Genomic DNA, 281,683 nt, shown 5'->3' with positions numbered 1-281,683 from the left:
ATCCTAGACTAGCAGAGGTAGTGAGAGAAATAAGATGGGCCCGAGATAAGAATGGGGATGGGGAAAACAAGAAATGGTATGGAGAAATGTATCCAATGACCTCTGAATATTGAGGTAAGAATCCCCGGCTCTATATTGTTAGAAAGGGGGTCATTCAAAATTGGAATAACAATACCAATATCATGAGCAGATACCATTATAAGCATTTGCTTTGTGAGAGCACGGTTTCAGATATCCCGAATGAGCATTTCACTGCGTGACTCCATGCATGAGAGGACCAAGGCACACACAAGTTTACATCATTGCTCCACATTGTGCGATACATGGTGGAATGTGATTTCAACCTTAGCCCGCTCTTTCCAGGGCAATCTCTCAACACAACCTCCTACCACTCTAGTCAACACTAAGTGGGCACCATGCTTGGAGTTTTTCCATGTTACGTTGTTGAGGGAAAAGTGAAAGCACTCAGCACCTTTCACACTGTTTGTCTAGCCAAGTATTTAAAAGGGTTTTCATTCATATGACCAATTCAACAGGTAACCCTAAAAATATCTTGTTTTCACTCAAAAATACCTAAACCATTTTCCTTTCCTTACTAGAAATAAGCCATTTATTAGCTTAGAAAGGGCATGGGGATTCAAACACATGGAAATGTATTCCCTTTCCAGCTATGTGGCCTTGGACATGTTACACACACTGTTTGCATTCCTCTCAATTGCCTAATGGACAAAAAACAATGACACCACTGGACAATGTCAGAAAAGCCTCTGATATGGAGAAGCTGCTCAAAAATTCAGATTTAACAGCATCAATAAGTTTGTTTTAACTTTCACTCAGTAGAACTTTAGAGAGCACATTTTTATTATTTTTATAATATTTTTTATTTTTTATATAACCCATGAGCTCCTTGGATAAGTGGTCACTTGGTCACTACTTTGCTTCCATCTCTAGTCTATGTGGAGATCAGCAAAATAGATTCCCCAAGGACAAAAGTCAAACACTGGTCAGGTTAGCCTGAGCCTGGGAAGGGCCACTTGGCTGTGGTTGGAAGAGCACAGACAAGCTTTGAAATAGCACACCCCAAAAAGTTACAGCCATAGTATGAAGCAAAAAGCCAAGTTCACAAAATTTCTCTGCATGACCTTCTTTTAGTCACCTATTAGCACTGTCTCATTGCCTCTAGTGGCAGAATTATGGATGAGCTTTTTTTCTTGCTGTACCTCTGGGCTTTTTAATGTCAAATGACTATGTGTTACTTTTGTAAAGAAAAATAGCTTGGAGAATTAAAATATTTCATTAATATGTTTTTCTGTCCTACTTAGCCTTGGAATAGGCATAACCTTAGAAACTATGTTTGAGAAAGGTTGATAAGTAATGTAAATTTTGGCTTTAGGGTTTGATCAATTAATCTGGAGTGTTTTGCTATCTATAATCAATCCTTAAATACAAGAAAAAGTGGTAGAAGTGGCAAAAGGCTGGCAATGCTGTAGATCAATCAGAAACCATGGATCTACAAGTAAAACCCCTCTACTCTACCAACAGACCCATCTACTCTTTGGCAAATCTCAGAAAGCAGTAAAAATAAACTTTTCTTTTCTTTTCTTTTCTTTTTTGTCAGTTATGGGGCCTGAACTCTGGGCCTGGTTGCGTCCCTCAGCTCTTCAGCTCAAGACTAGCGCTCTACCACTTGAGCCACAGCACCACTTCCAGCTTTTTCTGCTTATGTGGTGCTCAGGAATCAAACCTAGGGCCTCATGCATGCAAGGCAAGCAAGCACTCTACCACTGAGCCACCTTCCAACTCTTCTATATAACTTCTTAGGGAAAAAAAGCATATGGGCTGTAGTAGTAGCTCAGTGGTTGATTGCATGCTTACCTGCTCAAAGTCATACTTTAGCTCCCACGACAATAAAAAACTAAAAAGAGCTTGCATTCGTAGCTCATGCCTGTAATCTTAGCCATACAGGAGGCTACAACTCTGAGGACTGTGATTTGAAGCTATCCAGGCAGAAAAGTCCAAAAGACTAATCTCTAAAAATTAACTAGGAAAAAGCTAGGCTGGAGATGTGGCTCATGTGGAAGTATACAAGCAAAGCAAAGGGGGAGGTTGGGGCCAAACACTGTGCAGAAAAAAAAAATAAGGATACATGAATTAGGAAATTTCAGTTAGCCCAATTGAGCTTATTTTTAAAAATCCTCTTTTATATTTTTTCATTTTTGATATATACTATACTTTGCTTTTGTCTTAAAGTATTTTCATAAATCTCAAATAAACAAATGAAATGACATAGAATTATAGCCTAACTTCTAGTATAATACTGTGATATACATTTTGATTTTCCTTTTTTGGGAAACAGAGACTAAACATTAAACCAGTGGATAGCTTTCCAAGAATCACCAGAGTTCTTTTAGCGAGGAATAACACTAAAGGCATCAGAAATAAATGAGAAATTTCTTCTTATATTTTCATCTAGAGAAGTCAGGGAACATTTGCTTTCATTAACAAGATGAGTTAGTCCACAACATTCTCATATACTGAGTCCTTTACCACTTCCAGTTACTACTCAAATTTGAACACTTCAATATGTTTTGCTAATAAGCAATGGAGAATATTCTATTTGATCTATATGTGGTGATATGACTTCCTACAAGCCTAGTACTGAATGTGGGAATTAGTGCACTGTCTACAGCAAGAGTTTTATATACCGGTTGATTTGCTAGGGTTTTTTTTTTTTTTTTTGAGGGAGGGCGAGGTTGTTTTCTCTTTGTCAAATTGAATTTAGTAAGTGTCTTACACATGTATTTTCAATGATGTGTCATCAGTTGGGGTGAGGTGTGCCATCACTCTCATTCCACAAACAGCTGCAATGCTGTATTGTCTACTCTCCTTTTGGGTCCTTCCCAAGCCATCAGCTTCTTTCCTCTGTACAAAACAGTTTACAAAATATATAAACAGTGCAGCTACAATGGAAATCAAATCAGAGCTTTCTGAAAAATCTGAAAATAGGAATGCCATCTGACCTAGTAATAGCTCTCCTGGATAAACACCTGGATGAATCCAACAATAGGAATTACACAATAGAGACACCTGCACACCCTTGCTTACAATGCCCTATAGCCAAGTTATGGAACCAGACCAGTTGCCCATCAACGGACAAATGAATACTACTGAAGCAGAAAGACAGTATCGTGTGTTTTCTCTCATTTGTGGAATCTTAAAAAAAATGACATGGAAGTAGAAGGAAGACTATTAGGGAAAAGGCAAGGGACCAACAGGAAGGAGGAGAGGGGATAGTATGGGTACTCAGAAGGGTAAATACCTGATATACGTCTCTGAAAACATCATAATGAAACGTATTACGTATCATGAATACATTAATAAAAAAAGAATAGCACATTATTTTGAACTGCATAAAAAAACTCATAAAGTTCCTTCTCCTGCCTCTCTCTTGCATTCCCTTCTGCCCAATACCTATCTGCTCTCCTCCAGAGACGGGCTTAAGTTTCCTATCAAAACTTCTTACTACCTACCTCCTACCAGTACCAGAAACCAAACAAATTTGCCTTCCACTTCCTTCACTAGGACAAAATGTCTGCTGTTACAACAGTCACTATCTCTAATACCTTTCAGGGCCTCTCTCCTACAAAGCATCCCATTTTTTCCCTAGCTGTCATCCCCTCTCAACAGCATAGTGTTAGATGAAAGTGAGTCCTTCCATACGCACACCCTTTCTCTGGCCTCCCCTGGATCCTGTTTGCTGTCCATTTTGCACGACACCTATCTCCGGCCTCTCTGTAGTCAGTCTCTGATGCACCCACCGGGATGTTTTCTTCTCTTCTGTCACTGTCTCACCACCATCTCTAATGGTCTCATCCTCCATATGGCTTTACATTTGGTGATTCTCAACTGTGAATGAATCTTTAGTTCTGACTGGTTCTGTGATCTCCTTATAGCCATATCCACCTGTCTACATGGACATTATTTTTTCCAGAATCTCAAGCATGACATCAAAACGAGCCATCGATTTCTTTCTCCACCAGCTTGTTTCTCTTCGTCTTCCTATTCTAATCTTCTCCTACCACGCATTGGCTTTGATTAGAAAACTAGCCTCTTTTCTAACTCCATCTCTATCCTATCACAGTCCTTTCAATTTTTCTCTTCAAAATATACTTTACTGGCCCCAGCATTCAAACTTTCTCCCCCTTCCAATGCCCAAATATACACACTGCCTTGTGATCACTAGAATGTATCTATCGAGCTCTTTCCATAGTGGCCTCCCTACACCAAATTCTCTGGTCACTATTTTTCAGACAGGTAAGGTCTTTTATTTTTAACATCCAGGATACTTAGAAATGTCCCCTCAGAAAGAACTTTGCTGATTATCCACGAAGTCTGATACCAAACTGTGTGCATGTCATGTCTTGTGTAATTTTCTTTAGGGGAATTAACACTTTCTTTTTTCGTTGGTCATGGGGCCTAAACTCTGGGTCTGGGCACAGACACATAATATAGGTGTCTAAGTTTTTGCAAATTGTTGTATCTAAATGCATATACATCACTGATGTATACCAACATGCATAGGTAAATGAGTGTATATATATATATATATATATATATATATATATATATATTCCCACAGGTTAATTTAACTTTCTAAAATTTAGCATCTCTTCATGACATTTGCTTTCTTTTTTCAGAAAAAAAAGACTTCACTTGTGTTTGTGGAAGATAAAGATATTTCCCCTAGTTCTTAATTTCCTCTAGTTCTTATAGTGTCAATGTGTAAATTACACTAAAATAAGAGGAAATGTGCATTATTCTTTGCACATCATTGTTATTTGGAATATCTTGTCTAAATACCCTATTTGTAGGGAGTTCTACTGCTAATACTATCTGCAAGCAAAATGAATTTTTTAACTGTGGCAGTCTCCTTTGTTTCATAGAAATAATGGAAAATGAAATATTTTGTAAAGAAATAAGGGAATTTAGAAAGAATTGTCACCTAAATAAAGAACTGTCCTATACTACCAATGACATACCTCAATAACTCCTTGGCTACCAGAAGCATAAGAATATTAAAATCTTTGCTCTTTGTGTGCCTATTTTATTCCATGAAGGCCTGTCCCCACTCACTGATGTGGACATGTCCCCAACCATACTTACTTCAAAGCCAGCGAGGACTGTCTCTGACATTTGTGTGACAGGATGCTATTGTCACTCTAAATTAGCCAAAGATTGTTCTAACTTGGCTATTTATAATGATGCATATAAATAAATTACATGTAATTATAAATAAATATATTCTTAATTTATATAGAGAGAGATCCGATTATCTAGATAATTTAGATAGATGGAATTATTAGATTTATCACATGATTCTTAAAGCAGATCATTTCACAAAGCTCAGTCTTCCAGGAGTCTTTTTCAAAAAATGCAGCACTTAGGGTCTGGGAAGGTGGGTCAGTGGTAGAGTGCTTGCCTTGCATGCCTGACACTCTAGGTTCCTCACCACCACATAAGCAGAAAAAGCCAGAAGTAATGTTGTGGGGTGCTCGCCTTGAGCTGAAGAGCTGAGGGACAGCGCCCAGGCCCAGAGTTCGGGCCACATGACCAAAACAAAACAAAAGATTAAATTAAAAACATAGCATTAGAATTAAGGTCTCAGCCAGTTGCTGGTGACTTACCCCTGTAATCTCAGGATGCTGAGATTTGAGAAGTGCAATTCAAATCCACTCCAGGCAGAAAAGTCTGTGAGACTCCAGTTACGCAGCAAAAGGTCAGTAAATAAGTGTGGCTCAAGTGGTAGAGCACCAGCCTTGAGCAAAAAAAGTCAACTGAGAGTACAACTGAGTATACATACAACAACAACAAAATCAGGTCTTCAGGTACAGGTATGTTATTTTTCCAAACACATATGGCCCCAATAAGAAGTTCACAGACAATACTATGGGGTAACATGAAACCTAAAAGCCAGAATAGATCTCCCAGAATGTTTCCATTGTCCTTTCAGAGATTTCTCTAATGCGTGTATTCACATGTGGTTCATTCACACTGGTCTTTCATGCCCTGAAGATGGAGTTCCTCACACTTACCTGAGTTAGGCAGCACAGAATCTCTGCATGCTAGCTGGACATTTTAGCATTTCTAAGATCAAGTCTTCCTAAGTGCTCATTAGAATTTTGCCACCTACATTTGATCAGTACTGACAAAATGCCTCCATATTTAAATTCATTCAGGCCAGCAATAAAAATCTTTTCCATTTCATCTATTTATTTCTGAACCTACCATTTCTGATAGAGCCCCACTGAGATCAAATCTGGCTTTGATTTTTCCCATTAATATATGCTTTCCATGTAACCCAGTACCATCATTTTTTCCTCAGGTCTAGCTAATTTCATTTATGATTGCCTCTGACATTCTCGGTCCCTTTATAAGCCCAATTTGGTAACTTCCATGGAAATAAAAATCAAATTATAGTGGAGTTGAATAAATCACCAGTTGAGTAAAAATAGTTCAACAGATACCCAAACAAAAACAACCTGTATCGCTGTCTTTCAAGCAAAATTGAGTTTTAAAATGACTTAGTACATACATGCTAACTCATCCCATCCAGAGTCTCTCTTTCTACCCCCCTCTATGTTCACAATGCCCAGATCTCTCTCTCTCATACACGTACATACCTGCTTATGTTGATGTTATATGATGATGATGATAGATATAGATAGATAGATAGATCAATAAATAATTACCAAATTCTCTACCATACTCCTTTTTATTTAGAATTAATATTAAAATATAATTGCTCTATTTTATAGATTAATATTAACAATGGGAAGTGATCACTAAGAGCAGATCTGAGACTATCTTTTATTTTTTACTAGAAAGCCCACCCATGTGAACACCTAAGTTGAACACTATCATTGTTTGCTGTATAGTTTCTCCAGCCACTGTTAATGCATAGGCTACCTACCACCTACTGACCTAGAGAACAAGTCCAATATGGAAAGATCACAGCTTTCCCAGTGTTCCCTGGGAAAGAGAAAGAAAGATAAGAAAGAAAGAAAGAAAGAAAGAAAGAAAGAAAGAAAGAAAGAAAGAAAGAAAGAAAGAAAGAAAGAAAGAAAGAAAGAAAGAAAGAAAGAAAGAAAGAAAGAAAGAAAGAAAGAAAGGAAGGAAGGAAGGAAGGAAGGAAGGAAGGAAGAAAGGAAGGAAGGAAGGAAAAGAAAGAGAGAAAGAAGGGAGGGAGGGAAGAAAGTGAGAAAGAAGGGAGGGAGGAAAGAAAGAAAGGGAGGAAGAGGAAAGAGAGAAGGAAAGAAGGAAGGAGGGAAGGAAGGAAGGAAATAGAGGAGGGAGGAAAAGGAGGAGGGAGGAAAGAAGGAAGAAAAAAGGGAGGGAGAAAGATATCAATTTGAACTTTATGATGCAAAATACACATTGTTATAGAACATGACAGAATTTAGCTTAAAATCTTCTGAAAATTAGTAAGTATACCCCAAAGAGAACTAAACATAGCATAAATATTTGGAAATACAGTGTTCTGAACCAGATCAAGAGGCTGTTTCAGCAGCCTACTATCGCTCTCTCACATACAACTCACCTTCATTCCTTCCACTCAGTAAGTAGATGAACAAATGCATTTGGAAATGAGTGTGGCTAAGACATCACAATTCAGAAAGACTCTTATAAGTGTGGCTCTAGGTAATGTGTTGCGATCACACACACACACACACACACACACACACACACACACACACACACACACACACACACACACCAGCTATTCAGCCTATTGCCTTATGATAAGTAGATGGTAGCCACAGCAATGTATTAGAAAATGAGGGTAACCATCTGAAATTTATAAATATTCAAACCTTTACTAAAAGCAGCTTGCATGTGAAATTTAAATGGCATACAGTACTCTGGGAAAAGGTTCCATTCCAAAGTTCTAGGAAAAAGAATTGTATGTTCGGATGACATGAACTAATCAAATATAGCTAAGCATCGTCTGGAAAACTTAATGGCATGCCATAACTTAATATCACAGTCAATATGCATAACAGAGCTCCATAATTATTTCTCTGATAATCCAGCCAAAATAAAAGCAAAGAAGTAATTGAAGCAATATAAAAATGAAACAGAAGAAGACAAAGGAAAAAAAAACACCACAAAAATACACTTATAATATCACTGAAATGACTTCACTTAAGCCAGTTCAACCCAGGAACTTTTAAAGAACGATTGTTGTTGTTGTTGTTGTTGTTGTATTTACAGACAAGTCCCAATGTCACAAAGATGTGCTTGTGAGTGGGTCTGGAGGGAGCTGAGACCTTTGTTATTCCTCCAAGCTCCCTTCTACTAAACAAGGCTTGATGAGAATATATCGGATGCTCGGTGAGGGTTTGGGCAGCATCTCCATTTCGGCCACAGATGGATGGGAAGAAGCCATCCATCTCTCCCAGAGCAGTGTCAAGTGGTCACTGCCATGCCTTCTTCCCGACAGACAGCTGGGGAATGAAGCTTGGAACCCACAACAAAGGTCACATGCTGTACATTTCTCTGTTCTGTCACTAACCAGACTCCTCCATGATAGAAGCTTCCAGAGGCAAATACTACCTAGGTTTCTCAGATGGGTTTGATTTCCATCAACATTCTTACCAAAGGAAGATCTTTGTTTTGAAAAAAAATGTCTACATCAGTGCATAATGAAGAATTATATTTTCTCACAAAACCTTTTCTTCCAGGATGTTAAAGGAAATTGTGGATCTGTAAATGTTAATAGATCTATTGTAAAGATGAAGAAATTGAGGGACAATAATTCAATAATAATTCAAATGATCAGAAGAGCTGAAAAAATAAAACCTGGGGGAAAGTTAACATTACATGGTCTTTTCTAAAGCAAGACTGTTAACATCTTCATATGGAAGTATTTGGAAACTTTATAGCTAGAGATGTATAGCTACAGTATGTTTCATCAATAAATTTTCACTTGCTAAAAGGCTCCGCAATAAGATTTTTAAATGGGAATTTTAAAATATCGAATGGAATTATGTGCTAAGCCGGAGTGGTTGGCTTTGACATATTTTAAACCATATTACATTACATAATTAACCTGCTTTGAGTTCATATAACTCAAATCCATCCTAGGTATCATTTGGTATATAGCTTTGCTTCTTTTAAAGATAGATTAAAGATCAAGCAAGCACACAATTAAGAGAATGAAATTAGGTATCCAGCCAGGTGCCGATGGCTCACACCTGTAATCCTAGCTACTCAGGAGGCTGAGATCTGAGGATCTTGGTTCAAAGCCAGCCCAGGCAGGAAAGTCCATGAGACTCTTATCTCCAATAAAAACCACTAGAAAACTGGAAGTGGTGCTGTGGCTCAAGCGGTAGAGCGCTCACCTTGAGCTGAAGAGCGCAGGGACAGCGCCCAAGCCTAGAGTTCAAGCCCCACGACCGACCCACCGCCAAAAAAATTAGGTATCCAAACTTCTGTAGTCCAGATCCTGAGTGAGTACACACTCCTGGTTCTATTTGTGGTGGTTCCTTCTACTTGTGGCTTCTAATGTACAACTGTTATCTATTTTTAAGTGTTAGATCATTTAATTCAGGAGTCAGTGAATGTATATGTAGATCCCTATGTGAGTAGAGGAAGAAAATTAAATAAATTCAGGCATTTATTTCCTATTCTTCCTTATTCTCCATTTAAAAAATAAAACCTTATCAGTAGGAGTAGATGTCAAGAAGGAGACTTTAAAGAAAATTCTGATTTGTTCCATATTATGGTATTATATGAAGTCCAACCTCCATAAGCAGGAAGTTCACTACCTACCTGTTCCCTAGGAAACTAGGTCCTCAATAGCATAACTTATGATGGAAATGTAATATCTGGAAAACTTCTAGCACCTTCTTATCAGCGGAGAGCAGAAGTAAAATGATTCATTCAAAATGATAACTCAGAAAGTACATCAATTAATTTGGTGCTGGTATTTCTAAAACAAGATGAATAAAACAAAGAGTATGCCATGTTTTCAAATCTACCATAAGAACATTATGAGAACACTGGTGGTCACAGTCTGCTTGCTTAGTGATGTAACTGAATATGATGTCCAATGACTAGAAATAGCAACCCAGCTAAAAGAGAGAAAAATATCCCAGCTGGGGCCAGGAAAAACGACCAGCCATAAAGCACAGAAGGAGTGAACTCCCAGCATTCTTTCATTTTCATGGCTTTGTAGCTTTCCATGTCAGCCACTGCCTGGACCCAGATGACATAGAGCATCACCACCAGGGAGAACAGGACACCTGAAGAAGGAAAAGAAAAGATCTTTAGCGTTGTGAGGCATTGTCCATAAACCACTGTTCAAATCCAATCTCTCCTGAAGTTAAGCTCTATACAAACAGCCCTAGCCGAAACAAACTTGCTCTGGATAGCCTTCATTGCTTGCTTAATAGACAGTTTGCTTTCAGTTATTTACACCTTCTTAAAATTCTTATCTTATTTTGAATTAGCATCCAAAAGATGTTCCATTTTCACAATACCACTGATGGATACTTCAAAGCGCTTTGAGGAAATGCATCAGCAGCATGACAGCAGTGGCAACAGTTGATATGCATTTATTGGGTGCTTACCGTGTGCCAGGAATTGTGTGGAGAGCTCAAAGAACTGAGCATGGTAGTACATGCTTATAATCCCAGCTACTCAGGAGCTGGAGATCTGGAAGAACATGTTTAGGGGCTATCTTACAAAAAAAAATAGCCTATAAGCAAACAAGGCATGGTAGCAAGCACCTACAATGCTCTCTCTATAGGAAAGATGGGAAGGAAGGTCATAGTCCAAGACCAAGACCAGGTAAAAATGGGAGATCTTATCCAAAAACATGGCTAAAGCAAAAATGGCTTGAGCATGGCACAAATGGTCGAAAACCTGCGTAGTAAGTTTGAGGGCTTGAGTTCAAATCCCAGTACTGCTGAAAAAAGCAAGCAGAATGAACGATCCCATCCTCTACAGAACTTACATTCTAGTATATATTTTTTTTACTAGATGCATAGTTTAAAGTGAGATTTCGATGAATTTTTGCTCTAGGTTTTTTAATCAATGTGACCACAGCTAGTAGTTTTCACTGATTGTTTTCACCCTGTCATTCTAACTCTTGTTACACAGTTTTAGTCCAGTTATAGACAGTTATAACTAGAGCTACAATTCAATATGATCCTGAAAGCAGAGCTAAGATGAGCATCACATGACATCAGAGGTAAAATCACTGAACGTACACAGAGGAACACACATGAGTCTCTAAAAGGGAATAGAGCTTAGCTCAGTGGATCACAACTCTAATCCAAGTTACTCAGGAACCTAGGACTTCAGGAACATAGTCCAAAACTATGCTGACCAGAAAAATATGAAAGATTCTATCTTCAATTAGCCATCAGAAATGCTGAATGGAGATATGGCTCAAGTTGTAGAAACTAGCCAAACAAGTAAGAGTCCCTTAATTCAAACCCACTGCCAGCAATGATGATGAGCATAAAATAAAAATGAAACTAAAACATCTACTCTGATGATTAGTTAAGGAATTAGTTTATGGATTAGCATACGGAAATATTATGAATCAACCAGGAATGGGGAATGATGACAAGAGTCTGAAGAACATAAAACCATACATTTGAGACCAGGATCCTTATTAAGAGAAAAGAAATAGGGAGAGAGGAAGGACGGGAAAGGAAAGGAAAGGAAGGAAAATTGAGAGGGAGGGAATGTGAAAAGGGAGGACTAAAGGAAGAAATAAATGGAGGGAGGAAAAAAGACATTATTAATTTATGAACACATATCTAAAAATCTACCATTTCAAAAACACTGTTGGAATTCTAAGAGTGGGAAACCCTTGGCCCTAACCATTGATATGACAGAAAAGCTTTGTGAATCTTAAAATTTGCGAATACCTTTAGCATATATATTTTAGTGTAACTGCTACCATAAAATGACCTGCACACTGCACTGGTACCTGAGCTACAGCCTCTAGAGAAATACCCGTTAGCTCACGAGTAAGTGATAGTCACACACACACACACACACACACACACACACACACACACACACACATCACAACTCAAAGGCTTCCCATTGGCCCCAAAGAAAAATATACTAAGGGCACTCTCTATGGATCCAAAAATCCAATATAAACATGCCGAGAATTATCCTACTCATTGATTGTTGAGTTGAACTATTAGGTGTTGCAGTAGTCAGCTTTCTGTCACCATCACAAAATGCCTGAGATAACCAAATTATAAAGAGGAAGTAATTATTGTGGATCCCGAGCTTTCAGTCTAAGGGGCTTTGGGGCCTGTGACCAGATAACACTTATGATGGCAGTGCACGGTGGAGGAAAGTGTCAGAATCATGGAAGCAGGCAGAATAAGGGGGAGGGAGAAGACAGAGACAGAGAGACACAGAGACAGAGGCAGACAGAGACAGAGAGGGGTGGGTAGGAAGAGAGAATCAAGTGCTCACTGTCGCCTTCAAAAGCATGCCTCCATGCTGGCAAAGAAACTAGCCTTTAAAAGACACTCACTCCAGATTCAAACTCTAGCCAGTTTACCATTTCCATCCTATAATGGCTAATTTATTTGAAGCATTAATGCAACCTTGTTACAAAGACCAGAGAAGGAAGCTTTTGGAGAGAAAAGAGCAGCTTTTGAGAGCCCAGCCACTGATCATACCTACAAAGTTAATTGTGCTCCTACTATATAGAGGGCACCCCCACCCAGGGCCATCAATTTAATAAAGAATCCTGGGAAGCAGGCAGGGGGGTGGCTCATAAAAATGCCAAGGAAGGCCAGGATCAGAGCGTAGACCGGCCCATAATCAGAATACCCGAATTTGTTTTGATGCTTTACTAATGAGAAGCATCCTTCACACCGTGGCCTGTAATGTAAATGCAAATACTGCCACAGGCAGAGCAGTGAAACCACTGAGCAACAACCACATTACTGGGAAATAGTAAAGCCATTGCAGGCAGGCAAACCCCTTACTTCCAAAGCTGTACTTCAGCTTTTTGACAACAATATGGCTAAGCCATGTGTTGTCTGGCGGCTCTGTGCTTTCCAATACATTTTTCTCAGCCAATATATAGACAGTGTTCTCTGAGAATGGAAAGGCCCAGCTTAAATATTTGCATAATAGCTTTCGCATCCTGCAAACACCTTGCAAACCTTTGTGTTGTTTGTTGATAGGGTTGTTATCTTCCTTCTATCGTGTGAATCTCAGGCTTTCAGATTATTCTATGAAAACAGGAAATTGCCTTTATTAAAAATCAGTGGCCTTATACACATCTCTTCAAAAGCTACAAAGCCTATTACTGGATTTAAGTGGTTTAAAAAAGAGTCTTGTAGGTAACAAAGTAGATGATTGTTAGAAAGGAAAAATTAACTTATATTTCAAAATCACTGTTATTTGAAGAAGAACGACATTGTGAAAGAATTGAAGTCATGGCTTTCACAGTTGTCTCTGTTCACTAATTGAAGACACAGACCATTGTAATTGTATCAAATCAGTTTACTATTGTAAAATAATTCTAAAACAATCAGTACCTCCCTACCCATGAAATTGTAAGAGTGTGTGTGTGTGTGTGTGTGTGTGTGTGTGTGTGTGTGTGTGTGTGTGTGTGTGTAAGAGAGAGAGTAACAGACGCAGAGAGTCAGAAGCAGACAGAAGGAAAACAAACTAATAAGCATGGGGAAAGTATTTACAACAAGTGACAATGATTTAACTGAGAAAGTAGCAAGATTGCTTCTTGAACTTGCACAAGGCTCTGAGCAAGTGAAGACTTGGGAGTGTGGAGGTTTTTCCCTACGACATCCACACTGATCAAACCAATAAGTGCACTGATATTAATTGGAATTGTATGTCTCATCACTAGAACATTGAGTTACAAATTTGAAAAGGATTAATAGCTTCACTGAGACTGATGGCATTCAAGTGGAATGGACTATATCAGTACAGGATGGTAATTACTAGACAGATAGGTCATAGGCACATGCGTCGATAGATGTGTGAGAGGAACAAGCAGAGAAGTAACATTGATGCTGTGGCTCCTGCCTGTAATAGAGACTTGAACCTAGCCAGGGCAGAAAAGTCCATGAGATTCTAATCTCCAATTAACCAGCAAAATCCTAGAAGGGGAGATTGTGGCTCATCTGGTGGAAGGCCCGCCTTGAGTTCAAGTCCCAGTATCAGAAAACAAACAAACAAAAAATTTAAAAGGAATAAAACAGAACAGAGAACAATTATTATTATTTTTTTTTTTTGGGTCCGGTTGTGGGGCTTGAACTCTGGGCCTGGGCGCTGTCCCTCAGCTCTTCAGCTCAAGGCTAGCGCTCTACCACTTGAGCCACAGCACCACTTCCGGCTTTTTTCTTTTTGCTTATGTGGTGCTGAGGAATCGAACCCAGGGCCTCGAGCATGCAAGGCAAGCGCTCTACCACTGAGCCACCTTCCCAGCCCGAGAACAATTATTTTTACCCAATGGTCTGATATACTAGAAATGGGGCAAAATTGCTAATGAACTTTAGAAAGAACTGGGAAGTAAACATTGATCCAGGGATGACAGTGTCAGGTTACTCATTGTGGCTGTTTTCAGAAGATGAGAATGAGATCTACAGTGGAGAATTGGCCTCTAAGGTTGTCCTGGTAGCTGGTGGAGTATCTCAGATGAGGGCAGGTGACAACTCTAAACATCCAACAGCAGAGAAAATAGTTTGAAGACTTTGTTCTAATGGCTAAAAATATTCCAGGTTTGTTGTTTTTTGATCTCATTCTTTTAATCGATGAACATTTTACATAAAAGAAAATATACAGATTTCAAGTGTACTACTAAGTGAATTTTGACAAAAACACCAGTGTATCCACAAGACATTAAAAATAGAATGTAGCCAGGCAGTGTTGGCTCACACTTATAATCCTAGCTATTCAGGGGGCTTAGATCTGAGGACCATGGTTCAAAGCCAGCCTGAGCACAAAAGTCCCCCATGAGACTTTTATCTTGTCTCCAATTAACCACTCAGAAAGCAGAAGTGGACCTGTGGCTCAAAGTGGTAGAGTGCCAGCCCTGAGCAAAAAGAGCTCAGGAGCAGGGACCAGGCCCTGAGTTCAAGCCCTACAAAAGGAAGGAAGGAAGGAAGGAAGGAAGGAAGGAAGGAAGGAAGGAAGGAAGGAAGGAAGGAAGGAAGGAAGGAAGGAAGGAAGGAAGAAGAAAAAGAGAAAGAAAGAAAGAAAGAAAGAAAGAAAGAAAGAAAGAAAGAAAGAAAGAAAGAAAGAAAGAAAGAAAGAAAGAAATGAAGGAAAGAAGGAGTGGGAGGGAGGAAGGAAGTGAGGGAGAGAGGAAGGGAAGGGAAGGGAGAGGAGGGAAGAGAAGGGAAGGAAAGGGAAGGGAAGGAAGCAAGGATGTACTCATTCCTCAGAGAGGTTCTACCTTCACACCTCAGCCCTACAAAAACATCTGTCATTATACCTTAGTTTTATCCTTAGAACTTCATGTAAATAAAATGAGCTAGACAAAGGTGGGTAGGGGAGGGATGGGTAAGAACATGGAAAGAGGTGACACTGATTAAGATATTATATTTATACACTGCTTTGTTAAATGTCAACTCCTTTGTACAACTACTTAAGGATAATTTTTAAAATTTAAATATATAAGAAAAGAGCAAGAAAAGAAAAAATTGAGCTAGACTACTGACTGTTTCCTATATATTTTCCTCTGCATAATATCTCAGAGTTTGGTTGTGTTATAGATCCCTCATTTCTACTAAGCCAATATGCCATTGTATAAGGCTATCTCAATCTGTTTATTCATTTATCTACTGATGAACATTTGAAAATTGTTGGAATATTCTGAACTAAGCTACTATAAATATATTGCTTTGTGATATTCTAACGTATACATAGAGCTTTGAAATGCCAATTAGTCCTTTCTTGGCCAATTGGCTTTGAAAAATACAGCAATAAGATCTTTTCTAGAAGACCATGGTATGGCAAACTTCCAAATGATGCTGGATTTTACAATCCAGTAAGATGCATGGCAGGGACCTGACATGAACCTATGGAAACTTCCCCTTCTCTCTAACCCCAGTACCACAGCAGTCCTGTGACATCCAACTGAGAACACATTTCTTACTTTTTTTTTTTTAAAGGCTTTGATTTTTTTTATTTTCCTTCCTCCAATTTCTTCCTTCTTTCTGGGCCTGGGCACTGTCTGTTCATTCAGATCCAGGCTAGCGCTCTACCAGTTGAGACACAGCGCCACTTCCAGTTTTCTGAGTGGTTAATTGGAGATAAGAGTCTCATGGACTTTCTTGCCTGGGCTGGTGTTGAACTGCTATCCTCAGATCTCAGCCTCCTGAGTAGTTAGGATTACAGGTATGAACTGCCACATGCAGCCCAATTTCCTTTTTTTCTAAACAATCATTCAAAAATGCTAACTGAGCAAGTAAGCGTCCCAAGGGCTTCTAGCACTGGGGAGTCCTGTGAATAGTCTATTTTCTTTTAAATTTCTTCATTTTTAAAAAATTTTCATTTTGTTTTGTTGTTAAACCATCCACACAATTGTTTTGTTTTTTTTATTGTGAAAAATACTGTACAGAGGGGTTACAGTTACATGAGTAAGATAATGAGTACATTTCCTATCAAGCATTGTAGCCTCCTCCTCTTCCACTTTTCCCCTTCCCATCGCTTCCCTCCCACCTCCTCACTCCTCAACTACACTCCCTATCCCCCCCACCTAAATTGTAATGTTCATTTTTCAACATAGCCTCTTGTACATCTCATTATTGTAATGGGTCCACCTGTATCCCTATTTAAACATTTTGTTTTTTCCCTTCCCCTCCCCAAATTATACCAACATCAAATACAGTGAAAACTGGAGTTATACCATGGGGGACGAACATACAAAGCAACAAAAAAAATCACATGGTACCTTATAAATACATTAGAAACAATAGCAAGAAAGAAAAAAACCACTTGTGTCCCTATGATGCTTCATTGAAACACAAATGCCTATGGATTGGGATCCTGACGTAGGAGCCAAAATACCACTTGACCATATGTTTTCCAACTCCTTTGGGAGGATAAATGTCCTTTGGATATTTCAGGAGCATGTCTAGTCTTACAGGGTTAAGGAACTTTTTTTTCCCCTCTCTCTCAAGTTCCATGTGGATATTATAATATCATTATGAGCCATACAAAATTATCAATCAAGGCAGATGGACCTCAAGCAAGCTCTGGGAAGCATTATGTTTCTCTCCTGCCATGTACCAAATTCAATGAGTCTCACAGACCCACAGCCCCATGTTTCCCACTTCTGAGAGAGGATCAGACATTACAATGAAGGAGTTAGGTCATCAAGAGCTGATTGTCAGGATTCATGTGTGGTTAGACCGCCCACTGGGATGGAAAAACAGTGGTCTTTCAGGCTATCAATGTCAGGAGTCCATTTAGATGATTGGATTGGACCCTCATTCATGTATGACTCCCAGTGACACTTCAGAAGAGATCCTATAAATAACATCCTAAAGTAAAGCCCAATTATCTGTGCCTTCAGTTATCCATAGGGCAAATATATAAAATGGAAAAGTTCAGACATGAATAATACACACATTGTAAGTATTATGGTATACTGTTATGATCATAGTATTTTCTTGGTAGTTATTGCCATGCTTAATTTATAAACTAAACTTTATTATAGTTATATCTATTCACAGGGAAAAGCACAGCATATACAGGATTCAGCCCCATTGGGGGGTGTTGGAGAATACCCTTTGAGGGTAAGAGAATATTCCTGGATATGAGTTCATCTCACTTACATATACACTTCCAAAGTATTAAGTATAAATAGTTGTAAATGCCTTGATATTCACAAACTTGTTTTCACATGTCTTAACCAGGGGCAACAAATGTTGCAGAATTTGAGTTCTTATTTGATTTTGCAAGGTCCTATCTGCCATGCTACTGGAGGAAATACAAGGACTCATCCAGGCTCACCTGATCTCATTGCCCTAGCCCCAGTACCAAGTGCATCTATTGCATGTGTGGTAAGATGGGGCAGTAGCTACCTGCCCATTCTGCCTCTTCAGAAGTGTAATACTTACCATTGTAGTGTAATGTCCTTTTATAGAAATTTCACTCATTAAGAATTGCAGCAGTATCTTATGGGAAAAGACACCAGATGCTCTTAAAAATGATTTAGACTAAGTCTTACAATAATTAGTTCTTCCCTTATTTATATTAATACATACTCTTGTCTTCTCTTATAATAAAATTTTGCACCTTGTATCATATTTTTCAGAAATTGTAAAACAACTAATGCATGGTAGCAAATAGTCTTAGTTCAGTTCTACATTTCTCAGACTTATTCTTCTCTGACTTCCCTCTAGTTTTCTGAAGAAGGCTTATTTCATAACATAGCTATTGTACCATGCTTGTACATCTCTGTTTTCCCAGCATTCATTGCTACAACACTCTGTCATGCTATTTTTCAAATGTATTAGTTGTCCCGCATTTTCAGGACTTTTCGTGTACGTAGTTATGCAACCCTATACAATACATGTTGGATTTCCCAAACACTTCACACTGAATTAGCGTGTCTAAAAAGTTTTAAGAATGCAACATTGAGTGGAAAAACCTCCCAGGAAAAAACTCCTGGATCAGGAGGATTAACGTGAAAATGGCAGTATTGCCAAAGGCTATCTACAAATTCAATGTAATACCCATCAATATCCCAACCTCATTCTTCAAAGAAATAGAAGCAACCTAAAAATTCATATGGAACAATAAAAGACTCTGCATAACACTAACAATTCTTAGCCAAAAGAACAATGCTGGAGGAATATCAATACCAAATTTCAAACTCTACTACAAAGCCATAGTAATCAAAACAGCTAGGTACTGACCCGAGAACCAATGGAATAGAACTGAAATGAACCCACAGACCTACAGCCACCTAATTTTTGATAAGGGAGTTAAAAATATAGAATGGAAGAAAGACAGCCTCTTCAGAAATGGTGCTGGCAAAATTGGTTAAACACCTGTAAAAAACTAAAGCTAGATCCTTACATATCACTCTGTACCAGAATAAGCTCTAAATGGATCAAAGACCTCAAAATCAAAGCAGACACCCTGAAAACATTACAGGAAGGAATAGAAGAAACTCTAGGACTCCTTGGCACAGGCTGAAATTTTCATAATAAAGACCCAGACACAATAAATCAAAGAAAGGTTGGACAAATGGAATTGCATGAAACTGCAGAGCTTCTGCCTAGCATGATCAATAGAAAGCCCAAGGATTGGGAGAAGATGTTCACTAGTCATATAATGGACAAAGGTCTCATATCGAAAATATACTTAGAACTCAAAAAATTAAATCCTCCAAAAACAAATCCACAAAGAAACAACCATCCATCAACAAGTGGACTAAAGACCTAAAGAGAGACTTCTCTGAAGAGGAAATAAGAATGGCCAATAGATTATATTAAGTGAAGTAAGCCAGGCCCAAAGAAACATAGGTCCCATGGTTTCCCTTATTTGCAATAATTAGTATATGTCTGAGACAAGCAGAAATGGTCAGATAAGTTGTTGTTAAGCAAATGAACCTCAAGATAAGGACTCAAATGTGTTTTCTTTCTTGCTATTGTGGCTAATATATTTATAAGATATTTCTTTGTTGCTTTGTATGTCCCTCTCCCACGGTATAACCTGTTTTCACTGTATTTGATGTTGGTATAATTTGTGGAGGGGAAGGGAAAAAACAAATTGTTTAAATAGGGATACAGGTGAATTCATTGCACCAATGAGATGTACAAGATGTTATGTCAAAAATGAACTTTACAACTTTGGTATGGTGGGGGGAAGGGAAGGGATGGGAAGGGGAAACCAAGGAGGGGGCAACAATGCTTGATAAGAAATGCACTCATTATCTTGCCCATGTAATTGTAACCCCTCTGTACAGTATTTTCAGAATAAAAAAAAAAAGAATGGCCAATAGACACATGAAGAAATGCTCAACTTTTTTAGCCATAAATGAAATGTAAATCAAAATAACATTGAAATTCTACCTCACCCAAGTGAAAATGTCTATAATCAAGAAATCTAATAAAAACAGATGCTGGAGGGGATGTGGCCAAAAGGGAATTCAACTGCTTTGTTGGTGGGAATGTAAACTTGTTCAATCACTCTGGAAAGCAGTATGGAGGTTCCTCAAAAGACTCCACATAGAGATCCCCTATGACCAAGCAATCCCACTTTTGGGCATTTACGAAATGATCACAAATAATGCTATACTAAAGCTACCAGTACAACTATGATATCGCAGCAACATTATTCATCATAGCTAAGATATGGAATCAACCCAGATGCCCTTCAGTAGATGAATGGATCATCACACACACACACACACACACACACACACACACACACACACACACAATGGAATTCTATGCCTCCATCAGAAAGAATGACACTGCCCTATTTGTTAGGAAATGGAAAGACCTGGGAAAATTTACGTTAAGTGAAGTAAGCCAGGCCCAAAGAAACATAGGTCCCATGATTTCCCTTATTTTCAATAACTAGTATATGTCTAGGACAAGCAGAAAAGGTCAAAAGCTGTGCACATATGACCATATAAGATGATACTAAGCAAATGAACCCCAAGAAAGGGACACAAGAGATTTTATCTTTCTTGCTGTTGTTTTTAATGTTCTTCTAATGTACTATGTGGGTTATTTTGTTTCTTTTGTATGTTCTTCCCCTATGGTATAACCTCTATTTTCACTGAATTTGAATCTGGTGCCCTGCATCTTGTATATATATTTTTCTAATTTGGGGAGGGGAAGAGAAATAACAAAATGCTGAAATAAGGATACAGAATGACCTACTGTAGCAATGAAATGTACAAGATACCATGCTGAAAACGAACTTTACAACTTTGGGGAGGGAAGGAGGAGTTGGGGAGGTGAGAAGGGAAGGGATGGTAGGGAAAAACAAAGGAGAAGGTAACAATGGAAATGTACTCATTACTCATGAAACTGTAGCCCCTCTCTTCGGTATCTTCACAATAAAAAAAAATATATTTAATAAAAAAGTAAAAACTAATGAAACATTGATGTAATCATTCTCTGTGAAAAAAAGTAGCTGATCACTTTCAAGAAAGTTTAACAAAATTATCAGGAGGGTTTGTTCCTCTCTACAATTAGAATTTAAAACACAAAACTCAGAATTTCACTTAATGCCTAGGAAGTATTTGCTGACAATTATTGACTTTTAAAATATGATTGAAAAGCACAACTATGGATTCTGGCTGCCCTGTTTCAAATCTTGCCTCAAGAGTTTACTGGCTAAAATGTTTTCCCCTTTTACTTAGTGTATTTCTGATACCTCCCTCTTAGTTTCCCCATTGATAAAACAGAGAATCTGCAAGTAGACCTGTCCGAAAGCAATCATGAAATAAGGCTCAACCCTTCACACTATGCCTGGAACATGTCAACACTTAAAAAGCATTGCTTAGTTTCATTATTGTTGCTATTATTAATATAAAGGTTTGACATGAACTCCAGCTAAGAGCTAGCAATTGTGACTCTGAAGTCTTCCACAGCAACAGAGATTCTCAAGTGACTTGGCTACTTCAGGACTGGCCAAGAAGCACAAGAATCAACCAGCCCAAGGGGACTTTCAGTTTGACTTCCAGCTGTGGGACTTGCTAGGACCATCCACAAGGTGGCACCAGTCACCCCACAGTCCCAACACTGAACATTTTGAGAACAAAAGATGAATCCCGACTTGGACTTATTCACACAGGGTCATTTTCTACTCTTTGTGTCCAGTAGAGCAAACTTCCCATGCTTCCCCAGCAGCCCGTTAATTATAGGAAGTAAAATTTCTTTCTAAAGCAGGCTCTTGGTTTAAGTCAATATGGTCATTCAATGAGTCTGTATCTAATGTGATTTTACCTATACAGGTAAAAAGTTTTATATAGACTATCAAAATTAGTGGACAGAGCAATAAACATTCCTCCACTACTTACTTCTGAGCAAAAAGAATCTAGGGAATGGGAGAGATATGGGATAAAGGAGAATATTTGCAATGAGGTAAAATACCTTGCACTGAGTAAAGAGTAGGTGTTTTGATACACCCACTTTGAAAATGGAGAATAAAGCTTATGGGAACTCAGTTCATCTTTCCATGATGACAAAACCTAGTTTTAGATCAGCCACACTGTTTACTATGATAGCAATAATTTCATTTCTACACAGCTGAAAACCCCCTTAGATAAGAGATTTCTTATACAGCTTAATAGTATGCGATGTTAAGGAAAAGGAAAAATCTTTCACTCTAGTTCTCAGAAGAGCACTGGATTTTCTCAAAAGTATGTTGAGTATGTGTGAGGGGGATATACGTTCCAACTTAAAGTTTAAGGTTTTCCAGAAAATAATAATAACCATCATCATCATCACCATCATCATCATCATCATTATCACCACCACCACCATTATATTTCATTTTTACTGGTACTGAGATTTGAATTCAGAGCCCCTTGCTTGCTGGGCTGACACTCTACACTTGAGCCATTCCTATAACCTGGACTTTTACTGAGTATTCTGGAGATAGATTGTAGTGAATTTTTTTCTGCCCAGGCTGGCCTCAAACCTCATCCTCCTCGTAAGCTGAGAATATAGCCATGAGCCCTTGGTACATAGCTTCTACCAAAGTTGTTCTTAAGCTAGCTTCTTCATCTCTAGAGATGTGTGGGGAGGATTTATATCATGACTTAATACAGGCAAGACTAGGGACTCTAAGGCAGCCATGAGTTCTCTATAGAAAACTGCTGTGTCTCCTCCCATCTTCACGCTTACTCCCTGGCTGAGGTGTTTCAGGGTTATAGGGTAGAGTTTGTCATAAGCCTCTGGAATTCATCCTTGAGGGATTTGCCTCCTTTCTGTACATCTGCCTCATTAGCACCCTGTTAAAGGAGGTCCTGAGAGCTAGCAACACACATGGATGAAGGGGTCAGAGGACAAGCTCTCACAGAACAATCTGAGATAGAAAAGTAATAATATTTTTAATTATTTTCAGCTTTATAAACTGATCAGCCTTTTCTTATTCCACTTTGAGCAAGGCTGGCTTACTCTAGTACTTAGCATCTATATGAAATGTTAGAACAGAGATGTTATAAAATCTACTTTAGCCAGGAGTTGGTGACTCATGCCTGGAATTCTAGCTACTCGGGAGACTGAGATCTGAGGATCACGGTAAAAAGTCATCCCCGGAAGGCTTCATACCACTCCAATTATCTCCAATTAACTCCAAAAAGCCAGAAGTTGAGGTGTATCTCTAGTATAGAGAGCCAATCTTGAGTGACAAGAGCCATGTGAGGGGTGTGGTACTCTAGCTCAAGCCTCAAAAACATCAAGAGAAAGAGAGGCAGAGAGGGACAGAGCCAGAGACAAAGAAAGTCAGAGAGAGAAGGAAGGAAGGGAGGAAGGAAGGAAGGAAGGAAGGAAGGAAGGAAGGAAGGAAGGAAGGAAGGAAGGAAGGAAGGAAGGAAGAAAGGGAGGGAGGGAGGGAGGGAAGGAGGGAAGGAGGGAAGGAGGGAGGTAATTACAATTAAGATTTGAAGGAAAACCTTCCAGCAATGTAATATAATTGGTAACAAAATCATTTTTTAGACAAATCCTCATCTATTACAACTGTAGACATGATGCGTGGTCCAGAGCCTGGTCCTTTCAGATGAAGATGGGTAGGAGAGTCCTTCAAAGATTCTGCTCAGAAAAGAGCCAAATAAGTCAAAATAGCAATCTCCATCTATGACAGCTGCAGAGATGACATATGGTCCAGAGCTTGGTTCTTTCAGAAGAAGATGGGTCCCTCCCCCACAGTATAACCCCTGCTTTCACTGTATTTGATGTCTGTATAATTTGTGGAGGGGAAGGGGAAAATCAAATCGTTTAAACAGGGATACAGGTGGACCCGTTGCAGCAATGAGAAGTACAAGTTGTCATGTGAAAACGAACTTTACAACTTTGGGGGGGGGGGGGAGGATGGGGTGGGTGGGGGAGGCTGGGAAGGGATGGGAAGGAGAAACAAAGGAGGAGGCTACAATGCTTGATAAGAAATGTACTCATTATCTTGCCCATGTAATTGTAACCCCTCTGTACAGTATTTTCACAATAAAAAATAAATAAAAATTTTTTAAAAAAGAAGAAGATGGGTAACAGTAACCTTCAAAGAAGCCAAAGAAGCCAAAAGAGCCTTGGATAGTTCATAAAATTAGGTCACTAATTCTACTATAAGGAACTCATTGAGCTGGTGTGGTATGTCAGGAACAAGTAGTTTCCCTCAAGTACTTTTCCTTCGCACCACCTTCCTCCTAAACAACAGAGCTCTGAGGACCTATAAGACCTGGATTTTATGAATACTTCTGCTTCCTTTTGGGACGTTCAATTTCTGATCTCTCCCAGATGCCTACAGTTTGCACATGAGGAAGGGCTGTGTGACCAAAGCTGTTCTCCCCAGACAGAGGTTCCTACGTTTGTCAGTGACAGGGGCTGTTTGTCACCTGAGCTGGCACCAGACAGACCCTGGCAGCATGTACAGAAGAGATACCAAAACCTGCAGGCCATCAGCAAGTCTCCCCTAATCCCTTCCCACCTCTGATTCTCTCACTGCCTCCACACCACACTCTCCTCTCCCGTTTTCTCTATGGCCCAGTTCTGGTTTTCCTGGAGTAGGGAAAGGCACAAAGTGAGCACCTTTTGTGAGTCTTGTCTTCAGCCTCAGTCAAAAGAAAATGAACCACTGGCTGAACAAACCCCATTGGATCCCGAGAGCTATTTCCTCTCAAATTGTGGTACTGCTTGTCAGTAGGGGATTCTCTTATATTATGCAGCCACTACGGTAGCCCTTTTACTGTATGTAGAAATAAACAGTTTATTCATGATCTATAGCAATGTTCTTTGCCCTTTTAAAGAAACGAGGAAAGAAGCCCCAAGTCCAGCTGGAGATGGGTTTGATCTTGCCTACGCTAACTTTCAAGGAGTGTGTGTTTCACTCCCCATTTGCACAGCAATCTTTTTAGAGTGGGAGAGATCAAGGGTGAGCCTGGAAAGCTAGCCTTCAGGCTGTTGGTCTTGCAGGTTTAAGAACTACACAATTCATGGCAACATATTCTGCTCATGTCCCCGGTGAGCAAGGACAGCCCAGGAAATAATTATCTTGGGGGTACAAGCATGCCCTGGGATCACAATATGGGACAGCATGAAGAGTCATAGGCAGGAAGCAAACCAAGGGTCTGCTCTACCTCCATCAGCATCCACAGGAGAGGGTTACATGGCAAAAATATTCTCACTTTCATGAATATTTCTTGTACCAGGAAGAGGGTCCTGTGACTCATCCCGTGACTAACAAAGTGCTCAACCCAAAAGGCCAACAAGGGACTTGGCTGAGACTTAGAAGCTCTTCTGGCTCATTACCCCTAAGCGAGAGGCTCCACCCATCCTTCCAGTTGGCCCACTAACAGCAGCCAACACAGGCTGCCTTGTAAGTCAAGGAGATTTCAAATACGCCATAAAAGTGTTTGAATCCTGGTGTACTGGTAAAATCAGGGCTTCTGGTTACAATGGCTTATCCCTTGGCATCTTGGAATGTCCATCGTTGCTTCCTGAACACTTCCTTGTGTTGCTCACTCACACAGAACAATAACAGTTCACATGTCGCTTCATGCTGACATTGGGATTCATCTCACAGCAATGTTCTCTATCATGTTTGGATGGCCATGCTCTCTCATTCTAACACCACCTGCTGCTTTGCTATTACATCCAATAGCTAAGAAGAGGTTGACACCTGTCTTATGGCAAAAGAACACATGTCAATAGCTTTGTATCAGATTTCTCCATAAGGCCACATTCAAATAAATTCCTGACACTTGTTTAGGCTTGTCCCAGTACATGATGATTCATTGAAGCAGAGGCTTCAGGTTGCAATGTCCTGATACACTCTGTCTGTAACTGACTCTCCTCAGGAAATATGTGATCTGGCTTTTCTGAAGAAGGATCTTCCCACAGGAAGGGTATGGCCACACCTGTCCCTCAAGCCTGGTTCTATGTCTGTGGATACAGTGTGGCGAAAACCACAGACCCACCTTTGTTTCCAAATGACAGCTGTAGGGTCTTTCAGCCCAGTACGGAATGCCCCAGACTTCTGCTGATGCCAAAGACTTTTCCTATGAGCACATGGCCCAGAATGGCGGTTGGAATTGGGTTGTGCTTTTCTCTAAGATTCTTCTGCCCAAATAAAAGGTGTCCAGTCCTGTGTGTGGCATCGATGAAGCAGCCACAACACCTGAGTACAGGCTGCACTCAGATTCCTTACTGCCCAGAAAGAGCAAGACAGGTAAAGGAGACTCGGGACAACATGGGACAAGGCAAGCCTGAAGAGAGACAGACTGGGATATTTGGTATTTCATTTTGAAAATAGAAAATGTAAGCCAAGAAAGCATTAGAAATTCAACTCAATAATTTAGTTTGAAACTATGCGTGTGGTTCTGTAGTAAATGTAGCATGAGAAAAACCTGGCTAAGCCAGGGGCTGGTGGTTCGCTCTAGTAATTCTATTTACTTAGGACATTGGCATTGGAAGGCTCCAACTTTGAAGCTAGACAAGGCAGAAAAGTCTGCAAAACTATCTTAACCAAAGATGGCATGCACCTGCCATCCCAGCTATGGTAAACTATCTTAACCAAAGATGGCATGCACCTGCCATCCCAGCTATGGTATGAAATGAAAAATAGGAGGATTCAGTACAAGTAGGAAGTGAGATCTCTTAAAAATTGCCAGTGTAGCTGGGTACTAGTGGCTCACTCCTGTAATCCTAGCTACTCCGGAGGATGAGTTCTAAAGATTAAGGTTTGAAGCTAGCCCAGGCAGGAAATCCATGAGACTCTTATCTTCAGTGAACCACCAAATGATAGTGGAGCTGTGGCTCCAAGTAGTACAGTGTTTGCCTTGAGGACAAAAGCTCAGGGACAGCTCACAGATCCTGAGTTCAAGCCCAGAACCAGCATACCCACACACAAAATAGCCAGTGAAGCTAAAAGCCACTTGAGGTATGGTTCAATAGTAGAATGCATGCCTAGCAAGCATGATGTCCTGAGTCCAATCCCCAGTAGCTCCAAACAACAAAACAAAAACTTGACTGTTGACAAGCCTAAAATAAAACAAAACAAAATCCTCTATATTTTCCATGCCTTCCTATAGGATAACATGTAAGTGCTTCCTCTTCAAATTTGAAAGGACAAACTATTGAGCTATATTATCTGGGATTGTTACTGATTGTCAGATTTGAAAACTTTTTCTGTCCCTGACTGTTCAATTTAAAGACAATTTACTAGCTTCCAAACCGCTTGTATTTCAGGGTAGAAATGATGATTGGAAAGTCACTCTTATCCCTGAACACATGACTTTTCTTGTCACAAATGATAAAATGATTAGTAACATTTTGTCTCATGAAATAAAGATCTCTCTAGATGCTCAAATACCTGCCTGGCTGGTCCCAAGCCTTCTATAAGTTAAACCGCTGAAGAAGTTGAACAGAGCATCATCTGATTTGGCCTGTGTACCCCCATCTACCTCCTACTGAAATCAGCCTCCAAATGGAACTTCATGACACGCCTCTCCTCTAGCCAGGCCCTGTGGCTGAGCTGTGATGCGCCACCATGAATTCTGATGGTGGTGAGATAGAGGGTGAACATTCAACTGATACAAGCCACAAATCCACATGATTTTCTCACGACTGAGCACAAGAACAATACACATAGTTATGCCCTCAAATTTCTTTCCTATTCATACTATGATCATCTTTACAAGAATTAGAAAGACTACTTGGAAAGCTGACTAAAATATATGCAGGTTTTAAACAGAAGAGAATGTATTTAGATAATATACATGAACCACAATGAAAGAAAACTTCACTGTGATGATGAAAAACAAAAAGATGTTTTAACTTATGAAAAATAAGTTGTCAAGATAACGTTTATCAAAAATGTTATGGAGCTGGGTGGCTCATGCCTGTATTTCTAGCTACTCAGGAGGCTGAGATCTGAGGGTTGTGGTTCAAAGCCAGCCGGGGCAGGAAAGTCCATGAGATTCTTATCTCCAATTACCCCAGGAAACAGGATGTGGCACTGTGGCTAAAAATGGTAGACTGCATTGAGCAATAGGGCTCTGGGACAGTGCCCAGGCCCTGCCTTTAAGCCCCATGAACAACCAGAAAAGAAAAAAGAAAAGAAAAGAAAATCTGTCATGCTGTTTCGTTTTAAGAGTACAGAAAAACTGTCTCCCATATCTTGGTATGTTAGTTGAGATATGGTATGATCCCTCTTTTAAAGACAGAAAATTACTAGAGCATGAGAAAGCAAAAGCTCTTAAAGCCTCTGAGCAAGGTAGTAAAGAATTCTCCCCTCTGAGGCTTAGTGTTCTTAGCCATATAACGATGACACAAGGACAGAGGCTATAGGATGGTTAATATGTTAGCTCATGGGACCTGGAAAGTCTCTGGTAAGGTTTGGGCATATAGCCAGTGGGCAAGAATTCTTATTATATATGAACAGTCATCATTACTATTACAGGAAGGCTGGAATCTAGACCTCAGTCTAAAATGCAAATAATGAAGAAAGGGAGGCAAACTATGGCCGGAAGCCACAGCATTTGCTGTGTACCTACCTGCAGCGATGTAGGAACCTCCTCCAGCTTTATAAAGGAAGTGGCTGGCGAAGGGGGCTGCACAGATGATCAGGAAGCTTGCAGTCAGGACAGCAACCACTCCCAGCAACATCAGGACTGCCCAGAACCCTCGGTAAACTGGACACCCCAGGAAAAGAGGAAGGAAGAAAAACACAGTTAGCTTATGGACATAGCAGATTGTACATAGTAAGTCTCTTACCTGTCCATTTTTTCTAATTTCACTCATAGCACTGCTAGCTGGCATCCCGGGCAAAGGTCTTGAATGTGCTTAAACAGTTCTTGCCAGATGACTTTTTGTCACTGGCATCTTCCAATAACCTTCACACTCAGAACTTGCAAGATTCCATGGGCAGTCATTTTTGTGACCATATTTTTCCAGGTTAGAAATTGAACAGGTAAAGTGCTATTCAGTCAGGTCACATAGAAGTGCTTAGTGCCAACTGTATGAAGACATGAAGGGTATTCTCATGATTTGTAATCATTTCCTCACATTCTCTGTTAAGCTGATGTTTATACAAGAGTGAACCTTTGACAAGTGATAATGATCAGCCCAATTCCCTAAACATAAAGGACACTTACATTCAGACCATGATGTACCTGGAAAATATTGCAAATTAACACAAGCTAACTCATTTTGTGTGTGTCTGTGTGTCTGTGTGTGTGTGTGTGTACAAACTCTAGATTTTGAACCAAGGGCACTGTCTATAAGCTTCTTTTGCTCAAAGCTAGTGCTCTACCAGATGAACCACTGCTCCATTTCAAGGGGATGGGTGGGGGGGTGGCATTTAATTGGAGATAAGAGTCTCACAGGCTTTCCTGCCCAGGCTGGCTTTGAATCATCACCTTCAGATCTCAGCCTCCTGAATAGCTAGGATTACAGGCCTGGGTCGCCAGCTTCTGGCACATTAAATCATTTTTAAAAGTTCACACAACGATGCTATCCAAGAAAATCTGAAATTTTAATTTTATCAGAAGTAATGAAGGAATGCCACTTTCTATTAATATTTAGACCAAGAAAGAATCAAAACGAGCGATTCATGAGTTTACTAGTCAAGGACGTGCAAGGCTGCGTTAATGAATGCCATTGGTGAGGAATGGATTGCATGCTTGTGATTTCTAATAAATGAAAAGAAAATCTAATGATCATTTTCCTAAAGCTAAAATGCTACGTTTTTGGTGGTATAAATGTGGCAAGTTCAGAGAAACATATTAGATAAATTAAGACTTCAAAAAAATATAAAAAATTTAATTGTAAAGAATTATATTTTCTCAACAGATCTAGCTAAGAGGAAATGTGTCAGTTAACTCCACTCTTAAAAAAAGGAGATGGGAAGAGAAATCTGTGAGGAAGAGTCCTCAGGGAAGAGGGAAGGCTGGAGCTTTGGTGTGGGTAACTATGTCCTGAGACAGGAACAAAAGTCAGATTCACCTCACACATAGGAGTGAAGCAAAGGCTCTAGGTCTTCTGTGTTAGGAAGGGTTCTGCATTTGAATTCATGCTCAGCAAGGAGCAGTGAGGTGAAATAATAGGCTGTCTCTTCAAATTCACAGGTTCAGTTCCTGAGGTTGTAACCAAACCCACACAGAAAATATTTGGGGAAAATGTATATATTATGAGCATTTGCTGCCATTTTTCTAACATTATACCCCAAACAATAGCTATTATAAAGTTATAGTAGGACAATAACTAATTATGTAGCATTCAGTATCATAAATCATGCAGGGGTGACAACGTATAGAAGATTGTGCATAGATTAGTATGCAAATGCTAGGCACTTTATATGAAGGACTTGCACATCTATGGGTTCTATTATCTTTTTTTATTTTTTTTAAATTTTTATTTTTTTATTGTGAAAATACTGTACAGAGGGGTTACAATTACATGGGCAAGATAATGAGTACATTTCTTATCAAGCATTGTAGCCTCCTCCTTTGTTTCCCCTTCCCATCCCTTCCCAGCCTCCCCCCCACCGCCCCACCCAATCCTCCCCGCTACCCCCCCTCCCCGCACCAAAGTTGTAAAGTTCATTTTTCGACATAACGACTTGTACATCTCATTGTTGCAATGGGTCCACCTGTATCCCTATTTAAACGATTTGTTTTTCCCCTTCCCCTCCACAAATTATACCGACATCAAATACAGTGAAAGCAGGGGTTATACTGTGGGGGAGGGACATACATAGCAACAAAGAAATAATCTTATAAATGTGTTAGAAACAATTGCATGAAAGAAAAAAGCACTTGAATACATATCTTAGGGTTCATTTCCCTCACATCACCTTATCTGACCTTTTCTGCTTGTCTCAGACATATACTAGATATTGCAAATAAGGGAAACCATGGGACCTATGTTTCTTTGGGCCTGGCTTACTTCACTTAATATAACTTTTTTCCAAGTCTTTCCATTTCCTAACAAATGGAGCAATGTCATTCTTTCTGATGGAAGCAACTTAAAGAGAAACTTCTCTGAAGAGGAAAGAAGGATGGCCAATAGACACATGAAGAAATGCTTAACCTCCCTAGCCATAAAAGAAATACAAATCAAAACGACATTGTGATATCACCTCACTCCAGTTAGAATGGCTAAAATCAAGAACTCTAAAAACAACAGTTCCTGGAGGGGATGTGGAAGGGAAGCTTACTGCATTGTTGGTGGGAGTGTAAAGCAGTATGGAGGTTCCTCAAAAGACTCCACATAGAACTCCCTTATGACCCAGCAATCCCACTTTTGGGCATTTACCCAAAGGTTTACAAACAAGACCACACTAAAGCTACCAGCATGACTATGTTTATTGCAGCACTATTTACTATAGCTAAGATATGGAACCAACCCAGATGCCCCTCAGTAGATGAATGGATCAAGAAAATGTGGATCAAGAAATGGATCAAGAAAATGGATCAAGAAAATGGATCAAGAAAATATACACAAGGGTTCTATTTTCTTCTAGGATCCTCAGCCAGTTGTCAGTAGATACAGAGGAACAATAATATCAATGTCAATTCTGAGTGTGTAAAATCACAGTATCAGACTATGGCCAAATATTCATCGTCCCAAGCCTGCCAGAATTTATAAAATAATTGATAGGTTTCACCTTTTATTTTTTTTTCTTCTCTCTCTCCCTCCCTGCCCCCCTCTCTCCCTCTCCCTCTCTGTCTTTCTGTCTCTCTGTCTCTCTGTCTCTGTCTCTCTGTCTGTCTGTCTGTCTGTCTGTCTGTCTTTCTCTCCCTCTCCCTCTCTCTCTCTCTCTCTCTCTCTCTCTCTCTCTCTCTCTCTCTCTCTCTCTCTCTCTCTCTCCCCCTCACTTTTCTTTCTTTTCTTTCTTCTTTTTTGTGTGCCAGAATCAGGGTTTGAACTCAGGGCCTTGTATTTTGTTCAGCTTATTCACTCACACTTAGTATTCTACCACTTGCATCCCTTCTAGTTCCAGCTTCTTGCTGGTTAACTGAAGATAAAAGTCTTTTGAGGTTGCATGACCAAGCTAGCTTTCAATCTCAATCCCCATATCTCAGCCTTCCCATATTTCTGGCTCACTTTATTCACTAGTGCTGGCTCCAATCCAGTTCAATATGGAGTTGCCTCTGCTCTACCACAGGCAGGCCTGGCCATGTAAAGTCCAAAAGCTGACAACTTTCTGAGTCAAGAAACCAGGAAAAGTAATCTTTATTTTACAAACAGTGAAGGGGTTTCTGTTTTTGAATTTTCTCTTATCCTTTGCTGTTTTGTTGGGTTCCATGTAACTATGTGGAACTGTCTCACAGGGCAAGAGGCCAAACTTTAAGAGAATTCAATCTCTTTGAACAGAAGAATTGGGAAAGGGGTCTTTGAAGCTACTGGGATGAAGGAAACCCCACTGAGGAGAGAACTGGAAAAGACACTCTGAATTGATGTAGAAATTACCTCTAAAAGAAGAACAGAACAGAAAAGTCAACTGTTCCAATAAGACAATATTCTCCAGATAATTTTAAGAGTATAAACTCCTGACAGTGTAATATTCAAAAATGTATAGGAGGGCTAGGAATGTGACTTAGTGGTAGAGTGCTTGCCTAGCATGCATGAAGCCCTGAGTTCGATTCCTGAGTACTACATACATAAAAAAGCCAGAAGTGTCACTGTGACTCAAGTGGCAGAGTGCTAGTCTTGAGCAAAAGAAGCTCAGGGACAGTGCCCAGGCCCCGAGTTCAAACCCCAGAACTAGCAAAAAAAAAAAAAAAAGTCTAAGAAATAGCCTAGGATTACTTTATATACCAAGAACCCAAAAATGAGATCTATTTTCAAAGGAAGAAGGAAGTAGCAAATATCTTAAAGATGATTTAGATTGTGAATTATCAGATAGATCTTCAAGAAACTATAAGAAGCATTTTCTGTAAATTGAGATGAATACTCTGTAAACGAACAGAGACAGGGAAAGTCTCAATGAGAAATAGAGTCTATAAATGAAAGAAACCAATTACACTTGTAGAATTAAAAAGTCTAGCACCTGAATTCTAACAATCCTGACATGGGCTCCTTAATAGATGACAAAAGAAAGAGTAAGTGTCATTGAAAATAGAACAATAGAAATTATCCAATATGAAGAATAGACTGGATGAAATACTGAAGAAAAGAATTGAGATCTAGAGATTTGTGGAACAATATCAAATATTCTCACATTTGTATCATTGTGGTCTCTAGAACATATGATAGAATAGTAACAATCACATTTACCCAAATGCTTAATTAGGAAAGATGGAGGCCAAAGATTTAGTACCTTATTAAGAATCCAAAGGCCTATAGACAAAAAATGTTGCATCTACTTATATCTTAGAAATAGGAAAATAAAAGAAAGACACCTGCAAGAGAGGATTGCAGAAGTTGACATAGAAGACTTTTTCTACAATAAATCCATTCTTGCTTGGCTCTTGTGGCTCAGCCTGTAATCCTACCTACTCAGGAGGCTAAGATTTGAGGATTGAGGTTTGAAGCCAGCCCAGCATTAAAGTCCTCGACACTCTATCTACAATTAGCCAGGTAAAATCCAGCAGGGGAAGTGTGGCTCAAGTATTAGAGCACCAGTCTTGATCAAAAAGCAAGCAAAAGTACTAGGGCCTGAGTTCAAACCCCAGTGTCAACATTAGAAATTGAAAAAAAAATGTTTTGTAGGCTAATAGAACACACAATAGTAATGTTTATTTGAAACTCCAGATACAAAGAAAAGAGAAACACAAATTGTTCATATCTGTGAGTATAGAAGCTCACCGTCTTCTCTTAAATTTTTTAAAAATATCATTGGCTGTTAATTTTTATAAAGCTATCATCAGGACAATACACTAGGAAATTATGAGCTTTGGAATCAGAGTGACCTAAGTATTTGTGACGTTCTTGATATTCGATTTTTTAACATTTTTAAGTAGGTATACAAAAGAGTTGCCATTCAACATAGCAGTTTATGAATATAGTCAATGTCACCCCTCTTAAACATTCTCACCGACCGCTCCCACACCACCTCTCCCCTCACTTTTATGAAACCTAAGCATAGAACTACCCCATGACCCAGCAAATGTCCATGACTGGGCATTTATCCAATAGAGAACTAAAGCTACCAGTACAGCCATGTTTATTGCAGTATTGTGTACCGTAGCCAAGATATGGAATCAGCCCAGATGCCTCTCAATGAATGAATGGATGGAGAACATGTGGCATAAATTCTACTTCTCTATCAGAAAGAATAATGTTGGATAATTCATAAAGAAATGGAAAAACTTGGAAGAAATTACATTAAGTGAAGTAAGCCAGACCCAGAGAAACACTGTGGCATGTTTTCCCTCATTTGTGGGAGCTACAATGTTCCTATAAATCTATAAGTAAACACATTAAGTGGTATACAAGCAGCTACAAGTGTTTAACTTTTGATTCTAACTGGAGCTTCCTGAATCTCTGTCTCTTCTTCTGTAAGACACAGATTCTTTTTTTTTTTAAATTTCAGAACATCTAATCTTTTTTTTTTTTTTGAACATACTATACAGAGGGGTTACAATTACATGGGCAAGATAATGAGTACATTTCTTATCAAGCATTGCAGCTTCCTCCTTTGTTTACCCTTCACATCCCTTCCCAGTCTCCCCTCTACCCCCCCACCCAATTCTCCCCCCTCTCCCCCCGCACCAAAGTTGTAAAGTTCTTTTTCGACATGACAACTTGTACTTCTCATTGTTGCAACGGGTCCACCCATATCCTTAAACGACTTGTTTTTCCCCATCTCCTCCACAAATTATACTGACATCAAATATAGTGAAAGCAGGAGTTATACTGTGGGAGAGGGACATACAAAGCAACAAAGAAATAATCTTATAAATGCGTTAGAAACAAATGCATAAAAAAAACATTTAAATACATATCTAAGGGTTCATTTTCCTAACATCACATTATCTGACCTTTTCTGCTTGACTCATACCTATACTAGATATTGCAAATAAGGGAAACCATGGGACCTATGTTTCTTTGGGCTTGGCTTACTTCACTTAATATAATTTTTTCCAAGTCTTTCCATTTCCTAACAAATGGGGCAATGTCATTCTTTCTGATGGAGGCATAGAATTCCATTGTGTATATATACCACATTTTCTTTTTTCTTTTTTTTTTTTAATTTAATTTAATTTTATTTGTGAACATACTGTACAGAGGAGTTACAGTTACATGGGCAGGATAATGCGTACATTTCTTACCAAGCATTGCAGCCTCCTCCTTTGTTTACCCTTCACATCCCTTCCCAGCCTCCCCCCTCCCCCCCTAATCCCAATCCTTCTCCTTCCCCCCCTTCCCCCCCTCCCCCCCCCCCTGCACCAACGTTGTAAAGCTCGTTTTGGACATGACAACTTGTACTTCTTATTGTTGCAACAGGTCCACCTGTATGCTTAAACAACTGATTTTTCCCCATCTCCTCCACAAGTTATACTGACATCAAATATAGTGAAAGCAGGGGTTATACTGGGGGGGGGGACATACAAAGCAACAAAGAGATAATCTTATAAATGTGTTAGAAACACATGCATGAAAGAAAAAAAACATTAAAATACACATCTAAGATACCACATTTTCTTGATCCATTCATCTATTGAGGGGCATCTGGGTTGGTTCCATATCTTAGCTATGGTAAATAATGCTGCAATAAACATAGTTGTGCTGGTAGCTTTAGTGTGGTCTTGTTTGTAAACATTTGGGTAAATGCCCCAAAGTGGGATTGCTGGGTCATAGGGGAGCTCTATGTGAAGTCTTTTGAGGAACCTCCATACTGCTTTCCAAAGTTGTTGAACAAGTTTACACTCCCACCAACAATGCAGTAAGCTTCCCTTCTGTCCACGTCCCCTCCAGCATCTGTTATTGTTACAGTTCTTGATTTTTGCCGTTCTAACTGGGGTGAGGTGGTATCTCAATGTTGTTTTGATTTGCATTTCTTTTATGGCTAGGGAGGTTGAGCATTTCTTCATGTGTCTATTGGCTATCTTTCTTTCTTCTTCAGAGAAGTTTCTCTTTAAGTCTTTAGCCCACTTGTTTATTGGACAGTTGTTTCTTTGAGGATTTGTTGTTGGGGGATTTAATTTTTTGAGTTCCAAGTATATTTTAGATATGAGACCCTTGTTCGTTGTATGGCTAGTGAAGATCTTCTCCCAATCTGTGGGCTTTCTATTGATCTTGCTAGCTATGTCCTTTGCCATGCAGAAGCTCTGCAACTTCATGCAATCCCATTTGGTAAGACACAGATTCTTATAGCCATTTTCAACAGAAAAATTACTCAGTACAGTGTGAATGATACAATAAGAGGCTAATGAATGATTTTATTTTCTGTTTGCTTTTATTGCTGTTACTGTCCAAATTGCCTTCTCTCCCCATATCAGCTGGAATTGAGTTCAGCAAAGAGGAAATGAATGAATTCCCTCAAAAAGCCATATACACTGCCTTTGAGGTTGAGATTCTCTTTAAGTTTAGTTTAGTGCAGTACAGAAGTTGTTTCTGGGCAAAGCGGATTGCTAGAACAGAAAGTTCCACAAAATGTTCATGCTATCTATTAACCATATGAAATTTCCTTGTTCGTTAACATGATAAAAAACTTTGGCCATGTTTTCTATCCTGTGGCTCTACTCCTAAAATAAAGCACAAATGGATCAGATCAGACAACTGACACCAAGACATTAACTAATCCATGATGACTTCTGACCCAGAGATGCAATTAGAAAAGATCCATTGGACAGTTGGAGTGATGCCTTGAGAACTAGAAAGTAGAAAGGTGGAGTTATGAGCAATTTCTTTGAAACTAACAGAAAATCCTAGTAACTGGATTTCATAAGATCAAAGAAAGCCAGAGACAAGGACTCTAGCACTATGTAACAGGCCAAGAAAGGCAGAGGGGTATAAGAAGGGAAAGGGCAAGCTGAGATAGAAGAAGACAGATAAAGCAAACAAGAAATGGGAAATAAGCATTTCCCCAGAATTTCCAACTGCAGGATCCTCTTAACCTCTCAACCTCTGATTGCGCTCTTCTCCCTTGTGAAAAGCAGGAGCAACAACTGATATTTAAAGGGAGGAGAGGGGCTGGAGTTTTGACCATTCATTCCTCAGTGCTGTTCCTTTGTATGCAATTTTCTGTGTATGCTTTGCACCTGTATCCCTAGTTAAACAATTTCTTTTTCCCCTTCCCCTCCACAAATTATACCGACATCAAATACAGTGAAAGCAGGGGTTATACCATGGGGGAGGGACATACAAAGCAACAAAGAAATCATCTTATAAATGTGTTAGAAACAATCGCATGAAAGAAAAAAAAATTTGAATACATATCTTAGGGTTCATTTCCCTAACATCAACTTATCTGACCTTTTCTGCTTGACTCAGACATATACTAGATATTGCAAATAAGGGAAACCATGGGACCTATGTTTCTTTGGGCCTGGCTTACTTCACTTAATATAATTTTTTCCAAGTCTTTCCATTTCCTAACAAATGGGGCAATGCCATTCTTTCTGATGGAGGCATAGAATTCCATTGTGTATATATACCACATTTTCTTGATCCATTCATCTACTGAGGGACATCTGGGTTGGTTCCATATCTTAGCTATAATAAATAGTGCTGCAATAAACATAGTCATGCTGGTAGCTTTAGTGTGGTCTTGTTTGTAAACATTTGGGTAAATGCCCAAAAGTGGGATTGCTTATAGCCATCTAATCTTCGATAAGGGAGCTAAAAAAATAGAATGGAAGAAAGACAGCCTCTTCAGTAAATAGTGCTGGCAAAATTGGTTAACTATTTGTAGAAAACTAAAGCTAGATCCTTATATATCTCCCTACAACAGAATCAACTCCAAATGGATCAAAGACCTCGGAGTCAAAGCAGACACTCTGAAAACATTACAGGATGGAATCAGAGAAACCTAGGGCTCCTTGGCACAGGCCGAAATTTTCTTAACAGAGACCCAGAAACACAACAAATCAAAGAAAGGTTGGACAAATGGGATTGCATGAAGTTACATTACTTAGTTTTTATGTATCACACTTTTGATTCCCAATGCTTAGTTCTAATCAATAACTGTCATGTAGAATTGGGCAGAGTATGTGCATTGTCTGAATTAAAACTAAGATAATTAGAGAATCTTCTACAAAATGAATTAAGTATACATGTTTTATGTATCAAATACAAGATGGAGTCTCTGCTTAACCCATGTTGTGGTTCTGAAAGACCCTGGCTTTCTTGGTCAGCAAATACAATGTTTTATACAGGATTCCAGTGGGGATAAATTGAGATAACATATTTGTTGTGATTATTATTATTACTATACCTTGTAATGAAATGTTTTAGTCAATAGTACAGTTATACTAACAGGTATTTTCTAATCTCACAAATACAGGATGAAGAGCCTTTCATTCCTAATACATATGTTAAAATGTCTTCAGGTTCTCAGTAAGTGTGCATAATAGTTTATGTAAGTTTACAGGTATACCTATACGCATATACACACACACACACACACACACACACACACACATATATATATATATATATATATGATTATAAATTTACCTCTGCAATTTGGAGAAGAGGACATTTTTCTCTGACTGGAGTGTTTTTGTGTGGGTTTTTTTGTGAGTCATGGGGCTTGAACTCAGTGCCTGGGAGCTAGCTGTCCCTGAGCTCTTTTGCTAAAGGTAATGCTCTTTCACTTTAAGCCACACTTCCACTTCCAGTTTTCTGGTGGATAATTGGTGATAAAAGTCTCATGGACTTTTCTTCTGGCTTTGCATCTTGATCCTTAGGTCTTAGCCTCTTGAGCAGATAGGATTACAGGCGTGAGTCACCAGCTCCTGGCTATGACTGGTGATTTATTGTCTCAAACTCTCTCTACTTGGAATGCATCTCAGGAACAACTGAGTTTATTTTCTTTTTCTTTATAGGAGCCTATAAATAAAAACACCAGTAAAACCTTGTTTTGATGATGTTCAGCTATGCTTAGTGAAAATTAATACAGTTCAATATGTAGTTAAAACAAGATTGAACTTTTATTTAATTCCTACTAGAACATGAAGTAACATTTACAATGTTAGTAGAATTACATGTAATCTATGTCATCATACATAGATTAATGAAACTTTAATCTGAATCCATGCAAGATCAGAATTAAGGAATCCTTTTAAAGAAATTGAGTTCTGCTGACAATAAATGAAGTGATAGATCCACCTAACAATGAACTTTCGTTGAGTATTGAAATGAAAATGAGCTGGAAATCAGTTTTGCCATGAATGGGATATAAATGGGTTTGTCTATAATGTATTTCCTTTGTGTTTATTTCTCTATTTCCCTATTTATTTTTATGCTGGCACTGGGGTTTTCATTCAGGGCCTCATGCTCTTAACTGGCTTTTTTGTTTAATGCTGAGGATCTACCACTTGAACCACACCCCTACTTGCAGCTTTTTGGTGGGTAATTGGAGATAAGAGTCTCATTAACTTTTCTGTCTTTACTGGCTTAGAATCACGATCCTCAGATCTCAGCCTTTTGAGTGGCTAGGATTACAGTTATTTGCCACCATTGCCCAGTGCACAGTTTATTTTCTTCCTTTCTTTTTATCAGCCATGGAGCTTGAACTCAGGGCATAGGCCCTGCCCCTGAGTTTTTTTGCTCAAAGCTAGCATTCTACCACTTTAAGCCACAGAGCCACTTCTGGTTTTTTGGAGGTTAATTGGAGATAAGAGTCTCTTGGACTTTCCTGCTGGCTTTGAAACACAATCCTCAGATATCAACCTCCTGAGTAGCTAGGATTACAGGTGTGAACCACCAGCATCTCGGCCAGAGTATATTTTCTTAAACAGATTAAAGTTTTTACAGTATTATGTTCACCAGCAATTCACTTAGTAAATTTGCCCTAGCATATTTTGACCAAAAAATTAGATCAGAGTACACTGAAATCGGAAAATGTATTCTGAAATATATCATTTCTTACCTATATAAGACTTTCCCCTCATACACAGTATATTTTTTACTGTATTTGAGAACTATTCTGTCATTACTTCATGAAGATAAAAAGCCCTCAAACCATTAGAAATTGTCTAGTAAAATGTACACCTATGTTCACTAGGTCTGTATTATTCATAAAAGTACATACTACCAACTAATGAGTATCAACTGATTTTAACTTCAAATTTCAAATATCAAAAGATCTTGAGTATACTTGAAAGTTCATATTCCACAATGACCTAAGTAGGATGTGCAGAGAAACAACTGTTAAGAAATGTCATTCATTTAGATGATAGGCAAAAGCATCCTGAAGTTTTAACTGTAGTAAATTATTTTAGAGTAAGTTTCATTCTAACCCATTCACAACCACCCATTAGTTCAACTGGTGTCTCCCTGGCGACCCCTTAAAGCATTCGTACCATTGGCATGAGGGCACACTGCTGTCCCATAACAGCCATTTAATTTAGCCAACCTTTGCTGAAGCTCCTCTGTGGTTTAAACACTGTTAGAGAAAGACACAACTCGGGGTTTCCTGAGTTCACTCTAGCGGGGGCAGAGAACATAGCTCAACCCTGAGTGATAAAGGCCCTATACAGTCTGATGAGAAGATCACAGTGCCTATACAGGCCTTTCACCGCTGAGCCGCAATAAGGAAGCCTGCATTGTTCTGGGTTTTAGTGTCTGCCTAGAAGACACAGTCAAATTTATTCCAATCATTGTTCTGGGTTTTAGTGTCTGCCTAGAAGACACAGTCAAATTTATTCCAATCAGTGGAGGAAAGAGTTCCAGAGAAGGTAGAGTTACAGCAGCTCCCTGCATCCATTCTACTATCTGTTGGGGGTAGGAAAGAAAAATGAGGAACTTGGAAAGGTGGTAAGGTCTTAAGACACCATTGCAAAGTGTGAGTCTCTCATCACCCAGGGACTCGAGAGTTACTAAAGGCCGTTAATCAGAGATGCCAGTCAAATTGGTATTAAGGCATATATCTCTTTAAACTATGTAGAGAATGAATAGCTACAAAAAGGATGAAACAAGAAATATTAATTTAGAGGGGGGATGATTGGTTGTGAGGCTTGAACTCAGGACCTGGGCACTATCCCTGAGCTCTTTTGCTCAAAGCTAGCATTCTACCACTTTGAGCTAGCATTTTACCACTTTGAGCTACAGCTCCACTTCTGGCTTTTGAGTAGTTAATTGGAAATAAAAGTCTCATGGGGATTTTTCTATCCAGGCTGGCTTTTGAACTGTGATCCTGAGATCTCAGCCTCCTGAGTAGCTAATATTACAGGTGTAAGCCACCAGTGCCCAGCAAATATTTTTGTTATTCAAGTGGAGACTCTACGGACTTATCTGTACCTGGACAGTTGGACAGAGATAAATAAACTTTGGTATTGCTATTACTATTGGTGGTATAAAACAAGCTAGGATAAAGGATATCTTTACAGATTTTCATTTGTATGCCTTGAGTTTTTCTATTAAGATATTACAATTTCCTCTTGATTTTGCATGGCATGATTTACACAAAAACTATTCTTGGATACACACTACACAGAGAGAAGTCAACTCAAATGATCACCATTCCATAGCCATAGTATTTTGGTAAGTTATTTTCTGGTACTTATGTATCAGAATATAAATGTTTTATGTACAGCATAAAGATAAACTTAAGTGTTATCCATTCTTCCAAACTTGTTACATATTGCCTTAGACTCACAAAGTGAGTTCTGTTTCAACACATCCTCAGGCGCATACTGTGTGAAGTGTTGTAAAATGTTTCAAATGAAACCCAAACAAATCTCACAACACCGCTTCACCTCCCTCCCACTGCGGTAAATGAAGGCTTCCAGCACATGTCACTGAGACGTGAAGCACTGTCTCACAAACCAGCAGGCCTGTCCTTCACCTTCATGCACTGTCTCTGTTTGTCCTGGCAGAGCCTGGCAAAGCTAAAAATACAGAACTGTCTGCCCTGAGACAGAGGAACAGGCTGTACAGTATGCCCGCAACTGAACTCTACCACTGTGGATGTGCGCAGCCAAAGCAAGTGTTCTGTACGGTCCATCGACTTCTTTCAGAACAAAAGGAACACTGAGAAACCAGATGACTTTACTCAATTTCCTACTTTAAAAACTGGCAAAAGGTGCCAGGAAAGACATTCACAGTGCAGGTCCTGCATCTTCCACTCAGGCCGTGACCTTGAAAGCCCTTGAACATGGAGAAGTGGGGATTTCTTCCCTGGCAGGAGAGAATGTTTAGCCCAGTGGTTATCTGTGTTTGTCATCTTATTTGCTCCTCTTAAGGACCAAGAGGCTAGGGAGGGAACCTTCCCAGGTGTAGGAGCTGGTAACTTTGCTGTGGTAGTGGTAGGGAGCATGAAGGCACTGTAATAGGAATATAAATCATTTAACCTCCACCTACAGTGGTTCAACCAAGAATTTTCTGAATTCACAATGGTGCAAACATGCCTCATATCCAGTAGAAACTACCCTTGAATCTCCATCTTTTCTCAGGTAGCCCCAGCCCTCAGGCAGCCTCACCTGAGCAGATCATTGTTTGCCCCCAGACTGAGAATCACCAGACACCTAGATTCTCTAGGCTTCCTCTCTGAGGGAGTACCATGGCTGGCACAATAGTTCATCCACCACTGGCATTCTTTCTGTAGCCATCACCATCACGGCTAGTTTTGTGTTTCACAGTGGTAGTCCTCCAAATTAAGCACCAAGTAAATGACAAGGTCACTTTCTATTTCATGGATGTTTGGGGTCCCAGCTACTATTTGCCTCTATGTTTGTTGTGGTTTTCAAATAAATGGGTACTGCTCTAAGTCTTTTAGCTCACACCCTCCTATTCTGGCTCCTCCTACAGATCCTTTAGAAATGTTGAAATTATAGAGAAGTTGTTGGTATGTATGTGTGGGGGTTACTATAATCTGGCCTCAAGGATTTTGCAGTAGCTTTCTTCTAACTAAAATAGAACAGCATAACCACTTATTGCTTCCTGAAGTCTAACCCTCACTGTGAGCAAATTTGGAGGTGGAGAACTCTTTGGGAATCCCATGGTTCCAATGAGCTTGTGACCTTGAGACCCATAGGATAGAATCAGAGGAAGCAAGAGATGATTTTTCTCTCTGCCATGCCAGGAGCAAGGAGAAGTCACCTGTGAAGAAGGCCCTTGCCAAAACTCAATCGTGCTGACAACCTGAGTCTGACTTATCAGCCTCCAGGACTAGGGGAAATATGTGTTCACCAAGCCACCCAGACTCTGGTTTTTGTTTTGTTTTCTTTTGCTTTTGGTATAATAATCTATGATAGTACTGGTACTTCAGAACCTGATGGAGAACTCTACTCTCCTTGAAGAGATACAGTATAGTAACTAAGCAGGAAAGAGGTGACTCAGTAAGAGCTGGAAAAACCCTTACTGGCTGTGTGACGTTGGCAAGTTACTTGATCTCTCCATGCCTCAGTTTCCTTCCCAAACATGAGACAATAATGTTACCTATTCAACAGTGCTGGTAAGCACTAAGGAAGAGTTTCTCCCCCAGGAACCCAGTCATGTTTCTTGATGCATGCTAATCTCTAAGTGAGTACTCCACATTGCAATTTCTCTTTCCATATCCACTTTCACTTCCCAACCATACGTTCCTTCAGATTTGCCCATTTTTTCTTAGTCACACAGAAGCTTTCTATATTTGGCATGTGGAAATGAGTCATGATTTCTAGGCATATTGCTGCCCAATTCTAAACACCACAAGAGCAGAACTATTCTCATTCAATTATTCCCTTTAAATTTTTTAGAAGAGTATCTATCTATACCTGAAGGCTTCAATTCTTTCTATTAAGCTATGAAAGGCACACCCTTCAGAATACATAATCCATGTTTTTGTGAACATGAAAATGCAACCTTCTTACTGTCCAAAGCTTTTATTTTCTTGTTTGTTTGTTTGCTTGTTTATTTTGTAGGTCATGGGACTTAAACTCAGGGCCTGGGTACTGTTCCTTAGTGCTTGCTACTGCTCAAGCACTTTGAGCCACAGCACCACTTTGTACAAAGCTTTTATAGAGTCAATAGAAAATAGCAAATGTTCATTTATTAAACATTCTATTCTAGAGTATTCTAGGATCCATGAATCTTTCAATTTTATACATTGCAGTTTATTTGCCTCTGTGACCCTTAATATCCTAAAAATCATATTTTCCAGGGAATCTTAAGGTCCTTTATTTTATAATGTTATATTTTTTAATCTTTGAAATCTTCCTCTGAGCTATGTCACTCAAAATAGTTCTTATCATTTCTTATCATTAGGAAAGTTAGCTTAGAAATCCCATCATGCTAACATAATTTGTTATTTTCCCTGACTTTGTGTCATAGGGCACCCATCAAATGAATGGATTAGAGCTCAATTCCACTCTTGCAAGGTAGAATTCCACTTCATGCTCAGAAATTGATTGAAATTCTACCTTGTGCCAGGGATGGTGCTAGATAAACAATTCTTGGTGTAAAAACACAAAAAAATATCCAAAATATGCAATTTAACAGTAAGAAGACAGAAATGTGCATGAGATGATTATTAGCTATGCAAAGTCTAAGGAAGGAACAGAAATTATATATTACAGAAGGATCAGGGAGGGGCACCTGACCCAAGCTTAGTACATTGTGTCAGGCTACTTGGAATAGAAGCTTCTTAGGACAACTAGTCCTCTAGAAAGCACAAAGGAAACCCATGAAAAGAGGGGAATGAGAAACAGAGGGGAGTGGTATTATAGGAATGTAGCTGGGCCAGAACAAGAAGGAGGAAATACCCAGGTTACAATATTTTATTCTAAAACCCCAGATGATCTATCTGAGCCATTGATTAAAATCATGACCGACCCTATATTCTTTATTTTTGAAAATCTTTTTTTTTATTGTGGAAATACTGTACAGAGGGGTTACAATTACATGGGCAAGATAATGAGTACATTTCTTATCAAGCATTGTAGCCTCCTCCTTTGTTTCCCCTTCCCATCCCTTCCCATCCTCCCCCCCACCCAATTCTCCCCCCCTCGCGCCCCCCCCCAGCCCCCCCCCCCGGCACGCACCAAAGTTGTAAAGTTCATTTTTCGACATAACGACTTGTACATCTCATTGTTGCAATGGATCCACCTGTATCCCTATTTAAATGATTTGTTTTTTCCCCTTCCCCTCCACAAATTATACCGACATCAAATACAGTGAAAGCAGGGGTTATACTGTGGGGGAGGTACATACAAAGCAACAAAGAAATCATCTTATAAATGTGTTAGAAACAATCACATGAAAGAAAAAAACATTTGAATACATATCTTAGGGTTCATTTCCCTAACATCACCTTATCTGACCTTTTCTGCTTGTCTCAGACATATACTAGATATTGCAAATAAGGGAAACCATGGGACCTATGTTTCTTTGGGCCTGGCTTACTTCACTTAATATAATTTTTTCCAAGCCTTTCCATTTCCTAACAAATGTGGCAATGTCATTCTTTCTGATGGAGGCATAGAATTCCATTGTGTATATATACCACATTTTCTTGATCCATTCATCTACTGAGGGGCATCTGGGTTGGTTCCATATCTTAGCTATGGTAAATAATGCTGCAATAAACATAGTCGTGCTGGTAGCTTTAGTGTGGTCTTGTTTGTAAACATTTGGGTAAATGCCCAAAAGTGGGATTGCTGGGTCATAGGGAGCTCTATGTGGAGTCTTTTGAGGAACCTCCATACTGCTTTCCTAAGTTGTTGAACAAGTTTACACTCCCACCAACAATGCAGTAGGGTTCCCTTCTGTCCACATCCCCTCCAGCATCTGTTGTTATTAGAGTTCTTGATTTTAGCCATTCTAACTGGGGTGAGGTGGTATCTCAATGTTGTTTTGATTTGCATTTCTTTTATGGCTAGGGAGGCTGAGCATTTCTTCATGTGTCTATTGGCCATCCTTCTTTCTTCTTCAGAGAAGTTTCTCTTTAAGTCTTTAGCCCACTTATTTATTGGGCAGTTGTTTCTTTGAGGATTTGTTGTTGGGGGATTTAATTTTTTGAGTTCCAAGTATATTTTAGATATGAGACCCTTGTCCGTTGTATGGCTAGTGAAGATCTTCTCCCAATTAGTGGGCTTTCTATTGATTTTGCTAGCTATGTCCTTTGCCATGCAGAAGCTCTGCAATTTCATGCAATCCCATTTGTCCAACCTTTCTTTGATTTGTTGTGTTTCTGGGTCTCTATTAAGAAAATTTCGGCCTGAGCCAAGGAGACCTAGGGTTTCTCCTGTTCCATCCTGTAATGTTTTCAGAGTGTCAGCTTTGACCCCGAAGTCTTTGATCCATTTGGAGTTGATTCTGGTGCAGGGTGATATATAAGGATCTAGCTTTAGTTTTCTACAAGTAGTTATAGAGACTAAGCCCCTGTCAAAGTCTCACATGTAGCTTGCAGCCCTAATGACCATTATGTGACATTCCATGGGTGACCCCCTCCACCAGGAAGGGCAGAGAGAAGCAAATGTGATGACTACCACTTCCACACCCAGCCAGCTACTGTACAGATGAGAAACTATTTGGAGAGGGTCCACAAGAGAAAAGATTCATATTTGCACCACCTGTAACCCTCTCCTCTTGGATAAAACTACAAGCTGTGGCAGCTCCTACACAGCCAGTCCTTCCCTGAACTTCCTATTCTACCCCTTGAGGTAGGTTCTTGCTTGTTAGTTGGTTCTTACCCTAATAGTACACCTCAAATATCTCGTTCAAAGCCCTTGTATTGTTTGGTTCTGCTAGTCAATCAGTCTTTACTATTTTCCTATTCTTCATGGTTCCTTTGATGTACGTAAGGAAGCAATCTAACCTATGCTATTCAAGGACCAAGAAATGTCTGGAACATGCCCGCCATATGTAACTCCAATGGCTTAGTATACAGGTTCAGAAGGATAATGAGATTGGAGCTAGAAAAAGGGCCCCAGGAAGCTAGCAGGAGCCACTTGGTGACATTTCTAGTCGGGTGTAATTTTCTTTTCTTCTTGCATAGGTATTCAACTCTTATTGTTATTATTAAGTAGTTATACAAAAGGGCTAAAATTTCATAAATTGGGTTATGAGTACCATGCTTCTCGGTCAATGTCACCCCTTCCATCATTCTCCCCCATTAGAATGTCATTATTCAGTGGCAGATTTGGAGCCCAAATTTTGTGACCTTCTTGAAATGATATAAAAAAAATCACTAAGTCAAATTACAATTGGGTTTTCTTCTAGTCAGATAGAGCTTCAATCTATTAATATCAAAACCATTGACATCTGGGTACTAATGTCTCACACCTGTAATCCTAGCTACTCAGGAGGCTGAGATCTGAGAATTGAGGTTTGAAGCCAGCCCAGGCAGGAAAGTCCTTAAGACTTTTATCTCCAATTAATCAGCAAAAAGCCAGAAATGAAACTGTGGCTTACATGTTAGAGAACTAGCCCTGAGTGGAAAAAGCTAAGGGACAGTTTCCAGGTATTGAGTTCAAGCCTTAGCATTCAATCAGGTTTTGCATGGTAGTGTTATCAATTAGAAATGTAGAGGAAAAGATAAAAGATCGCATATTCCTTTTTTATTTCTTCTAGAACTTTTAAATCTTTCTTTCTTCCTCCTCCTCTTCCTTTCCTCTTCCTCCTCCCCTTCCTCCTCCTCCTTCTTCTTCATCTTTTGAAAAAGCACCAAAGATCTAACGGTACTTTATGGAAACTAACTGGTCCCATGGGGAAAATAAAATTGTCAGGGAGATCGATCAAGAAATTAGGAGAGAGGAAGTGGGGAAGGGAGGAGTTTCTAAGAAGAAAGTAAATATATAGAGATGGGAGTCTTCTGAGATAGGGTGTGGACCATTGCCTGTGCTTGCCCACAAATGCCTACAAACAGGTGAATCCTAGCCCAGGAGATGTAGCCAAGTGTCTCCTTGGGACTTGACATCCTTGGCTCATCCACACTAGAACAAACTTTGCTACATTGTTTATTTGCAATAAAGGAGTCCAAGGAATGGTACCCTACAATATGATACTCTGATGTGCTAGTCATTTTAAGTTCAAGGAACATAGGGAGCAGCAGACACTGGAAAGAGGCTTTACTGTGATATATCTTTGTCTGTTTAAAATCTGGACCTAACAAAGAACCCTTTTCCATTAGTTCTTTCTCTCAATTTTTGATTTAGCTCGTTAGTTGCCTTTGCTGATAACTCAGTCGAAGCTTTGTCACTCACAGTTTTCTCATGTTTAGCTATCGTTCAATATTCCTAAGAGAATTCCTGTAAACCTGTGGGTCCCTTGTGTATTGAGGAAGAGTAGAGAAGTCTCGCATTTCTCTTTGGGGTACCTCTCACCCCCAAATCACAATCCAGTGACAAGAGTGGTTAAGCACAAGGGTTTTTTTTAATGTGAGTTTCATATATGTTTACAACATGCCACCTAATTTGTAATTAAAATGAAACCAATATCATCTTATATTGGTATTAAAATTTTTGCAACATAGAAAGTATTGTTTTTCCTTTCAGTGCATTGTTTCAACAGGCAAGAGAAATGAAAATAAAGTAGCTCCTATGAAATGGAGATGGTACTGCTGAGAATTTTATGACTCCAACTGTTGATCATTTCACTACAACAAACTCTTCAGATCAGCAGTGAAATCTAAGCAGTCCTAAAATTTATCATTTGTGAGTTATGAACTATGCGAGGGTAATAAGGACTGAAAGATTGCTTTTGCTATAATTACTGTCTCTTCATGAGGGCCAGCAGATTCCCAGTGAGCAGCTAAAAGAAGAATCAAAATTTGACATATCAGCCTTCATTTTGTATCTGTCTCTTTCACTACCTTTAACTTTGGCTCCTATTCCTATTCTGCACCTAGGCATAGTACCCCTTTGCTGTGGAAGACTCCACGAGTAACTAAGAATAATTCTAAGATTGGCGGTGACAGCAGAATTAACACATGTTCAACTGCCAACTTTTACAATGAGCTGTTCACCAAACAGCACCCACATTCCAGCCACTTCCCTACAACCAAAAGCCCAGTGACCCCCATTTTGCCTTTCAGACTTGCCCTTTCCTTGGAGTCATTCTTAGAGTCACCCTGCATTCCTGAAACAAGAGGTCTCCTGGATAAACATCTTTTGAAAAGTCAAACTACCCACAGACAGCAGCAAATTTCTGATCATGGATCCGACTTCGACTAATTCTGAGATAGTAATCAATTAGATTATTGACATCAGCTATGCAAGCCTCCGTCTTTGTTACCCGTGGTGGTACCACACTAAGAATAATTCATTTCTTTACCATCACTCATTTCTCCAGTTGACCTTTGGGGATGGGTGAGTGGTCCAGATTTCTTGTGATCCCCAAGTTCTGAGCTATGATTCCAGTTACAGGAGTGAGACTTACATAGAAGAAGCAGGAGGTAAAAGATTACAGTAAATGTTTTCTCTATTGCTGTGGAACTGCTTAGTCCAAGGGTCAGCTCTCTGTGCTTTACTACTCAGCAGCATTCAGCTGAAGTGATCATTTCCTGCCCTAAGAAACACTCCTTTCCATATGCTCTACTTTTCTTCTTGCTTCTCAAGTTCTACATCCTGCCTCCTTCTCTCTGGTAGCTAAAGGTTGGAATTGATAAGAGAAGATCTGACTATAAAATGGAGATGGACCGAGTACCAGTAGTCATGCCTATTATCCTACCTACTCAAAAGGCTGAGATCCAGAGGATAACAGTTCAAAAACAAACAGAAAAATGTTCTTGACTCTGTTTCCAAATTAACCAAAAAAGGCAGGACTGAAAGCATGGGTCAAGTGGTAGAGTGACACACAAAATAGAGTAACAGGAATAAAGTTGATGGAACTGAATAGCTCAATGTCTTACTTGTGGAACGGTGATCACACCATATAACCCCCACTCATAATAAATGACAGTGATCTATACATAGGCATTATCCAAAATGCTGGTTTTATGGATTGGATACTGTATTATAGCACTGAAAGGTGTAAATTATGAGAGGAATGAAGTGGCAAGGGGCCTCTATGTCATCTTTGCAACCTGGAATGTGTTTTTAAAATAATACTATGGGAAGCTATTATTGGCTCTTTCTGTGACCCTAGCTACTCAGGAGGATGATATCTGAAGATTACAGCTTGAAGCCAGCCTGGGCAGCAAAGTCTGTGAGACTCTTATCTCTAATAAACTACCAAAAAGCTAGAAGGGAAACTGTGGCTCAAGTGTTGGAGGACTGGCCTTGAGCTAAAATGCTCAGTGCTCTGAGTTCAAGCCCAGGCCCAGCGCGCGCGTGCACACATACACACACACACACACACACACACACACACACACACACACACGTGAATCATATATATATATATATATATATACAGAGAGAGGAAACAAAATACATTTGTTGGTAATCAGTGAAGCTGGGTATAGCAATATAGAGGATCATTATATTCCCTATAGGCATTTGAAAATGTTTGTCTAATAAAATATCTTTAAGATATTTTATTTATTATATTTATTTATACTAATTTTGGTTTTTTTGTTTTACAAGTGACCTCTATTTACTTTCCAGGGATTGTTAGTTTTCATAGTATGTATCATACGAGAATTAGATGAATCTTCACCTCTTGATATGCTATTCTTAGCATTTGGAATAGAGAAAAATGTCTTAAGGGTTCCCTGATTTTGTCCTTGCCGTCTACGTTTTAGCAAAGTAAGTAGGCAGATCCTTTTTATTATATATAATATATATTATATACATTATATATATATATATATATATATATATATATATCAGACAAGAACGATTCTTTAGCCCTCCTGTTGATTCACAGTCCCCAGCCATCTCCTTACAATGGCTTTACCTTACCCAGTACTGATCCCTATTCCCTCCTTCTTTCCCCACTCTCTGTCAACCAGCCTGGTTGGTTTGTCTCCTATTCTGGGCACTCATCAGGAATCTCTCAGCTTCTAGGTCTTCACATCCTATATTCACCCACTAGAAAGAGTCTTCTTGTGGTTGTCACATGACTGGCCCCTTCACTTTCCTCTGGTCTCATCCAGACATCACTGTTTCAGAGAGACTAGAGTTATATTTATCGCTGCCACCAAGCCTGCTAGTCTTGAGCTGCTCCCCTGTGCTCTGCTTCTCCAGGGCACCTGCCTTTAAAGTGCTGTATCACCGACTTATTTCTACATCCAACTCACCTCCATAAATGCAGGCCCTTTATCCCCTGACTCGAAGAGTATTGGGCACATAGTGTGTCCTCATTAAATATTGTTGAGTAAATTTCAATCAACATTACTGGATAAAAAGTAACAGGATCCCTGCCAACTCAGGATTGGATGATGGTGAGAATATAATGGCAATACACATTAATTTTTAAAGCCCTGAGTCTGTGTCAGAAACTCAACCAGTTATTTGATGTGGCTATACACGCATATACAGAGAGAGACACACACATACACACACACACATACTTCAGAGAGCAGAACAGGGAACAATTCACAAGTGAGAAATTATGATAAATGCCTGTGGCGGATGATGGCTTATTCTGGTGCTCCAAATTGGTGCATCATAGAAATAGCTGACATTTATTGAATATGAAGGATATGAAAACCACTTTGCTAAGCACTTGCATTCTGATCTCTTTCCATTTGCATAACATCTCTATAAGGTGGGTGATATTTTTACATCCCTTTATAAAGAAGAGATTAAGAAGCCAGTACACACACACACACACTTAGCTGATGATGTGGTTTATACTTCCCACAGATCCTGAACTCAAGCCAGTCTCCGTGCTAAGCATTCTCTCTGCCTCATCCATCTTGTTCCTGGAAGAGACATCAGGGAACCTGTTCACAGAGCTCACCTGAACAGCAGAGCCCACATTCTACCTAGGCTCTTCTGCTCAACACAGACATCACTCCTCTCGAGATCCCTTGCCTACCATGATGTTCAGCATTGAAACTTCCACCACAAATCTTACAATCGTTCATTTCTTCTCTCCAAAACTTTACTGACTCACATTGTCTATTTCCTCTGCGTGTGTGTGCGTGTCTGTGTCTGTGCCTTCTTATTATAATGCAAGCTCCATGACAGAGGATCCTGAGGCACTCAGAGTGATATCTGGAATAGAATAGGTACTGAAGAATCTTGGGTTTTTTTTCTGTCGGTTGTGAGGTTTGAACTCAGGGTCTGGGCAGTCTCCCTGAGTCTCTTTGTGCTCAAAGCTAGTGCTCTACCACTTGAACCACTGCGCCCCTTCCTGTTTTTGAGTGGTAAGTTAGGGATGAGTCTCACAGAGACTTTTCTGCCACTGACTGCTTGCTTCAAATGGCAATCTCAGATCTCAGCGTACTGAGTAGCTAGGATTACTGGTGAGCCACCAGTGGCCAGTTTCAATAATCACTTTTATGAGTCTAGTTGATATTGTTTTCTAAGAACATGTCCAAAGCTAGATGCAGCAGCGTGGTGTTTAACAAGAGAGTCTAAAATGAGCTGCCTGGTTTTTTTTTTTTTTCAGCTTTGAATATTCTTTGTGAAATGAAGGAAGGAGAAAAGGGCATTGTGATATGATATCCAGCCCAGAACTGGAACAGGCCACAGGATGTAGGTAGGTTATGCATACAGTCAGTCTTCTGATTCCACCTGTTCCACAACCAAAGATTCTATCAATTGTGGATCAAAAGTATTAAGGAAGAACTATGTCTGCAATGAACATTACTATGTTTTTTTAAATCAATTATTCCCTAACCAATACAAAATAACAACTATTTGCACACTATTCCACTGTCAAAGGTATTATAAATCATTTAGAAATTCTTTAAAGGATACAGGAGAAAGGATACGTGCATGTGTGTATATGTGTGTTATTTTGAATTCAAATAATATATCATTTCATATTAAAGTAATAAGCAATCTATGGATTTGGGTACCCAATAAGGGTCTCAGAACTACTTCTTCACAAATGCTAAAGGGCGATTATGCTTTCAAAGAGCTTGGATTAGAAGTTTTAGAAGCAGATATCCAGGTTGCTTAACCCCCCTGGACATCTGTCAATGTCTGGTGACAATTTTCTTTGTCACAATGGAGGGTTTGCTACCCAAATATAATGGGTTGAAACCAGGGATGCTGATCAATACTCTACAGTGTAACAGGACATTCTGAGCAACAAAGAATTTTCTAAGCCACAAAAAAGAACTAATGTTGAAAAGCCCAGCTGTACTGCTCTGGGAGATTCCTATCAAGAGAGGAAAAGTCAACTTGTGAGTGTGGCAGACTTTATTGTAGATATTACTCAAAGGTTCTATACAGGTGGGAATCTGTTCTTTCTAAAAGAAAGTAACTATACAGTACAATTTCCAGAAACTAATCATCTCCTGTTACTGGAATGATCGCATAGATTAGAAACCAAACCTAGGACACTCATGAATAGATTGTAGATAATTCTAAATATAATATTCACTCTAAAAGAGTGACTTTTTTGTCATTTGTGGGGCTTGAACTCTGGGCCTGGGCTCTGTCCTTGAGCTCTTCAGCTCAAGGCAAGAGCTCTGCCACTTCCAGTTTTCTAGTAGTTAATTGAATCTAAGAATCTCACAGACTTTCCTTGCCCAGGGCTGGCTTTGATCCAAGATCCTCAGATCTCAACTTCCTGAGTAGCTAGGATTATAAGCATGATCCACTAGTGCCCAGGCTAAAAGAGTGACTTTTTTAAACTTGTAATTCTGATGTACAGCCCTGGAAGTATGCCATGAATCCATACCAAAAAGGTCAGATAGGTTCTGTATGGGTGGCAGGCATACCTGAGCTGCCCACTTCTCACACTAAGATCCCACATGAAAAACCAGGTGCAAATCAATCTGTAGTCTCCTGAGAAATATCGCGTTGGATCTGTCCTCATGGCTATGCAATCTGAAACGTTTGAACAAATAGCAGGAAATTATGTTGACAACACACTTTTGAATATCTAGGTATTTGGCATGTATAAGAAAAGAAAGACTAGATGTCATTTTCCATTAAGTTTTGCCAAACATGCTTTTTCATCAAAAGTAAAGCAGTTGAAGTCTTTTAAAGTTGGTAACATTCGAAGTTAGTAAATTTCAAACAATGCTCAGAGTTACTAAAAAACACATTGGAAAAAAAAATTGATAAACTATTTTTTTTAGCTAGACCTCACTACTCCAGAAAAATTAATGGCCAGTGGGGAAAGAGAGGCATCTAGTGAGACCGTTGGATACCTAGGGCAGGCCATGGGATCTCCAAAACACCTTAGGTAACTATGTCAGTGCTAGACAAAAAGCATAATCTATTTCAATTTTAATCAAAAAGTTTACCCATCTTTTTGTTAAAAAACACATTTAATAAATGGTAAAGGTCATAGTAAATTAATAATATTTTGCACAACTTTCTACATATTCATATTTGCAATGGTAACGCCTTACTTCAAAGTAGTAATTACTTTTAACATTTAACACATTATTTTATTCAACAAAATATTCATTAATTGCACATTTTAAAATAAACTTTAAAGGTGGAATTATTTCCCTTTGCTGTGTGTGTGTATGTGAGTGTGTGTATGTGTATGTGTGTGTGCATGTGTGTATGTGTGTGAGTGTATGTGTATGTGTGTGTGTGTGCATGCGTGTGTGTGTGTGTGTGTGTGTGTGTGTGTGTGTGTGTGTGTGTGTTAGTACTGGGTCTTGAACTCAGCCTGGTTTCTGTCCCTTAACTTTTCTGCTCAAGGCTAATTATTTACCATTTGAGTCACAGTTCCACTTGTGCCTTTTTGGTGGTTAATTACCATTTGAGTCACAGTTCCACTTCTGCCTTTTTGGTGGTTAATTAGAGATAAGAATCTCATTCGTAGACTTCCCTGCTTAGTTTTAAGTTTTATTCTGCTTTCCCTTGCATAGTAAAACAGATGTGTGTATGTGTGTGTGTGTGTGTGTGTGTATGTGTGGCTTGCTTTTGTAATGCTGTGCTTTTCTGTTAGCTATTCCAAGCCAAGTGTTGGCTAATTGCTAAGGTCTCCGATTTCTCTCTGCCCACTCTCTGAACAGCCCAGTATGAGGTTTCACATTCACTGCATTCTGTTGCCCCGCCCTTTATGAGGGTCCGGGCTTCTTGATCTGTTCTCTTCTGAGAGGAGAATGAAGGAAGACTAGGGTGGGGCTTGGCCCCCACGGAGGATCTTCCGATGACAAAAAGTGAAGAAGAAAAAAAAAGGATGATTCCATATTTTAGCTATGGTAAATAATGCTGCAATAAACATAGTCGTGCTGGTAGCTTTAGTATGGTCTTGTTTGTGATCATTTGGGTAAATGCCTAAAAGTGGGATTGCTGGGTCATAGGGGAGCTCTATGTGGAGATGCTCCTCAGTACATGAATGGATCAAGAAAATGTGGTATATATACACAATGGAATTCTATGCCTCCATCAGAAAGAATGACATTGCCCCTCTTGGAGAAAATTATATTAAGTGAAGTAAGCCAGGCCCAAAGAAACATAGGTCCCGTGGTTTCCCTTATTTGCAATAACTAGTATATGTCTGAGACAAGCAGAAACAGTCAGATAAGTTGATGTTAGGTGAAATGAACCCTAAGATATGTATTCAAATGTTTTTTTTTCTTTCATGCGATTGTTTCTAACACATTTATAAGATGATTTCTTTGTTGCTTTGTATGTCCCTCCCCCACAGTATAACCCCTGTTTTCACTGTATTTGATGTTGGTATACTTCGTGGAGGGGAAGGGAAAAAACAAATTGTTTAAATAGAGATACAGGTGGACCCATTGCAACAATGAGATGTACAAGATGTTATGTCGAAAAATGAACTTTACAACTTTGGTGGGGAGGGAGGGGGGATGGGGACAGGGACAGGGATGGGGATGGGAGGGCAAGGATGGTAAGAGGAAACAAAGGAGGAGGCAACAATGCTTGAGGCAACAATGCTTGATAAGAAATGTACTCATTACCTTGCCCATGTAATTGTAACCCCTCTGTATGGTATTTTCACAATTAAAAAAAAGAAAAAAGGAAAAAAAAAAAGGATGAGTTCCCTTGCAGGAGGAAGTGAAATGCCAGGCAAAGAGCCAGCATGTCCAATCTAAGAGAATGAGCAGAGATCTCGACAGAGCGGAGACCTGCAAGTTACAGCTTGGAATCTGCAGCGAGTGTGTAGGTAGAAGCAGGTGGTTGGTTAAAAAAAAAAGTCTTTATGAGAATTATGATCCCAGCCCTAAGTTGGATTATTTTGGATGATTTACTCACTGTCAGCTTTCCTCCCTTCTCCTCATTTGGGTAGAAAGCCAAACGCTCCATGTCTCAGCTGACGGGACATGTATGAGCATTCTGATGAAGAAATCATTGGCAGAATCCCTCTGACAATTCTAGGCAAACTCGTGCTTTGTGGCAGCTGGTAAACCATGGAGATGGCGGTCTGATTCTAAGGAAGGGAGACGTTTGAAAGAGCTTGAGTCCTTCAAAACATCATTATGACAGCTGCCTCTCATTTTCTTGTATGAGGAAAGTAATGTTTTTTTTTTTATTTTAGGTTTTTATTTTAGACTTTTGTTTTTTGTTACTTGCAGCCTAGTGCATGCTGACTAATAGTGACTAAAAGTCACCAAGAAAACTTCTTGCTGTTAATCTCACATCATTCAACTCAATTCTCTTAGTGATTAAAAAAAGAAAGAAAAAGAAAAAATGAAAAACTGGAAAAGAATACTACTAGATAAATAAGTACTGACAATAAAGGACAGCTGAGAGTTTGAAAACAAAATTGAAGGCTGAAAACTACAAAAAATGCATGCAATAAAAATTTTAAGAGCAAGCTGGATCCATTTAGAAACCGAACACATGTCAATAGTTACTTTAGGCATCAGTATCCACATCACAGTTCAGTGTGATAATGGGCTGTCCCCCCAAATACTCAATGAACATTTTGTTTAGAGTGGATCCAAAATAATTGTGAGACAATAATCTCCCACTTGCATTGAGAATGGTATTGAATTGAGAAGAAAATAAAGGAACAGAATAATTACAAAAGTAAATGATTCAAACATGTGCTGTGAATTGTCACATTAATCAATACTTTTGGAAAGGAGAACCTGGCTCAATCCAAGTGTCAGCAAGTTTGGGGTCCACCCAGGAACGCTTCCTCAGAACACAAGTTTGTACTAATTTGGACAAAGCTGATTGGTTGGAGACTGGAAAAGAGGAGGGCAGAAAGAGGGAGAGAAACAACATTCCAGGGAAGGTCATGGGATATGCAAAAGTCCCCAGTGTCAGTGAGAATTACTGAAGCTGCAGATCTGTAATATCTGGAGGGCTATTTTTATGTGCATTTTTGTCTTAACTCACCCAGAAAAGATGAAATTATGTTCAATATATGCTACTTAACAAGAAAATCATGACTTCAGTGGGAGAGCCCATGCTTAGCATGTATGAATTCCAGGTTCAATTCTCTCAAATAAGAACAGAATGATATATGTAATTCAGTGTTAAATTTTTCCACTTGAAAAAATTAAATGCTGTAAATACTAATGTAATTTTTGCCAAAAGTCTTTTTGCACAAAAATTTTAAAGCGTCTCCCAATTACCAGACACAACACTAAGTTCTAGGATAAAAAAAAAATAAATCAGTTACATTCTGTACAATGAGGAAGCTAGGAAAAAAAGAGGTAAAAGAAGTAAACAATTACAGCTATGTATGTCAACATGTTGATATAGAAAAGAGAGATGTGTATGTGGCTCGTCTATGGGGACACTAAGAATGGGAAAAATAATTCAGTAATGAATCATCTTGAAAATTAATTTATATCTGGTATATCATTACCAAATGATATCCAAGAAGCTAACTGTGACTGAATATAAACATGAAACAAGCCAGAAAATCTAATTCTGAGAAATTGCTATAGTAATAGAATTGCCTAATGAACTCCAAAAAACACAAGCCTAGCTCTAAAACAATTCTGAGAATTGGACCACCTTCTTCAGCAGGGAAAGTCACTCCAACAGCTAGATTTGAGAGCATATGAATGTGAGAGTTTAAAAGAAGTTGTGGTATAGATAGAAAGGCAGAAAAATCCAGTAAAGGTTTAATCTGACCTTTCATTGAAATACAAGGAGGAGATGTACTTTTCTACTAGGACTTTGCACTGATAATAGTTTACAAGATTTTCAATAAAAAAGAAACAAGAAGCCTGGATATTTGCATTTTTCTGATAATAATCAGATGTGTAAAGACAGCAACCAGGATTTCTCAAAGTCTCAGTTCCTAATGTCATCAGTAGAGTGATGTGGAATGATTTTTTTTTCTCATTTTTTTTTTAATTTAATTTAATTTTATTTGTGAACATACTGTACAGAGGAGTTACAGTTACATGGGCAGGATAATGCGTACATTTCTTACCAAGCATTGCAGGCTCCTCCTTTGTTTACCCTTCACATCCCTTCCCAGCCTCCCCCCTCCCCCCCTAATCCCAATCCTTCCCCCCCCACACACCAACGTTGTAAAGCTCGTTTTGGACATGACAACTTGTACTTCCCATTGTTGCAACAGGTTGATGTGGAATGATTTTAAAGGAGTCATTCCACCCATAGATTACTGAATTCAGCACGGGCCAATTGTCACTATAAAAATTTAGTTGAACACACATTTTAGCAGCAATTTCCCAAACCATAATGTATCAAAGTTTATTATGTTTTTCAATTTACTGAAAGTAACTTGGTAAACATATAATGTCTGAAAACCGTGAATCTGAAAAGAGCTAAATAGTAGTCATGGGTGTCTAGTGACCACCATGTAGTTTCACTAACTAGGAAACACATAGAAAAGAAAGAAGACTTGGTGAATGTTAGGCCATTCTCTTAGATACAGGAAACAAAGAAAATTCTCAGATACTTTTCTATATTATTATGAGAAAAAAATGAAACTCATGTACTATTTTGGTTGTAGGACCTATCTTTGAATATCTTAGTCATTTTTATTCAAAGTGCTTGATAAAGTTCCTTTATGTGAATAAGGAGTTACAATATGTGTGCCAAAAAGAATTTGATAAATTAAAAAAAATTGGAACTGGTTTTATCACCAGATCCAAAAACTGACACACTAATTATATATGCAGTGCTACATAATCTTCTAAGTGTAATTGCAGTATAATTTCTCTGACATGCATTTACCATCCCTCTCTATCATAATTATTATGCAGAGATTGTTACCTTGATTTACTAGTTCTTCACTATCTCCTTAATTTGAAGGTTTTTCAAATATGTAGATTTCTTTTCAAATATATGTGGTCTATGCTTCCTCTCTCATTGAAAGACCTCTACAAATACAAAACAACAATATCAATGTAACTACCTGCTGTTCTGGAAATCCCAGTCGGTCCCTTCCTTTGAGGAGGCATCTTTGAAAATTCCTTAAATCTAAATGATTAATTTTTCCACTACTTGTGGTATCATATCTTCTTCTACCAGTGGGTGTCCACACTCTGCCAAACACAATAGCTACCGACAAATGTGAGATGTCTTGTGCAGTTTTCAGTGGAAGGAACATCCCCATCACATGGGTTTTCAAGACCAAGGGTAGCAGTCTTTGGACCTGAATGGACATGCCCAGCTACAGAAGAGCTTATCTCTTTTCCTGTCTATAACAACGTCCCATTAATGTGATGAGGACACATGCTACAATCTGCCACAAACATAAAACAAAATTATAATGTACAGAAATACCTATATGACAAAAGATAGATTAATATAGTATAGATTTGTTATGTTCTGTGATGGTTAATGTTATGTGTCAACTGGATGAGACTATGGCACCCAGTGAGTGAGCAAATAAAATCTTAAATGTTTGCCAGGTGCCAGTGGCTGACTTTCAAAATCTTAGCTACTCAGGAGGCTAAGCTCTGAGGATTGAACCTCGAAGCCAACCCAAGGAGATAAATCCATGAGACTCTTATCTCAGATTAGTCAGCAAAATTCAGGAGCTGGAAATATGGTTCAAGGGATAGAGAATCAGCTATGAATGAAAAGGCAAAAGGACTTTCAAAACCAAGACACTTTGAGTTCAAGTTCCAGTTCTGAGACAAAAGTGAAAAAGACTAGAGGTTTTATGAAGATATTTTTAGGTGCGATTAGAATTTATCATCAGTTAACTTTTAACTGGATGCCAGTAGCTCATGCCTGTAATCCTAGCTACTCAGGAGACTGAGCCAGTCCAAGCAGAAAAACTACCAAAAACTCTGGAAGTGGATCTGTAGATCTGAGCCTAAAAGCTTAGGGAGAGTATTCAAACCCCAGGATAGGAAAAAATATCAGTTGACTTTGAGAAAGCAGATTATTCTCTATAATGTGTCTCCTCAAATCAGTTGTAGGCCTTTAAGACCAAAGACAAGTTTCCTGGGGAAAAAAGAATTCAATCACTAGGCTACAACATAAAACTTCTAAGGAACTACTAGCCTTCAGATTAAAGATTGCAAAATCACCTCTTCTCTGAATCTCAAGCTTGCCAGCTTGTTCAACAGACTTCAGACTTGCCAGGCACAACAATCACTAGTCCAAATCTTTAAAACTTTAAAATCAATCTCTTGATAGTTAGATAGATAGATAAATAGAAAGCTAATCTCTCTCACATACACTTACTTTGTATATATATATATATATATATATATATATGTATATATATATATATATATATAAGTATATGCATATATAAGTATTTATACATATATATATATAGATATATATCCATACATATATATGGATATAAGGGCTCCATACTCATAGATTCAGCAAGATGGGATGAAAATATTCAAAAAAACTGCCTGTTCTGAGCATGTACAGCACATTCCATAAACAACATAGCACAGCAACTACTTAATATAGCATTTCCATTGTATTTGGTACTAAAAGTCATCTAGGATTGATTTAAATACATAAAACAATGTGTAGGTTCTATGTAATACTATGCTAATTTACATGAGTGTCTTCAGCATCTGAGAAGTTTGGTATCTATTGGGGGATCCTGGAGCCCATATACATATATGTATATATGTATATACAGCATATATTTAAGCTATTGGTTCTCTTTCTTTGGAGAATTTGGACTATCATAAATTGATTCAGAGCATTAAATATATTTGGTATTATTTTTGAAATAGCTTTTGCAATGACAATGTATACAAACCCTCTGTTTTAGTTATAAAAAACTTATTTTATCTGATTTCTAGTTAATACTCTCTAGTTACCTTTTCTATGTAGAGTATCACACTCAATAGCGTTTAGTCCTTGTGAGTGAATATGATAGCATGATCATGTTCTCATGTAACAACTGCAAAGAAATATTTTACAGTAAGATATATTTTATTTATGACTAATTTTAGGTCAGTTAAAACCTGAAGAAGCAATTCTTCCCAATAGACATTGCCAGATTCATATCCACAAACACATTTTGAAAAGATTATTTTTATGAGTAAAAAAGTGAATCATAAAAACTCTACTTCTCTTAGGCCAACTGGCTCTATTAAATTTATAAATGGTATGTGAAAAGTGACATATTTTACTTTTCAAATACAAATAGCAGTTACAATATTGGAATTACAAGTGTTAAATTATTTTTCATGACCACTGTGGCAAACGTCTTGAAGAAAATAAGTTCCTTTCAGAGGTACGAGGAAAACAGGAGTACTTACTAACTGCAGAGTCATAGGAGGTTGAATTATGCTCGCCCCTCATGAAGGGGTAAGGAGACAGGTAGGCATGTGTACAGTTCTTAGATGGTGGCTGATTAGCTAGAAAGAACAGCAAAGCAATGGTGTTTATTACTGAGAAGCTCAACCAACAATGACTCATTCCTAATGGAACAAAATACAAGAGTCAAGGGGTACACAAGCAAAGAAAATGGTCAGTTCCAACAACAAATTCAGAGACTTGTAGTACGAGAGACAAAATTCTTACTAAACAGTGCAGAGGACTTTGAAGGTGAATATTCCTTGAACATCTAGCTATGTGATGCAATTGAATGGAATAAATGCGAATAACACAGTACAGAATTCAAATTAGAGTCACGATGTTTCATTTATATAAATGTAGGTATTTCTAATACCTATGTCTTTTGGCATGATTTCTCTCTTGCAGAGTCTGATTCCTTCTCACCTGTTTACATTTCCATTGAATTTCCTGAACTTCCATTAACATTTTACTTATTCTCCTACCCAAAATGTGCTATAAGATGGTCTACCAGATATTTCTTTTGAAATGTTACTTCATTTCTACTTTGTCCATTTCTTTTCCTTTCCTAACAGTACTGGGATCGGAACACAGGGACTTAACCTACTACACAGGTGTTCTACCCCTTGAACTTTGTTCCAGCCCTCACTACTTTTTCCTTTCCTATATAATAACTTGCCATCTGCTTCCTGAAGCCTTTCGTTGGCCTTACATTCTTCCTACATATTTCATAATTTTGACTATTGTGTAAATACATACTTTGATTTTTTTCCACACAAGTGTTTGATAGAAGACTAATAATTTCAACCTATAATAAACTTAAGCCAATAAACAAGTCTTTCATTATGGAGACAATGAAATGCATTGATTTTTCAAAGATTAATACAGTATAAGAAATACAGTTGAAACAATGAATCATAGTCTTTTAAAGTTATTCGACTTCAAAAGGGAATTTTAAAGATTCTATACAAAACACAAACATCAAAAGCAAGGCATTTCTTGATATTGCTTACAAACTTAAGTAAAGCTCAAATATAAAGGCTTTCATCTGCTGCTGCTGGTAATTAAGTTTCATTACACACACAAAGAAGATTTTTTTTAACTTTAAGGCTATGAATATAAAATAATACCTCTATTTCTGGATTTTTTTAACATTTGAGATTTCAAGTGTCTATAGACAAAAAGGAATGCTTATAACAGACATTTGAAGAGAAAATTCTGTAGATATCTGTTCTGTTATTTCAAAGTAGGGTATTTCAAATTTTATAAACACATCACATACATGGATATGTATATATATAAATATACATATATAGAGATATATATTACTGTTGTTTTGCCACGAACATTCAGAGTTTTCTCTTGTGGCTGAAGGTAACTTTGTAATTTCTACAGACATTTCTTCTGGGAAGGAAACTCTGCCTTTGAAGACATAGTGTTTAGATATTATAGTTAAGAAACTAGTCCTCTTGTAAGTAGTATATACTAAGTAATAAGCTGTTTGTTTTTGTTTCAGAGACAAGGGACAAAAGAAAGCTAAGTTGTACTTACTGTACCAGAACTTCCAGACATTAGAGTCATTTTCTTCCACAATTCCATTAAACCAACACCTCCAGAAGAATCCTTCATGGTGGAAAGTGACATTCTCTATCTGCACAGAAGACAAATGAGGGAATTTGCTGTCAACCCAAGGAATAAAATGGAAATTACTGCATCCAGGAATTTTTTTAAGAAATGTCTTCTATCCCCAATACTGATTTCTTATAGAAGAAATAGAGATTTCTCCCCCCACCCCATTGCTATTCTCTGACTTCAAGAGGAGGCATACCCCTAACCGGTATCCCAGTATTTAGAAGAAGAAACGCACATTCTGTTCACCTGAACACTTCCCCACTTCAGTTGCAAGAAGCCAATAATCTGATCCAAAAGCCACCAAAAACAGTAAAACCCCCAAAGCACCAAAAATGGCCCCAAAGAAGATGGTGACATTGAGTTTCATTTTCAATCCAGTTGTTTGTTGTTAAATAAAATTTAAAAAAAATAATTAGATGGTCATTAACCTCTCAGCAATAACTATGTAAAAGAGTAGATTTTTGAGTAGGCAAAATCTAGGAGAAGCTGTCCCAACTCATGTTTTGGTGGCTTCTTACACCCGCTGGTGGACTTGTGTTTCCTTTGCTGTCCCCTGGAGGGGCTCCAGCCCCACAGCTGAGAATGGCTGGCTATTTTAAGAAATGGATTGAGGCGCTGTCTTTCTCCCAAGGGGATCAAAAAATAGCTGACCTTCCCCTGATGATAAAGAGGCATATCAGGAGTTGGCACTGGTGTTCTTGATTGCTATTGGATGGAAAGAAGAGAGAAGAGTCATGAAGACATTGACAGCATTGACTCCAAACCTTAAGTGTCCGCACAAGCTGCTCTTAGTCAGAAATGACTACAACAACCTCATGGACACTCGAGACACTCTTTGAAGTTATATAAATCACAGCTATAAAGAACCATAGAGACTCCTCTAGCAAATAATTGAAGTAGTAATTAACCTCTTAATTTCTCCTGGACATTTTTTTTTGAGTTGAAAATAATATTTTGGGTCCAGATTTATAACTTAAATATTCAAACATATGTTTGGAATATCAAGAATATCAATAGTGATATCATTCTCAAAAGTATTAAAGCATTTTATATATTGTACAACAGCTCGAAGACCTTACACAAGGCATTTTCAATAACCACCCTAAAAGCGAATAAATTGAAAAAAGGCTAAAGAATATATTGTTTTCTGGATTAAATGAAAAAGCCCAGTCTACCCCTTGCTTTTAAATTAGCTTTAAATATGTAATATTCTCAAAATGTGAGTCATAGTACTCATACAGATCACCTAATAGAAATGAATCCACATTTTATTTAAGCTTGTCTCTTTGCAGTGTTTGTTTAGTTTTGATGTGCCAATATGCCAGAGATTAATTTTTTACAAACTATTTGTGTGCTATTTAAAACCTGGTACTGAGCATGGTTTTATAGTTTGTTAACAGTAACTTGAACTACTTAATCTTCTAATGAGGTGACTGAACTCTTCTAGTTTCCTTTGCTCCTCTTTTTGTTGAGTGGAATGGTATGAATCCTGAGGATGGCTTTTCTAAAAGTAAAATGATCCCTGGTAAGGATAGAAGGCACTGGCTGGTTCTCCTGATAGGCAACGGGAGATGTTCAAAGGCCGTGAATCAGCCACTAAGAGAGTTAAGTAGAATTGTAAACTCACCTAAGCTATCCCTCATGTAATACTTAAATTGTCTTAAAAAAAATAAAATAAAACTATCTACACCATCCAGCTGTAGCATTTCTACTTTGTACCACTGGAAAACATCAATAGTAGCCTTTGAACTCTCTTACTTTCTGCCAAAAGCTACATCTTAAGAGTTTGAGGATGTTAATACTAATCTATTGTCTGAGACTACACAACACAGGTTTAAACCCTCTGTCATCAAGGAAGCTTTCTGATCTTCTCTAACTGTCCCCCTGTCCCTATCAAACCTTAACAATGCTCCTCTTCTTTCTAGCCCAAGTATTCTGTTTCTTTAAGCAACCATTAGATTCATATCGTTTCAAATCTCTCTATTCAGATTCGTTCCTACAAGTTCCGAGCACTCACCTAAAATGAGGCATCATCAAGTACTCTGGATAGACCTGTTTTAAATGGGACTGACTGCCACTCTTTCCAGTAGCTATCAGAGGCCCAAACGGAAGGACATGGGCAAAGGATCTGCCCACAGGAAGCATGGCCAGCTGCCTCGTGGCCAAGAGTCAGGTTGCAAGCATGGCTTCTATGACACAACCACAATGTGAACATGGAAGAGTTATTTCAGTACCTCCAGACTCTGGGGCATACAAGATGTGCCTGAAGGCCATGCGTATAGATGTCACAGAGCCCAGAAAAATTGTGACACACTTGTGGGCCAAGTTTTTGTTGGGTTCAAGGCATAATCTGAGCAGATTTTCTTCGGAGAGCTTTAATTGGAGTGTGCCAAAGCAGGAAACGTGAGTTCTGAAGGGTCACACTGCATGTAGGATATGACATCCATGGGGCTTCTGTCCAAATGGTGCTTTTTCTTAAATTTAAATTTTATTGTAAAGGTGATGCACAGAGGGGCTATAGTTACATAATAATGAACAATTTCTTTTTGAACAGTGTTACCCCCTCCCTCATTTTCTCCCGCTTCCTCCCCCCACCTCCACCCCAAGTTGTATAGTTCATTTCCAACATAGTGTTTGATGAGTATCACTGTTGCATTGGTTCACCCATTGTCCCACAGTCCCACAGTTTCTGTGATTCCCTTTCCCTTCCTCGAATCAGATCACAAAAAAATAAGGGCACCAAAAAAAGTGACAACAGGGAATAAACCAAGAGGTAAAAAAGAAAGAACTTCAAACTATACAATAAAGAAAAACTCTTGTTTCCATTTCTTGGAGTTAGTTTTCATAAGCATTATGATGCTTTTAAAGGGATTGGCAGGAAAGAGTAGAGGCCAGGATGTTAGGCAGGTTAGGTGCCTCTGTGTGTGATCTCTGGCCACCAGATAGAGCCAGTTGGATATGGTGTAACAGGGGAAGGTTTTTGTCAAGAGTAGCTTAGAGCTGTTCCAGTGGTGAGAAAATTAAGCTTACCTTTGAAAATGATTATCCAGGCAACATAAAATTATGAGCATCCACCTCAACAACTCACAGTATAACACCTTCATCATGTTATTCCAAGGATTATCACACCCTGACATAACCCTAAACTTGATCTGTGAGTATGTTATCCTGTTGTGACAATATTCAAGATTATACCAGTGGCCTAAATCTTGCTACATCAATCCTTCCAAAGATAATCACAGAGAGAAATGAGAGCCCAGGAAAAGGGTCCAATAGGTGTGAATTTAATTATGACAAAGCAAGTCCAAAACAAAAGAAAACGGAAAGCTCTAAGAAATTGGAAGGGATTGAAAACAGATTCTTACCTAGAGCCTCCAGGAAGAAATGCAGCCCTTTTGATAATTAGCTTTGAGCCTGGTGAGTGAGATGCCTATAGAATTTCTGCACCGTAGAGCAGTGAGACCATTCATCTGGGTTGTGGTAGGCCACAATAAACAATTACTTATGCATGACATTTCAGTGTGTGTTTCCTAAATAGTCTCTTAATGTTGCTTAAGACTTGCAGTCTCTTTTCTCTGTGGCCCTGAGTCTGAAGGAGTAGGCAATGGGGCTAAGTAAGGATAGGCATCCAGGAATGAGTATGTGGAAAAGCACAGAACTATGTACACAAGCTGCTTCTTTATGGGGATACTCTACTTAAAAGGAAGGGGAGTGGGAGATGGCTTTCATAGATGAGAAGTGAGAGACTTTTCACAGATGAGAGACCTTGGAGAAAAGTCTCCTCAGCTCTCTTTGTCTCATGTTATTAACATGGAAATAGTAATGATATTTTGAGGGATAACTTGGGATTTATAAAATGAAATTGCCAAATAAATGAGCTCTTGCTGCCATTAGACTTGTCTTCTATCCTGCTATTTAGGTAGAGGCCAACAAATTAAAAATATAGAATAGAATAGAAGAAAGAGAAGAGGAGATGAGAAGAAAGGAAAGAGAAAAGTGAAGTCTATTTGCTAGTATTGTGGCTATGACAGTGATATATATTTTAATTATATTAGTCTCAGATATTAGATATACTTAATACATATTAGTCTGATGTATGTATGTATATCAGAATAATTTCTTATTAATTGGTTGCAGGCTTTTCATATCATTCCATCCATCCATCCATCTATCCATATATATCATCCTGATCATGTACCACCAGCAGCTCCCCAAATCTCTGTCTGTTCTTGCTACATCTAATTAGGAGGCCCTTCCCTTCTATCTATGCATTAAGACGCTCAGTATATGTTTAACCATTCTGCTGTGGGCCACAAGTTCTTTGAGGTGCTTACAGTTGCACTCTGCAAGATCCTTACGCAAACAAATTCATACTTTCATATTGGTTTAATTAGACCTGCCATCTTCTACTCAGTTTTTAGAGTGTATATGTCTTGGAATAGAGTTAGGCAATAGTTGTTCAATGAACAAACTAATTTTTAAAAAAGAATGAACAAATGTAAAACAACACCCTGTATAGAATTTGTTCTGTGAATATCTTTTTTTTTTTTTTTTTTGGTCAGTTGTGGGGTTTGAACTCTGGGCCTGGGCGCTGTCCCTTAGCGGTTCAGCTCAAGGCTAGCACTCTACCACTTGAGCCAGAGTGCCACTTCTGGTTTTCTGGTGGTTTGTTGGAAATGAGAGTCTCACCAACTTTCCCTCCCCAGGCTGGCTTTAAACCATGATCCTCAGATCTCAGGCTCCTGAGTAGCTAGGATTACAGGCGTGAGCCACCACCACCAGGCTGTTCCATGAATCTTAAATATGTTCCTGAGGATGTTATTCCTGCTTCTACAGCATCTCCTTGTGAAGGCCAGAAGGGAAATTTATCCTTTTTTCTTTCTCTTTCTTTGTTTCTTCATTCCTATCTTCCCTCCTTCCTCCCTCTCTTTCTTTCTCTTTCTTCCTTCCTCTTTCTTTTTCTTTCTTCCTCCTTTCTTTTCTTTCTTTTTTTTTCTGGCCATATTGGGTTTTGAACTCAAGGTCTTGTACTTATTAGGCAATAGCTCTACCACTTGAGCCATGCCTCCAAATGTTTTGCTTTAGATGTTTTTCATATAGAGTCTCACACTAACTTTTGCCCAAGCTAATCTCTAATTACAATCACCCTACCTCTGCCTCTCAAATAGCTAGATTCGCAGGTGTATAACTACAGCCCAGGAGGTTTTGGAGATGAGGTTCTCACTATTGGCCACACTGACTTCAAACTGAAATCTTCTTGTTCTCCACTCCTGCATAGCTATGATTACAGCATTGCATCACCACACCTAAATTTTGTGGAGTGCTAAAAAGAAGTTGCATTTCTACAGGGTACTAACATTATTGATATGAAAGCACTACAAATCTAGATTTGTTTGACAACTATTTGTAGAAAATGCTTCATTTCCTTGCTCTAAGTCAGATATCTTGTTGTGGTGGATAAAACCTGCTCTCTCAACTCAGTAGCATAGTATTCTCAGGTAACTAATGGGCATCTTTGCTTGCGTTTCTGGAAAGCTGAGGAAAATGTACAATAGTGGCATATTAGCTTTCACTTGGACTTTACAAATTTAGATCTGCAGTTTCTGTTTTAATCTTAGGTCCATATTATCATTTATGGCTCTGAGTGACATTCTCCCCACTACCTCTCCAGTATAACCAATATGACAAAGCTACTTCATAAGACTTTTGAGGATATTTTCACAGGTAGTTTTCATAGGTATTCTTACACCTGGAAAAAAAACAATAAATAATTTCTATGGAGAAAATAAGTGATTCTTAGTCTACTCTTGAACCCCAAAGGCCTTGACACAATATTGCTGGTAGTTGTTTGTATACTTAATGAGATTGAGTAGAATTGGTTTGAACACTGCCATCTGCTGGCCACAGGTAAAACTGGTATTCTACCATATGCACAACTCTCCTTAAGATTCCCAGGGATCATTCACTAATACAGGCAACCTACACTCCATTAAATTAACAATAATTTACCTAAGTATTTTACATCAAAAAACTTCTATTACAAAAATATCTTACTTCTTGAAACAGTTGACTATCTATAAGTTTTAATTCATAAAGAACATTGTGGATATCCTAAGTGCATTAACTCTTTGAAAGAATTGGTTGCAATTCTCAACTTATATAGAGTCCGAGAGGAGATGGATTTCAATCATAATTATCCAGTTCCCGAACCCCAGTGAACTTAGCAAATTTGTATTTACTGGTCGACTGATTGCCCGAAAAGACTGTGAAGATCCACTAATCATCGCTTTTTGGAGAGAATCATTTGGGAGAATGTTCTATTGTGGCAAATAGGAAGACACACAACAGAAGAAAAGGAATATCTACATTGGAGAAATTCTTAAAAGGGAGGCAATACCAACAGAAGAAAAAGTAAAAAGGCATAAACCAGACTAATGTTTTATTCACAATTAAGGATGTCTATATAAGTTTCTGTTTCATTTCCTCAGGTCTTGTACATACAATGGTAAAGTTCTACAGGGAAATCGTTGGAGATTTTTTCTTTCTAGAATTTTTTATTGTAAAGGTTATGTCAGAGGGGTTACAGTTACATAAGTAAGGTAATGCATACATTTCTTTTGAACAGTGTTACCCTCTCCCTTGTTTTCTCCCACTTTCCCTTCCCTGCTACCCCCATCTCCCACCAAGTTCATGTAAAGTTAATTTCCAACATAGTGTTGTGTATCACTAGTGCATTGGTTCACCCATTGTCCTTTGTCTCACCATTTCTGTGATTCCCAAATAAGGTAAACTTATAAATAATACAAAGGGTACTGATATAAAAATAGGGACAACAAGAGGTAAACCAAAGAAAAAAGAAATAACTGCATACAGTACACTAAGAAAAACAAGCAAAAAATCCCTCTTGCTTCCATATCTTATAACTCCCCCACCTCCACAAATAAATCCTCAAAGAAACAACCACCCCATTATTAAGTGGACTAAAGACTTAAAGAGGGACTTCTCTGAAGAGGAAATAAGAATAGCCAATAGGCACATGAAGAAATGCTCAACTTCTCTAGCCATAAAAGAAATGCAAATCAAAACAACATTGGGATTCATCTCACCCCAATTAGAATGGCCATTATCAAGAAATCTAATAATAACAGATGCTGGTGGGGATGTGGCCAAAAGGGAACCCTACTGCATTGTTGATGAGACTGTAACCTGTTTCAAACATTCTGGAAAACAGTATGGAAGTTCCTCAAAAGGGTAAACATAGAGCTCCCCTATGATCCAGCAATCCCACTCCTGGGCATTTATCCAAATGATCACAAACAAGGCCACACTAAAGCTACCAGCACAACTATGTTCATTGCAGCATTATTTACCATAGCCAAGACATAGAATCAACCCTTCAGTGGATGAATGGATGAAGAAAATGTGGTATATCTGCATAATGGAAGTCTATGCTTCCATCAGAATGGCATTGCCTCATTTGTAAGAAAATGGAAAGACTTGAGGGGAAAAATCATATAAGTGGAGTCTGCCAGACCCAAAGAAACTCAGAATGCCTAGTTTCCCTCATTTGTAATATTAGTACATGCCTAGGATAGTTCTAGCATAGGATCACCTTAGTTCAATAGCTATGTACATATCACCTTATAAAATGATGCTAATCCAAGTGACTTTTATTTTAATATTTTCTTTGCCATGGTCTTTTGTATTTGGAATATGGTTCTGAGTAGGATTTTGGTATTTCTTCTTAGTGAACCCTGCTTTCATGTGTGGCTTTGTGTCTATTCTTTTTTAATTTTTTGTTATTATAAAAGTAATATACAGAGGAGTTACAGTTACCAAGTCAGATAATGGCCACATTTCTTTTTGGACAATGTCACCCCTTTTTTCACTCTCTCTTTTGTCATAAATTTGGAAAATTCTGAATTATTATTACTTCAAACAATTATTCTGTGTCTCTCTCCTTCTGCTACTGCAATATGCCTATCTTACCCTGCTTGCAATTGTCCCACAACTCACAAATGTTCCATGTTTAATCTTTATTTTCTTTTTATTTAGAGAATTTTCTATTAATTTTCTATCTTACAGCCTAGTAATTTTTTTCCTAATTTTTTATTTTATTGTTAGGATGCTGTACAGAGGGGTTACAGTTACATGAGTAAGGCAATGATTACATTACTTGTCGATCATTGTTACCCTTTTCCTTCCTTATTATTGTCATCCCACTATCCCTCTTCTCCCCCACCTACCATACTCCTCCCCTCCCCTCCCAATATACCGTTCTGTGGGTATGCTTGTTGGAATGGGTCATCCTGTGTCCTTGTTTTAGCATTTTGTTGTCCCTCTTCCCCTCCCCAGATTAGACATATGTATATACAAGATGCAGGATATCAAAATCAAGTACAGTGACAACAGGGGATATGCCATAGGGGAAAGAACATACAAAAGCAACAACAACAAATAATAATAATAAAATCACATGGTACATTTAAAACAATAACAATGAAGACAAACTTCTTGTGTCCATATCTTGGGGTTCATTTCACTTAGCATCAGCTTATATGGTCATTTTTTTTCTTAATAAAGATCCAGAAACACAACAAATAAATAAAGGTTAGACAAATGGCATTGCATGAAACTGCAGAGCTTCTGGTTGGCAAAGGACATAGCTAGTAAAATCAATAGAAAGCCCATGGATTGGGAGAAGATCTTCACTAGCCATACAATGGACAAAGGCCTCATATCTAAAATGTACTTAGAACTCAAAAAACTAAATCCCCCAACAACAAATCCTCAAAGAAACAACCGCCAGATTAATAAGTGGGCTAAAGACTTAAAGAGAGACTTCTTTGAAGAAGAAATAAGAATGGCAAGGAGACACATGAAAAAATGCTCAACTTCTCTGGTCATAAAAGAAATGCAAATCAAAACAACATTGAAATTCCACCTCACACCAATTAGAATGGCTATTATTAAAAATCTAATAAAGCAGATGCTGGAGGGGATGTGGCTAAATAGGAACCTTACTTCATTGTTGGTGGGAGTATAAATTGGTTTTCCTCAATTTAATCCAAACTACTGATTGGTCGGTCTATGCAAAGCAATTTTTATTTCTGTTACAATGTACTTGATCTTATAATTCTTTATCCATTCTTTCTTGGAGTTTCTACATGTCTGCTTATATTATTTCTCTGTTCTTTCATACCATCAACTTTTCCATTACAACCATTAACATATTAAGCACAGTTATTTAAAATTACCTGTCTAATGAATCCAAGATTTTGTCATTGCTGAGTCTAGTTTTAATGCTTGATATTTCTTTCTTCAGAATGTTTTCTGGCCTTTCATTTTAATTTTTGTTGAAGAAATATTATAGTGGATAGTAGAATGTCAGATGACAAAGTTTGTCTTGAGAAGGTCCTTATTAATCTGGATAGGAAGTAAGAAAAACTTTAGATCCTCCAGTTTGCTTCACTAACTTTTTTCTTTCTTTTTCCTCACTACATATTTCTTACAAACTCTTTCTTGTTACCTTATTTTTGGTCTATTGTGGGACTTAAACTCAGAGCCTGGGTGCTATCCCTGAGCTCTCCTGCTCAAAGCTAACACTCTACCACTTTAAGCCATAGCTCTACTCCTGGTTTTTTGGTGGTTAATTGGAGGTAAGAATCTCCTGCCTGGGCTGACTTTGAATTTTTATCCTCAGTTCTCAGACTCCTGGGTAGCTGGGATTACAGATGTGAGCTACTAGCACCTGGCCTTTTTCCTGATATCTTTAAATCTCTCATAGTGGTTACTGTTACTGCACTAGAATCCTATTTATATTTTCGTTTAAGAAGAGATATTCTATAATTTTACAAGCTTCACTATTGAAATGATTTTAGCTCTCTAGGTTGCACATTTTAGAAGCATTTCTTAGCATATTTCCCCCTCTTCAGTGACACAGAAGAATTGAGGAGCTTCAGTTGTCAAGTTTCTTTCTTCTTAGGTCAGGTAAGATTCCAGTATAATCTTTTCCCCAGAAAAGTAGACTTTTGTTGTGGAGAATGTTGCTAGTAAGTTTCAAAATGGTTAATTTACACCTTGGTGTATTCTAAAATGATTACTTTTCTCCTCCTTAGGCTAAAAATGAAAAAGACTTTCTCAGGTCTTCATCATAAGAACCTTGGTAGGTCCTGGCAGTAAAACCCAGAAGTGGGAAAGCACCATGAAGGCAGAAATTCAGGAGGGCTTGCCTCTCTCTTTTTTGGGGGGGAGGGGGTCCAGTCTTGGGGCCTGAACTCTGGACCTGGGCACTGTCCCTCAGCTCTTCAGCTCAAGGCTAGTGCTCTACCACTTGAGCCACAGCGCCACTTCCGGCTTTTTTCTTTTTGCTTATGTGGTGCTGAGGAATCAAACCCAGGGCCCCAGGCATGCAAGGCAAGCGCTCTACTACTGAGCCACCTTCCCAGCCCCGGGCTTGCCTCTCTTATCAGTCCACATTTCCCCTCTAAAAAATTCACCACAGGGACCATCAATTTTCTTCGAAGTTCTAAATCCCAGCAGCTCTACTCGAAGCAAACTGATTTTGATGTCAGCTTTCGAGGTTAACCTCTCACCAGACTACCTGGTGATGGCTTACCCTATGACGTGGATTGTCTGACAGACTTAGGAAAAATGGTTGGATTTCAGTCTGTCTCCGTTTGTTTTCTCATTGTAGAACCTGAAGTGGTTGTTTCTAAGTTCTTACATACGTAAGCAGAAATCAACTCAAAACAAAACAAAAATCTTCAAACCTCTGGAATGAATAGAACCATAGGACAGGGATTTCTTTTCATGGGACTTCTTCACTCAGCATAAATGACTTGAGAGTCACCCTGATAATTACAGAAACTCAGAATCCATGCTTTTGATTGGTAAGCAGTATTTGACTATATAAATCCACCACATTAATTCATTCATTTACATGTTAATGGGCATTTGAGTCATTTCCATCTTGAGGCTGAAGTGGACCCTGAGATGGGGGCCCAAGCTGGTATGATTCCATTTTGACCTTTGCCTTTGTTTTAGGGATTTAAGACTTGATGACCCTAGTTCCAGGAATGAAAAAAATGCATCTGGTCCCCTTCCCCTTAACAACCTAACCCACCCTTGATTGTTCACTTATAGACTGACCCATAAAACAGGTTGTAATCTGGCTCCAATTGGCAATACCACATGCTTACAGTAAACCCTGCCTTTTGCACATGCTTCTGGTAAACTCCGCCTATTGGCCATCTGTGTATGGTCTGGTATGACTGTACAATCCTTTGTATGTGTTACGATCCCATTAGTCACCTGCGAGTGACCAGGCTCCACCTCATGGATTTTGCCTTTAAAAACCAAAGAATGGGGGCCCCTCGGGGTGGTAGTATCAGTTCCCGGGCCTGTGCTGCGGCCCTGGCCGGTCAGTGGAGGAACCGTCTCAATAAAGTTGCTTCTTTCTTAACAACTTTGTTGAGGTGGGCTCTGTCACTCTGACTAGGTGGGCTTGCCTGCCTGAGTAGGGGTCTTCCTACTACAAGGCTAGTAAAAACTTGAATGGACACACACATATACATATATATATATATATATATACACACACACATGCAGATGTATATATGTTCACTCTCATATCAGAATAGAATCACTGTTCATAACTTTAACTTTTACAACTTTCTAAGAAGTTTTTGATCTGTCTTCCAAATCAGTTAATGCCATTTCATATTCCTAGCAACATTTTTATTCCGTACCCACCACCTCTGTCTTTGTGTGTGTGTGTGTGTGTGTGTGTGTGTTGTGTTGTGCTAGCACTGAGACCAACTAAGTGACTAGGCACTGCCCCTGTAGTTTTTCATTCAAGACTGGAGCTCTACCACTTGAGCTACTCCTCCATTTCCCAACATTTTGGGGGTTAATGGGGAGAAAAAGAGTCTCACAGACTTTCCTGCCCAGGCTGGGTTTGAACTGAGGTCCTCAGATCTCAGCCTCCTGAGCAGCTATGATTACAGGCATAAATCACTGTTTCCCAAAGATGTCTTCATGGTTAAGAACTAAAATGGGCCAAATGCAAGTGTCTAATGTTGTAATCCTAGCTACTCAGGAGGCTGAGAACTGATTACAGTTCAAACACATCCTGGGCAGGAAAGTCTTTGAAACATTAATATCCAATTAACTTCTAAAAAACAAACCAGAAGTGGTTCTATGGCTTAAGTGGTAAGGTGTTAGTCTTGACCACAAAAACCAGGAACCGTGCCCAGGCCCTGAGTTCAAGCCTCAAGACCAACATTTTTTTTTTAAAGAAATTAAATGAAAACTATCAGTATAATATGCTATAGATAAGAATGGCTATCTGAATAATATGTCATCTTCCAATTCATGATTATCATATAAATTTCCATTTATTTTGGTTGCTTTGCAGATCTCTCAGTAATGTTTTATAGTTTTCATTGTACAATTATCTATTGTCTTAAATTTGATCTTAACCCAGTATTGAACATTGTGAATTTATTATAATTTTATGGATGCTAGTAGAAGACATGGGACTGTAGGGTCAGAGCTGAAGCTTCTGATTACTCATGACATAGCAAGCAACATGGACCTGCCCACATATGTAGTCATTTCCCCCATGTGAAATGCCATGAGCCCCTATAGGTAACATCTGTGCAGTGCTTTCAACACAGCTTGGGAGTACCCAGCAATAAGTAAGCTTTCCTCTTGACAAGTTGAAAGATACTATTTCATCTTTCAAATTTATAAAATGTATAATCATCCCTGAAACTGAGGCACTTAAAAGAATGGTCAGCTCTTTGCTATCTCGAGGTATCCACTATCAAACATAGGAGTTTAAGATAATCCAAGGAGACTTGTCTTTCTGCAAACTTGGTCATATTTACCCTATTTAATATTTTAACCCAATTTAATGTTTTAAGGAGATTGTATTCTTAAAATCTAGTTCTTGACACAACATGTGAATAAAGTACATATGTACCTTGTATTTTTTGCCTCATTTATCTCACTATAATATATATGTGTGTGCATATACATACATATATATATATATGTACAGAGAGAGAGAGAGAGAGAGAGAGAGAGGAGAGAATATCTTAGAATTTTCTGCATAAGTGACCAGTGATGGGCAATTTTGTCTCTTCCTTTTGCATCAAAATTTATTTTATATCTTTATCTTACCCATTGCACTCAGCTGGGGCAGTGATTAAATCCATTGGGAAGCCGCCAGCTGTGCTGTCTATGAAAACAGCTTGGGACAATTTACTAGAGCACTTGGGAGGCAGATTGGGAAGCAAGATAGGATGCCAGCCAAATGTGCTCTCTTCAGTGGTGCCTCTGAAATCCCTTGGGAGTTAGGGAGCTGTATGTGGCCAGCACTTCCTGGAGGCCAGACTCTTCATTGAAAAAGAAAGAAAGAAAAAAAGTAAAAAGAAAGTCTAGGAGGTGAAGCCTCTTCCTCATGGCAGTGGTTAGAGCGCCACCTGGTGGCAAACTTAACACCACACTATTCATTGAGGTAGAAAGGGTGGTAAGATCCAACTCTAGGACCACAAGGCTGAGTGTATTTGGAACTGAGAACAATAATTTGATAACTGGCAAGTCTGCTCTTTGGAACTCAGTTTTCACATGCATCTTCTATTAAATCCCAGGTTTCCACTTGTGAAAGGAAAGAATCTCCGTATTTATTGTAATCCTTGCTGTCAATACTAATTACTCCTGAATATCTGTTACCTCAACACTAAATTAAAACGTTAAGTACAAGAGCTGATACGCAACACTTGTACATGTTTATATTTAAAAGGAGAAAAATCAGAGCAAGCATGTATAATAAACGTGCAAACATTCTACAACTCACTTGTGTAATTACACAAAATATCATGGTTTAATATCTATGGCCTTTTAATTTTTTTTTGGCAGTAGTAAGGATTGAACCCAGAACTTTATGCTTGCTAGACAAGCGCCACTTCAGCTATGCTGTCAGATTTTAAAATACATTGTTTTTGAGATAGAGTCTTGAAAACTTTACCCAGGATGGCATAGAACTTGTAATCTGCATACCTGCAAACAGTAGAGATTTAAGGAGTTCACCACCATACATAACTCCTATGGATTCTTGGTCACCTACTTCATATTTCACTTGTCCTCATCTAAAATATCACCTGGTGAGCATTATTTATGGTAGGATGCATGTTTATGTTTATGAAAAAGGTGATTCTTCAATATTTTTCTCTTTTCTTTGTATCATTTTATAATTTTCCAGATATAGTTTTCCCTTTGTATAACATCACCTCAATACCTCTTATAGTCGATTACTCCAGTCAGTAAAGTGGTACTTCTTCCTAAATACTCAAGTGGTAGCCTTATTTTCCAACTCAATACAACCTTAATATATCTCCTGATGGGATATAACCAGCCTGGAAATCAAAGAATCAGCAGAGATAAAAGTGCCAGGCTGAGAACAATTATTCTGTCAGTGAATTATTACTATAATACCAAAAAGAATTGCTGCTATGTTGACCCTTTGATTGTGGCTATGGTGGCTATAGAGAAGACAACAACATAAATAATCTCTGACTCAAAGCACATTCTGTATGCTGTGATTTACTGATATAACTGAGTCCTTCTAGGTGTCATCTCCATCTGGCCCTATAAGTTAGTTCTCAATTACAATCTTCCATTTAATTAGGGATATCTCGTAGTCTAGATGATGACGATATTACAGCCCAGTTAATTCGATAAAAATGAGACCATTCGCAGTGTGAGACCATTGCTAGGCGAGGATCACAGAGGCAAAATAGCTATGTGCATCTGACCATATAAAACAATATTTATCGAAATGAACTCCAGGAAGCAGAAACAAGAGGTTTTTTTTTTTCCTTTGTCGACGTTTTTTTCTTTTCCTTTTGTCTTGTTTGTTCTTTATCTGTCTTCGAGAGGGTAAAGGGGGGACCAGAAATGGTGGGACAAAAGGTGAACAAATGCAGCAGCGATACTCACTAGATTCTATGTGAAACATGAACTATACAACTCGTGGGTGGGAATGGGAGGGAAAAACTGGGAAAGGGTGGCATTGTTCAAAAAGAAATGTACTCTTTATGTGACTTATGTCACTGTAACCCAGCTGTGTATCACCTTTACAAAAACAATAAATTTTAAAAAGAGAGTGAGACCATTGCCTAGCTGTTTCAGCTCCATTTCCAATAAAATGAACACTTTGTTTGTGATCAACATCATGTGAGCTGCCACAGTGGTATACAGGATGTTACATGATTCCAGAGGCGATGGTGTTATCGGCACTCTAAATAAAGTAGGCAGTATGTGACCATTCCACGAAGGATGACTGGAACAGGTGCAACATATTAACTGTCCATCAGGTTCCTAATTGGTCTCCTCCAGGGAATAGTAGCCCAGAGAAACCTGTGTTGTTGTCTTCTGTAGGTTAGGCATAAAGAAATAGTGCTACCAAGAGAAAGGCCACACTGTTAAACTCATAGATGGACTTTAGTTTTATCACTGGCTACTTTGTTCAAGAGCCTAGTGAAGAAGCACTGTGTGGGAGGCAACACCAAAACAGCACGTTGTTTTATCTGCTGGATTATGAAGAGCCCTCCCTGGATGGAAATGTAAAAGGTAGAATATATACTGAACAAAAAAATCTTCCACATTGTGTGCCCTTTGGAGGACAGCATACATATACGTCTACTCCAGACTACCTAGTTACTAACTGGTTCCATTCTCCCTGTGAGAAACTGTCCCTGAATAACATTATTTTGTCCTTTTCTTGATCCAGACATACTAGGCAGCCAAAAGTTCCATTTGAAGTTCCAACCTCTGGAAATATCTTCAATCCATCTATCCTTTAAAGTTTCTCCTGAGTAGAACAGTAGTGTTCCAGATTTTCACTTTCAGATGAATCTGTAAACCAACTTCAAGATTGTTTCTTCCTTGGCCAACCAATTGTAAAGAACTATGCAAAAGACTATACACAAAGATAAAGGAATCATGCAGCAGTTTCATTGTGAAGAATTTGAGTCAAGCTAGAAACTTGGGAAATCAATTTGTTCTTTCCAGACTATCTCAAATTAGCATTTCATGAGATAATGTACAGATACAAGTCTCTGTTGAGGTGGCCCTTTAACGTGTATCCTTGACCTTATATAAACTACTTATGATGATTACCACACATGGAAAACACTACAGGTTATATTGAATGTGATTATCCAGATAGGCTTGAGCCAGGTTGACTCTATATGTAATCACAAATATCTTTAAAAGAATGAGAGTGGGAGATCTGGTATATGTATGTGTGTGCATAGATTGATAGACAGACAGACAGACAGAGAGACAGATAGATAGATAGATAGATAGATAGATAGATAGATAGATAGATAGATAGATAGATAGATAGATAGATAGGTAGGTAGGTAGGTAGATTTGGACATAGTAGGCTTTAAAAAATGCACTAATGCAGCACCAAGCCAAGGAAAGCTAGTAGCCTCAAGAAGCTAAAAAAAAAAACAAAACCTGCAAAACAAGACAGGTATTTACTTTTAAAGTTCACATATAGCACAAGTCCTTCTGACAACTTGATTTCCAACAGTGATATTGATTTTAGATTTCTTAATACAATACTATAAAACATAAATTGCTGGTTGTATCCTCTCCACCAGTGCCCAGGAGCATGTCAGAAGCTCCAAGAGAATAGATACCTGCCAAAGAGGAAGATAGTGGCTCTAATCACAGATCTATATTGTGCATCTCATTCTGAAGCAAGGCAAAGGCAACAGTCAGAATCATTACTCTCTCTGTCTCTCTGTCTTTCTGTCTCTCTCTCTCCCTCTCTCTCTCTCTCTCTCTCTCTCTACATATATATATATATATACACATATATATATATATATAAAGATTTATAGTTCATTGTCTATGTTGAATTTTAAGGCCTAATATGGCTATTCTACTGCCATCTGGACTTACTATAGGTTATTCTCTTACTTCTTCAATTGAAATAGGCAGCTTTTCAAGGTAAATATATATTGCCACAATACTTCAAACAGGTTCACCAAGTATTGGGACTCTTCTTTTACAGTAAGTTGCACGATATAGAGGTGCTTGTCTTTTCCCTTCCAGAGAGCTTCAATATGAGGGGGTACAGAATTTCTCTTTTCTTTTTTTTTTTTGGGGGGGGGGTCCAGTCATGGGGCCTGAACTCTGGGCCTGGGCGCTGTCCCTCAGCTCTTCAGCTCAAGGCTAGCGCTCTACCACTTGAGCCACAGCACCACTTCCGGCTTTTTTTTTTTCCTGTTTATGTGGTGCTGAGAAATCGAATGGAGGGCCTCATGCATACAAGGCAAGCGCTCTACCACTGAGCCACCTTTCCAGCCCTGGGGGTCCAGAATTTCTGAGGTGTTTATTTCCCATCCTCTAGTTTTGCACCTGTCCTATCCACACTTAAAGTACTACTTACATCCTGCATAGCAGACCCAATTAGTTTAAATCTGTAAGTTTAACATACATATGAGATATTTTGTGGTATGTCAGGGTGATCAAGATTTCTATGAACAATGTTATTGTAGCAAAAGACAGACTGAATCTGCCCTGAAGCAAAACTATTAAGGTATACTGTTGGCACTGTGAAGTTAAAGCAAATTGCTTTTTGCAGTTAGTCTTTACAAACTTGCTTGAACAAGGGGAAATAAGTCATTATTCAGGCCAGTAGCTGCTCACCAACTACCTTCAGGTATACTGACTGATCAATTGCAGTAAAGGTTCATCTAGCACACCATCTGCAATGGGGTTAACACCTGATGCTAGTTATTTATTTATTTATTTACTGTCAGTTGTGGGGCCTGAACTCTGGTCTTGGGCACTGTCCCTCAGCTCTTCAGCTCAAGGCTAGTGCTCTACCACTTGGGCTACAGCGCCACTTCCAGCTTTTTCTGCTTATGTGGTACTCAGGAATCGAACCCTGGGCTTCATGCATGCAAGGCAAGCACTCTACACTGAGCCACCTTCCTAGCCCAAACTGATGCTATTTAAAACCGGGTTCAGCCATTCTCCAGGATCTACCTGGTTTCTTCATGAGCTTAGGTGGATGAACTAAATACAGATGTAGCACACCTGTATGTGGCACCTTTGACTACTTTTACTTTTCTAAGCCACTAATAAAAAGTAATCACTTTAATTACTCCAGGAACTAGACATTGCTTCCATTTTGCTATCTTTGTATTGAAGTTCTAGAGGTTCCAATTTCCTACCATAACAGAACACATTCATTCATACACTCAGTGTATACTTGTCAACGTCTAATATTCCTTCATCAGGGAACCAAGGATTCCATTCCCTAACTACATTAATACACATTTCTATGTCAGAAGAAGAAATATTTACACCATAAGCAGCAAGTAAATGTTTAAGCATATGTAAGTACAGAGTAGACCTAACTTGTCCCATCACCCTGTAATTAAAAGTACTTACCTGAATATCCCTTCCTGAATTCAACAATGCAGGGTCCCTGTTCGGGCGCCAATTGTCAACGTCTAGTGCATTGGGGTCCCTGGGTAAGGGTCACAAAATCACCAGGACACAGGGGATGCAGCGTGCAAACAGCAATTGCCACTGCATGCTGTGCTTTATTGTTAGTGGGTATTTAAAGACAAGTAAGCTTAATCTTTGCCAAGATTTGGTCAGAAAACATTCACACAAAAAATTTCAACAGATACTTGAGACAATGAGACAATGTCTAGGTATATTATTATCTAAACTATTTTAGAGCAAGCTCAAACCACTTCTCCAATCTCAGGAAAATGCTTGACCAGCTGTTCATCTATGTTTAAGCAAGCAGAAGAGCCACTTCCTCAGCTCCCAGGAGTCTGTGACATGTGCTTTGAGATAGGGAGAGAGAACATTTTCCCTCTCGAGCCTGGCGTTCCAAGAGCTTTCCTAATCCCAAACACAGTCCTCATACAATCCTGAGGCTGGAGCCTGCATCATTCTGCCCCTCAACATAGACCCCGAGTCTTCACATATACTGACAGTTGTTTAAGGATATTTTTCCAATTATACACTTACGAACTTAAAAAAGTCAATCTGCCAGGCAACGGTGGCTCATGCCTGTAATCCTAGCTACTCAGGAAGCTGAGATATAAGGATCCTGGTTCAAAGCTAGCCCAGGCAGGAAAGTCCATGAGACTCTTATCTCCAATAAACCACTCAGAAAACCAGAAGTGGCACTGTGGCTCAAGTGGTACCATGCTAACCTTGAGCTGAAGAGTTCAGGGACAGCACCTAAGCCCAGAACTCTAGCCCTACAACTGACCCCCCCCCCCAAAGTCAATCCATTGTTTGGGCCCACTGTGAATCAGGCTTCAGATAAGGTCTCATTTATCACCTGACCACTCTAGCCTCCTATAAAGGACATAATAGACCTGCTATCCTTTGAAAACTAGCTTTTCTTTTTAATGGTACTAGAATTTGAATGCACCTTGGGCTTACCAGTCAGGTGCTCTACCACTTAAGCCATGTCCCCAGTCATTAAAATGTTGTTTTGGGATAGTATTTACAAACTCAGATTTGGAGAGGATTCTTCCCATCCTAACCTGTAAGGGTGACTCACTGTGCCTAAATGTACAAATGATGTAGTTTTTTTTTTTCTTTTTTTCTAGGAGTCTGGAGTTTTGATAGATGCTGAAAGGTTCCTAGATAACCAGCCCCAGATAAAATCTCTACCATTCTAGTGCTACAGAGCTTTTCTAATAATAGTTGCCATGTGTTTTGAAGCTCATTGCTAGATAAATTAATCACACCTATGACTGCATTGTAGGAAGACTTGTGATTATTTGCATTCAGATTTTGTCTCATGAAAATTGCTTTGTTGTGCAATAAAATATATCCACAAACACAACCTTATTATGTGGACTTTGAGCTCTCTGAGACACACGTTGACTCTGGAGGCATTATTAGGATCTCCCCATAAAATTTTCCTTGAACTGATAAAACACAGTAGCATTGTGAAGCCCCAAGAATTAGTGTCAATTCAAAACCATTATCTAGTAATTCTCCTCAAATTTGGGTATCCCTTTTGTTTTTCTACAGTCATGGATATTGGTTGGAGTCCTGATGTCTCAAAAAGGCCCTTGATGCAGATGTAAGACCACAGTCATCGTTTATTGTTGTCTTTTGCTTCCTGACCATGACGTGATATGTGTGCAGCGCTGCCACAGGTCTGACGTGACAGGTCCCAACTATTATGATCGGAAACCTCCAACTCTTCAGGCCAAAAGAAACCTTTTCTCGTTATAAGTTCATTAGATCAAGCATTTCCTTAGAATATGATGAAAAACTAGCACAGCCATTCTAGCAAAGGCTAGAAAATCTTGGAGGAAGATTTAAGTCTGGATTCTTCCCCTCCTCTATGTTTAACTAAATCCAATAATTTAGTGGTGTGACTCTGTTCATTTGGGGTTAAATCAAGTCAGGGTTTGGAGATACCAGTTGTAGGATTTCTTCTGTCATAAAGCTAAATAATATTCTGGTAGGCTTTCTGTTCCCCATTTACCATACTACAGTAAATTGGCCACAAATATCCCTGCAGGACTCGGGATCCCAATTACTGCTGTATCTCCTGAATAAAACAGGCATTCCTAACTGTACTTAATTGTTAATTAACTATAGTTCATTGTACTATCGCCTATCATGGGATAGTACTTAGTGACAATTAACTATGATTCTGATAGGTGACTTACACACAGTATTTGGTATCCCTCATCCACTTAATTCCTTTCATTGCAGTCAGAATACAACCCGAAAGCTCTGCATTGGCCCTTTTAGGTCCTGTGTCCTTGCCTACCTCTCTCATCTCCACTTGTTCAGAAAGTTTCTCTGAGACTGAGACACAAGGAAACCCTCAGACTCCAAATCATCTCCTCCTCCCGCCTTTCTGACACAGCCCAGATGCTCAAAGACTTGAACACTCGCTAGTCTCTGCATGTGCACAGTCGTTTCTGCTGGGGTCAGGACTGACGCACGCGCTGGGCGTGGCTAGCGTGCTGGGGCGTGGCTAGCGCGTCGGAGGCGTGGCTGGCGCGTCGGAGGCGTGGCTAGAGCTGGGGACGTTCCCAGGGGCTGCAGCGGCGTCTTCGCTGCGCGCCTGCGCAGGTATGGAGCAGGAGGGTCGTCTGCGCCCCAGCTTGGCTCCTGGGCTGGCCTCAGCGACCCCCGAGCCGCAGCAGAAGCCATGTCCAGGAGCGGCAATGCGGGATCCGGGGTTCATTGCGGTCCGAGCCCGCAGCTTCCTGTTCCGTGTCTACTTGGTGGGCTTTTTGGTGAGTACGGCTGCTGGGGCGGGAGGGTCAGACACCCCCTCCATCCAGGACTTAGGACCGAGACCGAGCCGTGATTTCTTCAAGCCCCGCGGTTTGCAAAGCTCAGCCAGGACTAGGTGCTTTAGTCTGACCGCTCCTTACGCTTGGACCCTCCTCTTACCCTCTCCCCCCCTCTCCTAACCGAGAGGGTTTGGCTCCGTGTGCTAGCTCCTCTTGGAGGGGTCTTCTGGAGCTAAGTGCTGTGGCAGGTGCAGGACCCACAGCCTAGGCTCCAGAGAAAGCCCAACTTCGTGGTGCCTCTCCCCCAGCTCAGGGGTAGGGAAAATTGCCCACCTGGATAGAATTAGACACATTTTCGTTTGAGTTCCCGGTGGACTTGATTCTTGGAAGAAAAATATAAAAGGAAATTACAATGCACTGGATACAGTACATCTTTCTTTAGGTAGAATGTTTATATCTTGCACGGCAGTTTTGTTTCATTATACTGGTGTGTGTGTGTGTGTGTGTGTGTGTGTGTCCGTCCGTGTCCTAGTTCGGTCCAGAAGTGGCCAGTTCCCATGTATAATGAAAACCTTCGGAAGGATGAGTGTGCTGTAGTCAATCATGGAACTTTTGAACAACTGCCATGTGGAAGATGTTGTACACCTCCAATATTGTAATAGTTCCTGGTTCCTCAAAATGTAGGAAATTTATGTTCATAATTTTGGACCATGAAATCCCCAGGGACCCTGATCTACCTCCTCAGTCTTCCCCCTCCTACTCTAAATCATAATCAATAGCATTGATTATGAGCACACCTAGATTGGAAAAAATACCTGGTAGGATTTACTTTTGGAGAAGGTGCTGACTAGTTGAAATGTCCATAGAAGGAGGCCTTTGCAGATAGAATCTGATAACACTTGACCTTGGCAAAAATGAATTGACTATTTTGTGTACTACTACTTCTCCCAGGGTGGTGCTGTACTAACAGTAAGAGTTAGGAAGCCAAGCCAGATAGGACATCCTCAGGTAGGACCGGAGCACAGAGTCAGTTTTAATCCCCTTCTGTTTGTAACATATGCAACAGTTGGCAACACTTCACTGGTGAATTAATAGTTGTTAAGATCCTGAAGCATGCCAAGTGCTGGTGGTGGCTCACACCTGTAATCCTAGCTACTCAGGAGGCTGAGATGTGAGAATCCAAGTTCAAAGCCAGTATGAGACTCTTATCTCTAACCACCATAAAGCTGGTTGTGGAACTGTGGCTCAAGTGGTAGAGCACTAGCCTTGAGAAAAAAACACTTAGGAACAATACCCTGGCTTTGAGTTCAAGCCCCAGGACTGACACAAACAAAAATGATCCTGAAGCACCAAATGTCTATTCCTAGACCCAGGTAAGATGGAGAGAGGGCAACTTCTTAAAGACATCTTAGTCTCTGGTTAGCTTTTCACCCTGGTCCTCCTTCCCTGTTTCCCCAGCCCCACCTTTCATGCTTTTGACTCTAGAGCCTGACATGCCTTCAGACTCCTCATCCTGGATTTGTCTCTTCCACTTTGCAGTGTAAGCACCCAGAATTCAAAGAAAATGAATGTGGTTGGGTATTTCAGACTTAGAAAAGTGTTGATCTGCCAACTACCTTCTGATAGTAGATTCTACCTACTACTAGTAGATTCTCATTGTAGATCCTTGCTCCAATCTTACTCCAGCCTTACCTAGTTCTGTCAGATGAAATCTCAAACATCATCTAGACAGAGAGCTGTTTTCATTTATGAAAACAAAATAGAACAGTGCCCAAATTATTCATTATACTCAGCCTTCTGATGCATATTTGCATATTGGCAGCCTTTTATATGTTTTTGAATACTGGCCACACAGCAAGTTTAATATAGCAAGTCTGATATAAAATTTAATAATTTTAACAATATATTCAAGACAATCATCAAGCATTTAATATCTTCGGGGGAAAATGTATGATCTTCCCAAAGTAGGGTTGTGTGTGTGTGTGTGTGTGTGTGTGTGTGTCTGTGTGTCTGTGTGTCTGTGTGTCTGTGTGTTTGTGTGTGTGTGATGGTCCTAGGGCTTGAACCCAGGGCCTGTGCTTTGTCTCTGAGTTTTTGTGCTCAAGGCTAGCAATCTACCACTTGACCCACAGCTCTACTTCTAGTCTTTTGGTGGCTAATTAGAGATAGAGTCTCATTCCTACTCAGGCTGATTGAACTGAAAATCTTAGCCTAGTGAATAGCTAGGATTACAGGTATGATCCACTGAGCCCTGCTAGGGAATTTCTTTTTTATGGAAAATATGTTTTAAAGCTTTATGATGTATGTAGTTGTATGCAACTTTGAAGGAACTAATCTCTCCTTGTTAGATAACATCTAAGGAATATTATACACAACTTATTTACTACTTTGATATATTTAGATGTGTAAAGATCCCCTAAGACTCTTGGGAAAATGGTTTCTTATTGGGAGAGGAAGGAAAGTAGACTAACAAAGTCATTTGACAAATATCTTGGCTTTACCTTTCAGGTTTTAAGTTGTTTCAACTAGGGATAGCTAAGATGACAGATTAGGTCAATTTTGGTTAGCTTGCTAAGAGAGTCCAAGATCTATGTTTTCACCACCTTCTTTTCTCTAGGTAGCTGTTTAGATTTCTCTTTAGTTCCACTAGCTTTCAGCCCACAAACCAAACATCAGTGGGGTTCCTTCCCTGAGAAAGGTCCTGATATCTTTTAGTATATTCATCAGTTTTCAGTGATGATGAAACAAACTGTTGTTTGGGTTGTCCCATCTTATTGGACTTTCTTATGAATGACTTCAAGACTATAGCCAGTTCCACATAAAATATGTTCTAAGAGATGGTGGTTTTAAAGAAGCTATGGATTAAAAAAGATAAAGGGATTACCTATTATAGAAAAGGAAAAGACAATTTAGAACCGAGCTTCCTGATAGAAAATAACAGTCTTGCCATCCTCTGTGGAAGAAGATAGTATTTTCAGACTCACAAAGTATTAAACTAAAAACCAATCATCAGCTATTGCTGGTGAGTGTCTATTTATCTTATCTTTTTAGATCTCACCCTATTGACATACATATTTGCATCATTATTTAGAATAACCGTTTGAGTGTTGAGGATTTTAATGTTTTTAATAACATTGAGTTTCCTTTTCTGGAAGATCCAGAAGACTTGGTAGGTATCTACTGCACTGTGAGTTTTTAGGTGATAAACCCCAGGAGACTGACAAAGCAGAGCTGGCAGTTAGGCCCGAAGCCATTATCTTAGAACCTTAAACACATTTTAAGTCATTTTAAACATGAAATAATAAACAGTAGTTCTAGGAATTAGATATTTGACTGTTGAAAGAAGTGACCAGATGAAAGGACCAACAAAGGAGGTACAAGTTCATATTTGAGTACATAGCTACCAAGATGGCAAGGGGAGCAAAAGAATAAACTCTGAGACTAAAGAAAATGTTTATGAAGCCAGGCACCAGTGGCTCATGCCTGTAATCCTAGCTACCTGGAAGGTGAAGATGTGAGGATCACAGTTCAAAGGCAGTCCAGGCATGAAAGTCCATGAGATTCTTATCTCTCACCACCATAAAGCTGGATGTAGAACTGTGGTTCAAGTGGTGGAGCACCATCCTTGAGCAGAAAAAGCTCAGGGATAGCACCCAGGCCCTGAGTTTAAACCCCAGGTGTGGCACAAAAACAACAACAACAAAAGATGTTTTTGTATATGTTCTTCCTTTCAACTCAGTGAAGTTCATAAGCCCTATGAATAAAAAACTGTATGTGTACAATATGTCTTTCTTCTCCTAAAACAGTTCCAACAAAACACTGTGTGAAGAATGAGGATGCAACCTAAAGGAAAAGTGAATAAATATGAGTGGTTTTATGAATTCAGAATACCAGGGGAAAAAAGAAGATTTGTATTTACCCAGGAGCTCAAGAAAAGCGATGCTATGTTTGAATGTGTCGCCCCTTTTTTATGTCACTAAATGCCATCAAAGATCTATCAGGCAGGTGTCTCTACACATGACAGCACTCAGGACTTGGTAACATTAGGTGACTTTCTCAGGGCACATATTTTGCACGTGATAGAGAGAACTGCTTGATCTCACAGCCTGTACCTTTTCAGTTACTCAGCTGCAAAACACTGGCCTTCTCTTCCATCAGCTGCTTCTCCCCCTCCTGCGTTCCTAAGGCTTTCTTCTCATGTTACCTGTGACACCATGAACTACAGGTTCTGGCACATTATTTGCCTTCTCTAACTCCAAATCAATTTGTATCTTTACATCAATACTGTTTCACCAAAGAATATGAAATCTCTCTCTACTTGCTATTTCATAATAGTGTGGGTTATTTACTCTGTGGCTTGAACTCAGGGCCTTTCACTCACTCTTGCTTACTTGGACTTGGCTTTTCCACTCAAGTCTTGAGCTCTACCACTTGAGCCACGTCTCCATTTGAGAATTTTTACGAATTAATTCAAGATAAGAGTCTCACAGACTTTTCCGCCCAAGCTGGCTTTGAACCATAATCCTCAGCTCTCTGTTTTCTGAGTGCCTAGGGTTACAGGCATGAGACACCATTGTCCAGCTTGTATGTTTGAATTTGTGTTATGGGAGGAGCTTCCAGTGTCTATCTCCTATGAATGTGAAAGGTAAATTACAAAAAAGCTAAAAGTAAAACTTACTATTACCCAAGGTTAGGGTAATCCAAACATTTATGTGTGACCACTATATCAAGGTATACTATTGCGATTTCCTCATAAGACTTCAACCTGATGAGTCTGACAAACTCTGAAATACAGTTATGATACTTGTTTTCTTAGGAGTGGAGGTAGGTATTTTACGTTTGAAACTGTTTTGTAATGTGAGCATCACTACTTCAAGAAATTCTGCAGTTACTAACGCAGACACTTGTTTGTTTGACCTTAGGACTTGTTTGGTGTCAGCATGGTTGTCCCTTTACTGAGCCTTCATGCCAAGTCCCTTGGTGCAAGTCCCATCGTTGCAGGAATAATAGGTAAGTGGCTAATGCTGCCCAATTATAGAGCACTGAGCTTTACATTCCCTGAACTAAGTGCCCCACGTGACTCCATCTTTAGGCAAGTATCCAAAGGGAAGTGAGAAATGAAACAAAGTGAATTGATAGAATATTGATAAATACAACCCTGGAGCAAATATAGTTCTTCTTTTCTTTGCCTGCCGGTGTTCAGGAAAGTATGAAGTGTGGATGTTATCTCCACATCCCAGGCTGTCAGTGATGCCACTGGTACTTAGTGGGATTCTCCATGGAGTCACTTGTGTACATTAAAGAGCGCTATAGTCTCCAGCCTACAGGAGGAACCAGTTACCTAATGTGAAAGATAAAGACACAGTTTACAAAAGTCCCACCTGGGAAGAAAGGATGTAGGCAAGCCTTAGCATATTCATTGCAAGCTTCCTGCTCCACACTTATACAGGAAGTCTATTATCTTTCTCTGCCTGTACAACATAAAAATTCCATCCAGACATGGTTGATTTATGAAGGTGTCAGGGGTTGGGATTTAGTTCCATGATTAATGAGATATTCTTAAGACCAGCAGTCCTTAGTCAGTTGCAAATTCGACAAGTGAATGTTTGGGGACAATTTTTTGTGCACAACCTTTGTTAAGTTCTACTCTGTGTCGTGATTGGTATTTCCCTTGCAAAATATACTTTGAATTATACTGTACCATCTAAAAGTATATAGATTGAGAGCAAAATAATGACCAGTTGCCAGGCGCTGGTGGCTCACGCCTGTAATCCTAGCGACTCAGGAGGCTGAGATCTGGGTATCGTGAAGCCAGCCCAGGCAGGAAAGTCCATGAGACTCTTTTTTTTTTTTTTTGTCAGTCATGGGGCCTGAACTGTGGGCCTGCGCGCTGTCCCTCAGCTCTGCAGCTCAGAGCTAGCACTTTACCATTTGAGCCACAGCATCACTTCCAGCTTTTTATGCTTATGTGGTGCTGAGAAATCGAACCCAGGGCCTCATGCATGCAAAGCAAACACTCTACCACTGAGCCACCTTCCCAGCCCTCGTGAACTCTTATCTCCAATAAACCACTAGAAAACCAGAAGTGGCACCGTGGCTCAAGCGGTAGAGCACTCGCCTTGAGCTGAAGAGCGCAAGGACAGTGCCCAAGCCCAGAGTTCAAGCCCTACGACCAACAAAAATAAATAATAATAATAATAATAATAATGACCACTTTATTTTTATCCAAGAGAAAAGAAGATATTACTATATGGCCAAAATCCTTCAAAGTAGTTCTTAAATGATCTAGGAAATATTTAACAGAGAGGAATACTTTGTTAATGAAAATATAGAAGTAGCAGAATCTTATTTATCACTTGTTGAAAATAAAGAAACATGTAAACTTAAATTTAAAGTGGAAGAAGGAAAGGAAGGAAGGAAGAAAAAGAAGGAAAGGAGGGAGGGCGGTAAGGAAGGAAGGAAGGAGATGGCAGAATTGAAAATTACACAAATGAAGAATTCAGACAAGAACTTTTAAATGTCCCTATCAAGCAATCAGTCATTGGAGAAGTCATCCAATGATTGCTCCTTCATAATAGTGATTAGAAAAGATGGTATCTTAGAATCTTTTCAATCCAAATGGACTTCATATGTATGAATATATGTTCAAATACAAATATCATGAATAAACACTTCATACATATAGTCTGTCTATGATTTAGACATATAATACATGTAACTTTAAGGCATATAGATTTTTAAGGAAAGGAAGATACTTGTTACATAATAATGTAAGAGCTCTGTAAACCTTGAAGTTTTTAAATAGAATTGAAGCACAATGTTATAGTGTGCATTTTCTTTTTTGTTGCCATTATTTTTCTTAAATGTAGTTTATGGATGTATTTGTGTATACACACACAATTTATATATATTTATATACATTTGTGCAGATGTGTTTGTGTACCTTATTTCATGCATACATTCTTTTCTGTTTTTCTTCAAGACAGGATTTCACTATGTAGCCCAGGCTGACCCAGCACTTGAGATCTTCCTTAACCTCCTGTGCTTAGATTACAGGTGTGCACCACATACTCAACTGTTAGTGCATATTGGTTGTGTAAAGTAATGGTTTCATCGTAACATTTCTATGTATGTATGCTCTGTACTCGGATCATATTCACCCCGCTATTGCTGTTCTTAATTTTTCTGTGATGCTGATTTCTCCTCGCCTTAGTGTGTTCTTTCTAACATTAGAAGAAAGGCTTCACAGTTCTCACATAACAGAAAAAGCTGCCTCTCAGAGTCTCAAGGTTGACCCTTGCTTTTATTTTCTTCGTACCTTCAATTTTACTTTCAAATAACTTTTATTTTAAAAGGTAGTACTATAATTCTCTTCCAATTTACATAAAAGATGTAAAGAAATTTCCTTTTCTGAAAATGGCCTCTTCCCTATAATCCTTTTCCAATTTCTAACTTATTGTTACCATACTTATTTTTGTGACAGTTCTAGCTGCTTTTACTGACATTGGCTTTTTCGGTTTTTTTTTTTTGGGCAGGCTCCTCCTATGGCATTTTACAACTCTTTTCTAGCACATTTATGGTAAGTTACCTTCCATCTGGAAAGAACATAATTGTATATGTATTAAGATCATCCCATAAAATTGAAGATATCAACAATTAGAAATGTCAGTAACTAGACATAGTGTTGCTAGATTGTTAGATCAAGTGAAATATCCTCTATCTTTTTTTGTTCAGTGGCTTGTTCTGAGGGCAGCACACTGAGTCACTGATAGATCTTGGATGAGAACAATTTGTGTGTGTGTGTGTGTGTGTGTGTGTGTGTGTGTGTGTGCACGCACGCACACGCATGCGCATGTGCGGGTGCGTGCACTAGTACTAAAGTTTGAACCGTGGGCCTTCAACTCTCATTTTGTTTTTCTGCTCAAGGCTGGTACTCTACCACTTGAGCCACACCTATACTTCTGGCATCTTGGTGTTTGGAAATAAGACTCTCATGGACTTTCCTGCCTTCCAACCATGATCCTCAGACGTCAGCCTCCTGAGTAACTAGGATTACAGGCATAAGCCACTAACACCTGGAGAGAATAAGTTTTAAATTGTGACATGCTCTTCCTTTGTACTGGAGAGGGAAAAAAGTAGGAATAAAAGATACTACTGGCTTTATTATTTGTTTAACTTAATTGATGATGATTTTATCCATTTACACTTCTAAGATTCTGGGTGGTGTTCTGCACCTTGAACTAAATGCTTTCTTATTTATCAGACCTGTATGAATAGATGGACCGTTGGAGTGGTCTGTTGGTCGGTTGTATATCGATATCATGGAGTAGATAGGTCCAAGGATCTGGCCACTCACTACTTCTGTCCACTTGAAACTGAGAGACCTTCAACTGCTCTTCTTCTCTATTCCTTTCACAGTCTCCTGTGGCCACTCTGGTCTTGAGACCTCAGTGACCAGGCGTCAGAGCATCTCAGTAGGAGTGTCCATCTGCTGTCAAAGATTAATGATGGGTGATTGGTCTACATAATTTCTGGGCAGCTTCACGTTCAGTGACTATAATGTAGATATTCCATACCTGTATTTTCCTGGAATTGCTACCTTATAAAATATATTTGTAAAAAGAAATTCAGATTCAATAATGCAATCTTTTTAATTAATGTGTTAATTGTATAGGGAATTTTATTGTGGCATTTATATTTATATAAATTCCTGTATATAAAATATATATATAAGTAAATGTATATTATATATATATATATGTATATATATATATATACCATAGCCTCCATCATTCTCCTTCATCCTGTCCCCTCTTTTAAAAGAATTTCAACTGATTCTACACAATGAACTCTTAAATGAACAAATAGGTACTCCTTTAGCTTTTTTTAAAGTCTTTAAGATATTATACTTGCATAATAATCCCAATTTTTGTCTCATTGAAACTTTGTATTTCTTTTTCATCTAGGAGGAATTTCTGTTTCATGGAGTTGAAATAATTTGACTAAGTCACCTAATCTCTGCATCCAGACCCTGATCCATGTTTTGTTGGGGTTTTTTTTTGTTTGTTTTTTTCTAAAAGCCGTCTGCCATTGCTTTATTAGTATAAGAAGCATTGAAGGTGTGACTTAGTGGTGGAGTGTGTACATGAGATCCTGGGTTCAATCCTCAGTACCCTCCTAACCATATATATATATATATATATATATATATATATATATGGATGACTAAAGTCCAGTTAAACTGAAGAGAACTACACTTACTAGCAGAATGTGTATTTCATATACTTGTGAAAAATGATGTGGACTGTGTCTCAGCAAAGACCTTTTCTGTTTCATTTGAAACACACTCTCTGAGTGGTTGATGTATATATTACATGTAGGCCAGAGTACATGTTGATCATGCAGGACTTTTCTGACCTCCCTCTGAACCCTGGACTCCTTAGATAAAAGCTAGGCATGACTGATTGATTGATTTCTGTCACTACTATATGATGGGCATTTTATGAATGTGAATTTTTTTGGGGGGGTCCGGTCGTGGGCCCTAAACTCTGGGCCTAGGCGCTGTCCCTCAGCTCTTCAGCTCAAGGCTAGCGCTCTACCACTTGAGCCACAGCGCCACTTCCAGCTTTTTTCTTTTTGCTTATGTGGTGCTGAGGAATTGAACCCAGGGCCTCAGGCATGCAAGGCAAGCGCTCTACCACTGAGCCACCTTCCCAGCCCCTGAATGTGAATTTTTATTGCAAACTCTGACTTTAGTCTTGTTCTCAAATTGTTCCTTTCTATAGTTTGTTTGTTTGTTTTGCTTATATATATGTTTCATATATCTTGTAGCTGGAGTTTAATGAAAAGTTCCCCTAGAAATTCTTCAGATAGAAAAAAATACCTAATTAATATTCCCTCCCTAGCTAAATACATCTTTTATTTATTCCAAGTTTTGTAAGAACCTGTTTTGTTAACTTTGGTTAATTTTTTTCAAAGTATATGTATTTTCATAGAAATGATTAGGGTTATGAAGTCCTTATTGTATTTCAGGTTCTGTTCTGAGTGCTTACATCACTTAATCCTCATAGTAACCAGTGTCAGGGTGGTTATAGATCTTTTAAAAGGGTCATTTACTGTACCCTATGGTATATTGACACCTGGTTTTGACCCCCTTATGCATCAAATATTGAGGGGGAGTCTAATCTGAGGCAGATAGAATTCCCATTTTATAGATAGGCAAACTGAATCTTAGAGAGGTGGATGACTACGTTTTAGGTCGTGTTGGCATATTGGATGACAGGTGTTCAGAGTTGAACTCAGCTTGGCTCAGGGCCCAGAGCATGACTACCGTGTTATTCCACTGTGTGGTGAAGACTAGTAACTAAAAGCCCAAAGATGCTGAACTGAGAAAGATGGGGAAAAGGGGTGATTCTAAAATCTACTGAAATGGAAATTTGGGCAAGAAATAATGATTTGTAGAAGGATAACCATATTTTGGAAAATTTTACCTTCAGAACAACTTATAAAAGAACTTGAGAAAGTGACAGCTTTTATCCTTATGTAGGGAGAGCTTTTAGATCCCTAAGAAAATACATACCAGCAACAGTTAAGAATGGACATGAACAAGTATGGTTGGTTATTAGCAAGGAAGGCCGGGCAGGCAGAGTTTCCATGGTAAGTTGGAAAGTGTAGGGAAATGTGGCTTTTCACTGAGACAGGAAGAGAATGGGAGGTGGCCTCAGTCACCTCCCAGACAAAGTCTCAGCCAGAACTGAGACCAACACTTCGCTTAGGAGCTGTGAGTTATCAGGGGTCACACAGCACCAATGACCTTGTCCTTGACTCTTTTCAGACAGTGCTTCATTGCTGTTATAATAATTAACAAGCTTTGTTTTAAGACAATTACACTTTCTTCAAACAAAGCTTCACTTTGAACCTCAGTATGTAAAGTGGGTCAAGGTGAAGGTTCTCTGGTTGAGCTGGAAATAATGGTAACAAAACACCTTCCAGGAGTAATTAGAAAAAGTGAAGTTTGCCGCACCCAAGACTATTCTGAGTTGCCACAAGAAGACTAGGCCCCCGGCTATCTATCCTCTTGGCTGTCTAGTATCTAGCGTCCTGGGGAGTTCTCATCAGGAAGAAGGGAATGAGGAGGAGAAAAAGGCTGACTTAGCCACCATAGCCCGCCCTCTAAAGGATATTCGCAGATGCTCACCTGGTGGCTTCCTGTACTCCTAGGTCTCATTTTCAGCATTTAAGCAAAGCTTGTTTTTGTCTCACCTGAGTGTGCTGCTATCAGATGTGGAGAATATCTTAGTAAAGAATAAGCTGCAGAACCTCGGGGAAGGGAGGGAGGGTGGGGATGGTAGGGGGAAAACAATGGAGGGGGTAACAATGTTCAAGAGGAAGTGTACTCATTACCTTACTCATGTAACTGTAACCCTCTGTATAGTATCTTTACAATAAAAAAAAAAAAAGAGTAAGCTGCAAGAGTGGGCTGGGGGCCTGCTCCCTTGCTGTCTTCCATCCCAACAGTATCTTGTTACCCACCCTGGGGCATGTCAGGACTCCAGGCAGCACACCTTTACCTCTTTGTGCCCTCTCTGTCTTCCACATGCACCCTGCTTGCTTCGTTCTTCCCTTAGGTGCTTCTCAGCTTCTGCTTCCAGTGGGTTCTGTTTTGTCTCCCTACCTAGCGGGTACCACTGAGAGTAGCCTTCCTTGCAGAGCAAGTTTCATTCTGACCCACCGCGGTCTAACCAATCCTGATTTGATGAAGGAATGATGTAGACGGGAGTCTGTGCCAGGTCAGACTCCCAGGTACGGGCATTACAACTGTCAGGTCCATCAGGCTGCTTGCTGCTCTGGAGAAAATATGAGTAGTGTGCACAGATTAACATGTGAAAAGCATACCACTCCAGAGTTTCTGCATAGCAGACTTTAAAACCTCAGTAAGGCCAAAATAATTAACTAATAATTAGTTTAATACATTCCACTTAACAAACTTGTGGATTTTTTTGCAGATGTGTTCAATATTAGAATATATAGAAATAGACTGAGTTATACTGCTATGGGATTGTAGGTCTTTCTAGAAAGTAATACCATCAGTGCATGCCAATGCATGAATATGCCTATCTTTTGAGCAAAAAGTTCCAGTATTCCCACTTTATTTTAGGGCTTGTTCAAGGACATTCACAGGAAGTTGGCTGTGAGGGTACTTATTATGGCATTATTTATGCTTTTGACAAATTGAAAAGAACCCCCCAAAACCTAAAATATATAGATTCTACTTATTAGAACATGAGATATGATTTAAAAAATGGTAAAAACAGAAAAACCGTCACATTGAAATTATACTGGTAAGTAAAAAGCAAGTTTGTTTTTTTAAAACAGAGTATTAGATGACTGTTTTCTTAAAATATCCAGTGTGAAAGTTTGAGATCATGAGGTGCTTTTTTAAATTCTTCATTTTGTTTTTTGTTATTTTCTGAATTTCTCAACAACAAACATAGTTTCTGACTTTAATCATATACAATGGTAATAAAGAAAAACCTGAGACTTTATATCTCATCTAGATCTTGGGTCTCTCCCTCTAATTCTGAGCTACCAGATCATCAGGTTTTGTTTTGGAGACAGAGATAACAATGTGATTCTCCCACTCACATTGTGTGATGATCAGGGAAAGTAACTTCTCTAGCAGTTGGTGCAACATTCAAGCATCTAAGGATCCTACACTAGATTTCCTGGCATTTTTCACTGAGTCATGCTGCATTGGGCACTCACATGGTGGTGGTCATTGCAGGTTTCTGTTTCTTACTTTTTTCAGGGCTGCTGGAGTGATGTAGTTGGAAGACGAGTCTCCTTGTTGGTGTGCATTTTGTTCAGTGCCCTGGGGTATCTCCTTCTTGGAGTTTCTACCAATGTCTTCCTGCTTGCCCTGGCTAGAGTCCCTGTGGGTAAGTGCTGTTCTGTGTGTGTCTGTGTGTGTGTGTGTGTGTGTGTGTGTGTGTGTGTGTGTGTGTGTGTGTGTGTTTTCGTTGAAAATAAACCTCTCATTCTACACCTAAACCTATCCCTGCTTGACATTGCCTTTCTGATGAGACCTTACGTACAGAAGTATAAAGATAGCCACACCGAACGCAGTATAGCTCTTAGCATTGAAAGACACTCTGCTGACTTGTTTAAAGCTACAAACCTTGAACTTGACAGAGTCCAGAATCCCCCAAAGACTGTCAGTGTCCCAACACTTGCTACCACGGTGACAAGTCATCCTCTGACTTTTCACTCAGATTGAAAGAATGTTTTATATGTCTGGCCAGGACTATGATTAGCAGGCCTTCTCTATGACCTTTTAGTTTTTATAACAGGGCTTCATGTTATACAACTTCCTTGTAGCCATTAGCTTTCTTGTAGTGTTCCGGAAATCTGGCTGCTGGTTAGGGGAAGGGAGAACCTAACGTTACAAGAGAATAGTTAATGAATTGGTTTTCTGTTGAGCTTGACTATTTATAACATTTTAACTCATTTTTTTTTTTGTTTTTCTTTGCATTTACCGAAAGAGTTTTCCTATTATTGGAAATACCACCCTTAGGTATCCGATGGGTGGATAGCTTTTATTCCCTCCTTGTATTTTTTTTTTAAATTGTGAGAATACCATACAGAGGAGTTACAATTACATGGGCAAGATAACGAGTACATTTCTTATCAAGCATTGTTGCCTACTTTTTGTTTCCCCTTCCCATCCCTTCACATACTCCCCGCTCAGTTCTCCCCCCACTCCCCACCAAAGTTGTAAAGTTCATTTTTCGACATAATGACTTGTACATCTCATTGTTGCAATGGGTCCACCTATATCCCTAGTTAAACGATTTGTTTTTTCTCTTCCCCTCCACTAATTATACCAACATCAAATACAGTGAAAGCATGGGTTATACTGTGGGGGAGGGACATACAAAGCAACATAGAAATCATCTTATAAATATGTTAGAAACAATTGCATGAAAGGGGAAAAAAAACACCTTGTATTTTTTTTAAAGCAACACTTTTCAGTGTTTCTTTTTTTACCTATTAGAGTATGGACAGACTTTGCTACCATGATCCACAAGTCTGTAGCACTGAACAACAGCCCACATTCAGTTAAACTGCTTGTTCTAAATTAACAACACACATAAGTGTAGATTCATGCTAAATCATTTAACGTACCATCAGTGAACTGCTCATTTGAAATTTTCATACCATATTTATGACATGTATATTTACCCTGAAAATCCATTGCATTCACCTGCCAAAATCCATATTGTATGTTTTTATGTTGACTAAAAATGCTCTACAGAGTCTTGGCTTAAATGTACCTAATGATCCTAACAAACTCTATTACCATGTATGATCTACAATTAATAGCATTCCATGCACCTCTGATATTGGATGTAGAATGTGTTCCTGATTTGGCTGGCCATGTATTTTTCTGTAGTACTAACCTCCTGTACCCCATCATCAGTGGTATGTACTTTTCCTAACTCCATAGAAAACTGATGAGGGAGATGAATGAGAGCATAGCTTTGTTACAAAATGGGTAGAGATAGATGGGGATGATTAAACTGTTTTTGTTTAGTGTGAAATCAGTCTGTCTAAAGGGTAATAGTTCTGTCATATGGACATCCCTGCCAACAGGGGGAGCTATACATAAAATTTCCACCTAGCCCATGTGACCTTCATGATGTTTGGAGGTCAAGATGGAGTCTGGAGTAGTTCTAGGATTCTGCTGCACAAACTCCATTGTAAATTCTGATCCTCTGTCCTGAATATTAGTCCCTGACTTGGACTGTGCCTAAGCTGGTTTTGCACTCACCACCTGTTAAGTGATGAGAATTCTCATCTAGGCTGTTCACAGGCTACTCTTTCCATGGCCTTCTTTCCCAGCATGTATAAGGTGAATCCCACATAGATGTGTCAAAGAAAAATCACACTGTTCCTGTAAGACCTCTGGGGAATCATCTTCCAGCCTGGCCCTTTCTCATATTTAATCAAACACATCTAGGAAGAGTGAGTGATTCTTCCTAATTCTAAAAGAGTTTGGCTATCTGGCAAATGCACACTAGTTTTTAGACAGAGCTAGGAAGAGACCCAGTAGTAATTTGGCAGAGCAAGACATACAGCGCTGTGCTGTGCAGTGTGCTGTTGTTTATAAGAATGGGTGCAATAGCCACTGTAGCACATCCCAGTTCAGCTTGTGTGGAATTCTTGCTCACAAACAGCCTGTTTCCATAGTCTATCAACTTTATACAAACATATGTGTCCCCTAACTGGGTGTCTGGGTATTGGGGGGAGGGGTCAAACACATCCCCAGGAACCAGGAATACTACAAAAGCAAGCCACGGCTCTCAGGCCGTTTGTTCAACAGATCTGTGAGCCTCTTTCAATTAGAAAGCAGTTGGTATGGGTTGAGTGATTCTGCCCATGCCCTATCCTCTTACCTGCTCTTTCTCCCCATAGCTTTTATCACCTTCTAATATATACTCTATATTTACCCCAAATGAAAACTAAGGCTGTGTGAAGGCAGGCATAGCTGTCTTTGGTTGGTTTTTACTTTTTGCTTTCTTGACCTTAGTTTGTTGCTTTTACCCTAAGTTCACTGTCAATGTTAGATGTACAGTAGACATGCTGTTCATCAAGTGAGTGGATAAAGAACAATAACTCATATCTACGGAGAAGCTATCATGATTGCAGCTGAGTGACAGAGAGTATCTTGACAAGAGGCAGGCAGGCTGCAAGATTTGGGACATGCTAGTAGATACAAGGTGACCTAGCATGGCTATGACACTAGCCCAAGAGTCCAGTTACAGTGGGGGTGGGTTCTTCAGTCTTTAGTGGTTCAAAGAAAATGTAGGTCAGAGCTCCCTCTAGGACAGTGAGGATCACAAGGGAGGTCCGTTTGCTGCGGAAAAAGTTACAGACTCTGTTTCTTTTTCCTTTGCAGGGATTTTTAAACACACACTCTCCATCTCCAGGGCTCTCCTTTCTGATCTGGTTGCAGAGAAGGAGCGGCCACTTGTGCTGGGCCAGTTCAATACAGCTTCTAGCATGGGCTTCATCTTAGGCCCCATGGTTGGTGGGTATCTCACTGAATTAGATGGTGGATTCTATCTTACAGCCTTCACCTGTTTCTCAGTCTTCCTTCTCAATGCTGGTAAGTTGACATTTAAGCATGACTACTCTACCTATAAGGAGACAGATTCATTGATCAAAAGTGAAAGTCAGCCAGGTGTGGGTAGCTTACACCTGTAGTCCTCGCTCTTCAGGAGGTTGAGGTCCAACGGTCTCAATTGCAAGCCAGCCTGGACAGGAAAGTTTGTAAGACTTTTATCTCCAGTTAGCCACCAAAAAGCCAGAAGTAGAGCTATGGCTCAAGTGGCAGGCCACTAGCCTTGAGCAAAAGAGCTCACAGACAGTGCTCAGTCCCTGAGCTCAAGTGTCCCCTCCCCTCCCCACACACACTTTTCTGTTATTCTCCAAAGTTGCTGAACCAGTTTTTATTTCCTACAGTTCTATGCCAGGGTTGTCTTCCCTCTCCATCCTCACTATCACTTACATATTTTGTTTTAAAATAAGAACCTTTCTAACAAGGATGAGAGATAACATGTGATTCTGTTTTAACTTGTATTTTCTTGATTCTTAGTGAGGTTGAATACACCTTTTGACCATGCGCTAGTCTACTCTATTCTAGTCTTTTGCACATGTTTTTGTTTGCTTTCTTTTTTGTTTGTTGGGGGTTTTTTTTGTTATTGATGTGTGGGCCTATCTGCATATTTTGGATATTAATTATTAGGTATTAGATTTACAAATAACTCCCATTCAAACACTGCTTTTTCATTTCAGTGATGATTTCCTTTGCTGCACAGTAGCTTTTAAATTTGGTGGACTTGTTATATCAGTTTATGCTTTTGTTATCTGTGTGTTGACTCTCCTATCTAAGAACTCATTGTGAAGGCTAACTTTAAATTTCTTTCTTCCTTTATTCTTTTAGAAGTTTTACAGTCTTAGGGTTTGTGTTGACATTTAATCTATTTTGAGTTTATTTTTTATATGGTCTAAAGTGCTTGATCATGATGTATATTCTCAGCTATAATTTAAATGAAAAGAGCTGCTTTTGTTATGAAAGTGTTGATTGAAAATTTTAATAATGTGATATATATAATAATGTATATATATATATATACTGTTATATATACTGTTATATATACTGTTATATATATATAATAATGTAACAACAACAAAAGACTATACCACCCCTGCCACAGACTCTGTGGTGGCTTCCCCATCCTGGTAAAAGACAAATGTCATGCCACCCAAGGGGATGGAAGGCTCCACCCACTCTCCACTCTGCCAAGTGCCTTCCTGGTCTGCCTCACATATGCCAGGCTGACTTTCAAAGATGGCATTATACTGGCTCATTTCTCTGCCTGCACTGGCTCACTGACTTCCCATCATTCAATTCTCAAATTTGCTTCCGATCCTCTCTCTGATCATTCAGCCTAAACTAGTTCACTTTTTTATAGTACTTCTGAAATTTTATTATCTTACTTTGTAAGACTCTTATCTCTAATTATTCTATTTGGTCTCCCTGCTCTACATGTAATCGCATGCACACACACACACACACACACACACACACACACACACACACACACACACACACACACAGTAAGCATACACACGCAGAGTAAGCTAGCTGATTTTGCCAGATCTGCACAGAATAGGCCAGACCCATAGCAGATGGTCCATACTACTCAATGAATGAAAGAATACCTTCTGAGCTGTGGGCTTCTTGGATTCAGGCCAGGTGGTCAAAGCCCATTTCTTCCTCTTTGCACAGAGGACTAGGCATGGCCAGTCCTTGGGTAAATAACTTTGTAAACAGGAAAACTCATACTGTTCAGCTTCCTGTATACTTAATTCTACTTCACTGCAACTTGGACTCTTCAAATTGAAAACATGATGTTGAACAGTGAATTTCATGTTGTGTTAGGATATCAGATTCAGGAAGTAAAATTTATGAGTTTAATCTCTGTTTTCATTGGATCTCATTATAATTTTCTTCAAGTATAACGTCAGTCAAAAGAGCAAGCCTGATGTATGGGAGTAAAATCTAGATAAAATTACTTCAAACACAGGATCAATGGGTGCTGCCAGTATCTTCACATAAAAAGAATGGCATGTGAATGGGACATCACTGAAAGGTGAAAATGAACATAGCAGCAAACAATTACTATGGAGTTCTACAGTAGTTTTGATTTTCTGGGATAGTGCTGCTTAATATTTGCCCTACCTCAAGCCTTTGAGTAGATGTTGTCTCTTAGTAATCCACTCCTGAATAGTTGTTGGTGTTCCCCACTCCAATGGCTGAAAGTAATAGGGATTTACTTTTTCCTCTTAAGAAATCTAGATGGAGGCAGGCTTCAACTGTTCAGGGCTGGACCTCAGATGAGCTCAGAGGCTGCCACCCAGTGCAGCCAATAGAATGCAAAGCTGTTTACTCCTAGTTTGACATCTTTTCCTCCCCAGTGACCACCACTGTTTTCCTTGGTCCTCTGACTCTGTCAGCTTTCATATCTTTGCTCTGATCTGCCACTTTGCTTGAGAAAGCTTTTTCACATCATTTTTCTCTTTTAAGTTCTGACCTTCTGGTTAAGAATGCAAACTTGAGGCTCTTACAGACTGAAGTTCAGTTCTTACCTTGCTCATTTTTATCCCTAAGATAGGGTAACAAAATAATTCATAGCCCTGTTGTGAGAGCCAGAAGAGAGCTGAGTGTATAGCTCAGTGATAGAATGCTTGCCTAGAATTCACAAGGTCCTCAGTTCTATTCCCAGCACTACAAAGCAAAAAAAATAAATAAAGCAAAATAAAAGCCACTAACAATAGCACAGCAACAATAAATTGGAAGAACGTTAAATAATAAGCAGTTTACCTGAGTGCCATGAGCCCTCACAGGATAGTAGCTGGTATTTACTGCCACCATCTACTACTCTTGATTTTTATCCCATCAGCAACCATTTTTCCATTGTTTTTGTTGTTGTTGTTGTTATTGTTGTCAATTGTGGAGTTTGAACTCAGTGCCTGGGCACTGTCCCCAAGCTCTTTTGCTCAAGGCTAACATTCTACCACTTTGAGCCACAATGCCACTTCTGATTTTTGAGTGGTTCGTTTAGGAGATAAGAGTCTCACCAGGGCTTTTCTGCCCGGGCTGGCTTTGACCCGAAATCCTCAGAGCTCAGCCTCTTGGGTAACTAGGATTACAGGCATGAGCCACAACCTCCTCAAGATTCTGTGAAGTGTCCAAGGACCCTTTTGAAAATATGGACAGATAAAACATTCACATCTGTATTCTGTTTGGGTCAGTTTTCTGTCATAAACTTGTTTGTGACTGACACTCTTTTTTTTTTTTTAATTTTTCGTCAGTCGTGGGGCTTGAACTCTGGACCTGGGCACTGTCCCTCAGCTCTTTAGCTTAAGGCAAACACTCTACCACTTGAGACACAGCGCCACTTATGGTTTTCTGGTGGTAAATTGGAGATAAGAGTCTCATGGACTTTCCTGCTGGGCTGGCTTTGAACTGTAATCCTCAGATCTCAGCCTCTTGAGTAGCTAGGATTACAGGCATGAGCCACCAGCTCCTGGTTTGATACTCTTATACAATATTTGGAAAAACCACCTACACAAATGAGGTTGTTGAAAATAATATGACACACAATTGAATAACCATGACATAGAACAAATATAGCAGAGATAGAACATTTCAATCATGGGGGTTGAATAGGGGTGGGATTTATCTGGGTGGTGGTCAAACCTGCTTCATTGAGGCTAGCAGTCATGATCTGTGAGAACAGTGTCCCCTGTAGTCCTGATGAAGGGAGAGTCCAAGCAGGTGTTAATTATTGATGGTCAATTGCTAGCAAGGCCCCTGTCTACTCCCAAGCCAAGGCTACATATAGCAGCTCATGCCTCCTCCAACATGGCCATTTCACTGTAATCCAATGACTATTTACTTGTTTGGACCTCTTTTATATTCATTTTTTCTTGGGATAGGACTTGTGTAGGACAAGACTCTTTGTCTTCTTTGTTAATGTATGCCTAGAGTTTAATACAGAGCTTGGCTCTTAAGAAGAACTCTGTAAATAATGGATGAAATGGATGAATGGATGGAATGATATATGGATAATGGATGGATGGATGGTGAATGTTTGGATAGATGATGGATGGTGAATGGATGGATAATTGGGCAGATGATGGATCAGTAGTGAATTAGAAAGTTGATGAAGAATTCAAGCATAAATGTATTTATCAGAGTTTCATAATGAAGTGGTGGGTTATAGTAAACCATTGCAAGATTTTGAGCTGAGGAGAAAGTGGTTGTATTGTATATAGTTTGGGTGTTTTTAATAAAGGTAAAAGCCATCCATTGCTACACTTGTTAGGTCATAGAAGACCTGTGGAAATGGTGGAAAAACTGAGATAAAAAGAAAGCATAGATTAGTAAATGTGCAGAAATACAGATTGGTAGTCTGTGCACCTAACTGTTTGATCCCCTGTGAGATCTAGGAATTCAGAGCATCTGGCCCACTTTGACAGGTCTTGTACCATCTTAACAGGTCTCGTTTGGTTATTGCCTTGGAGTGAAACAAAACTCAACAGTTCAACGAATGGCCTGAGATTGAATAAGAAACACACGCTGTTGGGAAAGATATTACAAGGAACAGCCACCGTCCCAATGGCCACCACGAATGAACAGCCTGCTAAGCAGCCCTGGCTTCAAGTCCCGTCAGTCTTGCAGGACATGCGGAGTCTGCTGTTTTCTGAAATGTGGCACATATTTCTCGTGCGCTTGCTCATGGGTGTGGCCGTCATGCTGTACTATAGTAACTATGTCTTGGCCCTGGAAGATCGCTTTGGGGTGCAGCCCAAGACCACAGGATACCTCATCAGTTATAGCAGCGCCCTGGGGGCCCTGGCTGGATTCACCCTGGGGCCCATCCTGAGTCTGTACAAGCACAACTCACACAGGGTCCTGCTCCACTCGAGCACTCTCACCTGTATGCTGTTGCTACTCTACGCCACGGCCCACACCATGGCTGTGGTTGTCTTCTCCTCCACGCTTCTGTCTTTCTCCACCGCCATCGGCAGGACCTGTGTCACCGATCTCCAGTTGAGCATGGGTGGCACCCAGGCCAGTGGCACTGTCATCGGCTTGGGGCAGTCTGTGACAGCTGTAGCCAGAATCATTGCTCCTCTTCTCTCAGGAGTGGCCCAGGTAGTCAGCCCCTGTGGTCCCCCCATCCTAGGGGGTGCCTTAGCCATGGTGGCAATTTTCTTAATGTCACTAAACACACCTCACTGTAGTGGCGACAGGAGTGGTAAATTAAAGCATGAGTAGGATGGATAGGGACAGCATAAAGAAACCAAGTTGGAGGTGTGGACATCAGGGACAAAGGCCATAACTACAAGAGCATTTCAGAGAGAGTGGGTGGAAACAGTGCCCCGGAGGGTGTGCTCAGCCCTCAGCTGTGCAGTTATGCCTGTGGGACCATCAACAGTGACAGTGACCCATAGAAAAGTCACAATTAGAGCAGCTTTACTAGCAGGGACCATATTTATGATTCACCTAAAAGGCCCTTCCTCTTGTCCAAGCCACCAAAGGGAAGAAAGCTGCCATCGAAAAGAGAGAGAAATGGTGGAATGACAAGCCATGATATGTAGGAGAGAAGAAGTAAAATGTTGTTTAAAATAATAGCATAGCGTACAATCATGTGCTGATCACCCAGAGCCTGGGTTACTGGCTAAACCCATAAAACTAAGGGAAAAGGGATTCTTGTGTCAGAATCCTAGAGATTGATGAGGCTGATTTATTAAAACCAGCCTGGAGCTTTCTCAGAGCTGGTGAAAAAAAAAAAAATCAGACACCAGCCTCACTGTCCCCTGCCAGTGATTCACTGGCCAACGAATCTGGTGTTTTAAGTACCAGTGAGACTTAGTAGTAGAGACTTCAAGATTTAGTAATTTTGATGGAAATAAAAGCCAGAGGCTTGGCTAGTTTTATTAATTACTAGCTGAATTTGACTGTTACAATCATGTGTTCATGATTGTAACAATTTGTTACTCTTTCTTGGTTCTTGGGATCATTCTTGGGCCTGATGCCTATCTTCTTGCAAACTGCTCCCTCTGCAGGTAAGACATCACACTGCTCGCTGTGAAACCAACAGTCTGGCATTCTGTGGTTCTAGTGTCCATAAACTCTGATGATGCAAAGTCCAGAAATATTTTTAAGTTAAATATTTTTAGCAGAACAAGGGCCAAGTGAGAAGCCATTATAGAAGAACTTGAGTCTACAGAGTTTTTTGATCTTTTTCATTTTAATTTTGTTTATGAGGAGGACCATCTTGGATGGTGGGGGAAGAGTTTTGGTGTGCCTCTTACTCCTTATCTAAACTGTCTAATAGGACCCATGGGAGAGGCCCAGTAGAAGGGTTACACGGGTTCATAGGGATTCAAGACCTGGGAAACCTCCTGTACATGCAAGTACTTTGATTGCTAATAAAACTTTACTTAAGGGCCTCTCTTTTCCTTACATTCCCTCTAACTCTTATTTAGTCCACTAGAATATTATTTTTTCAGCTGAACACACAGAATCATAATGTTTTTTGTGCATTAATTTGTCATAACTTGAATTATTTTTTATAAATCAGAAGAAATATCTCCAAAGTTTTGAATGTTGTAGGATCAACTCAGATAGTTGTAGCAAGTGAAAGTGTTTTAACTAGGCAGCAGTGGCTCATACCTATAATCCTACTTGGTAGGCTGATATCTGCAGGATCATGGTTTAAAGCCAACCTAAACAGAAAAGTCCAAAAAAACTCTATTCTCAAAATAACCAGCAAAAAGCCAGGCTGGAGGTATGGCTCAAATGTTAGAGAGCCAGCTGAGTTTGTATATATGTTTTAGGAGATCATCCTTTTTCCTCTTTGGTGGCAAGAAAGATAATTACATTTTCAGTACAAATTATATTTGGGAACTTGTACTCATTGTGAAGTGCTTCTGAAGATAAAAAAAAAGTGAAATGACCTTGTTTTTAAGGAACACTGAATGTCAGGGAAATTAGCCTGCCAAGGATGGCAAATAATCAAAGATTCATGCACTGGAGTAAAATTTCAGAATAGTTTCTCCAAAGATGCTCTTTCCTTCACACTCAGAAATGTGTGATTTTCTGAAAAGTTCTTAAACAACCCTTCTTATATATTTTTTTAAATCATTGCTCTTTATGTTTTAAATTACATGAATCTTATAAACCTGAGGATTTATTATTAATAAGATATAAAAATATGGAAAACCAAAGATCTTAGTATATAGACTCAGGAAGCGTTTTTGTTATAATGTACTAGTGATGTCCGAGAAGCTGATGGTAAGAAGATCTTTTTACATTTCTTCCTACATGACTAAGTTCTGACTGGCCACATGGTGGTCCAGGGACTGGCAATTTCAACATTGCCTGGGAGCTGGTTATGTGTGCAGACACTTAAGCCCTTGCCTGCACAGGCCTGCTAAGGACCATTTAAATAAGATGAATAGCTGATTTGCTGGTGCCATAAAGTTTGAGAACTGCTAGCCTAATGAATGGTACTTATATTGTCTGTGGAATAAATGATCTCAGGGAAATTAAATCTGCTCTATTAATATGTGTGTTGTTTTGTTCTTTAAATTCACTCAGGTCACTTCCATAACCCTTTCCAAAGGTGAGCTACATGAAACTGTCATATTAGTCAAAAATACCTTCATATAACTTAGCTTGCTTAGTATGTTTACGAAAGTGAAAGCAATCCTTTCCAACATCATCACCCTTCATGTGGCAGTGCTGAGCAGAATGGTTTGTAAGTGCTGTGGCACAGAGCAGGGAGTTCAAGGTTTCAAACACATGGCTTTTCCCAGAGCAGAAAGGGGTCACATGGCTTTTCCCAGAGCAGAAAGGGATCCTTTGTGCTGACATCCAAAGGATGAGTAAAAGTCTGGCAACAGGGTGTGTCTGGCCATGGGAATGACTCACTGCAAGGCTCCAGACCTAGGCTAGATGACCTGGACAATGAAGTGTGCAAGGGTTACACTAAAGGAGCTTGGAATTCATTGGTTCTCTACCCTGTAAGCCCAAGAGCTCAGGAACCAGAAGCATGGGCCCTAGGTGTTTGTGTACACACACTGTAGACAATCACTGGGGTACCTCCAGAAGGGGTTCATTCACCATGCATGGGACTGAGATCATAATAAGTTAAGGGGAAAAATGAAAATGCATGTTATGTGAAGACCCTCCAGCTGCAGCAATGAGGATTTAGAGGTGGAAGGACATGCAGTCTGGACTTTGATACAGGATCCACTCATGGGAGCCCTGGGAAACAAATTGGGCACAGGGATGAGTAATAGCAGAAAGGGAAGAGGAGGAAGCTTTCCCTTGATTTTGGGAGGGGCTGTGGTGACACCAGTAGGTCTGATGAGTGTCCAGTGTCCTTTGCCCTGCCCCTTATTAACCTGCAGAGAACATGAGTGGGTGGTGATCATAGCTCGCTCAGTCTCTGGAGAAGCTCTCAGAGTACTGTGTCTGCCTGAGGACACTTGTGTGAGATATTCGGAAACCTACAGGATGTGAGATGGTGAGGGCTGTGCATGCTGGAGGTGGCTGGGCAGCTGGAATATGAGACCCACTGCTTATTTGGAGTGCATGGTAAAGCCATTGGGGTAGTTCTTTACATCGCATCCTGGCAATAGCTAACTTTGCCATAACTGTTCAGCAGTCTCTCTAACAGATGACTCCAGAATACCCCAAGGTTGAAAATGACACAGCTCTTACTGAAATGGTGACAATCTGAAAAAAGAAAGCAACATTTTATTCTGCCCTATTGTTTTTTTTTCTGAAGAACTTGCCAAGTTGCATGCTAATTTTTTCTCAGTAATAAAGGTATAACTAGCAATTTGAATAAATTTTTGAAGTCATTTTTGTATCCTGATACATATTTAATTCTGCATGCTTAACAACCATGTAAGCTAAAGCACAGATCAATAGTAAGAATCATTTTGCTTTTATACCCATTATAAGGTAATATCAAATAAGTACATAATCTGAAATTTATATGGATAGCCAGAAAATAGAATGATTTTGAGATAACATCATAGTAGAACTTTCTTACACAGATTCAAAACTACTCTGAATAATATTACTATATTTTAAACTATATTGCTTCCTAGTCACAGAAAATTTGAACTCATTGAACATTTTCTAATAGCTTTCTATGAAGACAATAATAAAACGTTCTGCTTTTCTGAAGCTATACTTGGTAAGAAATCAGAGATTTTTGTGTGCTAGTCCTGGGGCTTGAACTGAAGGCCTGGGTGCTGGTCCCGAGGTATTTTACTCAAGACTACCTCTTTCTATCACTTGAGACACAGCTTCACTTCCAGCTTTTTGATGATTAATTGGAGATAGAGTCTTTTGGACTTTCCTACCCAGGCTGGCTTTGAACCACAATCCCCACATCTCAGTCTCTTTAATAGCTAGGATCACCAGGCATGAGCCACCAGCATCTGGCTAACTAGTAATTTATGTAGCATAAAAGTGAGCTGAAAGGATCAAGTTTGAACAGAGAATTGTGTTTTCCTTAGTCCCGATTTAAACTATACTGTTAACATAGGAAGATCGGTAGGCATGAGCAGGAACAAGAAATGCCCTGAGCTGTCAAACTCCATTTTAAACATCCAGATGGTCTACACCCTGGGCCAATGATTAAGATGGTCACTCCCTCATAGATCCCACTCCCCAACTCAAGGATAAATTGGGGAGGATAATAAAGATCAAATGTACAGGTGTAAACTTTCCCAAACACCTGGGCAGACATTGTGCAGTACCTAAACCACATGGAGTGGGCTACAGGGGAAGGCCCAAAGTTTAATTCCACTCAGTCACCCCACACTATTGGAAACAACCTCTGAGCCTGTAAGACAGCTTCCACATTCATTTGAACTTCTCTAACTGCTCTCCTACCTGCTGGAGGGGTGTACTGTTCCTGTTCACATAGTTGACTCAATTGCCCACCTCGTGTCTGCCTCCAGGTGTACTTTACCTTTTCTATAAATCGCTCATTATTGTGTTCCTACTCTTTATGGCTCTCTTTGCTAAACCTGGGGCAGTGTTCTTAAGCACTGAACCCAATAACCAAGGACATCTGGAACATCTCATTCACTGGTAGTAATACTAACATCTTGATAAAAATTCTTCCTGCAAAACATGTCCAGCTGCTATCACAAGAAGCACTTTACAGGTGCCCTTTAACACGTCAGAATTTTCATCATCTGGTGTCTTGTGCCATTGCACCCTTGTTAAATAAGGGTTACTTAAGACCAGGCACTTCAGTACTTTGGCAATTGATCTGATAGCCAAGATGACTTTGAAGTCCCTAGCAGATGGGTAGCAGAGTCACTATGGACACACTGGATGAATCAGTGCCTCTCATTTTGAGAGGCACAGACTGGGATGGTGCAAGGTTTCACCACTCCACCTAGAATGCTGTACATTTTAAACGGATGAATTGTCTATGTCTGATATTTTTCCATGTAGTGTTTTCGAATCTCAGAAGTAGCTGAAAGTATGCAAAGTGAAATTGCAACTGAAAAGAGAACTTCCATATTCCATGTTAAGTTCTTGAGACTCAGTAGCCAGCTTTCTTACCTACACCTGTCCTGAGCTGGCTTAATGAAATTAAAACCATGTGAAATACCTAAAATTAACCTAGTGTGGCCAATGTGTTCTGTTGATGACTACGATCTGGCTCTCATGGGACTATTTTTCTTTTTATTCTTATGAGTGACTTTACAGAACCATTTTTTAGATACTACTGTGGACATATTACATGCTTGACATACAATTTTTGAATACAAATTCTTAAAATTTATAATAGGACATCTAATAAATCAGGTTTCATTGTAATGAATCTGAATTTCATATCTCATTCTCTTCTAAATAAATAATTTTGATCTATAAACATGGAAAATATTACACTTCATGGTACCACAATACACAAGCCAGAGGATTACAAGTACAAATGGAACTTCAATTTAAAAAGCATCCTAAAAACATACTGATCTGAAATTTATAGAAAACCAAATGAACACCAATAGTTGTGTTCCTGCTGTTTGTTTATTTAGGCTGCAGGAATTTTAAGGAGCTTTTTTGTAGAAACTTGAATGTATGTTGCTGAGAATGCATTCCTTTCTCCTAATGCCACATATTCACTTGTGTACTTAGTAGTCTGTTCTAGGAGTCCAGAGCACAGGCCTAGGTATCACAGAATCAAGCTTATGGCAGACACTCTGTGACATCATTGACAAGGAAAAGTGATTTGTTCAGTGTGCTTTCATTAGATCATCTTTGGAATGAATAATACATTGACAAAATTCCAAGAGGTGACTTTCACTCATAATTGAATAGTTTTTGAAGAAGAATTTTATGGGAATTTGATATATTCACAGAGAGAGACAGATGGAGCTGTTACTTTGTTTTTCATAATACCTATTCAGAATAGATATTTATAATTGTTTCTTCCACCATGTGTTTGTAAAAATACAGTTTAAATAAATACATTTTGATGAATAGTTTTGAATTAATGTAACATGGTTTTAACAGCCTGAAAATGCAGTCATTTTGAAAACAAAATTTCCATTTTCTCCTAAGAAAAAGGCTTAATATGTAATGTACAGAAGCCCAGCAGTAAAGAAAGGCAATGGCAGTAGCAAATACAATACATGTACATGACTATTAGTAAACATGTATTATGAAGACAGGTTTTCACATGTACTAGTAAAAACCTAAAATTTGGTGGGTTCATTCATAGCACTACATAATATAAAAGTCATTTGGTGAGATAACAATTGTCATTAACTCTTTTTGGACTGCTTTGGGACATTAGTATTTCAGAGCACACATTATAATAGAATCCTTTACAAGACTCAAGTTTCATAGAAAAAGTAATGATCAGTATCTTGTTTTGCTAATCAAGTGCTGTTACATAGTAATGGTGTTTGCTAGCCTCATTTGAGATAAATATATTTGACACTAATAGAATTAAAAGATTATAGCTACAATGAATCGTACTTCAAAGCACTTTCTCAGATTTCAAGTTTTTGAAGAAGACTATTTTCCCCAGAAAAGCTCCATTTTAATTTGTTTCCTGTAAGAAAACACAGTTACCATTAGTTCCCCTCTAGCAATTGTTTACAAGTGATGTATATTTAAACTTTGTTAAGTAGAAACAGGAAAAATTTCCATTTCTTTTATCAATGTATACATATAAAAGTATGCATAGAATGTTTTCCTGTTTGGCAAGGAGAGTTATCCATAACTAGATACAAAGAGCCTCATGAACATGGTTTCCAGTTATACTTGTAACTCAACAGGATTTATTGAAATAAAGAGGAAAACATTTGAATATTCGATTCAATGTATTTTGTCACCCAAGTGAACCAGAGAAAACACCACTGCTGCATCTGGCATACCACGTACCAGGTATCCCATGAAATGACAGTTTCACACCCTGCGGTGCGAAGATATACAGAGTCCCAGAGAATCTCTGTGACTCACTCAATGTTCTTTTTTTTGGGGGGTGGGGGTGGTGGTTGTGGGGCTTGAACTCTGGGCCTGGGCACTGAGCCACGATGTCACTTCCGGTTTTCTAATGGTTTGCTGGAGATAAGAGTCTCACGGACTTTGCTGTCTGGGCTGGCTTTGAACCGCGATCCTCAGACCTCAGCCTCCTGAGTAGCTAGGATTACAGGCATGAGCCACCGGCACCGGGTTCACTCAATATTCTTGAAATAGGTTCTGAACTGGTAAAGGTGATCCCTTTGCTGTCTAGACTGAAAATAAGATAATAAACTGTATGTAAGTTAACACTATGCATAATAAAACTCATACCAGGTTGTGTACCTAAGAGATCTGGGCCACAATTGATTGACTATCCTTGCAGGTAGAAAATAGAATTTATTGGAAAATTTAAAGAAATTAGAGGAAAACAAGAGGTTTTAAAAAAAGTTACATACCAACACAACACTACAAAAACTACCCAAATGGGTGTTTTGCCCATACATTCTTACAGTGACCTCTTTATCAGTCTGTTTTGAGTTATAAGCTTTCTTGTTTCAAGTCAGCCATGGCTGTGTACAGCCCATCCTTTATATTTTCAGATTCTGTATCCACAGAATCAGTCAACCTGATATGACAGGTATCCCAAAGAATGCATCTCTCTAGACTCTTTTGTCATTTTTTCTTGAACAATAGTTAGTATTGAAATAACATTTACATAGCATGGGTATTATAACTCCTCTGGATTGCTGTTATTTATATGGGAGGATTGTATAGATGATGTTTTATGTAAGAAGTTTGAACAGCAGCAGGTTTTGCTATCCCTAGGGGATGTGGAATCCACATCTTGATAGGGTTCAGACCTCAGCAGATGATACCAATGGGGACTTCATTTGGACAAAATGATCTTTTAAATAATAAAGTCCAGTGTGTACTTTGAATTGGCAAAACTTCTACCTTCTCATAATCAATCCTAAGGGACTAGTGTTAACATAAACACCATTTGTAGACAATGCAACAAAGGTAAACTGGGCTGAGATGTGATAATCCACTTCCCTATACTTATGAACATCCTGATTTCTAGTAAAACAGAACACCCTCCACTAAGAAGCTTAGAAAAATGAATGAAATTTCATCCCAGAAATTGTGGGTGCAAGTAAACAAAATGCGCACTGAAAATTACTGGATTTGGGTATAGATTTGTCATTTTTCTTTTTTTTTTGTCAGTCATGAAGCTGGAATTCTGGGCCTGGGCGCTGTCCCTGCGCTCTTCAGCTCAAGGCAAGAGCTCTACCACTTGAGTCACAGCACCACTTCTGGTTTTCCAGTGGTTTATTGGAGATAAGAGTTTCATGGACTTTCTGCCTGGGCTGGCTTTGAACTGTTAGCTTCAGATCTCAGCCTCCTGAGTAGCTAGGATTACAAGCGTGAGCCACCAGTGCTCAGCATGTCATTTGCTTTTGATGTAACTCTTCCCAATGTCACTCATGCATTGTATATATAATTCATTGATTCCTCACTAATAGGCAGTTACAGTAAAAAGAACTATCCAAATTCCACAGGTATGAGGGAAATGAATGAAATTAGTCATTGACAAAAGACTAGGCCTCTTTCTAAATTACAGAATTTTCTTATGTAATTGTATTGGCAAGTTTCACCTCTAATGTGTTTTTTTTCCTTAGTAACTAGAACTTAATAATTACCAAAATAAGGAAGTATAGAGAAGAAGAGGCTAAATTCAAATTTATTTTCATTACTGTTGCTTCCAAAAAAGTAAGAAATCTTAGGGTTGATAATAAGTTGACTTAGGTTTTCCTTTTCAGAAATTTATACATCCTTCAAATTTTCTATGTGACTTTTCACTTAAGGGAAAGTACAATTTGTTGTAACCTGCTTAGCAAGAAATTCTACTAAAATTTCCTGGTTTTCTCCTTCAGGCCCAATATTTATTAATATAGAAACCCAAGAGATTTATTTTTAAGTTAATTAGACTTCCTTTTCAGGTGCCATAAATAAATACATCCTAATGACATTCTTCAACCTTCAGATCACATCTGTTGGATGAATTATATTTCTATGATAAATGTCTACATCACTTTTATTTTATATATGTATATGCATATATATATATATATATATATGTTTCCATTTAAATTGAAGTTTTTGGCACAGAACTTGTAGTTTTCCAATTGTGTTGTACACTACTTTCCATCCATCAAGGATTGCCAGGAAATGAACTATCTGTATGAACTTGTATCTTGTCCATTCTTCCTTAACAAGGCTGTGAGGAAGTATTCCAAGACACTAGAATATTAGAAAAAGAAAGGAGATTGATGGGACTGGAGGATGTGCTGGTGGACTGGTTGAGGACTGTCTTTTGCCTAATTTATACGTGTTTTCCTCAGCAATACCACTTTGAACCTTTGCTGATGGCGAAACATTTCCAAGCTGAAACCAGTGAACCACTAACTCTAAATCCAAAAATACAGAATCTTGTTCCATCAAGTTTTCAAGAGGGAATATTCAGAAAAAAAGTCAATAAAATCTACAATTTAAGAGACAGATTTAAATATGAATCTTTAATAATTATGTCCCACTTCTTTTCTTTCTGCTATACTGCTGAAAGGTAATCCCATAAATAGAACCTGATTTTAGAGGGTGAATTTGAATCACTACATTACTGATTAGTGCAAAATACAGTACTCCCACATTCTCCAAAGTGCTTCCTGAGCAAAAGTCCAAGGCTGAAATCTCACCAACTTTATTTTTAATACTGTTTATATAAACTATTGTGGGTCTGCTTTTGGGACCTCTGCTTGGACAAAAAAGTTCTAGAATGTTTTACAGATAAAGAGTTCTATTAAAACAGGTGGCCATAGATGGGCATGGCCTGCCCCTTTCTCTCAGTATTGCACAGTAGAAAATCTCCAACAAGTAGAAGCAGGTGCTGGCCTCTGTCCTCATTGGCCACAAAGGCCTTATGGGTGGGACTTGAAAAAGCAGCCCTGGACTGCCTTTTTGTTTGCACTATCTATAAAGAAGGGGAAATGGGGCTAATCTGTCATCCTCAAATTAAGGACCAAATAATCAACTCCCCTGTTATTTCATAAAGGCACTTCTAGTCTATGTTCTGGGGTCAGTCCTGTTCCTCTGCTTGTGGCCATTCTTACTGGGTTCCTACTATGTGTAAGAGGATCACTCTATTTGAAGTTGTTTTCCCTTTACCAACTGGTCAATCCAGTCAGGACAAAGAACCCAACCCTTAGTTTAGGATCTACATGTTAGAACTTGAACTTTACCCCTTGGAAAGATGTTCTCAGTACTCTTAATCCCATCCACTTAAAAACTGAACAGTAAAGAGATACACAATTTTTTTCATAAATAAAATTTGAGGCATCCAGGTAATATATTAAAATTTTCACCAACAAAGTTGTCTTTAAAAATTTCAAGTTCTGTCATTCAAGTTCATTAAAGGCACACTTTTTTTTTTTTCTTCAAGCCTGCAAAGAATACAATTGCTAGGAAAGAGAAACAAAAGACATGTTTGTAGGATTTCCTTTTTGATTTTCCTCTTCGTGGGATCCACATTCATCCCGTGATTCAATGGCTTGGCTTTACTTCCCCCAATGAAAGTATTTAGATAGGGTTTTAAGTGGAGTTCACCGTGACATCAGGTTCTAAAGTGCCCGACCAAAGTGGCTGCTGTGTCAGTCACCCTGAGTCTGCTTTTGGTCTTTTCCATTAAGGCTTCTCACCCCCAAATCGGCCTTTCCTGTTTCCAGGCTCTGATGCCCTCCGGACCAGCCTAGGTGGGGGCTTGGGTGGTACATCTTCAGTCAAACTATCTTCCCTCCCCCGACCAAACCGGTCTTTGGAGAGAAGGGGCTCCCGCAGGACCCCTGGCGTCTGCGTGCCCCCTTCTTTGCTACGGGGTGCTGGGGGGATGCTGGGCTGCCCTCCTCGGCCAGAATCCACGTCCACCTCATTCTTCCATTCCATTTTATAGGACTGGGGTGCTTTCTTGGAGAACTGTTCTGGTAAAAAGCGCCTGCCCCGAGGTTGTAAATTGAGCACAGTGGTCCCGGAGTCTGGGTCTGAGTCACTGCTGTTTCCATCTATAAAAAGAGCAGAGAAAGAACAGTGGGACAACTGGCTAAGTGTCCTTGTAAATAAAGAGGAGTTCTTAGAAATGGCTCCAGTGCCACCGTGGACCAGGCAACTCTTCCTGGGGCTGAGCAACTGTGGGAATCTCAGGGTGTCTCCGAGAGCATTCATGTCCACACGAGTGAATTCGTGCTGTCTGAAGAGTATGTTGTCTGCCAGACATTCAGTAATGCGTGAGCACATTTAATCCTCGGAAACGCCCAATTTGCTCTGGTGGTAACTAGCTTCAAAAGGAGCTACTAGGGCTAGGTATGGCAACTCACGCCTGTAACCCCAGCTGCTCAGGAGGGAGAGGCAGGGGCATAATGGTTCAAGGCCAGCCCAGGCAAAAGCTGAAACCCTGTCTAAAAACAAAGTAAAGCAAAAAGATTGAGCAATGCTCAAGTGGATCCTGGGTTCAGTCTCCTGTGGTAGCCACCCCTCTCTCCCCACACACACACTTTTTAAGCAGAGGTGTTTAAAGTAGTGAAGTTGAAATTCATGAGGACTTAGATTTGTGACCAGTGAGAATGCACTTCTGAACACACCGCTGCAATACAATTCACAATGATGAATATTCAGTGTTGTCTTTCTCTGCATTCCCTTCTCATTTTACACCTTGCTCTCTATCATCACCAGCCAACCTCAGACTTTCCTCTTTGTTAATTCAGTGAGCAAGAGAGAACGTAAAGGAACTTGGTCCACGTGAACGCCAGTACTGGACTTCACCTGAGTGCTGTCCCTTAGCTTTTTCACTAAAGGCCTGGAAGTCTACAACTTAAGCCACAATTCAACTTCCAGCTTTTTGGCAATTAACTGGAGATAAGAGTTTCACAGACTTTCTTGCCCAGGAGGGCTTCAAACCATGATTCTCAGATCTCGGCCTCCTTAGTGGCTAGGATTATAGATGTGAGCCACAATGCTAGTTTTTAAGGAACTTTAGTGTTATATCCCATATTTCAGCAACGTGGAATTCTAACATAGCTCTCCTGAAACTCTCAGAAAATAGTTTGGGCAACTACATGGAGATTATTATCAAATATTGAAATATTAGATCTTTAGGAAAAGCTTTAGTAATTACAGCCAGAAGTAAAACATGTGATTATCTCTATAAAAATAGATGAGAGTTATTGCTAGATCTTACATTTTGCACATATTAGTCTTATAACTGCTCACCTGCTCAACCCCCATGGTAACAATATCTGCTTTTGCTATGTCAATGAAACATTGTGAAAACTAAGCAGATTGTTTTTCATGTACAATGAACACAATGCAAAAAGATCACTCTACTAAAATTTTAGATTTGTAAGTTTTAAACTCAACCTTAATGAAGAATAAAATTTACCTATTTTATAAGCACTAGTAAATGCATATAATTTTTTTCTGCCCAAAGTGTATTCATTACCTGCATTGGAAATAATCTTTTTCTTTTGTAGCTTTTCTGGAAGCTTTGTGTTTTTAGGTAAAGATAAATATCGGGAGGTTGAAGTAGAAGCCTGTAAAATTAAAAAAAAATACCTTATTCAGATTGCATGAATGCCATTTATCGTGTATTAATAATTGATTTTTTGTTGTTGTTGTTGGATGTGGGGCTTGAACTCTGGGCCTGGGCACTGTCTGGGTGCTGAGTACTGGCTACTTTCTGAGATGCTATAACAATTGTAATTGAAATAACTAAGTCCTTTCCAAAACCCTATTGGAGAATAGTACGAAGGAAGCTAAAATGAACGGGCTCATTAAAAAGAAGATGCAAAAACCCACTTTCTAAGTTGTCAATTAGATTTAGAATCTATATGAAATCTTGACTTAAAAAAATCTCATTTTAGAAACAAGTGTGGCCTATTGAAGTTTTATTTACTTGAATAAATCTTGAAAATAATAGAACAATGTAAATTTAGTGATAATATGAATGCGATCTTTAGGTTTTACATGTAATTTTTTAATGGAACCTGTTGTACATTTTACATGTAAAAGAGATAAATATGAAAGTGCAGGGATGGCCAGCTTTTAGTTGGAAAAGATTAGCAAGAGTGCTAGGCCCTGAGTTCAAGCACAAGTACTGGCATGTGCCCCCTCTCTGTCTCTCTGTCTCTGTCTCCGTCTCTGTCTCTCTGTCTCTCTGTCTCTCTCTCTCTCTCTCTCACACACACACACACACACACTCACATACACAGGTAAATCTCATTTTCATCTTGGGGACTCAATATCTAGTATAATATTTTTAAAAAGATATAGTATTTGGCACACTAAATCAGTAAGTCATTGTCTCATTTTACCTACTGACAATGTCCAGTCCAACTGGACTACCGAAGAAAGGGAAGTCCAAACACCTCTGTCCCCAGGTGCTCTGGGTTTCTTGTAGGTCCCAGAGAACACATGGGTGTGCCCACCCACCTTAAGTCCTCAGCCCTCTGCTTCCTCACATCGGAAACCTCAAATGCAGTCATGACTGACCAACTGACAACAGTGGTACTATAAGATCATATTAACTACTGACGCCAAGATTCCCAGTTTATATGAGCCTACTCTAGAATGTGTAAAGGCAAAGCATTTCTCAGAACATATGCCACTAATATGAGATGTATGGCTGCTTCATTTTCCAGACATCCTGGCCCAGCAATTCTGGTAAAGATTGTAATTTGACTATCTTCCCTGTGCTACAAACTTTCTTTAGGAGCCTATCTTTATAATTTCATCTTCTTCTTCTTATTATTATTATTATATTCTCTATAGTACGTTTTGCCTTTAAGCACAATAAGTAAATTTAGAGCCTCTTGCTAGTGGCTATCTCCACTACTAGAATAGAAATCTGTTCCTTTTATTCACCAAGGGTTTCCATGTGGCCATGGCAGTGGCTACAATGTAGCAGGTATTTGAGAAACATCTGAAGGGACTTTATTATACTTTCTCTTTCTTCCCTCCCTATCCTCCTACTTCTCCCTCCTCCTCCTCCTCCTTTTCCTCCTCTTCTTTCTTCTTCTTCCTCCTTTGTCTATGTTTCTTTTCTTTCTTTCCCTCCCTTTCAGTGATTTTTTTTTTTTAAATTCTGAGATGGATCTTCTGTGTTGCCCGGGCTAGTGGGATGAAGTAGTCATCTTCTCCCTCAGCTTTTTGAGGAGCTGAGAGTACAGCTACTCAACTATCATATTTCACTCATGGCCAAAGGGTGTTATTATATATTCCATCCCAGAGTTTCTGGGAATGGATCTTCAGCAGCCAATCTGACAGATAAGTCATCTGATCAGCAGAACAGCTATGGTCCTGCTTGGGACACCTTCTTCATCCTACACCCCCCTCCCTCTTCCCGCCCCCCCCCCACCCCAGATCCCAGGCAGTCACCCTGCGATCGCGATTCAAGCTGTTCTCTTTCCTGATGCTTTCTCTCAAGCTGTGCCGGCGACGGATCAGAATCTCCTTGGCTTGCCGCTCACTTGTATCAGTGGTCAGATTGTGTCTGTTATATGACAAAGTCTGGAACAAAAATGCATACGTGATACTTTACCCAAAGACTGACCATTTACCCTCAAATTCTAAAACTTGACAGCGTTTCTTTGGATTTGCCCCTCTGTGTGGCACTTATAACCTGTATGCAGAGCAACACATAAAATAAAACAAAACAAAATTAAAAGCAGTTTGAAGAGCCTGGATTCTGGTTCCAGCTCTGCCATTGACATAGCAATGTTTCCAAGCCAAGTGTTTCATTCTATAACGAGTTGGCTAAATAAATACCATCAAAAGTTAAAAAAAAAGAAATCAAAAGTAAAACAGGTGAACCATTTCAAAATATTGAAAGAATGCATTCTTTCATAAAAATTGGTGTGATTTTTATAGACGAGTAAAATAACTAAACTCCATCCAAGGCTCTGCCTGCCTCAAACTGCCTTGTCCTGGTCATTACCCATTATTGGTAGACAGAAAAAAATATAGGTCATTCTCATCTGAATTGGGATTACTGATATCACACCAACGATGCTGAGCCACATGGTGGTGCCCTGCTCTTGAAATCACTTCAACACTTGTGCTTTTTTCCACTGAGCTCTCACACTGACCGGCTGCTGTTGCCACCGGCAATGATCACATCCCAGAACACTTTCCAAACTAGGCCTGTCCATGTCATCATTTTTAATTGTATAAATTATGTAGAAATTGAATTTTCCAAAATAAACTATAAATTAGTAATTAAGCTTATTTCCTAAAATAAATCATAATTAGTAATTAAGTTAATAAACTATATAAAATCGTGTTTCCCAAAATAAATCATAAGTAGTAATTAAGTTTATTTCCTAGCAGAACTGGCAGAAAGCTGCGTCCTTGCAGAGAAATGCAAAGGTTACATAGTATAAGATTTGATTTCTGCCTTGAGCAGGTTTACTTACGAAATTGGACCTCTTAGGCTAAGAAAATACTGCAAAAGCATGAAAGTGCTAATGTAAGTTACTCCAAAGTAATGTATGTTCCAAAGGACAGGGCTGGGGTGGAGGGTATAATATGGTAATTGCTCAGAGAAAGCAACAATTGGAGTCTCTGCCCCACGTGATAAGAAGCAGGACCATAAGCAAGTGGAGAGAGAAAAGGAGAAGACAAGGAAAACAAGAGGAGGTGACAGAAAAAAGGGGGAGAGGAGGAAAGGAGAGAAGAGAAAAGGAGAAGACCATAAACTTCAAGAATGGAAGGCATCTGTGGAAAGTGAGTGAAGCAGGTATAGATAAGGTTGGGTGATGGGGAGCTTGGAAATAGACACCCAATTCAGAATGAGTTTATCCTGGAAGCCACAACTGTTGTTTTGTTGATTGACTTTAGGAGAGTACTGCCAATAAGAGGGGGGGAAAATACACAATTTCAATATTGAGCTTCAGTTACATATTTTTATAACTATGTTGTCCTTTTCATGAAGAGTTTAGCTCCCTGACACTCATCTGGGAAACAGAGATGGCAAAATTCATAATGCATTTTTTTAGAAAGAACAAAAGTGAAGTTTCTGCAAACAGCATGCAAATGTCTTGAATATTTTATGAAATTAAAAAATTGTGGTCTAATTGTAAGTTGTGCTACACGTTTGCTGTTTCTGTAACTTCAAGTGCTCCTTGGACATTTTAGATACAGGTGTTTGACTAAATATGTAATGTACAAATACATTCTCCAAGACTGAATCTTATTTTCCTTCCTTTAATATTGATTAATACGGAGGAAATAATACATTTTATAAATTCCAATTCATTGCTTTTGTTTTATGTCAATTATACTTTGGGGTTGGACTAAAAACCTCATCTTTTATCCAAGGTCCTCATCTAAAAAGTTTATGACATTTCATTTCATTTGTCTTAGTTGTGTGACACATTTGGAATTATATTTGTGTAAGGCATGAATAAAAGGGGAATTAGAGAGAAGGGCAGACTGGGGGTAATGATAAGATGGGGTGCAATAAAGAAGATCAGAGAGAAGAGAAGGCAGCTGGTATGGTGGGACCAGTGAGGTGAATACAACAATGGGACCTCCAACTATAACAAAAAGTTAAAGCATATTTTGAGCCAAGTATTTTTACACAAGTACTTTGGGAAAGAAATGATTCTTACGCGCTGGCGGATTTGATATAGATTCCTTGATAAGATTTCTCGAATTTCATCCATTTCAACAGGTGTGAGCTTTCTTATTTTTTCTTCCCGGCAATCACTGTGAACGTTTACACAAAGAATATTTCAACTTTCATCATATATTACATTCATTGATTTTTCTATATTAGAGCCACAGACCCTTTTTTCTTTGGCGGGGCGGGGGATTAGGAGGGGAATCTTTGTTCAGCAGAACTTGGTTACTGAAGTGAGGAAAATGTTTTAAAAGATTTAGGATATGTTCTTTGGTTATACAGGTATGGAAATTGATGACAATAATGGAAGAAGAAGAAGAAAAGAAAAACCTAGCACTTGAGCTCGACACCAGTGCCTCATACCTAAAATCCTAGCTCCTCAGGAGACTGAGATCTGAAAGTTTAAAATTTGAAGTCATCCTGGGTGTGCGCGCACACACGTGCGCGCGCACACACACACACACACACACACTCACACTCACACACACACAAACAGCCATGACATTCTACCTTCAAAATAACTAGGCTAGACATGAGCAGGCAAGCTAAGCAAGTACAAGACCCTGAGACCAAACCCTGGGGGTTGTAAAAATGGGTAAGTAAATAAATACATAACTAATACATGGAAGTTACTGAATACTTTAAATACTTCAATACTTTAGTTCAATCAACTTGAAGTACTGGGATTACAGGTGTGTACCACCATGCCTGGCTTCTCATGCTGTTATTTTTTTTTAAAGAAGGAATATTAAGGCAATAATCACCTGGCTATTTCTGACACTATATAAAATAACAGAAGTTTTTTCAACACAAATTTAATTAGCTGCATTTTCTAAGAATTTTATCTTTTTAAATAGTTCATTCTAAACATTTGCAAGCACACTATGTATAAGATGTGTGCAAAGACAGTCAATCCTTTTTATCCAAAGATTCCATATTTGTAGCTCTACTGGTGACAACCCACATCAATACTTGTAGCACATGACAGCCATTCCAAGATGCAATGAATGGCAAAACATTTTCCCCAATGATGAATAGGGTGAATCCTACTTTTTTATTTCTTCTTGTTTTCATTCTATAAATAATGTCCTTTTCACACTCGATTGGTGAGATGATTCTCACATTTTTATGCTGCTTATTAGTAGCTACACTGCTTAAAGTGGCTCTGTTCTGTCTCAAAACACAGGCAGGCCACGGTGAGCTTCAGTATGACCCCTAGGAGCAACACTTTTGTTTGTTTGTTTGTTTTGGAGTTACTGGGGTATAAACTCAACATTTTCACTCAAGGTTGGCACTGTACCACTTGAGCCACAGTACCACTTCTGACTTTTTCTGAGTTGTTTATTGAGATAAAAGTCTCTTGGACTTTCCTGCCCAAGCTATCTTCAAGCTGTGGTCCTCAGAGCTCAGCCTCCTGAGGAGTTAGAATAAAAAGTATGAGCCACTGGCCACTAGAGTTTCTTCAGCTCAACATGAACTGAATGCAATGTATCTTGATCAGTGTTACTGCTTCCATAATCTCCCCCCATCTCTTTCAATCCACTCCTCCCTCTCAAATTCCCAGGTTCCATTTTCATATATTTCTACACTGAATGTTGTTACAGTAATTGGCCACTCTTGATCTCTCTGTCAAATAAGAAGTTATGGTGGAAATAAAAATATTTTGAATTAGAATGTAGTTAAAATACAACACACCAAATCTGTATTAAAGAAACGTGAAAAAGGAAATATTTTAGCCTTAAATGCTACTATTAGAAAAAAAACCACTGGGCTGAAAATCAATCATCTAAATGCCATGCCATGAGGTTGCAAAAAGAAACAATAAATTATATTCACAAAGAATGGAAAATTTGTAAAGTCAATAAGTCTATAATTGAAAACTTCAAGACTATATATGACTTCATTTAACCTTTAAGTAGGAAATAATGCATAATTTAAGTTAATCCTTTCAGACATTAAAAAACAAGATAAATTACCACATCAATCAAGTGAAAAGGGTCTAACTTTGAGTCTAAACCTGACAAAGATATTTGTAAGAAAAGAAAAAAGTATAAATTTCCCAAACACTCCTATTGAAAGAGCTGATTATCAGAATGAATAAACTATAGAAGCCATTTTATACTTAATACTATGTGATGGTTACAAATAGAAGGCTAAGAAATTTATCAGGATGTTTGTATAATTATAGTGATATCAGAGGATGTAATCTTTAAGGAAATGATTATAATTAATAATGGTGAACGTTCTATTTTTGATGATGTATGACTTTAAATCATTGTGCCAGAAACACCATAATGCAATATAGATGTAGAACTCTCACAACCTTTACCACAACAAGCATATAATAATACCAGAATATTATATAATGAGTATCAATTAAATTACTGGTAGACAAATTATTTTTAAAGGACTTCACACAAAATATGCTCTCATACAAGAAGGGAATCACAGCCAAAGATGTAAAACAAATGGAAAATTAAGAAAACATTTGTAGTTTACATATTGTTTTGTTATTGAATTTTCTCTCTTGTTAATTTATCAGTTATACTATTTTACTTTCTTTAACTCCTCTTCTTAGTGTTTACTATGGGTTACAACATTAATCATTAACTTATGAGGTTCAAAAAAGAAATTACTATTTACATGCTTTTAAGAGAACACAAAAATTTTGGCACAATATCTCCCAATTAAGTTATCATTGGTGTTTTTATTTTTTATTTATTTTTTTCAGTCATGGGGCTTGAACTCTGGGCCTGGGCAGTGTCCCTCAACTCTTCAGCTAAAGGCTAACACTCTACACATGAGCCACAGTGCCACTTTGGTTTTCTGAGTGGTTTATTGGAAATAAGAGTCTCAAGAACTTTCATGTCCAGGCTGGCTTTGAACTGAGATCCTCAGATCTCAGCTTCCTAAATAACTAGGATGGCAGATGTGAGCCACCAGCGCCCGGCTTGGTGTTGTATTTTTATGGACAACTAAATATCCCCAGTCGTTCTTTAATACAACTAACATTCATTTAGATTTTCCCAAATACTTTAGCTTTACCATCAATCATGTTACCTCTTTCTCTAAACTGCTGTGTAAGAGAACTCTGATTGAATTTCCTTGATGTTCATTTCAGGGCGATGCCTCTCATTTGTTTGAAGCTACTTTTAATAGTTACTTTTGAAAGATATTTTAACAGGGTATGAAACACTACATTTCTAATTATATCCTTCCAAGATTTTGAAGATACCCCTAATTCCTGCTGCTTTTGTTGAAAATCAATTATCATGTGGTGTTTTTTTTTAATGTTGAAGAAAATGGATACATTTTTTTCTCTTGGGGATGTTTAATATTTCCCTTTTAGGATTCAGCTGTTTTATACATCAGGTATTTAGGTTTGGTGAATGTTTTATCTAATTTGCTTGATGTTTGTTACAATTTTTGTCTTTGATCAGCTTGAGAAGTTCTCAGTCATTATTTCTTAAGATATTTATTCTGACTGCTTCTCTCTTGGTGTCTCCTGAACATTTTTTCACCAAAAACCATACATTATTTCATTAGCCATATTTCAATCTCTTTGCTTCACTTTGTGCTTTCACTTCATTCTAATCTATTTTCAAATTGGTCCATTCTCTCTTCAACAGTTGAGTTCTTCTGCTGTTATGCCAACCAAACAATCCCAAATTCCATCAATTCATGTATTTCAGCTAAATAACTTCATTGCAGATCTCTTCTCTTCCTTCCTTCCTTCCTTCCTTCCTCCCTTCCTTCCTTCCTTCCTTCTTTCTTTCTTTCTCTCTCTCTCTCTCTTTCTTTCTTTCTTTTTCTCCCTTTCTTTTTTCTTTTTTTGCCAGTCCTGGGCTTGAACTCACCACCTGGGCACTGTCCCTGTGTCTCATTGTGCTCAAGGCTAACACTCTACCACTTGAGCCACAGGACTACTTCCAGCTTTTTCTGGGTAGCTTATTGAAGTCTCATGGACTTTTCTTCCTGGAATGGTTTCAAACCATGATCCTCAGATCTCAGCCTCCTGAGTAACTAGTCTTACAGATGTGAGCCACAGGTTGGCCGGCTCAAATCTCTTTTTTATTAAAAAGATCTCTCATAATATCAGTGTCTATCTGATAATGCAATTATCTGAATTCTTTTGTACCATATATAATTGTTTGGCCTCTCATTTGTTTCCATTTATAAGTCACATTTTCTATTTACTCATGTATTTGAAACATTTTATTGTTTTATAATCATTAGTTATGTAAAATCAGAAAGGAATTTTATGGCTCCTAATAATCTTATTTTCTTCAACATGGAATTTAAATTCATTTTTCAAGCATTTGTTATTGGTATAATAGGAATATGAAATGGCTTTGACAGCCATAGGCTGAGGACTCTGGTAATAACCAACCACTGGCCACAAGAGTTGACTTTTGGTAGGTCCTGAATTTCAGTCATTTTTTTCAAAGTTAATCAATGTGCCAAACTTCCATTTAGTTCTTAGACTCTAGGACATGGCTGTAACTAAATGAGAGGTCCATGCAAAATTAGGTCCTCAATGCCAATTTCATTTCTTCAGTCTTCCCTGTTCTCTTGTCTCTTGTCTAAGAAATTCCTCGCTGCTCTGGTATTCTTCATTTTAAACAATATTTCCCCCATTTTCTAGTTGTGTTTAGAAGATGGATTGTAGCCTCTTCTCAATTCAGTTCATATGTCAGAAATACAATGTCTGCTGGGTGCTAGTAGCTCACACTTGTAATCCTAGCTACACAGTAGGCTGAGATCTGAGGATCATGGTTCAAAGTCAGCCCAGGCAGGAATGTCTGTGAGACTCTTATGTCCAATAAACCACAAGCAAACTGGAAGAGGCATGTGGCTTAAGTGGTAGAATGCTAGCCTTGAGCTAAGGAACTGAGGGACAGTGCCCAGGCCCAGAGTTCAAGCCCCAAGACCAACAACAAAAAAAAATACAATTTCTAATGACCTTCCCTTTTGTTTCTATTTTTGTTTTTAGAGAAACTATTTTGGGAAAGGTGGAATTGTCATTATACCCTCTATTTGTACAACTATGAACATAGACATTATGTGTGTGTGTGTGTGTGTGTGTGTGTGTGAGTGTGTGTGTTATCTTTATGCTGTTCCTGAAGTTTGTACTCAGGGCCTGGGTGGTGCTGTCCCTGAGCTTTGTTTGCTCAAGGCTAGGGCTCTACCACTTTTTCGGGAGCTTCATTTCAAATATTTTAGTGGTTGACTGAAGTTAAGGGTTTCATGGACTTTCCTACTTGGCTAGCTTCAAACCATGATACTCAGATCTCAGCCTCCTGAGTAGCTAGGATTACAAGAGTGTGCCATTGATGACCAACTTAACTTAATGCAGTACCCTGAACCTTTGACTTTATTCTCCTTTCTTCCAAAAAGAACTATAACACAGGGAAACACTGAGATTGCATTCATCTGAGAATGGGAAAACTGGATAATAGAGTTGTTTCTTGATGTGACTACAAGCATGAGAAAGACTAGAGAAAATGGTTAAGCTTAAAGAAACTTTACCAATCAAGTTAAACCTACTCTCATTACTCTGTTACAGAAACTCACACTCAGAGAAAGAGATGGCCCAGCTCAAGCTCAGACAGCGTAGTTCGAGGCTCTCATATGGGTCCAAGGCTCTAAGCCAGTCACCTAACAGCTCAACTCACTGCTGTTTCTAATGCTGTTTCTATATTGCCATGCTGACCTCTCCCTCTTGTTATCCTGGATCATATAAACTCCCATAGTTTTTATAGGAGACTTACAAATCCTAGTTAAAACCATGGTTATAGTTGGATATTTTGTGTCATTTTCTCATCTGTCACTTTAACTTCCCTTAGGTAACATTTTAATTGCTTGAAATTTCCTTTAAAGGAGCTTCAAGCCTGTTTAATTAGCAGTAGAAGAATCAGCAGGAGCCTATAATTCCTATCACTGTCCTAAACAGAGAAGGAATGATGTTTACGCAAGGAAATAACATCCTCTGCTGATTGCTGCACAATTGTTGCTTCTTCCATTGACTGTTGAGGGACTTGAGAAGTCACCTCACCAGCCTGGGTCTTTACCTCCTTTTCCTTAAAGGAAACAGATGAGATCAGTGGGTCTCCATCCTGGCTCAAGAACTTTTTGGACTGGAAGATTGTTTACAATTGCACAGTGAAAGTAAACACTCCGGAGGATGCATGGGGTCCACAGGAATTTTCAGATATACCTATTCCTGGGCATCAGCCCCAGAGATTTTGATTTAACTGGCCTGGAATCAGGCATCTGCATTCTTTAACTTTTCCCAAATGCTTCTATGCAATGCGCAGTTGAGATGCTTGCTACCCCCAAGCCTTCAGCTAGGACTCTGTGAAAAGTCTGTGAGAATACAGCTGCATTATTCCATGCATGTGGATAGCAGCAAATGTGACACACCTTCGAATATTCCAATCCCAGTGTTGTATGAGGGGTATTGAAATGTCATAAAGCATAAACTTCCTAAGTGTGCATGTATTTTCTGACTAGTCCATTTCAAGATAGCATAACACAAAACATAACATAATATACATAGTCTGAGGCTTGTACATTTTAACAAAATTCTCTTTCTACTATGAGATAATAAGTAACAACTCTAGGACGTAGATCAATTTATATTATTATGGCTGCTCTCAAAAGACTATTAATGTAGGTTTATAAACAATATAATTAGTAACAGTTATAAATTAAAGTACTATGATAATAAAAGGCTAGCTTTAATTTGTAAAGCCATACTTACTTCAGAGATGCAAAAGAAGGGACAGTACTTATCATCCCTGTCTCCGCCATCTCAATGGCATGTTTTATTTCAAGCTTCTTATATAAGGACACAATGCTGGACTTAGGTTGGTTTTCCCGAATCAAAAGCTTCCGAAGATATCTGTCATCAAACTTCTTAAACCTATAAAATTTAAAATTTAAAATAATGAATACTGCATTGATAAAGAAAAACCTCCAAGGTAGAAACACAGTCACAGAATTCAATTAGTTTGATCATAGTGTGTATTTGTACATAGCATACCTAAAATGTGTGAATATAAAATATAAATGCTATATATCTGTATAAGCATATATACACATATGTGTTGAGACATTTTTAAATAGAGCCCTAGACCATAGATCTAATACTAGTTAAATTTACATATATTTCTCCCTTTGTCATTTCTTTACCTCCAATTCAGCCAAGCTACTCAAAGTGTTATCAATCCTTATCAATATCAACATCTCCAATTCCCTTCCTGTGCTTTTTGAATGTTCATATATCAGGGATTTGCCTGATACATGAACTCCACTGAGGATATTCTCATGAAGGTCATCAATGGACCCCACAATGGAAATACAATGGCCAGCTATTATTCCTGTCTTTCCTAAAGCCACCTGTTAAATACATTGTCACCATTTGGCTTCTAGTGTACCACGCTCCCCTCCGATCCTCAATACCCCTTTCTCAGCTTCTTTTATTGGTCTTTGTTCTTCTTCTGACCCATGAGTATAGGAGTTCTCTGCCAGTCTTTTGTCTTCTTCTCCATATCAATGACTCCAGAATTTGTCTCTCTAGCTCCAATATTCTCTTTGAATCCCTGGCCATGAACAAGTAGCTATCTACTCAACTCCTAACATGCTTGCAAAGATGATAGGCAATTGACCCTATCTTCTCCCATTCTCCACTAATGATGACTTCTCTAGGTCAGAAACTATGATACCATCTTTAGTCCTTCTTTCGTGTTCCATGTTATGGTTTGCATTGTATCCCACGACAACAGTCAATGCTTAAATCCCTAACACATGAGCATGTGACTATACTTGGAAACATCATCTGGCCAATGCAATTAAGATGACGTCATCAGGGTGGGCTCCAGTCCAACATGACCATTTGGACAGAGACCATTTGGACAGAGACATGTACAGAGTAAAAGCAACAGGTAGTGAGGAAGAAGACTGCCATCTGCATGGAAATAAAAAAGCATAAACAGATTCTCACAGCCCTCAAGGAAGCCAACCGTGTGGCACCTTGCTCTTTGACTGAAGACCCCCAGAACATTAAGAAACTCATTGCTTTTGATTAAGCTACCTACCATGTGAAGCTTGTTATAGAAGCCCTGGGAGACAACATTCTGTATCAGCAGTTTCTGTTGGTTCTACCATCAAACTACATGCAAAATCCAACCACCTCTCACGCTCTCACCCTGGTCCAATAGTTGGTCCTCTCTCATGGAATCTTTGCATGAAATGAGGCACTGAATTGCTCTCTTCCTGTTGCATATTCTCATGGCAGATGCCAGAAGATTCCTGTTAAAAAGTCAGCCAAAGCCAGGCACTGGTGGTTCATGCCTGTAATCCTAGCTACTTAAGAGGTTGAGATCTGAGGACCATGGCTCAAAGCCAACCCTGAGCAGGAAAGTCCAGGAGACTCTTTTCTCCAATAAGCGATCAGAAAACAGGAAGTGGTGCTGTGGCTCAAGTGGTAGAGCACTGGCCTTGAGCTGAAGAGCTGAGGGACAGCACCCAGGCCCAGAGTTCAAACCCCACAACTGACACACACACACACACACACACACACACACACACACACACACACACACACACACACACACACGTCAGTCAAATAATGTAGTTTCTGCTTCTCACCTGAATACAAGCACCATAGACCATAAGACCCTGCACAGTGTGGGTCTGCACCTCTTTAGCACAGTGCTCCTTTTCCTCAGGTGAAGACTCTCATATCCATCCTGCCTTAGATAGTTGTCACCTGTGCCTTTCTGCTCACTATTACTTTATAGACACCTTCAGGACTCATGTGTACATCTCCTTTAAGTCTCCTCTCAATGGTAATTTTCTCTAAACAGGATTTCCCATCCCTCTTGTTAAAACTTACACATCTTCCTCCACTCTGCATCCTTTCTCACTTCCCATATCTATTTTTAAATACAGTAATTATCACTTTATGACACAATCCATAACTGACTTATTCATGTCATTTTCTGTCCCTTTGCACTAGAATATAAAATCTATATGTATAGGAATCATTTTTGTCTCTTATTCACGATTGCCAGAGAGCTTAGCGCTCTGTGAGCTTTTGTAGAAGATGGCTTCCAATGACTCCCTATGTCCACCTCTTCTGCCATGTTACTCCAGCAATGTCTTTGTACCATGGCATAGGTGACCACCTACCTTGACCCAAGGCATAGGCTCAGTAATAGTCCTTTTGGATGAAAGAAGAGGCCTAAAGTTGGCTTTCTACCTGGAGCCCTCACGCAGTGCTTCCAACATCATCATGAGAGAGCATAGAGTACCATGGACAAAGGTGAGCATCATCCCAGTCACTTCAGATAAAGCCAGGTAGAATCATGTGACTCCCACCTGCATGCAGCATGAGCAAGACTTACCCATATCAGCCCAGTCTCATATGGTGACTCATAGCTTCTTGCCTTATGGACTCTACTAATCCAGGCTGCTATTTGGAGCAACTACTTCTGGGATTGTTTATTATGCAATCTTATCGTGCCAATAAATAAGTGAAACAGCATGTAATAAATATTTGTTGAGAAAGAAAGAAGTATATTGCAGAGGTCATATAGGCATACCTGTCCCATGAAAGAAACCAATGTTCTCTCACATTCTTGGCACTGGTCCTTGGTTCTAAATACCGGAGGACTCTGAATAGCTCTAAGCCATTCCTGATTTGCTTTGGTGTTGACTGGCCACTACACTGAAGACTGAGCCTACTGTTTCTTGTGTTTATTTTGAATTTCATGTTAGGATCATTGAGCCAGGATTCTCAACGACAACACATCTTAAAACTTCTTTTACTGCTATTATTGTTTTAGCTTTTTTTTTTTACTAGAGATAAGTAAAAGGAAGAGTAAACATAAATGACAAGAATATCTGATCTTTTTGTTGTAGGGATTTGTTTCCTTTCTTTGCTTTATTCTCACCCCCATCTATTTCTCTGCCAAGATACACATAGGTGTTCTTTTTCACCATCATTAGGTTTCTTTGGGCTGAATCTGAGAAATGTCACCCTGTATTATCTTTCATCCCATTCCTGAAGGATCAAATGCCTCAAGAATCCTCTGCCAAGAATATGGCATAAAGATAAAAAAAACAAACCAAAATGGGGCTGGGAAGGTGGCTCAGTGGTAGAGCGCTTGCCTTGCATGCATGAGGCCCTGGGTTCGATTCCTCAGCACCACATAAGCAAAAAGAAAAAAGCCAGAAGTAGCGCTGTGGCTCAAGTGGTAGAGCGCTAGCCTTGAGCTGAAGAGCTGAGGGACAGTGCCCAGGCCCAGAGTTCAAGCCCCACCACCGGACCCCCCCCCCAAAAAAAAAACCCAAAAGATGCCCAACATACTTAAAGCAATCACTTCCCACTGAATGCTACTGTTAGCCCATCACGATTATATAATCTTAGAGATTGATCTGTATGTTACTGATTTTTAAAAGGGCCTGTGACTGCACTCCAACCCCCCCAATTATAAATTTATATGGGAATCGGCCATGAAAATCTATAAGTGCTTATGGATTATTACATGATGCACATTCATTGTTGAGATAAAAGTTAACGAATAACTTTCCTTTCAGAAATAAGCCAAAAGCTGGCTCTGACATCTTTAGCACCCATGGTCCAATTAGCCTGGCTACCTTAAAAGTTCTGCCAGGGTCAGTCAGGGATTCCAGAAGTAGTGACCATGGCCTGAGAGATAAAGCCAGAGGAGTCAAAGTACCTCTGACATTCCTCCACCTAAATTCCAGATAAGACCCACAAGATCATAGTGCTGACCTCTCCTCCTTCCTCCCAGAGTGTACAGGCAGTTGACATGATCCACATGCCTACTGATGTCTATGCTCTTCTACACTCTGGAGGCAGAAAAGTGGTATGAATGTGGAACCCTTCACTTTTGTAAGAAAACATGCTGGTTTGCTAACATTTCTCACTCATCACTTTGGAAAAGGACTTTCAGGGCTCTAGAGAAAATAAAAATGTGGTTGGGCTGGTCACCAATGGCTACTCAGGAGGCTGAGCTCTGAGGGTCAAGGTTTGAAGCCAACCCGAGCATGAATGTCCATGAGACTCTTATCTCCAATTAATCATACCCCCTTCTGCAAAAAACTAAAGTAGAGCTGTGGTTCAAGTAGTAAAGCTCTATCCCTGAGCACAAAAGTCCAGGGACAATAACCAGGTACCTTGAGTTCAAGCCCAGGACACGGTGTGTGTGTGTGTGTGTGTGTGTGTGTGTGTGTGTGTGTGTGTGTGTGTGTGTGTGTGTGTGTGTGTGTGTGTGTGTGTTTGAGTTGAAAGGGAGAGTTAGGTGGAAAAGAAGCATAACAAAAGTGATTGGAGGGTAGGGAAGAAAGTCTGGGTCACTGGCATGGCACAGACAAAGACTCCTCTGGGTTCTACATGTGAAAGGCCAAAGGATGCAAATTAAGATTGGGTAGAGCCATGAGGTAGACATGTGAGGATGTCAGGTTTACTTCCAGATAAGTTAATGTTTCCCAAGAAAAATGGTTATGTTTTTCAGATATTTTTGCAATGCAGATTTCAGTTTGTTTTATGACCTTATTCTCCCACGTGGCTTACTGGGTTTTCTCCCTACACATAAAATATCTTTTCCTTATTTATGAAATAATGTTGAGCCTGAGGTAATTTTCCATATTAGTTAGGAGTGTTGCAAACCTTATAAAATTTGCTCTGGCATTAAAATACTTTTATAGCTCATTGTATTCCTTATGGGTCTCTGTCTCTCTGTCTCTCTGTCTCTCTTCTCTCTCTCTCTCTCACACACACACACACACACCCTTTCTGGTACACACACACATACACACACACACACACACACATAATAGCCCCATTTACTATGTAACTATTATTTGTCTTTGTTATGTTACAATTTTAGCAATGGGAATCTGTTTATGTAGCCCAGTACCATATCACCTATGTAAGCAAATCAAAGCACTCAAAAATTCTTCTCTCATGTTAAATGGCATAGACTGGAAAGTTGGGGGAACATTTGTTAAGGAGAGAGAAAGGAAGGAAAGGAAAAGGGAAAGGGAAAGGGAAAATCCTACAAATACACTCTAGAAGTAGTTATTGTGTCTTAGGGAACAAATAAATGATGTTTACTCCAAAAGTCTTGCCTAGCCAGTAATATGTTCATCAAATTTAAGCCTTAAGAATGTATGTATGTTATTTCTTCTAGTTTATTTATATCCTCCAGACCATTGTTTGACTCGGCCTCTCAGAATGTGTGGCAAAATAGTCCATAATGGAGTCCTCAGTTTTAGACTGTGTTTCCTTTGCATCAAGTCATAGCCATATAACTAAGTGCTGGCCATGCAATATAAGTGGAAGAATTGTGTGAAAGCTTCTGATAACCTTATTTAGAAGGCAGGTAACATATTTCTTCCATTTCTTTGTTATCTTTTCTTCTTCATGCAGCCTCGAATTGCAGACACTGAAGTATAATTCTAGTCCAAGAGGCAATCTTGAAAATGGAAACCACCATTAGTGGTCAACTCAGAGGACTCTGTGGAGGAGAGCTCATTTGTTAAATCTGACCCTCCAAACCTCTGGCTATTTATATAAGAAAGAAAGAAGCTTCTACCTCATTTATGCTGCTATTACCCTACACATCTCTTATAGCTGAACTTTCTCTTAAAGGACATGCTACGACAGAACATGAGAAAATTGTGTAGGCCTGTATGTTCTGTGTCCAGTATCATCCCAAGCTATGCATCATTAGTTACAAGTCCTTCTTACTTGTCTCTCCAAAAGTTGTGACCCCAATGTCCACAAACATCTTCAATCCCAGTCTTCACGTGATCAAAAAACTAAAACAAAACAGAACAATTTAGGCTAATTGATTGGTTTGTACCTGAAGTCAGTAATTTTCATTCTACTTTATCATGCTTAAACTCTAATGACCTTGGTAGTTTTTTTCTTGTTCATTTATTTTATTGAAAGCAATAAATAAATACTTTGACTTCAAACAAATAGAGATGTTTATTGCAATAATGCCAGATGGTGCTTTGATTATTTTGATCACCATGTTGGGTTGGAATTTTGAATAGTTTGAAATCTGGTAATCATTATCCAATAGAGATAGTTTTAAGTTGAAGGTAGTAGAGAGAAGGGCTTTGTTGCAATCTATACAGGACCTTGGTGATGATGCTACTATGGGTGTGATTATTCTTTGATTTTTGGAAAGTTGATTTAATGTCTTAAAATTTTTCTTTTAACATTTAAATTGTTATGCTCCATCAACACCTACCCGACAGTGGATTTCTTCACTGACAGCTTGCTGCTTCTTATTGGATCTCTTAACATCAAGAAACTCTACCAGTGGTCGGATGGTTATTCCCTTCAAAAAATTAATAACAAAAAATTAAGTGAACTTTCTTATGAGGTTAAAAGAAATCAATAATAACTCATTGTCTGCTACATCTTGATGACTAAAGCAAAAGCTATTCTGCTGCTGAGATTGAAGAAGGAAAACGTAACATTTTATTCATTTTTTTTCTTCCTTTTCCATAGCTGGCTTATTTTCAGGAGACTATGAGCCAACACTAAACAATGGACAAAAGGGATAAAATTGAAAAGATCATCATAGGAAATAATAAAGTGTTAGCTCCAACCACTACAGAGGAGTTGCTTATTTGTATTAGCCACAGAAATTACATTTTAATTCTTCACTTAAGGCATTTTTAACTGAATTTCTACTGAGTACCTAGCAGGGTTATTTGGAACACAAAGGAGAATAGATAAATCTCAACTCTAGGATTTTGGAGTCTAATACAAAGTTAGATCTATCTGAAAGCAGTTACCAAGGAAAGTAGAAGAGGGAGGAGAGGAAGGAACATAGTGTGTGTGTCAAAGACCCACTCAGGGTCCAACGTCAAAGACGTTGGAAGTATCTCCTAGCTGAGATTTCAGAGCAGGTCCAGCAGTGGGAAAGGGTTTGGGGTTGACTCTGGATATATTCATGAGTAAATATGGAAAATGCAGAGAATTAGAAGCCATTGACTAAATCAATGGAAGAAAAAAATAGAGTCTTCAATAAAAGACATCTATTAGAAATCTACGGGGAGCATTTCATTTAACAGTAAGACACTTAAAGGCAGGTATGAGATCCAGGAGGCACAAAAGAATGCCTTCCATCTGCTGTTTAGCACAGTTACACATGCCCTGCTCAATAAAAAAACAATGGACAAAGTAAAGGTAGACATAAATGCTGACAGTGAAGTGATCTACCTTTTTGTAAAGCCTAGCGTGATCCTTCAGTTCAAAATAACAAGAATATTTAATGAAATTATAAGTATAAAATCAATATGCTAAACTTAAAGTGTAAACAAATGTATTGTCTGTATAAGGAATAAACATATAATAGCCATAAAACTATATATGGCATATCTTGTATAACTTGTACATAATCATGTGCTCTGTATGCTAGTATATTATGTAAAACTAAATATACACATACAGCTATATCCTCTATGTATTCATACATACAAAATTGCATATGTACATATGTGAATTATGTATATGATGTGTATATATCATAAGTGAATAAATCATTATAAAGTTAACTATAAAGGCAAAATTAAGAATATTTAAAAGACTTGAATATAACACAGGCATGCACTTCCTAGACGGCTGACATTATGATGACATTTCTCTGTAAATTAGCATGTATATGCCATCCATTTCCAAAAATATATTCTTAAAGATTTTAAACAGACTTGAGAGGATAATTTGAAATTAATCTGGATGAATCAATGTCACGAGAAAATTTTAGAAAAGGGAAAATGGAACGTACTCACAGAAACAAAATAAACTACCAGTTAATAGCTTCAAAATATAGGTATGCTATTGACACCAAAGTCAGGCATATATGGAGAGGTGACAATGTGGAGTGAGAGATGATTTCTGATGTCCTTCTTGGTGAGTAAATGGCCACTTCCACCTGGCATTAAAGCTATCAGGTTATGAAGAGTTGTTAGATTTTTTTAAATAAGTTTTTTATCATGAAAATAATGTATAGAGGGTTTACAGTTACATGAGCAAGGTAATGAGTACATTTCTTTTTTTTTTTTTTTGTCCGTCGTGGGGCTTGAACTCTGGGCCTGGGCGCTGTCCCTCAGCTCTTCAGCTCAAGGCGAGCGCTCTACCACTTGAGCTACAGCGCCACTTCCAGTTTTCTGGTGGTTTACTGGAGATAGGAGTCTCACGGTCTCTCCTGCCCGGGCTGGCTTTGAACCGCGATCCTCAGATCTCAGCCTCCTGAGTAGCTAGGATTACAGGCGTGAGCCACCAGCGCCCGGCTACATTTCTTTTTTAAGTAAGTTTTTTATTGTGAAAATACCTTACAATTACATGAGCAAGGTAATGAGTACATTTCTTATCAATCATTGTTGCCTCCTCCTTTGTTTTTCCCCTACCATCCCTGCCCTCCCATCTCCACGACTACCCACCCCCCACCAAAGTTGTATAGTTAGTTTTTCAACATAGTGTCTTGTACATCTCATTGTTGCACTGGGTCCACCTGTATCCCTATTTAAACAATTTGTTTTTTTCCCTTCCCCGCCACAAATTATACCAACATCAAATATAATGAAAACAGGGGTTATACCGTGGGGTAGGAGTATACAGAGCAACAAAAAAAATTACCTTATAAATATATTAGAAACAATAGCAAGAAAGAAAAAACCACTTATGTCCTTATCTTGGGGTTCATTTTGCCTAACATCATCTTATAGAATTCTATGCCTCCATCAGAAAGAATGACATTGCTCCATTTGTTAGGAAATGGAAAGACCTGGAAAAAATTATAGTAAGTGAAGTAAGCCAGGCCCAAAGAAACATAGGTCCCATGGTTTCCCTTATTTGCAATAACTAGTATATGTCTGAGACAAGCAGAATTGGTCAGATGAGTACATTTCTTATCCAGCATTGTTGCCTCCTCCTTTGTTTTTCCCCTACCATCCATCCCTCCCACCTCCTCAAGTACAACCCCCCACCCCCTCACCCTGCCTAAATTGTAAAGTTTGTTTTTTGACATAGCATCTTGTATATCTCATTGTTGCAATGAGTCAAACTGTATCCCTATTTAAACATTTTGTTTTTTCCCTTCCCCACCACAAATTATACCAACATCAAATACAGTGAAAACAGGGGTTATACCATGGGGGAGGAACATACAAAGCAACAAAAAAATCACATGGTACCTTATAAATACGTTAGAAACAATAGCAAGGAAGAAAAAAACACTTGTGTCCCTATCTTGGTGTTCATTTTGCTTAACATCATCTTATCTGAGCTTTTCTGCTTGTCCTAGACATATACTAGTTACTGCAAATAAGGGAAACCATGGGACCTACGTTTCTTTGGGCCTGGCTTACTTCACTTAATATAATTTTTTCCAAGCCTTTCCATTTCCTAACAAATGGGGCAATGTCATTCTTTCTGATGGAGGCATAGAATTCCATTGTGTATATATATCACATTTTCTTGATCCATTCATCTACTGAGGGGCATCTGGGTTGGTTCCATATCTTAGCTATGAAAATAATGTTGCAATAAACATATTTGTGCTGGTAGAGCTTCTGCATGGAAAAGACATGGCTAGAAATATCAATAGAAAGCCCACAGATTGGGAGAAGATCTTCATTAGCCATATAATAGACAAGGGTCTCATATCTAAAATATACCTGGAACTCAAAAAATTAAATCCCCATCAACAAATCCTCAAAGAAACAACTTCCTGATAAATAAGTGGGCTAAAGACTTAAAGAGAAACTTCTCTAAAGAGGAAATAAGAATGGCCAATAGACACAGGAAGAAATGCTCAACTTCTCTAGCCATAAAAGAAATGCAAATCAAAACAACATTGAGATTCCACCTCACCCCAGTTAGAATGGAGCTATAATCAAGGACTCTAATAACAACAGATGCTGGAGGGGATGTAGCCAGAAGGGAACCTTACTTCATTGTTGGTGGGAGTATAAACTTGTTCAACCACTTTGGAAAGTAGTATTGAGGTTCCTCAAAAGACTCCACATAGAGCTCCCCTATGACCCAGCAATCCCATGTTAGGGCATTTACCCAAATGATCACAAACAAGGCCATACTAAAGCTACCAGCACAACTATGTTTATTACAGCACTATATACCATAGCTAAGATATGGAACCAACCCAGAGTCGTTAGAATTTTGTGGAGAAAAGGCATGTCCCCTGCTATTTGATTTCCACCTTACCCCTCTTAAGCATTCTTAAGAATGCTTTTTATAGCTGGGGGGATATAGTTCTATGGTAGAGCATTTGTCCCCTAACATGTCCCTGGATTCAATTACCATCTCTACTAGAAAGAAAAGAAATACAAAGGCTTTGGGGAAATGTAAACACACACATTTTATTTTTCAATACTGGGGCTTGAACTTAGAGACTCCTTACTAAGCATGTAATCTATGACTTGAGCCACGTCCTAGCCCTTTTGATTCACTTCGTTTTTCCAGTAAAGTATTCTATTTTCTATCTCACTGAACTAAAACATAACCCTTCTACTTATGAGGCCTGTATATCCGAATCGACTGGCACTTATGACCACTCCCAGCTGAGATGAGATTTCACTTGCTTTCTCTCCCAGGCTGCCTTGAAACTGTGAATCTCCATATCTCCATTTCAAGAGTGGCTGGGCCAAATTCTATAAGGCCTTCAAAGGAGAACTCACTGTAATATTCCTGAAACTCATAAATGAAATTGAAAGCAAAAAAGTCACTAACAAACTCTATGAGTTTGAGTTCTATGAGGCCAGCATCACCCTCATCCCTAAACCAGATGGGGACCCATCAAGAAAGAGAAAGACCCATTTCTTTATTGAACACCAATGCAACCCTTTTCAATAAAATTCTGGCCAGCTGGCTTCAACAACTAATCAAAAAAACCCACATACACTAGGATCCAACAGGATTCATTTCAGGGTTACAAAGCTGGTTCAAAACACACAAGTCAATTAATGTAGTTCATCACATCAATAGGAGCAAGGACGAGAACCACATGATCATCTCAATAGATGAATAAAAGCATTTGATGAGATCCAACACCCCTTTATGATGAAAGCCCTAAAGAAACTAGCAATCCATGGAACCTTCTTAAATATAATAAGTGCTGTATGTGACAAACCTACAGCAAGCATTATACTTAATGGTGAAAAGTTAAAATCATTTCCTCTAAAATCAGGAATGTGAAAAGGATATCCACAATGTCCACTTCTTTTAAATATAAGTACTGGAATTCCTAGCCAGATCAATAAGGCAAGAGACAAATATAAAGGGGACGTGAATAAGGAAAGAAATAAAACTCTCCCTCTGTGCAGATGACATGATCCTTTAGTTAAAGAACACCATCGATTCCTCTCCCAAATTACTCAAGCTGATCTAAAACTGGCAAAATAAAAATCAGTAGCTTTTCTGTATGGCAACAATGAGAAGAGTAAGGCGAAATCAGTAAAGCAACACCATTTGTAATGGCCTCAAAAATACCTAGAAATTAACTTTTCCAAAAAGTTGAAGGACCTCTATGAGGAAACCTTTAAAAACCTTAAATGGGAAATTAAAGCAGATCAAAGGAAGTGGAAAAACCTCCCATGTTCTTGGAATGAGAGGATTAACATCATGAAAATGGCAATGCTACCCAAAGCTATCTACAAATTCAATAAAATACCCATCAAAATCCCAACAACATCCTTTAATAAAATAGAAGAAGCAATCCAAAAACTCATATGGAATAACAGATGACCCCAAATAGCAAAAAGAATCCTTAGCAGGAAGAGCAGCACTGGAGAAATAGCAATACAAAACTTCAAGCTCTATTATAAAGCCTTAGTTATAAAAACAGCTTGGTTCTGGCACATGAACAGGCTTGAGGACCAATGGAATAGAATTGAAGACCCAGGAATGATCCCACAGAACAATCACCACCTAATCATTTATAAGGAAGCCAAAATTATCAGATGAAAGAAAGACAGACTCTTCAACAAATGGTGCAGGCAGAATTGGCTATACAGATGTAGAAAACTGAAGTTAGATCTTTATATATTACCATGCCTGCACTAGAATCAACTCCAAATGGATCAAAAACCTCGAGGTAAAAGCAGATACCCTGAAAATATTACAGGAATAGATATTGTTTACGCTAGGGCTCCTTGACACAGGTCAAAACTTCCTAAATAATGATCCAGAAACAAGAAATCAAAGAAAGGCTAGATAAATGGGATCACATTAAACTGCTAAGCTTCTGGATTCCAAAGATATAGTGAGCAAGATAAATAGAAAACCCACAGTTTGGGGGAAGGTCTTCACTAGCCATACAGTAGACAAGGGTCTCATATCTTTTTTGTTGTTGTTGTTTTACAATTTTTGGGGGGTCTGATCGTGGAGCCTGAACTCTGGGCCTGTCCCTCAGCCCTTCAGCTCAAGGCTAACGCTCTACCACTTGAGCCACAGCGCCACTTAAGGCATTATTTCTGCTGAGGAATCGAACCCAGGGCCTCATGCATGCAAGGCAAGCACTCTCCCACTGAGCCACCTTCCCAGCCCAAGGGTCTCATATCTAAAGTATATCTAGAGCTCAAAAAATTAACCTCCTAAAAACAAATCCTCAAAGAAACAACCACCCCATTGATAACCAGGCTAAATAATTAAAAAGAGACCTCTCTGGAGAGAAAATAAAAATTATTAACACATGAAGAAATGTTCAACATCTCTGCCCATAAAAGAAATGCAAATCAAAACTACATTGAGATTCCACTTCACCACAGTTAGAATGACCATTATCAAGAGAAAAATAACAGATGCTGGTAGGGATGTGGTCAAAAGGGACCTACTACATTATAGTAGTAGTTTCAACCACCCTGGAAAGCAGTATGGAGGTTCCTCAAAAGATTAAACATAGAACTCCTCTATGATCCAGCAATCCCAGTCCTGTGCATTTACTCAAAAGACTACAAACAAGGCCACACTAAAGCTACCAGCACAATTATGTTCACTGCAGCATTATTTACTATTGCTTAGATATGGAACAAACCCAGATGCCCATGACCCTCAGTAGATGAATGGATCAAGAAAATGTGGTATATATACACAATGTATTTCTATGCTTCCATCAGAATGAATGCCATTGTCCCATTTGTAAGGACACAGGAGGACTTGGAAAAAATCATATTAAGTACAATAGGCCAGACCCAAAGAAAAATAGGCTCCATGGTTTCCCTCATTTGTAATAATTAGTATATCCCTAGGATAGTCCTAGTAGAGGATCACAATAGCTCAATAGTTATGTACGTATGACCATATAAAATGATGCTAATTGAAATGAACTCCATGATATGGAAACAAGAGGGTTTTTTTAATTTCTTACTTTTCATTTTGTTTTTAATGTACTATGGGAAGTTATTTTTTGTCTTGTTTTTCTTTTCCCTTTGGCTTATCCCCTGTTGTCACTGTTTTTTTTTTATTTTGGTCCCTGTGTCTTGTATATATGTTTATCTGATTTGAGGAAGGCAAGGGGAATAACAAAATGGTGAGATAAAGGACATAGGGTGAACCAATGCAACAGTGATACTCAAAGACACTGTGTTGGAAACGAACTTTATAACTTGGTGGAGAGGAGAGTTGGGAGGAGGGAAAGTAGGAGAAAAACAAGGGAGTGGTTAACTATGTTCATCAAGAAATACACTCATTACCTTACTTATGTAACTGTAACACCTCTGACATCATTCTTACAATAAAGTTACATTAAATTAAAAAATGAGTGACTGGGATTACTACCCTGACTCATTATACTCACCACCCCATCCATAGACACATTTTTATGAGCAGGTTGCTGATTTTTGTTGTTGTTGTTATTATTATTATTCCAACAATTCAGCTTTAGACATTTTTTAGCTCAAACTTTGTTTTAACTAATTTTGACCATATTTGGTATAATACATGTCTTGTTTTCTATTTGTATTTCCGTCTACCACTTTGAAATAACAGGAGATAAAAACAGTTTTCCAATCAACACGTGTTCTGTAATTATAATAAAAATGAGTGCAAACATAGTTTTCACAGATGAGTGACTTTACTGAATTCCAAATTCCATGAAGCCACAAGTTTATTAAGTAGGCCAAGGAAAATAATTGCCTTTTTAAAGCAATATAGTGTGATCTAAAGACATTAACTCTATTTCCCATATTTGTTTCTTAGGAGGATTCTGTTAGTAATTAACAAGGGAGTCCTTAGTATTTGGAAGAATAGGGCATAAAAATAAATAATAGTATACAAGACTAACTCCATCCTGCCATTCACTTCTTCCAGTTTACAGATAACCTAGAAGTGAATGAACTAAATGAATGAATCACAACTGGACAACCAAAAAGAAGTAAATGTGTCCTAACACTCAGATCAACTTAAATTTGTGAAAATCTAACATATAATCACACACAACTAATAAAACTCAAGCAACATGCTCCTTTTAGAATTTGTCCCCTGCTTTAATTATTTGCAATTGTCTTGTTGTGTTAATAGGAATTATTTAATAAACATGGAATTACTCATCACCTTCTTATTATCCTCTCCTTGCATTAACCCATCTATTGTAGTGGTGAGCTGAATGGAATTTGTATATGCCTTTTCTACTTAAGCTAGATTATTTGGTGGGGGGGGGGGAGTCATATGTTTGTGTGCCAGTAGTGGGGCTTGACAAACTATGAACGTGGTTTGTCTTACAGCTCTGTGACTGGTGCTCTATGACTTGAGCCTCAATTCTACTTCTGGGATTTGGCTACTTAATTGGAGATAAGAGTCTCCTAGATTTTCCTGCCCAGGCTGGCTTTGAACTAAGATCCTCAAATCTCAGCTTCCTGAGTAGCTAAGGTTACCTGTGAGCCACAGGTACTTATCAAGTTAGGTGGTTTTGGGGTTCTAGCAGCCCAAGGTTGGGAGAAAGAAAAAAATGTGGTACCTTGGGGAAGACACTTATTTTATCTCATTGAGATATTTCTGATTTAGGTCACCTGGGAAGCAATTTGAAAAGGCTTAGACAGATAAATTAGCTTGTTATTATCCATGTAGACTGAAACAAAAACCTATCAACTACCCACTATAAATCACCATAAATGACTAAACCTACCAGTAAACTACTAAAAATTGTATTTGAAAATCACAAGTCACTTTTCACCTGTTATTCAGCTTTGGCACAATAAACACACTGCTTCATGGTAAGGTCAGGCTGGGAGGATCATTTGACAACAAGTTCTGGGAGAATTACAGGACAGTTAGATTGGCTTTTCTTCTGTTTATCTCTCCTTTCCTCTCACCTGTGCCCCTGTTTCCATTAATGTAAGAACATAAGAACAGAAGTATAAATCAGTTTTCTGGAGCCAGTTCAAAGGTCTGCTCTTTAGGGGAAAAATGAGCTCTGTTTACAAAATTAATACTTACAAACAAAGAGAGAGGAGGAGAAACTACCTTATATTTCTTTGCTCACTTAGTGAGAAGTTACTCCCAAACTTGAAGGCACTACTTTAGTTTATTAAAAAATAAAAGAAACCGTCACAGCTCTGTCATTGCCATACTATATTATCTGTGACCTTTCTCACATTACAAACTTATCACAGATCTTGTAAACCCAGTTACACAAGGTGTAGTTGAGATTGGGCAAGAGGATTGAGAACTCCACAAGTATTCAAGTAGAAACTCCTGACCCTGGGCTGTGTGTGGCTTTCAACCCTTAGCAGTATATAATCCTTACCTGTGGAAGACCTGTTACCTCTTAAGCCATGTCTTTCTCTTTCCTCTACTGTCCCTGTCTCCCACTCTACTGTGTCATCCACAGTATGGTGCTATGGCTTCTGTCAGGTAAAACTGAAACAAAGGCTCTTCCAGGAGGTACTCTCATCTGCCCACCACCTTTCCCCAGCACCTGCCCTCCTGTCTCCCATGTCCCTCTGCTTCTCGTGGAGCCAGTCAGTTAGGATTTCATGGCCACAGTGCTTCTGTGAAAATGATCCCTGACCCCCTCACGGCATCGCCGTGTTCAATGGTCCATTCGCCAATCACATCTTGCCTGAACTACTTTTGTCAAAGTTTCTATTGTCCTCTTCCTCTTGAATACTGTTGATGTTTGGTTTGTGGGTGGACCTTCCACTGTGTTCAGTCTCCTACTGTTCATCTATCTTGTCTAGGTTCCTCAATTCTCAAATATTGCTATGGTTCAAAGTTGAGTTCTCAGATGCTTATTTTCTCTCTACTGTTTCTGGACTTGTTCCTTGAATGATTTTCTTGGACTAATGCTCATTTTAATTTCATTTTTTTTTCAGAACTTCAAAATATTGTACAGGGAGTGACAATTTAACAGGTCCCTCTAAGTCCATCATGTCCATCTTGTTCACAGTCAATCCTACCATCATTTTTCCTTGTCGCATCTGCTCCCTCCCATCCCTACACTCATTTCTCATTTCCTATTTTCTTTCTCACATTTGTACATTGAACATTTAGGTTATATTAGTCTCCTGCTACTTGTTACATTCACACGTACACACATACTGCTTGCCCCCTTACAATCTCATTTCAGTTTTTGGTATTTATTTTGTTAAAACTTTTATTGTTCAAAAGCTTTACTCATTCATGTATATACTATACTTTGCTCACTAAATCATGCTCCTATATTTTTATGTAGAATTATGTATACTTTTATGTAGAATTATAAAGGAGGCAGACTTATATTTTAAAAAGCTAGCATATATGTCAGAGTTTTAAATTTACATCTCTCATTCTGTCTTTTCCTATAAATTCCAGTCTCATACATCCCTTGCCTAGACAATATTTCCATTCGGACATATAGCAAGCAAAAGTACACACCCAATACTAAACACCTGATTTTCTACCCTTCAAAACTAGTACTTCCCCATGTACTCTCTGCTAAGTTGAAATTCACCTCTCTTACCTGAGTGCTCAGTCAAAAACATTGGGAAATAGCTCTTACTTTTCTTCTCACACACTGACTTATTCACCTTCATTTTCTATTTAAATGATGAACTATTTGATTGTATAACTCCATTCCATGGAATTCTATCCAGCAATGGCATGTTAGTTACAGGCATGGGAAGCATTATTATTGAACAATACTTATGATGAATGACCAACAAAATGAAGACCCACATTTTGGGGTCTTCATATCGTCTGTGAAATAATGAACATCATTACTTCAGTTTGAGAGGCTAAATCACTGGATTCTTGTTTAATTGTTGGGACATGTTCCTACATGTTTCTTCAATGATACTTATAATACTCCTTTATACCTAGGCCTTTCTCAAGGTGGTGAACAATGAACAGAGATAATATCCTCACCCTCTACAGAAAGTGGATAGATCCTTATATTCTGTTCTTTCCTCCTCTAATACAGCATGTCTACATGTGCCCATGTCTTTCATGAGCCCTTTGTGTCACCTCCATTGTACCAGAGGCTACAGAAAATGGACACAAACCCACACAAAATCCTGGCTGATGCTTTCATTATGAGTAATAAAGTCTTTTGTCTCAGACCCAGGAGACTCATGTCTGTACCCTTAAAGCAACAAAAGGCTGGGTCACTGGCTTGCATGCTTTCTAGTCTGCACAGTGGTTACAGAAAATTGTATCACCAAACTGCAACAGTGGTAAAGAGAGACTGCCTTGTCTGGAATTCCAGCTCATCAATCCCTGTTGATTCATTTAGTGCATTATCTTTTAGACAACCACTGAACTTACAGAATTCTGGAGAACTTCCATGGGATTACAGGGATTATAGAAATTAACTAGAAATTTATTGTACTCTATGTTTTCCTTCAAAATAAAAGTATATTGAAAGGAGCTAATATTTTTCTCTCTTCTGTTAACATTTTATTTAATGTATAATATATTAAAGCAGGAGTTAAAAATCCTGTGCCACCCATACTTTCTGATGGGGAGATACAGGACCTAGAGTTTATAGCTAGGGAAATGGAGGCCCTCAGACACTACTACAACAAGCAAACTCAGAAGATTGGATCTAATTATCCTGATTCCAAAACCTGTACTTTGTATTCTTCATTTAGCTTTCCCTAACGTTGAATATAACTTTCAAGCATGAAAAATAGCTTATACATGTATATATAGAGATATATAGAGATATGTGTGTGTGTATGTGTGTGTGTGTGTGTGTGTGTGTGTGTGTGTGTGTATGGGTTTTTTGGTTGTTGTTGTTGTTGTTGTTTGGTCAGTTGTGGGGCTTAAACTCTGGGCCTGGTACTGTGAGTTCTTCAGCACAAGGCAAGTGCTCTACCACTTTGGCCACAGCACCACTACTGGTTTTCTGGTAGCTTATTGGAAATAAGAGTTTCATAGACTTTCCTGTCTGGGCTGGCTTTGAACCACAATACTCAGATCTCAGCCTCCTGAGTAGCTAGGATTACAGGCAAGAGCCACCAGTACCTGGCAAAAAATAGCTTATATTTTATAAACTAACGTTACTAATCATATTGAAAATATGTACTGAAAATTAGTAAAATATCTTTTTTTTAAAAAAATCAGTCATGGGGCCTGAACTCTGGGCCCGGGCACTGTCCCTCAGCTCTTCAGCTCCAGGCTAGCGTTCTACCACTTGAGACACACTCCTGGCTTTTTCTCATTATGTGGTGCTGAGGAATCGAACCCAGGGCCTCATGCATACAAGACAAGCACTCTACCACTGAACTACCTTCCCAGCCCTAAAACATCTTCTTTATTCAGTCAATATTCTATAAGCAGATCTACATTCTGATAACATGTTAAGGTGATACTCAAATTATCCACATGATTTAGGCAATGATTAAATTCTCAAGACACATTACAATGTAAAATACTAAACCATAATGTTTCATAAAATTATATCTTTGAAGATAGTGCCAATTAACTAGCATCAGGTTGGAAGAACTTATCATTTAAGAAATTCTGAAGTAAGGGGCATGAACCAGAACTTAAGTCTTAATTAATAAATATTGTTTCATGCTGCAAAATGTTACTAGTCAACACTGAGATAAATATAGAAATTTATCTTTATTAGTTGAATTAAAAACCAAAAGAACAAGAGTATTTATTACATAAGAAGTATTAAATATAAATATAATTTATATGTGTTCAAAGTGAGTATATAGACCATTAGCATAAGTAACTAACATTTTCCTTATATTTCAAGAAAAAAATAGATAAAACTTATGAGTGTAACAATGATACTTTGTACTAATTAGCCTGTATATAGCCATATACATAGTGTTAGATATTTTTGAAATGTGTTCTTTTTTGCCTATGCTATGTTTGTTTTGATTGGAAAAATATAATTTTATGCCTGATAAACTTAATAGTTAAAAAAGTCTGAAAGCCAGGCTCCAATGGCTCATGCCTATAATCCTAGTTACTCAGGAGGCTGAGATTTGATGATATTAAAGCCAGCCCAAGCAGAAAAGTCTGAGAGACTCTTATCTTCAATTAAGTACAAAAGAGCCAGAGTAGAGCTGTGGCTCAAATGGTAGAGCACTATCCTTGAACAAAAAATATCAGATAGTGCCCAGCCCCTGAGTTTAAATGTCAGGACCAGCACACACACACACACACACATACACACACACACACACACACACACACACACACACACACACACACACACACCTCTGAGCTATGGTAGTCCTATCTTGAATTCTACCTTTCTCTGATGTCACTCTACATGTGACTACAAAGGTCTTGCCTTTGTAGGTGTTTGAGACACACTTAAGTAGAAGATCATGGATTCTATGTTCCTCTCCCAATGACCTAGTTCCTAGTCACACTAGGCTGACCTGATTCTATTTTTGTCTTTGGTTCTCAGATCTGATAGCCTCCATTATAGAAGGATGGAAAGCAGTCCCTCACCCTGGAAGCATAGCATACCCTGACAGGATTCACTGAGGGAAGTGAGGAAGAGAAAGCAGGCCTGAAAGAAAAGGCCAATCAATCACTTTGCCTGGTCTTTCTTGACAAATAGTCTGCCCTTAGATTCACCTTATAACTTTGCCTCAGGCAAAGAGTAAAAGGGGTAATTTGAAGGTCTTGTTAAAAAAAAAGTCTTATAGCTACTAAAGACAAAAGATGAAGTCAAGGAAGTGTAGCACCACTCATTAACCTGGAAGACTCCACAGTGTCCTCTGAGTTTAAGGTAGGGATTCAAATCCACATGGGAGATTCAAACAAAAACTCAGTGCACGTTAACTCTAACATAGCATTTGGTCAAAAACAGGCTACACATACAACAGAGGGCCCATAAGATTACAATGGAGGTGGAAAGTTCCTACCACCTAGGATATGCAGCCCCAGCAGTTACAACATCATAGCTCAAGGCAACGTTCGTGTGTTTATGGTACTGCTGGTATAAACAAACCTGCTGTGCTGCCAGACACATAAAAAGAGAGCTCATACCATGTCCAGCACATGACACTTGATAACAATAATAAACAATTCTATTACTCATGCATTTGTAGTTTTCTTTCCTTCCTTTCCTTCCTTTTTCTTTTCTGTGTGTCTGTGTGTGTGTCTGTTATTGGGACTTCAATTCAGGGCCTGAGCTCTGTCCCTGAGTTTTTGTAATCAAGCTTGGTACTTTGCCATTTGAGCTACTCCTGCTTTTAGCTTTTTCCTGGTTAACTAGACATAAGAGTCTCTTGGATTTGTCTTCCTGGGTTAGCTTCAAATTGTGGTCCTCAGAGCTCATCCTCCTAAGTAGTTAGGATTACAGACATTAGCTATCAGTCTCTGCCTGTCATTCACTTCTTTTCTTTCTTTCTTTTTTTGTCGGTCATGGGGCTTGAACTCTGGGCCTGGGCTCTGTCCCTCAGCTCTTCAGCTCAAGGCTAGTGTTCTACCACTTGAGCCACAGCACAATTTCCAGTTTTCTGGTGTTTAACTAGAGATAAGAGTCTCATGGATTTTCCTGCCAGGCTGGCTTTGAACCATGATCCCCAGATCTCAGCCTCCTGAGTAGCTAGGATTACAGGTGTGAGCCACCAGCAACCGGTTTTTTTAAGGGTTAATTTTTGTTTGTTTGTTTGTTTTAAACTGTATTTTTTTGTATTTTCTTTTTGGTACTGAGTATCAAACCCAGGACATTGTACTTGCCAGGCAAGCACTTTGCCACTGAGCTACATCTCAGCCCTCACTTCTTTTCTACACTGTATGATTCACCATTATTTTAAACTACATTTCTACTTGTTTTGCTTACAATGTGAACTATAAAGATTGCTTGAGCAGGGCAGACTACTTATCATAGGAGGCAACCATTTCTTGTAGGTTTTCACCATTAGGGAACTTAGAGTAGGACAAAATGGAAAAGGGAAAGATCATGACATTCATAGGCCTAGGACAATGTGAGTGTTGTGTCTCAGTTTAACAACAGCAACAAAAAGCCTTAAGCAGAGGAAAGAAGGAAGGAAGGAAGGAAGGAAGGAAGGAAGGAAGGAAGGAAGGAAGGAAGGAAGGAAGGAAGGAAGGAAGGAAGGAAGAGAAGGAGGAAAGAAGAGAGGGAGGAAGGAAGGGAAGAGGAAGGGAAGAGGGAAGGAAGGAAGGAAGGAGGTAAGGAAGGAAGGAGGGAAGAGTAAAGGAAGAAGAGAATGAAGAAAGGAGGGAGGGAAGGAAGGAGGGAAGAAAGGAGGGAAGGGAGGAAAGAAGGAGGGAAGGGAGGAAGGAAGGAGGGAAAAACTTAAGACTAGTTTAAGACTAGTGCCACATAGTGTAGATGCATAGTTGACCATACCAACTCCCTTTGTATAGGTACACTCTATCATGTTCATAACAGCAAAGTATAATGATGTCTTTTCAGCACTAATTCCTGCCATTGGGTGATGCATGGCTATACTATTGACTATAACTGGTAAATATATCTTCTTTAATTGACTAAGTGGCATGGAATAAGTGAAGAGCTTAGTCTATGTATCCCATTCTGGGCTCAACTTGTGTCAGCAGAAAATGGATTTTCCCTGAAGGAGGTAAACCTAATCTCCACCTTGGAGGGTTATTATGAGGATGGAATGAGGTAATGCATGTAGGAAAGCCCTGCTCTGAGTGCCTGATATACCACACTGCTAGCTCCCAAGAAGGGAACCGTCATTATAAAGGTGATTTTTTTTTTTTGTTTACAAAAACAGTAACAGATGTAATATAGGTCAAGGTCTTCCAGTGCATCCTTTTGCACAGTGTGCTCTTCCTGTTGGAAGACTGAATGAAGGAGGGCTGACCAGTCCTGTATACCTGACTAGAAAGAGGAGAACAGTGATATCCATTACAATAATGGACACTCCCTATAGCCTAGGGTCTCTAGCAGACACTTCTTTCCTGCTTAAAACCAACCTGGTCTGCCTTTTACTTGGAATCATTCCTTTACCTCAGTTTCAGTGTTCCTCTTTCCTCAAGGAGATAATAGATGTCACAGAATTGTTCCCAGGGTTTAAATGAGTTAAATGAAAAATATTCCAATCTGGGTCAAGTTCTAAGAAAGCATTCTGTGACTATTCAAAAAACACCACTTGATTTTCCTTCTTTCTTTCTTTTTTGTTCTGGTCTGCTTTCTCTCCTCCTTAGGCTGGGGGCTAGCTAAGGAACCAATCCTTGTTCTTTTTTTTTTTTCTTTCCTTCTTTCTTTCTTCCTTCCTTTCTTTCTTTCTTTCTTTCTTTCTTTCTTTCTTTCTTTCTTTCTTTCTTTCTTTCTTTTTCTTTCTTTCTTTCTCTCTCTCTTTCTTTCTTTTCTTTCTTTCTTTCTTTCTTCCTTCCTTCCTTCTTTCCTTTCTTTCTTTCTCTTCAATATGTGTTTTCACTCCCCCAGCAAGCACGCCCAGCTTCATGATTTCACATACCAGGCTGAGGACTGCTTTCTCAATTTCAAGCTCTTCATATCTACCCATTTAGCATTTCCACTTGCAGGGCTCACAGACAGGACTCACCCAGGAGATCAATAACTGAACTACTAACTTTCTTTCCTCTGTCTGCTCCACACACAAATCCCCCATCTGTCCCTCCTGTTCCTTAGACCACAGCCCCTGGCATTGCCTGTGCCTCATCCTTTCTCACATCCATATCTGACCTTGTAGGATACTTACACTTCCACCTCCAAATGACCTCTAGGTTCTCCACTTCTCACACACTCTCCTCCCACCACCAGGGTCTGCCTGATGCCTGCCCTGGTCTCTACCATAGTCTCTCATTTCTTTCCTTTCCTTCTATCTGTTCTTAACACATAGTCCAGTATGATCCATTTACAAAGTATGTCACAACACATCAGGCTTCTGTACAAAACTTTCCAATAGCTTCCTTTTTGCTTGGAGAAAAGTCCAGCCAATAAGAACAGACCTGCTCTGTCCTATCTAATGTAGTGTTCCAGAATCTTCTTCATCTAGTCCCCCTGTTGCTACATACCATCTGCCCTCCTCTCCCATTACCCTAGCCAAGAAAATGCCTTAGAATACACCATTTCTCTGTACTCTTCAGCATGGCTAAGTCCTCCACACATACAAGTCCTCACTCAAATGTCATTTTTCTCACTATTCTCTTCTTTGACAATCAATGTAAAATTGGAACCCATCCTCTGCCATCTCTAGGCTTGATATCCTGTCCTTTATTTCATAGCATCTTGCATTCTGTACCATAAGCCATATGGCATTTCTTATTAAGTTTCTTGTATAGAGTTTGCCACTTTGCTAAGAATATGAGTTCTGTGGAAACAATAATCTTTTTATGTTCTTGTCATAAATTTAAAAATAAGTGCATGACACATAATAGAAGGCCAATAATATTTACTAAATGAATATCCACCAAATATAATATCCCTAGAGTTAGCGTATTGATCAACTTGAAAAGCACACTACTGCTTCCCAATAGTAAGCCCAATTCACCCATTCCTCCTCTAACCCAGGGGTGTGCACCACATCACTCAACTCTTGTCAAATAGAAGTTTGCAGTGCACAACCAGCATTTAACAAGTATACTTATTAGGTCAGAGAGCAAGGCAAATGACAAGGATTAGCAAGTGCAGTGCATGAATTTCCAATGGCAAGCCTAGTACACTTAGCTGAGTTTCCTTAAATAACAATTCCTATGTGCAGGCCAAGTGACTAAATTGGACTCTCATAACACCCAGGACAATCCAATGACATGAACTTAGACCGGAAGTATCATTTTCCCTACTGTCATGACTACTAAAGCCTAAACCGATCTGCGCCACTTTGCATCCTGTCAACAGAATTCTTTAGGATAGTCTGAGTGACCTTCTTTCCTTCTGGGAAAGAGTATTTTCTGGGAAAAAGAGCTCCACTCACCAGGATGAAGACAGTGAAGAATATGACAACAATGGCAGCCGTAATGAACAGCTTCTTCCGAGGAAACACAGTGGCAGGAAGGAGAAACACTAGGGAGAAACAGATGGCACCCCGGAGTCCTCCATAGGCAATGATGAACTGGTCTTTGAAGGTCAAGGGAATGGTCCGGAACCAGTTAATAACCTGAGTCAGGACAAAGACACCTACAAAGACAAACGCAAAATAAAATAAGACTATGTAAGGCCAGAATATCAACATGTGAAGAGTTCTGCTCTGTGCCTCTTAAACAGGGAACAGTGTTTCACGATAGACACTAAAGCTTCTCCCCTTCTCTTATGCCTTATTAACACTGCTAGGTCTTACAATCTTGACAATTATTGTTCTGGAATAACAAAGTTTCATCTATTGGAATTATCGACCCTAAGTGAGACAGTTTGACTTACAGCAAAGGTCTGCAGAAACCAAGGAAGAAAAGAAAACTTTCAAAAGGATGAGAAAAGGAGGAGAGGGAGAAGATGGAGGAGATAAGGAAGGATAACAAATGGAAAAGGAGAGAGGAGAAGGGAAAGGAAAGAGAGTAGAAAAAGAATAGGAGGAAGATGGAAAGGAGAAGCAGAAAAGAAAGAAAACATAAAGAGGATGAAGAAGCCACTGCAGCAAAACGAAAGGATCAGAAAGAAGAAAACTTAATTGTGTTAGGATGACTCAATGATCATTAAGTAACAAATGCTCCTTACCCAGTGCTCTCCAGATGAGACAGAAAGCCAATGTGAAACAGACAAAGGCCCAGTTCCATTCATGGTTCTTCCCCACAGTGGACACACCCATGAAGATGAAGATCAAGGTCTCACTGACACTGCTCAGCATCTTCATGAAGTACTTGATGGTCGTGTAGGACTTCTGAGATACATTTTCTTCTACATATTTATTCATAGTCATGGCACAAGCTGTGATTCTGAAAGGGAAGATAGAGCTTCTACTTAAACATGACAATGGCCCTAATCTGAATAGCAGACTTAGATCCTAAAGCCTAAATTATCGCTCCTCCCTTCCAGCTATACCCCTCCTACAACATAACTGACTGCACTTTATAAATTCATGTGATCTGTAGATCAAAATATATGTGTAGGTCTTCCTTCATGTCATGGCTTGGACCACCCTGCCTCATCCAGATCTCTAGCCCCTCGTTTTTAGAGTTTGTTCTCCTAGATCCAGATCCATGGTCTCAATATCAGCTCTATTTATAGAACCCAAATAAGGCAAGTCCAAAATAAAATTGAAATCTTCTATTTTCCTAAAAAACCAATCTTGTCTTCTCTCTATACTAAGTTCTTACTTAAAAATCCCAAATTACTGCGTAAAATAGTAAACTCAAAACTAGAGTGTCATTGGGCTTTTCTTCCCTGTTACATCCCCTCAGTATGCCCCTCTCCATATAACTGGGTGTCAATCATTTCAGTTCTTCATGTCAAGTGTCTCTTGGACCTACTCATTTTTAAATATTTGGTCCCAGTTCCTTAGTTCACTGTCTCTATTATATATATTTTAATGAATTCACAATATATAAGTAGTCTCCAAAAAATCTTTGTTTGTCTTCTCTAGCATTTATTTATAAAAATTGTGGAACTCCAGAATGCTTTCTTTCCACTCTCACAATCACTGTTCTGATGAGGAACCTTTTCACACCTGGAGAAAAATGAGCACACCCTCAATAAGTTGGACATTGTAAGATCTTCACACCATTCCTTCAGTGGATAACAGCTTTACATGCTGCTCTCTCTCTACCTGGCACACCACCTGCTCTCACTCTTTAATATCTTCTTCTTCTCTGGGAAAAAAGGTTCTTCTCTGTCAGGTATGTCATGCCCAAATGCCACTCACTAAGGGAAGTTTAGGTGACAATTCACTAGTTTCCCACTGAAGAGGTATGCCTCCTATAAAGAATAAAAAGAACTTCATTATCAGCAGGTGACACTGGAGGAAAGAATTTAAGTGAGTGACTCCACCTTCTGCTGAGTGATAATCAAGCCATTAAACAAGAGCCAGCCATGGCTGATCTGTGATGTTTCCCACATTCTCCCATCTCAAGAACTGTAATGACACAACATGCACACCACTCCCCCGCAACCATCCCATACTCTCCATGTGATCCCTTCCTCTTCCCTGAGATTTCTGCTGTCTTAATGAAACCTTCCTACTGTACATAGAGTGGACAGGAAGATCCATGCAAACAATGTCCTATGTGTTAAGACCTAAAAGGTAACCAGACACAATCTTTATTGCAAGGAACATACTTCTCTCTCATATAGAAAATATGTATATTTATTTCTGTGCCACCTGTGAAAACAAAACAGACTCCACCAATGAGGGAGAAATATAGACATGCTAGCACAGTCACAGAGCAAGCAGGTGTTTCTTTTATATTTATATGAGTGATGAACACATGATTTATGTGGTTTCTGAGAGAACCAGTGGCCTTATTAAGTGTGCCAATAAAACTGAACAGCCATAAACATGTGGTAAATCCTTTGAATCACTGAGGGCTTATGCACTACTAGTCCCTGTTACAGCCCCTTTGCTATATGAGCTTAGAACTGTGTGAACACTTTGTATGGATTACATCTCTTAAACCAGTATATGATGCAAGTTCAACTATCATTCTAATCATTACAAATTGGAGAACAAAGGCAGACAGAGGTACAGTTACTCAAGTTTACACAGCTAGTAAACAGTAATGCCAGGTGTTAATCCAGAATGGTATTCAAAGCCAGCAGTGTTGTAGACCTCACCCTCCTTTGTTTGCACTTCTCAGTGAGCCCAGTGGTTGCTAGTAGAAAAGGAGACTTCCTCTCCCTGCCAGCTAGACTCATCCATTCTCAAGTACAAGCCTGTCAGTATTTGTTTCTTGTGGCTGCTAAAAGAAATAGCACAAGTGTAGTAGCTTCAAACTTCAATTAATCATCTTGGATAACCAGAAGTTAAAAGTTCCAAGTCATTTTCAATAGGCTAAAACCAAGGTATCTACAGGCTGGGTTCCTTCTGGAAGCTCTCAGGAGAACGTGTTCCTCACCTGTTCTAGTTTCTAAAGATGGTTTACATTCCTTGGCATGGAGTCCATATCACCCGACTCTGCTGGGAACACATCTCCTCCTCCCTATCTTAAGAATCATGGAATCACATGAAGTCCATCTGGATAATCCATTGCAATCTCCTCTCTTAAGAGCCTCATTAAGCCAGGCAATATGGTCCATGCCTGTAATGTTAGCTACTCAGGAAGCTGAACTCTGAGGGTCTCAGTTTAAAGCCAGACCATTAGGAAAGTCCATGAGACTCATGTCCACTTAACCACTACAACACCAGAAGTGGAGTTGTGGCTCAAGTGTTAGTGTGTCAGCCTTGAGTGAAAAAGCTAAAGGACGGTGTCTAGGCCCTTAGTTCAAGCTCCGATTCTGGAAACCTCCTCCAAAAAAATAAAAAGGCTGATTTAATCTCAGCTGAAAAGTGATTTTTTGCCTAATAAGGTAAGATATTAATAGGTTCTGTGAATTAGTATGTAGACATCTTTACTGGATCCTAGTTAAATACATTTCAGAAAAAAATTTTATCATTCAGACTGTGGACTAGCTATTCAAAACAGGACTTTTTTTAACAATACAAAATAATCAGAGTTAAACACTATATTAGATCAGTTACTAATCTGAGCTATAGGATGTTTTATTAATGAAAGATGTGGATACCAACAAAAACTAAGGAGACTTTGTTAAATGTTAATTATAGAAAATTTGTAACAAACACAATTTGTAATGTCCATATTAATTCCTAAAATTCTCTAAGTCCTCTGCAAATGTACTTTAAAAGGTTTATATTAGGAAATATTTAAGCCTATAGACAAATATGGAGAACAATGAGAACCAATGGACAAATTAGCCAGCTTTTTTCCAGTTGGTTCTTCATACTAGCCCCTTTCTAATCATACCCTCCCATACACACTCACTCACTCTGAATCTCTCTTCATGTGCTTCTCTTTCTCTTAATGTCTCTCGCTTGCTCTGTCTTCATTTTTCTCTTTCTCCCTTCTCTTTCACCTTCCAGATTTGTAAAATGAGTTTTAAAGACCTGGAGAATAATTATTTTGTAAATGTGCTAAACATTTCCCTCTGCAAAAGTTCAGATTGTTCATTGGGACCATTCAAGCAAAAAAAAAAAATCTCCTAAACATTTCATGATCAATTAAACAAATTTATCCCTTCAGAAATGACTGAAGACATATGTGCGTGGTAGGAATAATACATACATTAATTTTATGTGAATATTTAGTCACTTTCCATTGTTTTGTATGGTGAATGTGACATGGGGAAAGATGCCAATGCTAGCCAGACACTCCAGTGTCTGTGAGACGCTCAAGTGTCTGTGATGTGCGGCCCACATCACTTCATGGAGAGGAACACCCTGGTAGCCAGGGATACCACAGACCCAGCACACAAGACTCACCCCACTCAGGAAAAGCAGTTGCTGTGCATTTACAGCACCATACACGGTAGAGACAGGGGACAACTAATCCAATGTTTGCATTCTGGTCTATCATGTAAATTTGGTTCACGTGGTCACTCACGCAAAGGCTGGAGATATTCCCACTGCAAAAATTTTTGTTGTATACTATAAGCAAAGGTCAAACCACTTCATCTCCAACACTGTCATAAGAATAGGAAATGATTTAATCTCTTTCTACAGGGAGGTATAGGCAAACCAGTGCCCCAACAACAGAGAACAATATACATTTCTCAGTCTCCTTTGGAACCTTATTTCTAGAGCTTAGAGTATTCACCATCACAGTAAATTTTTCCAGAAGAATCACAGGGTGCTTCTAGAGCTCAGACATTTCTATAATGTTGTAGGCTGACTCTCCTCAGCTTTCCAGGAGTAGTGTCATGTCACAGAGGCACCACAAGCTAAGACAAATGAAATGTCATCCTACATCCCATGAGCATGGAATTTGAAGCCTTCGGTTTCTAATCCTTACTATAAAACAACAACACAATAATGTCTACACCAGTATAACTGCCTATACAGCCTTTTTATATTTTAGAAAATTCCAGTTAAATTTCTCTATTCTAAAGTGCCTTTCAAAATAAAACTACTGGCCTCTAATATTCCTAGTATAGTCTTACATTTGTTAGCTGGTATCACCGATCCATTTTTCTCCTTTCCATGCAAGTTTTTCTTTCATAAAGTCCATGTGAGTTTATAAGATTATGAATGGAATATTAATAGCAACCAAGCGTTTCTGAGCATCTACTCTGGCCAAATTCTGTGTCAAGATCTAAGAAAATGAAAACAGGTGAGACACAATTCCAGCCTTGAAGAGTCTGCAATCTAAGGGAAGAAATGGTCAGGAAGAACTGTTGTCACCCAACACTACAGGTGGTAGTGATGAGGAATGGAAGTTCAGAGAAAGGAACTGCTACTTCTGCCACAAAAGTGGTGATATCTGTACAAAATCATCCTCAATAAGAAGGGTCTACTAGGCAAGCAAAAGAAGAGGGAAGTGCCCCTCAGGACCCATAGGGATCTGGTTCTGGTCCTTCAGTTGATACCAAGACCTATGGATGCATAGTCTTCATATATGAGTCAGCCCATCCTCCTTCTGACTTTAAACCATACTATCCAATACAATGCAACTAGCTGCATCTTGAGTTTCATAGGGAATTAGGACAAGAATATTTTATACAAAAATATTTATACAAGAATATTTTATACAAAAATATTTGTCCAGATATGTTTGATTTGTAGTTCCTTGAATCTATAGGATAAATTATATCTCAGATTATATAATTACCTATTACCTTGCCCTTTCTACATGTCCTCCAAATCCAAGCAGAAACGTCAATAAGAAAAACAAAAGTATCTTCCCTACGTAGCATAGTGTCTACATATCATTTTGATTCTGCAAGGGAGTACTGCTAATAGGAGTGGCCATATGATATGAACAGATTTGTCATTTAGGAAGAGAATTCTGAAGGACGTGTGGAGGACAGATTTGGAAGGAAATAAAATCTGGAAGATAAAGATAATTTGTTTTTTGCAATACTTTCTGACATTGTTTTCAAAAATCTCTCTTAGCACCTGGTACATATAACATATCAAAACATGCCCATGTTTTGACAGGTGTTGGGTTACCTTCTGTGGAACCATGTGGAGGTCAGGCATGTATAGAATTCACTGGATCATTCTGCTTTGTTATTATCATGCCCTCCTTTAACATAAATGTATAGTGATTATCACCAATTTAGAGATGGTAAGGCAAAAGCACTATAATTAGTGGCTTTTGTACTCACCAGCAATTGAGGTTTCCTGTATCCCCGTATCATTCAAAATACAGCATAGACAAAAATCAAGCCAGCTAATACTAGCTCCGCAGACTCTTCAGAGGAGAAAAACAACAGACTTTCTATTTTGATAATCTGTTATTTGACTACCTTCCAAAGACAAAATTTCAACAGATAGTTTTTTAAATAGTACTCCATTAGACCATTCAGTGAAGCCAGCTTTCTCCAGATATTCATTTCCCTTCTATCAGAGTGAATACTTTGGGAGAGTAAGGTCTAGCATTTATGTCTGCTCAGCATGGTTCTATGCCTATCATTGCTACCAAATTCATATTCAATTAGTTTTGGTTTTTTATCCATAATGCTAAGGATGTGACCTTTAGAGACAAAGGGACCAGGCAGCAATGTTGAAGGTGAGTAGTCAAGCAAGAATTCTGGTTATGAAGAATATATTATATATGTTCATACATTCTTTCTGTGTGTACAGGCATATGGTGAAGAAGTTGTGCTCATTATTTCAGGTTATAGATACTTTTTAAAAGAAAGAATAGTGATTTTTCTGATTTCTTTTTCCTCATTAGTGTTAGGAGACTCTTCCTGGAATCTGGACTGCTTGCAGTGAGTTTGGCTGATAGAATGCTGCAAAATTCATTTGCCTGCATTCCCAATATGCCTATGTTTTTAAAGAGTATGGACAAAATTGCAGGAAAATTTAAATACAAATAATAGTTATAACTTTTCAATTAAAACTTTGCAAGATACAAAGACATTCCTAGTGCCAAGCATTTGCAACCACAAATACCAATGACAAAGTTTTCTCTGTATTAATTAAAGCCAGGGTCTTTTGGTGACTAAGAGTATACCGCATATTCTCAGAATAAAGTAGTCATTCATGTGAAGTAAATTAATTATTCCAGGGCATGAATTCACTATATAGAGAACTGCTTCTTCCAGGAAACCTGACAACCAAGAGAAAGTGAGTTTGACATATGAGAAAATGCAAGTAAAAGTGTTTTCAAAAGAGGACCCAAGCATAAAAATGGGGGAAAAACTTCTTTAAAATATCAAAAGTGGGGGCTGGGAAGGTGGCTCAGTGGTAGAGTGCTTGTCTTGCGTTCATGAGGCCCTGGGTTTGATTCTTCAGCCGCACATAAGCAGAAAAAGCCAGAAGTGGTGCTGTGGCTCAACTGGTAATGTGCTTGCCTTGAACTGAAAAGCTGAGGGACAGTGCTCAGGACCAGAGTTCAGGCCCCGTGACCGACAAAAAGAAAAAAAAATCAAAAGTGAAATAAGAAAATTCAAAATATTACAAACACTAGTTTATTCATGTAGAGATATCCATGTCATAAAACCTACATCTTTTTTTTTGTCCTTTTGAAATGGTTTCAATTCAGCTAACGTTTATCTATCACTTTTTGGTACCTAAAGCAGTCACAATTTTGTGCAGAGGAATCACCCAAGAATCACAACTCACTGCCAAAGTGTTACCACATGCAAAACAGGACCCATGGAGTCTGCTTACTGCAGTTGGGGAGTATTAAGAAAGGCTTGAGAGAAGTGGGAAGACTTGGAGAACTTCAAACTCTTGGTATATCTTGGGACCTAGACATGAGAGACCACCATGCAACATCACTGTACCAAATACACACACATCATCATCATCATCATCATCATCATTATTATTATTATTATTATTTCAGGGTTCTCCCTGGGTCCTGGGAACATCAACATGAGTTGTTGCTTTCTGGATGCTCTAAGCAACTAGCATGTGTATTAAAGCAGTGTGGTCTCTGGACCACATAATTACCGGAATTCACTGAAGAAATGTAAATGCCGGGTCTAGGCCCTATCCAAGACCTTGAAAATCAGAATCACTGATTCAGGCCTAGCATTTCTAAGTGATTCCTACATCAATGTTTGAGAAAAACAAATGGGATTTATACAGTGCGCTCTATGGAGGAAAGAGAAAAAGTGCTAAAATCATAATCAGTTTACTTAAATTTTATTGAAGGGTGAACATTAGGGCTAATATGGGATAGAAGGATAATTGTGTTTGCAAATTTTATTTTCTTATCTTTAAATAGTTGTATAGAAGGAGTTCATTTCAAAATATCATTTTTGTGATCATCGTCACTCCTTTCACCATTCCCCCCATCTTTTCCAACCTGACCTCTCCCTCCAAATTTCCCATTTCAGTTTTCACATAAATATTCATATTATATCTGCATTCTTACAACATTACTCTATCCATTGGTGTACCATCACCCCATGAACTCTACCTCCTTGATATCACAATTTACAGCTTCTTGGGATTCATTTTGTTAAACTGTAACTTAATTGGTCACAGAAGTTATACCATTCAAACCCTCCCCTGCATATACCATACTTTCGTTGATATGGATGTGCAAATTTGCATATGACTCTGTATATGTGTGCATATATACATATAATTTAGATCTAACTTCTGTATATGAGTGAAAACATGCATCCTTTGTCTCCCTGAACCTACTTACTTCACTTAATATTTTCCCAGGTCTACCCATTTGCCTGCAAAGGACATAATAGCAGATGAAACCACTATGAAAGGCAACTTGGAGATGCCTCAAAACAATAACAGCAACATAGGACTGGATGTTTTATTTGTTTGTTTTGTTCTTGTTTTGTGCTGGTCCTGTGGCTTGAATTCAGGGTCTTGGTGTTTTCCCTGAGCTTTTTCTATTGAAGGCTAATATTCTACCACTGGAGCCACAACTCTACTACCCTCTTTTGCTTGTTAATTGGAGACAAAGAATCTCAAGGACTTTCATCGTCCTCTGATCTCAGCCTCCTGAGCATCTAGGATTACAGGTATGAACAACCACAGTCTGGTAATTATTGGGTTTTCAATTTTACTTTGCCAATATTTTTCCTTCCTGAGTTTCTACCCATGTTCTTTCTCCCTGCTACCAGGAGCAATTCCTCTGCAGAGGAGGATCTCTCAGGCCTGCAGAGTCAGCCAACTTAGGGCTAGGCTTGAACTTGAACTCAGCTTCCACTATCAATCCCAATCTGCACTCTGTGTTTGTCAAAGAAAGATTGATCATCTGAAGTGAGATATGGTGGAATTATAATGGAAATGCATGCCTTGAAGCCTCAATGGTAAGCAGAAGAGCATTCTTGGCAGAAGAAGAAGTATAATCAAAGGCTCTGAAGTAAATTGCTCTGATGCTTCCAAGAAATTGAACTGCAGTGTGGTCTTTGACTTCTTTTGTCGTATAGACAGCTGTCCATATCAATAATTTATTTACATAATCCAATGAACATCCTTTTAAAACTTAAAACAGCATGATTTTAGTTCCCCTCATTAATACAACCTCTCTACTGTTTGAGCCAGGTTCCTCACTAAAAGGATACCATCTGACTCAAGTTATTTCAAATAGCTGGGGTTTAACTTTGATGACACACATGAAAGGCAGACTCCAGGACACTTGGCCACATCCCTCATCCCAGTTAGAATGGCTATAATCAAGAAATCTAGTAACAACAGATGCTGAAGGGGATGTGGCCAAAAGGGAACCCTACTGCATTGTTGGTGAGAATGTAAACTTGTTCAACCACTTTGGAATGCAGTATGGAGGTTCCTAAAAAGTATACACATAGAGCTTCCCTATGACCCAGCAATCCCACTTTTGGGCATTTACCCAAATGGTCACAAACAAGGTCAAACAAAAGCTACCAGCACAACCCTGTTTATCTCAGCATTATTTACCATAACTAAGATATGGAACCAACCCAGATAGATGCCCCTCAGTTAGATGAATGGATCAAGAAAATGTGGTTTATATATACACAATGGAATTCTATGCCTCCATCAGAAAGAATGACATTGCCCCATTTGTAAGGAAATGTAAAGACTTGGAATAAATTATATCAAGTGAAGTAAGCCAGGTCCAAAGAAACATGAGTTCCATGGTTTCCCTTGTTTGCAATGACTAATACATGTCTAGGACAAGCAGAGAAGGTCAAAGGCTATGTACATACAACCACATGAGATAATGTTAAGCAAAATGTACCCCAAGACAGGGATACAAGTTTTTTTTCTTTTTTCTTGATAGTGTTTTTAATGTACTTACAATGCACTATGTAATTCTTTTGTTTCTTTTGTATGTTCCTCCCCACAGTATAACCCCTGTTCTCACTGGATTTGATGCCTGTGTTCTGCATTTTGTGTAAACATTTTTGTAATTTGGGGAGGGGAAGGAATATTGGGGAATGCTTAAATGGGGATGCAGGCTGACCCACTGTGATGACGAGATGTACAGGACACTATGTTGGAAACAAACTTTACAATGTCAGGGGGAGTGGGGTGGGAGGAGTTGGGGAGGTAAGGAGGGAAGTGATGGTAGGGGGAAAACAAAGGAGAAGGTAACCATGCTCACTACGAAATGTAGTCATTACCCTACTCAGGTAACTGTAACCCCTCTGTACAACATTTTTTACAATAAATATATATAATAAAAAATACATTAAAAAATAATCAGAAAGTCAGAGCCTGTGTTTGAATGAGGTAAGGAAACACTCAGAAGGAAAGAAGAAGCACATTAAACAACAACAACATCTTGAGAAGAAACCACAGAGGAGGTGTGATCTCACCCAGGTTATTTCCTCCCTAGGTAGAGCATGGTTGAGAAGTAAAGTTAGGGTTGTTACATTAAGGGGAGGAAGGAATAAACTCTCTTTCAGGTGTCGAATAGGTCACTGGAAGAGCAAGCCTTGACTCTTTGGATTAGTCAGGTGTCTACTGATGTTAAAAAATAATAAAACAGAAGCAAACAACTTAAAAATGTTGCCTCATGGTATCAGAGGTTTCAGTCAATAGCCACTTGGTCCTGTTGCCTTGAAGCTGTGGTAGTCCAGTACATCATAGCAGAAGCACATGACACAGAAGCTGCTTACCTTACATCAGCAGGGAAGAAAAGACAGTGGTTCCAGTATTTCTTTCAAGGTTATGCCTACAATGACTTAACTTCCTTCTGCTATACTCTTCAAAGTTCTACCACCTCCCCAAAGTACCACAGGTTGGCAAATAAGCCTTGAGCCCATGGGCTTTCAGAAGATATTGAAAATCTAAACTCTAACATTCTTATCCGAATTCCCTGCTCTACCTTGTCCTGAAGGGGCTAGGAAGTTAAACCATGGGTCTGAATGTGACATTCTCATAAGTACAAGCAGGGTGGTAGCTATACACTTCAGTGTCAGTTTTGGGGGAAAATATTCTTTAAAAAATGAAAGACAATTATTTTAGCAGTAATACAAAAATTTACAGTATCATAAATGCTAAAACTAAATTGTTTTAGTTTACATTTTGGCCTACATGTTGCCAGAAGTAACCCCTCTCTGTCAATCTATCTATCTATCTATACATTAGCAGCATCGGGCTTGACTTCAAGGTTTTATACCTAAAAATGCTCTTTCACTTGGGTCATAACTCCACTGTTCTTCTGCTTTATTTTTCAAGTAAGAACTTGCTTTTTCCCAGGACTGGCTTCAGATCATGGTTCTCCAACCCTTAGCCTACCTACAGCTGGGAGTAGATGTGAAATACCACACCCAGCTTGTTTTATAATTGAATGAAGCCTTACTAAGTTTTTCCTGGACTGACTTTGAACCAAAGTCCTCCCTATCTCTACTTTTTGAATAGCTGAGATTACAAGCATGAGTCATCGCTTCTAGCCAATAGTTCTGAAACATAAGCCTGCATTAGCATAATTTTTAAAAAAATATTAATGTAAGGAATTCTCAAGAGAATATTCTAAAACAAAGCACAGGCAGCATCATCCTATTATACAAAGTCTTCTTCAAAGAGAACCAGTTCTTAATTTAGGAGAAAACTGTTCAAATTTAATGTCATCTGAATTTATCAGGCAAGGGTTATTTTTTCCTGTGTGAAGTATTGCTAACTTTCCTCTAAAATCTATTCTATTATCAAGAGTAAAGAAATCAGAGGTTTAATGATACCTAATAGAAGGTAAAATAATATCAATATTCTAATATTTTAGACTAATTTCATCCTGGGAATGCAATGCATTGATTTTACACAAGCTAGTCAAATATAGCATTTATCAAATTTATTATGTATTCTAGGAATGTATTCTAGAAAATTAAATTGCTTGGGTGTCTCTTAAATTAATTTCCATTAGTACAATATATTTAATAAACACATGAAGAGAACCAGAAATATGTTAACAGATGGGAAAAGACTGATTAACTTTAAAAACATACCTTTTAAAATCTTCAACAATAAGCTATATAATTTTACTTACGTTTTTACGTTTTTATTTTATTTTTATTTTGCTCCCACCAAAATAATCCTAGTATCTTTCAAGACTACTTAGAATAAGACTTCTTAGAATACATAAACTCTAGAGACCTAATACATAATCTCAATTGATAATCTTTAGTTAATCTCTAGGGAAAATACAGATGAATACAAACTAAAAGTGGCTTTAATATGGTTTAAGAAAATGAGGCAAAAATACATTATTTTGAACACTGAATACTTTATGGGTTTACATGTCCACTTTGAGAATATAACCTGCAATATGTTGGCCTAGAGAATGTTTTGAAGTATTTTGTCTGTTGCTGTAGGATTCAACCCCACCACCAACAATTTCTCTTCTCATCTAAGTTTTGAAGGTATTTATATTGAAACCCCCAAGGGTTGATGGTGTTATAGCTCAGCAGAGCACTTGCCTAGCATATATGAGGATGATTTCCCAGCTTCTCTCTTTATCTCTCTGTCTCTGTCTGTCTGTCTGTCTGTCTGTCTCTCTCTCTCTCTCTCTCTCACACACACACACACACACATACACACACACACACACACACACACACACACACACACACAGAAGCCAAAACCTAAATGTAGCTCTTGGAAAACATTCGTTCCTTTCCCTCAAGATTTCCATTTGATATCTTAATGATTATATGACACTTAAGCAGAATCACCCAACTTCCCTTCAGTTTCTCCTTTATTATTTCCTTTCTAACTTTCCTCATTCACAAAGAAATGTTTTTTTATAAAAGCATCATTGAGAGCATGGGATGTCTGTCATCCAAGCAGGTTCCTTTGTTGTAGGAGCAAATAAAGAACAATTAATGAAATAAGTGATGTTGAGAAAGGTAACATTTTTATTCAGAAGTGTGCCCCACTGCCATACTATGGAAAAAGGAGACAGGCAGGACATTCCTGCAGTCTGTATGGGCAGAAGACAAGTCTGGCTGTTGACTTCTGCACTTCTCTCAGAAGACAATGCTAGGCATCCCTTACACAGATGCCAACAAGAGCAAGAACTTCAACTGTGGAAAGGAGACACCAGTGGACACATTGGAGAACTTCAAAAAGTACCTTATTGGGCCGGGTGCAGATGGCTCATGCCTGTAATCCTAGCTACTCAGGAGGCTGAGATCTGAGGATCGTGGTTCAAAGCCAGCCCAAGCGGGAAAGACCGTGAGACTCTTATCTCCAATAAACCACTCAGAAAACTGGAAGTGGTGCTATGGCTCAAGTGGTAGAGCGCTAGCCTTGAGCTGAAGAGCTGAGGGACAGCGCCCAAGCCCACAGTTCAAGACACACGACTGACAAAAAAAAAAAAAAAAAGGAAGAGCCAGGTACTTGGGAATCATGCCTGTAATCCTAGCAACTAAGAAGGCTAAAATATGGAGGATCATAGTTCAAAGCCATCCTGGGCAGAAAAGTCTTCAGGACTGTTCTTCCACTTAACTAATACAAAGCTGGACTGGAGATGAGGCTCAAGTGGTAGAGTAATAGAAAGGAACAAGCAAGCTGTGTGAAAGCATGAGGCCTTGAGTTCTAGCCTCTTGATGTTGGCAGAGGAAAAATAGAAGAGAAAAGAGGAAGATTTGCTAGTTTATTTGAGAAAAATCTACTTCTAAATAATAGGCACACCTTATTTATTGCAAAACAAATATCTCATAGATTTAATTTAATTAATCTCTAACATCAGAATTCAGATCACGAATGGCTGACAATATTTTGCTAGACAGTCCTGATTTATGTAAAATTAACTTGTACTTAAATGAATATGTGAAAGGCAATGGTTAAAGATAAAGTATCTACTTAATACTTTTTCCTTGACTATTGATTAGAAATCCCTGTGTCTGAAATGTTGCCTTTAACTTACTGAAAGGCATATTAATGTAGTTTATATGGATATCAAATATAATGTATTTAATCCTTCTCACATTTAATAGTTGATTTACAAGTTCAGATACTTAGACTTTATTTTTGAATCCTGTGCTAATTGAGACTAAGTCATAAGTCAGGATTGTCTTTAAATAGCTCTTTAGAAACACACAAAATTGTGAGACTACTAAGGATGTGTGATTGGAAGAAGTGGTGGCCTTGCCAGCTTTGCTTAATGGAAAAAAAATAAATTCAATACATATACTATAAAATTATGAAAACTGAGGAAAGGGAAGGGTTGGGTTAGAAAGTATGGGTAAGAATGTTGAAAGTGGTGACAGTGATCAGGATGCACTGTATTCATATACTGATCAAGATGCACTGTATTCGTACACTGCTTTGTTGAATGGCAAATCCTTTGTATAACTACTTAAGATAATACAATATACCTAATTAAAAAAGAAAAAGAATCATTCAACTTTCCAAAATATTTCTTAAAAAGCTTTCAGCTACATAGTATTTTTCTCTTACAATACCAGTTAGGAAATACTGTATGCCATAGTATACCATATTGGACTCAAAGATCTCACTTAGAAAAGGACAAGCCTGAGTTTCCCAAAGACTGTGTAAATCCCTACCTCCATCAACATTTTCTCTCATTTCTAACACATCCAAAATCTTCTATCTTCTAAAGTCCACATCACCTGGTGAAGAATTTTCCTGGTTAACTATCGAATTCATAGTTTTAATGAATTTTTGTACTGTTGTCATCAAAACTAGTTGTAGTTGTTCCTTACTAACTAATGGATCCTTCTCTCCCATGCAACAACGTATTTATAACCCTGCTGCTCATACAGTATTAGGTGAGGTCCAGAGATTGTATGTTTCTGACACTTGTTTTCATTTATTTGTGAGATTGAAAGTGATCTCAAGCTTTCTTTCTATACTTTTGGGAGAATATGTGAAATAGTACAAGCATGAGACATGATTTAGGGAAATATATTAGAAAATTATGCTGGATTACGCAATAGGCTTCCTTTCTATATTCAAGGATGGTAGCAATCTCTCAATTACCTGTTAGAAGACTCTATGTAGGTATCATGAATGTTTGTCACTTTATGTTAGCATCTTCCTCACAGGGCACAAAGATATGTCTGTCTCTGTATTCCACGGAGAATCTTTTAAGACATGGAGGGCATTAGCATCCTAGAGAACATTATTTCCCACTGCTTTCTCTTCACTAACATGTAAATCACTAACATGGCAAATATAAAACCTAACTTTTATGTATTAAATGTAAACTCTAAGACTAGTAAGTCACTAAAATCAAATACAGTGACAACAGGGGATAAATCACAAAAGAAAAAATAAATCATAATACATAATACATTAAAAACAGCAACAACAAAGAAAATCCTCTTGTGTCCAAGTCTTAGAGTTCATTTCATTTAGCATCATCTTATATGGTCATATGTACATAGCTATTGAGCTATTCTGCTCATATGCTAGGCTTAACCTAGACATATATTTAATTATTACAAATGAGGGAAACCATGGGAACTATGTGTATTGTATATACCTTTATCTGAATTAGGGACAAGAAAGAGAACAACAAAATGGTGAGACAAATACAATATGTTGGAAATTATCTGTACAACTCGGGGTGGGGGCAGGGTTTGGTGTGAGGGAAAATGGGAGAAAAATGAGGGAGGGCGTAACATGTTCGACAAAAAAATGAACTCACTATCTTATGTAATTGTAACCCCTCTGTACTTCACCTGGACAATAATTTTTTTTAAAAAATAGCAAGTCAATCTTTCATGAAACAACAAAGACTAAAAAATATTCTGAGGTATGTGATTCTAGCTCAACAACAGCATCAATTTTAAAAGATTAAAATTACAAATTGATCATGAAGAGATTGGAAGAGAACAAAGATAAGGAAAACATTAAGGTCATTTGTAAACTAGGAAATAGATAATTAGGACACAACTCTAATAACCTGTATGGGCTCATCCTATACTAGTAGACAGAAGTTTCTATGGTCGTCAGTATACTCACGAGTAGAATCTAGGTAAGGCTGATTTAAAATACATTCTGCAACAAGAGGTTCTACTCGCTTGGATTTAAACAACCTGCCCTACACTACTAAAAGTATGTAGAAATTCAGAGGACAATAAATAAGTGCCTTCAGCAATGATCGCAAAGAATCTGATATCCCACAGTTGTATTCAAAGCAACTCCCATTTGTTTTGCTAAGTTATATTAATTTTTTAAGCCTTAAGGAATAAAAGAGAGAGAGAATAACTATTTGCTAATTATGTGGTTATAAGACTTAAGGTAATTGAAACAGAATTGAAAGCTGTTCTATTCCCTCATATTGCTCCTCTTCCAATATCCAACTAGCATATGGTAAATGATAGTTCTGCCTGGGAAAAGGGCCAGTTTTTTCCATGCCAGTCTGCAGGTAGACTTCCCTCTCCCCCTGTTTTCCATGCAGACTGCACATGTGCTCCCCCAGAAGTCTCTGTGCAGCACCTGTGTTACACAGGTGACTGACACACCTGTGGGCAGTTACCTCTCTTTTCTCTGAAGTCACATCCTGGACCACCCCATCACATTTCCTTCACACCATGGGAGGTTCCCAGATCCGAAGGTCAGGTTCACAAGCACTGTGGCCATTCCTCCTCCTGCCCTCTCCCTAATTAACCCCAATCACACCTGCCATCTCATTCAGGCTGCCAATATGCTCTCCCCTCAATGAATTATTTTCTGCGTGGTTTCCTTTCTGCAGACCTTGTGGTAAATACTAAAACATGTCAGTGTCTCAAAGAAACATAACAAGAGCTGTGTGTGTGTATATGTGTGTGTATGTGTGATTTCCAAACTCCTAGTCATCATGATACAAGCATGAAAACGGAGTGGTGATGTTATTTTTCATATTATACATAGTTCAGGATATCTAGTGTCTAGTCATCTTAACAGCCAATCAGCTAAAATTACAAATGAAATATTCTGCAATATTTTTCCTACTAATTCTTAAAATTTTGCTGCATATTTTAATTTAGAACAGAGTTCAATTTGGGCGAGGCATATTCCAAGTACACAAAACTCACCTGTGGCCACCGTGTTGGGAAAAAAAATGTCACAGCCCACTGTTTTTGCCTCTCCCCTCAAAGAACCAAGTGAATGCTAGGACTCACCAATTGACCCATTCAAACCATAAAAACAAATGTGAATAATTTTGTGACTTATATGGATGACTCTGGGCTACGGTTTATCCTTTCAAATTTCCCCATTTTCTACTCTGACCCTACTAAGTAATATGAAACCAAAGATCATACAACTTTTTGTTGGTTTTTGTTTTGTTTTTACTTTTTCCTGAAAGTATCAAAAGACTAAGAGCAATGCTTTATTACCTCTTGTGTGTCTTATTTCCTGCTTCATAAAAAATACTTCTCTAGCCTCTGTTTGGCATCTGTATTTAGGTGGGCAGGCCAGCTTTTACAAGGCTCAGTCTTGCACACACATATCTATCAACGAAGGTCTACACCATTGTTAAAAATAAAACTCTTATCTTCCAAAGTAACACAAGATAGATGATCCAGTGAAAAGTTGGGGGGACATACAGGCAGAGTTAGGTTTTAGCCTTGGTCTCCTCCTCTGACTTTTCCCATCCAACTCTCTACCTGAAACTTCCCTAATCTCTCTCCAACCTCCCAAACTGGCGCACATCAACATAATGAGGTTTCATCAATCCTCTCGCCCTAAAGATTAAAGAGTAAACCCTGTGTGGAGATGGAATTTCAGGACTCTAAGCCATCATTCTTTCCATCTTGCTGCCTTACCAATAAGTCATATTCCTAGCCCCAACAACTTGTTCTCAATTCACTGGTCCCTTTGAATGGTAAGTATATCAACTTGAGTTCAATGCCAAGCTGCCATATGGCAAATAATGGTAAGCCTCTCTAGTTTTGTCAAAGTTTAAAGGAAATGATAATTCCACAAAGAAAAGCATATAGAATAGGAATTCTATTCTCAAACTTCAACCAGGACTACCTCAGGCCAAAGTTAGACCTGTTTGCAGATGCAAATTCCTAGCTTAAAGCCCCACAAATTCAAATTCAACACCAGGAAATGGATACATCCAAGGGTAGAGTGTTGGCCAAGGGGAAGAAGGTAGATGCATGAAGTGGGGAAGAGGGCTAGAATGTAGCCAATATTTCATTTGACATACAAAATTATGAAAGGGAAAAGAAGAGGTTGGTTAAGGGGGGGTGAGAATGTTGAACGGAAGAACACTGATTAAGATGCACTGCATTCATAAACTGCTTTGTTATCTGGCACTTCCTTTGTATAATTATTTCAAAGTAAGAAAAAGTAAAAAAAAAAAATCTTACTTTTTAAATATTCTTAAAAATGTGCTGTGTGGGCCAAAAGTGTTGGTAGCTGGGGCCTGCAATCCTACCTATTCAAAAGGCTGAAGTTCAGAGGATCATGTTTCAAAACCACCCCAGGCAGAAAAGTCTGTAAGACACCATCTCCAAAATAACCAGCAAAAAACTTGAGTAGAAGTATGGTACAAGGAGTAGAACACCAGCACAAGTGCTCAGTCCTGAGTTAAAATCCCCAGCTACCATCAAAAGAGAATTGTGTTACATTTTTCATTTTCAGTGGCCCTACTGGCTTAGTCACTGGAGACCCGGGGTCCTGGAATTTACTACCTACTGAGTCACTTTGCAGCCAATTTTGCCTATCTGGGCCTCCACTGCACATTCATAAAATGAGACTAAAAGAAACACCACTTCCTACTTTCAATGCAATAACACCATCAGAATAATTGACAATATACAGAAAACACTTAGAAAATACCCTGGAGGGAAGAAAGTCTGAGGAATTATTAACCATCTAAATGAAACTAAGACATGGTAAGCACTAACTTTCCTGCCCTTTGTGAAATGACTCTTAAGCCATTTTTGAAATCCATGGGGAATATCAAAGAGAAACATTTCCCAGTGGGTTGCAAGCTGTAGTGGAGGCCAAACCTGACTCTGCAGGACAGGATGTTTTCAATGTGTCATTAACTAGAGCTCTGGGGACACTATGAGACAAAAAGTAAGGACCAGAGAAGTGCCTGGCATCCAAAAGGAGAAAAAAATTCCCTTAAGCTCATTTCATTTGGATTTGACTCCATATAGATTGATATAGGTGATCAATGTGCTGTGAGCATTTCTTAATGAAAAGTCATTGATATATGAATGGAGACAAGGATTTCTAAAATTGATAACTAGCTAACTATTAATCATGTCTATATTCCATGAGATAGTCCTTTAGTAAGGAAGAGTATCCAAGGTCACTAATGTGTAAACTTTCTTCTTTCAGCAACTGCAGACACTTCCCTTAACTTTAGATCTAGGGCTGTGAAAGGAAATCCTACAGTATACACACAACACAAACATGAGAGAGAGAGACAGAGAGACAGAGAGAGAAAGAGAGACAGAGACAGAGAGACAGAGACAGAGAGACAGACAGAGACAGAGAGACAGAGACAGAGAGAATAAGTTTTTCCTACTGCAATAATTTCTTCCAGTAAAGAAGTAAGCATAAAAACATTTAAAACAAGGAATTTCACATTTCCTCTTATGTTTGAATCCAAGTCATTCATGAACACATAGCAAAACATGAACAAAAATGATTTCTTACCTTCTGATTAAGTTTTGAAGAAAGTATTAGAAAGGACATAAAGTTGAAACCACTGTTCAGAATCCCCAAGTCATTTCTCCAGACAGGTTACAAAGCAGAGGAATAAAAGGGAGATATAACTCCATCTCATACTATATCATTTAGTTCTTGTCAATGAAAGCCATATAAAATCATTGTTATGTTTAACAATAAACAGAAGAAACAACAGGGTTTGTTAATGTGGATTACTTCTGTCATCTCACTAAAGAAACCAAAACAAATATCCTGCAGACAGCTTTCCTACCTAAGAAACAGGTTGGATTTTGAACTCAAAGCCAAGTCTTGTGTTTTACAAAATGAAGCTTCTTTTCATCACATTCCCTTATTAACTACCTGCTTATTATATAATCTCATTCTAGGACAGCTTGTCCAAGTGTTCATCTATAACAAAGCTCATGTACAGAGAATCACAGTCTGAAAAGCATTAAGAAGAGGGCGAAGAAGTAAAGGATAGAGGGAGGTAGAGAGGGAAAAAGAGAAGGTGGCAGGGAAATTGCAACAAGTGTTCTATTAAACAAATCCTTTTTAAAAAAAAAAGAAGGAAGGAAAGAATGCCAGGAAGGGAGGATTGCTTTGAAAGTACAACTCCACCAAACTTTTCTAAATTTGACAGCACAAAAAAAATGTCCTCAGCTGGATAAATTCAACATGACCATAATGTTTTCTGCTTAACAAATGCTTAATGTGTTTAATTTTAAAAAATCAACAAATATTCAGCTCACCTTCCCACCCTCTCTGTCTACCTTCTTTTCTAGAAGCCTACCCATCTCGCTTTAGCAAATAAGAGCAAGTCCTGAGCAATCCCATTAATCTCAAATTTTGTTTGCAAATGACAAGAAAAAGAATGCAATTAGTATGAAGTATGGTAAGAAATTAGAAATCCTAAGTTTTATTTCTGTGCAGTTCACACACAGAAACAATTACTAGCTCAATGAGCATTGTGCATAAATAATGCCACTAGAAGTGGTATTGTTATACTGTATCCCTGGAACCAACATCCTCAGGTAAATAGGTGCACACATCACACATCACATTTCATAGCGGGGAAGTGCACACATCACACTTTGCAGGGGGGACACGAACATCCGTGATTGACTCCACATGGCAGTATTATGGAAAACATGCTGTGAAGAACACATGGATAATTCTGTATTAGAAACCAGAGCCTCACTTCTGAGAGGAAAACAGCACACTGACATGAATCTGTCCCTTCATTTCCTGTTCATCATAGGATAATGAATGTGCATGGTAATCCTAGATGCAAAAATATATGCCTCTCCTGAACTGTCTCATGTAATGATCTTATATTCTGACATACTATTGGTATAGACAATAACAATATCAGATTAAATGGAACGAGGGAATTTTTCTACAATACTTTGATTTCCACTTTCAAGTTGGAAAATAAAGGCAATGCTTATCATCCACCTATAAACCACAGCAGAAAATTACCCTTGCTTCTTATCAAAGACATGTTTGTTTCTGGTTTCTGATTTCCCAGAGCAAGTAAATGATAACTCCATCTTCACAACAGGCCCATGACTTGATGGGGAACAAGCCCTTCAATCTCCACCCTTCAATCTCCACACACACCATGTCTCACTGAGATTTCTGATGCACCCAAATCCAATCCCATACAACTCTTCAGATCCTGTGGTTCTTCGGAGACCCAGGTTTCTGCCTTTGGACATTAGACCAGAAAGCTAATATAGTTTGCTACATTTTGAGTGTTCTAGAACATCGGCACGCGTACGTGTTCCAGAGGATGTTATGCACTGAGACTCTGTAATTCAAGATTCTATCACAAATTGTTCCTAGAAGAACATTCATGAAGCTAGGCACTACATTCCATCCCACAGTCTCTTCGCAGACCATGTAACTAACTGATCATACATTTTCACTGACACTGGTCAAAGAACAGAGAGCAAACTGGAAGTCATACAAATGATATGAATAGCAACCAGGAAGACATGGAACATTTCATTACTGGGTCAAACTGGATTAATATGTTGCTTTATTTAGGTTCCCAGTGAAACAGAAAACCACTCTCCTTTCAAAGTGGCCTTTCCTCTCCTCTGTCATATACCTCCTCTGCTTTTGATACAAAAGTGTGAATATAAGACAGAAAATGACATAGTCTTTAATCAAAGGATCCCCAAAAATCTAGTAAAGAGAGAAAATTTCAGGAACAATGAGGATCATATCCACAAGAGCAAAACTCTATGTATATTACCACAGGTCCTGGCGTATGGTCTAGTGTATATCAGATTGCAAATAAATGTATGCCTAAAGAAAAAAATGTAAAGGCATGTAATTATTCATTAGTGAAGTACTTCCCACTGACCCTATAGAGAGGATGACCATAGTGTGACAGGATGATGATGATGATGATGATGATGATGATGATGATGATTTGGCATGTCAAAATGACATTCCAAAGGCCATAATGGTGACATCTAAACATTACCACTCAGCAGCCCATCTGTGGAACTGCTCTAGATACCTTAGCAGTTGTTTAATAGTTTGATCCATTATAGTCAGAGCTCAGTATCTTATCAAACTAATGGAAATCACATGATCACTTCCCCCAGCCCTCCATTCACCAAATTCTGCTTTGAATAGCTGTAAGCTATTATCTCCAATCACTCATGTCATAAAAATTTCTACCATTAAGGTAGTCTGTATGGATGGACAAAAGCAATTGTGGAGCTCTTTGGGAACCTCAAGCCTGTGGAAATATTCTATAGCCTCCCATGTGGACCACACAGAATAGGAATCAGATTCTAGCATTTTATAATGCTGGTATCTGACTGAGCTCAACTCCATCAGGTTGTTTATCACATTTCATTTATTTCATGTTTATCACATTTGAAACTTTTAGGTAGTTTTCCAACTTAGTCCCAGACAATACCAGCATAACTTTGACTGCTTATCTATTTTTAATTCATTTTAACCAAAGGTAAGAAAACATATTTTTAATTTTTCTTAGGATAAGAAAATGTAGTGGCTTTGAACCTCAGTCCCCAGATCTTAGCCTTCTAAGTAGCTACGATTTCAAGCATGAGCCGATAGGGCCTGGCAAAAAATGAAGTCCTATGACATAGTCAGTTTTGAAAACTTGACTTAAGAGTGCATGAATTTAATAAAATTTCTTCCAGGGCTTTTAAGGGGATATACTTACGCCATGATGCCTGACAGATGAAACATCTCAGCTGTTATGTAGGATAAGTAGCTGTACAGGAAGACAAAGAGTGGTTCGATAACTCTGATATTATGAGTGAATCGAGTGGTAAATGCTGCTATAAATCCCAGGAAGATGCCGATGAGCACTCCACCAATTCCTACCACAAAGAAGTTAGCAATTCCTGCAAACACGTCAATGGTCTCAATGGTTTTCATCTGGCAAAATGACTTGAAAAGGTTGTACAGGACCTGTGGGAGAGAGAAAACACGTTGTAAGATCCCATCTAGTCTCTTGTCTCTCCTCCTGGCCCCACAGAAACCCGTCAATGAGTGACCTTTCCTCTGTGAACCTAAGTGGATGAAAAGGGGTAATGGCTATATATAGTCATTTGTAGTACATTTTAATTTTGTGGATTTTTTAAAAACAAAAACATTGTTTTTGATGAAAAGTGTGCTGTCAGAGAAATTATTTCTAAAAGTTAAAGGGAAGGGGATTTCAAGGTTGTTTCCTAGATTACTGTAAAACACTGTATTGTCAGATCATCACCAAAATTCTTTAAAAATATTTGTTTACCACCCAGTATACCCAGTTCTGTTTTTTTAGCACCATTGTTTGTGAAGCTATGTGTCAGAGTAAAACTTATCAGTACTGGCATGAAATTGTTTACCTCACAAAGACCCACCATGGAGTCACACAAGGAAAGTCCTCCTCCCAAGTCTTCACTACAGATCCCACCTCTTCATTCCACCTATGTATATGCTTGGTGTAATATGAGATTCAAAAGAATGTTTATATCCCTCCTGGGGCTTGAACTTAGAGCCTCAAGATCTCACTTGGCTTTTTTACTTGAGACTCTCACCTGAGCCACCTCGTCACTTCTGGCTTTTCTAGTGGTTAATTAGACATAAGGGATTCACAGATTTTGCTGCCAGGTATGGCTTTGGCCCAAGACCTCAGATCTCAGCCTCTTGAGTAGCTCAGATTACAGGTGTGAACCATTGATCCCCAGCCCAAAGGAATTTTTTTAAAGGCAGCAAGCATGTGGTGTGGTGTGATATGTGGGGTAGGGAAGAATGTGTGTTGTAGTGTGTGTGTGTGTGTGTGTGTGTGTGTGTGCGCTGTGATTTCACACATAGTTTATGCCTCGGTTGTCTAGTTTCTTTTACAGACTTGGTTTAATTCAAGAATGCTAGGCACTTCAAGTCTGCTGAGCAATATGCTTTCAACCATTGGAGGGGGCACTGAGCCAGCTAGATGGGGAAGAACTGGCTTAAGACTTCCCTTTTGTTTTTTTTTCCACAAAACTCGCAAGACCAGTTCAAGTCAAGCAAGTTTCCTGCATCTATTCTTGATGATATTTACAACTTGGGTTGGGGGTGGGTATATGGCATCTTCAAGAGAGCCATTTGAGAAGGATATTTGAGATCAGGGCTCGATGACATTTTCATTTGGGTTTTGAAAAAGTAAAAATTGATCCAGTTTGACCAAGGTCAAACAACACAAAATGTCAGAGGCAATATTAGACTACAAGTCTGCTGACCTGGTTAATGTGTTCAAGGCATGACCCTGGTTAGTGAGTCACTCTCCCTGCTGCTCACTTGCCTGCCACCTCACTATTTACAGCTTAGTTATGGCCATGAATGGCCATCTACCACTTTATAACTCTGATATATATTTTTATTCTTCCTGATTATAAACATCTTACTATGATTTCCACATTGTCTAGTAGATGCCATAGATAGATAGATAGATAAATAAATAACTATATAGGCAGGAAGATAAATATGTATGTAGATATATAGTATGTATACATATATATCTTGGTTTTCAAAAATTAGTGATGATCCAGAGAGCTGTTTTTCTTTTCTCTTAATTCTTGGTGTAACTCTCAAGAAAACTGGGCTTCCGACCTTCAAGAAATAACTTAAAAATGAACAAGACCCATAACTTGAGGAATGAAACATTGAAAATATTATCATTTACTAGACCAAGAAGAAACTGACTTCAAGTAGACTTTGCTGTAGCTTCCTGCTGTCAGCCAGAGGCTTGCCCCAGCCACTAGGTTACCATGGCAACAACATGACACAACCACTTCCTAGAGATCAGAGATGTGCTACCTCTGTGCTTCAAGATAGCTGAAGGCAAAGGTGACAGTCACCAATACTCCAAAAGAAAGAGAACATAGAGATAAGATTTCCAGTTTGTTTTCTCATAGAGCAGTTCTAATTTTTCATTGAAAGCCTCTCTTCTAGGTTTATTTGGACACTGAATTTCTGTCCCCAGCCTCTACCACTCCTCACTGCCTCCAGCCTGCCGGAAAGAATTTGTTTGAAACTGCTGGTGACCTTACTTTAGAAAGGCTTTTTATTTATTTATAATTATCATTTATAATTATTTACTATTAATACCCTATAATACCTAGTGCATCTTCTACTTTTCCTTTTCTCCCTCCTTCCCTCCAGCCTTTCCTCTCACCCTTTTTCTTCCTTCTTTTCTTCTCCCTGCTCATCTTTCCCTCTCCCATTTCTTTCTTCCTTCCTTCATTCATTCATTTCTAATTTTGCAGGGGAGGGAATGGTCCTGAGGCTTGAACTCAGGGCCGAGATGTTATACCTGAGCTTCTTTTGCTCAAAGCTAGTGCTCTAACACTTGAGCCACAGTGCCATTTCCAGCCTTTTCTGAATCATTTATTGGAGATAAGAGTCTCATGGACTTTCCTGCAGAGGCTGGCTTTGAACTGCTATCCTCAGATCTCAGCCTCTTGTGTAGCTAGGATTACAAGCCTGAGCCACTGGTGCCCAGCCATTTTCATTTTTTTTTAACTGCTGTCCAACACTTTGGAAAGACTGGAACAGGATTTTACCACTGTTCCACAGAACACATCTTTATACAGCTTTGCCCTTGTTTTATTTTCTGCCATTTTCCTTAGTAGAAACCAGTCCTTAAACCTAGAGTAACTCTATCTGTCTTCAAAGTAGAGCAGCTGAAGCTGCTATTCCTACCAAATGCACTTTTGGACTTCTATAGCCCTTGTGATTCACCCTTTCCTCTGGCTTCCTACAACATGCAAACGAGCTGCCAAATCATTCATCACATTCTGATATGCCATCTTTGGTTGGTGGTTCTGCCTCTCAGTTGAGTGCCATATTTTCTCAATGAAATTGGAAGGTCCTGCACTCACTTAGTGATTCTCCTCCTCCTCTCTCTCATCTCCCAATCCTCATCTTCACCCCATGGAGGACACTGATAAGGCCTCCTGATGAAACTCGGTGATTAGGCTCACAGAAAAGGGAGAATCTACAAATGACCATACATTCATAAGCCTTACAAAACTATTTTCCTGGCACTCATCATCTACTCTATTCCCAAATATCTCTTTAGATATTGTAGAGAGTGAAGCTGAGTGCCAGATACTTTGCTTTCAGCTTACTGAAGAAAGTTTCAATTGGATCAAGCTACTGCCCCCAAATGCCCACACCATGTTGGAGGCAAATCTTACATAGACACATTATCTTGACAACCAGAAAGCCTTCCATAATGACCATAGTGTTTTATGCCAAACTTGACACCAACGAGTCAGAATGAATGAGATAAAAATCCTTTAACTACAATTATCCACAAACCCATACATAGTTCATTCATACTAGATCCTTGAATTTCACCCAAGTGAATTTTTGCAGAAAAATGGTCTGAAATTTTCATTTATATATGTATATTTAGTATGTATCCATAAGTATGATGTACATAGGCTAAAAATCTATCTCCTATGAGTCTGTGAAAAATGGCTTCAATGTGTACAAAGTTAACCCACAAAAATCAGTAGCTTTTCTACATAACTATAAAGAGAGTAGGGTGAAATCAGGAAAGTAACTCCTTTTGTAACAGCCTCATAAAAACATCTAGGAATTAACTAAATATGTGAAGGACCTCTATGAAGAAAACTTTAAAAACCTGAAAAAGGAAATTAAAGCAGAAAGGAAGTAGAAAAACCTCCCATGTTCCTGGATTGGGAGGATTAACATCATGAAAATAGCAACTGCCTAAAGGTATCTACAAATTCAATGCAAGAACCATCAAAATCCCAACAATATTATTCAATGAAATAGAAGAAGCAATCCAAAAATTCATATGGATTAATAGAAGACCTTAAATAGCAAAAATAATCTTTAGTTGGAAGAACAGTGCTGGAGGAATATCCATATCAAATTTCAAACTCTTATCAAAAAACCAGCTTGGAACTGGCACAAGAATAAGCCTGAGGACCAATGGAATAGAATTGGAGACCCAGAAATGAACCCACAGACTGATAGCCACCTAATCTGATAAGGAAGCCGAAAACACAAAATGAAAGAAAGGCAGCCTCTCTGGCAGACTGGGCTATGTAAAAAACTGAAGTTCGATCCTTCTATACAAACCTGAACCAGAATCAATTCCAAATGGATCAAAGGCCTCAATGAATGATCAAGTACCCTAAAAATATTACAGGAAGGGATAGAGGAAACACTAGGGCACCTTGGCACAGGTTGAAACTTCCTTTTTTTCCGGTCTTGGGGCTTGAACTCTGGGCTTGGGCACTGTCCTTGCACTCCTCAGCTCAAGGTGAGCACTCTACCGCTTGAGCCACAGCACCACTTCTGGTTTTCTAGTGGTTTATTGTAGATAAAGAGTCTCATGGACTTTCCTGCCTGGGCTGGCTTTGAACTGTGATGCTCAGATCTCAGCCTCCAGAGTAGCTAGGATTGTAGGCGTGGGCCATCGGCACTCGGCCTAGGTTGAAACTTCATAAATGAAGATCTAGAAACACAGCAAATCAAAGACGGTCTGGATAAATGAGATTGCATTAAATTGCAGAGTTTCTGCAAGGCAAAGGACGCAGCTAGTATGATAAATAGAAAGCCCACAGATTGAGGGAAGATCTTTACTAGCTATACATTAGACAACATCCTCATATCTAAAATACAGTTAGAGCTCAAAAGATTAAACCCCCAAAACAAATTTCCAAAGAAACAACAACTCCATGAATAAGTGGGCTAAAGACTTAAAGAGAGAGTTCTCATAAGAAGTAATAAGAATGGCCCATAGACATATGTAGAAACGCTCTCTGGCCATAAAAGAAATGCAAAACAAAATGACATTGAGATTCCACCTTCTCCCAGTTAGTATGGCCATTATCAAGAAAACTAACAATAACAGAAGTGACCAAAAGGGAACACTACTGCATTGTTGGTGAGAATGTAAAGTTGTTCATGCACTCTGAAAGAACTATGGAGATTCCTCAAAAGACTAAACATAGAGCTCCCCTATGACCTACCAATCTCATTCCTGGGCATTTACCCAAATGATCACAAACAAGGCCACAGTAAAGTACAACCATGTTCATTGCAACATTATTTACCATAGCTATGGTATGGAACCAATCCAGATGCCCTCAGTAGATGAATGGGTCAAGAAAATGTGGTGTATATACACAATGGAATTCTATGCTTCCATCAGAAAATGGCATTGCCCCATTCATAAGGAAATGGGAAGACTTGGAAAATTTTATATTAAGTGAAGTAAGCCAGACCCAAAGAAATATAGGCCACATGGTTTCCCTCACTTATAATAACTGGAATATGTCTAGGATATTCTTAGCAGAGGATCACAATAGCTCAATAACTATGTGCATAAGACCATCTAATTGTCTTATTGATGCTAGTTGAAATGAACTTCAAGAAATGGAAACAAGAGGCTTTTTTTTTTTTTTGTCACTCATGGGGCTTGAACTCTGGGCCTGGGCGTTGTCCCTCAGCTCTTGAGCTCAAGGCCAGTGCTCTACCACCTGAGCCACAGCGCCACTTCCAGCTTTTTCTGTTTATGTGGTGCTGAGGAATCAAACCCAGAGCCTTATGCATGGGAAGCAAACACTCTACCACTGAGCCACCTTCCCAGCCCACAGAAGCTTTTTTAGTGTACTATTTGCAGTTATTTCTTTTTTCTTTCTTTCTTTCTCCCCCACCCCTTTAGTTTATTCCCTGCTGTCACTGTTTTGATCTCTGCACCTTTTTCTGGTATATAAGTTTATCTTATTTGGGAAAGGGAGGAAGAATCAAAGAAAAAGCTGGAACAAATGGTGAACCAGTGCAACAGTGATAGTCACTAGACACCATATTGGAAATAAACTTTACTTGGTGGGGAGAGGTGTCGGGGGAAAGTGGGGAACTGGGAGAAAATGAGGGAGGGGTAGCACTGCTCAAAAAGAAATGTACTCATTACCTTAATTATGTAACTGAAACCCCTCTGTATATCATCTTTACAATAAAAAAAATAAAAAGGAGCCTCAATTTGACATTTGCATTTTTAGGAGATTAAAATTTCAGTGGTGCCTATTTGCTAACTTATATAATAGGCTAATTTGAAAACTGAGTGCTCCTAAACCTGTCACAGGCTCAGAGGCTTATTCACTATGATTATTTCTAATATATGTATAAGTATAATAGGTAGCACATATTATGCATCATATATTTCTTTTATATGTAACATAAACTAGGAATTTCATATTTTATATTTTGATTTAAAATCTATAATTCATTGAAATAATGTGAATCATACACATAAACTGTGAAATGCAGTTGTTAATGAAAACAGCTCTATTCCAAGTAAGGAAAATCTCTAGGTCATCTTTTCATGTGAAACATAAAGGACAAACATTTTTCAGTAAGTAATTTTAAGTGTCTTCTGCAAGTTGCAAAGTCTGACTTAGCTCTCTCTGAAGGATTCACTGCTTGCCCTCCACCTTCCTATAGTGAAATTCCACTCCATCCATAATCTACAGTGTCTGTCTTGTGGGTGGGATACATCACTAGCTTCTGACTGCAGAGCTGGCCCTCTTTAACCAAGCCTAGTAACAGAGAGATGACTAGGAAACAGTGGAGGAAGCTCCTTAAGTCTTCTTGGAAGCTTTATTAGAATGGCTGCATTAATAGATTCTAAGAATGAAACTGGAAATTACCCTGTGAACATTGTATTTGGTAATGTGCTACTGTGGAAACAACAAGACTTCTCAGATAACAAAGAATCTGAACAATCTTTGGAGGTTGAAAAGCTTTTATAAAATATTTATTTCTAAGGAACAATACAACAATTTTATTTTAAAAAATTATAGCTTTCTTAGATGTCAGTGCCTCATACCTGTAATCCTAGCTACTCAGGAGATATATCTGAGGATTGCAGTTCAAAGCCAACCCACATAGGACAATCCATGAGATGCATATCTCTAATTAACCCCCAAAAGCCAGAATTGGAGCCATGGTTCAGATGGTACAGTAAAAGTGGTAGCCTTCGGCAAAAAAATCTCAGTGACAGGGACCAGGCCCTGAGTTCAATCCCCAGGGCTGGCACCCAAACATACAAAAAACAATAACAACAAAAACCCAGAGATTTATTGTTTCCAACTGTTTGTCAACAATTGAGTGGTAGCTTAATTCTAATCTACTATAGATTGGACAGGGGCATGAAGAATTAGAGCTACAATTCATAGGTTAAAAGTTTCTCTTGCTTAGAGTCATTAAGTTTTCTACACCAAAACTGGGTTGAGCATCATCTGGAAGAAGTTAATTGCTCTAAGAGTACATTTCTAGCATTAATTTGCTCTGGTTTACCTATATCTTTCTACCCACAACTTGTAGTATGACATCATTGTGGTTGAATACATACGTATGTTAATTCCTTTTCCTATGGCTATGAAGTGCTTGAAAATCTCTCTAGGGAAAAGACGATGAACAAATCAAAGAATCTCTTATCCAACATCTCCACCTTTATTCTTTGAGCTTATCTGACTAGAAAGCAAAGTAAGCACTATATATACCATAGTTCTAATTATTCCTAACATGCATGCAATTCAGCCACTTTGGTGACAGTATATTCTTTGGCATTAGATAGGCAAAGCTCTAAACATCCTGATATTCTGCAAGTCTGGCCTTTGAGGGAACTTTAAAACCAAGATATGCCTCTCCTATGATACCATGAGAGTTGTTTTGACTTATAGGCTCTGCCCATGGGGGGAAAAAACCCTCTGCCTGGAACACCATCCATGTGCTCTCTCTGTCCTTGCAATGTCAAGCTCATAGTCTAGCCCAGGGTACTCCCTCTTTGTGCATAGTATATGGCTTTGTGTCTATTGAGAGGAAGTACAAGAAAGACATGCCTCTGGAAGCCCTACTGCTTTGATACACTCCAAACAGTGATGTAGTTGGATCCTTTCTTAACATCTGATTCTATACACATTCAAAGAATGGGCTATTGGGGTGTCTGAATGAGAAAGCTCCTAAGAGACAAGAAGGGAGTATAAACAGTCTGTTATTCTGAAACTAACCTGACTTTGCTGAGCTGCCCTTACAAGGAAAGCAACAAGGAATTATTTTCCTGTAAAGTCCTCTTTACACTAAATAGACTCATTCCAAGAACTGAATATTCAAGTGGCCACAATCTCCTTCAACAAGGGGAAAATGTGCATATCAAATCTAAGTCACAATGGAAAACTTGATGCCTGGGGAAAAGAGAATAACTTTTACAAGGTCTTTACTATTGTGTATTTCCAGTTAAATTTTAATGTTGAAAGTTAATGACTAATCACCGTTAATAATCAAATATGTGAAGTGGATTTGGTTACTTTGAGTGAGTTAAGTCTGCTTTCCTTAAGCACCTGTCTCAGTAGCCATTTAAAAATTGTGGTCAATAAACTAGCAATGAATTATTTTCTATGTAACGTCCACATGGGGTTAATAGACATCCATAGAGATGACATTCTATTTATTGTTAATAAATAAATAATATCCTATTATTTAGTTCAGAGATCTGCTTTTTAATAGACTGTAGCTAAGAGATTTCAGAATACTTAACTGGTTTCCCTGACTCATTTTATTAGCAAATGAGAAAGAATACTTTCTACATACTTTATACAGAGCTCAGCATAATTAAATACTCACAAGAAGTTCATGGTTATATTTTCTGTCTCCTTTCCTGCACCATCACCAGTACTAACTAACTGGTTAATCAATCCAGGATCACTTCAGTGTCTCTCCTAGCAGAGAGAGAGAGAGAGAGCTCTCTGCAGGTCTGAGGAGAGGAGATAATCCTGGGCTTCCTTGCCCTTCCTCAACCCGCTTGCCTGAGTTTGGAAAGTAAGATGGAGGTAAATTCTTCAAACATCATGATCATAATGCCTCTGAGTCTAATGATGTGGCAATTAAAAGAGAATTAAACACAATTTGTGTTTTCTGAATAAATATCTACTCATGGGAAAATGATGAGGCTCAAAAAGCATGCTGGTTGAGAAAGAACAGGAAGTGAACATGTAATGAAATATTTTTCTAAAATCATTATCATAATAAGCAAGTCATCACCAAACAGAAAGCAGTTAGCAGATACTATCATTTTGTACATACATTATACGTATCGTATATTGATGGCATAGTATTTCCCACAAAAACTTTTGGGATCTGAAGGTTTTTTAGTTATGATCAAAGATCATCACTTTTGAAATATCAAAATGTTAAATCATCAGAGACATCCAAAGTCAAAAATCATGTTTATGATTCTCTGGCACAACCAGGGTTTGTATGAAAGAATTACCAACACTTTTGGTGGGGTCTCGGGCAGTGGTACTCAGAAGACAATACATTGGAAATAATCTGTACAAGTTGGGAGGGGGTTGGGGGGAGGGAAAGTGGGAGAAAAATAAGGGAGGGGGTAACAAGTTCAACAAAAAATGTACTCACTACCTTACCTATGTAACTGTAACCCCGATGTACATTACCTTGACAATAAAATTAAAACTTTTTTAAAAAAGAAAATGAGGCATATGGTGTATAATAAAGGAATAAAGTAAGGAATCAACTATGTATCAAGAAAATCAAATATGAAAACAAATCACTAATCCAAGTGAAGGCCTGTGATATTGTGAAATATATATTTGATCTCTCTCTCCTAAAAATACCTTAAAAATCTCTGGACTCTCTAAAGTAATGAGTACCTATCTACGTGATTGCAATTGGCTGGTGGCTGGCAACTCTGGTGTGGTTTCAGGACAGGACATGGCAGTATCCAAGGGTTGGAACTTTCTGCTTCACCCTTCACCTCCAGAGAGGGAGACAGGTTGCAGGTTAAATTGATTGACCATGGTCAATAAGATAGTGAATCATGCCTATGTAATGAAGCCTCCATAAGAACCACACACAACAAAGAACAGGGCTCATAGAGCATCTGGATAGCCAAACATGTGGAGTACTTGAGGATAATGTTACTGGAAACGCAGAAAAGTACCATGCCTCATCCCACATACCTTTTCTGGTTCACCTATGCATCTGATCCTTTGCAATATCCCTCTTATTAAGCCAGCCAATCAAAATACATGGACCTCTGAGTTCTTAAGAGCTGTCCAGCAAACAGGAGACAATGGGAACCCCAATGTATAGTCTGTGGGTCAGAAACACAGGTAAACCAACCTGCATCATCTTATGTCTGGCATCAGAAGTGGGGTGGGTGAATACTAGCCTTCAACCTATGGGATCTCAGGTGATCTTCAAGTAGATAAACAGCAGAGCTGGTTTGAATTAAAGAAAACCCAGCTGGTGTCCACTACCGAACCTTTTCCTTGCTTGCTGTCTGAGAAAAGTACCCCTGGCATGAGAAGCCTAGTGTGAATGCAATATCAAACCAAATGAGTTTGGATGGCTATTTGCTCTACATCCTTGAGGGGAGTCTTCTAAAATGCAGGATTATGCAGGCCCCAACACACTGCAATGATGTACCCTGAACATATCACTCACCACGGTGACTGCATCATTCAGCAGAGACTCGCCAAAGACCAGGATATAGAGCTGTTCGTTGACATGGATGTTCTCAAAGACAGCGAGGACAGCCACGGGATCCACAGCTGAGATCAAGCTGCCAAAAAGTAGGTTCTGGAGCAGAGTGATGTCACTGAGGCCAAACGCTTCAATCTGGCAGATGCCAAACAAAGACACCCCAATGCCAATGGAATTCCAAAGGGTCCCTACCACCGCATACCAGAAAATAGTGCCAATGTTCTCAAAGAAGGGGCGAGTGGGCATGAAATAGCCAGCATCAAGCACGATGGGTGGCAGAAGATATAAGAAAAACACATCAGTCTTCATTGCCGGGGGAGATTTTTCATCAACACCAAAAATAATCCCACCCAGTAGGAGTCCAACCATTATAAGAAGGCAGCTCTCAGGCACGATTGTGGGCAACTTGTGGTAGAGATGAAAGCCTGTGAAAAATTAAAGACATAAAAATACGGGTTATGGGAGAGTCCTGGAGAACATGGAATCAATGTGTCTAATTTTACATCTCCCAGGTCAGTATAATTGGCTACAGACTGGCTATAGACTGGCATTCCAAAGTAAAACATAAATAAATACGCACAAACCATTCACGTTTATTTAGGTGTACATAACACATATGTACTTAGACACAATTTAAACTTTAAATCAGAATTTCCTCCTCAGAAAGGCTCTAACAAGTAAGCACAGCAGTTATTTTCACAACCTAAAATTTCAGTGGCACCCAAATCTCTACAGTCCTACCAAGGTCTTCAAGGTCCAAATCAACTTTGGGATTACCACTGTTAGTTCTTATGTCAATAAAAACCAGTCGCTTATTTTTCACTTCGAATTCCTTCAGATGGAATACTGAATATGTTCACGTTTTGAGATGTGTATACCTTCAGAGACAAATAAATAAATTCATCAAAATGAACTAAGTAACTGCTTCATTAGGTTATAAAAATGCACGACCTCCAATCTCAAAGTTCCCAGTTGAGTAGAAGAATGGATGCATTTGCCATTTATTCCAATACAAAGCAAAGTGGGATCAAGCCCCAAATAAGAGCTATGAGAATGCAGAGACTTAGTGGAAGAGGCATTACATTTGTAGAGAAGAATGACTCTTCTCATAATGTATGAAAGGGAAGGAAGTATCTCTTCCAATTCATAGTGGAGGCCAATATGGCCTTTGAATACATAAGAGAACACAGAAGAGGCAGCCTACAGCTGGAAAAGAGGAGCGACATGTAGGCTGGGCCAGTGCATGGAAAGTGATGTAACCCACAGAGGTAACTTGACAAGGCTTGACGAGAATTCATATTTGCAAATCAACAAGTCATCATGAGACATTTAGTACATTTTAGAATTAAGACAGAATGTGAGGATGCTGGTATGTTTGGAATGAGTCCAACCAGAATCCCAGTGTGCTAGTAGGAAGAGATGGGGATTTCAGAGGTGGTTCCTTCCTCATGAGAGGCCTTAAACCACTTTAAATGAAGCTTCCTGAGTGTCTGCTTGCCCTTGTTTGCCCTTCTGCCTTCTGCTATGTGAGGACACAGAAAAAAGCCATGTACCTTCAAATTGGACTTGTAGCTTCCAGAACTGAGAAAACAAATACCTTTTCTTTATAAATTACACCATCTGGAAGACACTGTTACAGCAGCACAAAGCCCTTAGGCAGAAGTGTCTCTGAACTATAGGATGGTCATATCAAAATGGTAAAATAGGTCCTTAGAAACTTAAAATTGCAGAAGTTTTAGTAAGCACACCCTAATTGCAAACAGAACTAAAGCCACAGCATGAAGTATTTTATGAGTAGAGGCAATCTGATCATCATAATTTGAAGAGATTTAGAAAACTAATTTCTAAACAGTAAACATCTGTATGTAAAGTATTTAAACAACCCCTCCATTGCTTTTATTATTCTATTATTCATACTACAGCAGGCTGCAGAAATTGGTGGGGGATTAATGTATCCAATGGTCCAGCTGTTCTTTACCCATGACCCCTAGCGAGCCTCACTGTCCAATACAGAAATAAAAAGTTCTCTGAAAGTCAAATCTTTGTAATCTGCCCACATGCTGCCTCCTTTTACAGCTAACATTTCCTGTATGATAAGAACTTGCCAACAGCAGCCTCCCGTTCTCCCAGGATTCAAGAACAATCACCTCCCTCTGAATCGGGGCCCCAGCATGAAGGTTTCCTGCCATGGTTCTTCCAAGGCTGCCATCTGACTAGAGCTTAAGCTTGCCACCCAACTCTGCTGCTCTCTCTGCCGAATCTGTGAGGTTTTAGCATTACTAAGCCCCACTTAGTCATCTGAAGTAGAGACAGGTGCTTGTCCAAGTAGAGCTATAATGATAAGAAGGTCATTTACTTCACAATGCTTGCCAGAATGGCTGAAAAACATCACCAATGTCCTCAAACTTCAGATACCTTCCCCACTTCATAGGAAAAAGAAGATAAAAATCCTTGAATGTGCCAGGTGATGGTGGCTTATAGCTAGTAATCCTAGTTATACAGGAGGCTGAGATCTAAGGAGGATCATTGTGCAAAGCCAGCTTGAGCAGGAAAGTTCAGGAGACTCTTTGCTCTACTAAAGGTGTGGCTCAAATGGTAGGGCCACCCTTGTGCACAAAAGCTAAGGTTTGTGTCCAGTCCCCATACACAAACATACAAACACATGTAAAAATCTTTGAAGTAAATACTCAGAATGAAGCGGGAAGCCGGTGGCTCATGCCTGTAATCCTAGCTACTCAGGAGACTGAGATCTGAGGATCACAGTTCAAAGCCAGCCCAGGTAGAAAAGTCAGAAAACCAATTAACCACCGGAAAACCAGAAGTGGCTCTGTGGTAGAGCACTTGTCTTGAGCAGAAGAGCCCAGGGGCAGAGCCCAAGCCCAGAGTTCAAGCCCCATGGGGAAAAGAAAGAAATACATAGAATGAAAAGGATCCATTGAGACAAAGCAGAAAATGAGTAAGGCCTTTATTTAAGAGACCCTCACTTTCTCTTCTTGCCTTCTCACCAACTGAGCCTTAGGGACCCAAGACTTTCACTGATGTCTGTCACATGGGCTGTTGCTCCTCTCATTGTATGGAAAGGACTTTTTTTATTCCTTCGAGTTGAGGAGGGGAAACTAAGTTGGGAGAAGAAAGATAGGACCAGAAAGAGACTGCTTCCATGTATCACTGAGGCTAATGCTTGCCACATTCCCACAACCTGCTTGATCCTGACCAGGAACCCCAGCCAGTGGGAAACAGTCATAGAGGAACAAATAGAATGCAGAGACAAGTAAAATGCAGGGTTCAAGTAGAAAGAAAGGTCACTGGGACAGATGGCCAAAGGGGAGTGGAGGAAGTGAGAAGGAAAATCTGGTAGTAAAATCAGGAGCAACAAAAACCTTCCTCCACCACCACCAAGTATTTTGTAAAAGGGAAATCAACTTGTGTCATGATTTGCTTTTCCAGATTGATATACTTTCATTACTCTCAAGAAATGTGTAGCTGGGTACCAGTGGCTGACACCTGTCATCCTAACTACTGAGAACTAAGGATCATAGTTTGAAGTCAAGTCACCAAGAGATCATAATGAAAGGAAGAGGTATAGCTGTATTTCAATACAATTTATTTTTGTACATTGGACCTGGAATCCTTTACAAGTTCATTACACACAAAAATTCTTCTTGACATTTTATTTTAACCATTTAAAATATAAAAATTATCTTTAGTCTTCAAGCCCTACCAAACCAAGCAGCAGGCCATATTTTGAAATCAACCTATATATATATATATATACATATATATATATATATGTATATATATATGTATATATATACATATATATAGTCTATCTACTCCTATATTTTCTATTATTTGATCTATTGTCAACTTTTGTTTATAGTGCTTGAGATATTGGATCTCATGTCATTGAACTTTTATTACCAACACAAAAGTGTATATGAGGAGATAGGTGTAATATTTATTACTTTATTTGAACTGCAATAGAAATTCAGTAACCAGGGTACCAGGATCAAAGGTCTTTGACATAAAATATAAAGATAGCTTCTTTTAGAATGAATCTATAATTATTCTCTGCACACAAGTGTTGAAATTAACTGAGCTGAAAATACACAGATCTACATATAAATGATTTCAGTGAGATTAGCTCATCATATTTTTATATTATATGTACAACAACCTATTTGTCAAATTCTGAGCAGAGTGCAGGAGAGAAATAACACAGGAAGCTTTCAGATAGCAGGATTCACAAAAGAGCAACAATGTAAAAACTAGAAGCAGAAAAAAATCATCCATAACAAAAAACATTAAACATATCAGTTTTAAAAACAACAACAATGGAAACTCAAACTAAACAAGCCACAATTGTCCTTAGCACAAAGGCGAAGAAGAAATTAGCTGGGGCTGGGGGGGGGGGGGGGGCGGAGGGGAGGAAGGGCTGCTAGAGATAAAACTTTTAGGAGAAAATGTACTCTACTAGCTTTGTGTGATGGTAAATACAAAGGTTCTAATAAATGTTCATATTGTTTTATTTATTGTCTTGTTCTATACTTTTAAAGGCCTTGTTGAATAAATATCTATTAGATCAACAAATATTTGCCAAGCTCAGGTTACGTAGAGGACAATTACCCATGGGTACCCTACACACATGTGCGTGACCTTGGCTAGCTGACCCAGAACTGGTCTCAGGGCTACTCATCCTCAAAGTCATCTCAAGTATGGTCTAACAGAAGTATATGTATAGAGCTTATGGGATATATTAAACTAGGTTTTAAATAGTAAAAAAGAATAAACAATAAGCAATTGATTAATTTTATGTATCTCAAATGATATAGCAACAAAATATGAGTCTTAAAAATAGAATGTCAATGCATAAATAGACAGACAGACATGGAGAAAACAGTAAGAAACAAACTTTAAACAGATTTGCCAACAAGTTGCTATCAATATTTGGTAACTCAGGCACATAAAGGCTGAATAATAGAATTTATTTCTGAAGGCAGAAGCACGTTGAATAAAAAATATTGAAAATAGGGGCTGGGAAGGTGGCTCAGTGGTGGAGCGCTTGCTTTGCATGCCTGAGGCCCTGGGTTCGATTTCTCAGCACCACATAAGCAAAAAGAAAAAAGCCAGAAGTGGCGCTGTGGCTCAAGTGGTAGAGCGCTAGCCTTGACCTGAACAGCTGAGGGACAGCGCCCAGGCCCAGAGTTCAGGCCCCACGACTGGACCCAAAAATAAATAAATAAATAAAATAAAAATAAAAATAAATAAAAAATATTGAAAATAAGTGAATGAATGTATAATATTCAAAACAGTTCATCAAATAAGTGGAATTAGCAGATCTACATTAAAAATGTATTAACATGTGAGTATAGATTTGTCATAACACTTAGACATAGTCTAGCATTGAAACATTCATTTAACCATCATCCTGCCAAAGTAATACATCCATAAACATATACCCTTTAAAAACTGTACCTATTAATAGGTTTTCAAGCAACTTAAAAAATAAAATAAGCAAACACTAAAATACAACTGAAACATTAAATATTGTTAGAGTTATTCTAAAGAAGAACTTAGGTGGTATTTTCATAAATGACTCCACTTACAAAAAGGGAGAAAAAAGAAAACCTAATTATTTGTCCATCCATATGGACTTTGGACAGCTACAAACCTGAAATACTTAATCATATATTACTAAATATTTTCTGAGGACAAGAATCTGAGGGACTCAGAATTGAATCATTAATGTTCCTTGACTTCAGGGAACTTATATCTAATATAGAAGATAAGACTATAATCATGATACACGGTAGAAAATGAGAAGTGGTATGAAAGAGGAGATATAGTAAGTTACCAGAGTAGGAATAGGAACTCATTTATGAGGAAACTCAGGAAGACTTCATGAGAGTAAGTGGCATTCAAATTGTTGATTATAGATGTTTTCATATCCAGAATTAAGATTACTGGATTGCAGCTATGTGACTTCAGATGGAAGCACTTGGGATGACTTGTGGAAAGACTGGAGTCAGTGGAGAAGAGGTGGTGTAACAAGGGTATCAAGGCTTCTTGAGAAAAGTAAAACCAAATGGATAGATAGGTTTACCACCAGTGGAAATACTTATGAAGTTGTCCATAAGCATGAGACTAAAAGATTAGGAACATCCCATGTTCTAAAAAAAGACAATAATGATAGCTGGGAAAATTCAGCACAAAGAAGGGGTTAAAGATAGAAGGTAATGATTTAACAATGTAAGGGGGTAGCTACACATAAAAAATAAACAGAAAGAACTGTATCTTTTGCAGGTGATCTGTTTATATGATCAGAAAATTCAAGAAAAGCTTCATATGCAGAGAATAATTATTTGGCATTATTTGTAATAGTGGAAAAGTAGAAGTGACAAAATTGGTCCACTCTGTTTGGTAATTTTTGTTTTATTCACTTCATTATTTATAGAAACCCTTTTGCATACTAGGTACCATGCTAGGCAATGTAGATACACCAAGGATTTACACAAAGACTCTGTCTTGGAACGTAACAGTCTAACAGTGGGAAACAGAAGTTAAATAAATTGGCCAATAAATATAGAGTAGCTTGTTGTGCTGACAATGAAAAGAAAAGCAGAAATGGATGGAGAAGTACTATACGTGAGATCAGAAAAAGTCTTTTTGATGAATAAAACCTGGACAAAATCCTGAATAGAGGTGAAAGAACTTTCCAGAATATTGGAGAAAGAGAAAAGATAGTGGACTTGGGTAGGGAACCCTAAGCAAGAATGTGATCTGGCTGGAGTATGGAGAATGGAGGAGAATGTGGGAGAAAATAAGGTCCAAAAGACAGAAAAATACTAGAACATTCAATGCCCAGGGCCATGGGAAAGACTTCAGTCAGGTTCCAAGAGCCAGGAGCCATATGAGATTTCTAATTGGAATTAAAGTTATGTCCACTATTGAAAAAAGGAAAGGGGCAGAACAGTCAGGAGCCTAGTAATCTAGGAGAGTGATGTTGGTGACAATCATGAAGGTGGTGAGCGTGCAAGACAAAGGTGGATGAATGATGATTTGTGACAGTTGTGTTACCCACCCGGATGAGGGCTGTGACACAAATGGTCAAGGATTAATCCATATTTTGGAGCTCAAAGGAATGGCCACCTAGTAGGCTTATTTACTAACGATGAAGAACAGTAAAAATAGAGAACACTTCAAATGTGAAAAATCAAGATGGTAAATGCGAATCAGAAACTCTGCAGACAATACTGTGAAGGTTAAGCAATTATTAACTGATGTAAATCAGAAGAAATGTCAGCCAATTTCTATAAGACACTATAAAAAAGCCATCACTTCCTAAGGCTATGATTTCAGATTTGCCCAACACCACTGTCACACACATCATTGTATACTTTTATTACACAAATCATGAATCACAAGGATGAAGCAATAAATCCAGATGATGGTGTAGAGACATACAAAAAGGTCATATAAGGTAAGAAGCCATATACCAATCAGGAAATATTGGAGCAGATAGATAAAGAGACAAAACCAACAGCTGCATACAAGTTTCTTTTTCAGTTCTACAACTGTGGAAAATTCCAAGAAGTTCTGACATAAAACAAACAAACAAACAAAAAAGAATTTACAAATATATATATATCAAAATTATATATTATATATAATATATATAACACATTATATATTATCATTAGTGACAAAAATGAAGAGTGATAACAAGAAAGTTATGCTAGAATTGACCTTTCTTAAAACCCATTCAAAACTATAAAAATACAATAATAAAGATTAAAAAGAACAGATTTCTATTTCTGAGAAGTTGGAGTGAATTTTCTTTATTTTTTTCACTCAGTACACACAAAGAGCCTAGACATTGTAGACATTATACACAAAGCAAACAGAAGACAATTCTGGGAGGTGAAGAGAAGGAATAGTTGCTGGGATCTCCAGACTTAAAGACAAAGGAGTAGGGTCCCTTGAATATTTTCTTCCTTCTAATTTCGCAGAAGAAATTAGAAGAAGAGCTGAAGAAGCCAGCAAGCTGCAGATGGCAATGGATACAGCCAATAAAAGCGCCAACAGAGGTTTGCTTTACCAAGATAAGAGACTTGGAGAGTCTGCATATTAAGAAAGGAAAGTCTTAGACAAAGGCTGCTCTACTCTAGCTAAACCCGACAGAAGAAGCTATGGCCTACTCCTACATCTTGAGTTGAGCATCTAAAGTTGACCTTTGGTACAATGTAAGAAACACCCCAGCCTTCACATGGGTGATGTTATAAAAGGAAAAAGAGGGATATAGAATGATATTCTCCAATGAGTCTTACCACCCTATGGAACCAGTGAAGACTACCTAGAGAAGATGAATTTTACCATCTTACAATAATCAGGAACCTGAATACAAACTCTGAAAGAGAAAAGAGAAGCAGACATTAATCTCCATTACTGAAAATTAAATAGGGGCATCACTATGGGTGCTGTCATCAAAAGGCTATGAGTTAAGTAGTCAACTTTACACACACACACACACACACACACACACACACACACACACACCATCTTAGATGAGATGGATCAATTCCTAAACAATGCAAACTGCTACAACTCATCCAAAATACAGGAGATGGCTAGAATACCTCAATAATAACAAAAAATTTAAAAATTGAAATTACAACATAAAAATTCCCCCAAGAGAAATATTCAGGCCCAGATAGTGCATTAATTAATCTTACAAAAGAATACCAATTCTACATAATCTCATGTCATGAAGCTGGCATTATCCTGGTTCCAAAACCAGACAGCACATACACACAAAAAAGGAATTACAGATCAATATCCTTTAAGAATACAGGCAAAATCCTTATCAAAGTTAGAAAAGAATCAGCAATATTTAAAATGATTTATAAACCATGACCAGATGAAATTTCTTTCAGGGATTCAAGACAGGCTCATTATTCAGTAAATAATATCAACAGACTAAAGAAGTAAAATCATATGTTCTATCAATTGACATAGAAAACACATTTCAAAGAATTCAACATCCTTTCATGATTAAAAACTCTCAGCAAGCCAGGTGCTGGTCGCTCACACCTGTAATCCTAGGTACTCAGGAGGCTGAGATCTGAGGATCATGGTTCAAAGCCAGCCCAGGCAGGACAGTCCATGAGACTCTTATCTCCAATAAGCCACTAGAAAACCAGAAGTGGTGCTGTGGCTCAAGCGGTAGAGCGCTCGCCTTGAGCTGAAGAGCTGAGGGACAGCACCAAGGCCCAGAGTTCAAGCCCCAGGACCAACCAAAAAGAAAAAAGAAAATTCTCAGCAGTGAAGAATAGAATGAAACTTTCTCATTTTGATTCATAGCACACACGCGCACACACGCACACAAGATGAGTGCTTAAGGCTCACACTTGTAACCTCATATTAAGGAGGCTGGGATCTGCTAGGTAGAAAAGTTCATGCGGCTCTTATCTCCAAAGAACCAGAAAAAAGCTGGAAGTGGAGGTGTAGCTCAACTGGTAAAGCACTGCTAAATAAAAAACACAGTATAAGCTCAGTACAAGGCCCTGAATTGAAACCCTAGTGCTAACAAAAAAATAAATAAAATTCTACAACTCCAAATGGATCAGAGACTTCAATATAAGATCAGATACCCTGAAAAAACTACAGGAAGGAATAGTGGAAACACTAGGGCTCCTTGACCCAAGTCAAACTTTCTTAATAAAGACCCAGAAGCAGAACAATTCAAAGAAAGGTTGGGGGGCTGGGAAGGTGGCTCAGTGGTAGAGTGCTTGCCTTGCATGCTTGAGGCCCTGGGTTCGATTCCTCAGCACCACATAAGCAAAAAGAAAAAAGCTGGAAGTGGCGCTGTGGCTCAAGTAGTAGAGCGCTAGCCTTGAGCTGAAGAGCTGAGGGACAGCACCCAGGCCCAGAGTTCAGGCCCACAACTGGACCCCCCCCCCAAAAAAAAGAAAGGTTGGGTAGGGTAATTGCATTAAACTACAGAGCTTCTGCATGGCAAAGAACATAGCTAGCAAGGTCAATAGAAAGCCATACACTAGCCATACACAGACAAGGGCCACATATCTAAAATATACTTAGAGCTCAAAATATTAATCCCCCTATAAAAAATAACAAATAATGAATCCAATAACAAATCCCCAAAGACACAACCATCCCCTTAACAAGTAGGCTAAAGACTTAAAGAGAGATTTCTTTGAAGAGGAAATAAGAATTGCCATGGACACATGAAGAAGCATTCAACATCTCTGGCCATAAAAGAAATGCAAATCAAAACTACATTGAGATTCCACCTCACCCATCAGAATGGCTATTATCAAGAAACCGAATAATGATAGATGCTGGTGGGGATGTGACCAAAAGGGAATGCTACTACACTGTTGGTGGGAATGTAAACTTGTTCAACCACTCTTTAAAGTGGTAGGGAGGTTCTTCAAAACACTAAACATAGAGCTCCCCTAAGACCCAGCAATTCCACTCCTAGGCATTTACCCAAATGATCACAAACAATACCAGCACAATAATGTTCATTGTAACATTATGTACCACAGCTAAGATATGGAACCAACCCAGATGCCCTGAGTCAATGAATAGATTGAGAAAATGTGATACATACATAAAGATATATATCTAGATATATATCATGGAATTATATGATTCCTTCAGAAAGAATGGCATTGCCCCATTCATAAGGAAATAGGAAGACTTGAAAAATCATATTAAGTGAAGTAAGCCAGGCCCAAGAAACATAGGCTGCCTGGTTTCCTTCATTTGTAATAACTAGAATATGTGTAGGATATTCTTAGCAAAAGATTACAATAGCCCAAATGCTAGGTGTGTAAGGCCATATATAATGAAACATATCAAAATGAACTCCAAGAATTGGAAACAGTTTGCAGTTCTTTCTTTCTTCTTTTCTTTTCTTTTTACTCTTCTTTTCTTTCTTTTCTTCTTTCTTTTCTTTTTTTCCCTCCTTTCTTCTTTCTTTCTTTCTTTCCTCTTTCTTTCCTCTTCCTTTCTTTTTTCTCTTTCTGTCTTTTCTTTCTTTCTTTCCTCTTTCTTTTCTCCTTCTTTCTTTCTTTCTTTCTTTCTTTCTTTCTTTCTTTCTTTCTTTCTTTCTTTCTTTCTTAGTTTTCTATACCCTTTGTCTTGTATCAAAGTTTATCTGATCTGAGAAGGGAAAGGGAATCACAGAAGAGCAGGACAAAGGATGAACTAATACAACAATGATAATCACTAGACAGTATTGGAAATGAAATGTACAGGGGAGAGAATTGGGGAGAGGAAAATGAAAGAAAATGAGGGAGGGAGTAACAGTGTTCAAAAAGAAATATACTCATTATCTTATTTATGTAACTGTAATCCCTCTGTTCATCATCTTTACAATAAATAACAAAAGAATGATTCTAAACACTACTAATTACTACATGGAAAGGTTGCCTGTTTATCTCCAATACTCTAAGGAGGTAGAAGAGGTGAATTCGAAGATTCATCTGACAGTTTCTTACACCCACAAGAACACATATCTCCCTAGCTGGGGGCAAGTTATGCTCATTGTAGCACTCAGTTGTCTCATACAATATATGAGACATAATGGCTATGACATAATGAAGATGTATTTGTTGCCTCCTCCTTTGTTTTTCCCCTCCCATCCCTTCCCTCCCACCTCCACAACTACACTCCCCCCCTCCACCCCTCCTCCACTCCCCCCCACTCCCACCTAAATTGTAAAGTTCAATGTTCAACAGTGTCTTGTACATCTCATTGTTACAATGGGTCAACTTGTATCCTTAGTTAAACATTTTATTTTTTTTCTCCCCCTCCCCAAATTATACCAACATCAAATACAGTGAAAATAGGGGTTATACCGCGGGGGAGGAACATATAAAGCAACAAAAAAAATCACATGGTACCTTATAAATACACTTGCAATAACTAGTATATGTCTGGGACAAGCAGAAAAGGTCAAAAGCTATGTAAATATGACCAGATAAGATGATGTTAGGCGAAACGAACCCCAAGATAGGGACACAAGTGGTTTTTTTCTTCCTTGCTTTTGCACATCACTTTCATAATAACAATTTTTTAAAAGCCTTTCGTCTGCCTTTGGTTTTATTGACACTTATTAGGGATTATATGCCAAGCCTAAAGAGATACATACAGCTGGTGCAGGTGACTCACACCTGTAATGTTCCCTACTCAGGAGGCTGAGCTATGGAAGAATGGAGTTTGAAGTCAATCTGGAAAGAAAAATTCTCAAGACTGCTTCTCCAAAACAGTGGTTCAAGACCCCTGAGCTCACATCAAAGACAAGAGAGGTAGAGACAGAGATGATATATGTGTGTGTGTGTGTGTGTGTGTGTGTGTGTGTGTGTGTGTGTGTGTGTGTGTGTGTTATACATGGAAGGCCCAATAGCTAAAAGCTAAAGTTTTGCACCTTGCTTTTTACCTCATGCCTGACATCCCTTCTTCCAACTTGTCTGTTTCCTTCAGTCTTTAATCCTGTTCTCTTTTCCAACAAACGTACAACCAACTGATTTATGAATTACATTAAAGGTTTATGCTTTCATGACTTCTGGTGACCTCCACCTTTGTCTCAACTTCATTAGGATTGAAAAATCTATACTACATTTGCTTACTATCTTTGCTTTTGCAAGACACAAAAGAACAATTCCTAGGTGACTCTACTTGCCTGAAGTGTCTAAAATAGACTGATTAACAGATACAAGAAGGATAGAGGTTAGGGGGAGCTGGATGAGAAATTGAGAAGTTATTGTTTAACGGATACAATTCCACTTTGGAAGGGCATAAATATCCTGGAGATGGATGGTGGTAATGGATACACAACAGTGTGAGCATATTTAATGCCACCAAATCATATTAAGATACTATTATTTGTTTTTATTGTAATGGAAGTAATCTTCACTTTCCTTTTTCTCCTTCCGATGCATTGTTGAGAAATAATGATGTCAAAGCAAAATGAAATAGTGACATAATTGCATAAACACTGATAAATAACCAGGCAAAAAAGAGGATGCTACAGACTTGGATCTCTGGTGTGGATCACATAGTGTGGTCACTATGTGGTATGACCAAAAATACTACCTCATCTGTGACATACAGACTGTAAACCAAGCCTTTATAGACAACTGGGTGTTCCTTTAAAATGTGCAATTCAGGTGCTGTTCAAAAACAAGCAAAACAGGAGAAAATCTGGCAATTCAAGGGGTAAAATACATAACTTATAAAGAATACTTCAAGAAAAATGTCAAGGAAGGGGGAAATGGTTGAGCAGATTATTACATCTAGCCCTAGTGCCTCCATCAACCATACTACACATGTTTATTTTATTTACTCTCCTGTGGATTTCTTGAAAATAATGTCCAGTAAAACAGTGTAAATCAATTATTCTAATAAAACTGTTAAATTCAAACCCACCTCTTATTAGTGAGAGTAGTATTTTTATTTAGGATATGAATAACTGCCAGGATGACAACTGCTTAAGTCGCTGACTTTAATTTTCACAGAGGATGAAAGGATCCCATCCGCTCAACTTCCCTTTTACCTGTGCTCATTATTCAGAGTGAAACATGAACATCTTCACTTATATCCTGCATGACACTCTTTCGCATTTATTAGTGGTCAGAGCATTAGTGGTCATGCATTAGTTTCTCTTAGTGGAGCAGGTTCACTTGCTGGATACTGTACTAACTGACTGTTCCCTTGAGTAAGGATCAAGCAGAATAGGCTTGGCTCCCTGAAATAGAACCAGGTATAAATATAGACAGCACCACACATTTAGAAAGTTTCCACAGATGAGTTTTTATTTCCTCTCTCTCACTCCCTGACTCTGTCTCTCCTTCCTATCCCTTCCTTCCTTCCTTCCTTCCTTCCTTCCTTCCTTCCTTCCTTCCTTCCTTCCTTCCTTCCTTCCTTCCTTCCTTCCTTCCTTCCTTCTCTCCCTTCCTCCTTCCTTTATTTATTTACTTTGTGGCAGAAGTAGAGTTTGAACTCAAGGTCTCACGTTCCTGCTTAGCATGTTTTTGTCCAAGGCTAGCACTCTACCACTTGAGCCTGCTCTTCCATTTCCTATATACTTTATGATGGTGTAAAAGTGGTATATACTCAAAGAAATCAGTCTTCAAACTTTGAATTCTACTGTTGTCCTGAGACTCATGGTACAATCAATCCTCTTCTGTAATGCCAGAATCCATAGCTGACAATAAGGCACAGGATCATCAGGAGAAACAAGCTAAATTACAGTGTGCCAAACTACTCAGCTATAGTATTCTACACGTTAGTTTTACCAAATGCATTTTAACTTACAATTAGGACAGGTTTATTATAATATGACCATATCATAAGTTGAAGATGATTGGTTGTAGATGATCAGGAATTTTAAAAGAAATTGGCATGCAAAAGAACAGCATCTTTGTAATATACATGTATTTAATAATTTTGCATATTAATTTTATAAAAATAAACACAATTTCTTATTTTTCAATGAAAAGTAAACTAATCTGAAAGTCCTATGAGAGACAAGGGGAGCCAAGCAGGTTGGTACATGATAGTAAACAAGAGGCAGGGAGAGACCAATGCTGGCAGGGGCAAATGGGGTGACATGGATCAAGATATACTATATTCATAAACTGTTTGGTTAAACAAAAACTGTTAAAGATAATAATAAAAAAATTGAGAGAGCTAGGAGTAAAAGGAATGGTAAAGTACTTCAAGGTTGGAGTTCAATCCCCAGCAAGTCACCAAGTGCTATGGGTCTGTTTTGTTTATCCTCTCTATTGTTTCCAAATATTGAGTTCATCTTTAGAAATTGATTGCATTCGTTCAGTCTTTATAAATAGAAGTAAGTAGAAATTTCAAAGCTATCATTTTAAACAAGAACCTTCCAATTATTTTTTATTTAGAAGTTGTTGTTGAGTGTGTGTGGAGATGTGGGGAACTCATACAGGCGTGCACATACACACACACATACACACACAATTGTCCATAAACTTTTCTATGTAATTTGCCTACCTGGATTTCCCTGTACTTAATACCAATCGTTTCCTATCATACCAAAGCACAACTTATACAGCACCATTGCAAATGACCAAAGAGTCTCTCTTTCCCTTTTGATTCTAGACATAAAATCTTCCAGGGGCAGGAGGTTAAAGCCACCTCTGCATGGGAAGATGCCCACACTTTTCCACCCATAAACTCTCCAGCATTCAGCAGAAGAATACTCTAGGTTTGCTACATGAATTCTACAGAATGCTTCAGGAACACAACACAATAAAGACTAACATACATGCAACAGTTTCAAGACATACCAGAAATTAAAACTCACACCATTGTGCCCAAACTAATACACTGCTCCAGGAAATAATCATGACCCTGGACAGTTTTCTCTACATACTCTATTTGGGTGTGAAATGTGGGCTTCTAATAGCTGAGAAAAGTAATCCACAGATAGCAGGGCAATCTCTAATCCAGCCAGGTGGGAAACAAGATCCTTCTGTTAAAATACTGAACACTGCCCTTGGACATGCTGTGTATTCTTTAGAAAAGTACTGGTCTCATGTTTCAGGGGAAGCACAGAACTGAGTCAGGTTCATATAGCATGCTTGAAACATGTTGGGAAGATCGTTTAGGTCTTACATTTACAAAGCAAATTCAACAGATCTTTTTAAATCTCACTTTTTATTTTATTCCCTCCCATTTTATAAATACCATCTCTTAAAGGAGTGAAACCTAGAGAGAGTTAGACTTGAAGAGATCATTACATACACAAATAAATCTTTTGAGGACAGTATAATTCTTTAGAGAGAACTGTAATATTCAAAGAATGATTAAGTTCTGGTAACTATTATTTCTGAATGGATTTTTTTTGGGACAGCTAAGCCAAGGGAAGGAGCCTAGTAAAAGCTCTAGTATACTGTAACCAAGATTCAAAATTTTCCATGTAGGCCAAGAATTGAAAGCCATTTTTACTCTGTTGCCCTGGGCTAGATGTTAAATCCTTGGATTTGTCATTCTTTCAACCCATGTGTTAGTAAATGATTTATGCCACTTTGGGTTTAGTTGTTTGCCTATTGCTGCTGTTAAACTGTATAAGCTTTTCCCGGGAGTCTACTCCACCCACTGAATCACATCATGTGGGAGCTTTATTTTGTGTTTGCTTTATATTCCATCCTTTGGGAGCCTGGTTGCAAAACAAATCTACCGGTTACTTAAAATAAATAGATGAAAGTATAGGAGAGGAACCCACAATTGCCAGTAATTGCTACCTAATTTCATTTTTCAATTAAGTGGTTGCTAACACTCCATGACAGTCACACTGTAGGAGAAATATTTGTACTGTGGTGGACCAAGCTAAACTAAGAAACTACCAGATTTGGTAAATTACACTATTTCTAAACCATCTAGAATCAAATCCTCTCATTCAATGTGCCTCCTCCCTGGCTTCTGATGGCTACCTTGGTGTTCATGCAGTGCATGGGCTCTCCTACTTTGCCTCAGTTGCTGACTAAAGGGGTCTGCGTATCAGGGTACGCATCAGGATGAACATACCATTTCAGTCCTGATAGAGAATCTTGTGGCTCCTCTGTGATTACAGCTATTATGTTCCATTAAAATAACAACCAAACCGATTGAGACACTGAGTGGAAAAATGAAAATTGTCATGAGACAATTATACACATCATCTGATTTAGGAACTGTCATAGCTCTGCAGGTTCCAGTGGTCTCAAAATGCAAAATGAAAACACCAGACCCAACCAAAAGACAACAAATAAAATCACTGCAGAGGGAGTAAAGTCATTAAGTACATAAATCAGATGTCTTGTCAACCAAATCGTTTTAGCACAACTTCATAGCACCCATGAATGGCCTGAGAATATTTGCACATGAATGAATGAATACTAGCAGTGACTCAAAACAAAATAAATACTTTCCTGAGCAGCAAAGTAGCTTGTGCATGGGAAGCAACTGAATAAAATAAAAACGCTACTGGGAACATGGACGTCATTTGTTTTAATGATACACTTGGTAATAACACAAAAACAAGACTCAGGCTATGTCTGAGCCTCTACCAAAGAGATGCACAGTAAGTAGCAGCTTACTGATGAATAAATAACCATGTGAGAGTGTGATAAAGGCTCAGAGGAAAGTTAGCCAAGGCAACAGGATACAGAGAGACTGGGTCAGAGCTATTTCCACATGCATGTATGTTTTCTGATTTCCCTTAAAGTCATTAATTTCTCAATGTGAGGTCATCCTTTTCTATAACTTTCCATACGCTTCACAAGAAGGATACCAAGAAAGTGGCCTGACTGCTGTTGACACAAACAGTGTGTCCTTTCCAACTCTGAAGTCTAGCAGTAGATAGAAAAGAAGGGGGTGGTTTCTCATGATCGTTTCTCCTTACCAGTCTAGTGTTTGTTAAGAGACAATGTATAGTCAGCCAGGGTATGATCCTGCCTGAGGACACTGAAGACCAGGTACACTGGTTGATAGATTAACAAAAGCATCAATTACCTTAACCAGCACTTGGCTTTCTAATTCATTTCAGATCTGGAGTCCTAAAGAAACCCTATTAATACAAAAAGTTGGAAAGCATTTGCTGAAAAAAATATATTTCTACCACAGACACAAGAATTGATGTGTCTATAGACATTGATGACCAAGATGAGACAAAATATCTTACTTTGGGCCTTCCAGGAAGTGCAAGGGATGGCCAAGGAGAAAGTTTGCTCCTCAGGGAAGGAATCACCTGACTGTGTGAGCTCCCCCCCCTCCCTGATTCTGCCCCACCCCCAGCCTCTTCTAAGCCTCCTCCTATTATGCCTGGCTGCTTAGCCTTCAGTTTCCAAGGAGGATCTGGGATAAAACAATAGGTGTGCAATGCCTTTCCTTTCCATTGCAAACTAACTGAGAGGAAGCTGAAAGATGATTTTCTTTTTGTTTTTCACTTATGCAACATTGGAAACTGAAATATGTATGATTTGGAAAGAAACCTATTCATAACACCAGCAGCAGGAAACCAGAACATCTAAACAATCTAACAACTTGTCATAGAACAAATGGATAAAATAGACCTTCATGGTATAATAGTGTTATGCTTTGGAGAAGGAAGCAAGAAATCTGTCCTCATCTGAGGCTACTCAAATTTCTGAGGTCTTTAAGATAGCAAGTTTTTTTAAAGTCTGTTAATTCTTTCCTAACAGCAGGAGAAAACAGATGTTATCATCATTGCTCTCCCATTTTACAGACAAAACATCAGAAATTGGCCAAGTTAACTGACTCATGCCAAATCCACAGCTAGTAGGTGGTAGGTAGGACTGGATTTGTGGACACCAGAATTTGTTATCACTTAAAGTATGTTTGAGGGGTGGAAAGGTGGCTCAGTGGTAGAGCGCTTGCCTTGCATGCATGAGGCCCTAGGTTCGATTCCTCAGCACCACATAAGCAGAAAAAGCTGGAAGTGGCGCTATGACTCAAGGGGTAGAGCTCTAGCCTTGAGCTGAAGAGCTGAGAGACAGTGCCCAGGCCCAGAGTTCAGGCCCCATGATCGACCAAAAAAAAAAAAAAGTATGTTTGATAATATTGCACATTGACAATGTTAAATGAGGAGATCACATAAATTATCATCCAAATTGGGATATTTGAGAGAAAAGGGCCACATAATGACCTATCAGGACAACAGATTTAAACCATGGATTCCATGCACAAAGCAGGTGTATGGTTGCCTTAGTTGTCATACAATGAAAGGAAAATAAAGCGAAGTTTTCTGAACTTTACAACTTTGGTGGGGGGGTGGGGAGCGGGGAGGATTGGGTTGGGGGGCGGGGGAGGCTGGGAAGGGATGGGAAGGGGAAACAAAGGAGGAGGCTACAATGCTTGATATGGAATGTACTCATTATCTTGCTCATGTAATTGTAACCTGTCTGTACAGTATTTTCACAATAAAGAAAATAAAATAAAATAAAATAAATAAAGTTTTCTAAATAACATTTACTTTGTAATTACTTGCTGAGTCACTACTACTTACTGAGTCACTATTACCTGCAACAGGTACTGTTCCAGACAGGGTCAAAATGGTCAAGTCCCTTCTCTTATGAAGCTTAAATACTGATTGGTGTGTTTGTGTGTATGTATGCAAAAGTATATAACTAGATATGCCATTCAAAATCTGTATATATGTATCAACAACATATTTAGCACTTCTTCTCCTATAAATCTGTTTGATTTGGCCAATTAGAATCTATAAAGTAGCCCAAATTACATGGGTTAAACCCAGCTTTAACGTATCAATCATTAACATGTTAAAATATACAGTAGTCCCTACCCATGAGAAATAATTCCCAAGACTCTCAGTGTATGGCTAGACCTGCATATAGTACAAAAACCTATACATGCTATTGTCTATGCAGCTGTATCTATGACAAAGTCTAACTTAAAAGTCAGACATACAGATTAACAACAATAACTACTACCAAAATAAGAACAACTGTCACAATATATTGTAATAAAAATTAAGTGATCCTCTTCAATATTAATATTTTCAGACCATTTATAGATCATGGGTACTGAAACTGTGAAAAACAAAACCATATATTGGGAGGATTACTGAATTTTAAAAGCATTAAAACTTTACACTCTACATACCATGGAAAACACTGGACCAAGATGCAGAAGTTCTAGACTACTCTTTGGAATTACCAGTGAGTTCTGCCACCTTGTTATTTCTATGCTGCCAAACTTGTAGGGTTTCCAGGTAGTCATATTAACACTACCTTTGGGTTACTATTTGCTTTCAGATATGATTTCAACTAGTCTTCATAAGAATCCTCTGAAAGATGTGTTTTATCTAATTCGGGGCAGGGGAGTGGGTCTGAGCTGTTTCTGAGCTGTTTTGCTGAAGGCTACCTCTCTGCCATGTGAGCCACAGTTCTACTTCTAGCTTATTAGTGATTAACTAGAGATAAAGAGTCTCATAGACCTTCCTGCTAGGGTGGCTTCAAACCTTGATCCTCAGATCTGTCTTCTGAGTACCTGGGATTGCAGACATGAGCCATCAGCATCCAGCATATTATCTAATTTTACTACGACAATCTAAAATTGCCAAAATGAGATAGAAGGGTCAAACATGAGACTCAAGTGCTGTTCCCTGGCCATAAATGGGAGTGGCTAAGATTAGACATTAACATGCTCTGAAGGGAATTATGGTGTGGTTGATCTTTGACATCCTCAGGCATTGGTTCCAGAATTCCTCTTGGATACCGAAATCTGATGATACTCAAGTCTCTAACGTACAATGGGATAGACTTACCTCTCCCTCCCCACACTCTCCTATATGCTTTCAAACTTCTAGGTGACTTGCAATACTAACACAATGAACATGCTATGCAAATAGATATAGCATTATATTACTTAAGGAATCACAGCAAAAGAAATTGGTATATGTTCAGGTGTTCAGTATGGGTGCATTTTTGTTATTTTTTATTATCTTTAAGTAGCTGTACAAAGGAGATGCCATTTAACAAATGCAATGCCTTTTGATCATGACACCCCTTCAATAACTTCATCCCTCTTTGGACCCACTCCTTCCCTTACATTTCTTAATATAGATAATGAATTCTTTACTGTATTCTTCCCACCCCTTTTCATTATCTACCCCTCTCTTCTTGTGTTCCCTCACCCCCTGCTTACAAGTATCAATATTTTTTCCTAATGCTTTCAATCTACTGTTGAATCCATACAGAGGGAAACATATAGTCTATTATTTTTTTCCATGAAAAGTACAGAGGCAGAACCAGAACACAGAAGGATGATGCACTAGCTGTGAACCTACCTCTTGGTATGATAAGCGTGATGCCTTAGACAAGTTACCTAAGCCCTTTAAATGTTTTTCTTTTCTCTATTATAAAAAAAAGAATTGAAGTAAGAATAATGCTTACTTTCCAGAGCTACTATGAAGGTTAAATAACAAATGTAAAGCACTTGGCCAAAATAACTAGCAGGTAATAATGCTACATTCTTGTTAGCTATTACTATTTTATGAAAGAAACTGTGAGAGTCTCGCCCATCTCCACCCTCCCATGCCACAAGGAAAGATGACACTGTTCACATTACACTGCTCAGGTTTCTCACCCTGTGAATCCTTAGGAAACAATTCCTGCTACTTCAAGAATTGGGAGCAGCAGAAGTACCAGTAGTGGAGTCACTGGAATTATAATTAGGCAATGGAATTATGTCACTGCCTGGGACCCACTAAGGAACTCTATGGATATCAAAGTCCTTAAGCTTTTTTTAGAGTGTTTCCCCACATACAGCTTGCAGGTAAATCTGATTCTTGTTCAGGAGTGAGTTCCTTTTCGTGAGGTTGGAGATTGAACCCTCATTAATGCTAGATAAGACTCCAGCGCTGAGCCACAATGCCAGCCTTTACTCGAAAATTTCTAAATGCAATTAAGAGCTTCATTTTTCCCCTCTCTTTTTTCACGTATGAAGCTTTCCATGACAGCACAACGTGGAATTCACCCGTACATATGATTCTGCTATGGTCACATAGATGGCTTTTAAATTTCTCTTCCCTTGGAATTACTAGCAAATGAGAGGTAGACAAGTTATCTTCAAACCAGGGATAAGCCTGAAAACCCAAGATTAGAATGTCCATGAACAATGATGAACAACGTACAATATTGTTGCAGGAAGTGCATCAATTATGATTCATTACACTTGCAAGAAGTAATTGTGAGAGAGTAACCTATAATTGTGCAGGTACCATTTAGAATGACAAAACACCCATGTCTACACTTCATTGTAATATAATAAATGCATGCTTCTCATGGCTTAACATTCTTTTTCTAGAAAAGTAAAAGTTTTTAAAAATACAAATAATTGCCTTCTCTGCAGAAAAAAAACTCACAGTATTCCGTAAGAAATGACAAGCGCACAAGACAAATGTACATCCCAACTTTGAGAACTAAGTAGGGAAAGGGTTTCAGTGGCGCTAAGACCAAGCTAATGGCATAGCTGGAATTAGAAGATGGACTTCCTATTTCTGATCTAGGAATATCTTTTCCAAAATTTAGGTCCAATATTTCCTCAACTTCAGAGCTATTCATCCCTCCAAATATGAAGATATCGAAGATTAAACAAAGGTCATATAATCCTATTTTTATACCTTTAAATATTTTTTAAGTGAGAAAAGGAGCCAGGCCCTTGTAACTCACACTTGGAATTTTTATCTACTCAGGAGGCTGAGATCTGAGGATCAAAATTCAAAGCCAGCCACACAGAAAAATCTACCAAATTTTATCTCCAATGAATAGCAAGGAAACAACAACAACAACATCAAAAGCACAAAAAATGAGAAAAGTACAATTATTTTCATTTACATTAAAGAGAAGTCATTGTGATAGAAGTAACTCTTTAAAATGTGACATGAAAAGTATTACTGAGATAGTGAATAATGTAGACACAGAGTCTCTTCTCTTTGAAAATATACATTAATATTAGCCAAATTCAAAATAAAGGAGCATGTCTACCATACCAGAAATAAAGAAATCAAAGTGAGTGACATCAGGAGGATTTCAAACCACCAGGAGCCAGGCAGCTTCCAATATAGCTGCATGTCCTATGTCTTAGGATTAGACATTTTAACACCTACATGAGAACAAGAAATCTGATTTCAGACTGCTAAAAGAAGAACTCTTGCATAAATTCCTGAGTCTCAAAGAACTACTTTGTCCTAAATAAACAAATAGGGTAAAAAAGGAGATGCCTGTCGCCAGTAAAAAAAAAAAGGAAAGGAAACAAGCCAAATCTTTATGGCTTTGGGCCAGGGATACATTCACTTGTGAAGTATAAAACTCTAGTGCTACATATGGGTATAATAATACTTAACGCACATAGTAAAGTCAAACTAAGAAACTAGTACAAAAAATGGATCACTGAAGCTGTTGATTCCAGGTATGAAAGCATTCAAAATGTTTCATAAGAACAATTTATAACTCAAGGAAAACAGGCTCAACCAAATAAACATTGTGTGGTGTGACTAAGCTTACTATACAACTACATCCTATGTGAGACATAAATATCCAAAAGGGAAAGTCAGAGATCTAATAAGAACAGCCCCCTGAAAACTAGAACTCAGAAAAGGACTACAAGATGAATAGAGTTTAAAATGAAGTAATGAAAATTAAGTCATTAGTAGTAATTGAGTAATTGTAATTAAGTAGAACAGAATGAACAAAATGCAAAGAGACTTGAAAATGTACCAGAAAACTTAAATAAAAATATAATTAAGATTAAAAAATTCTAATGAGTAGGTTCCTACAGATTAGAGAAATATTGAGAGATATGTGGTGAGTAGGATAAATAAATAATGAAATCAGTAAGAAATAGAGTAAGAAAACAAGAGGAAAAGCATAAAAACACCTACTCACATGGAATTAAAAGGCACTCCAGCCAGGAATTACCAGGTTATAATTTCATTCAAAGATATAAGCAAAATAAAGACATTTCAGCTAAAACTAAACACGAAGGCTCTTCCTAAAGGACCTTCTAAAAATATACTTCAGTCAAAGTGGGACAATCTAGGAGGAAAAAAGTATGCAACATGTTTGCAAATCAACATAAACATTATTCATAATAAATAAAATCTAATTTAAGAAGATAAAGACAAACTAAATATAAATTACAGGTAAAATAAATTATAATTTTGAAAAAGGCACTTAAAATTAATAAAGTTCAAATATGATTTAAGAAGAGGATAATAACAATAATAAAAACAGCAAATGTTATGCTCCAGGAAATTATTTTAACACATTACATATAGTAACCAGTTTATTTCTCACAATAGTTTATGTATGACATTTTACGACACTCATTTTACCACTAAAGACCAGAGAGTTCAAGTTATATTCCTCAAATCATCCCAAATAGAATAGATAGAAAACTATACACGGGGAGTAACTCTAAGCATTTTGACTTGGCTACTACCATATCAGGTACTAATAATAATTGAAGAATAACCTCATGCAGAGTAGAAATCTAAAAGATAAAATAATGGCTTAAAATAAGAAAAAGAATAGCCAAAATATTACAAGAAAAAAATAAAGATATCAAGCACAGTAAAATGAGCACAAAGTAAGTGCAGGTAAATCATTACAATAAATACCATTGCATTTCTGTTTTAGAAATGAAGTGATTTCAAAGCAAACTTATAAACTGAACATGTTGAGTTGAAACCTCTTTTTTTACAAGTATTTAAGGACAATAAAATTATAATAAAAAGCAAAATTTTAAAATAAAAAATCCAAGTATATCATCTAATGAAACATCTGAATGACACAGGTGGACCCATTGCAGCAATGAGATGTACAAGATGTTATATCGAAAAAGGAACTTTACAAATTTTGGTTGGGGGGGGGGGGGAGGCAGGAGAGATGGGAAGGGGAAACAAAGGAGGAGGCAATAATGCTTGATAAAAAATGTACTCATTACCTTGCTCATGTAATTGTAACCCCTCTGTACGGTATTTTCACAATAAAAAATAATAATGCAATTAATTTGTTGCCAAAGGTACCAAAGATGATAAATATGGAAAACATGGATGTGGGAAACATAGATAAAAGAATGTATGTAAAACTCCAGATCTACAGCAATAATAATATAAAAATATCTATTTGCTGGCACAAGAATAGAATCAAAGGAAGAACTCATTCCAAACACATGACAATATATTAAATCAGTATAGGCTGAAGAACACAGCAGCAAATCAGGTCTAAGAGAAATTGACAAAAGTATAATTACTATCATAGCCCTAATAGTTGATGCTATATAGCCCAGAAACTGACAGATAAAGTCTTCAAAGCCCAGGAATAATATTGAAGATGTTAACATCATAATTAGAAACTTATTTCCATGTATATGTTCACCAATATGCATATATACATGCACAAAATCCTCACCCACAGGTTAATATTCTTTTCAAGCTAATATAGAAAATGTAGCTTAAAAAGTCACATATTAAGCTACAAAGGATTTCCCAATCAATACTAAAAAGTAATATCAAACTTATCCAGCCCAAATGTAATAGATATGTATAAAATTTATAACCACAAATCTCACGTGCTCATCAACAAAAACATAAAACTTCAAATAATTACTGAGAAAGAATAAGAGATCATGAAGAAACTTTAAAATATTGATAACTAAATTACAGTGAAAACTCTATATAAAAGATGTACATAATGGGACAAAAATAGGACAAAAAATAGGTATATTTCTAGATTTTATTATTTTTGTGCCAGTTTTGGAGCTTGACCTCAGGGCCTACACACTGTCCCTTACTTCTTTTGCTTCAGGTTGGTACTTTACCACTTGAACCATATCTGAACTTCCAGCTTTTTAGTGGTTAATTGAAAATAAGCATATAATAGACATTTCTGCCCCAGTCTGCTTAGAACCAAGATCCTCAGCTCTCAGCCTCCTGAGTAGCAAGGGTTAATACAAACTACTGCTATTCTTCGAGGAAAGATCCATTTGTATCATGAGAATTTCTCTTTAAGAATTTTACTTAATAATCCTATTTTAGCTCATGACTCATTTCTTTTATAAGGATCAAATTGATTTTATGGACTTTAATTTCATGGCTCAGATGAGATCTGCCAAGCAGTTATTCTGGATTTCTCAGTGATGCTTCGTTATAAGTTCTCCTTTCTGAACAGCTGTAGTTTGTTATTGAATAGCCAAAATTATATGCAACATATGTGAAAAGCCATTTTACTGAAATTTTATGTCTGTACTATCTGCATTATTATTATCTGCAATAAAGGTTAACTTACTTAACTTTTTAGTATCAAGGTTGTGTTTGTTGTCACTTAGTTGTAAGTATAGAGCACATCATTGGCTTTGAAATTAATGAGCACACGAAAACACCCATAGTTTGGAGAAAATGTGAAAATAAAATGTCTTACTAGAAACTATAACAAGTAAATTATTGAAGCAATTTTGTACATTTAAATAAGACTGATATCATTTCAGCATAAGTACATGTTGCTTTTGGAACGCAAGTTCAAAAGAACATAGTATACCACAAACAAAACCGTTGAAATTATAATTACAATTAGTAGCTTGAAGGAACTAATTAGTCTTGTAAGTGCAGTGGAAATCAACATATTAGAAAATAAAATTCAGCAACTAGTGATTTTCAACTGACGAATTAAATAAACCAAATAAAGTATGAGTAAAATGGTAGGGACAGAAACCTTTATATTAGAAGTCAACTGAAAACTAATTTTCTCTTCCTTCCTTCCTTTCTTTCTTTCTTTCTCTCTTTCATTCTCTCTTTCTTTCTCTTTTCTTTCTTGTTTGTCATGGGACTTGAACTCAGGGCTTGGGGCCTGTCCCTGAATGCATTCGCTCAAGACTGGTGTTGTACCACTTTGAGCCACAGCACCACTTCTGGTTTTCTTGTGGTTAATTGGACATAAGAGTCTCAAGTCCTCTCCCACCTGGGCTGGCTTTAAACCAGGAAACTCAGATCTCAGCCTTCTTAGTAACTAGGATTATAGGCATAAGCCACCAGTGCCCAGCTGAAAGCTAATTTTTTTTAGATGCAAGATATATTAACTTCTGAGAAGTTTAATCAAGAAAGACAAGACTAGCCAGGCACTGGTGGCTTATGCCTGTAATCCTAGTTACTCAGGAGGCTGAGATCTGATGATATTCAAAGCCAGCCAGGGCAGAAAAGTCCCTATGAGACTCTTACCTTCAATAAACTACTCAAAAAGCCAGAAGCAACACTGTGGGTCAAGTGGCAGAGTGCTAACCTTGAGCATAAAGAGGCTCAGAGACAGTGCCCAGGCCCTGAGTTCAAGCCCCAGGATTGACTCTCTCTCTCTCTCTCTCTCTCTCTCTCTCTCTCTCTCTCTCTCTCTCACACACACACACACACACACACACACACACACAAAGACAAGAATAAAAATATTGGGGCAGGATCTGGTATATAGTCACAGCTAATTGGGAGGTAAAGATCATGATCACAGTTGAACAAATAAGCCAGGGAGTAACTGTTCATAGCTATCATTACAGCTATGTTGGAGGTATGTGTAGAAGGATTTGGTCCAAGGCAAGCTCCAAGTAAAAAGATGAAATCTTATCTGAAAAATAACTGAAGTAAAAAACCTGGGAATATGGTTCAAGTAGGAGATCATCATCCTAGCAAGTGTCAGGCCCTGAGTTCAAAGCCTGGTAGTGTCAAAAATTTAAAAAAAAAAGAATAAAACTATTATCAAAGAAATTTATGCAGATAAACTGAAGATCTTTAAAAAAAATAAAATATTTCTTCTGATACATGTAAAAACTCTGGGAAATAAAGATGTACATCACTAAAATGACCCAAGAAAATAAGCAAAAATCAAACAGAACTCTAAATTAATAAAACAATTGAATCAGTTTTCAAAAATCTAGCTATTTATTCCAAACCATCTAGTTTACTCAATTTCATAGGCAAGTTTTTACAACCCTATGCAGAACAAACAGTTTTACATAAAATAATTTTTATAAATTTTTAGAGCTTTATTTTTTATTGTTAAATTAATTTTAATCCTTTAGAGTTCTAAGACATAAAATATTCCATATGAAATTATGCATCTCATTAATGAAAAATGCTATTCTCCTTATTAAAGTTGATAAACAGTAACACTTTTAATTGATGAAAAATATCTTCCATTATTCTAACAAGCAAAAAGTATTTCTTCAGTACAGCATAATGACAAAATTTCAGAATCATTTCAGAAAGAAATGAGAAAGGTCTTAAAGTCATCCTTCAGAAAGAAAACAGAAAATGTATGGGTGACCTAGTGTGAGTGGAAGGGAGTCCTAGTGAGAGAATGGAATATAAACTTTTCTTTTAATCTGATGAAGATCCAGCACGTGCCACCAGGGGCATCTAACACTGGAAGCCTTTTGAAAGTGAATGTGGTTCAAATATTGAGTGAAGAACTGGAGCTTCATCCCCTAACCAAGGGCTTCAGGTAAATCAAATAGAACTAAACAAGAGAACCAAACAAAACACAGGAAAAGTATTTTCAGAGGTCACAGTCTTGGTTAGTTGGAGAGATATGTCATTCTTGAGTTTCATATTTCACTTGCAAGACAACCTGGAGACCAGAGGAGACATCTTCATCGGCCAAATTGTTTTCTGCCTTTCCCCTAAAATAGTAAAAATGCAATTTATTTTACAGAGAGCATGACGAGGAGAAGTGGACAATTCCAGCTTCAGAGACAAAGGAAAGGAACAGGACAAGGTTATCAGTGTGCCTAGGAAGAGAGGAAAATAGACCAAGACCTCAAGGAACTAAAGGGGGCACAGGTGGAAATTCAGGATGAAGAAGGGAGCTCTATGGTTTCAAAGGGCAAGGACTCAGTGAACCCTGAACTCTGAGCTGAGCTAGAATTCTCAGACAAGTTTACTCAGGTGAGAACCAACCCCACTGGCTGAATTTATAGGAAAAGAAGTCAGAGTAGTTTTCAAATACACCAGGAAAATTTTTCTCATCTTAATTCATTAACTACCTATTATTCCAGACTGTCAAATTCCACCCCTGAACAGAGGATTTATCGGGCAACATGTGTACATTTGTAACGATAAAAAATCCAGTCACTGCTCAAAATATAAATATTCAAAGTGAAAGAATAATAAGAACTCACATGTGTGGGGACCCAAGGAAAAAACAAACTAGGAAATGTTTCTTGCCAAAACCTTTAAAGCTTTTCCAAGATGTACTAAATTTACTATGTTCTATTATTTGTTTTGTTAAAGTACTTCACATACACATGTATATCATCATTACATCATCACCATCCCTTCAGGAAGTTGTATAACTCCAGAACTGCTTTAAAAAACAGAATGATTAATAAGTTAATATCCTCTGATAATCACATAAAACAATGGGAAGTAAAGCTGAATTTTTTAATGTTGTGTTTCATACCTTCTAAGTGTAATATTTCTAAGGTTACAGTGTGTTGTAATCTAGCAAATTGTTATAATTCACCATCAGACATTATTTAAACCTCCTACAAATGTTATTGGGAGCTTCCACTTTGGGCAACCTGTTCATCCTTGTATAGCTTAATCACTGGCCAAGTTTCTCCATGTTCTCTGGGACAGGTAAGTTCAGGAACACCAGGTACTTGAATAAAAGCACCCCCAATGAACTCATAGCACGCTACATGGTTTGGCATTTGGGTTTCCTCGTAGCTTCACATTCTCTTACAAAGTTCCACTCATCCTCCTTCCCAAATTTAAGGAATTTAGGACATTTACTCCCCAAACGAGTTTTTTCTGAGGCAAAAGAACTTCAATGACTTCATCTCTGTTTAATCATCCATGAGAGTATCTTGTAGCACCAGGGCAATCTTGCTCAAAGCTAAGATATTTGAGGCCCTTAGTGGGGGTGGAATTAGAATAAATGGTTGGCAATTTCTGACATTTGCAGGGTTCCTCCAGGAACCAGCTGAAGAAGCAAGAAAAGAGTTTGATTATGAAAATAACAGCTATGTGCCTGTAATCCCAACTACTAGGATGGTGGTCAGAGGATTGCAGTCTTAAGCTAACCTGAGCAAAAGTAAGAGCCCTATGTAACAAAACAAACTAAAAGCAAAAGGAAAGTGTTATAGCTTCGGTGGGAAAGTACTCATCTGGCAAGTTCAAGTCCCTGAGTTTAAATTCTACTACCACAGCAAAAGGAAAAAGAAGAGTGTAGTGAATGACCAAGTACAAGTTTCTTGAGACTCTAACACTATACTTTTTGCCCCATGATCTTTACCCTTCAAATTACCTCTGAGCATCTGCAATGGGCCACTCAGACCCCTGTCTAGATGGCAATCATGAACGTCTATGTTATCATCTCTGCACTACTCAGATGCAAGAAGGAAAATGACAGAGAGATGGTAACCAGAGGCCCAAAATTCAAGAAAGGATGTGAGTTCAGTAGGAATGATTTCCACTGTCAAACACAGGGAACTTAAATACATCCAGGCTAAGAAAGCTCCTACTAGGTGGGTAAATATACCTGTGATGAATTCAAAAATGGATAGAATGTCCGTGCCCAAAATGCAATTCAAAAATGGATAGAATATCCCCAGGAGAAAGAGAACAGGTACACAAAGGCCATCTTCAAATAGTACTCTTGAAAATGGCTGAGACTGAAACAGAAAGAGAGAGTTGGCCCATGGCAGTGGAAAAGAGATTGGAACACCAAGACCAGCTATAGGGCCACTCCCACTCCCGTGTCAGGATCATTGCCACTAAAGATGACAACTCTGTCCTGCTCTCTTCTTGCAGTGTCCTAGAATGTTGAACATAACTATTCCCATTTACCCTCACAAAGGAACAAGCCTTCAGGGCAGACACAAAGATAAGAGAGACATCAGACAGGCCTGGCTGGAGCTCTGGTTCACCACCCACCAGTAAATTCACCTCTCCACATCTTGGTGTCCTCCTATACAAAACAGGACCATCATACCTACCCAGGATGGAGGCTGTGAAAATGAGGGATAATGAACTTAAGTGCCTACTAGCGGCTGTAATTAGTGTAATTAATCTGATTAAAATAATCAGGAGTGAAGAACACAAGAAAGAGTAGGAATAGAAAGAGCAACAGAGATACAATAATAGAAAGTGGGTACCAGAACAACCCTGGAGTGACAGACAGAAAGTATGACAGGAGACAGAATAATTCATTTAGCTCCCAATCTTTTGTTAACTCTCACATTTCAATTACTACCTCTCTCAGATGAAAATATGAAGGTCTATACTCCCTACACACCAGGGATGCTGTGGTTGAGACCACATGAAGACACCACATCCAGGTTTATTGTTGGAGGCCACAGCTTTATGCATCTGCTTGATAGATGGGGAAATCCATCTATCACTGCTCAGGGGGCAATTAAAACACTCAACTGACAGCACCATGCCAAAGCCAGACAATTACAGACTTTGAAGTCATTAAACAGCATGGTGCTCCTTTGTTCTCCAATATGATCTAATTAATTTAATCAGGCAGGGACGTGTGACTTATGCTTACCTCCCCCAACATCCACCTTCTTAAAAATAACCATTTTCACCTGTTTTGTAAACCCCTCCCCCTGTAATTCAAGTCTTTGTTCATTCCTCTCTGAAACATTGTCCCCTGTCATCTCCAACTGTCCAGATCTTGGTCATCCTTGAAAAGCTAGCTTACATACTTCCTCTCTTCAAGAGGAGATCCCTGCCTTCCTTAGGACACCCCATCATGTTTTCTGAACTTCAAGGCCCACTTGGTTCTTTCCTGTGAGCTTATCACAGATGCCCCTCCCACTTATCAATACATCCCTCTAGAATGACAGGCAACGTGTCTTTTCCTCCTTTACAGAAAACTGCCTCACTTCGCAAGGTGAATGTCTGCAACATACATTCTTCTGAGCTTAACTGTAACTTTTTTTTGAACACCACATAGTAGTTAACACATTAAAAAAAATTAAACTTACTATTGTAAACTAAAAGTAAAATAAAGCTCCATGATCATCACATATAAGATCAGGGAGGAGAAAAGCAATGTAGAAAATACCACCCAAGTTTTCTGCTTTCTAAATAAGAGTTGAAGATGTCCTGCTGGGGAACAGTGGATCCTGATCAATGAGAAAGGGAAGGGAAAAAAGGAAAGCATGCTCTGGGGTAAATATGATAAACTTCTCTCATATGTATTACATGTATGAAAACAGCATCATGAAATTCACTTTTAAAAGAGCAAGGGAAAGAGGGGAGACAGGGAAGAGTAATTGGGGAGTGAATTTATTTGCAATCCATTATATACTTATATAGAAACATCACCATAAAACTGTCCAATTATATATGCTAATTTTGAAAAAGAAAAAAAAACAGCACAGACCTTTTTTTTAATGCTAGTGTTGGAAGTGGGTTTATTACTTTTAAACTTGTATATCTTCCTCACTTGCCTGAGTCACCTCTAGAGCAAATGCTTCCTGGAGAGTGACAACCCAAGAGACAGGGGAGACTGGGTACTCCTGTTGCAATGCTAGCACTGGGATGTCCTTGGTCCTCTACCATGCACTGGCTTAATCAGGGGCAAGCCATGGTCCCTGTCACACCCCCAGGAACTTTTCCCTGCAGCACAAGGGGTTTTGGATTTCAGCTTCCCTGCTGGCTTGTCCCTGAGAGGTACTCCTCAGCCTCCAGACTTTCTCCCTCTGCAAATGTATTTTTTCTGAACTTGGGCAGAGAGCTGTCAATCTTGGCGTTCAATGCAAAAGTCAGTAGTAAATGCTAAGCTTCTATTGTCTCATCCTTTGGGGAGCATTTCAAGGCCATGCCCCACTTACAAGTCAAAGGATGAAATAATGTCTTCTCAAGAATCTTAGTAACTGGCAGAAGCTGTCGGGTAGCAGCCCCGTCTTGCTCCGGAATGAAGTGGGTACGATCGGTAGGGAGATCAACTCACCAGACGTCCCCAACCCCAACCCGTGGGGTCCAAGCTCGCTTACCAATCTTGGCCAGAGAAGCCAGGAGGATCCACAGCGTGATCTCAAAGGGGATTTGCACGTGAGGGTAGTCCAGGGTGAATACAGGCAGCCGACTTTCCTCGAACGGCGTAGTTCCCGGGGCCACCACGCTTGCGGGGCTGGGTGGGTTGGAGCTGGTGCCCCCGGCCCTTGGCGCGTCCAGCAGAGTCTCCGCCAGGGTGCCTGCCGGCCCCGCCACCTGCAGGAGCAGCAGCAGCAGCAGCAGCGACATCAGCCGAGGAAGCGACGCCCGTAGGCTCCTCCCGGTACCCACGGGTTCCATGGGGTCTGCTCTGGGCGCCGACAAGGAGCCGGCAGCCTGGCCCTGTGCGTCCTCAGCGCATCGCGCTGGGACAGCGCCACCAGCTTGGCCCCTGCGACGAGCCAGACAGCACAAGTCACCGGGGCGGGATCTCCGCAGGCAGCGGGGCTGGGTCTCCGCAGCGCAGGGCTGGCGGTGGGGAAAGGCACGCGCAGCCACGGGAGGCCACTGCGCGGACCCTGGGCTGCTCTTAGCCGCCCTCAGCGGCCCGCCGCCCGCCCATGCCGGGTCCAAGCGGCTCGCGGGCCGCAGCTGCAGGCCCTGCCCGGGGCGGCCCGCGGGCGGGCGGGGAACGGGGGCGGGGGCGGGGCGGGCGCGGCGCCCGGGCTGCGGACGGGCGGGCAGGCGGGCGGGGACCGGGAAACGACCTGGGCACCGCGCACCTGCCGGAGCCCGCGGGCCACCCCGGGCCTAAGAGGCCGCGGGGGCGACGGCTGTGTTCCCTTCTCGCCCACACCGTGTGCCCAGATCTGCCACCCTCTCCCCCGCTCCCGGAGCCGACCAGCTGTGGGTGGACTCGCGGCGCGGCGCGCACGGTGACCGGAGCTGTCCCCGCCCCGGAGGCCGAGTCGGGCGTCTGTCCAAAGAAGGGACCGGCGCGACCCACGCGTCGCGCCCTTCCCCCCCCACCCCCCCCAGCCACCCTGCAGCTTTCTGCAAGGAGACTCCCTGGTGCACTGGGCACGCCAGGAGGCGCCGCGCGGCTCCAATCCACGAGACCTCAAGGCATGCTGGAATAGGGGTGCCATCACCCCCAATTCGGGGCACTGCTGAGGTGGGACTGTGTGGCTACGGAGCTGGCTGGGGGTTCAGAAAGTTTGGGAGAGCCATGTGGTGCACCCCCTTGGCACACACTGCAAATGCAATGCGAGTTGTCTTGGGCGCGCCAAAGAAGCGCCCCCCCTTCGTTCCCCCCCACACACCCCCCTCCGTCAGAACGCAGCGTTCCCAGGCTCCCAAGGAGTCCTGATCTGGCTCATTGTAACACTGTCCACCCCACTTCAACTCTCCATGCTCCAGCTCACGGAAAAAGAAAAACATCTCTCTTTTTAAGCTTAGAGGTGAACATGTCCGAGGGCATCAGAAATATAATTATTTCATGGAAAACCAGTGATTTGCTGAGCTCAGATCCACTTGCTCTGCTCTGCTAATTACAGGACAGGCTGTGGTTTGGAAACGAGAACGAAGGGAACGCGATTCACCCGGATCTAAAAGAGCTTTATCTCCCCAGTGCCAACCGTCTTCTCCTCCTGCGCACCAAAACCTTCTCCAAGGATGTTGCATACTTCACTGGTTGTAATCTTACTGGCCTGGCATCCTTACCACCAGAAACGGAAAGAAATACAAAAGACCTGACCAGTTGCCACTCAATTAAGTAGAACTGTTTTTCCCTCTGATATCTCTGAAATAAAATAACTTGCTTCTCTGTTTTCTGTGTGGCTTCCCTATTGTAACACACACACACACACACACACACACACACACACACACACACACACACACACACACACACACACACACACACAGAGTTCAACGTTTGGGACAAACTTTTTCAACGTTCCAACAGAAAACCTGTAAGACATGAGCAAATATTATTTTTTTTTAAGTAAAATCTTCCTGAGTAAAATCTTTAAATAATTTCGTCACCTTTCAGCCCTAAAAGTCAAGCAGGAAATTAGAATGACACTCAAAGAAGGCACAGAATGTTAGTTAATATTGTTTAAAATGTCAGCTTTTCAAATGTGGGATAGAATTGAATTCTATTTGACTTAAAAAGAATCGCTATCCTGGTACCAGTGACTCACACCTGAAATCCTAGCTACACAAGAAGCTGAGATCTGAGGATTTTGGTTCAAAGCCAACTGAGGGGAAAAAAATGTCCATGACATTCTTATCTCTGACTAATTGCCAAAAAAACCTGAGATAGAGCTGTGGCTCAAATGGTAGCTTCTTGAGCAAAAAATATAAGGGACAGCACCTAGGTCCTAAGTTAAAGCCCCGCTACCATTACCCCCTCCCCCACATAAAAAGAATCAGTGGGCTGTCTAAACTTCAGAGCCCACCTCCCAATTTCACTGGGGATTTTTTTTTTGGGGGGGGGGGGCTGGGCGCTGTCCCTCAGCTCTTCAGCTCAAGGCTAGCACTCTACCACTTGAGCCACAGCGCCGCTTCTAGCTTTTTCTGCTTATGTGGTGCTGAGGAATCGAACCCAGGGCTTCATGCATGCAAGGCAAGCGCTCTACCACTGAGCCACCTTCCCAGCCCCTCACTGGGGATTTTTATTTAAATTATATTCTTAAGGTTCTCTTGTGAGAAAAGAACTATAAGTAAGGATTTATTTTCCTTTCTTATTGGTATATCTCTGCATGGAGAAGTAGGTCATGGTTAGTTGTATTATTTTAATTTTTTTAAAAATTATCACTCAATGATTTTTATCAAACAAAAGAGATAGACATTTTTATATCCATTTTATAAGTGAAGAAATACAAATGCATGAATACTTTAAACAGACTTCCCAAGGTAACAAATCAACTAAGGCTCTGAAAGGAATACCACACCCAGGCCTGCTCTTGCTAATGCAGGTCTCATTCCACCCTCTAACCCAGGACCAGGTGCCCTTAAATGGCAGATTATTTTTGAAGTAGAACAGTGGAGAATATTTTAGGGACTGTTCAAAAGGTTATAGCAGCGTAAAATTTTACTGACAGAAAATCAGGACAGTTGTATAAGTTGAGTGAGGAAAAAAAATAACAGGACACATACATCTAGAAAGTTGCTGGTTGGAGTTTGAGTCAGAAGAAACTCTTAAGAAAGATTATGCATCATAAACAAGATGACCAATAAATCTACATTTCTGGGATTCTAACATCTATAGTAACTAGAGATTGCAGGTTCTGCAATTGCTGTAACTTTGTAACTCCATGTTTATTATAGTTAAAGGTTATCCACCTTTTCTTACATTTGGAAACATGCCCTTTGGTTTAGGCTTGTAAATGGAAGGTGAAAAGTTTAGTTTAAAACAATTCTCTCTTCTAAAGTAAATAGAGTTGAATTATGCCCCCCTTACAATCTTAAAAACTCTCCCAAGATTCATGTGCTAAGGACATGTCACAGGTCTGAGGCCCTGTTGGGAGGTGGTGTAACCTTTATGAAGAGGGTGCCTAGTGGGAGAACAGGGGTATGCCCTTGAAGCGGATTTGGGGATCTTGGTACTTCTGTCTGCCTTTTGCTTCCCGGCCACCATGGAGTGGGCAGTTCTCTCTGAATAAGAAACTCTCTCCCATAATATTCTGCCTCCTCACCTCAGGTACAAAAGCAATGGGGCCAAGCAACCCCTCTGAACTGCAAATGAGACCCCAAACAATCCTTTCTTTCTTCTGAGTTGGTTAGTTTAGGTCTATCATCACAGTGATGGAAGGCTAACTAACACAGCCTCTTTGCTGACATAGTCTTGGCTGAACTACTTCTTCAGAGTAGAAGGTCAGTCGCAGAACGTAATAATTCCAGAAGTCAAGAATTGAATATTGAAGCTGATGCTTGTAATCCTAGCTATTAAGGAGGCAGAGGTAGAGGATTATTTTGCAAGGCTAGTCCATGCAAATGTGTAAGACTCGATCTGAAAACAAACTAAAATAAAGGACTGTGATGTGTACCGACTAGTAGACTGTTTTCTAGCAATTATGAGGCCCTGTGTTCAACTCTCAATAACACACACACACACACACACACACACACACACACACACACACACGGTGGGATGGTGTTCCTCTTGCCTTAGGGTCTTTTCTCCTCCTGTCCCCTGTGCAGGATTCCTTCACTTTGCTCTCTCTTCCCCTCTCCCTTTCTCTCCACTCCCCGCCCCCCAATACCAGGACTGGCATTTGAACTCAGAGCCTGAATGCTGCCCTTTAGTTTCTTTTTACTCAAGGTTAATACTCTATCAGTTAAGCCACAGCTTCACTTCTGGCTTTTTATTGTTTAATTGGAGATGAGAGTTTCACACTCTTTCCTGCCCAGGCTGGCTTTGAAACATTACCCTCAGATCTCAGCCTCCTGCGTAGCTAGGATTATAGGTGTGAGCCATTGACACCTGGCTAGAATCTCTTTTGATGCCATTCACTATCTCTTATGTAATTTTTCTTCTCTACACTCAGTGATTATACCTTTCTCTTACTTAAGAGCTCTAGGAAATGACAACAAACTGCTAGTCTACTCAAGACACTTTTTTATCCTTCAGACCTAGTACATGATGAGTGCACACTAAATGTGAGCCAGGTGAATAGACATATCACTTGATGAGAAATCCCCAGCTCTTTCTAAAATTAGAAATCTGGGTTGCATTCCTACCTCTTACACTGGCCAGATGCAGGATAAACAACCTTCCCTGGTTTCCATGTTCCTGTCCTGAGCAGTCTTCAGTTTAGACTTGGGGATCTCACATCTCTGTCAGCCTCTCCTCTTCTACCTAAAAATGGGTGATATAAATTTATTATCTAATGTCTAAATAGTTTCAGAAATAGTAATTAGCTGTTATGTAATTGACCCTCAGGTAGTCAGAAATATGCACTAGGGACTTAGGAATTCTCTCAGAAAAATGTGTAACTTCTGGTTGCTTTTCGATCTGTGTGGTTGGTTGGAGTCTTAATGTACTCTAGCAGAAACAATTGCTGAATCCTAGGACAGCATCTTTGACACCTTTCAGCAATCAAAGGATTTTGGAATTAGTTTGGGGTACCAAGGAAAGAAGCTGTGGAAATAAAGCTGAGTTTCAATAGCAGGACATATATGTTCACAATAAATATGTTTAACTGTGCAGAAATTAGAGCCAATATGTTCCTAACAAGACTTGATTTTGTTCTTGTTTTTGTTTTCCTTCCTTCCTTCCCTCCCTCCCTTCCACCGTCCCTCCCTCCCTTCTTTCCTTCCTTCCCTCCCTCTCTTCTTTCCCTCTTTCCTTCCTTCCCTCCTTCCTTCCCTCTCTCCCCCCTCCTCCTCTCCCTTTCTCTTCCCGGTGATGGTACTGGAGCTTGAACTAGAAGTCTGGGAACTCTCCCTTAGCTTTTATCACTCATGTTCTACCAGTTGAGTCCACCTTCATTTGCAGTCTTTTGTTGGATAATTAGAGATGACAGTCTCACAGACTTTGCTGCTTGAGCTGTCTTTGAACTGATAGCCTCATGTCTCAAGCCTCCTGGGTAGCTAGGATTACAGATGTGAGCCACCAGAACCTGGCACCAGACTGGTTTTAAATATCCTCCTGTAGCTCTAGAAAACTCCAGAGGACGTCAAACTCAGTTAACTCAGCGTCTTTTACCACACATAACTTGGAGCTTAAGGAACAGTTCCTGAATGTGCTCCAAGTTCTACCGCTGCCCCCCCAACCCCCTACCCCATCCTAGTCGCCCCTTCCCACTTCTAAGTAAAGGAACAGAGGACTGTGCCCTCTAGCAAACTTCTTTTCAACTATTCCAGAAGGTTGAATGTGTTATCATGATGTAGCCTGCTGACAGAAAAGTGAACCTCTCATAGAAGGCTGCATCTCCCTTGTGCCACAGTGGGGCGCCAGCTCTCTCCTGAGGAGGTTAGTACCTCCTGCAGTTCTTAATGTGCATGCTCAGCTCTCACTCCATCTGCCAACTGGACCTGAGGCCGGCTCCATCCTGAATAATTGCAAATTCAGAATCCTTCACCCAAAATGTTAGGGAGCAGAAGTGCTTGGGATTTCATATTTTCTTTCAAGTTCGGACGTATTTGCATATTGTAATAGGACAGTAGTTAAAATAAATGTACATTTCTTTTCTATTCATATACACCTTATGCACACAGCACTTAATTTTATAAAATGCTTTGCAATTCATCTCATGAAATCAGGTGGATTTTTTTAATGAAGTTGCAAATTTTATATCATTTCATATTTTGGATTTTAAGGATAGAGTTGCTTAACCTGTAGCACAATGTTCTCAATAGTATCTAATAATAGCTGGCTTCCAATATGTCACACTATTCTTTGCAGACTTGCCTAACATTCATGCTTTAAATTGTCCTTTCGTTGAAATCAGTCTTATATAATTACTAATCTTTGCAAAAATATCTGCCTGTGAAAAGTTGACACAATGGTTTTATGTTTATATTAAAAGGTTCTTAAGGTCTAAACCAGGTTGGTGAGTGAACTACTCTCTAAGGGTTCTCTGTTGCTCAATCTCTCTCCAGACATGATACCATACCAGAGAACCTACTAGGCCTTTAACTGAAAAGCTGGTCACCTCTGGAGCGGAGGATGCTTGACTCTGGTTGCTTGGCCACTCCTCTTGGTGTAAGGGCTTGGTGGTAAGTTGGGACTCTGCTTCCATTCAGTAAGCCCTCCTTCACTCACTATTTTTTTCTCTCCTAAACCTTTAATGGGGTGCTGTGTGTCACTCCGGTGCCGTGAAACCCCTCTGAAATGCCTCCTGCGCTCCCTGGAAAGCCAGAGCGCCTAATTTTTTTATGCTGTTCTCAGATTTAGACAATTTTTGCCTCTGCAATGGTAAATGGTCAGAAGTCTGTTTACTTTCAGAATCTCTTTTGCTCTCTGCTAACCATGTCCAACTTTCTCTATCTCTCCCTTTCTCTTTTCTACAACTTATTGGCTTGGGCCCTGCGGGCTGGGTCCCAGGGGCCCTCCCCCCCCACCCCCAGGTTCCCTCTCAAAGGCTAGCCAATCTAGGCTTGATCTATTTGTTCAGGCTTTTTTGCATTTTTTTAGAAATTCGCCATCTTGAGTTCGCCATCTTGGCCACATGGTGGGTTAAGGGTTTGGCCTCATCTGACCCTTAATCTTCCACCAAACCTCCATCCATCTATTCTAATGTGCCTTGCTAACAAGTTGCTCTTTTCACAGGCCCTGGTAACTGAGGCTCAACTATCTGATGTACTTTGTTAGCAAAGAGGTCTAAACATTGTCAAAAATTTTAGGTTTTGAGTTTTGCCTTTTTTGTTTTGTGTTGAGTATTCTAGTACTGACCTCATGGTCCTCATGGGCATAACTGTGCTAAGATTCCCATCACATCTAATGAGTTTTGTCATTGCAGAATATTTGTTGGTCAATTCTTGATAAAGACCAGGTAAGCTCCACATATTCTATTAGATCCTTGTTGCTTTAATTGGAAATAATAAAGGTTTTTCGTGGCAAAGATTGCAGTTTAAAGCCAGCCTGGGTGGAAAAATCCCTGAGACTCCATCTCCCAACTAACCTGCAAAGAGCCAGGCTGGAAGCATGGTTCAAGACTCTTATTTCTAATTAACCTGCAAACACTGGAAGTGGTACTATAACTCAAAGTGGTAGAGCACTAGCCTTGAGCAGAAGTGCTCAGGGACAGTGCCCATGAATACTAACTGGGACAAGCCATCCCAGCAATGAGCACCTAGACTCAGGAAGTCTGGGAAACAGGGACCATGGAGAGGAGTAAGAGGAGATAATGTCATATCAGCCACTTTGTGCCTGCCCTTGCAAAATTAACTAGAGCAAGGAGGTCAATAGAAGTAAGAAGCCTGCCTATCTAATGTCCATACCTGTCTACCTTTTAACTGAACAGGAATTTACATTCTTGCCTTTGTTACCTGACTTCTCCTCTACCTAGTCACCAGATGTCAGAAGTAGCTAGGGACATTTCTACCAACATTTTCAGCCCCAAGTCCTTCTTCTTGCCATTTATTTGCTTTCTAGTATTTTTTTTTCCATCCCCTCAATGCCTCTGGAGACTTTCTCCAGACTTCATCCAAGATACTTGCCTCTTCTAGATTTCTCCAGATTTCATCTAAGGACTCATGCCTACCAAGGGACAGCTGTTGCTCGCTGCCTTCTCCAGGAGGGGACCACATTCCAGCCTTTTACCCCTATTGTCGACGCCCCTTGTCAGCAGGAAGGAGCCAGAGAGAATCTGTGCCCTATTTCATGATTATTAAAAGGCTGGAATGTAAGGTCCACTCCTGGATGGCTAGCAGACTCCACCCTCCTAGCAACAAAGTCTCTGCCCAGTACCTGTGTTACCTAGGCAACTGGCACACCTGAAAGAGGTCACATCTGCATCTGTTGAGGTCACATCTGGATTCGATGTGGCCACACCTTTCCCCCCCACCCCTACTCTAGACAAGGCCTAACCCAGGGCCAGATGCTGTCTTTCCCAGGCCTTTTCCCAGGCCTTTCCCAACCACGTAGAATGCCAACATGGCCTGATACCAACCCCTTACCTGAATATCACATGTGGTGTGGTTCTTACTCGGCAACCTCTTCTTTAAAAACCTAACAATTTTATGTTAACAATATAGTTGTCCAAAAATCTTGGAGTTGTTCTTACAGAGAAGTCCTATTTATGATCCTTCAATTGTGTGAATGTTTTACTGATATGTATAAAATTAAATTATTTCTTCTCCTTTCTTTTGAACTGGCATGTTTTTTTCAACAGACTAATATTTTCCTTAATAGGAGGATGTTTTCTACAAATTGAGGTTTACAAAAAAGAGTACACTTTTAACACTGGTTTTTCCTCATACTGTATATTTGAACAGTTCAGTTTTCACCCAGTAGGTTTTGTGGTGTTTGGGTTTTCCTCCATAAAATGGAATAAGACATTTTCTATCTTATTTTGTAAAAGGCTTTTCTTCAAATATAACCTAGCTTTATAATAGAGACATATATCTGCATCCTCCTCATCCTGCTTCAGGTAGTATGATATCTCATATTGAAAGGTGAGATTCCTTTAAACTGCATTGTTCCTTGCTTGAATTCTGACATGCAGTGCAGTCAGAAAGCAAAAAGGCAGCCCACTGGAATTTTTGGTAGTATCCCATTATTCCATATACGACACACTCATTCACCAACTCTCTGAGCCTCTATAGTTGCTAGGTATCTGTAACTATACCAAAAGTCTCTTTGTACCTTGAGGGACTCAAAGAGAATGCTTCATGATAGAATGCTAATAATAGAGAAACTTCTGGAAACAAGATTGGAAAACTTCATGCATCTTTGGAAAGATATACTTTGTTTACTAATCTATATTTTCACCAACTATTATATAGGAGGAAGTCAGATAGATTGTGATGGCCTCAACATGTCCTTCATGTTTCAGATCCTTGACTCCCAGTGCAACAGTGTGTGGAGGTGGGAGGCTTAGGACCAGTGGATCATAGGGACTCTCTTCTCATGAATGGACTAATCTATGCCTGCATTCAGGATTTGTGGGTTATCCCCAGAGTAACTCTGTTAGAACTGAGTTGTCTCTAGATAACAGAGCCATAGACTTGGACTTCTGGCTTTCAGAACCATGACATAAATAATTTCTATTCATTCTAAGTGCCCCAGTTGGTAGAAACAGAAACGGACTGTAATACTGCTTAATCCAATCTTCAAGATAGAGAATGCAGAGTTTCAAATACCAAATTTCACTTAAATACCTACCGCTAGACACTCTCTACCACTCATTGACTTTATATTATTCCTGAAAACTCTTTGAGCTTCCCTTCATATTTCTACAGTTCACTCTAAAATTCATATGTGTAGATCTTATCCACATGGGAAAATCCCATCAGGTATTTCTAAAATGGACAGACCAAAGAAATTTCTAAGGCTTCTTAGTAGTTTCCTAGTGGCAAGGAAGAAAAGCTTGCAGATATACCTCTGAATTTCTGTGTTTCCTACAGTCCTGAGCTCTTCATGTTCTTATTGTGAGTCTACATACTGAAAAAGGGGCATTAAGATTGGTGTGCATTACATTGTGCCTTGACTGTCTTTATCTTGCTTTCTTATTAGTGCATATTATTTGTATAAAAGGGTTTTATTGTGATATTTTCAAAGATTCATGCAATGTATGTGAATCAAACTTGTTTCTCTATTGGTTTTCCTCATGCTCCTGAGCCCATTATTGAACAATTTTAATGGGCTTCATTAGTGTATTTCTCATATTCATATAAAGCACTTTGGTCATGTTCAGCAATCCTTCACCCTCTCCTTTCATATTCCTTCTTCCATTTTTTCACCTATTTTTCATCTATTTATCTATCCTTTGCTTATTCATATACCCTGAAATTTAGTACTTTTGGAACTTTTTATGTGCTAAGTAGTCACTTTTGTATGAGATACGGAGATAAGTTATGCAGTTTAAGATAGGTTATCTTGCCCTCAAGAATTCTAGAACATGACAGAAAATCCATAAAAATTAGCAATAGTTATCATTTACTGAGTGTATACATTGAGACAAGCTCATTTAGAAACACTGAATCTTCCATTTCACTAAATATTTAAAATCTTAAAATTATAGCAGTTATGAGTGCCCTATTTTATAAATGAGAAAAGGAAAAGCTAAAATTTTTCTCAAGGTTAAACAGCTTGTCAAGACTTAAAATATGTCATTTAACACCAGAAGTTACATTTCTTTTTTTTTTTTTTTTTTCTTTTTCTTTGGGTGTTTGTAGTGCTTGAACTCAGGGACAGGGTATTGACCCTAAGATATATTTGCTCAAAGCTAGTGCTCTACCACTTTGAGCTATAGCTCCACTTCCAGTTTTCTGGTGGTTAATTGAAGATAAGTTGCATGGACTTATCCGGGCTGGCTTTGAACTGCAATCCTCAGATCTCAGACTCCAAAATAACTACAATTACAGGCCTGAGCCACCATGTGGCTTAACACTATTCTAGGAAAATGACTGTGAAGAAGATGATAATGGTGCTAGTGATGATGCTCATCATGATAGTTACATGGATATAAATTTTGAATTTCCAGTATGTTTTGTTACTTCTTAGTGACCAGCTATGCTAGCCAGCTTTCCCTTACTATGACAGGATATCTGAGATATTCAGCTCATAAGGAAGAAAGGTTTATTAAAGCTCATGGTTTCAGAGTTTTCCATCCATGGTTCATTAGATCTATACCTTTTGAGCATATAACAAGAGATGACATCATGGCAGGTAGTATGTGGTAAATTGTTCACTTCATGGTGGTCAGGAAAAGAAAGATGGAGAAAAATAAAGAGAAAAGGGAGACAACAGGCCATGATCTCAGTATCCTCTTCAAAACCTCATCCCCAGTGATCTAACGTCTTCCACTAGACCTTGCCTCTTAAAATATCTCCTTACCTCCCAAATGTGCCCACAGTCTAGTGACCAGGCCTTAAATATGTGGGTCTTTGGGGAAGAGTTAAAATTCAAGCCTCTAAAAGGACACTACTTATGAGATGACTGCTATTTTCACAAGTTAAGGAAATAAGAAATAGAACATTCCAAAAAAAAGTTAAGAAAATGAATCAAAAGCAATTTAGCTTCTAAGTTACAGAGCTGACACTCAAATAGATGGTCTATTTCTGTTTCTCTAGGCTGTTTGTGCTAAGATAGCACCTAGACTGTGATGGAAGCCACAGAAAACTAAGTAGCTATTAGGAAGGAAACAGAGGCTTAGCATTGAACACCATTGAAGAAATTGACATTTAAACTAGGTAAGGAGGGAATAGAGCACCAGGCAGAGCATCTAGCATCCTCCAGGAGAATCAAAGTCTTTCAAATGCCAGTGGATCCAAATACTGATGCACTAGGATTTTAGATTAGAAGAACTGGACAGGAAGAGAAATCCAGAATAGAACATTTCATATCCGAATTCATTTATGATCTGGTTATTTTAATCCATACTTTGAGAGATAAAGGCTTTAAAGTCAAAGTGGTTAATTTGTGAAGTATAGATACTCAAAATCAAGTGAGTTTAAATGCTGAGGTTCATTTTCTCATGGATTTCTAGAAGTCTTACATGGTAGTACAAGCCCTCAAATAACTCTCACTAGAGGTAAGTGAACAACCTGCAAGATACTAGATTCATTAGCTCAAATTTATCAAATAACGACATAGATTACAACTTTGCCCAAAGCTGAGGTTTAGAATTTCTTCCAAATTCTGCACTTGAGAAAAATGAACTATTTATGCAGTATACCTATAATAAAGTCAATCTAATTAAAAGCTAAGAAAAATACATTTATTTGGTGCTGATTAAGGTTGCAATCAGGTTCAGTTGTTATCTGCAAGATTGGTTGTTCACGCCTACCCAGGGACATTAACGGTCACTTGCTGAGTGCTGGTGGCTAACTACTTAGGAGGCTGAGATCTCAGATCATGGTTCAAAGCCAACCCCAGGCAGAAAAGTCCCTGTGAGACTCTTATCTCCAATCAACCACTCAAAAAGCAGAAGTGGTATGATGGCTCAAAGCAAAAAGAGCACAAGGAAGGACACCACCCAGGCCCTCAGTTCAAGCCCCACCAACGACAACAAAATAGAACAAACAAACAAGAAAACAAGATTGCTATTTGGGAAAATACTGATTTAAGTAACCTCAAAAATGTACTCTGATGTTTTACAAAATGGAGACTGTATTGGTATCTTTGAACTTCAAAGAGGTAGAAAATCATGCCATTGTTATATCAGGAATTATGATGGGTGCTGGAAAAAGTTGAAATATCTTGTAGGCAAAGAACTGTGTGCACTTGTAATCTTTGGGGTAGTTTGTAGGGAGGAATCCCTTGTACCGAAGGTCAATGAAGGTCAAAAATAATTTTCAAGGGTAAACTATAATCCTGGAGTAGGTGTATGTGAAACCCAATGCAAAAAGTTCAGCTACCAACATTCCTAAAATCTGATTATCTATGCTCTGTTGATTTCATGAACACAGAACCAATGTTACTTCATTTTTATTTTTTCCTTGACAGTAACAAATAGTAGAATTCTCTACTATAAAAATTATATAGCTAAAAAAAATATAAATTTCAAACAAGATTTACATATCTTAAGTTCTGATTTTAGTAAAGTATTTCCAAATAATTTTAATGCTTAATATGAGCTTGACTTGTTTATTTATTTATTTATTTTTAGTGACTGTGACTTTGCTTTAAAACATTCTTCCTTCATGCTCAGAGACATTGTTTAGAAGTATTTTTGGTAACACATAATTTTAGAATTTTGAAAAATTATTTTGAGGATATAAATTCTTGAAGGTGTCCTATGTAGCCTTCATTTATTGCTGACAAGTTAATCCTCAAGTCTCTTTCCCATTTTAATTCATGAGGTTGATACATAACTGTCCCTATCCCACTATTTCTGCCTCCCCTCTACAATCTGAGCTCCTGTGGAGAAAACGCTATGGCCCAGTCGTAAGCTCAAAAGATGGAAGCACAGCATATACACAGCAAGTATTTGGATAAGTGAAAAAAACAATGCGAGACATTGGTTTGTTTTCTGTTCATTTGTTACTCCATTCTCATTCTGTCAAACCTGAGCTTAGAACTTGCCTCGCCTCTTCAAGAGATTAGGTTTAAGGTATCATTAGACTAACCTGGAGGAAAATGAAAGAGGCTATTTGTAGAAGAACTTCAGAATAGAAGTAGGAAAGCAACTATGCAACCCTCTCATGTCAGAGACAGTGCAAAGCATCCTTCAAAACATGATATATTTTCCGCCTGAAGCCACTTTAAAACTGCTGAAATAGCATTCTCATTGTATTCCAGGCACTTGTGCGTACTTGGTCTCAGTGATTAGAACTGTGCTTGTAGAAGGCCAGTCCTCACTCAGTGTCCCGCAGCAGCAATTACACTCTCAGATTTTATACCATAAACGTTAAAATCAGAGCTCAGAAGTATCCCCACAATGGGAGGGAGACACTAAGTAGAGGAACTTGAGCCAGATAAAATCGGGATCATAGGAATCCGGGATCAAGACATTTTCTTTCGGGCTGGGAAGGTGGCTCAGTGATAGAGCTCTTGCTTTGCATGCATGAGGCCCTGGGTTCGATTCCTCAGCACCACAGAAGCAAAAAGAAAAAAGCTGGAAGTGGCGCTGTGGCTCAAGTGGTAGAGCGCTAGCCTTGAGCTGAAGAGCTGAGGGACAGCGCCCAGGCCCAGAGTTCAAGCCCCATGACCAGACCCCTCCCCCCCCCCCCCAAAAAAATGACATTTTCTTGCCCACCTAAGGATTCCATGTATTTTCTTTGGAAAGAAAACTTGGAAGTTAGTGCAGAACAAGACTACAAAATACTTTAACTTGATAAATACACTATTTACATTTGTTAGATTTGTTGTTGTTGTTGTTGTTACTACGCCTGTCCTGGCATTGGAACTCAGGGCTTGGGTGCTCTCCTTGAGCGCTTTTGCTCAAAGCTAGTCTCCATCACTTGAACTGCAGCTTCGTTTCTGGCTTTTTTGGTGTTTAATTTGAGATAAGAGTCTTGTAGGTTTTCCTACCAGGGCTGACTCTGAACCATAATCCCAAAATCTCAGCCTCCTGAGTAGTTAGGATTACAGGTCTGAGCACTGGCACCAGGATTTTTGTTAAGGTGTATATATACAGTTCTTACCACAATCATGGGAAGGCAAAGTTTCACTTATTTTGGCTTTTAAGAATTAATATAATCCAGATTATTAAATCATTTTTAAATATGACATGAATTATATTTCAAATGTCAGGAAAGGGCTGGGAAGGTGGCTCAGTGGTAGAGCACTTGCCTTGCATGCCTGAGGCCCTGGGTTCAATTCCTCAGCACCACATAAGCAAAAAGAAAAAAGCCGGAAGTGGTGCTGTGGCTCAAGTGGTAGAGTGCTAGCCTTGAGCTGAAGAGCTGAGGGACAGTGCCCAGGCCCAGAGTTCAGGCCCCACTACTGGACCCAAAAAAAAAAAAAAAATCACTCAAATGTCAGGAAAGTTTTACTCTCTAAGAGTATTTTTTGGCAGTAGTAGGATTTGAACTCAGGGTCTTGCATTTGCTTGGCTGGTGCTCTACCACTTGAGCTATGTCTCTAAACTAGCCTGCATTTTGTTGGGTATGTTGCAGATGTAGTCTAGTGAACTTTTCTATCCAGATAGTTTTGAACTCTGATCCATCATATCTCAGCCTCCTGGGTAGCTAGGATTACAAATGTGAGCTTGACTTCTAAGACCAATATTGAAAGAGTATCTTATAGTATATATTTAATATATGTAAGGCTCTTCTAGGACATAGAGTTAATTTTATGGGGATAGTATAAATAATTCAAGAGAAAGACAATAACTTCACCAAATTAACAAATATGTTTTATGTAGTAAAATGATAACAATAGTGTGCTCTTACATTATAAAGTATTATTTAATAAAATGTATAAGCTATAAACACACGAAACCAGATTTACTTCTAAAGGAAATATGGAAACACCAAAATGAATTACTCAAAACAGGTCAAAATCACTGCCCTAGAAATGAGTTTTGCATTACAGTGAGGCTTGCTGTGAATTCTATTGAGAAGCTAGAACACATTTTTCTAGAAATGTTTCTAATGGGATAACCAACAAAACATTAGATTTGATTGTTTATCAATGCTTTTCTTTTACTCTCCTTTGATGATTTGATGTAAATTTTATAATTACATTCATTGTATTTTTGTTTTGAACTGTTCTTTGTGTGTATTTTTTTCTCCTGGAATTACTTGAAAATAAATGATTCAAACAAATGAATGCTAAGTAAAACACAGCAGTGATCACAAGTGTGTAGTTACTTGGAGTCTCCCAAAAATATGCAATATGAGCACATTTTTCAGACTTTAATTTCTCAACTTTTTATTTATAAAATTAAAGTAGCTGCCTACATTAGACAGCTACTGTCACAATTGATTTTGAGAAGGCATAATCTAAGCAACTAACACTACTAATCTAAATTAAGCTACTAATACAACTCTACTATTCACTAAGACTATTCACTAAGCAAATATTAACTGTCTTCCATGTGTGGTCCTCTGAAATTCCTACAACTTCCAGGATACATTATGTCACATGACAAAATGCTCATGGCTATCTATGTCAGTCAACCACGCTTGGGTCAAATATAAATCCCAAGGCATCCTAAGAATGTCTATTATACTGGGCTTCATATTCCTTACATAAGAAATGTCAGCCTCAATGTGAAGAAATTCAATTCCCCCACCTGTGTGGTTTGAAAATTCATTCAAAGGACATACACTGTCAATGATTCCAATGTAACATGTGATCTTTTATAATTTTATAATAATTGGAGGAGGATGAAGCACAACTACCTAGAATATACTTAGAATATACTTATCTGTGCCATACTTCCAATCTATCATTTTCCTGTTATTCTATAGATATAGATACATGGAAGAAGGACTTATGAGCCCAAGAAAGGCTATGTCAATACAAAACCCAGTGCAGTTCTACTACAAGTAGAGTTTTAAAACCAGGCATATTCCGATTTAATTTCTATTTTAAATTCATGCCCAACTGGATTCATTTCCAGCTGCCTGAGAACTGCAATCCAGTTGCTAATCTCAGGAGTTAATTTCTTAGTTTACTAGGAATCCTGTTCAGTCCTTGAAGCTAAAGGTCAGCACAAAGAACTTCCAACAACACTTTATTAGGAACACACCACTAGAACCATCAAAGAGGCCGCCTGGGACACTGTTTTCCCAGATGTTTTTGTTTAGCAGTAACATCACGGGTACAAACCAGGTGATCCAGGCTTATGCACTGCAGCCAAATAAACCACTGAAATGGAAAGGGAGCAGAATCTTTTGTAGTTGTACTAATAGGGGCAGCGGGGGCCATTGCAGTACTCATAGTGAATTTACTAAGGAATTTCAACAACCATATCTCAAACACTCAGGGCCTTCTATCCTTTATTTATTTATTTAGTCGTTCCCAGGGCTTGAACTCAGAACTTGGGCATTGTCTCTGAGCCTCTTTGTGCTCAAGGCCAGCGTTCTATCACTTGAGCCACAGAGCCACTTTCAGCTTTTTCTGAGTAGTTTATTAGAGATAAGAGGCTCATGGACTTTTCTGTCCAGGTTGGCTTCAAACAGCAATCCTCAGATCTCAGCCTCCTGAGTAGCTAGGATTACAGGGAGGAGCCTGTGCCCAGCCAAACCTTCCTTTTTGTAAATAAACTAAACTCTGAGTAACTTTAAAAGGAAAAGGAAAAAAAATTAGTACAAAAGAAAGAGTTAAGTCTTTCCTTTGTAGAAAATGTTTATTACGCACATGTGGGTGCAAACACATCAGCATACATGCACTCACTCTGTCATTTCCAGTATTCACAGTTAAAGAGAATGAGAACTTACAAAGTATACTCTCTCAAAGATCAAGTTCAAGCCCAAGCAAAGAATGTGTCCCCTGACTCCTAGCTTGGTTTTTTCTCATTTGGCTTAATAACATTTTACCTTGATGGTTTAAAACAGATTTACATACTTTAATCATTGTTGGGTATCTGTTTGGCATTGACTAGAAAAATTTCCGTGAGCCTATGTGGCCTAAATAAAGATAGTAAATAAACAAAAAACAATAATCACAGATGTTGGTAAGACATAGAGATTCCACACTATAGAAGTGTCATTATGAAAGTCAATGGCTTACATATCTGTGGATTCAACTATTGATGAAGAATTTTCATTAAAACTGCATCTGTACTCAATCTGTAGATATTTTTCTTGCCATTGTTCCTAAACAATACTCTGTAACATCCACTTACATTTCATTTAGTATTTTATTAATCTTGAGAGGATTTAAAGTATATGAGAGGACATATATCATCATGCACAAATGCTACAAACCATTTTCTATAAAGTACTTTAAAATCTTCAAAGTCTTGCATCCATGGGAAATCCTGTATGGACATTAAGGGATCCCTGTATTATATTTTTTATCAGGGCAAATGAAATGTAGAAGTGAGCAAGGAAAAAAAAGGAAAACTCGTTATCTTTCTGATCAGATCAACCTGCTCTAGCTTCATGGCTTACAGAAAAGACAGACTTGGGCAAAGCACTTGGCTATTTTCTATGAAACTATACCTTAGAAAATTACATCAACTCTAGCTAGACTCCAGAAACTTTATTTTGTAGTGTATGTGCGCATGTAACTCAGACGCAGCCTGGGTTCTCAGGAGGGAAGTCAGGCAAGCCTTTACTGACACCAGCACCTGCTGTCTTTCATGCTCTATTTTCTAGATACTCACAACCCTGCTTTCCCTCTCAGGAAAAACAGCTGCAGTAAGGAGGTTACAGTGACTAAGCATGAACGCAGAGGAAGCAGAGTTCCCAAGGGCAAGGCCCAGTAGCAGAGGTCGGATGTGTAATCTCTACTATAACTGATAAGGAGAATAAAACATAAAATGAATATAAGAAATAGAAATAGAAAAATGTAAAGAATGTAAGAAAATTCAAAAATGAAATGAATCAAAAGCTTATGTCAATTATACTTTTTCAATCCTAATTTGCGTATAGTCTCACTTTCCTCTTTGGTTTCCCTGTGGAGATCTGAACTTTAATATGGCTGCCATGAATTTAGCCACAGTCCTGTTCTTAGCAGTCTGCTTTGGCATTTGCACCGTATTATGAACTGTTTTTAAGGGTATAACAAAAATTCTTAATTCTTCACTAATGGTTTATGTGGGATTTTTCTTCTATTTTGTTGCTGGGAATTGAACTCAAAGCTTCATATGTGCTAAACATATGGTCTACCAATAAGCCACTAATACCTGGTATTCCTAGCCTTTTCCATCTAAGTGTTTACAGAAAAGAGCAAGGAAATTGGATTGTCTCTTAGAGGGAATTGTGCCATTTGCTTTTATGTTTTACCAGTAGTACAATGTCTCTTTCTACTCTTTCCTCCTCTTTGCTCTTACTTTGTTCTTTTTTCTTTTCTCTTTCACACTTCCTTTCATACTTTCTCTTTTCTTATACACACACACACACACACACACACACACACACATAGTTTGAAGCCATAGAGAATTAAATGATTCCACTTTATATTAATATATACATAGCTTTATTTATCTTCACTATTTACAAATATTTGCAATACCAAACCTTTCCCCATCAAAATAAGGAGACAGACTTTTCTGTATAATCTGATCTTAATCTAATTTTAGGATTTCTTTTTAAACTGATCTGTTTTTATTTATGTAGCTGAAATCCCTCTTAGATTTCCTCTAGTTTCTTTATAGCACCATTTTCTATGTCTCTAGGGAGGGAATCCTACAGATTCAGGTTTAGAAAAAGGCAAAGGAAATCTAGAAGGGAAAAAAGGAAGTGACCATTCACTTCAAAATAGGATCTAGATGCTGTTCACAGAAACAAATTGTTTGGCTATATTTAAATTCTTTTTAACAACTGGTGTGGCTCATTGCCTGACTTAATCTTTTCTTAATATAAAGACAATCAAAATATTTTAGTTCTTTTACCTTGTATACATTCAGCCCAAACTACTGTACAATCCAGTTTTTGCTATTCAAGAACCTGTTCTTAGGACCTGTTGCCTAATTCAATGGCATCAAACAAAGCTGTAAAACCAGTTCCCCTAATAGTCTGTAACAAGAAAACAAGAGCTTAGTTCTATAAAAATATTTTAATTAGATTATGTAATTGTCTGTATAGATAGATCCACATTCTTCTCTTAGTAACTGGGATCCACCTCATGGCCCTAAATTGTTCGCATTTAAACAATCTATGACTTACTGGCCACAAGATGCTTCAGTGTAATTTACTAGTCCTATAATATCCTCATGTTTCCACTAGCATCTCAGTGTTTCTCTTCACACATATTCATACTCACTCTGGGATATGGGACCTGCATCCTTGGGTATCTTTGTGTCCTCATTCCAAAAATTATGCTTGAAATGGTTTCTATTTAAAGGCAGCCTTTCTAATTAGATGCAATCATGTAAAATGTCGCTCTATGCAAGCTTTTAAAATTTAAAGTAAGGATAAATTGGCCTATCATCGTATAGGTGTGTTCCTAGGCATTTGAGCATAGAAAATAAGAAAAACCAGTATTTTCAGATGGTTGACACAGAAGTCACCTGAAAACAAATGAGCATAAGGATGTCGAGACTGAGCAGGTGGCTAGGCAGTTATGGGAAAATCTATTTCTTTACCATTGTCTAAAGAGTTCATTGCCTTTGAAAAACATCAACAGAGAACTAATTTCCCAAGGCTTCAATCAATTTTAGGAAAATGTGAAAAGTACACCTTCAGGTGCTGGTTTTGTCTAAAATAAATCCAGTAACTTCAAAATCTCTTGTTCTGTTATCCTACTATTGACCTGGACAAAATGCTTCCTTAATGAAGAAAAATGTTTTCCTTTCCCACCTGTGCTCACAGGGACTGTGGCAAGCAGCACTAAGATTTGAGCCATGATAAATTCATAATATCCTGCCACATTTGAGCCTTCAGTGCTGCCAAGAAAACATCTCCCAATCTGTATTGTTTTATTCCCTCAAACTTTCTCTAGTTTCTTAAACATAATCCTTCAACAACTCCCCCATGCTACCTGACCCTCCCTTTCTAAAGGAAAGAGAAACAGAAGACCAAAAACTCCCTCTTGCACACTGAATTAACTATTTGTTTCCAACCACACCCATATTCATGATTTCTGTAGGAGAGAAATTTGTTCTTTCAGGTGATCTCCAGTCTCATCCTTTCTGGTCACATAGAAAACCTCACTGTTCTTACTATTCCCTCATGCTTTGCGCGTGGTCTCTACCTCTCCATTCGCACCCATCTATTTTCTCTCTAGCATTCTGGGATAAGCTTTAACTGTACCTCCTAAAGATTTAACTGTACATTTCTCTGAAGAAAACATTTAAGTAGCCAACAAAGGATAATGGAAAAATACTGAAAAGCTCACTAATCACTAGGGAAAGGCAATTCAAAAATCACAATGGACTATCATAACTTACATGGGTTAGAATGACTACTACAAAAAAAAGCACACAACAAAAACAAAGGGCAAGAGCAAGACATGCTAATGAAGATGTGGGAAAGGGGAAACATTTTTATACCATTAAGAGAAGGGCGAAATGGTACAACTACTATGGAAAAAGAGTATGGAGAATTTCCAAAAAATTAAAAATACTACCTTTGGTTATTTATCTAAAAGAAAAGAATCAAGATCCTGAGCTATTAGCCTCTTGTACAATTATATAGCATTATTTACAACATTCAAGAAGTAGAAACAATTAAAATCTATTGTAACCAATTTGTTGTTGTTGTTGTTGTCAGTCATGGGGCTTGAACTTAGGGCTATTGCTCTACCACTTTGAGCCACAGCACCACTTCTGGCTTTCTGGTGGTTAATTGAAGAAAAGAGTCTTACAGATTTTCCTGCCAGAGAGGGCTTGGATCTCAGATCCTCAGATCTCAGTCGCTTGAGTAGCTTGGATTACAGATATGAGCCACTAGTTTTTTTATTTATTAAAAAATAAAAATGTTGTTTTAATCTAGTAAATACCCATAACTGAAATATTATCTTGCCTTATGGAAGAAGGAAAGCAACAACATGGATGAGCCTGAGGATATTATGTTAAGTGAAAAGAGCTAATCACAGAAAAACATTACCTGGTTCCATTTGTATGAAGCATCTAAAAGAGTTAAACTCCTACAGAGTAGACTGTAATGAATAAGAGTAGGGAAAAATGAGTTTCCGATCCATTGGACATAACATGAAATGTAATCTTCCTCTAAGCCTGACTCCATTGAATGCAAGACCATATATTTGATTTCTTAAGAAATTTTAACATTACATTTGGTTTTTTGTTTTGTTTTGTTTTGGTTTGGTTTTGGTTTTTGGTTTTGGTTTTTGTCAGCCACAGGACTTGAACTCTGGGCCTGGGTGCTCTACCGTTTTAGCTACAGCACCACTTCTGGGTTTCTGGGGGTAAATTGAAGATAAGAGTCTCACGAGCTTTCCTGCCCTGGCTAGCTTTGAACGTCGATCCTCAGATCTCAGCCTCTTGAGTAGCTAGGATGCAGGCCTATGCCACCAGCACCCAGCTCTCACTGTTTTTTATGTACCACATAAACGTCCACGCTAAATCTCTCATGTGTGCCTCTCAAACATCACTAAAATCCATCCATTTCTCTTCTTTCCTGTAAGATCTTCCCCTGTCTGTTCTAACATTACCAGCGCCTGGTTTATTTCAATTACCTTCCTGCCTCCTGTTTCTCTACTCTATGACTGACTCAGGTTTGTGATCCACCCTTCACTTTGTGAGCCACTCATCTCTCTGTGGCCATAGTAATCTTCCCATTTAATCCCTACACTCCATCTAACTATATTAACTTCTAAGCATTCATGTTTTCTGTCTCTCTTGCATATAAAAATGTTTACATCTTTCCTTGCTCTGCCTTTTCAACTCTTCTTGTTTTAGTTCATAGCTGAGCTGGATTTCTTAGTGAAACCTTGCAACTTAAGCCTGAGTGAAATGTCATTCTGAAGCTCCTTGTGGGATTTTAACTTCCTACTTCACTTTCTGTGTTTGTTTTGTTTTGTGTCGGCCAGTAATGGGGCTTGAACTCAGAACCTGAGCATTGTCCTGTCAATTTTTCATCCAGGGCTGGATGTTTTATCACTTGAACCACACCTCCATTTTCAGCCATTTTGCTAGTTACTAGGCAATAAGAGTCTCAAGAACTTTTCTGACGTATCTATACATATAGATATACATATACATATAGATATATGTATAGATATGTACAGAATCCATATGTCTCTATATACAGAAATCATAAATAACACATGAAATAATAATAAAGACAAGAAAAATTAATAAATTTATCAAAACTGATTTATGTTATGAAAATTATAGTTTTTTGTCCTTTGGGAAATGGGTATGGAATTGATTAGAGGGATTCTCTATAATTAAAGAGATGTTTTCTTTTTCTGAAAATTTGTTTAATGATACAAGCAACTGATAAAAGTAGACAGAATACTTAAAATCTTAAAATCCATGAATCCTATTGTTTGTAAATTACATATAAATATAATCTTGCTCTGGCTAAAGAATATGTGATACATAGAGATAGATGAGGAAAGAAACAGAGAGACTCACAGATATGGCAGTGAGACACAGAGAAGTGGAGACACAGAGACAGACAGACAGACAGAGACAGAGGAAGAGGCAGAGAAGGAAAAGATATAGGAAGAAGGGTGGGGAAGACTGGGAGAAGTAATCAAAATTCAAAGCAATACTTCAAAGGGCACAGAGTTCCAACCATATGATATAGAAAGATGTTCCCTATTTAAAGTTTAATAATAAATAGGAATAGTGCTGTTTGTAGAGTACACATGGTATTTGTGAAAGGAATGAATTAACAATGTGATAAATAGTTCTGAGATAGTCAATCACAACAAGACATACTAAGGACCTAGTGCTTCCTTAAGAAGAACGGTGAAGCTCAGATAGGACACAAGAGATCATGACTATGGAGTGAGAAGACCCTGCTGGGCATAGCATCTGTGGGGTCCATGGGCACTTCCCTTCCTCATAGTACACGTGTAGAACTCTCAAGGCTTCAAATCTCCTTCGCTTGTGTTTTTCTGCCTGGGTTCTACTCCAGGTAGAATACAAAATTTCACTTACTTACTGGAGCTCATGCATTTTTACTTGGATGGTCTTCTAGAAATAAAACTATTTTTATTTAGATACCAATCTTTATGAGTAGCGTGGAAGCCATGATAGCATATGTTTTTTTTAAATAAGTTTTTTTTATTGTGAAAATACTGTACAGAGGTGTACAATCACATGAGCAAGGTAATGAATACATTTCTTATCAAGCATTGTTGCCTCCTCCTTTGTTTATCCCCTACCATCCCTTCCCTCCCACCTCCACAACTACACTGCCCCCCCCCACGTCCTCATCCCTACCCCCATCCCCCATCCTAAATTGTAAAGTTCATTTTTAGACATAGTGTCTTGGGCATTTCATTGTTGCAATGAGTCAACCAGTATCCCTATTTAAACAATTTGGAAAGACTTGGAAAAAATTATATTAAGTAAGCCAGGCCCAAAAAAACATAGGTCCCATGGTTTCCCTTATTTGCAATAACTAATATATATATAAGACAAGCAGAAAAGGTCAAATAAGATGATGTTAGGCGAAATGAACCCCAAGATAAGGGCACAAGTGGTTTTTCCTTTTTGCTATTGTTTCTAACATATTTATAAGGTACCATATGTTTTTGTTCTGTCTCTCCTCTCTTCTCTGTTCTAAGCATTGGATACCATTTGAGTAGTGTGTGTGTGTTTGTGTGTGTGTGTATCCCAAATTATCTTATTGTACGATATTTTTGTTAAAAAATGGCCAGTCCTAATGTAAAGAAGGGATGATATTTCTCTATATATCTGATTAGTAATAACTAATTTAAATTTTTGATTTATATCCCAAGCCCATAGAAAACTTGTTCCTTTAATTGAACCAGTTATTTTTTTTTCTTGGGTCCAGTTGTGGGGCCTGAACTCTGGGTCTGGGTACTGTCCCTCAGCTCTTCAGCTCAAGGCTAGCACTCTACCACTTGAGCCACAGCACCACTTCCGGCTTTTTTCTTTTTGCTCATGTGGTGCTGAGGAATCGAACCCAGGGCCTCAGGCATGCAAGGCAAGTGCTCTACCACTGAGCCACCTTCTTAGCCCTGAACCAATTATTGTAGCATCCATGTGTTGGCTCATTACTTCACTGTTTACATTTCTTTGTTTAATTTTATTTTATTATAAAGGTGGTGTACAGAGGGGTTACAATTACATACGTAAAGTAATGAGTACTTTCTTTTCAAACAGCATTACCCATTCCCTCATTTTAACCCACTTTCCCTCCTCCCTCTCCTTACCCTCAGCTCCCCTTCCCCTCCAAGTTGTTAAGTTTATTTCCAACATAGTGTGTAGTGAGTATCGCAGTTGCATTTAATGCTAACCTCTATAATTTTGGCAGCATTCATTGTGGCAAACAGAAGGGAGACATTGACTGTTTTTTCCAGAGAAGACTGAATGCAGTAGAAGACAACTAGGGCTCAGAGCATTAACAGTTTGTGCTCAAGACCAGACCATGGTCACAGAGCTTTGCAATCCTGGGCAGTAAGACCCATAGCCAAAGTCACACTCAGATTTCAGCTGTACTGCCCTGCTCAAGCCCCCAGCCATGTTCCCCCATGGACCAGTCTCTCATGCATAGAAATCCATAAGCAGTTCCAGTTGCCAAAGGGTAAATTACATGGAATCACTCGCTGGGCTTGTGCAGAAATAGAGATATGAACCTCACAAGATTCCACAGAGTGATTTTGACATCACCTCCTTTCCAATTTCTCACAGGTGCCTTCTGGATCCATGGCTGAGCTACATGAGAAAGACCTGAGCAGAGGAGTCCTGACAAAGCACAGCTAAAAGTAGGAAGAGGTTAATTATAGCTTCTTCCTAACCAAATTTCAAATTGATTCAAGATGAACAGAGGAGCCTTTTATTGTTTGGTTTGTTTAGCTTTTAACCTATACAACCAGCAAGGATTAAAATGTCCAAAATGAATATTGCCACTAAGAGTGTTGGAAAGCAATCTCCTACCTACTTTGTGGTTTGATGTGCAAATTACTTAATTTGTTCAAGGGAAAATTTGACAACTTTTCATTTGTGCCAGTACTTGAACTCAGGGCCTCAGTGCTGTCTCTTAGCTTTGCGGCTTATGACTGGCATCTTACCACACTTGAGCCACAGCTATACTTTTAGCTTTTCAGAGGTTCATTGGAAGTAAGAGTCCCTGAGGACCTTCTGGGTGGACTACTTCAAAACTCGATCCTCAGATCGCACCTCTCTGAGTCATTAGGATTACAGGCATGAATCACCAGCACCTGGATGAAATATCTGTTAAAACTGTAGCGTCAAGAGGTCAAAGCGAGAATATTATGTCTAAAGCCGGACTAAGCTATGTGGTGAGAAACTATCTCAAGCAAATAAAATAAACAAAACAATAGCAAAAACTTGAGGAATCTCTGAGTCCATGATAGATCAGCTATGATTCTATTTATAACTATCCCCTTACCTATGTTCAAAACAGTTTTGCAAAAATGATGTGGACAACACTGTTTATGAAACAAAGAAGTTCACCAACAGAGGCATCAAGTAAATTAGGGTCAAGATTTGTATTTTCCCTGGGAACTTAATATTTAACCTTTTCATTTGTTAAATTCAATAAATTCTTGACTATTAAATTAAGGATTCATTTTGGATTCTAACATATTTGAGCTAAATTTTTTCAAGGATACAGAATTTGGGGATCAGATTTTTTTTTAAATTATGAACATTTATTAAGTTTTGAGGAAGTAGCTAGCTTAGTGACAGATGAGTGTTTATCTTTTACATAGTCTGAGATTCAACACCATGCATCAACAAAAACTGAAAATAAAAACATGTTTATTGAATTGAATGAGAAAAGAGAAATCTAGGCCCTCATTTTGATTGTATGTTTAAGCAATTACACTGAAAATGGCAAAGTGATTTGTGTTTTGATATGAAATGTTCATCCGAGTTGCCAGATTAAGCAAATCAAAATACAAGTGCCCTGTTAGTGTTCAAGCACAGGTAAAAATAATGAGGAGGCCGGGTGCAGGTGGCTCATGCCTGTAATCCTAGCTACTCAGGAGGCTGAGATCTGAGGATCTCGGTTTTAAGTCAGCCCTGGAAGGAAAGACTGTGAGACTCTGATCTCCAATAAACCACTCAGAAAACTGGAAGTGGCACTGTGGCTCAAGTGATAGAGCGCTAGCCTTGAGCTGAAGAGTTCAGGGACTGCGCCCAGGCCCAGAGTTCAAGTCCCACGACTGACAAAAATAAACAAAAAAACAAGCAAACAAAAAAAATGAGTAGTTGTTTATTGTAAGGGTATCTCCTGTGTTTATCTACAATTCAAATTTCATTCGACACCCTATCAGGAGAAATAAATTCAGGAAAAGCCTTATGAAATTTTACATGAAGGTATTAAGGAAGTGTTTATTTTACCATGTGGTCTCTGCATTTAATAACAGAAGGCATGATTATCCTGTATGGTATTCACTGGCTATACCAGTCTTTAAGGCCTGCTTTGAAGTCCCAGGTGTAGCCTGTAAGTGTATGAATGCCTTGTTTAACATGGTTATATGAATTCTTAACCTCTTTTCTGGTCCATTCCATACTACCATTTTTTGTTTCCTCCCTTCTTTTTGCACTTTATTATTGTTATTTTCTTGGGTTTTGTATCATTTTTAGTACTTTTCAAGAGTTTTGGGGACAGGGTGTGTAAAGAAAAATAAATAGACTAAACCTGCAGTCCTAAAAAAATAGTTTGATAATTTGATATGGAATTTTTTTTTGTTTTGAATTCTATCTAAAGTGGTTTTTGAGTACAAGTGTGTTTCTAGTTGTTTAGAGGTCCACAACACAGGCCGGCTGTGAGGGTGGTCTCTAGGTTAAAGGTTAGCAAGAGGAATGGAGTGTGATCCATGTGTTTTCATTCCTCACTGAGAAAAACATGTTTTCATCAATTTGCATTTTATGTATTCTTCCCTTTCAACATTTTTATTTCAATCATGCGCATTTTTTGTCAGATTGCATTTGTAGTAAACATGGTAGTAACATGGCATCTCTATTCAAATAAATATCTCCATCACCTATTTATTTCATTCAACTTGCAGTTATCTGATAGCAGATTATTAGGATAAATAGGACCATATGCCATATGAGACATTTTATGTGTTGTCCCATCTGAAAGTCAAGTTAGTAGGCAGCAAGTTGACAGATTCCATCCATGCAGAGGTTGAAACTAGAACACTTGTTTTAGAACTGAATTCTCCATGTTGATTCTTAGCTGGCTGATGTCTTATAGCACTGGAGCTTATAATTTGTGACAACTTTCTCCCTTTTCACTTGGTCCTAGGACCTTGCACTTCTATAGTTACCTTCATCAAAAGCAGTCTTTCTTTTTCTGTCTAGGTTTTACACCAAACCCTCGGATCAAAGAGGCAATGGGGAGATGGGTGTCATATGAATGGCTTTGTATATGACTATACAAGTAACAAGAGTATATCAAACAAAATCTAAGAAGAGTTTTAAATATCTACTCTAAAACACAGGAACTTACCCTGCTAAAATGTGGAATAGATTATTTTTAAACTAGCATAATTAAATTATTTTAGGTAGTGCATGAGAAATGAAGGCACAATGTAAAATATTTAATTCCTTGAATGATGACAAAGTAATAAAGTCACTTAAGAGAGGTAATTGAATCTTAGGTCCCTGAACTTGCTAATGAAGAGAGAAAAAGAATGAGGCATGTTGTGAAGGAAAATGTAGGCTGAATTCCAACAGAGACAGAGCAGCAATGAGGCCTTCCCGTACTAGATGCTCTATACTCATTCATACTTGGTATCTTTCTCTGGTCTTCGGAAGTTGGGCATAATCCATTTAACTGTCATCAAAATTAGTCTTCTATCTGCATACTGAACTTCCTGGTTTCATCAACAGAGGTCACTGTGGCACTATTACTAGCACAACAATAGAAAAAATATGTCTAGTCAGTCTACAACCATTTATTGCTTTGTATTACTGTCAGGCAATTAAGTAAGGAGGTGTATGAAGGAGGCAGTGTGGATGCCACTGAAAAGTATGGAAGGAGAAAAGGAAAAAAAAGAGTCAATGTTAAAACAAGGACTATGTGTAGAACATTAGCAAAAGTGTCACTGGCCAATTTATATTTCTACAATGGTACAGAAATAGAACTTAACTGTTCTTATGCAATGTCTCAAACAAGAACTTAGAAATAAAAATCTGATTAACATGTATCATTTGAATTCTTTCTATATTTCTGAATACTTTGTAGGCATTCCTTTCAACAAGCAAATAAATAGACAAAAAATATCCACACGAATCATTTCTTTTGAGAAATAAGGTAATATCTATGATTATTCATCTTTATTTTTTGATTATCAATAATGGAAATTGAACTTAGGGCCTCTATATGAAGAGGCCTTTAAAGCAAAAGGTTTTATGTTCAAGCCCCATTTTTCTTTTTTTCTGTCACTCTACCACTTGAGATAAACCAATATACCTCTTCTTTAAGCTTTATGTTGGTTGATTGAAGAGTCTCTAGAGCTCTTCTGAGTCAGCTTCAAACTGTGATCCTGAGACCTCAGTTTCCTGAGAAGCTAAGATCCAGCATGAGCCACAAGCATCCAACTTATTCACTTTTTATGAATGAATATATCTATAGACGTTCATAGTAAAATTTGATTCATTGTTTTCCCTAGAGAAGAAGGATCTTTTAAAAATCCCAGGTCTTATCCCAGACCAGTTACCTCAGTATATTGTGGTAATGGTTGCCACAAATGTATTTCCAGGTTCCCGTCAGAGCCCAACACATGCCAGGATTGGGATCCACTGTTCTGCCATGAATCCATCTTGCAATTGTCAACTTGGGCTCCAGCACTGAGAGGGAGATTATATGAATTTTTAAGCCTAGTTTATGGAAATTCCCTAATAAATGAAGCATCAGTTAGTTCTCAAATTTTTCATGGATCAAATATAAGCTACTCCTGTGGTTATTTTGAGGATTTATTTGAAAACATGGTGCACTTGCTAACAATCATCTGTGGGTTATGTGAAATGAGAAATAAATACAATTTTATTCTATTTCTGTATACTTTCTTGGTATATTTTCTTGAAGCTATTTTCTCTGATTGATTAACTACTTTCTCCTAGTTAAACAAAAAAAAATCTGGGTTTGATTAGCCTGGAGTTCACCTGAGATAAGGGATCACCCCATCTCTTAGATCTGGTCCAGAATAGAAACTGCCTCAGTGCCTTGGTTTGCAATTGAAAACAGAAGCCACTTGTGACAAGGAAATCAGTGCCCAGCATATTCTTTGGTTCTTACCAAAAAGGCATACAGGTACATAATCTGATATTTTAAAATTCGTTCTCAAGTGATTTGCTATACTCCATTGATAATTTTATGTTAAACAGACACTAGCTAGGTGATGAGAATTTATGCAACAATAGAGGTTATTTTAAAATATAGTTTATTGGAGCCTGTGGTGATTATTTTTTATGTACAATGATAGCTAAAATATTTTCCACCAGGTGATGAACAAAGTATGTGAAAAGACCAGGGACCTAAAAGAAAATAAAAATGTGTAAATAAATAGGAAACTATTCAACTTCATTTACAGTGAAAGGTTGGAAATGAAAGTGAAAATAAACTATTTCCTCCATTATATATATATATATATATATATATATATATATATATACATATACATGTATATATATATATATATGTATATATAGTACCTAGCACTGACAAAAATATAAGCAAAACTTCTCTAACTATGAACTGGAAGGATCACAGAAATTGGCTGATTTAACAATGGTCATGAGCACATTCAAACATAGTACTGTAGTGCACAATATTTGTAATAGGATGAATGGTGAGAAAAACACAAAGAAAAAAATGACAGATCTATTTGGACAAATAAAATCCATAAAAACTCTTGCCTTTTCTAAAATTAAAATGAAAAGCTAGAGTAAGACCATATATTTATTAAAATATCAATAAAAATGGAGAAATGAAACTAGAAGATCATTTGTGTGTCAGGGTATCTATATATATATTATTAAGACATACTTAATATGTCAAAGCTATCAGTTTACTGATATAAGAATTATCTATGACATATAATTGGAATCAACAATGAATGAGCTGAAACCTCAGGAACCCAGTGAGGAGTTACCTAAGACTGGAGTAAGGCTAAGGTTGAGTCAAGCAGCATAGAGCACAGAGCATAGAGACCATAATCATTATAGGATTTAAGATGCAAAGACAACATTGGAGGGGCTGGTAAGTCCTTAGAAAAAAGAGCCAACACGGAAGGTGAAATCTGAAAAGACAATTTCAGCAGGCAGATAATCCGTGTAGATTGATCAGCTACAGAATGCAGATTAACTAAAAAAGCAAAAAAGCATTCATGCAGAAGGCATACAGGAAGTGAAAATAATTTATTTTGTTGAAAAACATTGTATACTCTCTTACTAATCTATCCATTCATTTATTCATTTAAACATCTAGTTATCTTTAGCAGCTACTTTGACCACACACCTCCAGGTAAATGGTTTTACTGGCAAGTAATAAAAATCTTTTCTCCCAAAGCAAGAGACAGAAATGAAGTAAATATCAGATGGATCTATGGGCTATGAGGAGGAGTAACGTGGAGTGACACTGTTATTATCATTCATTAGAATGAATGATAATAACAACCTCATGAAGTGGAAGATCAGGTCCCCTTTTAATTACCTTGGTGAATGAATGACAGTGGAGATATCAATATTCCAATGATAATTACACCCCGGAAAGGAAAGAAGCTTCCTAAAGGAAGACTGAAGCCCAGCAGGGAGAGGCAAGGCACCATCACCCAGGAGAGTTACAACACAGCTTTCTACTCACCAGACTTTGGATCTTCTTGGACTTTGAGAATCATTATCAAAATCCCATTTCCTCATTTCACTGAATGAAGAAATACTAGGTTGGTCTCTCTCTCTCTCTCTCTCCTATGAGCCAACCAGATTGTTAGGACCAGGGGCATAGTCAAACAAGTGCAGTTCTCGTCCTCACAGAACATTCCGTTTAGTGATGAAAACAAGGACTCTGTTTGATGTTGACAGCAATGACCTTTAAAATCAAGCTGAGGAGTTAAGATCCACTTCCTCAGTGATTTAAGCAGGATTTGAAAGGATACATAAGAGTTCAAAAGTGTAAACTTTCAAAAAGAAGATACAGTAGAAATAAAGAGCTTAGGCTCTTGTACAGATTCATTTTTGTATGTTAATCAAATGTTAAACCATGACTTTAGGAATCAGATACCACCTTTTCATGATGTTGTTTTTATAGGTGAAGAACTAGACAGAAAATTTTTGAGGAATGTTATTCTAGAGCCTGATTTTTATCGCTAAAGACAAACTACGCTATTCATCCACTCATAGTGTTAGAACCCTCTCCTAAACTAAAGCTTATTTTGCTGGTTGCCCTGTGTTTTGTTATATTCTGTTCATGGATCTAAGAGAATATAATTCATGTGTACTCTTTGTCTTCAAATAGTCTTGGGAACTTCCTATCATATGTTAAACAGTGCTTGTAGAAATACTACAGAAATTCAAGAGTAAATGCCTGGTTTTAGCCAACATGTAATAAAAATAACCACAAAAGACAAAGAAATCACATTGGAAGAAATGATCTCGATGTCTTTCAAAGTTGAGATTAGTTTGAACATATTTAATTTGTATTGCTTTTTTTCATGGAGACAACATACATTGGTATCTTGCAAGTTCTTTGATATCATAGAAGTTGAGAGTGGATTGGTGGCTACCCAAGTCTGGGGAGAGAAAGTAGAGAGGAGGGAGGGATGAGAAAAGGTTGGACAAAGTTATAGTGAGGAGTCAGAACTTCTGGTATGTTACTGTATAGTCAGATGACCACAGATAGCAATGCTGTGCTGTACATTTCACAAAGCTAGAGGGAAGAGATTGAAACTTCTTTACTAAACATAATGAAATGATCATGTTTGCAGTAATAGATGTTTTCAACCTGATTTAAATACTGCTCCGTGTATTGAAACATCATGTTACTCCATTAAATTTGTACAGCCTTTAATTTATGTTCTTAAAACTATTAACATGATTTATTTGCTAACAAGTTGTCTATATTTAAGATATAACTTGTTAAGTAATATGTTTCTTGTGTCTTTTTAAACTACTTCCACCAATGTTATGCTAGAAAGCTAATCAGGAATAGGAAACCTGTTTTTCTTCCTTTCTTCCACATGTCATATGAATATTTATAACATTATTCACAGACCATACAAATTGTGAATATAGGTTGGCTCAGACTACTGAGAATCCTAAGTTAACTTCAATTATAAAGGTCTCCAAAAAAGGAAATAAGAAGGAAAGAAGGAAGGAAAGAAGAACGGGAAGGGTGGAGGAAGAAGCCAAAGGTAATCTGAAATGGTGTGTGGCAAAACCGAGATGGTAAATTTTATATGCCTTTCCACAGAGCTTAAAGATAGACAACGGACTGGTGAGACATGATAACTTTATAGGCTTTATTTCAAAAGGTTAGACTTAAAATGATTGTTCCCAGTCATTTCAAGTTCAAGTCCAGCTAATTTTTGTTTTGATTTGCATCTGTACCCTGAACTGTGTACATATCCCATTTCCTTATAGGAAGTCTGGGCTCAGAATGAGCCTCTTCCCTCAAAAACCCTTTTCAACCACTTTGACATCTACTCTTGATTTTTCTTATGAAAACAAAAACAAACAACAAGAAGTTCAATGCTTCGAGAGATCTAACACACCAAAGTGGAAGGTGAGTATTGTGAAACATTTTGATAAAATGGCTTGGGGAGGGGGAGAAACAGAAGAACATAGGGCTGACCCATTTCAGATGATAAAGCCATATCTTCTTTACTCTTTACCCAGGAAAAGCAGTTTTGCTGTATTACTTCTCTTCTCCCCTAAGCCCTAAGAAACGAAAGACATTTGAAGAAGATGGCTAGATACTCCAGAAGCATAACTACTAAAGCTTAAAACATCACTTGCTCAAAACCTGGCCCTTTGAAAGACTCAGAGGAAAGAATGTCTCAACTTACCCAGATAATAGATCAAGCCTGGGAAAAATGATCCCTCCATAAAAGCTTTTGGACACAAACTATATTTGCTATACTGAAAAGACAGGCGTTCTATTTTAGCTACTCTGTGCCTCCTCCTATTGAGTTAATTAAGGGTCACTCCAGGATTTCCAGAGTTTTCTTTGGTGGCTTCAGAAGGGAAAGATAGGAGGTAGCTTTGAACAAACAGGAACCTCACCCATAAAGCCAATCTCAAATTTCAACCTTAGTTCTTTTGCCAGGGAAAGCACCACATAGTGCAGGGAGCGGCCCATTGTGCCAGTGAACTTACCCTGAGGGAAAGACAAAACCCCAAGAGCAGGGACTAACAAAAGATAATCTCAGAAACACTGGCCACCCTGGCTTTCAGAGAGAAACAAGCTCTGAGTCCTAATTCCTTATCACCAATGATAACAAGACCAAACATTAGACGCTGGAGCCCTCAGGTGGAGGGAAACTGAATGTTCTTGACTAAAACTTGGTGTTCTCCAAATTGTAGCTAGGGGTCATTTGCCTCTTGAAAATATTCTGGTGACTCACTCTTCTAGCTCTGTTCTACCTTACTGCTGAGGGTACCCACATGGCTTTAATCTCTTATATAGTACTGGGTGTCACCCAGCGATTGCCTTCTCTTCTCCTACATAGACCCAACCTCCTGTAGGCCCAAGTGATTTTTTTTTCCAGGAGGATTGCAAGAAGGGCCACACAGAAAGTCTGCTAGACAAAAAGTTCAGCAACAGATGACTTCACATCAAATATGTGTTATTCAGGGCCTATGGGAAAGCTAGGAAGAAGTATATTTTGGTTTTAATAAGTTAAACATTATATTTATCTGCTTTGGGGAAGGGAAGGGGAATAACAAAATGGTGGGACAAAGGCAAAGGGTGAACCAATGCAACAGTGATACTCCTAAGACACTATGTTAGAAATGAACTTTCCAACTTGGGAAGCGGGGAAGAGGAAAGTGGGAGAAAAATGAGGGAGGGAGTAACAATGTTCAACAAGAAATGTACTCATTATCTTACTTATGTAACTGTAACCCTTCTATACATCACCTTTACAATAAAATTATATTAAATTAAAAACTATATTATCTAAAGTTACAAATTCAATTGATTCTCCCCACCAAGTTTTAAACTCAGAACCACATAAGTCTAGCACATTTTATCAATCCCTTTGGTCTACCCACAGAGGCTCTTCAGCTTATAACAGGGTATGGCTTGATAAGACTATGTAGAGTTAAGTTGAAAATACCAAAAAGCTAAATATGCACTTAACACACTTACAATACTGAGCATCAAAGCTTAGCCTTGCTTATGTTAAATGCTGCCAGAATTCTTACGTGAATTTACAGCTGGGAAAAATAATCTCACACAAAGCCTATTTTAAAAAACAGAGTGTTGAATACCTTATGTAATATCTGGAATGCTTACCTCTAGAAGATGCATGGTAACACAGTATACCATGGAATATTTGTTCAGCCTCTTCCACATCTCAAGGGTCTTGTAACACACATTGCTGATCTGGGGAAGGATCCAAATACAAAGTAAGAAAAATGTGTATCAGTTTGTACTACCCACGTCATTATGTTTGTTTTTATTATCATTATAATTATTGGTGAGACAAGGGTTTTTAATTGAGAGCCTTGTGCTTTGCTAGGCGAATACTTTATCACTTAAGTCACATCCCCAGCCTTCCCACTTTAGTTATTTTTCAGATGTAGTCAGTGCTTTTTGCTTAAGCTAGGCACTTGGATCTTCTACCTATGTTTCCCACATAGCCAGGATTACAGGCATGAGCCACTACATCTAAGCAATATTATCCATTTTAGAGTTAAAAAGACTTAAGGTATCACAAGTTGTAGACCACAAAGGGAAATCATGCACAGATTTCTTGTTTCAAAGATACTAGTGCCACCGTTTGAATTCTTTCAACTATTTTCTATATTTAATTTTAATTATCCCTATCATGAGCAAATATATGTCCATTAAAGAAACAATTATGGTATTCTTCATAACTTGGCCTTAGTTTTCAATCATGTTAGGATATACATTCTCAACTTAGAGAGGTTTTTTTTTTTTTTTTTTTTTTTTAATGAACAGAGGTTTCAGATAAGAAATGTCCTTTGCGTGGCCATAATCCTAACAGGTCTTATCAGAACCTACGTCCAGTGGTTGAGACAAAGACTCCATTATTCAGAGGCGGTCAGCAGGAAGTACTAGACTCAAATTTAACTATTAAAAAACTAACTACATGATAACCTTCTCAGAAGTTACACCATAACTCAGAGGATAATTGGCTTTTGTATTTCTTAAAATCCATATTTTCTGACAGGTGCTCCTTTAGGCCATAAATCCAGTAAGAGGATTGGTCTGAAAGTTAACTCTCTCTGCATAAAAGGCCAAGACTGGAGAACAGATCGATAGTATTAGTCCCCAAGTGTTGGTTGCTATAGGCAGTCATCATGTTGAGAGAGGGCCTGCCATTTGAGACTGAGCAGTTCTGTGGGCCTGAAAATAGTAACAAGGACAAGTCAGGGAGCCTGAGGTCACCTTGACACAGAGTGAACAGGGTGAAGGGGTGGTGAACAGAGGCAATTAGGATGTTGGACCTTCTCAGTTCTACTCAGCATGGAACTCAGGATGTGGAGGGTGCTGTGGTCTCTGGTTGGTGGTAAGAAGTGGGTTCTGTCTCCTGCAAATTTTGTAGAGACTGAGAACTTCAAGCCCATGAAGATTGTTTGATTTCCACAGCTTTCTCCCTCCTGCAGGGGAGTAGAGTGCTCTCTTGGGTCTCCCTTTCCAGGACTGAACTCAGAGCTGTGCTTGCCCCCCGCTCCCCCCCCCCCCCGACTTTTCAACACTATTCTAGCATACCTCATGGCTTGAACATTTGCTGCCCCTAGGGAACAAGCTTCAAGGGCTCTGAAATGCATAAGAACCTGCCTGGCTCACAGGCACAAAAGCTTGTTGGGGCTAGCAATAATTCCTGACATTCAAAAAGCTGAAGCGGACACTGATTACATGCTTTGATCATCCAGACCCTCAGCCCACTCATATGATGCCAATGGGTATGCTAGAAATGGAGGACAAATGGAAGAATCCAGTAAGAAATGCAATCCACATGAAAATAAAGATCAAAACAGAGAAGAACTAGGTTATTTGATTTGCAAAAATTTGCTGCCCCTCCAACCTACAGGAAAGTAGAGTTAGAAAGATGAGTAACAGTACAGCAGTACTAGATAATAGAACAAGTTCTAGATATGAACAACTTAAAATAAAATGCATTTAAAAACAACAATCTTGCTGGGCGCTGGTGGCTCATGCCTGTCATCCTAGCTACTCAGAAGGCTGAAATCTGAGGATCATAGTTCACAGCCAGCCGAGGCAGGAAAGTCGGTGAGACTCTTATCTCCAACAAACCAGTCAGAAAACTAGAAGTAGCACTGCGGCCCAGGTGGTAGAGTGCTAGCCTTGAGCTGAAGAGCTGAGGGACAGCACCCAAGCCAGGCCCAGAGTTCAAGCCTCGTCACTGACCAAAATCAAAACCAAAAAACAATCTCTAGGTATTAACAGCATAAAATGTAGTAGATTAAAAAAACACCAATAACTAACTGTGATCTTCAGCTAGTGATCACCTCTCTTATTTCTAGTTATTAATTTGTTAAGTAGTCACAAGCCAGGATTAGTGGCTCATGATTGTAATCCCAGCTACTCAGGAGGAAGAAATTAGTAGGATCATCCTTGGAAGTCAGTCTGAGGAAAATAGTAATGAGACTACATCTTAACAAATAAGCCAGATGTGGTATTTTACATTTATAATTTCAGATATGTAGGAGGTATAGGAAGGAGTATGTCAGTATGGTGCCAAGCCTGGGCAAAAAAAAAAAAATTTGAGAAACTATCTGAAAAATAACTAAAAACAAAAAAGAGCTTGGTTATGGCTCAAGTGGTAAAGCACCTACCTAGTAAGGCTCTGAGTTCAAGCCTCAGTAAATCCCCCTTCCCCAACACACACACACACACACACACACACACACACACACACACACAAACACACACACACACACACATTACAAACCTGCTTCCTAGATAGAGATACATAACTTGACTGGGGTATTATAAACTTCAAGTACCAGGAAAAGAAGAGTATTTTAGAGTAAAATTAGTTTTTTCCTTTTTTAAAAAAGAAAATATAAATGTGATAGCAGATTGTTTTACATTTTTTACTGTAAAAATACTGTACAGAAGGGTTTCAGTTACATGAGCAAGGTAATGAGTACATTTCCTATCAAGCATTGTTGCCTCCTCCTTTGTTTCTCCCCTACCATCCCTTCTCTCCCACCTCCATAACTACACTCCCCACCTCCACCCTCCACCCCCACCCCTGCCTAAATTGTAAAGCTCATTTTTCAAAATAGTGTCTGGTGCATCTCATTGTTACAATGGGTCAACCTGTATCCCATTTAAGCATTTTGTTTTTTCTCGTCCCCTCCTCAAGTTAGAGAAGTGTATATACAAGATGCAGGACACCCACATCAAATATAGTGAAAACAGGGGTTATACCATGGGGGAGGAACATACAAAGAAACAAAAAAATCACATGGTACATTATAAATACATTGGAAACAATAGCAAGAAAGGAAAAACCATTTGTGTCCCTATCTTAGGGTTCATTTCACTTAACATCATCTTACTTGGTCATATGTACGTAGCTTTGGACCTTTTCTGCTTGCAAGATTAATAAAAAGCCCATGGATTGGGAGAAGATCTTCACTAGCCATACAACAGACAAGGGTCTCATATCTAAAATATACTTAGAACTCAAAGATTAAATCCAACAACAACAAATCTTCAAAGAAACAACTGTCCAATAAATAAGTGGGCTAAAGACTTAAAGAGAAACTTCTCTCAAGAGGAAAGAAGGATGGCCAATAGACACATGAAGAAATGCTCAACCTCTCTAGCCATAAAAGAAATGCAAATCAAAACAACATTGAGATACCACCTCACCCCAGTTAGAATGGCTATAATCAAGAACTCTAATAACAACAGATGCTGGAGGGGATGTGGCCAAAAGGGAATCCTACTGCATTGATGGTGGGAGTGTAAACTTGTTCAACCACTTTGGAAAGCAGTATGGAGGTTCCTCAAAAGACTACATATAGAGTTCCCTTATAACCCAGCAATCCCATTTTGGGGCATTTACCCAAATGTTCACAAACCAGACCATACTAAAGCTACCAGCACAACTATGTTTACTGCAGCCTTATTTACCATAGCTAAGATATGGAACCAACCCAGATGCCCCTCAGTAGATGAATGGATCAAGAAAATGTGATATATATATATATATATATATATATATATATATATATATATAATGGAATTCTATGCTTCCATCAGAAAGAATGACATCGCCCCATTTGTTAGGGAATGGAAAGACTTGGAAAAAATTATTTTAAGTGAAGTAAGCCAGGCCCAAAGAAAGACAGGTCCCATGGTTTCCCTTATTTGCAATAACTCATATATGTCTGGGACAAGCAGATTTTTTTTTTTGGTTGGTCGTGGGGCTTGAACTCTGGGCCTGGGTGCAGTGTCTGAGCTCTTCAGCTCAAGGTAAGTGCTATATCACTTGAGCCAAAGCACCACTTCCCTGATAGCAGATATTTTTAAGGACATTAATGTATTAAAGAAAAATCACAACTTTCTGCACCTTTTAAAATATGTATTCTGCAAATTACTTTAAACTTTAATCTTGTACCATTAGAATCTTTGCAGTTCACAGGTCTACAAAAAGCTGTTATATTACTTAGTTACCAGAGCTCTGTGAGAGATGCATTTGTGTGAAAATGCATGTGGCAAATAAATTTATTTTAGATATTTTATCTTATCCTTTAAGTAGTTGTTCAAGGGGATTTCAAATGTCAGTTTATGAGTACAATGCATCTTCTTTAATGTCACCCCTTCCATCCTTCTCCATCTGTCTCAGTCCTACCCCCTTAAAGGATCAAGTGACCTGGATCCATATATATATATCTCCATATATATATATACACACACATACATATATACATATATATATATATATATATATGTAATAACTGTATTTACCCAGCCTTTTTCTCTCCATTCTCTATTTGTGGTTGATTGGTTTAGTGAGAGAGGGAAAAATTAAAACAAACCAGGAGTTTTACAGTGTCTCTTTGTACCTATTCTAGCTGTGAAAACTTTGTCCTGGACTAATGACATTGAAGCTTTCCTCAGCTGTAGGAACCTTACCCACATGATTCTTTAGACCAAAGTAGGCAGATTAACCATGAAACAGTGGAAAGAGTGGTAGACTTAAAAGACAAGAAGTGAATTGTTACACAAAATGAAAATTTGATGCAGACAGAAAGATGTGGGAAGGTTTAAAAAAAATACTACAGGTCTTCCATGATGACTAGGTTTGAACCATATGAAGGAGCCTTGGAAAATGTCTTGATGTTAGGCACCAACTCTCTGAGACAGAGCCTAAGAGCAAAACAGATGGGAAACTGATTTTTAAAATGTTTTGAATCATTTGTCATTGAATGTTGTTCATATTTGGCCTTTTCACAAATGTAAAAAAAATCAATTATTTATCAGTTTATTATTTTTGTGATAAGCTGGTATCGTGTTGACTTCTAAACTGTGTTGAGGCTATTCTGGGCTTTGTACAGAGCGTGTTATTACCACATTGCTACCATTGCATCATAACTACCATGATTTAATTTCACAAAAACAGGGAGTGTAGCTGAAGTCCACACTAAGTTCAGTCAGTGAAGAAGGTGCAGGCCAAGGTGCAGACTGGGCCAATGATATGTCCCATGCAGTACTGTAGTAGAGACTGCAAATGTCTCCACAAAAGCCTTTGCCTTCAAAGAGACCACAGTCATGTAGAAAGGCCATTCCTATGTCCCAGATATATGAGACGGGAAGTACTATATTACAAAAACAAACAAATAAAAAAGCTACTTGACTATCTAAACGAGGGAAGGTTTCATTTTGGCTACAAGAATTAGAGACCAAATTAGTGCAAGAGATAGAAAATTCTTGTGTCCCCTAAGGCATATGAATTTATGCTAGTATAGCTGTCAATCGCGGTGAACCATTCTTCAGCCAAAGGATATTTGGATATTTATAACATCATTTGAAGGCCATATACAATTATCAAAAAAAGCTGACATTGAAGGCAGCCAATGAGCAGCCTGAAGTAAAAGTGTGCATGTTTGTCTTCTCACATAAACAAGTGATTTCTCAGGTCTTATGTGCCCCAAAGGCCAAATGTTTCCACTCCTGTAGAGGAAGGAAGAGGTCATAATTTAATCTTGGAGTAAACAAATATATCCCACTTTTAGGCTTCATGTAGATTATCAAATCATATATGTAATATATTAAAATAAAATAATTGCCAAATCATAATCAGAAATAAGGGGACAAAAAGCTATTGACTTAAACATTTTATTTGTTAATTATATTTTTATTTTTTCAGCAGTTGTACAAAGAAGCTGCCATTCAACAAATCAGATTATGAGTATAATACATCTTGACCAATGTCACCCCTTTTATAATTCTCCTTCATCCCTCCCAACCCAAACACTTCTCTCAATTTTCTTAATTTCATGGGCTATGCATGACATTTTAAGTTGTTAAAACAAAATGGTCTCTAATTCTAAGTCCAATAGCGCTGAAAAAAACAGCTTGACTGATAGGAACAAGCAAACAGAATTACACTACTGAAACATAGTGATGTGTGTGTGTGTGTGTGTGTGTGTGTGAGAGAGAGAGAGAGAGAGAGAGAGAGAGAATGAGAGAGAGTGCATATATATATGAGCGTGTGTGGGTATGTTTGTGCATCACATCAGTATGTATGTGTGCACATGTGTGTGAAGGTTACATGCTCTAATCCTCAGTATAATCAGTTACAAAATACAGAACTTAACACATAAAAATGTGAGGTGTTAGTCACTTTTCCCTTAATATTACAAATATTTTGAAGAGAAAAATTGCTTCTTTTTTCATCTTAATTTCAGTCTTTAGCTCTGTTGATTCTCCATCCGTAGTAAGATAGATCATCATGGCAGCGGGGGTATGGAGAAAAGGCTACTCATCTAATGATGACAGAAACCACATTGGAGGGAGCAGAACAAGATATATTCTTTATACTTGGGCCTCTACTATCCAATTTGGTCTAATCAACATTCATTGGATAAGATATCCATCAAATAAAAATGTGCATTATTTCTAAGTGAATGTAGATATTTCAACAATATTGCATACATACTGGACCATTGAAACAACTTGGATTTATATCAAAATAATGAAATTATTTAGATTATGAACCCTATAAAATTAAGGGTGAATCAATAACAATATCTAGGGAGTCACCACATGTGTAAAAATAAAGACTGCATAATATATGGGTCAAAGGAGAAATAATATGAAATCAGGCAATATTTTGAATCCAAGTGATTTAATAGTTGTGTTAGCTCCACCCCACCAAGAAAAATGGACAACTGGAGTTGCAAAAATATGTTTTAGTGACAAGAATAGCATGTTAACATGGTATGCAAATGGATAGTGAGCCTTCTCCATCCAAGAGTACCATACACTCCACCAGAAGGGATTCTACAATTTCCCTGGACAAATGGAGTCATTGCTTTCCAGTTTAGATGGAAATATCATTCAGTATCAGTAGTGTCCTAGATATCAGGGTGTTTGAAGTCCTATAAATTGAGAAAGAAGTTATATTTTTTAGAAACAATCATAGCTATGAGCTTTGACTATTAGTTATTGACTATTGACAATTAGTATCCTAAATGTTCCCTAAACAACACTCAAAACCATCATCATTATTTTAGAGTAAAAAAGGTGAAGGTCGCCTGCCCAATGTCATAAAACTGGATTTGTAAGAGCTGGTACCTATTCTCCAATGACCAATAGTCTATCTCTACCTCCCTGAGAGCAAAGTTTGACACCTTCTTTCCTTAGTATTTGTTTCTCCATGTTTAACCTTAGCAATGTCATGTTACATACATATCCTTGAGATAACTTCTAGAAGCCATAAAAGACAGAAGTATGAATATATTAATTCATACCCTACAAAGGGTGTGTCTGACTGGATTATTATTCACCACATAAGGAATATCAGTCAGTATCAACCACATTTTCATTGTTTCCCTGGCCTCCTTTAACAAACATGTCTCCACCCTGTGCCAGGGCTGTAACTTCCCTCTTCCCATGCTCTGTGCTAAAGATGGATGGTTACATTTTCTCCATGTATTTCTTCTCTTTCTAAGTCATATGGATTATTAGGCGTTTTCAACTTCTTTGCCCTCCTTTGTGTGAGATATCTCAATTTCAGAAAAACCTCTTGCTTATTTTTTATCTTATACCAAACCAAACACTATCCCAGAAAACTAAAAATAATATTCTTATATTTAACATTGTTGGAGTGAGAACTTGTTATGAATGACTGCTTTGTCTAAGAGAAACCACAGATAAAGAAAGACAGCTATATTTTTCCCCTTCACAGATGGCCCTGAATGAAGTTTTTGAATGTCCTCTCTTCACCATGATTTGGGAAATCCAAAATCTGTTCAAAGCAATGGAAGTTGTGTTATCCACAGGCCTTTGGGTGTATTTGGGAAATGCTAGTACGGAGATAGATTGCAAAAAATTCAGCATGGATAAATGACAAGATAGAGTTGAAGCAGAAGTAACTGATAACGACAGGTAGTCATTGCTACTGTAATCATCAGGCTGGTTTGTGGCATTGTAAGAATGATTGGATCTGCAGGGACTTTTGGTCATCATTAGCTAGTTGATCATTGAGTTTCCAGGACTGAAATGTATAGGTAAATTAATATCTGGGTTTTTTTTATGACAATACAGGAGACTGAACTCCACACCTTGAGCTTGTCAGGCATGGTGAAAGTGGTCTTTCTCCATGTTCCCACTTCTTTTTGGTTTGGAATAGGGCCTCAAGTTTGGCCTAGGCTGGCCTAAACTGTTATCCTCCCATTTCTGAGTAGCTTGAATGACAGGTGCATGTCATTGTACCCAGTTGGTTGAAATGAAGTGTTAAAATATATTGGTCGTGTTGGAATCTTGCTATTTTCTTTTTTGCTTATGCTGGACTCAAACTGTGATTCTTCTAATCTCAGCCTTCTGAGAAGAGTAGCATTGCAAGTATGAACCATAAGCCTGATCCTAATAATTTTTGATACCCTAAAACTATAGGACCACAGTAGAAATATGCCTTAAGTTACTACAGAGCTGTGACACTTGCCAACTTTCATACTAAAGTCGATTCACAAACTCAAAGACCTTTAACTAATGGGAAGAAGAGGACAAGTTCCTTGAACATCCTAACATAACCTCATCTAATAATCCCAGAAGTTACTTGCAGATATATTCCATGTAATTCTCTCAAAGGAAAAGAAAAACCTAGATGATTGGGAAATATTGGAAATTGCCTGTAAAGTAACTTTCTCTTCTGCAAATCTACAGTTGCACTCTGGCACAATAGTACAAATAGGACTTGTAGGATTGAAAAAATGCATAGAAATTTGGCTTACATCCAGTGATCAAGGACCCACTAGATCTGTGAATCTATTGTGGCACTGTTTCCAGATACTGAATGAGTGTTGGTATAGAGATAGATTTAGGAACCAACCTGGTTCCTACAAAAAGAAAATGGAAGGGCTGGAAAGGTGGCTCAGTGGTAGAATGCTTGCCTTGCATGTCTGAGGCCCTGGGATGTATTCCTCTGCACCACATAAGCAGAAAAAGCTGGAAGTGGTGCTTTGGCTCAAGTAGTAGAGTGCTAGCCTTGAGCTGAAGAGTTCAGGGACAGCACCCAGACCCAAAGTTCATGACCAACAACAACAACAAAAAAAAAAAGAAAATGGATTTTACAGATTGGTAGTAGATTATTCAAATTTGAATCATTACTACAAATTTTACCATGGATAAATAGTCTTTATGGTTTATATCAATGTTGTTCCTGAATATATACAGAAACAACTTGTTTGCCTCCTTGTTTCTGAACATATTCAGCAAATTGGAAATAGCAGAAAAGAAGAGTGCTTTTGGTTATTTATTCCAGTTACCTGTTTTCTAGGCTTGGCAGTGTAGAGGAATGCAAGTATGAAAGAACACAGCTCCTTTTGTAAAGTGTCTTTCTGTTGCTCCAAGAATTACAAGTATAAACATTCATATTCTTAATTTGATCAGATCTAGTCCTATTTAATCCCCATCAGTATTCAGACAATTAATTCAAATTAGCAAAATATTCATACTCTTTCAGAATATATTGTTTCCTCTTAAAGTAAGCATTGCTCACAGATGTTCTGGGCTTGAACTCCAATGATGGTCCCAGAGGCATTGAAGGGAGATAGAATGTATCTAGCTGGGAATAATTAACCTCTTGAGAAGCAACTCACAAATCAAGTCTTTTGTGTGTGTGTGTGTGTGTGTGTGTGTGTGTGTGTGTGTGTGTGACATTCCTGTGGCTTAAATTTAGGGGCTGGGCCCTGTCCCTAAGATTCTTTTGCCCAAGGCTAGCATCTACCAAGTGAGCCACAGCTCCCCTCCTGGCTTTTTTGGTGGCTAACTGGATATGACTCTCATGTGCTTTCATGCCTGGGCTGGCTTTCAACCATGATTCTCTGATCCCAGCCTCCTGAGTAGCTAGAATTGTAGACTTCAGTACCCAACTTCGTATTTCTGGGCCAAGGAAGGCTGTTTCCTTAGAATGAGCAGATAGGGGTGTGTCTATTGGCAATGGCTGGCCAAAGGAGAATTTGCATTTTCAAGGTTGTCAGAGTCATCATGATCTGTCATTGCAGGTCCCAGTCTTCTACACTTGTCTCTTGAGAGAATAAGTAACCTGGTGCCATTGAGCATTTAATGGAAGGGGAAGTACTGTGACCTTTATGTCACAATCAGACCCAGAGCATAATTACTGTAGTTCCCTGGTGGTTAGAAATGGGACATGTTATATGCTGTATGTTATATGTTATATGGTGGTGCTTCTTGTAGGTATAAAGAAATAGAAGACACCAAATAATTAGGGCCATAGACCCTGAACCTGATATTACCATGGACCCAATGATGTTTAAATCACAGGGAATGATACTAAATCCTTTATGAAGTTCTAGTAGAAAAAAATCAGAGCACAACTCCTAAGGGTTTTGGTATTAAGCTAAGCAAGAATTTTTGTCCTTTGAACAAGCAATTGTTTCCTTTAAGAGTATCTGAGTATGGAGAATCAAGTGATTGTGCTGTCTGTCTTACCCATCAAAAACTCAGTGTTACTTAAACTGTCAATCAAATTCCATCCAATAATAAAATAAAAAATACAATGAATAATGTTTGTTTCCAATGATGCTTAACATATTACCAGAATGTAGCATCTCAGCATAATACTATTGTCTCACAGTTCTGGGGTGAGAAGTCTGAATGCAGCTGAATTCTCTCTTCACACTGTCACAGGCTGTCACACCAAGTTCTTTCTGGAGGCTTTGGGGGAAATTTGCTTGCAAGCATACTCTCTTGGAAGGATTAGTTCCCTTCTCGTTGTAGGATGTTGATTCAGGTTTAATGGCTGCCACTTCCAACTCCAAGATGGAACCACACTCGGTGCCCTCTAGATCCCTCCCTCATCAGGCCAGTGTGGAGAATCTCTTCATCATCGAATGCCTCTAATGATTTGAATGTCTCTTGCTTTCCTCTAGTGACTGGCTTGAGACAAGTCTCTTCTCTGACAAGCATCATGTGATTAGATAAACCCCACCCAGAATCTCTTTTTAGTAAAGTTAATTGTACCATATAACAACCTAATCACAGAAGTAAAATCCACCATATATATATACATATAGATACATATAGATACATATTATATATATAAATAGTCCCAGGGAGTATAAGGCTACATATCTCAACAGGAAATTTTAGAAATCATATTACTTTCCTATTGTAATATGAACAAAACAATATATCCAGTGGCTTTAAACATATTTTTTTCAGTTATTACTGTGAGAAGACTGAAATAAATTCATCAGGCAAAAGACCAAGATACGGGCAACACTGATTCTCTCTGGAAGCTCCAGGGCCCTTTGGTCCTGGTCTTTTACAGCTTCTAAAGGTCAAAGACTCTCTGAAACTCCTGGCCACCTCATTCCATTCTCTTTCTCTGGTCTCAGAGCCTTCTCACCTATACCTTCTGACACTTCTCATCTACATTTATAATCCAGGATGAGTTCCACCTCCATGATCTTTAAAAACAATTATAACCAGCAAGTCCTCTTTTCCATAATGTAATATATGCACAGACTTCCTTGAATTAGGATGAGCATAGTTTACGTGTCTACTTACCATAAGTACTATTTTAGAACTTATCACCTACATTGGGCTACAAATCAGAGCTTTATTTAACACATGAAATATATGAACATGTGACTCACATTCCCACTGTCTGTCTGTTCCTCGCCCTCATAACTTTCCGGTAGCTAGTGGAGACTGCTTTACAAATAGCTCTTGTACTATATCTGATAGGGCTCAGGGATGGGATCAGCACTGCAACTGCAGATGGAAAGAGGTCTGATTTCACAATAAGAAATGAAATTATACCACTGCCAAGAAATTTGGCCTTTATATCTTGTCCCCTTGGTGTAGAAGAGGCGATTAGATAATGAGTTATGCTACAAACATGAACTCTGACCCTTAGGTTGGTCAGTAATTGAAGTCTTGAAGGACAGGGCTTAGGAAGATTGAAGGGCTGGTGGCAAGTAGTTGTAGGACAAAGAAATATGGATGGACCTATTGAGCTGCATTTGAGGCTCATATTAATATGAGAGGTCCTATGAGAGGACCTCTTGTCATCAATTGGAGAAGAACTTAGAATACCTGTCATGTATTTTGGTTTTTTTGGTCGGTCATGGATCTTGAACTCTGGGCCTGGGCACTGTCGTGCTCTTCAACTCAAGGCAAGCGCTCTACCTCTTGAGTCACAGCAACACTTCCAGTTTTCTCTTATCTTTATTGGAGATAAGGGTCTCTGGGACCTTCCTGCCTGGGCTGGCTTTGAACCGCGATCCTTAGACCTCAGCCTCCTGAGTAGTTAAGATCACAGGCGTGAGCCACCAGAGCCCAGCTCTGTCATGTATTTTTAACTTGATGTTACTTGATAATTGCATGAGGGGGAAAAAAGCCACAAAATCAGGAACAGAAAGCTGTGTGTCAACTCAAAAGCATGAATTTTCCTTCATCAAACTGTCTTATCACAATGTCTTGGTGGCACATGCCTGTAACCTCAACACTTTGGGAGACTGAGACAGGAGTGTCGTGAAGTCCAAAGCCTGGGATATATAGTGAGCCTCTGTTCTCAAAAAAAAGGAAAGGAAGGAAGGAGAGACAGGGCCAAGGAAGACAGGAAGGAAAGCAAGAAAGCAAGGAAAGAAAGCAAGAAATCAGGAAGGAAAGAAGGGTGGAAGGGAGGGAGGGAGGGAAGGAGGGGGAGAAAGAAAAAAGAAAGACAGAGAGAGAGAGAGAGAAAGGGCAGAGCCCTGACTTTTCTTTTTTAATTGTTTTGTTTTTTATTGTATTAATCATTAATATTTAATTATTGATTTTCTTTATTTGTAGCATTGTTTTCCTTGTTGTAATATAATACAACTTTTTTAAGTTTTCTTTTTTTTCTTTTTTTAATAAGATTTTTATTGTGAAAATACCATACAGAGGGGTTACAATCACGTGAGCAAGGTTATCAGAGTAGGACTAGATGAAAATACCTGCTATCAAGGGATTAGTCAGTTTATCCCATTGAATCTCTTTGATTGCAGAAGATAAAGTGACTTGTTCTCACTAATGCAGAAACTTATTTTGGACTTTGTCCTGTTGATTTATCGTCCAATATCTTTGTTGTTGTTGTGTGTGACCTAAGGCTTAAACTCAGGGCCTGGTCACTGCTTCTTAACTTTTTTGCTCAAGGCTCCAGCACTTAACCTCTGAGCCACAGCTCCACTTCTAGATTTTTTCAGAGTTAATTAGAGTTAAGAGTCTCATGGACTTTCCAGCCCAGGCTGGCTTTGAACCATGATCCTCAGACCTCAGCCTTGTACTGAGTAGCTAGAATTACAGGAGTGAGCCATGGGGTCCTGGCTAATGTTGAGGAGAATGTCCTTGAGGAGAATTTGAGATTTAGCAATCTCCCATCCATTTGGTCAAGATGTTTTCAGAATTGTATTAAAATCTGAGAGTTTTCCTAACCCAAACTTTCTTCCTTATCTATTTTTATGCGGTATGATCTGGTCTTTCCGTGCCTGTACCCATTTTCTCCCCATTTATCCCTCAATGATATTTCTTTCAATGTTTAATCTATGAGAATTGGCTCTTTAAACCCTAGAGTAGAATACAAAAATCTCCATAAGTTTTATTTTCTAAATGTAAAGAGTTTTGTGGAGGGCTGGGAAGGTGGCTCAGTGGTAGAGCGCTTGCCTTGCATGCCTGAGGCCCTGGGTTCAATTCCTCAGCACCACATAAGCAAAAAGAAACATCCGGAAGTGGCGCTGTGGCTCAAGTGGTAGAGCACTAGCCTTGAGCTGAAGAGCTGAGGGACAGCGCCCAGTCCCAGAGTTCAGGCCCCACGACCGGACCCCCCCCCCCCAAAAAAAAAAGAATTTTGTGGATTTTGCAAAATTGAAAGTGTATAATTCAGAAATAGCATTGGAAATGGAATAACTAGGAAGAGTATCTGCATAAAAATGTCTTAATGAGGGCTGGGAAGGTGGCTCAGTGGTAGAGCGCTTGCCTTGCATGCATGAGGCCCTGGATTCGATTCCTCAGCACCACATAAGCAGAAAAAAAAGCCAGAAGTGGCGCTGTGGCTCAAGTGGTAGAGCGCTAGCCTTGAGCTGAAGAGCTGAGGGACAGTGCCCAGGCCCAGAGTTCAGGCTCACAACCGGACCCCCCCAAAAAAAGTCTTAATGAAACCAATTATTTTGAAGAACAAGTACACTGTACAATTTAAGTAATTTGTTTAAAACAATTCAAAGTCATTCAAGGGAAGGGTAAAAATATAGTCTTGAACAGGTTTTTTTTTGGGGGGGGGGTTCAGTTGTGGGGCTTGAGTTCAGGGCCTGGGCACTATCCCTAAACTTCTGGGCGCTGTCCCTAAACCTCTTTGTGCTCAAGGCTAGTACTCTGCCACTTGAGCCACAGCACCATTTCTGTTTCTGAGTGGTTAATTGGAGATAAGAGTCTCATGGGGACTTTTCTGTCCAGGTTGGCCTTGAACAACGACCCTCAGATCTCAGCCTCCTAAGTAGCTAGGATTTCAGGCATGAGCTACTGGTACCTGTCTTGAACATAATTTTCTTTGATAACTTTGAGAAATTTACCATAAACCATGCCATTTAGCTTCTTATCATTCTATCTTACAAAATCAACATTAATATATTAATTGTGAACCCATGGCTTAGAAGCAGATGACCATGGGTTGATGAATTAAAATATAACTTGTTAAGAAACATAACTCTCTAATTTTAAATTAGAATTGAGAGGATGTGAATATATGACTTTTTACATATTTAATGATCAGGTCTAAAATGATGGGGAGATTTTTGTCTATACAGCAACTACAGCTTGTCACATGAGATCTCTGAGATTCACAGAGAAAATTAGCCCTTTGTTGACCAAACTATAGCCATCTTACTCTCTGTATCACAAGATAAATTCCCCCCAAAAGATGGATAATTTGGAATAAAGAATAAGATTGCAATCTACAACACACAGAGCAGACCAGAGTGGCTTCTGGTTTGGCCTGGAAACAAGGGAAAATTGGAGGTGGGGATTTTGTTAGGACAAAGAAATCCACACAAGCTGTTTGAGGGTGTTAGGAAGCTCTGATGGCCAGAGGCAATAGGTACTAGTTGGTCATAGTTGGCTGTTTCTTCAATAATTGCTAAGAATAAAAATGTCTAGGTTGTCTTCTTAGAACAAACAAGTGCCACTTGAGCATTTTCTTCCCATAGACTCTTGAAACAATTTTAGATGGTTACACGATAGGAAAAAAATATTTTGTTTGCATATTCATTATCCATATTACCTAGCTTAATGATTTATATATGGTCACTTGTTATTTTTAAGCATCAAGTAATGCCAAACACAAATTGTTTATTATTTCAACCTTCAAACTTCAAAAGAAATTTCTGGTCAAATTCTGGTCAGCTTTTATGTAAAATGATAACAAATTTTTACTTCAGTTTGGTCTTAAAAGTACCGCTGTTACTATTTCTTAGTGAAAATACTGAAATATTTATAGATAAATTAGTGTGATACATCAACATAATCTGAGAATGTGGCAAGTGTGGATACAAATGAAATAAAGACTGGGTGTGAGTCACTATTTATTGAAACTCATGTTAGTATATGAATGTATATCTCCCTGTTATTTTTGTACAAATTAAAATTTTCCCTAGAAGTATGTATTTTCTTGTCATCTCGATAATCACATAATAAACTTAACTAATCACAGAAAAATGATAGAGCAATTAAAACTTAGCAAGGCCAAGCTAGAAGTTTGTATGACCAAGACAGGAAAATGTGTACAATGGGGCAGCTGACTGATAAACACAACTCCATATATGCTCAGACAATTACCAATGCTCACCCTCTTAGGTGTGGTATTGAGTTTGAGTCCCTTGTGGGCTCAGCTAGAACATAGGGCCTAGGGCTGGGACTCTTTCTCACTCTCTCTCTCTCTCTCTCTCTCTCACACACACACACACACAAACACACACACACACACACACACACACACACACACACACATGAACACACACACATACTCAAGCTTTTTAGAGAAATAAGAGCATTTACCTTTTAATTTAACTGTGTTCCAGTCTAATAGTGCTTTATATGTCTATATTATCTCATTTTCATCAGAGGTAATATTATTATACTTTATAGGTATACAAAATAAAGATCAATAAAGGTTCAACAGTTATAGTAACTTTTCAAAATTCCCATAGCTTGTATATTATGAAGTTATAACTTGATATCATTCCAATAACCTCCCCAAGTCTATCCTAATTCTAAAGTATAAGAGTGAACAAGGAAAATAATGAAAGAAACAATGTGTAAGATGATTTTAGTTCAACTTTGCCAATATTGGAAGTAGCTTACAAGTAAATATAAAAAAGCAATTCAAGGGATAAGAAAAGTATTTAAACAGATAGATGAAGTGAGTTCTATGACAAGACACTTACTGACAACATTAGTTACCATTACGTGAAGGTCACACATAAGCTTCACGTGGCTTAGTATACTTCAATTCTTTAATGTCAAATCTATTGAAAGCACAAGACAAAGGAGACAAATTGAAATGAGAAGCTCCTATGAGTACCAGGATTGATGTGGTAGTGATTTAATTGGTTCTTTGTAAGAAAAAGTGGAGTGGAAGTATTTCCTATTAGTTTTAGTAAAGATGAAATTTAAGTTCATAACAATTATTCACCTTGCTCAGTTTCTATATCAATTTTACTTTGCTCCAACTATGGATTTTTAAGGTTGTCTTTGAGTTACTCATTGTCTTTAAGTTAGTTATAACTGTGGAACTCATAAAAATAACTGAGAGAATTGCAAATAATATTTATCTAGAGAATTACAAATAGATTCTTTTCGGTAGAGAGTCAACTGTTTTTTCCTCCCACTAGGCAGGAAGCTTATTTTTCAATCTATTTTAAAGTTTATACGTATTCCTGTCTGCCTAAAAATGTATGATATTTTGACTTTTTTCTTCAAACTGGTTGAAATGTCAAATTAGTTTCCTTATTCATTTATGAGTTGGATGTGAACAAGTATTCATTTATATTTATGATTTTTATTTTTATCTTTGGGTATCATTTCACAAGGTCTAGGCAGCTTGGATTCCAAAGCCCACACAAAGAATCATTGCTTGACTAAACATGAGTCAGGCTACTGAAACTTCTCCTAGCCCATCTGTACACTTCCTTGTAAAATCTGTTTTAGCCAAGCCCTGCGAAGTGGGTTTAGCAGGAACCCCCCCCCTCCCCCCCCCCCCCGCCCCTGATAGCTAAGCACCTTTCATATCTCATTGGGTTCTTCAGCCTCCATTATGAGATACCCAGTCACCCTTCAGCAGGGATCTTGTAAGGTGAATTTAACCCTTGACTTCTGAAATTTCCTCTCAGTAATTTCCTACCCACTGACACTACCCCCCTTCTTCCTCAGCTACAAAACTTGAGTAGCTTATGATGTACTCAGAGTGAGCCCAACCTCTCTTCCTCATTGTAACATTCCACTGAAGCTTATGATTGTGGTCCTGCATAAAAGTCGTCCTTGTTATACTGTGATAGGTGTCATCGGATAACTTTATTCTTGAGCTCATCTTTAATCACAAAACTGTCTAAGACCATCACTATGGTAACAGTTCATGTTGACTGAGCAAGGAACCATATGCCAAGCTTTATTCTAACAGCTTGGAAAGGATGAACAAATTGCTTGAGTAAGTGTTTACAAAGCCACAGAACTAGGAGTCAAATTCAGGCCTATTTTACACTTGTTCTCTACCTCTGGGACCCTTGCAATGACTGTATACTTAAAAGGCTTGACTTGAGCTGAGTGCCAGAAGCTCACACCTGTAAATCTAACTACTCAGGAGGCTGAGATCTGAGGATTGCTGTTCAAAGTCAACCTGAGGAAGGAAAGTCTGTAAGACTTTTATTCCCAATTAACCACCAAAAAGCCAGAAATGTAGCTGTGCTCAACTGGTAGAGTGCTAACCTTGAGCACAAAAACTCAGGACAGTGCTTAGGCCCTGAGTTCAAGCCTCAGGTCTGACACACAAAAAAATAATTTGGTTTGGCTAGAATCCACAATTCCTTTTTGAGACAGGTAAAGTAGATGTTACTATCCCAGTAACTATAGGAGAGGTCAATACCACACAGCTAGAAAATGATGAAGTTTGTATTCCTACCTATACTTTCTAATTCTCAAGTCATAAATCACTTTGTTAGAGGAGGAGATTATAGTATCTCTGCAGAAGGCTTGTTAACACCTAGAGGAAGGTATCTCCTGCAAGGTATGCTACATTGTCTTCAATCTTGGACAGTTCAGAACTGACCCTGTATTGCTAAACCTAGACACATGTACTGCTCTAAGATACTGACATCTTAGGACACAATGCAAGAGCATTCTTTCTGAATGGCAGTCAAAGAGTTCACAGTCTAAATAAGAACATTGGTCTATATGCTGAACCTCACAAATAACTTATTAAATGTAAATCTTCCAATGTTTCAACATCTCCTGAGCCTATCCTAAACATCAGGAAGAGCTTAGTTATGGATTTGTCCCAATGGTACCTTTTCTCCTCTAACATTTTTACCTTTCTCCTAAAAGTCTCTATGAAATTGATCCTCGTAGGAAGTTCCCTCTTCCTGAATACCTTGTCTCTCTCATTTTCCTGGAAGAATTGACCACCTATAGTAGCTGGCTTTTCCGTTTTCTTGTAACAGTGTCCTTTATTTTTATTTTCTTCTTTTTATTTTCTCTTCCTTCCTCCCTTCCTTACTCTTTCTTTCTTTCTTTTTTTTCTTTCTTTCTTTCTGTCTCTTTCTCTCTTTCTCTCTCCTTCCTTCCTTCCTTCTTTCCTTCCTTCCTTTCTTCCTTCCTTTCTTTCTTTTTTCCTTTCTTTCTTCCTTCTTCCACAGACAGCCTGAAATTCCACAGGCTCTGGCATGAAACTACAGAAATACCAGTTGTGCTGTTTGCATTCAGAACTTGAACTTCAGCTCCGGGGCCATGGGTGGGTACAGCAAGCATTGTTTGCTAAACCTCAGGCTCTTAAGACTGCTGGTTTGTGCTGTTTGTTGCTGCGGCTCAGTGTGATCCTCCTATGAGCGTTTCTGTTGAGGATCTGTCCTTCTGCCTGTTCTCTATCCAAGAAGGCCTGTTTTGGAGGGCAGCATGTTTTACTCCTTTCCTCTTTCTGAATGGTTCACTTGTGCATTTAGTATTTTGCCTGCTGAAACCCTCCTTCCCCTCTGCCACACAACTCCTTCGGAGATGGCATAGTTAGATAATGGAGCTGCCTCTTGAACCAGATCCAAGAGAAGCCCAAATTCAAAACAAGAGAGCCTTCCTGGTGAAACAGTACACCCATGAAACCCAGTCAGTTTCACTTGCTCTCTGTTATTCTGGAAGATTCCTGTAAGGAAACACGGTAAATGAAACACCAAGGGGCCTTCCTTCCCTCTTTGCTGTTCCAGGGCTGTGGTGCTTAAAAGTTTCTAACTTTAAAAGTTTCTAACTGGTTCTGTTTCTAGTATCTCCGCTAGCTCTAAGATAATAGAAAAGAGAAATAAGAATATTTACATTTTAAAAAATAAATGAAATGATAACACATTCTTACCACTCTCTCCTTAAAAATGAATTATTTTGCCAAGCATCAGGGGCTCATACCTGTAATCCTAGCAACTCAGGAGGCTGAGATATAAGAATTACAGTTTGATGCCAACTAGGGAAGAGAAGTTCTAGACACTCCATTTCCAGTTAACCAGCAAAAAAGCTGGATATGGAGATTGTAGCCCAAGTGGTAGAGGAACAGCCTTGAGCCAAAAGCCAAATTAAAATGTAATATATTGAGGTCCTGAATTCAAGCTCGAGAACTGGCACGCACGTGCGTACACACACACACACACACACACACACACACACACACACACACAAAGATTTAGCTCTTATAAGTTTTAATATTATGTGCAAGGATAAAGACTTTCGAGCACTGGCATCAATGGCTAACCTTGACTTACAATATCAATTTGCTAAAGTGATCTTTAGAATTTAATTGATGATGACCAAGTTCATGTGTTTTTTGTGAAATCTCAAAGTATTCTTAAAATGGCTGCACTAATAACTTCCATTGTAATAATAAATTTAATGTAGGAACAGCTTTACTGTTTAAAAATAAGTACTTATGGTGGGCGCCAGTAGCTCACATCTGTAATCCTAGCTACTCAGGAGGCTGAAATCTGAGGATGGAGCTTCAAAGTCAGCCTGAGCAAGAAAGTCTGTGAGACTCTTATTAACCACCAAAAAGCTAGAAATAGAGCTATGGCTCCAGTGGTAGAGCATTAGCCTTGAGCAAAAAAGCCAAGGGACAGCACCAAGTAAGTAGTTTGAAATTGCATTGGCTAAAATAACACTGATCCTCACGTCCAAGAGAATTTGAAAGCAGAATACAAGCTTGGCATCTCTGGCTCCATTTTACATCTGTATCCTTGACTCTGAGTCTCTCCCCACTCCTCCAACCATCTAAGATTCTAGGAAGGACAGAACTGGTCGGTAACATCTTTACAAAGAAAAGTGCTCTCCAAGAAAAGGAATGGCAGAGCTATCAGGATAGACCACAAACCTGGCAAGAATGAATTGTTTATTTAATAAGTCCCTGCCTGACCAACTCTGAGATAATGAACAACTGGGCCACCTCCCACCACTGGATGACACAGTTTAATAATTACACATATCTGTCCTTTGCCCCCAGTTATTTTTCTATTTAAACGTAAAGTTCGTGTTAGTTACCCTTAACAAAGTAGACAGAAGTGTTTGTTTTGCCTTTTCCCTTAGATGCCTGTGCCACGTAATAAATCTTCTTTCTCTTCCCTTCACTACTCTTTGTCTCTTTATTTGGTATCTTGTGGTAAGTGGCCAGACCTGACATATGGGATCCTGGAGAGTTGGGCCTGTTGCCTAGGAACTCTGGTTACAGCTTTGAGGGTATTATTATCTAGTGGATAGAGTTAGTGGCTTTCCAATCAAAGACCTCTAAATGACACTGCTATTGTACTTACTGTTTGATCCTGATGAAAACATTCCAATGACTCATCTGTAAAATGGACATAAAAATAATAATGCCACTGGAAGTGGTGCTGTGGCTCAAGTGGTAGAGCGCTCACTTTGAGCTGAAGAGCTGAAGGACAGCACCCATGCCCAGAGTTCAAGCCCCATGACCGACAAAATAATAATAATAATAATACCTACTTCATGAGAAATGTGTGTGTGTGTGTGTGTGTGTGTGTGTGTGTGTGTGTATTGTTAGTACTGGGGCTTGAACTCTAGGTCTGGATACAATCTCTTAGCTTTTTGTTCAAGGCTGATAATCTACTCGAACTACACTTATTTTTCCCCTTTGTTGGTGATTAATGGGAGACTTTCCTGGCTAGGCTGGAACTGAATCACAATCCTCAGATCTCAGCCTTCTGAATAGCTAGAATTACAGTGTGAGTCACCAGCACCCAGCAAGTATTTTATATATTTATATACACATACATAGATATATAAGAATATGTATATATATATATATATATATATATATATATATATATACATACATATGTTGTCAGTCATGGGACCTGAACTCTGGGCCTGAGCACTGTCCCTCAGCTCTTCAGCTCAAGGCTAGCACTCTACCACTTGAGCCACAATGCCACTTCTAGCTTTTTCTGCTTATGTGGTACTGAGGAGTCAAACCCAGGGCCTCATGCATGCAAGGCAAGCACTCTACCACTGAGTCACCTTCCCAGCCCCAAGAATTATATATATATTGTTGAATGGTAACTCCTTTATCCAACTACTTAAAGATAATTTTTTAAAATGTAATTGTTATTATAAAGGTTATATATAGAGGGGGGTTACAGTTATATAAGTCAGGTAAAGAGTACATTTCTTGTTGGGCAAAGTCACCCCTTCCCTTGTACTCTCCCAGTTAAAGATAATTTTTTAGGTATTTTTTTTCTTTTTTTTTATTGTAAAGATACTATACAGAGGGTTACAGTTACATGAGTAAGGTAATGAGTACACTTCCTATTGAGCATTGTTACCCCCTCCATTGTTTTCCCCTACCATCCCTTCCCTCCCTACCTTCCCAGAAGTTTTTTTTTTTTTTGATTGTGATTAAGTGATTACATAATTTCCCAAATTTCACAGTATTGTGGAATAATGATGCTCATTTAAAGTCACAAGTTCATTCTAACTTTCCTGGAGCAAATTGTCTATCACAGTCTATAACATATAACGGTGTACACATATACACCATACATGTGATCAGCAGCATGGGGATATTTAGTAGTGGTTTGACCAGATGAGTGGGAGTTCTTTGTTTCTTGAGTCCTATTAGTTTTGTCATATAACCTAACATTTTGGATTTAGCATCCACTTATCAGGGAGACCATGAAGAATTATATTTTTTAAAAGTATGTACACCTGGATATTGTTGGCTTGTGCTTAAAATTTTAACTATCTAGGAGGCTAAGACCTGGGAGGATTGAGATTCAAAGCCAGCCCAGGCAAAAATGTCTGTGTAACTCCATCTTTAAAATAACCAACAAAAATCTGGGCTGGGGATATGACTAAAGTAGTAAAGTACCAGTCATAAGTTGAGAAAGCATGAGTCCCTGAGTTCAAATCCCAGTAACAGAAAAAGAAAAATATAGAGAGCTTTTAAGTAAAATGAGGGGTGCATAGTATTGTTAAATAAGCTTACAGGAGTTCAGTGGTTTGGACTAAGCTCCCCAAATAGGACTAATGGGCCAAACCACAAAAGAGGTTCTCATCCTAAAGTTCTACGCCCCAAACTAAGCTGTTTCATGATTCAAAGACAGATTCGAAGCCAAGCTCCTAAAGAATCCAGTGTTATCTGGCAAGATAAGTGTTGAAAGCCAGGAGCCTGGTTGAGTTGCTTGAGAACAGCCCACGCTTATGGAGATGTCCTAGCCACAGATGCATGAAGAAACCAAGTAAAAGGTTATTTGAAAACATTATTAGTAAAATTCAAAAGGAAACTCAATTTAAAATCAGACTCAAAAACATTTGAGTTACCCCTGAAAACGTAATGACTCTTGCACATGTAATTTTTAGTTTGAAAACTATATTGATTAAAGCACCCTTTCAAACTAACAGCATGTTTCATTGCATTTCTTTGCCTACATGTGGCAAAGTTCTTTGACGCAGGGTAGAGCTTCTCTGTTTCCTCTGTGGATCTGTGGCACTTTCTCAATTCCCAGTTATATTCCAGGAAGAGCTTCTGCCTGCTGAGTATTCACCAAGACAGACACTGTATTGAAAGTTTTGTTCTTTTTTTTTTTCTGGGATTGAGGAAACCCTCGAGCCATTGCTTACATCCTCTCAAGTCCTCTCAATCAGATATGACAGCAATCCTGGAACATACGCACTGATACAAAAAAACAATGTCTGGCCTTAGAAAGCCTCTACAAACATGTCAGCTATTACTATTCTATTCAAGATTGATCTCTTAGAGTACAGAGTGAATATCTTATCTTGATTTTAGGACCACTTTTTACTAGAGATCTAGATGACCATGGCTGTCAATGTTGTGGTTGCTGTTTTGATTCAGTCCATACATGGTTGGTTTTAGTTACTTTGTTGAACACACCCTTCCGTTAAGAAAGCTGGGAAATGAAAAGTTTGGTTTCTGATTTCTCATTGTTACTCATGTCTTTCCTTATATTCTCAGAAGGAAAATGAATTTATTAAATTATTTATTAGGCATAGTTGAAAGGACATATCAATGGCTAATCCCCGGAGCAAGTTGGCTTATTATCTTATTAACAATTAGTAGTGACCTGCTGGCCTAAGAGGAAGCTTTCTATCTGTATTGCTGGATTTTCTCAGAAGTTAGAGATAAGACAATTGGCAGAGTTTACTCAGGGAAAAATATTAGGAATGACAAGAAACCACCTGTTATTTGAGAATAAAATATAGTCATAAAAACTGTAGTCAATGCCTAGCATTCACCAGCTTTACTTTTTTCTAATTTTTGCTTAATTTTAAAACATTATGAAGCTTATTTGAAAATATGTCTATGCTGAAATGCTTAACTACTTATCTCTAAAGTTAATATTCGTAAGTCAAGAGTAATTTCTGGGCATTAGTGACTGTGGCTTATAATCTTAGCTATTCAAGAGGCTGAGATCTGAGGATTGAGATTCAAAGCCAGCCTGGGCAGAAAAGTTCATAAGACAGTTGTCTCTAGTTAAACACTAAGAAACCAGAAGTAGAGATATGGCTCAAGTAGTAAAGCAACAAACCCAGTCAAAGCGCTCAGTAACAGCACCTAGGCTCTAAGTTCAAGACCCGGGACTGGCCCAATTTTTTTTTTTGTAGGTCTTGGAGCCTGAACTCTGGGCCT

The 281,683-nt window shown here is 38.7% G+C and overlaps 3 protein-coding genes across 4 annotated transcripts; 1 reads left to right on the top strand and 2 right to left on the bottom strand.

The window, feature by feature from the left end:
* Positions 1–10,083: 10,083 nt before the first annotated feature.
* Positions 10,084–64,007, bottom strand: Tmem182 (transmembrane protein 182). Its single transcript, XM_042695553.1, has 5 exons — positions 63,876–64,007; positions 63,560–63,659; positions 61,972–62,070; positions 28,757–28,894; positions 10,084–10,304 (listed from the first exon to the last, which is right to left on the bottom strand). The coding sequence occupies exons 1-5, from the start codon at positions 64,005–64,007 to the stop codon at positions 10,084–10,086; spliced, it is 690 nt and encodes a 229-aa protein (XP_042551487.1).
* Positions 64,008–84,768: 20,761 nt separating this feature from the next.
* Mfsd9 (major facilitator superfamily domain containing 9) lies at positions 84,769–107,840 on the top strand. The gene is made up of 6 exons (XM_042695397.1): positions 84,769–84,969; positions 89,892–89,979; positions 92,505–92,548; positions 97,778–97,907; positions 100,928–101,137; positions 105,600–107,840. The coding sequence occupies exons 1-6, from the start codon at positions 84,805–84,807 to the stop codon at positions 106,379–106,381; spliced, it is 1,419 nt and encodes a 472-aa protein (XP_042551331.1). The 5' UTR covers positions 84,769–84,804; the 3' UTR covers positions 106,382–107,840.
* Positions 105,949–222,110, bottom strand: Slc9a2 (solute carrier family 9 member A2). Of its 2 annotated transcripts, XR_006149916.1 has the most exons (14): positions 221,595–222,110; positions 188,982–189,445; positions 178,171–178,421; positions 155,474–155,691; positions 154,737–154,939; positions 136,640–136,729; positions 136,129–136,199; positions 130,108–130,269; positions 123,334–123,430; positions 121,100–121,231; positions 119,166–119,256; positions 116,873–117,732; positions 114,976–114,978; positions 105,949–105,959 (listed from the first exon to the last, which is right to left on the bottom strand). XR_006149916.1 is itself a non-coding variant. In XM_042695396.1 (12 exons), exons 1-12 carry the CDS (start codon positions 221,893–221,895, stop codon positions 117,359–117,361), a joined length of 2,454 nt encoding a protein of 817 aa, XP_042551330.1. In that variant the 5' UTR covers positions 221,896–222,110; the 3' UTR covers positions 115,190–117,358. The 2 variants fall into 2 exon arrangements, 1 of the variants encoding a protein (XP_042551330.1); XM_042695396.1 differs by lacking the exons at positions 105,949–105,959; positions 114,976–114,978 and having other exon boundaries at positions 115,190–117,732.
* Positions 222,111–281,683: the final 59,573 nt, after the last annotated feature.

The sequence above is a fragment of the Dipodomys spectabilis genome, unplaced genomic scaffold, assembly GCF_019054845.1.
Source record: "Dipodomys spectabilis isolate Male_0828 unplaced genomic scaffold, ASM1905484v1 ptg000187l, whole genome shotgun sequence".
NCBI lineage: Eukaryota > Metazoa > Chordata > Mammalia > Rodentia > Heteromyidae > Dipodomys > Dipodomys spectabilis.
The sequence above is the reverse complement of the archived record's forward strand: the minus strand, read 5'-3'. Positions and strand labels throughout refer to the sequence as shown.

Bases quoted from the DNA above. Each gene is read 5' to 3' on its own strand.
- Tmem182 (XM_042695553.1), bottom strand. From the start codon at position 64,007: ATGAAACTCAATGTCACCATCTTCTTTGGGGCCATTTTTGGTGCTTTG. The intron at 62,071-63,559 runs GTAAGTACAACT...TGTTCTTTCTAG, and splicing joins TGTCTGGAAGTTCTGGTACA to CTAATCAGCCACCATCTAAG. The intron at 10,305-28,756 runs GTAGGTACACAG...TTCCTTCTTCAG, and splicing joins AGGTTCCTACATCGCTGCAG to GTGTCCTGTTCTCCCTGGTG.
- Mfsd9 (XM_042695397.1), top strand. From the start codon at position 84,805: ATGGAGCAGGAGGGTCGTCTGCGCCCCAGCTTGGCTCCTGGGCTGGCC. The intron at 92,549-97,777 runs GTAAGTTACCTT...TACTTTTTTCAG, and splicing joins TCTTTTCTAGCACATTTATG to GGCTGCTGGAGTGATGTAGT. The intron at 101,138-105,599 runs GTAAGTTGACAT...CCATCTTAACAG, and splicing joins AGTCTTCCTTCTCAATGCTG to GTCTCGTTTGGTTATTGCCT.
- Slc9a2 (XM_042695396.1), bottom strand. From the start codon at position 221,895: ATGGAACCCGTGGGTACCGGGAGGAGCCTACGGGCGTCGCTTCCTCGG. The intron at 154,940-155,473 runs GTAAGGAGCATT...TTGTCTTTGTAG, and splicing joins TCTCATCTGGAGAGCACTGG to GTGTCTTTGTCCTGACTCAG. The intron at 121,232-123,333 runs GTAAGAATCATT...TTTTTGTTCCAG, and splicing joins TATATCAAATCCGCCAGCGC to ACTTTGTCATATAACAGACA.